A 288,358-nucleotide genomic window follows, 5' to 3' on the forward strand; every position below is an offset into this window, starting at 1 on the left:
TCAGCTGCTCCTCATAAGACTTGTGATCTAGATCCTTCACCAGCTTCATTGTTCTTCTTTAGATGTGCTCCAGCAACTCAATGTCTTTCTTGTAGTGAGGGGGTCCAAAACGGCACACAGTATTTGAGGTGCAGCCTCACCAGTGCCGAGTACAGGAGGACTTTTCTCAAGGAACTCCACAGACTTCAGAGGACTTACATCACAGCTGCACATGCTCATTATGACTAAATTTTCAGCAGTGCTGAAAAGCAGAATTTCCACTCATTTCACCAAGGTCCCCATGTGTTCACTGAAGGGGACAGTTCCATGTCCACTTTTCATGGACATGAATATGGGCAGAATTCCAGTGGAACACTGAACGTGAAAAAAAGCAAGGCTTATTGGCTCTTTGAAAGACTTCAAAATTCAATTGATACAGGAAGAAATTTTGTAAAAGTAACATAAATCATTCATTAAGTAAAGCAGTGCAATAGAAAAATAAATCCAAACAATAAAGCCTGCTATCAAGCACTCACAGAAACTCACCCTCTCCTCCCAAATAAGCTTCTTCTAGAACAAGCCTCAATAAACTGTTACTGCATTGATTTCTATAAAGGACAGCTCAATAGAGAATGGTGCATGAAGTGAAAAATTAGCTGTTACCTAACTTTGTTTTTATATATATTGCCAAACTTAGTTCCAAGCCTTCTACAAACCCTTCATGAAGCAAACTGCATTCTGAGGCCAACAATAGGACAGAATCAAACTAGGATGAAATTTGACTCTGTCAAATTTAAAAACAATGCACACACTTACTTAAGGTATAAAGAATAGATCAAGTGAACGAGTAGTCCCACCTACTTGGCACTCAGGAGACCAGAGTTGGAGTATTCTGTCCAGTTTCAAACCCTTTCTCCACTCCAGTATAAGAGATGTCTACAAACTGTATAGAGAGTGCAGCAGAGAGAATACAGGGCTGGAGCACACGGCACAAAACAAGGTGAGGCTGAAGGACCTGAGCTTCCTCAGCTAGGAGAAAAGGGGGCTGTAGAAACAAAGCCATATTCTTCTGAGATGTACAGAGCTGAAGCACAAGATGTGATGGTCACAAGATAAAATAAGGGAAATGTAGCATGACCAGTGTTAAGGGTAAGAAAACTCATCACTTCAGCCTTAAGCACAGGCACCGTTTGCCCCAGATAGACTGTGAAATCCAGCCTGATCCTTGGAGATTTTCAACACTCAGCTGGAAAATGCCCTAAGCAATTTGATCTAACTTTGAAGTTAGCACGGCTTTCACGTCTCCTCTGACCAAAATGACTCTGGTTGCTGAATCAATCAGCCACTAGATGAAGGCCTCAGCCACTAGTATGCTCCTGCCAGACACACTGACCCCAGACTGGTTGCCAGCTGACCAGCACAAGCTAAGGGCTGTAGGCTGGACAGGCTTCCTGAAGGTGCTAGATGCAGTGAGCTACAAGCTCAAATATGGCTATCTGCCTCTGAAAACTCTGGATAGCCTTCCTGGTCATGCTAGGAGTGTTGAACAACATGTCACGTCTTCAGCAAGTGGCATTGATCTTCTAGGCTCAAACTTCCTCTTTGTGATGGGGAGCTTGGCTAGAATGGTGTCAAACAGTCAGAGACCTGAGCTGTTGGTGGAAATGTCTCCTCTAGGCACCACCAGTTTTCAAGCACATAGTTGACTATCTACATAGCAGTGGCTCATGTTATGCAATGCTGGAGGATACGGAGAGCCAGATACACTTCAGATGGCATAGATTCTTGAGCAGGAGGAGCGAGAGGGGCAACAGCAGGCAGTAACTACTGCTGAACCAAAGTTGGTAGCTGTGGATACGTCTGGCTGTGTCTACTGCATAATGTTTCATCAGGTATCACACGAGAGACCTCTGTGCAGGTGTAAGAGATGCAAGGTAAGTGGTATGCCAAGCTGCACCGCAGCTACTTCACAGTATGGATGAAGTCAGCGTGCTCAAGAAAGCACTAGTCTTAAACCTGACCTTACCATAAGTAGTTAGCCTCTTTGTCCTTTTATGGATCTCAGAGATAATGGAGACACATATTTACAGTTCTTCACATCAAAGAACATGATTACATACCACTTATCCAATTATTACAATTGATTTCAAATACTTGGTGGACATGTTAGCAATTTCATTAAACTGTCAAATGAAAGGCAAAGAAAGATAAAGATCAAATGCTTCATCACTTCTGGATAAAACTCTCAAAGATGAAATATAGTAGAAAGGTGAATGCCATTTTGAGACTAATAACACATTTCCAATCCTTCTCAAATATGCCTGGACATCTGCATAGGAGTTAAGAGATTTCATTTCCTGTAGTAAAGAGACTTAGAAAAAGCATAACAAAGAGCAAAAGTAGGAGGAAGTCCCAGACTGCTGATTACAGTCATGTGCCATCAAATAGTTGTCCACAGTAGTTACTTGAACCATGAGTATAATATGACTTTCTGACTAAGAAGTCTTTATAGTTCTTTACTATAATTAGAAGTTTCAATCCAAGAACATATCAAGAAAAGGGTTGTAACTCATCTTCTAAGTTTTAGGACCTGGATGTGAGATGGAGAACAGAATCCTAAAATAGAGGATTTTGTTTAAATAATTTAAATTAAAATAAAAAGAAGGTAAGGTATGCATATAAATATAAACAGGAGAAGTATCTGAATACTTACTTTTCTTTGCCACCAATAAAAACAGTTAATAGGATTCCTCAGGGGAATGCAGAGATGGAAATCTGGCTAAAATATAGCCTCCCCATGAGGTCTGGAAGACTCTGCTTCCTCCCCCTTTGGAATTGTCTGGGTTACCTACTGAGAAATTAATAACAGAATACAGAGATAGTGATGATAAAGAATACATTCTTTCATCTCTATAGTGTAGTAACCGGTGACAGCACAATGATTCAATGAGATTTAGAGAGCCAAAAATCAGATGGAAAAAGCAAAGAATAAACGTGCTTTCCTAGAATGAAATGGCATTGTTTTCTTAGCTGTCTGAATATTCTATAGAAAATGGTACCTTAAAAAAAAATGTTGGTTTACTCTAAGTACACTTTTTCTGTTAAATCTTTTAAAATAGCTTTTCTTTTTTATTGACTAGAAAACAAACTATTTTTTTTAAGTAGAACTGAGCTTCACATACATTGAATGCTGCTGCGAAGAGGATGGGGATTTTTTTCCCTCCACGTCTTTTGTGTGAGAGATCTCAAATAGCAGAGGAAAAACAAGTGAAAATTAGGAAACACTTTCTATCATAACGTGAAAAGCTGGAATAGGAAAGGTGTGCAGTCTCTCACACTGCAGGTCTTAGGGAATATATTTGACAAACAGATGTCACAAGCGATGCAGATGTAGCTGATTTTGCCCTTGGACCAATGAATGGCCTAAACGACATCTCAAAAAACTTTCTAGACATAATTTTCAATGTTTTTATGACATTCTAGTATGAAACTGAGCTTGCCCTGACCCACAGTCTGATAATGAAACACAGTCAATGCTCACTTTTTATCATGTGTGGTTTTGCACATCTTCTGGCATCAATAGAAAAAAAGCTCTTTCTTTACTTTGAATGTTCGAAGTCCCATTTTGGAACTGATAGTATCTGGCAATTTAGAACAAACATAAAACTACTTCAAAAGCAACCATTACCATAAAATTTCTATTTTAGACTTGAGAAAGTTATTTTGTTTTATTTTGTGTTAAAGTTATGCAAAATAGAAATTAAGCATTAAGTTATGCAGTTTCAGCTGCTATAAATGAATGGCATTATTGAAATCAATTAAACCATTTCTGTCTGCACCAAAAAGTTACCTCATCATAAGCATTTTGCTACACAACTCTGTGTGCATTACAAAAGTAAAAATTATTGTCTGCCACTGTTTTTGGGAAAATCCTTGCTCTCTTACCTACCAGGATTTTTAATAAATTCGGTAATATAAAGATCTAAATACAGAAAAAATGTAGATTAGAACAAAAGTATGGGCAATCTACCTGTACAAAAGCTGGAACTGGAGCCAAAAGGAACTGGAAAGGGTATTCTGCACTCTATAGCAAACATTAATTTCAGCGGGCTTAGCCTTTGGAATATGAATAGTTTTTAAATGAACTCTGTTTTGGTCTTATTTTTTTCAAGGCACTTATAACCTAACATGTAATCTTGTACTTATTTTTTTCTTCTTCTTCATTCCTTGGATATTAAATATACATGCATATATATAAATACATATGTACCTATATACACTCATACATAAATGTATGTATACATGCACACATTTAAATCTGTTCTTCTCTTTTGCATTTGCCCTGGCTATTTTTCTTTTCCATTTGTCCTATCTGCCTCTGTGAAGTGTCTCATGTTTCCTGGGATGCAGACCACTCAGTGGCCATTGACTCTGTGCTCACAAAGCTATTAAGATCTGTAAAGTTAAACAGATGTGTAAATGCTTTCAGGAACAAGGTCTCAGCTGTCTCTGGACACCTAAATTTAAACATCTGGATATTGCTTCTATTTGATCTTGTAGTTTCTATGACTTCTATTACAAGGCTAACCTAGCTGCTTATGTGCTCCTACTGGCCCTCGCTCCCTTATTCGAATACTTACTTATTGGGAATATTTACACAGTACATTGTCCAGTCTTTGTGGATTTTCACTGAATTGTGGTAAGCAATTTCTATTTGTGTGCCTTTCTGTTTTGACTTGTCCCTCTTTGTCTAGGAGTTTCTAATCATGCTGAATTCTGCAGTTAATCTTTTTCTGACAAAAAAGAATTGTTCCATTTGTCATCACATGTTTTAATTACTGAGTTTTCCCTTTCATTTGCATATATGTTTAGGATTTTAATATGTTCTATGACACCAATTTTTTTTTTTCTAAGTACTACTTGATTTCTGGATGTAGTACTTGTTTAGCTTTGCAATATAACAGACCCACCAAACCAAAATCTAACTGCCACTAAAAGCATTAGTTCTCTTGAAATATGTCATATATGTACATTTGTATGTCTTTTAATAATATGTTTTCCTTGCATATAGAGCACTTATCTCGAAAGATTTTAAAATTAATCTCATTAATTACACATTAAAAGAAATGCATAAATGCCCAATGAAGTTAAAGCATGTAAGTAGTTGTGATTTTTGTCTATATTATCTGTTCAAATAATTTCACAAACGAGACACTGAAACTATTTAGTAGATATTGTGCTAGTAGTTTTGATCCCACTTGACTGAAAAATCTTTTTTTAAAATTTGTTTTACAATTCACCCTCCCAGTTCTGATAATTTATGAATCATCTTCCACCAAATTTCATAAGCTAGTCCTTGTTTTGCTGATAATTTTGTACTATATTCTCTGCCACACTCCTCAAATCCCTACCATAATAGCAGTCACATTTCTTTAACAATGTTTACCCAATCTGTAGAGCTCTGTGTCTTATAGACAGACTGCAATTCCATTATAAATGTACTGGCTCCTTGTTGTTATGTTACATTCATTCAATATATCAACTACAATTTTACAGTACTTCTGCAGTCGAGTAGCAGATTTCACATTTGTGACCCGCTTTCTAAAGAAATGATAATCTTTCTTCAGAAAACAAAGAAAAAAACAACTCTTGTCCACAAAAAAAAAAAACCCTCTGCTTCTCGAGACCAGTTTTGAACAGTTGCTAAAAAAATTGTAAGGTGATATAAAGGCAGGAAAACAGCAAATATAAAAGGTCCAGAGATGAATCCAGAAAACTTTCTGAAGTGGACTGGAGAATTTTGGCCATTATAGGAACAGATAGGGGAATTGATTTGGGGAAAAGGTGGGTCTTCTACTTCCTCCTCCTCCCATGGTTTTTAATTTCTGGAATTGATTTTCACATGCAGAGAGCAGCCTTGACGCGTTCATGTTCAGTACTTGAGTATTCAATGCAGGGCAAGTTGAAGCCCTTTGGAGAGCTCTGCACCCCATAGCCACTATTGATTTATGTGATTAAAAGGGAGATCCAAACAAATCTTTGGAACAAATTCTGCTACCTTTATTTACCTCAGATTGCATCTTTGTCCACAAGTATTCTTGATATATGTGTGAGTGGAAAGTTTTATTATATACGTTAGTGGTAATAATATTACTTGGATAAAACCCTTCTGAAGCAGGAAGTCGAATTTGGTCAGGAGCTGGAATCCGCTCTTTATCTCACAAATAATTTCTGCAGCAATCTGGTGCCTTCAAGCTCATTTGGCATTCAGTCATACCAGATTAATTATCAATTCAATCTACTAAAGTCACTTTATGTATTTTGGAAGAGGATCCAAATCTGGTGCAGCCTGACCCAAATTGGCTTGCATGAGCTGATGAGATCACAGAACAATGAGAACTACTGTTAATTTCTGCCATAATTTAACAAAAAAGGGTGGGGGGAGGGGGTGAATACAATGACCATATTCTACGAAGGAGAGTCATAAGGACTTGCTAATTACATTAAATCATTAAATATTAACATATGCATAATAGCATCTAAAGAGCTAAACGTTGCAAAATAAAGCACTCATTTGGAGTAGAAAACTATGACAAATTGTTGGTGTAGCTGTTTACTGTGAGGCTGAAAGTTCATGCTGATTGCCAGCTGGAGGAAAGAGAATAGTAAGATGTAGGGTGGAGAGGGGATTTTTTTTTCCCCAGTGATAATTAAACCTGTGAAAGCCAAACACTTTTCTACCTACTGGCTTGTTTCTGCCATACTCTGTGGAATGAGCATATAAATGTCCTCATGAATAGACAAAAAGGGTTATTGTTTATGGTACTGGCTGAAAACTCCTGGATTTTTAGATTTCCTTAATTGAAACTCTGAGGTTTTTTGCATATTTCTATTGCAAGTATTAATGTATGTCTCCATTACAGAACTGAGTAAGATAAAGCTAATCCAAGCAAACAGAACATCTGTATCTTTGCCAAGTCTACATATTTGTAGTCACGTTCACTCTATATTAATTTATAAGAAGGGATAAAACTTTGGGGTATGTGGAAAGATCACAAACCTCTTTGTAATGTGTTAAGCTGCACCATTCTACGTATTTTTGTATAAGGAGAAATGTTTATACCAAAGAGCTTTACTAACCCCCAGCACATTATAGTTTATTGGAAAATTTCTATTTTGCCCACCTGCTAGAAATTCTGAACTGGAAAAGGGAATGACTTTTTCAAGTGCTGGTACAAAGTAACACATTTATGTGGAAAAGCTCTTCTTTCACATGATAACTTAAAGACTTGACACCTGGCAGTCTTATGGCCTAATCTAACACAGAACAGGAAAATTGTTTTTTCTAGAATCCTGACCTAAGAAATCCAAAATTTCTTAGAACTGAAAAGGTCCCCTATGTTATCCAGGAGCAGAGTGAAGTTCGGTAAACATAAAAGTGCTAATAGAAAATACAGTGCCACAGACATGTCTTTGTAACAAGTAACAATATTTTTTTTTCACCCGGATTGCACTTTTGAAAGGCTTTGCAAATGTTTCAAATGTGATTCTGCTGTGGCTGTCACCTTGCCAAAGTGTTGAGTAGCATTCTAAGAATTTTTTGGGTGGTATATTAATATCAGAGTGCAAATTGTAATCACAGTCCAGTTGCTTTAGGAAAACTTAATTGAACAGAATGTATATGAAACCTATTTGATTCTTAGACTGCCACTAGAATATTTTGTATTTATATGGCTCAATATCTCATTTTTATTTTATCCAAAGTGGCATTACTTTTGTTGTTAGGATACATCGACCACTGCAATTTACATCTTCCCAAACCTCAGTTCCAGTCCACTTCTTAAAAGCACGCTACCCCTTTTTGCAGCATGCATTGTGCACACATCTTACATCTGATTTTATTGTAATCACTCATTTCCTAGTGTTCCTTCAGCTCATATCTTTTTTGCTCTGCTTGGCAGGCTCCTTGGACTATATCCAAAATAATCTCTGATCTTATTGTTCAGTAGGCCATATGAGAAAGCACATCTGATCTTATCCCACAGCTCATCACCACCATTGTATTCCACATAAATTTTCTTAGCCATGCTAGATTTTTTATTTCACTTATTCTACAAATCTAATGGAAACTCTGGAGGACTTATGAACTAATCCTTTTACAGGTCAGTTTAATGTCCAAGCAAATCTACAAGCACTGCTTTTCTTGCTCTCAGGGATCAGTATTAGTTTTCTGTAATACATGGTGGCAAATCTTATACTAGTTGAGCACTAATAGCCTTACTTTTGCATCTCCAAGCTCCGTATCAGTTGGGAGATGATCACTTGTCCATTGGTAGCTTTATCCTTCGGTTCAGGCTTGACACTGAAGGCTACGTGTGTCCTCCTACTTATGTTCTGTGTGGGCGTAGGGGTGAGCTGATCTGAAGCCTGTAAAAAGAAAGGGTGTGTTTTGGGGCCTGAACACGGGTCCTTTATCCCATGTTCTTGTGCCACTTCACTTTGAAATGATATTCTGATTCCTTCCTTGCACCTCCTCTGAACTTTGCTGGCAGTATGGCTTTCTCTAGTACTCTGTGGGGCTCTTAACTCCATTACCACACTCTCTGTCACTTTACCCTTCGCCTCAGATTCTGAGGGCAGAATTTCATATAAAGAACATAATGTCTTTATCCAGTAATTTTGATGTATATAAGCTTCTCTTTCAACAGCCTTGTAATTATATTATAGTGTCATAAAATAAACTACAATTACAGTCAATTTCCTGATTTAGCTACTACCCAGACCAATTGCATTACATTTGTCTTTAAACATATTGTATACATTTGCATTTCTGATGTATTGTTTTTCAAGCTTCTCGAATGTGAACTGAAATGGAATTACACTCTGTTCTGTGCTTGTAAGGAAAATGTGTTCTTTTAGTATTTCCATTTCCTTTCTTTGTCCATGCAATGTTTTCTGTGAACATTTAAAACTACATTATAAACACCTTAAGATATATCTACAATGTTTTAAAAATAATTCTCAGGTGACAGTTTCTCTACTGCTTTCCTTAGAGAATATCCTCACGGGAGGCAGGAGTGATTTCAACTTCTTTCAGAAACCAGAACCACATGATTTATAATATTATGCATTTTGTTAATTTATTGAATGAAAATTTGAAGAGGATGCCCATATGCTAGCCAGCTTTTGACTGGAATGTACTGGTTTAAGGTGCTGGTTATAGTGGAATGGGAATTCATATTTGAAACAACAATTTATTCAGATTATGAGAAACATTAACAAACTAAAAGGTTAATATTTCTTATTGATAATCTACTTTTAAACTAAGAAGAAAATTTTGTTTCTTTGAGAGTTAATTTTGTCATGAAAAGACATAACTTGTTAACTCATTGTTGCTGCACCAACAAATCTGGCAGATCAATGTATTTCTATTTTCTGAAATACAGCTTTTCAAAATTCCTTTCAAAGCTTCAGGCTTTTGGTTCTTTTTACCCTGCATCCTTACTGCGTACCCGATACTGATCCCACTAAATATAGAGGCATAGGTTCCATCTTGCACATGTGATTCCAAACCTCTTGGAACATTTTCCTCTCTTCTTAGGTACAAGTAGACAAGTGTGTTGTTTACTTTGTCATTTTGACAAAACTACCAGCATAGCATAGTATAGCGAGCTTGATATATACCATTTTCTAATGAAGCATCATATCTGATCTACAATGCTTTCCACATTCTCCAGAGAATTCATGTTGTACACTGCATGATTCTAGTACTTTGCTCACTCTCACTGTTTATGTTAGTTATGTAGATACTTGCACAGTTTCCTCCCTTAATGGTTTTCCAATCAGTTCTTGTGCTTTTCTGCATGCCTTTTCAGCTTCCATGCCATCGTTTAGACATCATCAAAAAGTCCTCATGCAAATTTACAATTGTGGGTATCCCCATTTCTTTTTAAAAATCCCTCCCCTACAAGCATTTGCCAAAAAGCCTTAAAAGCCAGACAAATGTAAAAAAATTCTTATGCTTATCTGTGATAATGTACTGAAGTCCATAAATTACAGCCTTTTCAGTCATGTATTAATGCTTACCTAACGGTTAGAAAATAGTTCTTGTTGTAAAGAAAGCCACTATGCTGAATTTCTATATTGCATTATAAAAATTACTGTATGATTCTACATGGGTCAGCTGGCACAAATATTTCCCACAGAACAAAACATTCAAGACTCAGTCCACAAATCCAACCGGAACAGAATAACTGTGGTCCAATTAATGTAAACATACTAGTAAGAAGATTTAAAGCAGATCAGCCAATGATTACAAAAATATTAAAATATTGACTCCTAGAACAATTAAAATACAATTAATAGTTAATTGCCGTGTTGTTTATAAGCACTGAATTAGTAACTCTGTAATATATGTGGCTTATATTTGCATGCTTCACTCTTTTGAGGGGAAGTCAACACCAACCCACCTATAAATTTTTATATGTAGACTTTGGAATTCAAATTTCCTGATAAGAACATGACTGAACTCAAAATATTTATATAAAATAGACAATACAGTTCTCTATTTGCATGAAGAAAGTTTCCAGCAAAATAACCATCTACATCTTTTCATAAAAAAGCTCAGGCACATAGGTAACCTAGTCTCCACATAAGCATTTCAATTTTGCTACAGAAGATAATCCTTTATTTCAAAATTCTTTAGGACAATGAAGCTTATGAAATGTAAATTGCTTTATCAAGTGCTCGAAAATTAATCCTAGATTAAAAATACATTTTAAAATGTTATTAGGGATGTCATGTTACTAATAACAAGCCAAGCTTTTTCCTCTATTTTGGGACAGGAGACAAATTTAATTACCTTTTTGCTAACTGTCTGATGTATCTTCTTATTGTAATGCCTATTCTTTTAAATGCTCCAAGTTCATAATTGCTAGTGGGAGACAGCTGTATGGCTAAGATTCGGTATATCAGGTGGAAAATGCAACTCGTTATCAAGGCAGCAGCCTATGAAGACCTGCGCATACACCGCTTTAAGAAAATCATTGAAACTTTTTGAAAGCAGATAGATGCAGAAATGTTAAACTCCAGTTACTTTTGTAGCAGAAATATCAATCTCTTTTTCCAATTAAGCAAATCAGCCATGATGAAGTAACCTTGTGTCCAGCTTTTTCCATGAGAAACAAACCCAAGGGGATGGATCCCAAGCCAAGAATTTTTCCCCTTTAGAAAGAATCAGATGTGCGTGTGCTGGCTGCAACGCTGCCAAGGGCAAGCATTCAAAGGCACATTCAGTCCAAAGTCCTTGTCCTCCTCTTCAAGGACTGCAATGGGCATTGGCATTAATATTTCAAGGACTTCCTCTAATTTCACATCCCTCCAAGTATAAGCAGTAATCACCTAAGGAGATATTATTACTGAATAGCTGTTAAGCTTCCTACTACAGGAAATTAAACGGGATCATTGCTAACCTCCCTCTCACTAAAAAGCAACACATATCTTTTTGCCTGGGTTTTTGTGTGAAGATAGCAATCTTTGGGTTAGTAAATTTTCAATTTTTAAGCTCTTGTCCCTGGGTATTGTCTTCAAATCCAGCTCCATTAAGCCTGGAAAAGAAGATACAGCAGCATTGCCAACTCATATCTTTTACCATTACTGCTTTTATGTTTAGTGTTGTTTTTCGTTTTCTGTCTCTAGCTCCTGCAATCAAATGGCTACAACAGAATCTTTGCTTTCACTATAAAAAAAGAGTTACTAGAGATCACAGCTTTGTGTCAGGGAATAGGGCAGGGGAAGAGGGGGGCTCAGAGACCTTGAAACTGTGACATTTAAGGGTTTAAGATCTATTTTAAGGTCTCTCCTGATGATTTTGGCTTAGACCCTTTTTTTTTTTAATGTCGGAAGTTGGCATTGCTGGTATGCTCATTGAGCATAATCCTGTTTGTTCTTAGGTAAGGTATGATCTGGTAATAAAAAGCAACCTGGAAAACAGTTTCCTATGCACTTTGGAGATTCCTGATGAGTAAGGAATCCTTGACTATTGTTAACTTGTGTTGTTAAGAGCAGAAGAGCCTAAGTTGTGTGTACAAAGGCTAACTTGAGGGTCTGAAAACCAGTTGTTCTAAACTTCCTTTATCTAGATTGGCTTCTGCACTGGTTCACTCTTTAGCAGCTTTAGCAATGTTACCCGCTTTCAACAGCTTCCCGGAGGAGTGTCTTACAGGCAGCTAATGCTTAACAGCCCTCCTAGGCTACAGTTAGCAGAGACTGATCTCCTCTGTTTCCACCACCCACCTTGAAACAGCCATCATCTAACAATGCATTTTAAATATTTAGTTTAATTTTAAGTACCTGACAACCTAATTTATATATATGTTTTTAGGCAAAAAAACATGCGGAAATGCTTGATGGTTCAGAGCCTACATGACTTTACCACTGCAAGTAAGTAGGATACAGTTAGCAGTACAAACATTTATAATAATTATGCAGTGAGTATACAAACATATTCCTGGTTTACAGACCCTTAAGTAAACCTTGCTGTCGGAATGCAGTATGCACGCACAAATGTAGTTAAACTGCAGCATGAGCCAGCGTTACCAGCTGAGTCAGGTACAGCGCTTCTTCATGGCCATGTCTGAGATCTTCCTGCAAAGCAGTTGAGAACACAGTAACCCATGTCAGTAGAGTGTGACTCTTTATGCCCCTCTAGTGGCTGGTCTGCATAGTATTAGAGTTACTAGTCATGGGCTAGAGGAACTAGATCAGGTTCTTGGATGTGTCAAAAGGTCTCGGTTCAGTCCCCGCTGCCATCCATGCTACCAGAATGCCAACAGTGCATAGACAAACGCTCCTCTGGCCTGGCAGTGCTACAAAGTGAAGGGAAAGGAACAGTTTTTGAAGGCTTGTATTTTTTATGCTCTTCGCTACTACCAAATAACTAAATTAATATTTGTATCCCTCAGAAAAGAAGAAGACTGTAGCTGTCAGTTGGTGTGGTAAGCCTTTAATTTAATTATTTGTATCCCCAAGTGTTAGTGTAGCTGAAGATGAATCTAGCCTATCCATCTTTAGGAAGGTACTAATAGCCCTGCTTAGCAGCCTGCATTGTAGTCTTAGCTGGCTTCCTGGTAATGCCTGTCTGTAGTCTTCTGTACTGCACTTAAACTATGAAATCTCAGAGCAGATTTGTCCTTGAAATGTATTTAATATATACACTCAGGTCCTGCTCTATCTTCAGTGTGCTCATAAGTACTGCTGCTTATCCTTTTACTGATCTATTATGTTTATGTGTAGCCAAACAGAAATAAAACACCTATAAAAGGGCTAAAAATTGATATCAGCTGCAATAAAGCCTTGAAAGAGAAGTGATTTCTGTTAATGGTTTGACTTATAAAATGATATTAACAAAATTTTTCAAGTTTAGATGGATTTTTCTCTGAGTAGGATGAGAGAAGAGCATTCCTGAACAAACTATTGGAAGCAGGAAAGTGAACATGATGAATGAAAACAAATTACACAATACACCTGAGAATAAGAGGAGTCAAAGAGGTAGTCACTCATCCTCCTTAAGCACAGTGTGGTTTATGAATCTTGGATTTTCTAGTGATTTGTTCTTTTCCTTACTGAGAGCCTGAGGATAATGCAAGCTTTTAAGTTCCCAAGGGCTCCTGCTCTGCAGGAAATAGGAAATGTTTTACCACAGAGGCTGACTGTTTTGTGGCCAACATCACAATGTATAAAGGACAAAATATCCAAAACTTAGGTTGCATTCTCTAAGAGAATGATGATGCAAAGGAATCTTTGCTCTTTACAACAAGTTTGAGTCTAGCCCAGATTTTGAAGTCGTATGGCTCTTATCTTGGTGCAAATAGAAAACCATAGAAAGTTTATTCAAGGTTGTCTAAACTCAAGCTGATGCTTGTGGGGGTATTATTCTGTGCTGAATAGGTTTAAAAAAAAGGCCAAACAAAATTAAGTATACTAAATCATTCGCATGATCCCTCCAGCGACCTTATTCCCTGTTCTGTCTGCTAACTTGATAGGGGATAAAAGGTAAGTTGGGTATTTCAGTCCAATGTACTAAGATGCTTCAATTTCTTTTGACAACATGCTATCTGAGCAGATCCATTTTTAGGGGAATACTAAATAAAAAGCTAGATGGTGGCTTTCTAGGTCAGGAACTGCTAGACCTCTATTATTTTAAACAGCTTGAAGCACTGCAATATTCAGTCTCTGTGTGCGCGTGTGTGTGTACGCTGTTTTAGAAAATTTTACATCAAGGCTTTGTAAAGTTCCAAGACTATACTTTTGCAATAAAAAAATAAGGCCTCATGTACAAAGTGCAGGAACACTGGGATTTTATTTTCCTAAAGGCAACTTCAGTTGAATTTTTTTAAAGTACAAGCATACTGTAAGAACTTCATTTAGTCAGCTGTTGACTAACGGCTCTCTTACTTCTTCATGAAGTAGATAATGACTTTGCATAGAATATCAAACTCAAAAGAAAGAGACCACAGTAACAGAAGAAGAATTCTTTGTTATAAAGGTATCACATTAAAATGAAGCATTGGCAGAATTGAAAGCTTTATCAATAAAATATCACCAGGTTTTGAGGAATACTACCTCTTTTAATGTGCCTGCTAGTTGTTCTTTTTTTTAACCCTAATTGTTCTTAGAAAGGTTCATTAAGGAATTTCTAGTGATGATTTTTGATAGCTGAAACATAAAGCACTTAATGTGAGCTACAAAGCAATGTAAAGATCTATAAAAAATTCAAATATTGCCATTACAGATTTCTCTTAGATCTTCATGTCTCTTTTGCACTCCAGATGCCATCTCAAAAAATAAACTTCCTACATAGCATATGGATCAAATTTAGCCAGCAGGAAGAAAATTGTTGACTTGGCACTGGGTATTTGTGACCCACAGAGCACCTTTACAGACAGCCAAGTCATCAGTTTCCTTTTCTGCTAGGCAGTGGCAGCTCTGACTCCTGAAGAACATCTTCTTTGCATGTAAAGCCTGGGTATTTTAACTCCAGCAATGACGAATGGGTACTGCATGTGCCCATAACTTTGAAAATGTGGTGCTCAGCTTTGGAACTGCAGCAATCTTATTCCTGAAAAGTGGATGACAGGACTGAAATTATGTAGAATACTATGGAATTACTTAATGAGGTCCTACTGTAGTGAAGTTCTTTAACTAAGTCAGTCAAACCAGAAACAACTTGCCGAAATATGCACACTCTTTTTCTCTTGGTGAGAAAAGTGAAGGATGAGAAAACCACCAACATACAATGGTAACAAGCATGGACCTCAGATATCACAGGTGCAGACACAGAATACTGTGTGGTCAAAGGCATCTTAAAATTAGCCCTATTCTTTTGTCCCTTTCTCTGTTTTTTTTTTTAATCTTGTTGTTTTTACTTTGTGTGGTGCACATAATTTGAAATCGAGACACCTTTCCTTTTTTATGCCTGTGTGCAAATTCTTGCAGTAATTTCTGTTCTTGCACTTCAGTCCTAAGTGTTACATAGATGTGCACACTGTGTACTGTTCTTTAAAGAAAAGTATCTACAAAATGAAACAAAAATCATAGCAAAGCACAATATAGAGACTATATTTTATTACTTGTGTTGTAAAGTAATTTAATGCTTGGTTGCTCATACAAAGATTTCTGAGAGTAATATAAATTTATGCACGTCCCAATCAGTAATTTGAATCCAAGAAATTTTTTTAAAAATCTAGGATGCTTCAGTATTAAAATGAAAGTCTTTACCTGTATTGATACCAATTAAAAAAACTAATTTAAAGTATCTGAATTAGATTTAAAATGAATATTTTTCCTCAACAGCTGAGAGGACAGATAGGACATATCCAAATCTCTGTGCTCATTTGCAAATCACAGGTATTTATTGATAAGTATCTTAGTGTGGCTTGTCTTAAGTAAAAGTTTTTGTGTTTCTTGGAAAAAGAGGAAAAAATGCTAAGAGAGAAGTTCCTTTTCCTACCCTATTGTGTCACTGAGCCTAAGCTCTCTGCAGGACACACCGCACTCCCACACTTCAGCACTCAGAGCGCTTTCTGTCAGAGAGCTGCTGGAGCCTTTCAACTAGGAAACAGCAGCAGAAAGCTCTTGGTAAGGGACTGTCTGTGTTCTCGTCTCCCTAAAGTGCCTAATCCATATCAAAGCATAACCTGTCAGTTAAGTATTATGGGAGCTGTGGGATTATGAGGTGTGTCTGTTTAGAAAGCTAATTCTGCACTTGGCCTCGGAGGCTTTCCCAGCCACACCGTAGGATTGCTAGTGTGTCTCCCAAGCCAACTGGAAAGTCTAGATGGTATGTCTGGGTGGGAATTAAGAGAGGAAGAACAAGGTCTACGGAAATAGAAAGCAAAAAAAGACAACAGATACCAGAAAGATCCACCATCCTTGGAGATACTCAAAAGCCACCTGGAATTAGTGCTGGGCAACCTGCTCTAGGTGACCCTGCTGTAGCAGAGAGCGTTGGACCAGTCCCTTCCAGCCTCAGCCATTCTGTGATTCCATGGGAGAAAAAAAAAACAACAAACCACACACAACCAAAATTCTGAGGTTTTAAAAGTGAGATCTTAGGATCTAGCTAATTGCACAATATGCAACCACATTGTTACACTATCTTTAATACCTCCTTTAATAAGTTCTCTTTTCTATTTGTATTGCTGATAGTCTTGTTGCTTTTCTTCAGTCCTCTTACTAGTCTACATAGAGCTGTGATAGTTTGCGGGTCCTGGTGCGGTCAGGTCCCAGCAGGTCTGGAAGTACTACTGCTTTGAAAAGTCAGGCTATGTAGGGATATAGAAACATATGTTCTCATTTTTGGATCATGGGAGGGAAGCATCATTCTGCAAAGTGGGAGACTTTTATCTACTGGAGCAGTCTGGATTCTGGTGAGATTTGTGAAATTTTACAAACACTCTCATCTGATGGGAATCATTAGAGCCATTATAGACAACCTGCATCACTGGCAATTACCCTTATGATTGCATGATCCTCATTAGGCTGATTAAACTAGTTCAGCACCATATTATTTAAGTGGCACCAGGCAAAGCAGCTGTACTTTGCTGGAGACAAGATGCTAAAACTCTGAGCTGATACGAGTTTCAGAAGACTACCAACACAGTAAAAATCCAAATTAAAAAAGGCTGTATTTTAGCGGCTACTATGGAAAATAAATGCTCTGCCTCACTGAGACTGGGATGAACAATGAAACTGAGCATGTTCCAGCAAAACTATTAAAGAATTCTACAAGCTATTGCTACGTTACAGGGTGCACAGCAAACTCTCTTTACAATACACTTATACCTGACCTCCTTCTAGGTAGCGGTATGAGTTTTAGGTCAGTAAGGAGGACTTTGAAGTCAAACAACAGTCAATAGCTGTGGAAGCAGAACTCACGATCTTTTGACTCCTGACAAAATTCATCCTTTTCTTTAACGGTTTCTGAATCAGGAGAGGCTTGTACTCTTGCATTTGCAGAACCCTGCTTGATTGGGAGCAGGCAGCCTGATTCAGCAGATGTGCTGAATGTCCCCAGTACCTGAGCATTCTTCAAAGCTGGTTTCTGCTTTAAAAAAATTCTTATGAAAAAATAGGTATGTCTTTTTACTGTTTTGTGTTTTTTTTTTTTTTTAGAGGAATGCTGGTACAGCAGAATCAGTTATTGCAGAAGAACAGAAGTGTCAAATCCCAAGAAGCATGTTTTTGTTTGTTCTTCTCTGAAGAGAGGGAGAGGAAAAAAAAAAAAAAAAAAAAAAAAAAGCTAGTTATGACCCTGCTGGTGGGGAACTAATTACTTTAAGTGGAGCAAGAATAAATACTATTTCTTTGATGTAGCCGTTAACTCGCTGCTCCCTGAAGCCAGCAGGAAATTTCTCATTTACTCTACCGAGTTTTGGAAGAGCGCCCTTGGCTGCTTGAGGGAACTCAACACAACCTGCGACCAGGGTGCACCTACATGGCTCCTCAAATTATTGTATGCTCGGTACCGCTAATTGGGAATTTCATCAGTATCATAAGAAAGGTAGCATTTTAAGATTTATAAATAATGTTTAAAGAGTTAAGAAGCGCTGGCTACCAGCCCCTGCAGCCCCGTACCCTGCTCTCTGAGCGACTCGTGTCGCTTCCCCACCACCCTCCCACCGGGTGAAGTTTTCCAGCACCGGTCAGGCCCCTCACGCCGGGCGGCCCGCAGCTTGGGAGGGAGCGGAGGCGACGGGGGTCCCTGGCAAAACGCCGGCGCGCAGGCAGAGCCCCCAGAGAGCGAGAACCGAGCTCGGCCATGGAAAGAAGGTAGGGAAGCGGCGGAGCAACCCCCGCCTCCCGCCCGCTCTCCTCCCCCTTCCCTCGCTCCCGCCTTTTGTGCGCCGGAGCCCGGGCGTCAAGGGGCGCCAACGGCCGCGGCGCTGACAGGAGCCTTCGGCCATTGGCTCCGGGAGCGGCGCTGTCGCGAGGGCGGCAGCTCGAGCCGCGGCTGTTCCCGTAACCAAGGCGCTGCCAGGCACACGGGCGCGCACACACAGACGGAGCGCGGAGCGGCGCGGGCTCGCAGGCCGCCTTTGCAGCTCTTCTCCTGCCTGCACCATGCTCCGCTCCAGGCAGCGCCCGCCCGCTGCTCTCTGAGGGGACACAGCCCGCCGCCGCCCCGCGCCCGGTTCAGCGGGCGACTGGCACCCGGCTACTCCCCCTCCGCCACCCCCGGTTACCTGAGTTAGCTCTGTCCCAGGGACTTCGGGCTGCCGCCCCTTCGCAGCGCCTCGCCCAGCTCCCGCTGTGGCAGCCCTTGGGCGGCGGGGGAGTGAGCTGCCAGCAGCCAGAGAGACTGCAGCCGCCGCCGGGGGGGAGAGAGGAGCTCCTGCCCCCGCCTCCAGAGCTCTTCATGGCGTCTCACCAGCAGACCAGGATCCAAGCTTACCTGGAGAAGAATAAGATCGGTCCCCTCTTCGAGGTAAGGTGCGCTCTCGCCGGTCGGCTCCTCCGCGGCGGACAGCGGTGGGGTGGGCGGGGGAGTGTCCCCGCGATGGCCGCGGCTCCTCGCGCAGCGCAGGTGAGCGCAGGGGCGAGGACGAGTTTGAGGCACCGCTTCGCTGTCTGCCCGGCCGGGGAGGGGAGGGCAGCGCCGGCACTCCCCTGCCCTGCCGCACCGCACCTGTGCCCTCCTCCGCGCCCCTCTGAGTGTCGGAGCCCCGCGGTTCGCCCCGCTCCCCTTCCCGGCCATGCCGCCAATCTGACCCGCTTCTTCGCCCCGCCACGGACGCGCCGCCCTCCGTTTCACGGGCGGGTCGTGAAACAGGTAGCCCCTTCACCCTGCCACCCGCGGGAGGGTGTTGGGTTGGGGAGTGGGTGCCGCACGGCCCGTGGGCGAGAGCCGAGGCGCTGTCCCTCCGTGACCGGCTACCGAGGAGGGAGAGGTGGATGCCTCCCCACCGGGAAACTCGCCCTCTGGACCGGGCGCTCGGGAGGCAATCTGTCCGGCGAGAAGTCCGTGTCGATGGTGTTTTCTGAAATTTTTGTCTGCGGTCGTACACTTGGGAACCGTGTTTTTGCTGTAGATTTTCCTTGCTCTCACAAAGATGCACTTGCTTGGATTTGTAGATGCACAGATGTGCATATTTCACTGTTTCCGCGTATAAGCCATGAATACTTCGAATTTAAAAGGGTGCTGGAGCAATGGTGATTATTGCCATTTTTATCATCCTGTTTCACATACAGTTTTTACATCTAAATGCACATATATTATACTCTGGCAGTATTATCCCAAGAGGCAAGTCTCTCTTTTTCAGTATTTAACTTGTTCTCAATCAGGCTTACTATGTCTGAAATATCTTTTATTCTGGCGTGGTGGCTGCCTTCTCTTCAGCCTATGTTCTGTGTAGCATTTGCCAACCCTCATAAGAAAGCGAACTGTTTTCTAACAAGACTTGAACCTAAGAGTCAGTTTTTGTATTTTGCATGGGCTGAGGCTGTTGTGATAGGTTATGTTGGCTCAGTGTCAGAGGTGTTCAATATTTTCATTTTGCAATAAGTAAAACCCCATTTGATGGAATGATAACTGGGTACTAGGGAACAGCAGCTGATTTTTCTGGTTCTACAGTTCATAGAAACGGAAACATTTGTGCGGTTCAATTTCTGAATAAAAGACTGTTCAATCAACGCCGTTGCTAGGGCTGTACGTGTAACTGACTCCTGTATATTTCAATGGGAATTAAGTGCCTTGGGGTTGTTGAGGAGATAGGCCCTTGACAGCTGTCATTTTCTTCTAAATTTTCTTAAACCCATTGTTTCACATGTTAAAATTCAAACAAACTACTTGACATCGCCGTTCTGACTCACTGTGTCTTAACCTAGTTTCTGAGCAGTGTAAGATGCTCCTCTCTGTTGTTTAAGTAGTAGGATACTTTAGTTGTCTGTAGTGGAGCAAAAAATGAAGTCGTATTTGTTACAGCATTCCATATATCACTAAATATTTCCCTAATCACTGTAATGTAGGAATTTCATTGTAGTAGAAAGAGTCTGTGGAAGGTTCTTTACATAACCTTGTAGGCTGTCTACAGGTTGTTAGGGCACTCTTGTATACCAGGAAGAGATTTTTGTGGGAAAACCACTTAGACCTGAGTACTAGGGAGTGGATTTAAGATACAGAACTGTAGCGTTGGTGCAGCTGTTTAAAGTTATTTTAATTCACAACACTGGGAGGAAGAGGATCGTAGTTCTTATTTCCTCTACTTCCTGATTAGACATTTAAAATCTACTTATTTATTTAACTTTCGTGATGTATTTTTTTGTTCTCAACAATTTTTTGAAGATCTACAACCTGTGCTTGATCTTGTAGTCCTTAGTAAGGGGAAGCTAGGTATTTGAAGTTGATGGGAATTGACTGCAGACTATGCATAGGGTGAAGCTTATGCTGTGTACTAGTATTCCTATTATATATTCATTGTGGTGTATCAAGAATACCATGTGTTCACAGTCAAATATATTCACCAACACATCAGTTTTTCATGTCTCTAAAAGTTCTGACACATTGAGAAGAGAGACCTGCGCTTTGTCTTTCATTCAGGAGCAGCTAGCATTTTCTTACACCACTTCTGGTTTTGATGCTAATTAATCACCACTTGTCATGGATGACAGCTATCTTTTTTTTTGCAGTGAGTACTAATTTTCTAATACCAAGTCAGAACAGAGTAGACTTGGATTCAATTTTCTGCATTGTTATTTGCTGAGAAGGTTGTGACTGTAATTGCTCAATATATGCTTCAAGCCAACATTTTAGGAAATAGGAAAGAAGAAAGTGGAGAGAGGACATGCAGGCTTTTTGAGATGAAGGCAGGGATGGTGATGCATAAACATTATGCATAGTTGCATAATAAATGATCAGTGGTCAGGAGGACTTTGTAGATCTTAGACAGTTACGCAGGCAGAGTGAGCCAATGGCTGGAAAACTCGGTAGCTTCCTGATGATGCAGTACAATTCACTGGCATTATCAAGAGCAGTAGATGCTGTTAGTTGCCTGTTGGTCATTCTGTTCCAGTTGCTTGCAGTTATCCTGGTAGTATCTCATTTCTCTGTTCTGTCTTGTATTTATGGCCTTCTGTTACCATGTTTAGAGCTTTTTGTACTTCATTAGCCAGCAGTATCTACCTAAAAACATCTGTTCTTTTGGGCTTCATCTTTTTTTTCCCACCTTCTGGGCATGCTCCATCCAGATGAATTCAGTTTTATTTCTTTGCTGAAGTTTTGTGTGGTTTGACACTTGAATTATCTTTCAAATTGGTGAAAAAGAGAAGTATTCAAGAGAAGTGCTGACATGAGGTGTAGGAAGACTGTATGTCCTCCCTTTGTAACAAAGTTGTTTCTATGAAGAAAGGTAGGAGTAACCTTCTGGAGCTTACTGAATTAATGAATTAATTAATGAATGACTGAATTAATTAATGCATTAATGAGCTTACACGAATTAATGAGCCTCCTACTGACTACCAGTACCTGTTAATGGGTAGCAGGCAGTCCTATCCACTCAGCTATCGATAGTAATACACAGATTCACTTGATTCCAAACATTTTTACGAGTTAAATTCTTATTTATGGCTTAAAGGTGGGAAGGAAGGTGGGTGGGAATTAGTGTGTATATCTGAGACTCTGCCAATTTTGATTCTTCAGACAGACTGCAAAACAACTTTGATACTTCAGCCTCATTTCCCCCTGTTGAATGTAGGTCTTCAAATCATATTTTTTCTTCACTGCCTTTTCATCTTAGAGGTGCCTAAGGTTTTTGCAGGTAAAATTCCTGTGAACCTATAGGTTAACTTCTAAATGCCCCAGGCCATGCAGGTGTTGTTAGTGCTGACAGTAAGGTCTTAAGTTAATTCCTTAAATTCTGTCAAGTTTCATGAGCTGGCTTATCCTGTTCTGTGTTGTATTTGTGTGTTGTGATTTTATTTATTTTATTTTATTTTGCTTTTGAAAGGCTTAGACATCTTCCTGTAAGAGATTATTGGCATCTGAGAATACTGTGGTTAGACACCTAGTTTAGATTTGAGGAATCCCTTTAGAAATGTCTCTCTTCTGAGATTTTTTGTGGTAACAGATAGCATAGCACTACCTGATTTTTTTTTAAGATTTTTTTTTTTTGTATTTAACTTGGAGTGGAATAAGAATTCTAAATATGAATTATTTCTGTGATGAAGCTTCACTGTTGTTTTTTTCATCTTTCAAAAATGTGAACAGGAGGTGTGTGCCTAAAATTGGCTGGGACAGAGTATTCAGAATCAGCACCCACTCATTTCTGTCTGAGTGAAGTATTGACCCACTTTGCATTTCAAGCATCCAATCCAACAAATTCTTTTTGTGTGCTAATAATCTCAATGAATAATCCTGCTGCCTGTGAGTATTCATACATCTAGACTTCTGTATGAGTGTATCTCTTCAGCATCCAGTTGTGTTATTTGGTTAACCTGGCAGTTAGTTTCTGTGAATTTGAAAGCTGGATCAGCATTCTTAAGAGCAGGCTGCAATAAATCTTCAAGAGCTCCGAGATAAATTTAGTGGTTTGGAATTTTCTTATTTATAGAACTGCAGCTAAAAAGCATCCAGCAGGTACATTGTTGTTACGCAAAACAGAAGACCGTAATTTCTTTGAGCTATAAAAAGCCAAAATAACTCTTCTCAAAATAAACATACCAAACCCCTAGTTACCTAATAATTTTTCTCAAAGTAATGTGGGTTTAGAATGATGATTTTTTTCTAACAACATAAAGACTGTATTTGTATTACCACACTTACCTTGTTTTCTTTTAGCAGACAAAATTATTGAAGCAAATATAATAGGAAACGTTTTTCTAAATTTATAGCTTTTTTTTTTTCCTAAATGAGATGGCATTATTTGTGTGTACTGGCTTCCATTATTTAGTTTAAATAAAATAATTGTGCTTCTGACTTAAACCCTAACACATTCTAATGCACCTGTTTGGTAACTAACAATATTTGTAGTGCACCTTGTGACTGAGTTAGTCGAAGTTCAGGAATTAATTTTGGCATTTGGACTGTATTCTGAAGCAACATTTGCCCTCAATTTTTAAATACACAAATGTAGACACAGTCAGCCAGTCAACTTGTGTGTCTCATTTACCAGTTTAAGATTCCTCACAGTATCAAATAATGTTTTAAGCTGCAGTATCTGCAATGTGAATGATAGAGATGCTGTCAAAGAATTGTTTTCTTTTGAACTTGTGCAAATAATATTTTATTTTATTTGGGTATTGTACCATATTGGCCAGATTCTGTTGCTGGCATTAAAGGGTCTCTATTCTGCATGATGTGAATTTACATAGAGAAGCATTTAATTTCAGGCAGCTAGATGGAGCCTTTGGAAGACCAAGTTTTTCAGTACTTAGATATCATGAGTATCATTTTAAGTACTAACTGATTACCCAGTGATGTTGTTTTAGCCTGGCAGTCTCTTTTTCAGAGGAGCCAATATTAGCTGTTTTTCAAAGGATGTGTGGAAACCAGGAGTGATCTGGAAATGCTGCAATGTTACACTGTGGGGGGTAGGGAATCATATATAAGTTCGAATTTTTTTTTGTTGCCTGCTACAGTAGGTCTTTGTGGTAGCCTTGATGTGCACTGAAGTAAAAGACCTACTTAAGGGGAATGAAAGTCAAATGGATAAAAATGCTGCAGAGATGTCCTTTGCTTTTCAGAGAATTCACTGTGTGCATTCTGATAGTTGCCTTCGTAAAGTTGTCTTTAAGGGAAAATAAGTGAAAAACTCTAATTAAAACTATAGATAGATAGACAGACCCTTTTCCGTTAACAAACACTTCCGTGAGCAATGGCTTTATACTTTTTGCTTGGGTTTTGTGGTGACAAAGAAAATGCAAAACTTGTCAGAAATTTCCCTGTGGATGAGGCGTTCATAATTCTTCTCTCTTGTGGAATCTGGGTTCAAGAAAAGCGATTGTTCCTGAATGAGGAAAATCACATGTTTTGGTTTTGCTACCTGACTGGTTAATCTCAACATTTGAAAGATTTTGCATTTCTGTGGTGTCTACTCCTCTGGGAATGTGTCTGAAATTAGTCAAAGGTTTAAAAAAGTATTGGAAAGAGACAATGAAAGAGATCACAGACACAGGTATGTATTTGTGTGGTCACAAGCACAAATGATAATCACATAAACCTTGTTTCCGTAGTGGCAAAAACATTACTTTCCTGAAAGGGGAACGTGAGGTTTCTTAAATGCTTTTTTAAAAACAAATTTATTCTAGGCACAAGACACACAAAGAAATTAAAATCAAAGTTATATTCTTTATCTAGTAATAATAATTAAATTTGAAGAATTTTATCTAAAATACAGAATGATAAAATGAAAGAATCATAATAACTTCCTTTTGTTACATTAACTTATGTTTTTAAACTCTCAAAATGACAATTACTTTGTTTCTTGGGAAGGGGACCAGGAGGCATAACTAGCTTGCCATAAAAAACCGCTGGGAAAATGAGTTAGTTCTCAATTGAGTTGCTGTCACCATCATGTACCAGCAGAGCCTGCCTGCTCAATGCTAAGGTCTAGAGCTAGCAGATGCTCCTGTTTAGACTCATGGCATTTTATTTTATTTTAATGTCTTTGGTGTAGGACATTCACTGGGACAATGATGATTTTGAATTTTTGTCTGGCAACCCCTGTAGTAATGAGTCAGTCTGGATCAAAATAAGCCCATTACTACTGCTTTTTTTTTTGCGTTTTATCACATTATGAAATCTCTTCCAAGTTTTGGCTGATATTTAATACATGGTGGTAATTAAACCTGAAGTAAGCTCCTCAACTGTTTTGTTTCTTTTGATTAATCCAATCTTTTGGTAGAAAGGACAAATGAAAATGTCAAATATGAAATAAAAAACTTTAATGCCTTTAACTCAGTCTTTAATTTTTTCTAATGTGTTCTTTGCTGTTACTGATTTATGTTTTTCCAAGTGGGCTATGTGCTATCTGTACCCCAGAGTCAGCACAGTCTCAGCCTTCTGGTTGTGTTGCAGCTTCTGAGAGGGAAGGGGGCACTTAGTACTTTAACCAGCTTTTCTGCCATGTGTGATGCACTGCTTTACTCTTCTGGAGGAAATGGGTCTCTTATTTAGCTTCTTTATCTTGGCATTGACTAAAAAGACACACCTAGAAAGACACTTATTATTAGTGCCTGCTTCTTTTAAAAAATGTTACTTTGTAAACAGAAGCATTAAAAATTTGAGTTAGAAATGTAATATTTAACAGCATTTTAACATCATGTTCTTTTACCGTTTGCCTCTGATTTTGAAGGTTTAATCAATACTCTTTCCCTTTTTTCAGTGTCTTTTCTTCCGATTCGGTTGTTTCAATTTTCTGTCTTTTTTAATGTAAATAAAGAGGTGGGGGACTGATAATTTCTCATTTTAATTTGTTTTGTGATTTTTTTTTTTGTCTAGTGATTTTCTTTTTTTTTTTTTTTTTTGTCTTGTGATTTATTTATTTATTTATTTATTTATTTTTGCAAAGCATGTATGCTCTTGTATGAGTGAGGGTAATGGAGATATTTTGTTACCTCTTCAGGCATTTTTATGTTTGACAAACTTTTTGAACAAAGATGACCCTAACTCCTTAATGTAATAGCAAGATAAATATGAGGTGTTATCGACTGTATTCTGTGTTGTTAGTATCCATTGCACAGAAGCACACTTTCTTACTCTCCTAGTTGTGAAGTATGAGAGGGATGTCTTCTGTGTTAAAGAGAAGGTGCTTCTCTACCTGAAACAATGAGAAACAGTTAAAACCCATCTGAAAGCACAGTAATTTTCAATTGGAATTCTTAGGAAACTGTTGGCCTCCTGACTAAGGCAGTGTGCTGTTTCATACATAACTGAAGGTGATGAAAATCAGTGCTCATTTGATAGGAAGAACGATAATTCGTAAATTTAATTTTAGGACATAGGAAAAGAGCACGATCACTTGAAATGCACACCTATACCTTTGCCAAGACAACCCAACATCCATATCTGCTCTCAGTATAGAGATTCATGTACTTTTTAAAAGCTTGAAACAAACACATTTTTGATGGCCTTAACTTTTATGTCAGGTACCATATGCCATGCTGTGTTAATTTCTTCCTTGGCTACCTGGTTTCACTGAATACCTATTTTTAGTTCCATCCAAAAGTGTTTAGGCAGAATCATTAAGCAGAAGTTATGATGCCCCTCTGGTTTTTATCTTGTGTTGTTTTGGACAGTTTTCTTTCCCTATTCATATAAAATTCAAGTATCATCTTTGCATTAAATATAGTTTCCAGTGAAACTTCTCCATTTTGAACATAACTTTAGATAGCACTGTGAGGAAATGTGTTAAAATTATGGGAAATGCCCATACAAAATGAAGAGTGCATGTGAACTTGCTTACCCATGCATGTTAAGTAGAAGACTATTTTGCATTAACCACCTCTTCTAAAATTTCTGTCCCTGTGGAGAGTGGAAATTGTTACCTTCTTGTCTATTTATATGAAGGATTCTTTCTCTCTCCTCAGTTTGCCAGCTCCCTGCAATGTTCAATGAGAAAAATCACTCTGTTCATGCACCAGATTTCTCTGTAGTAGCTGGAACAATATGCTTATCAAGCTCTTTTGTTGGCTTCTGGAGGAGCTGTTTTCTGGGGCAGGAACTGTGAGAGTTTGGGTCTTTCAGCTGTATTGGAGCCTTTTTAATTGAATCATTCCTCCTCTCATAGCTTGTTTTACTCCAGACATTGATGGCTTAGTACTCAGAACTGCAGATTGTGAGGCTGATCTAGTAGCCAGTTGCTGCAAGTTCTGTTCGTCTTCATTGCTGGCTGCCCATTCTTGCTGTTCTTGTTCCAGAAGTGGCGGTTGTCTCATATTGCAGTTACCCAGTTTGGGAAGATGCCATAGAAGAAAAGGAAGTCTGCAAAGAAATGAAAAGTGTTCCGTTGGTTTAGCTTAGTGGGTCACCATGTGGTTTGATGAGAAGCATGACATTGGCTCAGGAGAGAAAATGTAGGTGGCTAGAGGGTGAGGGGAAGGAGAGGAGCACAGCCACCTTTTTCTTCAGTAGCAAGCTGCTAGATGGGCATAGAGGATCTCCATGAGTTCTCACCTACTGCACAGCCCTGAATATGAGGAGGTTGTGTGCTTAAGCTAGCTTCATATGGATCTTGCCTTTTAAAGATGCAGTTCCCCATAGGTCAGGAGAATGGCATGGGGCCCAGCCCAGTCCCTTCTGTGAAGGAGCAGAAGAAGGAATTGAGTAATTAGAGAGTAAAGCCTAGTGAATTAGGAGGAAATGGACTATATGAATACACTGAGTGTGAAAGTGAGAATGGATAGGTAATGGAAGTGGATGAAATAACAAAGATTCATGCTACAGTGCCAATGCATTATTTTTCTTTTTTTTTTTTTTTAATTTTTAATTCTTATAATCTCAGTTCCTGTTGAGGTTCTCTGGGATCTGTGCTTTCTTTTTTTTAAAGAAAGGTTCTGGTGCTTGTGGTTGCTGAGAGTATGACTGAAGGATGAGAAACACAGGGCAAATACAAGAAAATGTAAGTGGTTATAATCTAAAGAAATATGCATGTTTTGCAGTGTCTGACTCATACGTCTAGTACTCAATCTTGGCAATACTGCTTGGGTGTAGATTTGCCAGGGAGTTAAAGGTGCTCTTAGCACTACTATTAACGTTGGCTGCTGTGCCACAAACTCCTTCATCAAGATTGCGTAATGCTCCAATTTGGTAGGCATTGCATCTCTGCTGACATTTGTATTAGTGGAGAGGTAAACTGATGATTGTGAAGGATTCCTCTGGTCAGGTATCTTTCTCAATGATACATTAAGTGCTGTGTTTCTTTTGGTACGCTAATGCAGAAAAGCTGCTCTATATTTTTGACAGAAGTCTTCCTAGAAGCCTAAGTAAGTGGCAGCTGTCTCTTCTGGAAACTTGGGAGATGGTTCATAGGACTGAAAACGAAGGGTAATTTAATCTGTAGATGACCTTAGGAGAGAACCTGTGGAAGCAATTATCGGTAGGACAATTAGGAAGAAAAAAAAAATGTTATGAGGCAGATTCTGTGATAGTTTTGTAGAGATGGAATTGGGGGACACAGATGTGGGTAAGGCTATAGTTTCATTTGAAGGAGAAGAAAAGAGAGAGAGAGGATAAGATCACTGGATTTCTGTGACTGGGTTTACTGGGATTTCTCAGGTTGAAATGTGTGTGTCTGCATGGGAACGCGCAATGCAATGCATGTAGACACTCCGAAGCATTGGAACGTATCTAAGAATCCCATGTGTGCTGGACAAAGATTCTGCATAAGTGTGGTATGTTCCTATTCAGATACATTGTATTAACTGCACATGTCCAGAGCAGTTGGGCATGGCACGCTCAGTACACCCAGTGTGCCCTGAGTATTTGCCTTCCTAAGCATTCTGAAGAACCTTGTCCTTCCTGCCTAATCAGGACAAAGCAGAGATGTCCAGGGAAACACAAGCTGAGGACAAAACCATGGTTTGCAGATGCAGAAATTCTTCTGGGTGTGCCATCATGAAACACCACCCGTAACTGTGCTGAGAACGATCTCTCCGCAGTTGGAGAACCTTGGAGAGAAGGCAGGCTGCACCTCACTCACTGAGTATCCTTTTAAGACACATCCTTTTGTATAATGTAGAGCCCCTAGAAAAAAAAACACAGGTGTTTCAGAGCTCCTCCTGTGTGTGCCCTGCTTCAGAATAATGTCAGTAGATACTAATGCCTGTAGTCTAATACAAAGTGTAAGATAGTGAAGCTGTTTGGAGACAAAGGCTGAATGGAGACTTACCAATGTAGAACAAAGAAGGGATATAAAATGAGAAGACGAAATTGATAGAGCAATAGATTTAATCTAGATTTTTTTTTTTTCCTGTGAAGCAGGAATACCTGAAAGAAAATGACAGCACAGGGGAAAAAGGAACAAAGGTAAATAAGAAGCTCAAAATAACTTATTTAATTCTGTGTTTCCCTATGATAATAGAAAAAAAAGATTAGAATAATGAAGTTGGCGAAAATGAAGATCCATTTAGCGTTTACTTAAACACTGAAGAAAAACTTAAGAAATCAGGAGAGGAAATAAAATATACACTAGTTAGGGTACTGAAATGGTGACTGATCTGGCTGCTGTTCCTACTTCTGCTACTGCTGTCCCGCTGCATTATCACGTCTTACTCTGTGCTTGTGTTTCCCCTTCCTTTGTCTGTCTTGTTTATCTGCGCAGAGGCTGCAAACCCCTCTGGCTCTTACAGCCTTCACATGGTTTAGGAGTTTTCACAGCAAGGCCCTGAGCTCATTATGCCCCTTTTGCTTCCCCTTCTTTCTTTGTGCTGCCTCAGTGCCTGGTAGTGCTATTAATCCCATTAATTGGTTGCACATATTGAAAAAAATTGATTTCTCCTCCCTTCTCCCCTGCTTAGTGTGGCGGTTCAGAGCATTGACAAGTCTCAAGGCTGCAGTGCAGTCCATGTGAGCATGTTGTGTTCCCACAGGGAGCCTTGCTGCAGTTGGTGAGGCCCTGATTTACAAGAGGAAGGCCTTCAATCATAACCAGGCAGATTCAGTCTCACATTAAATTAATAGCAATCAAATCATCAGGAAGCTTTAATTGGGCAATCACTGTCAGGCTTGGGAAGTTGCTTTACTGTGTCAGAAACAAAAACATACACCAGTGATTTGCAGGCATTGTTTTCTAAATAAAAAACATTAGATAATAAGATTAGTAATGCTTTGGCTGTTAATAAAAATAGCTCTACAACCCCAAAACCTATCACATCTTCTAAAATTACCCCTATCTCAGCTTCTGGAAATGAAGTGATTCTTATTTGCCTAAGCTATTGCAGTCTTGGTGGTAGAAGTGCCTCATGAGAAATGATGGACCTAACTACAGTTCTAGTAGGTACAATTCAATTATCTGTCCTTAAAAATTACTGTTTCTACCCATTTAAGATTTTCAATCATTAGAACAGTAACACTTATTTAAATATCCACTTAAGGCTCTGGCTTTCTTGTAAAATGTACTCCTTTAGTCCTTTGTTTGAAAACCTAAGCCAGAGGACAGCTCGTGGATGTCGCAGGTCATGTCGTGGGTAGACTACTAAGGGCATGCTGACTAGATCCACGGTGACAGTTTACGTGGCAGATAGAGTCAAAGCGCAAATAACAGTTTTTAGAAATATACCAGTTTGGTGTATGTGTTGAAGTTACCTTGTTTGGGCTAGAAAGTGATTTTAATAAGTTGATCCATCTGATGTAATTATTAGAACTTGTGGGCTTTGATCACTTCTTTTAAAGTCATTTTTTTCCTGCTGTTTTTTCTCTTGGAAAAAATATTTATTCATTAGCTTATATTTTGTTACACAGAGACCATGTAAAAATGACTTTAATATTGCAATCATATATGTAACTTAGCTAATCTATAACTTATAGAGTGGAAAGCGTATCCTGCTTATGTAAGCTGATATTTATTTAGCTGTCCCCATTATCTCAGACCTACTTTATTTGTGGGCATGATATAGTAAGTGTTAGCCTTAAGCCTGTGCTCCCAGAGGCCAAACTGCAATGTCCAACATCCTCTGATTTCAGAGACCTTTTTTTGGCTTGGTATTGACATAGTTCTCAGTTTTCAACTGCTCTTTAAAGCTGGTGAGAGAGAGGTTTTTCACATTACTTACTGAGGTGAGGATTCTGTAAGGACTTGGGGATGCAAGTTAATTTTTAATGGAACAAGTAACAAGTAGTCCATGTGACAAATCATGATGGCAAACTATATACATGCTTCAGCTTTTTATTCCAGTAGCATTACATATGAATCTGCATTTGAATGAATCTCATTTTCAGCCATAAGTGCTGGTATTATACTGAGAGGTACAAAAGAAAAAGATCCAAAAATATGATTAACAGTAGTTTGCTTATTTATACTTTAGCTTAAGTCTTCATATATCATATTTTGTGTTTGTCCTCAGGATGCAAGGTATGCTAGCTTAAACTCCTTCATAATGACACATTGATGAGCAGATGTGAGTAGGTCTGAGAATGTAAAATTTATAGCCATCATTTTTGGAAGATAGAAATTGACAGCAATGTACAACTTAGGACTTGGGTAAAAAGGATTTATTCTTTTTAAAATTCTTGTTGAAAAACCTATCTGCTTTAAACCCTTAAGTTTGATAAATTGAAATATTTTGTTGAAGCAACGTGTAGTGTTTTTGTGATGTGTTGACTTTCAACTGAGCTTCCGCATTTGGCTGAATTGCTTGATGGAAATTACAGTTTGGATGTCTCTTAAGCTCCTACAAACTCCCTCCATGGCTTGACTATGCTGAGAATAAACTGATAAATCCTGTGTGGAGAACATAGGGCTTAAATATAAATGATGTTAATTCTGTCCCCCCCCCGCCTTTTCATGGTTCTTTTTCACATTGACCAGTAGTGATCACAAATATAGGCCATTTGCATAAAATTAATCACTACACAGGATACAAAAGTAGGATATGTAGTTTGTTTTTTTTTATTTTTATTTTCCAGAAGTAATGTCAAAAAAGTCCATTGCTAATGGATTAGAAGTGAGCATTAGTATTTGGTTAGAGCTAGATTATTGCTTTAAATTTGATAAAGAAGCCAATGAGAATAGACTGTGGTGGTGTTTCTTTCTGGAGTTGGACTACTAAGTCGAATGGCTATTTTCAGAACATTCAGAAGAGTGTTTGCCTAAATTTTTGGACTGGGAATAGGTGGACATTTATTCACTGGAAAAATATTTCTGTATCTTATGTATGTCATATTAACATTTGTGTTCAGCTGCAATTAAACCCCAGATATTTTGAGACTTTTTCTAATTAAAAAAAAAAATTGAAATAATTGGAAGCATTTGAATATAAGATGTTGCAAATAATAGCTGTTACACTGCAAAAGTGCTTGAATGTTTTTTTTTCATGACTACTTGTACAGTGTTTTGGTCTAATATTTGAGAATATCATTCTATGACATGAAAATTTACCGTAGGATTACACAAAATGAGATCTCGCCATTCTTCTAGATTCTCACAAATAATAGGTAACATTATAATAATAAAGAAGCCTTTCTCATAGCATCTTTTTGCCCTACTTTCAGTGGAACATTGAGTTTATTTCTTCTGGTTTTCTATGATATCAAAAGATTTAGTGAGTCTGATATGTATTAATAATAATAGAATCGTAGAACCATAGAATAGTTAGGGTTGGAAGAGACCTTTAAAGGTCATCTAGTCCACTTCCCCTGCAAGGAGCAGGGACACCTTCAACCAGATCTGGCAGCTCAGAGCCTCATCCAACCTGGCCTTGAATGTTTCCAGGGATGAGGCATCAACCACCTCTCTGGGAAACCTGTTTCAGTGTTTCACCACCCTCATTGTAAAAAAACTCTTCCTAATATCTAATCTGAATTTACCTCCCTCTGTGTTAAAACCATTACCACTTCTCCTATCACAACAGGCCCTGTTGAAGAGTTTCTCCCTGTCTTTCATGTAGGCCCCCTTTAGGTACTGGAAGGCTGCTATAAAGTCTCCCTAGAGCTTTCTCTTCTCCAGGCTGAACAGCCCCAACTCTCTCAGTCTGTCCTCATAGGAGAGGTGCCCTCTGATCATCTTCGTGGCCTTCCTCTGGACTCTCTCCAACAGGTCCATGTCCTCCTTATTTTGCGGGCTCCAGAGCTGGATGCAGTACTCCAGGTGGGGTCTCACAAGAGCGGAGTAGAGGCGGAGAATCACCTCTCTCGACCTGCTGGCCATATTTCTTTTGAATGCGGCCCAGGATGCGGTTGGCTTTCTGGGCCGCAAGAGCACATTGCCTGCTCATGTTGAGCTTCTCGTCCACCAGCACTCCCAAGTCCTTCTCCTCAGGGCTGCTCTCAATCCATTCTCCGCCCAGCCTGTATTTGTGCCTGGGATTGCTATGACCCAGGTGCAGGACCTTGCACTTGGCCTGGTTGAACTTCATGAGGTTGGCACGGGCCCACCTCTCCAGCCTGTCAAGGTCCCTCTGGATGGTATCCCTTCTCTCCAATATGTCGACCGCACCACACAGTTTGGCGTCATTGGTGAACTTGCTGAGGGTGCGTTCTATCCCGCTGTCCATGGAGTTGACAAAGATGTTAAATGGGGCCAGTCCCAATACTGATCTCTGAGAGGGGGTGTATATATATATATATATATATATATATATATATATATATATATATATATATTAAAAAAAATGTATATGTATTTGTGTGAAAAGGGAATGCCTTCTATGCCTCACACCAGCTGGATGATTTTTGCATTTGATCTAGCACTTGAGCATTATTTTTATATTTTATATGAAAACTGTTCAAATAATGACATTCAAGTTGAAATTAAGCTTAATGAGTATTACAGAATGTGTTCTTAAAGGTCTATGTGACTACTGCAATATATGTAAAAGTGAACCACAGTAAGTTTGTATAAGCAACTGTAAACTTAACTTTCAAGTGTTTGCAGTTGTTTTTTTTACTTGGAAGCATACTTTTATTTTAACCTAGGAAATGAGTTTTGAGAAACAAACATGACATTATCCAAATCAACAATGAAGAGGACAAAAACCCAGTTATTTGCTGTTACAGTCCAGGGACTGTTACAGCCCCAGCCTGAAGTGGAGTCTGCAATGTTGGTGCCGCTGTATAATGCCGAATATTTGGAAATACGCATTTGGCATTGGACCATCTTTTCTGTTAAACATGTGCCTGGCTGTAATCCATCGTATCGTTGTGTATTGTCAACAAAGTCTGATATTTTCCTGTGTAAAGTACAGCAGACACACCATTCTTTTGCTTCTGCTAATCAGTCATCTTTTGCTGAAGAGAGGAGTAATTTCCTGGTGTGCTCGTTTCTGGGAATGGTTATGGGACGTCCAGCCTCTGAGGAGGAAGAGTCGTGTCTGAGGCGAGTCTTCCAGTGACTCTTTCTGTGCAGAAGTTGTACGGGGATCTGTTCTTCCTCATGGTGCTCCAGAGGAAGGGACGTGCTTTGCAATACGCTGAGTCTGGAAGGCATGAGGGTAGGGTGAGAGGCTTCTGTCTGTTCCGATGATGGTCAGATCTCTCTGTGATTTGTAACATCACCTGTGCAAATGCAATTGTGCGCTGATTAAAGGTATTTTTTGGCTCTGTGATTCCAGTAGCCAAACCTGACAAAAAATCATTCAAGTAACAGTTCCACACAAGATGTTGTAGTTATGTTTTGGCATAGGGAATTGATACTCGGATGTGGAAATAATTTGGTTAATGCAGGACTGTCCTGATAGAAGTGTTCAAATTGAATCTTTGCATTATATCCTCCAGGATTAAAGTAAAATACAGTATTTCTTAAATGAACACAGCTAAATGTTACTTAGATATAGGTGCAGTTCTTCATACGATGACTGAATTATGCCTGCAATTTTCTGTCTTTTCATGCTTTTTAGGGAATATGGTGATGTCTTTTTTTTCTGAGTTTATTTCAAGATATGCAAAAGGACTGTAGAAGGTTATCCTTCCTATATGCAGTTAAATATCTACTGAAAAACTCCAGTATCTTTATATTGTATTTTCATTTGCTGGCTGCAACAAGAAAAGATACTGTCTTGTGCTAGGAATTGTCCCAATTGTAAATGAGAACTTCTGCCCAATGAGTTTAAAGTCTTATTTCAAAGCAGCACAAGGCCAGTATATGAGGTAAGCAAGGAAATGTGTGGAGGGGATGTTGGAGGAACAGTAGTATAAGCATGTACTTTTAGAAAGTAAGGTTGGTGCCTGCTTTGCAAGCATAGCTTTTGCTTTGCAGGAGCAGTCATTTAGGCAGCTTGTTGTTCATCTTTGGTAGGCTCTATATTCTGCAAAATTGAGTCCTCGGCCTCGCCAGGTCTGTGAGTATTCAAACCTTGACACTGAAGGGCCTGCTTTGCAGAAGAATCCTGGACGGCAGCCTGGGGATTGTTCCACCAGCCTGAGCCGTTTTTAGACAGAGACAGTGACTGCACCTTCTCAGAGCTCAGCCAGAGCAATGAACCTGCTAGTGCCAGCGGAAAGCAATTTGGGATCCTGGAAGGTAGCTGGAGACATGTAGACTGTGGGTAGTTCTGCGGTCAGTGTTAACATTTGCTCTCCCTAGCAATTTTGCTTCTGTGGCTCTCCTGCCTGATCCTTTGTGGTTCATGTTGCACTCTAAACCTGAGTACTTCAAGCCTGCAACGTTTAGGTCAAAATGGACACTTGCATATCTTTTTCCTTGTAAGTGCTTAATCTTCAGTTTCAGCAGAAATTTATCTACTTTAAGCAGCAGAAGTATCTATTTTAATTTGACTTGAAATAAAGAGATTATCCATGAAGGCAGGGCACCTTAGAAATCTGTCAGAACTTTGAAAATAATAAGAAAAAACATATGATTAAAGCAGTTTCTCTGTCATCTTGCTTGCTGATTGGGAAAATCATACAAGTAATTTTGGCTTAGCTGATGGTTGATAAAAATGCATATGGAAGCAATCACAGGTGGATTTTACCTCTAACTGAACTGGAATTATTAATGTGTCTTCCCAGTTGGGGCTGAAGATAAATTCAGGTACACTGATATCCAACAGGAATAAAATAGTTACCACTATCATGTGGTAGCATGTAATAGATGGTAGTACACAAAATGCTGGAAGATCCCCTACAGTACAGAAAAAAATTGGTCTTTTTTTTTTTTTTGTATTAGTGGATGTAGTTATTTAGCTACTTATTATAATATTATGAATTCTTATAATAATATTTTGTTGCTATATCCATGGGCTAATGACTTTTACATGGCAAAAGATTCCTATACTCTTGTATTTAAGGAAACTAATTATTTCCATTCTGATTTCATTGTGGGTTTTGCTCTTTTTAATGGCAAAGTTCAAGTGTGTATACAATTAAACAAAAAACTTCATCTACCCCTAAATGAACGCAAGTTAAAATGACTGCTAAAATAAAAATGATACTTATAGTAGTAAACAAGGAGATTTTCATAATTTCCACTTGCATTTAGAAAAGCACTGAATATGAGTGTGTATTTGTGTACAACCAAACTGAACATGACTCTGTGTTCTCAAAGGCGTTTGAGAGTTATCAGGTATCTGCCAGCTGATAGTCTTCAGTGGCTTTGGTGATTATTCTGACAAGATACTGTGCATTGTGTGTTACCTGTAAAAGGCAAATCAGTGTGATGTTTCCTGGGAGAGGGGGGAGGATACAAGTAGCTTTAGATCAATCAAGCAACAGCTTATATGTAAAATAACCTTTTGTCTTCTAGAAATGCTGTATAAAAACCATTTGTTAGTCTTATTTAAGGACTCCCAGCCTCATTTGCAGTGTATAAATTCTGCAGATATAAAAGAATCCTTTGTATTTTGCTATGGTGAAAATTTAATTTCCAGACTTTTCTATGGTAACAAATTCTGACCTTTCCAGTTCAGAAATCTCTGTTGTATTGGTGCATATTAAACATTTAGTTCTATTTAACAAGCTGATTACAATATGGGTATGAGGTCTTATGAGACCAAGTCAATCTCTCACAGGTAAATAACAGGAAATTAAGATGCATATCTGAATAGATGTTCATCTATTCAAAGTGTATGAATAAAACTTGTAATTAGACTGAGTATTAACAACAATTGTTTAGCTGCTGTACTAAAGGAACATCTCCAAATGACATGATTTAAGTAAATTCTAACAATTAGGGAGCATCTAACTTCACTGGAATTTGTTTGGTGATCATTACTTGAGCAAATTTAGGGTTAATTTATGTAGGCAGCTGAAGTCAGGATAATTAAATCTGTGTTAGAACTTCCCTACCCTGGACTCTGGTAACTCACTCTCTCAGTTTTGTGTCACTGTAATTGAACTTCCATGTGGACAGTTTAAAAAATTTCGGTCAAGATTAAAACAAAAATAAAAACAATTTTTTATGATTATTTTCATTCATAGAACTTATATAGAACATTAATAACTTTGGCTACACACACTGGATACAGAACTTTTTAAAACATCCTCATCTTTCTGTACAACTTGAATAAATGTAATGCTGTAGTAATGCAATTACTTGCATCCTTTTTCCACAGGAGAAGTAATATTGATTTGCCTTTTACAGATAATGCATGATCTACAGTGCCTAGTTCCAAAAGCTGTCAGAGCAGAGTGTCTGCTAATGGATACCTGATAGCTCTGAGTTTTAATTTTTCTGCCAACATGGGCTTGACTGTCTCATCAGCTTCATCATGTCTATTATCCTGTGGCTTTTATCTTCCATGTTAGTTGCATGCACTGGTGAAACCCACGGAAGACATTTGAGTGGTGGTTTCCAGAGGCAAACTTCATATTGTGGAATGAGCATCAGGCCAAGGCTCCAATGAAACTAACACTTTGAAGTCTGAATGGGATTTTGCTGTGTAAAGTGATGCTAACTTAGAGGTACCCTAATGTTCATACTTCTGTGATTGCAATGATGGGATTTCTCAAGACCTCCTTTTTTAAAGGAGACCAACAAGACAAAAATCATTGAGGATGTGATCCAAGGAATGATGTACATTTAGTTACAAGCCAAGTCAGTTGCATTTGTTGTCCAGACACTGCATGGATAATAGTATGTTTCTCAGAATGGTGATCCAGAAACCTCACATACTAAGCAAGAACTCACCTATGGTACTAAATGCCAAAGCACAGAGAAGTATCTGAAACATTAGCCAGGTCTAGCGTGTCAAGCTGGAGCGGAAAGCAGGTGTTGCTGTGCACACAGATATGCAACAATCTGAATACTTCCCTGAGGGATGATGCTAGCAGTTTTTCAGAGATGAGTCTCCTGTTTTCTCTTCCAAGTGTGGCTAGAAGTGAAGCAAGTTGCCACGATGTCACAGGACTGTGTCTATATTCTATCTAAATGCTGTTTAATACTAGCCACTGGATTGTCAAATGGTGCTCCCTCTTACGTCTCTGCCTGTCATCTATCTTACTGTGCAGTAGCATAGGTTTAGTAGACAGCTTAGAAAGTTTCTTTCCCCTGATACATTATAGCTTTGAGTTTAAGACAGTAGCCTGTGTGGTAAGGGGTATGAGTTTGAATTTCCTCAGGCCGATAGTAGACTTTTATTGTATCTAGGTTCCGGTATCCTGAATGACAACCAGCTCATATACAGCTGGCTTTACTGTATTTGTGAGACGTCTAATACTGGGCATGCATTCGGCATGATCAAAGAACACTAACTCCATCAGACCTCTTGGGGAATTTTAGGTGACAGTTCATCTAGTCTTTATCAGGTTTTGCAGGACCTGAAAGACTTGTTGCTGGGAAAGTTCTGTGATTTCCTTAGAAATCTCTTGTAGATCTTGTTATCTTCTCTAGCACCTGAGTTTCTAATCTCCCAACCATTTCCATCCAAAGACTCTATTACATGGACAGATGATCCATTAGTAGCCTTATAAAACAAATATTCTAAGTTCTTTTTTTTTGTGTCATTAAATCTTTTAACATGAGATTTAAACATGGTAAATGTGTTTTTTAAATCTTTAAAAAGTATAATCTTTTATACTTTGTAGATCGCTAACTTTGAGAAGCTCAGACTAATCTATATGAATTCAATCCTATTCAGAAACATGAAATCCAGTGTCATTGTCACCTCTCTCTTCCTATAACTGAGGCTGCTTGCCACAACTTCGTATGCAACAGAGGTGCAGACTTTGTTCATGTTAAGCTGTTGTTCATAGATACTTCCTACTTGCAATCTCATGCAATCCAGCATTGGCTAATCACAGTTATTATTTTCATTATACTTCGTAGCATTTTGCCCCAGGTATTGCATTGTATTTGCATGTGAAAGCACCAGCGAAAGCCTTAACTAGGAGTACAAAAACCTATTTACTCACGGGGGTTTTTTTTGTGTTTGTTTTTTTTTTTTTTGTTAGAGCATTCAGGTCACTCTAGAAGATCAGGATCTGTTGTCTTTCTATAAAGCACTGATCAAGGCTTGCTTCTTGAATTTAATATGTGTTCAGAAGAGACAGTCACAAAATCCCTTTTCTATTCACTTGCTCAGGGGCTGTGAGATCCTGTGTTCAGTGTCCTGTTCAGTCTGCAGGGATCAGACTTACATCCCCCACCTCCTTGCAGGGGAGTGTCAGCAGGCTGTAGCATAGTTATTCAGGCAGCTACTTTGGAAAGTAATCTTGCATTCTGGTCACTTCCCTGTGATTGACTTTGTTTGATCCTGAAGTGTTTGGATAAAATAGGCTCATTCCTGAGGTATATCACATCACAAATGTTCACTTACAATTTGTGTACCTGGAGTATTTTCAAGTCAAGCTGATGGTATCAATACTACAGAGGCAGTCAAGATGCAGTTTTGGTTTTGGGTAACTAAGTTTTCCTTAACTCTCGGTTTAGATACTTAAATCTTTTATTGGCCCCTAGTGTTCCTAGTACAATCATGCATAACTCCACAGTCCTTGAAATAATTATTTGAATTCTGGTAATAACAACTTTAAATTTAATTTTAAATGATTGAACTGAAAATTAAAGAGATTCACTCTCTTTTGTAATAAGCCATATCTAAAAATAAATCCATTAGATTAAAACCATCCATTAGATTGTGCTCATACTTCAGAAGTAAATTTATTATAAGGAACTTCATTAAAGAAAGTGGATATGTAAGTGGACAAAACCAGTATTTGTAATTCTAAATTTATGGCCAGTGTATGATTCTAGTATCTTAGTCCAAAGGGTAATTTCAAAACTTTTCATATAGTAAAGCCACTACCTAAGGAGCACTATGCAAGTGATAGGATTTGAACTTCAGTCCAAAGCCTGGACTAGGTGACAACCTCAAAATGGCCCAGAAGGTCTGAAGTAGTTTGCTGAAGTTTATACTGTAAATATTCTGATAAAACTGGAATTTCTTTTTCTAGAATTGCTGATTACTTAAATACTGGAAATCTCTGTACATATATATATACACACACCACCACACACAACCCCCCCCGCTCCCCCACTACCAGGGGAGAACTCTGGCAAGATTTAAAGCCTTAGGTCTGGGATCGTGGAGTTCAGGTTTTTCACTTGCACTTCCAAATATTTGTATTTATTTTAATATCTTTATGCTAGGTATACTATTGCTGATTTGGTTTTCTGTTGTTTTGTTATCTCCTTCATTCATGTGTGAGATCAACCTCAGAAGTCTTCCTGATGCCTACTGGTAAATTATCCTGCAGATCAATAAACATTTGTTGGGTGATAGTGTACTTGCTATGCTGAAACCAATGAGTAAGCAAAGCTGCGTGACCAAGTTGAGTGAAAGATCAAGAGTCAGGAACCATGTGTCTACAGCTCACTCAAGAGTCCTGAGTGTGCTCTCCTGATGTGTGGATGACTGCCAAACAGTTCCCAGTGGGAAATGTTTCTACTGGGATGCACTGTTAAAAGACTTGCAGTGACTTCTTCAGGAAGTGAATGTTTGGAAGAGCTCTACTCCTGCTTGTGTTCTGCCTTAGGTGCCATGATTTGTCATACAGTTAGTAGCTTTTAAAATAGAAATGGGGAGAAAAAAAAAAAGTATTGTAGGAAAACTGATTTTAAATTATTTTTTTAATATTAACTGTTGACATGTAAATGTCATATTGTCATTTTTTTTTTCTTCACTCTAATACTGCTGTCCACAGGGGAAGTTATCTGAGTAAAATACCAGGCCTTCTAGAGTGACTACTCACCATGAGTTTTTGTTATACAGCTAGCAAAGTTTTGACAGGCTTTTAAAAGGATGAAATATGAAATGGAGAAAATTTAGATTGTTCATTTTGATTGTCAGTATTTCATGTATATGAATATTTGTTGCATGTAAATTATATAAACTTGACTGGCTTACTAGGAAAATTATTGGACTACATGCATTTCTAACTTCTAAGATACGTCATAGCCTGTAGTATCAGAGATATGTTAATATAATTTTACAGCAAATAAACAATCTTTTACAAACAGAAGGAATTAATGCTTTTATGTTTTAGGTAGCATTTGGATTGCATATATGAATACATTAATGAGTATATAAATTACCATTTACCTCAATTGTCCAGTCATTACAATGATAATGAATGTATTCTCCTGAGTATATGGAAAACACTGGAAAATGGTTTTTTTGCTCTTTTTGCATTGATGCCCATAAGAATAATAAAAATACAGAATATATTCAATATTTCCAGCTATGCATGTTTTGCTCCCATGTGTATGTATTTTTTCTGCATGACTGCAGAAATCCTATTCCTATAAGGAATTTAAATTATTGTGTTTAAGCCTGTTTTTAAGTTATCTAATTCAGATTGTTTTGGAATGTTTCAGTGACCATTTTCTGAGTTAACCTGATGCTTTCAGTACTAGCAAAATTCAATACTGTGAAATTCAGTGGTGCTGAAACTCTTGGTGTTAGAGAATAGTCTTTACTTATGCTATGAATTTATTTGGGGTATGACTGAGCCCTAAACTTTTTAGAAGTTGTCTTTTTGTTGTAGTTTAGTCCCGCTCAGGGCTACGCAGTCTCTCACTCACTTCCCCCACCCTCCGAGGGAATAGGGAGAGATAATATGACAAAAAAGGATCAAGGTTTGAGGTAAGGACAGGGAGAGATCCTTAAAGTTACCATTTCGGGCAAAACAGACTTGACTTGAGGAAAACTATTTATTTATTATAAAAGCAAAGCAGGATAATGAGAAAGGGAACAAATTAACTTCCCCCTACATCTTCCTCTTCCCGAGCTTAACTTTATGTTCAATTATCTCTACCTCCTTCCCCCCTTGAGCGCCACAGCGGGGAAGAGGGAATGGGGGTTATGGTCGCTTCACTTGTTGCTTTATGCTGCTCCTTCCTCCTCGGGGAAGCACTCCTCACATTCCTCCCCTGCTCCTTCGTGGGGTCCCTCCCACAGGCTACAGTCCTTCATGAACTGCTCCAGAATGGATCATTTTTCCATGGGGTGCAGTCCCTCAGGAATGGCTGCCCCAGTACAGGGGCCCCAGCCCCCTTTGGGTATCCACCTGCCCCAGCGTGGGGTCCTCCATGGGCTGCAGGTGAATCTCTGCTACACCGTGGGCCTCCATGGGCTGCAGGGGGACAGCCTGCTCCACCATGGGCTGCACCACGGGCTGCAGGGGAATCTCTGCTGGGAGCAGCATTACTCCTCCCCCTCCTTCTTCACTGACCTTGGCGACTGCAGCCGTTCCTCTCACAAAAAATTCTTCACAACAGGCAGGCAGATGCCTCTCAGGTTCTTTTCACATCTCATCTCCTCTCCACTTCTTATAGCTGGGCTGGCCTGAATTGGGTCCAGACAGCTGCCCAGCAAGAGGCCAGAGGGTGAGGGCTGCAAGGCTCATGCCTCCCCCTCTCCACTGCTGCTTCAGCTTCTTCACTTCTTTTTCCTTTGTCGTCTTCTTCGCCCCCCCTCTCCCTTCTTAAATATATTATTGCAGAGGTGTTATCAGCAAACATTTTGCTACCAGTTGGCTCAGCCTTGGCCAGCAGTGGATCTGCTCTAGGCCCGTCCAAGTCCACTGAACAAAGGGGAGCGACTTCTAGCAGTTTCCTACAGGAGCTACCACCTTAGGCCCCCCCCCTCACTGAATAAAACCAACACATCTCCTGAAATACGTTATCACAGAGGTGTTATCAGGGAACATCCCTTCAGCAATTGGTTCAGCCCTGGCCAGTGATGGGTCCGCTGTAGACCTAGCTGAGTCCACTGGGCAAAGGGGAAACTTCTAGCAGCTCCTTGCCGAAGCTGCCAGTGTAGCCTCCTCGACTAAACAAAACCAAGACACTTTTCCAGTTGCTTGTGCTCTTAGCAGTGTTTTGGCAGCTGGCCTAAATTAGAAGTTCATGAGAGCAATTGAAGGCAGTGACTCTTGTCACAAGCATATTAGATTCATGCTGCCACTAAATACTTTGTGGTTATCTCCAAAAACGTAATGTTATTATCCAGTTGTACAATAACTGAAATTATTCCGCTGGTAGTATATCAGTGGTGTATCTAACGTGATCTAATTCAGAAACATACATCTACATTTCTTAACTTTACTGGGATAAGCGGTCCAGAGGAGAAAGAAAGGGAAATAAAAGTACCTCACAGGTTGGTTGTTGCACACATTTTGAAAAGGTGTATTATCCCAGTTTTCCGTGGGATACAACTGAAAGGATTTCCATCAATCTTCAAAACTTTTGCATGGTTAGATTCTAAAAAAGACCTAATATTTTTTTGGGTAGGCTCCTGGAAGGAAGGAAATACTTGCCATTCTTCAGTCACACAGCAGTGATGTGATTCATCAAGGCATTTTAAGCGTGCACCTGGCTTTAAAATTATTTACCTCTCACGCATAAAAAATACCTAAACTTAAGTCCTTTGCTGAGTCAATCTCGTGTTTTACTGATTGGGTTTTTTTCATGTACAGCCTTCTCTTTCTGATTGCCAATCATAAACCCATTACTGTAGTGGTACTGTACTGGATCTTCTGTAGATGAAGTTGATTTTCTTCATAGCAGCCCATATGGTGCTGTGTTTCAGATTTGTGACTGAAACAGTGTTGATGAGAGTCTTTTAGCTGTTGCTGAGCAGTGCTTGCACAAGGTCAGGGCCCTCTCTGTTCCCCACTGTGCCCAGCAGTGAGCATGCTGGCGCTGGGCATGAGGCTGGGAGGGGACACAACTAGGACAACTGACCCAACCTGAGCAAAGAGATATTCATTACTGTATAATGTCATGCTCAGCGATCAAAGCTGAGGGGTAGGTTTTCTGAAGTAGCTGTTGCTTGAGGACTTGCTGGGCAGTGGGAGGTGGTGAGTGATGGCCTTGAGATCACTTGTTTGGTTTTTTTTTTCCTCTTCCCTTTGCTTATTAAACTTTCTTTATCTTGATCCATGAGTTTTTCTTGGTTTTGATCTTCCCATTCTCTCCCCTATCCCACTGGGAATGGGAGTGAGTGAGCAGCTGGTGGGTGCTCAGTTGCTGGCTGGAGTCAACCCACTAGAGGAAGCCATGAAAATACCTACTGCTTTAGTTCCTAGTATCACCCTCCCTCTGAAAAAAAAGTTTGTGCCAGGTAGGCAGAAGCTAAGTCAGTGAAAAAAATGGAAATATGATGTGATTTTTTTAAACAGTTATAGTAATGATTCACTGAACACAGAGGAACAAGTGGCTTTACCTTAGACCTTGAAATTGGAATAACGTTACTTTGGCTGAACAGAGAAAGATCAGCTCTAGCCTATTCAGTTAGCTTTTAAGAAAGGCAATGATGTGCAGTCAGTCTTGGTTTATGGCTGTAATTTAAGGAAATCAGTTCAGGTTGTAATAGCCTTTCCTAGCCTTTATCTGTGAGTATTCCTTTTGATCCTACAGACCTTTCAGAAAACCAGTGGTTTTCATTTTCACTTGGTTGAGCAGTGAAGTGCCTCGCCTTCAGGGTAGAACTTCCACTAGTTGATAGAGTGGGTGGAAATTAAGGAAGATTTCTGAATTATGCTTTAGGGAAACCTTACAGTGTTTCTGCCGTGACATGAACTACCCTCTTTTGATAAATTCTTACTGACTTCAGATAATGATATGGTAGGCATAATTCCACAAGCATGAGATTGTTATGCAGAGATACAGGACTGCTGAAAGAAGTGTAAACTATCATAGAAAATGTTTGTGATTTGAAAACCATGGGAGAAAATGTGGTAACTGTTGACATGCTTGGCGTATCTGAGAGCATGTCTTTAACCTTTTGTTCTTCTCCTGAAAAGTAGTTAATGTTTTTAGAGTAATCTAGTACCAGTGACCTCCTTTTTGACAGCATTCTTGTCTGAAATTATTGAAAGGGAGAAAGGAAATCTTTCAATAATCAAGCCAAAGAGTAAAGGTATTGAAGCTATTTTTGTGAACTCAGAGGTGGTATAATACATTTGGGACAATGATATTTGAAATATAAAGATTAAGATAAGAGGGAAAAAATCCTCAAAGGGTACATAAGTGAAAAAAAGAAAGCAAGAATTTCAGGTAGTTAGAACACATGATATGCACTGTGAAGTTTGATAAACTGCGATGAGCTTACTCAGTGAAACTTCAGTATTGTCCACCAGACCTCATCCACGCAAAAGGTTTTTGTTTCTGGATCACAAAGTAAGATCAATGATGCATATTTTAGCAACTATTACATGCGTGAGTTGCATTTATATCAGATAGGGCTAGTTCATCCAACTCAGGGAACTGATTATATAATTTGCAAAGGGTTTATAGTGGAAAGAATGTATTGTTTCCATTCTGCTCTTCAGAGTCTCCCTAAACATATGGTTAATAACATCGCCCCCAAAATTGTGCTTCTGTTATTGAATTGGTGCAGATATTTAATAAATGAACATTTAAGGAGGAGTTAGCTATTCAATTATGTTTGTTTTCAGACTCCCTCTTATTATTCTCATTGTATGATCCAAAAGTGTACTGATTTTGTATGTCAGAGAGTTATCAACCTGATTTGAGATATCAAAAAAAAGCAGTTTCAGACTTAGAATGGTAGTAGTCTGAGTCTGAAAATGTTACCTCTGCCACTAGTCCCATATTGTAGATTTCCCTACCAGTGCCACCTTCGGGGGAATTTTGTTTGCATCGTAATATCAGGGCCACCATATCAGCTTTACACTTCCTCTTTAGTTGTACTTCCAAAGTAATTTCTATGTGGGGTGTGTGCCCTGCTGTGTACTGCAGTTTTGTGGTATTAAATTTAGCTGCACAGCTAGCTGAAATGGTGGGAATGAATAGTATTGAGGCTTTGAACAAAGAGCTCGTTGAAAAATTTTTGGTCGGTTCCAGGTAAAAGTCTGAATATTTTCCACAAGCAAGCTGAACAGAACTACTAATCCTAGAGAGGTTTGCTCTCAACTGTTTTTCTACTTTGGTTAGTTTGAAACAGCTAGTATGGTGTAGGCGTGTGAATTGTGTTTATGTGGAGAGTTGTGTTGTGTTGTATAATTTATTTCACATGGGGATGTGGTGATAATTTCATGAACACTTGAAATATGTTGAAGTCCATTTTGATTATAGTCTACAATGTGATTTTCTTCTTTTAATTCTGAATTGCCCAAGAAGATTTAAAGACTAGCTATTTTCTGAAAGAAAGATGCTGGTATTTTTCCTTCATTTCCATAGAAAATAATATTTTTTTTTTGTGGTAGAAGCAGTGATGTTTAGCTTTCTGCTCTCATTTAAGAACTGCAGACTTTTATTTTAGCCAGTAAGATAATGTTGAAATATATATTTTTAAAAATTTCCGTGCTTTATTGCTGCAGAAATCAGAAAGGAATTCTAAAAAAAAAATGTGTCAATCACTAAAAAGTTCATTAAACTTACTTACCTTCTGCGGGCTTTCACTCAGTTTTATCTTTGTTCACTTCCAGCCTGTATGAAGTGATTAGCAAACCTAAATTTAGATGTCTGCCTGTCTTCTAAGTGTCTAAGCTCCCTTGTAGTCAATGGATATATAGCTAATACAGTCAGTGGAACCTGGAGAGCAGTTCTTACCCAAAGTGGACATACACTGACTAGTCAGCTGATAGCTCTCAGGCTCCCCTGGCTTCTTCATTGACAAAATCACCGTTGACATTGGTGTGAAGACTGCTGTATTTAATTGTCTTAATTTTGAACTGCATCCCATCAAAACCTTGTAGTTTAAGCTAAGCCACCTAGTCTCTTTGTTTGGTCAGGAGAGAGAGAGAGACAGACATCTTCTGAGGACAATTCACTCTACCTACTTTAAACATGTAATTTAAACCATGAAATGAGAGCGTAATACAGTCAAAATCTGTGTACGCTCTGCCATAGTCTGTAGAAGTCTACAGAGTTAAAACCAAAACCTGTGATTGTTGTGTAGTTATTGTTATCAATTACAGGGCAAGATAGAATGTCTCTTAATTAACTTAATAACCTGACAGGTATGTTTAGACATAGCTAATTAGAGCTTTCTTGTAATTGGGCCTATGATTAATAGACTGTGAAGACTTGTTTCATTTGTATTAAATGCATGGACAGTCACAAGGAAATTAAAATTTGAGCCTGCATTGAATAACTAATAGAGAACCTCAGGGTAGCACAATAGTGAAAGATTATTCTCTTTATAAAGAATTAATATATTAAGTCACTAGTTTAGACCTGTTTTTTCTTTCAAGATCTTTTGCAGCCTTATCAATATGTGAATGAATCTCTCTGTTGGAAACGTCCACAGATCAACTTTTTCAAATTTCTTTTAAAACAATCTATCTTACATAGTTTAATAAAACTAGTAAATATAAAAGTGTGTGAAGATATAATTGCAGAAGAAAATAGAAATAACTGGTTTCATTTCTGGTTTACACAGTGCAAGGTAAAAGCCTTGGAGGAGTTAACTGAGAGTTTTTCTGGAGCTTATATTACCTTCCTGCCCGTTCTTTCTTGTTCTGGTCAGGGCAGAACCAAATTTGGGGCAATACAGTGGGGAAGCAGGAGAAACACGCGTGTTCACCCTAGTGCTCTAGTCTGTGGTAATCATGGGAGCTCCCTTTCACCCCTTTTCTGTGCTGCAGTGTCTCTCATGGGTGCACAGGGAATTAATAGCTTCTGATATATGAACAGGCTTCTTCACTTGTTACACAGCTAGAAGTGAGAGACTAAGGGCAGTCCCACTGATGGAAAAGAAAAAAGGACGTAGAGTGAAAAGAAGACTTAGCAGTGGAAAGAAGATAGGAGGAGAGAGATTATGACTAGTGAACAGCTCATCTGGCAGCATGGAGACCCAATCTGCCGTGACTTTTATGTGTTGTTATAAGGTATAATGTGCATGGAAGAACCTGTTGTAAAGGTAGACAAAACTTCATTTTTCTTATTTAAATTAGATAAAATTAGGAACAAGTAGAAAACTTAGAAATTTGGACTAGAAAGGCAAATATTTAACATTTTTAAGAGACATATAAGTGTCTTACATTTCTGTTTTCATGCATAGTTGAAACTTATCTGTTGAATTTTTCATCAGGAAATGAATCTCAGTTTCAATGATCTTGTGTCATTTTTATTCTGCAGTTAATGCAGGGGCGGCTTCGTTGAGACTAGTTGGTCTTTTTCTTTTCTTTTTCTTGTGAAACTTTGCCTACTTAGCACATTGTGAGTCAGATCAGACTTCTGCTAACCAAAAAGGAATTTTATTTTGGGAACTTTTTGTACACTTTAGATTTTCTTATTTAATACCTTCACTTTTGTCATCTTTTTTTTTTGGAAACATTTCAAACTTGTAAGAGTATATTTAGAGTACCATGTAGTATATTATTCCTGCTGTCTATTAAGTTGTCATCCAAGCAACATCTGAAAGCACCAAATAAACTTTGGATAATTTCATCAGAATTTTAAGGTAGTTTGTCTTTTACTGGTGAATGATGCTAAGATGAGAATACCCCTAATAGGCATTCCTAATCTGTAATGTCTTGTTGCCTTCAGTGAAGTATATCTTTTTACTTAAAAAGTGTGATGAGTGCTCACTAAATACAGTTACTGCCTATGTGAAGTATTTTGCCTTCTTTTTTGTTTTGTTTTGTTTTGTTTCTCTTCACCCTCCCATCCCTCCACCCCATGGCATAGCCAAGCAACCAAACACAGCCACATAGCGTATTTCCTTGTAGTTGCCAATCTGCTGGGGATGACAAAAGTGTAAAACGAAGCATGAACTTGAAGACCAGGAGTTGGGGGCTGAGAGGATGGAGTTAGGTCCCTTGATGGACTGGGTGGCAGAATTTGGTAGGAGGGCAAAGGCAGTTAGGATCCTGGAGTTAAGAGGCTACTTCTGGGATCTCTGACAGTGTGTGTGGCAGGAGGATATGGAAGGAGATAATCCCTTCTGCATAAGAATGTGGATTTACACAGAGCGTATGTCTGAAGCTATTATCACGGCTGTTGTTATCACTGGTTGGGGTGGAGGTGTTCTTTGCAAATTCTGCAGAATTTGGGAATCCTGCTGTTGGAGACCACTTTCCCACCTTGCTTGGAACAGCTTGAGAAGCAAGTCTTAAGAGCTTCTTCACTCCCCTCTTGCAGCGGAATACTCACAGTAAAGAATTATGTCTTCCTTAAATGGCAGGGTTTGTAGTTTGAGTCACCTTTGTGTTCACCTAACGTTATATTTACTTTTAATGACATCTCTGAAAGTGCTTGAGGCAAGTCAGTTTGAGGTTTATTGCAGAAATAAGCAGTATTTTTTGGAACTGCATACTATTTTAACTTTATGAGAATTCCAGCAATGTTATTTCTTTTTTTTGCTTTAGATGTACAGGATTGGTACAACTCTTTTGTTATTCCAGATAGATAAAAGTAGCTTATAGCTGTAGTTCTTTTAATGTTTCTAATGCTGTCACAGAATAGAACTGATTATGCTCTAGGACAGCACAGATCTCTGTATCACTCAGGCCTTATTATCAATATGTTAACAGTAGATTAAAAGATGGTCCTTTTCAATAGGAGCTAATTTCACATCATCTCAGAATAGCACTTTTTTATACTTTGTGGAATTATGTTCTTTAGTTTTATTGCTCTGTCTCAGAATAAGGTAAAGAACCCTATAATAAGTTTTGTTTCGTTAGGTCTGTTTCTGTTAATTAAAGACCATTTCTTCCTGTGACAAGCAAGTCAGTGATAGCAACAATCAAGTAGCATTTGTCTTACATTAAGACATTGACATTTTAAAATTTTTTATACCCTTATTATTTTTTAAAATGAGAAATTAATTTTTAATTTCTTATTAATAACTTGTCACCCACGCATGCCTTTAAAAAGTTAGTAGTATCAACGCATGTATCTCAATTATCATAAACTTGTTTTTATTAATCTAAGACAAAAAATAATTTTCAAACCATGATTCAGATACATTATTTAAATTACAAGTCAGCTATTACAGATTGACACTTTTCCTTTGGTAAAGGAATCCTCTGCAGTGGAATTCCTGCTACTATTGTGGTCCATTACAAGCACAAGAATACATCTTTCCACTTGTCACGAATTCTGCATTTTGGCAGGAGAAAAAAGAAAGGTTTGCTGTTAGAGTGTTGCCAAGCAACCAAAATATGAATTACTCCAGTTTCTGGATTTTTCTTGTATGATGTATATCAGTGTTTCTCCTAACTTCGTGAGAGACAGTCTAGATTAAAGTTACACTATATGGCTTTACTATTTCTAAGATTAGTAAGTAGCTTAATTTCTCCCTGTGGAGTTCCACTTCAAAACTGAAGACACTTTTTTTTGGTTCCCTGTAGATAATTATCAAAAATCACGCCACAGATGTTCATGTCTTCGCAAGACATGAGATTGGGCATTTTTTTCTCCTTTTCGTTTTCTGAAGTTAAATTTCTCTTTCTGAATTGGAAAACTTGTTCCTGACTCATTTTCACTTCAAACCTAATTGTTTACACCACTAGTTGAATGAAGAGAACAGAAAGTCTTCGAGTGGACAAAGATAACTTGCTGCGTCTTAAAAATCCTGCATGCTGTTACTCATGTTTACTGTTTTTTGGTATAGTTCCTTTTAAATATCTTCTTGCAACACAGCTAGCAGACTGTAATACCAAGTAACTACTGATATTTGAAAAATTATTTAGTGAATGAAGGTGTGTGGAAAAGGTGAAGCAGAGTGTATGGAAGTGTATGGAAGTTAGGGTAAGATTTATACTTGGGATGAAGAGAGAATAAATGCTCTTAATAACTTAGCCAGTTTTTTTTACTTGATTTTGTTGTACATTCCTGTATTTTTTTACTTCTGTGAAGCTATTTTATTTGGCAATGTCAGCCGCAGATTTCCTGTGGAACTATATGGATTTCAAGGTCACCTCCCACATTAGTCATTGATTTCCTCACAGGGCACATGCCCAGCACAGAGCCACAGCTTCTTTCTGGATTCCTAATCTGCGTTTTATGTGTAGGGACGCCAAGAAGAACCTCAGGAGCAATATGGAGAGTACTTCTCTTTCTGCAGTCCTGCAAGTCCAGGGTGTACAACAGCAATTAGATAGTATCTATGCATGGCATAGGAAATGGTTTCCTGTTAACATTGGATTTGTATCCGTGTCTGCAACAGTGCAATAAAATATTTGGTCACGTCCATACAATAACATTTTGGAGGACTTGCTTTAAAAAATGTCTACCTGTTTGGTCAGACCTTGGAGTTCATAGATATATGCATATGCTAACTGGATAATGAGCCATAACTGGATCATTGTTCCATGTCGGGGTGAGATGAAAAATGCACCGACGCTCCTGATAACACTAATTTCCAATGAGAAGAAACTTGGATTCATGGGTCAGAGAAGAGCTACTCACTGCTCTGAAAAGGTGCTTGTTCTGAATGTTTAAATGAACAGGATTCAGATTGTTTTGGGTAAATTTGAGCAGGTAGTGGGGGCTGAGCTATTTAACATAAATTCCAGCAGATAAGTGACTGTGTAGGCTAAGAGCACTTCAGATGTGAACACTTCATAGGGCAAAACTAGCAGTAGTTTGAGGAGATGGGTGTTTCCAACTGTTTTCATAAAAGCCGAAAACAAGCTTTTCCTTTATAAATGCTCCTTTACTTTTGAGAAGTACAAGAGTAGTTTATCCCACTAATTTTTTGTTTTGTTTTGTTTTAATTTTCTAAAGGAGTTGATGACCAAGCTGATAACAGAGACACCTGACCAGCCAATCCCATTTCTAATTGATCATCTTCAGTCCAAACAGGGGAACCGTAATCAACTTCAGAGAACATTGTCTGGCTCTGCTGCACTTTGGGCAGAGAGTGAATCATCAGGTATGTTCTGTATGCTGGAAAGGGCTGGTCTCCAGCATAATCTTCCCACACTTCCGTCCATGATTTCCTGGATGCACATGTACCTACTCAACAGTTACTAATTATTCTGTGGTTCTGATTATGCACAATAAATACTATTTGTCCGGGAGATACTGAATTTAATGTATATTGTTGACTATCGGCTCAGCCTGTGTAGTTATGTGGATATGGGTCAGAGTTACAGGGTGGAAACAGTCCCAGTCTCAGAGAGGAAGAGGGTGCATATAAAGGGCCCTTGATTCCCCTGCTGTCCTCTCTGCTTTCCCTTTCTCTTTGCTCTGTTTTCCTTTTCCCTCCTGTGGTGTATTTGTGCCTGAGATTAGCCTCTATTGAGGTATTTTCTTTAGTAATGCACATTTTAAATAACCTATCATTCCAACACTTAACGAGAAGACACTAACTACTTTATGAACTCCAGTGTGACTAATTTATGATTGTAGATCTTCAGAAGCATTAAAAAAATCTGAAATAATATTTGCTCTGATTCTGAAGTAGAAATTTTGACTTTGATATTGTAATACAAGCTGCCGGTAGAATGTTTGGTTTGTGTTTAAAAATTGACTGATGATCTCTTTCAGACTATAATAGATCTCAAATAGTTTCTGATAGTCATAATGTTAATTGCCAGACAAATCAACTTTTTGTTTATATCAAATGTAAAGTTTTAAGCATAGACAGTTAAACATATAGGAGAATAAATGGAGGTTAAGGACCTTTTCATAACAAAAAATAAGATATTATGTTTTTAATGAAAAACATATTAATGAATTTCTAAATTTTGATGTTTAGGAAATGGAATAAATTTAGCATAAATCAGAAATAGAAGAACAAAAAGAGCTGACTTTGCTTTGGATTAATAGGTCTTGTTTTTTCTAGATTAATTGTTTATTAAGTCTTTGAAAAATGACCCGACAAATATTATAATTGCCTGATTCAATTCTTTTAACAGAAAATAAAGGAACAAGGAGAGATTTTAGAAGTTATGATAAACCTTGGCAGGTAAATGCAAAAAAGCCTAAAAAGTCAAAGAGCGACCTTGCCGTTTCCAACATTTCTCCACCGTCACCGGAGTCCAAGTCATGTAAGAAAGCTTCACTGCAATATTAATTCATGCATGCTTCCAAATCCATAGTAAGTTTTTCTGTTGAATTAAGATTAAGATGGAAAGCAAGCTGTCAGCAGTTGAAATGGCCAGATGTATATGTTAGAAGAGTTTGATTCTTGCTTTACTTTCACTTGAATTATGAATATTTAATAATACCCCATGTTATCATCTATAGATAGAATAGAATTCTAGATAGATTAAAAACCAGAAGAATATCTGGGTGTCATGCACAATTTTATGTTCAGATACTGATTATGATTTGATGTTTTAGTTTGCATTGCCATTTTGCATGTGTAAAATCTGTTCTGTTGACGTTGGTGCTAATAACAGATTTTTTTCAGTGAGTCAGGCAATGCAAAGCTGTAAATCAGCTGTACATCAGCAACTGGCTGGAGTTACATCAGCAACCGGCTGGAGTGTGTGGAGCTCCGCCTGGGGATGGAGGAGGAGCTGACAGAGAGCTTATGGGTCAAGATTAGAGGATGGGGACGGACAGGGGACGTCACGGTAGGGGTCTGTTACAGGCCACCTGGCCAGGAGGATAGAGCAGACGAAGTGCTCTATAGGCAGATAGGAGCAGCCTCACGGTCACAGGCCCTGGTCCTCATGGGGGACTTCAACCACCCTGACATCTGTTGGAGAGACAACACGGCAGGGCACAGGCAGTCTAGGAGTTTCCTGGAACGCGTGGATGACAACTTCCTCCTGCAGGCGATAGAGGAGCCGACAAGGAGGGGTGCCATGCTCGACCTTGTGCTCACCAACAGGTCCTGATGAGATCCATCCGCGGGTCCTGAGGGAACTGGCGGATGAAGTTGCCAAGCCACTGGCCATCATATTTGAGAAGTCGTGGCGGTCTGGTGAGGTCCCTGATGACTGGAAGAGGGGGAACATAACCCTAATCTTTAAAAAGGGGAATAAGGAAGACCCAGGTAACTACAGGCCGGTCAGCCTCACCTCTGTGCCTGGCAAGGTCGTGGAGCAGATTCTCCTGGAAACCATGCTAAGGCACATGGAGAGCAAGGAGGTGGTTGGTGACAGCCAACATGGCTTCACCAAGGGCAGATTGTGCCTGACCAATTTGGTGGCCTTCTATGACGGGGTGACGGCATCGGTGGACAAGGGACGAGCAACTGACATCATCTACCTGGACTTGTGCAAAGCTTTTGACACTGTCCCGCACGACATCCTTCTCTCTAAACTAGAGAGACATGGGTTTGATGGACGGACCACTTGGTGGATAAGGACTTGGCTGGATGGCTGCACTCAGAGAGTGGTGGTCAACGGCTCGATGTCCATGTGGAGACCGGTCACGAGTGGCGTCCCTCAGGGGTCTGTGCTGGGCCCGGCCCTGTTCAACATCTTTGTTGGCGACATGGACAGTGGGATAGAGTGCACCCTCAGCAAGTTCGCTGATGACACCAAGTTGTGTGGTGCCGTCGACACGCTGGAAGGGAGGGATGCCATCCAGAGGGACCTTGACAGGCTGGAGAGGTGGGCCCGTGCCAACCTCATGAAGTTCAACCAGGCCAAGTGCAAGGTCCTGCACCTGGGTCATGGCAATCCCAGGCACAAATACAGGCTGGGCAGGGAATGGATTGAGAGCAGCCCTGAGGAGAAGGACTTGGGAGTGCTGGTGGATGAGAAACTTAACATGAGCAGGCAATGCGCCCTTGCGGCCCAGAAGGCCAACCGCATCCTGGGCTGCATCAAGAGAAGCGTGGCCAGCAGGTCGAGGGAGGTGATTCTCCCCCTCTACTCTGCCCTGGTGAGACCCCACCTGGAGTACTGTGTCCAGTTCTGGAGCCCCCAACACAAGAAGCACATGGACCAGTTGGAGAAGATCCAGAGGAGGGCCACGAAGATGATAAAAGGGCTGGAGCACCTCTCTTATGAGGACAGGCTGAGATTGTTGTGGCTGTTCAGCCTGGAGAAGAGGAGGCTCCGGGGAGACCTGATAGCGGTCTTCCAGTACCTCAAGGGGGCCTACAAGAAAGATGGGGACAGGCTGTTTAGTAGGGCCTGTTGCGATAGGACGAGAGGTAATGGTTTTAAAATAGAGGGGGATAGATTTAGATTAGAAATTAGGAAAAAATTTTTTACGATGCGAGTTATAGAACACTGGAACAGGTTGCCCAGAGAGGTGGTGGAGGCCCCATCCATGGAAATGTTCAAGGCCAGGCTGGATGAGGCTCTGAGCAACCTGATCTAGTCAGGGATGTCCCTGCTCCTTGCAGGGGGGTTGGACTAGATGACCTTTGAAGGTCCCTTCCAACCCAAACCATTCTATGATTCTATGATTCTATATATTATGAACAGATGCTATTCAAGATATGGGGGCAGCGTCAGCAGAACAGGTGTACTGCTCAGAGAGTTGCTGAAGGAATCTAAATGCACACTGAAAGAAAAGGCAGAATAGAAATTGAGTGAGTGTAGAGAATATTGTCAATGAATTGTAGAACAGAAGTAGTAAAAATAGAGGCAGCAAGCCTTAATGAAATATACTGTTTCTAGTACTTCCTGTATACTGACTATTGAATAAATTTAATTTTTAAGCTTGATTTTTAATTAATTTTTTACACAAATATATCTACAATAGGCATACCTATATATGTATACGTGCACATACACACACAAGTGTATATACAAGATCTGTTCTCCAAAATTTGCAAAATTGTATTTTCTTCTATTGACTATTGTAGCTTTTTGAAACTTTTATAAGATCCAAATTTTTTTATAACTCATAGTGTGATTAAGTGGGCCAGATGAGAACAGAGTTACATAGTATAGTGCAATAGAAGACTTGCTATCTTTCCTCTAAAAGCAAGATGGGGAAGTCTAAACTTTAGTGGAGTCGGAAAAAAATCTCCAAGTGACTACAGGAGGTCCAAATATAGCACAGCAATGGGTAAAGTCAATTGTGATAGATTTATGCAACAGAGACACTGTGCTTTTCGGTAATTAACAGTCTTGTATGGTTACGAAACCTTTTTGATTGAGAACAGATAACTGTAAGAAGTGAAAAAATAGATGTACAGGTGGCTGTGTCCCGTAGCACAGTTTTTCTCAGGACTCCATTGTCTTAGCAAGATTTATGGATTATTTTTGCTGGAAATTGAGTGTGTGTCTGTTTCTCCTTCACAAAGCACATTCCCTGCTTCAAAAAGACTGAAATTTGATCATCAGTTCCACTGTATCTCTCTTTGGACACATATTTTTAGCTCAGTCAAAAAGAACCAAGTGGATTTTAATTCACGTTCAGTTGTAAACAGAAGTATTCATGAAAGTGGTTATAGTCGCTCAGAATCTAACAGTTCTTGCTGGATAGCAGCAATTTGTGGAGATACACTGTTAGAAACAGTGGCCAAGGGTGTTGTGAGCTATTCCTGTCATCATACTGTATTCTCCTCCCTCTCAGTGCTTGCACTTCAGACTCTGTGATACGCATCAAATAACTGCCATGCCGTCTCCTGAAGATCTCAAGGTCAGTCTTTATTCCAGGTAGGGGTGTGACATCATGTCACTCCCTTCATTTGTGTGCCTACTACAAGTTTCCTGATGTTGGTCCATAGGTTGTCCCAGGAAAGGCACAAAGAGGAGACTGGGCACTCTAAACTACCAGGTCACATGTCAAGCAAGGAAATACGTTATATATCCATAATAAGACCGGACTCAAGGATCTGTCCTTGTGGACTGAAGAGCGTCTAATAATGCTAGGCTAATAAGGCTACCTGAGTCCCTAAGTCTAGCAACAGAGTTTGTGGGAGTGCAGCTTTACCCACAACAGATGAAGACAGAATTAGGATGTGCTTAAGGCAATTGGACATACATAAATACATGGCACTATATGGGATACATTCTGAGCATGCTGAGAGAGGAGACTAATGTCATTGCAAGGCCATTCTATCATCACTGAAAGATCATGATGGCTGTGGGAGGTTTTTGATGACTAGAAAAAGGCAAACATCACATTGATTTTCAGGAAGGGCAAGAAGGAGACTTTTGGGACTACAAACTGATCAGCCTAACCTCACTCTCTGGGAAGGTTATTGCACAAATTTTCCTAGGAAATGTTCCCAGCCACAGGAAGGAGGAAAATATGCTTGGGAACAGCAAGCATGGATTTATGAAATCATACATGCCTGATCAGATCAACCTGATTGCCCCCTTAGATGAAATAACTGGCCCTGTAATCAAAGAAAGAGCACTGGGTGTTTAATATCTTGACTTCAACAAAACCCTTGTCAGTCTCCCATAGTATCCTTATAACTCAATTGGTGAGATATGGACTGGATAAGTGGACAACAAGATGTGTGGAAAGTTGGCTCAACTGTTGGGTCCAACGGGTTGTGATTGGCAGCGCAAAGTCCAGTTGGAAAGCCTGTCACTAGTGGCATGGTTAAGGGACTGGTACTGAGACCAATAGCATGTAGAAGTCTTCCTTAGTGTCTCAGATGATGAGGTAGAATGTTCTTTTAGGAGGCTTGTGGGTGAGACCAAATTGTGGCACATGGTTGGTATTCAAGGTAGCAGGGCTGCTATTCAGAGTGACCTCAAAAGGACTGAGGAATGGGCTGAGTGGAACCTCATGAAGTTCAACACAGGCAAATGCAAAATCCTGCATCTTGGATGGAATAACCCTGAGCAATAGTATAAACTGGGGTCTGAATGGCTAGAAAGTAGCTTTGCAGAAAAAGATCTGGCATGCTGATGGACAAGAACTCGAATATGAACCAGCTGTGGCTGTGTGCTCTTGCAGTGCTGAAGGTGAGCTGCATACTAGGCTGCATTAGCAAGAGTATAGCCAGCAGTGGTTATTTTGCACTTTTGAGATAGAATCTGAAGTATATCATGATAAACAATGGTGTACTAGAGAAAGTCCAGTGGAGGCCTATCAAGATGATGAGAGGGCTAAGAGCATGTGATAGACAAGGAAAAGCTGAAGGAAATTGATTTGTTCATCCGGAAGAAATGAAAGCTAAGGGGAGTTTTCGTTGTTGCCATCAAGTATTACACTGGAGGGTGGTAGAGAAGATATAGCCATGTTCTTGAAGGTGTGTAGTGAAAGGACAAGAGACAACAAAAATTATACTGTGAGGGTGGTCAAACACTGGACAAGTTGTCCAGAGAAGCTGTGGAATCTCCATCCTGGGAGATACTCAAAATCAACTGGGTTGTCTGAGCAACCTGCCCTCAATAGACCAGTTTTGAGCAGCAGGTTGGACTAGAAAACTTTCAGAGGTCCTTTCTAGCCCAATTATCCTTTGATTCCATGCTTTTTTGTTTAAACCCTTTCAAATTTTTTGTCCAAAGCACTGTTTTAAACCTTGATTCCTCCTATTTTAGTGACTTACTCACCCCCGCAGATGTTTGTTTCTACAGCTCTTTGAAAACACTTTGTGTATTTGAACTACTTTTTTTTTTTAAATTGCTATCACAAAGGCTGGTTTCAGCCATGTGCCTTTTTGCCATATCTTGCTTCTCTTATTTGCTGCCAGCAAGCATGTTCAGAAGCCACTTATTACTCTGTCAGACATGCAGAACATACTCGGTTTGTTTTGTGCCTTCAGCTTGTACCTCAAAACAGTTTTGGGTGTCGTTGTACATTTTTTCCAAAGCACCTCCAAAGAGGTGGTAAGGACTCACCTGAGAAACGTAATGTTTTGAGCCTGCTGAGACCTAAAGATTTACTCTCAGATTTGTGTGTAAAACAAACAAACAAACCCCGATGCCCAACAACCTAAAAAGCTGCCCAAAATTGCCAAAACAAACCCAAATTTAATGGAGTCCAAGTGTAATATGTTTTGTTGCAGAGCTTTTGTTTTATGACTGTCTTGTTCAAATCATCCTGAACTTGGAAGTTTGTTCAGAACTGAGCATTGTCATTTTATAGGAATCTTTTGAAACATCAGGAGAATATTTTTTTTCCATCAGTAGAGCTGATACTGACTGCAGTATGCATGTTATTCCTGCACAGGTATATCTTGCTTATGCATTCAACTTTTTTACTGGAAAAATACCTTCAGTCCCTCCTCCTGCCTGTTACGTTCTGTCACACCTGCTACAAACACATAAACAAGAAATGCTGGCATCTAAGGGATCTGACCACTGGTTTGGTGTGTGGAAAAACATAATTAAGCAGAAACTGCTGCTGTTGTCTGGCATGGAAAGAGGCTCAAAGCTAGGGCTCCGTATGTGTGTGTTTGTGTGCATATAAATATATTTAATTAAATCTTTAGATGATCACATTCTGTATTTGAAGAGGAATTAATATGGAGACTTCTAAATAGTTTGTGAAACAAACTTCTTGTTTCACAGCTGGCTACTTTTAGGCAAAGTGTGTTGATCTCTTCTGCACCTCCATATTAAATCAGATCATCCTTTCACTCTGCTTCAGTTCACCATTCTCACTATATCCCATTTACATTTACAATGTCATGTACTTCTAGTTGCCTTTGTTTAGTCTAGGACTGTAGACCATTGTTCTCTTAGCCTTTTAATATCCAGATATTGTGTACCCCAGTTTGGCTATATTATTGAAGAACTCTATTCTGAATGCTATCGTGAGATTTAAATACCTGAGTAATTTTATGCTCCATAATAGCACACATATTTTTGTTCTTTGATATATAAGGCAGTCATAGAATGTATTAATGAAATGTAGGATTTAATGAGCAACTGGTCTGATTCTGTCTGCAAATCATGTATTGAAAAGACACATATATGTAGATAAAAACAGTACTGACCTTGTACCATCATTCAGTAGAAAATAAAAGTCTACTGATTTGTGATAGACTGCTTAACACATCTATGAATGAATCTGATGTGCATTTGTTGGGGGGAGTGTACCACTAGAAAATTAGAAATACCAGAAAACATATCTTTACAGTCTTCTAAAATGAGATGGTGAAATCTCAACTCCTTAAAGGGAAAACATAAATATTTCTATACATCTCTATGATGTAGATGTAATAAATTTTCTGAGTTGTAAGCAAATAATTTCAAGAGAAAGTGTTATATAAATCTCTCAAATAATGGAAATGAAGTTGAGGCAGGTAATGTGATGAGAGATTTGAAATTACTGATACGATGATTTTGAGGAGTGAGTGAGTACAGTAAAGTAAGAGAAAGATCAGAAGATTATGAAAGGCTTTTACTAAGTGTATAGTGACATATGCATGGAAATGATATATGATAGACTTCATACATACAAAAGAAGATAATGTATTTCAAAAGATCTCAAGGAAGGGTCATATGGTCTTTATACAGTTCTGCATGCTTGATGCAAAACCATTTATTTGCAAATGACCAGTCCTTGTTGATCCTGCAATTGGGAAGATACAAGTTTATATTTTAAAAGCATTTGTAAGCAAACAGAAAATGAACCTTGAAAGGAGAGACATGTCACATGATGTAATGGGGAAGATTTTAGTTTTAGTATCCATTCATTAGTTGGAAGAGTAGGTAAATAAGAAGAGCTATGTCTTCTCTAGAAGTAATAAAAATTTTAGTCAGTTATAATTCTGCTTAACTTCCCCCTCACTTTTGGTTCAATAGAATGAGCCAAACCCATTGTTGAAACAAATTCTATTGAAACTCAGAAATATTCCATTACAGCATATCTGGTTTGATGCATTTTCACTGAGGCACAAAATAGTTCACTGCAAAACAGGCTATACCACACCAGCATGCAGAGCCAATTTCCACCATGTTTTCAACAGATTTCCCACCATCCAATTAGTGATATGCAGTTGAAACTTCCTGTGTTTGTGGGACATTTCTCTGAAACTAGGAACCAGACCATTTTCTCTTGGGCAAGTTTCTCCACTTTCCAAGGGTAGAGTCTTGATACTCTTATTTTCCTGGTGCAGGTTGGTCCATATACTCGGTAGCTGCTGATTGTGGAAGCTTCAGAGCTGATGGACGGAACTTACGTTTGTTTCATTCAGCTTCTGTCCCATGACAAACTTTATTTCCAAATTGTATGGTTTCTCAAAAATTCTGTCCTTTGGTATTTTGAAACGTGTGGTTTCTTTCAAATTAATATGATATGATATCATATTCCAACTTGTTGAAATATTCTGCAGCGTGGAATCTCTAAGGTTTGGTCATCTTTGTACATGGTTTTACTGTGCTAAATTATTGTCTGTTTGTATTTTGGTGGTATTGTGAGATTTCTGTAGTGTGGTGAATTCAGTATAAACATGGAAACGAAAGTCTGTCAAACTGCTGGTAGGCTAGAGTAAGTGATGCTGTGGAATAGTGTTAGTACAATGAAGGGAGAAGATGAGATGGCTGAACAAGCAAGCAGTAAAGGAGCATGTGATCTCCATGTAAACAAAGGTGATCAAAACCAGAGAGACTTCGTTATAGAATTTATTTTCTAGTTTACTAAATATTTATATTTACAGTTAGTAAATTGTAGAAAAAATATTAAATAGAATATTTTGTTTTCTGTAAATAAGAAAAAGGATGAGAAATATTGAAGTTAAGGTTTTTAATTTAATTATGCTAAGGTCTATGAATAGAGGCAATTTTTGGTCACAAAAAAATTGAGATAACTTTTAATGAATATAGTGGTTCCTAAACCAGGGAATTATAAATTAAATGATTGGCATTTAAAAGGTATCGACAAAAATTATAACCTGTCCATCTGAGTAGAGGTTAGTCACTACTCTAATACCATAAGGTCTGTATCTATTCACCAAGAGCCACCATAGCTCGTTATTTCCATTGTCCTCAGAAGGACATTTATGACTTGTCTTTTTTGAACACAAAGCAGAACTGAACTCTGACACTCCAACTTGCCCCTCTCTTCCCTTCTGCTTATTGAGGCTTCCTGTGTTTCTTTCCTCTTACTATTATCTCTGTAGGTCCTTGTTCATGTCTCCTTTGTTTTCTGTCTTTGAGAATGTCTGTAATTGCAGTCTGATGTATTAACTTTGCTAATACTTAGCCAGATTCCTGAGTGGGTGTTACAGATCAGAATATACTCTGGCTTCTCAGACTCTATATAGATGTATGATTTGAAAATTACTTGGCTTATATCTACGGGAGATGGAATCATGTTCTTTGTGACAGAAGGACTTAAACATGTCATTGTCCCATTTTCTTACCTGGAAGAGATGGCTGTTGACATAACTCCAACTGTCCCTTATGGAGTTGATGCAAAGTAGAGTAGATTCTATATTCACATAGAGGGCAGTCAGCAATAAGGCAAATTTTAATAGCACGGTTATTTAACACATTTTGTAATAGCTACCAGAACTTGAAGTCTGAGCATAGTTTCCCCATACCACCATCAAAGCACTTTGAAATTCCAAATTATTGTAAGATACCACTTATTTTTTTTTTTTGCACAATCTGTAGGAGTCTGCAAGCTTCCTTCTTAGCATGTAACGAAAATTAAGTTTGTAAGCATAAATTAGTTGACTGCTCTCAAAATAGTAAATAAAAATTTGAAAGCTGGCCAGGATACATTGGCCATTATAGGCTTTGTTTTTGAAGCTATTTTTAAGTGAGTAGTTAGCAACCATTGAGAAATGCAACTGGTCCTTTCAATTTGGAATGTGGACTAGGGATCGTCTTCTTCACACCAGTATGTGCAGTTCTCAACATGGTAATGCTGTGTTTGGGAACAACCCAACAATTGCATTTTGTGGTGAGGTCAGCAGATCACTTCATTCAGAACACTAGCAAGAAGAATGTGTTAAACTGCATTTCCAGGGACAGCATAATTTTTGTTTTAATTTCTACAAATTTTTCAAAATGTGGGTCAATGCGGCTCTGTTCATTGTGGGTCCTACGTATCTCAGAAATTCCTTTTCTTCTTCCCTGCCATTGTAGGTAAAGTTAGCTCAGCAGTTACGAAACTGTTATTTTAAAATTAAATCAAAGATTTTTACTCAAAGATAATGAGTGGAAGACTATAAGCTCAGGACTATGGTTCCCTGAAGATCGGATTTGTTTATTTTAAGTATCGAAATAAAGATTATAGGCTGTACAGCATGAACAATAGATATATATTTGATTTCACTGTTATAATGAACTGTTATATACACTGTATGTTTTTTTTTTAAAAAATTTGTATATACATGTTGTTCTAAAAGTTATATCTAAAATATTTATTTTTTCTTTTTGATAAAATGACTAGCCTAGCCAAAAGTACCAGCTACTCGTTTTCATTTTGTAATTTTTCCTTATTGACCCCTAGGACATGCGATTCTATTTTGATGTAAATAAACTACCTTCATGTGCAATATTTTTATTACCTTTTTCTGTTATTGCATTATTTTTATATTTTTAATGGTTAATATTAATTATTCCTGTTTGCCCACTAATTCAGTCACAGGAATCTTCCCAAGTATGCATTGGTTCATTGATGTTTTCATTTTGACTTCACATTGAGCAAGTTCAGTATTTCCAGCTGTTAAAATAGTGTAAGTTGAGTAATTTCCACTCGAGGTACTTGAGCTTGTAAACTCGTTGTGCAGCTTTTTTTCTGCTGTAGGAATCTGAAGTATCAAATCTAAACTTCGTCTATATATCTGTGTATATTTAGTGCCAAGGTCAATAGAGCATCCTAAATGGGATTGGAGGACAAAACCGGAGAACCATGATTTTGATGAACTAAATCATATTCTTCAAGAGAGCAAAAAACTTGGAAAAGCCCTTGAGAATCTATCTCGCAGTAAGTTGATTGATTTTAGTTTTTTAATGTAACCATGCAGCCTGAATTGTAATTTGGAAGTATATATCAAGAAAGTGGTCTTCCATTCAATTAAGACCAAGTTAATTGACATCAGCAGTTACATTCCTGTTGATGAGGTTTACAGAATGTCTGAGATAATTTAGCAGCTCTCCTGCTGACTGAAACTACTTCCCCTGCACCTTCTCTTTTGTTACATTAGTTTTCTGCCAAATTCTGAATTGTCTCGTAACAACACAAGAGGCTTGTTTAAGGAAAATGGTGGGAATATGCAGCAGTCAGACTGCTGCTTTGGGTGGTAGCAGTTAGAATGGATTAACCTTTGTGAGACCTTAACCTTGTTGATGGAAATCAGACCTATCACTGAGAAATAATTAGATATTTTGCATCTCTGACTTCAATTAATTCCTTCCAGCTTTCAAAAACAATTCAAAGAAATATTTTAAAGCATCTGAAATAAATACTCAAAAACCTGGTAGCCAATTATTTCACAACAAACCCCCAAGTATTATCCCTTAAAAGACAGTCAAACAGGAGTGTGCTTAAAAATAGCATGCTTATGTAAGGAGTAGCTCTCAGGATTACTGGATATGATGAGGAATAGCTTTTTTTTTCCTTTCTTTCCTGTAGAAGAGAATTCTAAAGTACATTGGTGAAAGCAAACACTACTAACAATTATCAAAGTATGAAAAGTACTCTCTGCCATGGTACATGAAAACTAAGTATAATATGGTCTTTGAGACATTTGAATGAGAAATACTTTTTCTCCTCTCACTAAATTTTCTCCTTTGCACTTCTTGATTCACTGGAGAGATTGCAGATGGTGAGGTAAGAAACAGACATGAATGAAAAGTGAAAGATCTCTTTTCTGGAGAATTTTGAGATTCAGCATTTTTTCAAATTATGCCAAATATTGTAAGCCAGTTTACCCAAATTTCTTCTCTCCCAAATGTTTTAGGTTGATCACATCAATTAGATTCTCAGCAATTTTAAAATTTATATTAATTATAGTGGTATAGTTACAGGGTTCTTTTCAAATACATTTCTAGTAAATTGATCTACCTGCCTCTAAGGAGCTAAACCACTTCCGGAAAGGGTTTCTGATTTGCAGCCCCACTATTGCCTGACCGTGTTACTGTGAAGGATGCAAGTCTGTCATTTTCAAGCCTTTAGCCTTTAGAGACTTGTAACCAAGCTTAACACAGCTACAGAAACTTTTTTTTTTTTTTTTTTCAGAAGGGGTTATTTATTCACGATCTGGAGATACAAACCAATCGGATGTGAGAGTTCAATAATAAGACACTAAATCCACTCTTCAATTCTACATCTTTGTCTTTCTTTGTGAATATTGTGTAGGTTCCACTGAGCTCTGGCTTCCTTATACCTAAAATAGAGTTTGCAACATTCTGTACCTCTCTTTGCCACAGAGTTTTCTAACTGGAGAGCAAAACACTGCAGCTCTTCTGGGTCCTACACTTGCACTGGAGGTGAATGTACCTAGTCAGTGTTGTTGGAGTCAGGTTTTTGTAGGGTTATTTCACAAATGAAACATTATTCATTATTTCTTGCTAGTACTTGACATTTTCTGATTATTTATCAATACAGTATAGAATTTTAATCCCATCCTCCAGAGTGCTTTGAATCACTTGCAGCCTGATACTAAGTTCACTTTCATGAATATGCTCTCTATTTCTTCATCCAGATCATTAATGGAAATATTGTCAGACCTCTTCATGATTCCATTTCAGATCTGACAACCAGCCCTTGAAAGCTGCTCAGTAAGTGCTTTTTTTCCCACCAGATACTTATCTACCTTGCAATGATACCACTTGGAACGTAATTCTCTAATTTGTTTACTGGAGTATCATCTAGGACAGTAAACAAAGTCTTATTATAGCTGAAGTATTTTATATTTTACATCTACTTCCTCTTATTCACTAGGCAAGGTTCCCAGTTGAGAAAGCAATTAGACTGATTTGATGCGATTCGTTCTTGATAAAATCATGTCGTCTGGTTCTTATTACCTTTCCTGTCCACTAGATGTTGATAAATTGTTTATTTAACAATTTTGCCAAATATTCTTGCTGCTGTCAGATTTAGGCTTGCTGGTTAGTAGTTTCCCATGTCTTCAGTTTTTCTCTTCTGAAGAAAGGTACAGTATTTGCCTTTTTCTGTCCTCTATTGGATTTGAGGTTTCTTCAGCTAGTTAAGTGCTCTAGAGTGAATTTCACAAGATTCTGCCAACTTGAATTTATCTAAGTCATCAGAATATCTTTCAACTTTCCATCATCTGGCTTGCAGTTTTTCCTCTTAAAATCACTAGTGTTAAGCATCTGGCCACAAAGAATTTTTTTATAAAGACTGAAGCAGTGTAAATATTGAACACTGGGATTTCTTTGTATTATCTGTTATTTGCTTTCTTCCCTTCAGTGTAATAGTTCTGTATTTTACTTTGTCCTCCTTTCCTAGTGTATTTGTAGTATCTTTTCTTGTGGCTTTTTTAGTTCTTTGATAGTTGTTGCTCATTTTGTTCTTTAGCCTTTTTGGTTGTATCACTTAAATGCTTGTATCAGATTAATTCTAAGCGGTCTGTCCTTGTTTCCAGTTTTTGTACTCTTGATTTTGAGATCATTTCAGGAAATAAATCTGTTCTGTGCTGTGATTTCTTAAGTGTTACAATGATATAAAAGTTCAAAGTGAAAAATGTGATAAGTTTGGAAAAAAAGATAAGGTGTAATTTTGAAAATAAATGTGTTTTATTCTTCCAAAGGCAGAATACAAATTGCACAGAGAAGATATCGTAGAGGGTTCCAATGAAGAGACACATTTAGAACTTTGAAAGTATAAGACATGTGAAACTCATTCTGTGCTGTACTCAAACAAGCATCCCATGTAGTGAATTTCACAAAAGCCATGACAAGGTACTGAAGCTGCCTTCTCCAGTGTTAATGTTTGTTTTGGGCAGGCTAGTCAGTGATTTTGATTCTACAATCAAATCCATAAAATCCATAAGTCTAATACATTTGACACTAGTCTTGTTTCGAAGCAATATGGGACAGGCACCGGGCTCAGCAAATAGTTGAGTATGCAAATAATCACAACATACTATCAATGGCTTTTTACAGCACACTTTCGTTTCATTCTTCAGTGTTTTAACAGGGAAGAGTGACACATTAAATCAGATGTTTGAAGTTAAATTAATTTTCCATCAAATCCTGCAATTAATTTTCATTTTTAAAGATGAGCTTTGGATCTTGTAGTGGGTTTCCAGGGCTTCACTGCCTGCTATGCAGCTGACACAGCCTGTGAATTAAACTCTAGTTTCTATTGCTTCATTCACTATGCAGTCTAGATATCTGCTTTGAGACAAACCTGTGCACTTCTCACAATGTTAGAATTGTCTGAAAGCTTTGGAAGGTGAGGTTCAGGCACTTGGATGTCTGGTCTCTCCTATGTTCAATCCTCCTAGTGATTAAAACTGATCTTCCTTATATTTGGAGCCCTCCTCCCAAGCCCCACATGTGGTCAATTCTATGCTGCAGTAGATCTGAGAAACCAAAAGTGGCTTCACACTCAATGTTAAAAGTATCTTATGAGTTTTGAGAAACTGCAGAAGAGTATTGCCATAATTCTTGTCTAAATGCGTTGGAGCTTGGTGATTTAAGAATACAATTTTCCAGAGACCTATCTACATGGGAAACCTGGTTCTGGTTTGCTTCTCCAGTCAGCTATGTGTCATTGAAGTGGATTTTGAAGTATCAAGTAAAATATTTAGGGGAAATTCTGCTTTATGAAGCAACATACAGGAATATACTGCATTTCCTTGTGCATATTTAGTTTTCTTCGATTGCAAGGTCTCTCATCTTTATTGTCATGGTCCTTCTTCCTTAGCTGATCATAAGTAGGAAAAGTTCCACGCTATTTCAAATTTATGCTCTTACATTTGCCTTTTAAAGAGAGCTAAATCTCCTGTATAGCTAAGGATCTTGCTCATGAATATACCTGTTTTCACCCCCCTGTCTTCTGAGGATGGAAAAATAGATAACAAGAGATGGAAAATGGTGAATTACGAGTGTTTTGAGTAGGAAAAATGAGGACTAAATCAGCAAGAGCTTGCTGCAAAGTAGGTGTGAAGTCTGCCTGCTTTGTAAACAGCTTTATATATTTTAATGAACAGTTAAGGATTAGAGTGCATATTGAAAATGTATGTGTATTGGGTGTTTCAATTTATACATGGTAACAGCATTCAATGACACTTTCCATGATACTTTTCCATGATTACATATAGCCTTTCAACAGATAACCACCTTGTTAGTAATGTTTGAATCCTTGTTAAGGCCAGGTGTGTACTACGAATTGGAGGGGAAGAAACAAATTTATCGTACTTTGAATTCAGTGGACATTCTGAGGTCAGAAAATGCTAGTAAGTTAACATTAACCAAAGCTATTTGGGAACCAATCCAAGCCAGTTAGTTGGAGGGAATACCAGAAATAATGGTATCTAGCTATAACCAATAGCCAAAAAGTGCTCTTTGTTTCTTAATTTGGAAGGGAAGTAATTAATAAATAAATAATCAGTAAATTAGAAAGTTATCTGCAGTCTGGTAGGAAATATTGCTGGAAACCATAAAGAATCATAGAATCACAGAATGACTGAGGCTGGAAAGAACCTCTGGAGGTCATCTGGTCCAACCCTCCTGCTCAAGCAGGGCCACCTAGAGTCAGTTGTCAAGGACCATGTCCATGGCTCTTGAATATCTCCAGGAATGGAAGATCTCAGAGTCCCTCTGGTGTATCTCAAACAGTTATTTCTCATAGTGTTAGAATCAATTGATGTTATTTATGCGTAGCTTGAGAAGGACAAGCATGATCTTACTCCTTTAAGAAAAAGATAAAATAGTGAAACATAAAAGCCTATGTTCTGTTTATCTTTTACGGGGAAGGAGATAAGCAACAAGAGTAAAACTCTCATAACAATAAGGGTAGAACTAGTTCAAAAAAAGATCAGAATATATTAACAAATCACTAAAATAATGTCCTTGGTTTTGTGGATCAATCTGTGAGTGTGTGGGATGTGAGAAGTTTTTATACATCATGAACTACTTTTAGCACTGCTTGAAACACATTAGAATGGGGTTTCATTTAGAAACTTCTGCACTATAGGAAATATTCATGATTTACATTCCAGTTATGGAAGATGTACTTGAATGAATTGCCACTAATGTTTATCAGACACCACTGAATTTTCCCATTGAAACCAGCCATTTCTGATGATAACTGCAAACGCAGACCTCCATGACATATAACTAGGCTTTTATCCATTGTCTCATGAAGGGCATTGTTTTAAGACATAATACTTCAGTATTTTTTTCAGTCATATACAGTAGTTGGTCTCAAATGGACTTGAGGCTTTAAAAATGACGTATCCATAATCTGTTGAGGATCCAGTCCTAAATGTGTTCTGCTAATTGAACCACGAAACTAGTCATCAGTATTCTGTAGGGGGTTTTTCCTTTCTTCTGTTCAGGCTGAACTTTAAAATCATGTTATTCTTGTGTGAGATCAATGTTTGTGATTTATTTTGAGATCAACGTTTTTAGATAAGCTCAATCAAACCTTTAAGGAAGATAATTTTATCTCAGTACTGCATCTATTATCTGATACTGACTTTGCTCATAAAATCCATTTGCTTTTAGTGTGATATATGAGTAATAATACAAAATAATAATATTTTCTGAGATTGAAACAGGAAGAGTGTGAACATAATTATTGCTACTCAATTATAAACTGAGGCTTATATGGCCTGTTACTTCGTTTACAAGTATCTTTTTCCTACAGAAGTTAAATTTTTAATTACCTTTATGGAGGTGTTTGCCATTCTGATCTAGCCTACTTTAAGTTTCAGGACTAGAGTCTCTTTTTGAGTTACAGTGTCCTTTTCTGGAATAGTATTTGGCTTGCTAAATTTTCCCTAATGCTATTACAGAACTGGGATTTGTGTGACTGTCATCTGAGATATGGTACTTTCTAATTCTTAGAAGAAGGGGGTTGGTATTCGCGGGTATTAGATGGGTGAGCTATGACTCTGTCTGTGGCTACTGGCCGTTGTGGACCACCCACCTTAACTGACCAACTGCAGCGTACACCTTTTTTCTAAAACCAAGAGCTCTGAAAGATTCTGCAGTGTTGATTATTCTCTTCTAAGATGACCTTGGCCTCGGAGAGTGTCTGAGACATAATATTTGGTGGTTACTTTGCATTTTGTTTCTCTCTGTTTGCCTAATTCATTACTCACCAAACCTAATCCTGAATCTTGTATTCTCCATTCAAGCCACTCAGAAATTTGGGTATAGAAATGCTGCAGGTCTAAAGCACAGATTCTTTTGCTGAGGATTAATTTTTTTTTTTAAAGCCGCCATGGGGAGGAGAGATTAAATTCATGTTTCCTAGATAGTGATTATACTGATGTATAGTGTGCTGGATGTTAATCATAGAATCATAAAATGGTTTGGGTTGGAAGGGACCTTTAAGGGTCATCTAGTCCAACCGCCCTGCAAGGAGCAGGGACATCCCCGACTAGATCAGGTTGCTCAGAGCCTCATCCAACCTGGCCTTGAACATTTCCAGGGATGGAGCATCCACTACCTCTCTGGGCAACCTGTGCCAGTGTTCTACCACCCTCACTGTAAAAAATTTTTTCTTAATGTCTAATCTGAATCTACCCCCCTCTATTAAAAAACCATTACCTCATCCTGTCACGACAGGCCCTACTGAACAACCTCTCCCCATCTTTCCTGTAGGCCCCCTTGAGGTACTGGAAGACTGCTATAAGGTCTCCCTGGAACCTCCTCTTCTCCAGGCTGAACAGCCCCAACTCTCTCAGCCTGTCCTCATAGGAGAGGTGCTAGAGGTGCTCCAGCCCTCTGATCGTCTTTGTGGCCCTCCTCTGGACCCTCTCCAACTGGTCCATGTCCTTCTTTTGTTGGGGGCTCCAGAACTGGACAGAGTACTCCAGATGGAGTCTCACCAGGGCAGAGTAGAGGGGGAGAATCACCTCCCTCAACCTGCTAGCCACATTCCTCTCTTGCAGTGCCTTCTAGATGACACCGTTTGCTGTGTTCTTTATGGCTGGATGTTGGGAGGAATATTATCCTAATTCAAGATGGATACCACAACAGAAACTTGATACAGAGTTGTTTAACAATATGAGGACATAGAATCATAGAATAGTTAGAGTTGGAAGGGACCTTCAACGGTCATCTAGTCCAACCCCACTGCAAGAAGCAGGGACATCCCTGACTAGATCAGGTTGCTCAGAGCCTCATCCAGCCTGGCCTTGAACGATTCCAGGGATGGGGCCTCCACCACCTCTCTGGGCAACCTGTTCCAGCGCTCTACAACTCTCATTGTAAAAAATTTTTTTCTAATATCTAATCTAAACCTACCTCCTTCCAATTTAAACCCATTACCCCTTGTTCTATCACAACAGGCCCTACTGAACAGCTTCTCCCCATCTTTCCTGTAGGCCCCCTTGAGGTATTGGAAGACCGCTATCAGGTCTCCCCGGAGCCTCCTCTTCTCCAGGCTGAACAGCCACAACTCTCTCAGCCTGTCCTCATAGGAGAGGTGCTCCAGCCCTCTGATCATCTTTGTGGCCCTCCTCTGGACCCTTTCCAACTGGTCCATGTCCTTCTTGTGTTGGGGACTCCAGAACTGGACACAGTACTCCAGGTGGGGTCTCACCAGGGCAGAGTAGAGGGGCAGAATCACCTCCCTCGACCTGCTGGCCACGCTCCTCTTGATGCAGCCCAGGATGCGGTTGGCCTTCTGGGCCGCAAGGGCGCATTGCCCACTCATGTTGAACCTCTCGTCTACCAGCACTCCCAGGTCTTTCTCCTCAGGGCTGTTCTCAATCCAATCCCCGCCCAGCCTGTATTTGTGCTTGGGATTGCCATGACCCAGATGCAGGACCTTGCACTTGGCCTGGTTGAACTTCATTGGCAAGAACCTCATTGGCAAGAACCCTGAGGTTTCAGTTCAATATGCCTTCACACAAAATCTCTGAGTTACTTCTGGAGGAAGGTTGTCTGATTTTGAAAGTTGCAAAATGACTCAGTGTAAGTAAAGGAAATAGTATAAGAATGTCTGTTACGACAGTCAATGATAAATCTATTATAAAGTTTCTACATAGAAATGACTGAGTTGGTTTGTTTCTTGTATATGTATTTTCTGGGGGAAATGCTTTGGTGGTGATGGTGTGAAATAAATATTTAATTTCAATTTACCTTGTGTTTAATACATGATGCAAACAGGCAGAGGGACTAGAATTTACTATGCTGCTAGCTGCAGTATGGCATGTGGTTTTGCCATGGGAAATGCAAGTGTATCTGAGGAGGCCTGTCCCACTAGTGAGGGAACATACGCTTCCCCTTTGTTCATGCTCAAAGCTGCAGTATTAATAATGGTAGAATAATAATAATGGTGTAATAATAATGCTGTTTCTGTCCAGGAGTTTGTTACAGAATCTGGGATGCTCTAGGAGACTGACAGTCTAGCCATACACAAGTTCCCTGGCCTAGACCGATCCTGAGAATTAATTTTATCAAGTTGATAGATTTGCAATGGGGGTGTCCTAGTACGTCTAAACTCTGTGTGTCAAAACCTGTATGTCAGATCCAGAAAGCTTTGTTTGGCAAGTAGGAAAACTGGCTGTTGGGAGCTCTGTGGCCATCTTCTGGATGTCTAGGAAAATGCATAAGCTATTTGCTCCCATTGAGCTGAATAATGGTAGTCCGGTATACGTTAAACTAGTAGCATTTTATTTTCTTATGACTAGGTACACATTAGACTTGTCAGATGTACATTGTACATTTAGAAAAATGTAATTTTTTAAAAAAAATCTCAACTAATTTTTATTTTGTGTTGTCTCTTCCTATTATTATTTAAGGACCACAAATAAAAGCAAAAATGGTAGATGTCTCTGAAGTTTCACAACTTTCATTCTTGTCAGAACACCTGTTCTTTAATTTTAGGTTTGTATAGCATATGAAGATATTGCAAGGTTTTAAGCTACTGTAAAGCTCATCAAGAGTAATGCAGCAGGCAGGGATTTTATGACTTTCCATTTCAAAAAGACCTGAACTCCTATGGTGCCTGCTGTTTTGAAAATTAATTTTATGCTGTTGAATTGAGAGCATCGAAGTCTAAAAATCACTCTTCAAAGAGGAATAATAGCATCGAGTGGAGAGGCATTAGCTCCTGGATTAATTGTATTTGTTGCCAGAGAGCAGTAAGAAGTAAAATGCTGCTGCTGAGAGCTGCATGTGAAGGAGCTAGGCGTTTTTAAGGCTTATCGAATAGCTATTAACAATGTTCATTTTTCTTTTGAAAGAAAGTTCATTTCCTGGTAAGATAAGCAGAATGTCCTAAGAAGAAAGTCTTTTCTTTACTGTGGAAGATATTAATTCTAGACTCAAAAGGGATTTTTTAAAAAACATGGTACAGATACATTTTGGGAGGTGCCTTTTTCCTCAGAGAAGGTGCTACAATGCTGTAATGATCATCATCTTTATTTCTCCATTCTTACTATTGTGCTGCTGCAGATTGCTGAAGGGATAGAAGGTTTAGAACAGAAATCTAAGATAAACGTATAAAGGATGGTTTTATATAGGTATGGGCAATTTAACAATCCGAGCTCATTTTAAGAAAAGACATAACAAACAACTGGTTTAATATTTTAGGTATAAAAAAGCCATAAGGTATATGGCTAAAACAGTGAGATGTGCTTAATGTAGGCATGATAATAGTAGTTAAAGTATAATAAGTTGTGTTGTTATTATGTCTGGTAGTCATGTTTCTTTTAATCTCAGTGTGCCAGACCTTTCTTGCAATCAGAGACTAGTACCTTGTTCTTCCAATTCTCTTAAAAAACCAAGCTATTGACAGGATAAAAGAGTTCCAGTTAAGAGAGGCTATGCTAGCATGAACAGCCCCACACCAGATTTGTTCCTGATGAGAGATGGCAGTAGTTGTGGCTGTGGAACATTTCTGAAGGACTGTGAAAGCATATTCAGACCAATTACTTTATTGTTCCAGCACCCCTACAGCACAGAGGGTCGTTAATCTCAAAAGTAGAAACAAGTGCCCTGAATCTGTCTGTGTAATTCGCCAAACAGCAGAGTGTGATGCCTGATCAAAATTCAACACCCTTAATTACTTGTAAAAGGGAGGATTTTTAAAGATATAAAATTGATAGTTAGGTGCCTAACCAACTCCCACTGTGAACCTTGTCTGTCAGCCTTAGTTGATGGTGGCAAGCAAACCTCTCACACAGTTAGCTGGAACACTGCACTTTCTCATTGCAAAAAGTAAGAATGGTAGGACTGTTGTATAGTTGTCACTCATAGTATGATATAAAACTACAGCAAATGTTTTCTGTGAGAAACAACTGCTATGAGAGAAAGGGTAAAGCCATACTCCTTTCTTTCTCAAGGATTTGTCTTTGACATCAGAAAACCTTCCCCAACAAAGGCAGGAGAGAACTTTTTCAGCAGTCCTCTTCCTATCTGCTGCTCAGTGACTTAAGGCAGAGCGATGATGAAGCAGCCATAAAATTTCCATTCTCTACATTCATGATCGTGCAGAGTAAGGCTTTAAATGCTTTAAGCTTAGGGAAGTCAGGAACAGTTATTCCTAATAATTTATATTCTAACAAAGCCACTGGATTCAAGCTTCAGCAAACTAGGTGTGTCAGTTTTTCTGATGTAAGAGCTTTTTGGTGATTAGGCATAAGTTGTGATGAGAAAAGGCTACAGTCTGAGGGAATGATTAAATGGTTAGGTAAAAACTTTTTAGTATATGGATACTTTGGCAACACTTACGGATGTTTTGCCTAAACCTGAAACATAGCTGTTTCCATATAAAGTAATTTCATGGAATAGGCTGTCCCTTTGTCTCTAGTACTCTGTGTTTTTTACAATTATGTTTTCCTATTTAGCCACAGAGAAAAAAATGAAAATAACTGTACAAGGTACAAAAAGCACAACTAATTATTTGTTATCAGATATACAAAGTATGTGAAAAGGTTTTCTTTTTGAAAAACACTGATCTCTGGATATTAGCAATTACATAAATTGGAGATAGCAACCATTTTTACCTTTACTTTGTAGAAATTAAAGAGGTTTTTTAAATTGTCCATGTATTACTTGAAAATAAAGTAACTGACAGTAACTTATTTGACTAGCAAGAAGTCAGGAGTGTGCTAACGGTTAAGGGAATAACAGAAATCCTAAACACTCTTGTATGATAATTATGACTATCTCTAGTTGCTTTCTCAGGATTCCAGATTAAGATGTTTGGGGTTTTTTTAATGTTATGGTAATAGATGCAATGGGTTTAATTTCTTGAGGAACTACTTTGTGACAACTGGAGCCCATATCATTCCACTTGATATCTACACCCCAAAAATTACCTCACTGTTGTGATTTTCTGTCTACTGCACACGGAGTGCAAGTCTCCACTCCTCCCAGGTTCAACCATGGTATTTTGTCAGTTTGGCAACTGCAAAACAAAATTGATAAGAGTGGGCCCACTAAGTGTATGGTGCAGTAGTGTCTTGGAAGAAAACTAGACGCTTTTTTGCTCCCATTTTTTTATAGGTTACTTTATTCCAGTCTCTGCTAATGGAATTGTATTATCAGTAACTAATGGAGTTTTGTTTATGTTAATGAATCTGAAACCATAACATAAAGATCTGTGTGACTGACAGTATGGTGAATCCTGCCTCCAGAAGAATCACCATGCCAAAATTACTTAAGAAGCTCCATACAAAATTTCTTCCCAAGAATCCTTTTTACTTTCTCTTGTTGCCACATCAGAGAGAAAGAGATAAAAAGAGTTTACAGGTTTAATTCTGTGATTGCAAAGATGAAAGTTTTCTAAACTTTTAAAATTTTATTTTGGCAAGATGTCCTCAGAAACTGCTATCTCACTATGTGCTTATTAAGACATACAGTTAATTTTGGTGTCTTCCTACTGTTTGCAATTTAGTAAAGATGAAATTTGGGGCATTCTGGTCAATTCAGTTAATTAACTTAATCTTCTCTAAATTCAGAGTAAATTCTGGGGAATCAATGTGACTTATACAAAAAAGTGTTTTACTAAAAGCACTCCCTTAGACTGTGGATGTTTTTCAATATTTTTTTCCCCATTTGCTATTTGGTACTTTCAGTACTAATCTGATTAGCAATATGGGCAGTTGAATAGTAAAAATATTTTGCAATGGCTTTTTTTTTCAAACAGAGTCTTAGAAATGGCAGGGTTACCTTTTGTAGTTTCTTTTACTATACTTGAAAACAAGTATTTTTAACAAGAAAGCACAGGGAAAAATTACTTTTGCATCTGCTCCAAGATTTCAAAGACCCGTTCACAGAGCATCTGTGAAAGCAAAAAAAAAGGGGACCAACCTCCAATCTTCCAAATGGGAAATAAACCCGTATCAAAACAAAATGTATCATCTTAACATTATGGGAAATTACTGAGAAAAGTTTGTCTCTTTAGGGAGAACATGTGTGGTTGTAAAATGAATTAACCTTGATTATGCAAAATATGGCCAATGTGATGGAGAGCTGGTAGGTGGAAATTAGGTTTTCAAAGCTGAGATAAAGAGAACCTTGAATTATGTTTTTACGACCTCCAGGAGTGCTGTTATCTTCTCTCTAGAACCCCATTGGTGACTGAAGAAATTCATAACACATTAAAGCCCTGTTGAATAATTCAGGTTGGTGCAACCTGCTGGTTGACTAATGTCCACACCTACTGTGTCGACATTAGTGTAGGGTCAGGGCTAAATAGAAGTCTGAAGTTACTAAAGCAAATTAATTACTGTGATTGATAGAAGGGTCAGGCAAAATGGATCTTTTTCTATATAATCTACTTTATAACTATTGAATGACTGAAAACATTCTGTTAACTCCTGGCCTGTTTCTTACATGTTGATCAGGTCTTAAAATTATAATTGGAGCTCTCCTAGCACTTCAGTCTTTTTGAAACAAAAATTCCCTGGAAGAATTTACCTCGATAACATGACACGAATTAGAAAACAACTTTAAAGTGTGTGTTCTTCCTATGCCTGGGCACTTCTCCACTTTATTTTTACCACCAGGAGATGCTTTCCTTCGGCTTTTGAATTAAAGTTCTAACCTGAAATGTTTCTTATCAAACCTCACAGGAACCTGGGAAATGCTTTACTTTCAATACGTCAAAATTGTCAACATGATAGCACTGAATGTATGATTACTTGATCTCTCCATGTGATATGACAGAGGTGTGCAGATGCATTAAAAATTCTGAGACCAAGTGTGCATATTCAATGTGCTACCAGATAGTCGTAATTAAAAGAGTTAGATGATGTGATGAAAGCAAGCATAGGAAGGCCTCAGGCAGACATCAGCAGAAGGGACAAGAGCAAATAAACGAGTTCTTGTTCAGGGTTTAGAAAAAACTGTTTTGCATTCTGTTGTGAAATTTTACTTTGAGATTTTCCTCTCTTTAACTTCCATCTGTTTTCATGGAATCATTTCTACATTGAACCATGAAGAAAGAGAGAAGAGTCATGTCCATGTTGCTTTGTAATTGCAGCGTGATGTTATGCATGCTGGTCAGGGCAAGATTTGCATAATAATGTATCCATATGTAAATATTAAGTTGCTAGTTTAATTTTAGAAAGCAGGTAGAAGTATACTTAAGCTCATTGTCACTTTACTGTCACATCTGCTGTTTCCATTTTCATAGGTTTTTTTTAAACTCATTTTGATAATATTGCAGCTGAGGAAAGTTAAGAGTATATTGTTTCCAGACAATTTCACTAATGGAACAAAGTAGGATACCTGGTATGGTACAGCAATATGCAGAGAACAATATGTAAACTTTTCAGACTAAACCTTACTTTTACTTACTGTAGTGAAAGACATTTATAGAAAGAACATTTCTAAATTATATTTTTAATCTGTTTTGTTTTCAGGCATTGCTATTTCTGATGAGCTTGATAAGGTAAGATTTACTGTATGCCTAATGAACAGTACAAAAAGACAGATGATTGTGATAATTTTAGGCAATGAGAGCTGCATCTCCTTGTCCTGGCATACACACTTCAGTTCTGTTGGGTTCAGAAGTTTTAGTATGGAAAGTTATATGTGTTGCTATATTAAGAGCTTGATCCAGGGTGGGATCAAAAATTGCACTGAGTTGAAGAGACTCTTATTAATGAGGCCATGGGAATGCTTTTGATCTTGATATTATCTTTGCTTTATATAGTCTGTTGGGTTACTTTGTATACTTTTGGAAATGTTTAGTTCTAAATATATTTTATTAATGAAGTAATGACTGCATAGTCTGGCCCTGATTGAGGCTAAACTACAACAATTCTGCATTCTCAGATATGATTTTTGAGGATATTTGGGAATAAGTTTTGCTCCCTAGATTTGATCAGGAATGCACAGGGCATCAAAATCAGTCTTTGCTTCTTTGCTGAACACAACAAACAATGATCTCTTCTGTTTTGGCTCATTCGATGTATTACATAGTCAAGATTGATTTTAGTTTTAGCTGTAAGGAACTCTATGCTGAAAGAGTAATCAAGCTAATTTTTCAAAGTTCCAAAGGAAACAGAACGCCTTTCCCTAATTTCACTGGTGAACAGCAGCATGCTTCTAGTGCCAAGAATCTTTGGTTGCGTTCTTGGTGTCAGAAACCGTTACTGTCAGGGAAATAGGATCAGAAGGTATATAAGACTAAGGAATAGTGCCTAATACAGGAGACAGTTTTTACAATATCTTTCCTTTCTACTCATAAAGTGAAGGCACAAACCTTCCTGACACAAGTACATATAAAATATCGCCACTGGATTATCCAGGAAAGGCCAGGTGAACAAGATTGATCACTGTTACCATACAGTAATGTGCATGTCAGGCTGCCATTTCAAAACCATCACCTTTACTTTTAATTTTGCCCTTGATCTTGCTTTATCTTATTGTTCATATTAAGAGTATAACAGTATCTAAGTCTTGCTTCCTACTGCTTCCTTAACTGTGCTCACAAGTGATGAGAAATACAGTTAGAAAGTCCTTCCTTTAGAACCTGTACCTTTAGGAATACTTGTAAAGAACTTCTCTTTAATTGGTTTTGTTTGTTGAAAAAACTATGAAATACTGTTTACAGGAGAAGAAAAGACATTTTGGGCTCGAGCCTGTTATCACATACTTTTTACATACATTTTTGGGAGATACTCTGTGTTAATTTTTTAAAAATATTGATAGATTATTGTTAAAAATTATGTTTTTAAAATTTAATTATTCAGTGTGAAAATTGATACAGGGAACATAATTGGTGAACTTCCTTAGGATCCAGTCTGAGCAAAGAGTTAGTTTTATTTTTGTCACTTTGTTTATAATTTACAATTGGGAGGTGGTGGGTTTTTAAAAATAAGACTTGACATTGTGTATGTAGATTCAAAAGCATTCATTACCTGACACCTTTACAATGTTGCACCTGCTTTAACATCTGTTTTTGATGAGGACAGGTAAATTGAATGTTCTTGAAATCAAAAATTAATTGGAAAATAAATAAAAACCCAAACAATAAAGCTCTTAACATGCTTCTTTGCGCAGCATTGCTCAACAGGCTCCCAGGATAGTTTTACAGAAACAGTGCAATTTTTTGTCTCCATGGGCTTTAGTGAACTTCACTATTATTTCTTGGTTTAGAATCATAGAATGGTTAGGATTGGAAGGGACCTTTAAAGGTCATCTAGTCCAATCCCCCTGCAAGGAGCAGGAACACCTTCGACCGGATCCGATTGCTCAGAGCCCCGTCCAACCTGACCTTCAATGTTCCAAGTGATGGAAATAATGAACATAAAGGCTAGTTCTGTGTTAAGAAATTAAGTATAGCTGGGACCATCCTGTGCAGTCCTGCCTCTTAGGAATGATCCCTTATGTGAACTAATTCCTGAAATGTTCCAATGACTTGTTTCTAAGTGTATTATTTGGCTTGAGCCAAAAGCACCAAAGACTACCTGACAATGGTTTAACATTTTACAGATTTTGGTTCCGTTTCACCTGAGCATGTTCCCAGGTGATGTTTATTTTTCAGGTATAACTGTGGTCAAGCTTATTGTATTTCCTTTCCTAGAGATACATGCTGATACTACAGCTTCCTTATCTAGGCTGTGGCAGCACTGTATCATTTTTCAACCCATGTTCATTTGTGGTTTGGATTAACCATTTAAGCCTTCAGGTATATGTCATGCGTCTAGAGCAGCATGCCCAAACTTGGCATTGGATTCTCTTATAACATTGTCATTACATAGATGTCATGAGAGACATAAAAGTAAACACGGTAATAAATTCTTCTATATGCTCTTCCTTGCTTTATTTTCCTGATGATGAGGAACATTCTTGAGGATTAGGGAAGAGCCCATAGTTCTGCTGTTTTATCTGTGTTTTAGATTTTAAACTTGGAGGAAATGGAGAATGCATGTGTATGTTTCTTTATTTTTGTTTCTCATTATATAAGTATTTTTTTTTTAATATTTCTTTTTGGCTGCAGTAACCTCTAGCTGCCTTTGTCAGGAGAGTACTTGGTAAGTATTGTTGGTTGATGTGACTCCTCCTCCAAGTAATCCAGTTAATTAGTTAGTTGCTTAGTTACTTGAGCATTTGGATTTGGAAAACCAGTTTGCTCTGAATTACAATCACTTTTGTAGAAGGGAGTTTCATTTAAATGGATTCTTGTCAAATATCTGCTATTATTAGCTTTGTGCCAGTACTTAGGGCTTCAGTCCAAGGCACAGGCAGAGAAAATATGGGCAGACAAGGTCAGTCAAAATGGAAGCTTTCAGTTTGATGCAGTCTAGTACAATTTCAGAATTCACTAATATAATTACAAAAAAAATTTCCTAAGATTACTGCAATTAAAACAGATTTATGGTAAAGATTTTTCATCTCATTTACTTCAGACCTTCAGAGTTTGGTGGTCAGTCTCTCTTGATGATTCAGACCACGTCTCTAGGCCATGGAAGCTATGTAAAATCAGCAACTGGCACTGCTTTTGTAAGGAAACAAAATGAGAAGGTGACTCACAGATTTTAGGGCTGAAGTGCAATCTTAATATAATACAAATTTCTGAATTGACTTGCCCTCCTTACTGCTGCACAGAAACTACGCCTGGAAATGTATGGTTTCTAAAGCTTCTCAATAATATGGAGAATTTTGTGTACACAGACAAAGAAGTTGAGCTAGGATGTTAGCCTTTCAGTGAAATTCACAAAATTCTAGTTTGGTTAAAAAGTTATAAAGGAAAAAACACTGAATTCATTGTGAGTTTCAGAGTTTTTCCTAAATTTGTTAGGACACTTCCCTGGGAAATGGAAGTTCAAATTCACGCAGAAGTATAGACTAATCATACTGCTGAAACTCTGAAACTCTGCCTGAATGCTCTGATCATGGGGCTACTGATGATGTGCCTCCTGTGGATTTTGCTGCTACTGGAAGACCCTACTTGTGTTTATGTCACTAAATAAATGCTATTAGATGTTGCACTGTGGCATGCCTGCATTGTAAAATACATTGAAGCAGAATGTAGCCAGGATGCTACAATGCAGAAATTGGTTCAGAACGGGTTTATATGAGTGTACCCATTTCAGCAATATTTCCAGACCATGCAAAATAAGGAGTTACTCTTTTTACCTCTTGTCACAGTTGAAGACTGGCTAAATTAATTAAAGCTATTTGAGAGGAGGCAGGGGAAGGTTTATTCGTCTTGTGGCTTTTGATTCTTTAAAGAACACTTAGCGAATGTTTTCTAAGTTGTTTTTTTTTTTTAATTGCAAATACTAAGACTAGAAATATTTTCTTTTTAAATAGATGAGAATTTCACATAATCCCAGTATTCCTTAGATTGGTGCTTTAGTGATGCTTCATGTAGTGGAGCTCTCACTGAGATCTGTCATAACATTGTGAAAGTTGTCCAGAACTCCCAGCAATATCTTTCAGTCATTTTAAACATTAGTAATGGGAGAGAGCTAAGTGATAGAGATCCAGACTCAGACTTGAGTGAAGGTAATCTAATAATTCATAACAGATTTTGACCCTCAAGGTTAGTAGTCAAGCATTTTTCTATGCTGTGTCTAGGTATACTTTCTTCTTACATGTAGTATTACTGCAATGAATACAGGTTATAATTAATAAAATAGAGGAAACAACTACTCTAAGTCCTAAAAGTAAAGAAATTTCTGCTCACCCGAAAGTATTTCTCACTATGGAGGTACCCTCAAAATCCATATCAGAAATTGGAAATTCTGAGCTTTTTAAACTATGCTTAAATAAATGGAGACACAAATGTTGTTGTGCTCCCTGGTAGGGGTTGCATACTGCAACCACACCTCAGTCCAACATGAAGATGAGATTCAGCTGTCCTTCCAGTCTTTCCCTTCTTCTCCTGGTCTTCACACGGAGGAAGCTCGAGTGTGTCAAGTTGATAGCTACTGATGTGTATAAAAAGTGGATGACACCTGGACTACACTGTAAAATAGTCCTCTGGATTCATTTAGTGCAGATTAAAATACCTACTTGTCCTGAAAATATTTCTGTGTACACTAATGTCACTGTCAATCTCTTCTATTATTTATGAGGGAATATAAATTGGAAATCAGTTATGATTCTGAGGTTTATATATTAAAAAAACTATAAAAAATTGCTTGAGGACTGAGTGCTTCATTTGAATTTATGGAAGCTTTTGAAATAAGGTGCCAAATAAATGTCCTGGTGTCCTCAGTAGACCTGTTTCTGATTCTCCACTTACTGTTTTCACTGTGGTTGCTTATATAGTTGAAAGGAGGAAAATAAATTAGGTCACTGAAAAAGTAGTGTACTAATCTAACAAGATTCAAAAAGGAAAGCAAGGTGATAAAGTGAGGCAAAGCATGACTATGTAATATAAATTACATTTCTATCAAGTAGAGTATGAAAGTGCTACTTTAATCCCTGAAATGTCTAGAATAGAAATCAGCATAACAAGAATAGACACAGCATTCATGGTTTGCTTATTCATATGCTTATGATGCACTGTACAGTGTCAGGAGAAACTTGTGGTACTGAAAAAAGGGCAAATTTTTAGGTGCTTTTCATTTTCACTTTGGGGACTAAAATCTTTTAGCAAAATTGACGCTGCAAGTTGTTGCAAGTTTAACTAGCTGCAGGAACATTTTTTAATTAATTATTAGAAATTAGCCTACGAAAAAAGGGAAGGGAGAAAATGGCTAGAATAGCAGGAATAAACCTCAGAAGGGGCCAAATGTTTCTTACTTGTAGAAACTACCCCAGGTACCTTGTGTAGTGAAGCCATTGTGAGCAGTGGAGTAATCTCTTTTCCTAGCTCATAGGCATATACTGGTAGTCACATCTGTGTCAGGTTACGCCTGTCAGGTGACCGGAGGCCACTGTCTACATTACTTGACTATGACACAGCACCAGACACAAAATGTATATTTGTAAGGACATAAAAGAAAGACACCAGTGGTTAGGTATTCTAAACCCTCTGAAGCCATGGCGTTTTCCTCAGATTTCTCTCCTGTGTTGCCTACATTCCATTTTCAGTGGTCCTACTATGTCTCGTCAACCTTGCAGAAAACAGACATTTTGTAAAAAGTGAATTAGTCAAGTGATGGAGCACTGTGGAGAGATGTATGGAGAGTGGAGTGCTGTAATGCACTCACAGGCACATTGCAGAAAGGAGAACAAAAGAACAAGGCTGAATGTGTCTAATCCGGGGCCTGGGACGTCTTTGGCTCTGTCAAAATGGAAGCTCTTGGAGTTCTGCTGAGCAAAATTACAGTGTCTAGCCAGAGCAGGGTAAATATATTAATATGAAAGCAGTTTGCAGAGGTTTTTTTTTGTTTGTTTCATTTCAGTAGAGGCCTCTACTACAAACTATGCTTTTACCCTATCTGTGTCAATTAGGAAGAGACTTTAAAAATCGTTTGTTTTTAGGAAGATGAGAAAATATGGTTGCTAGGATAAGTAATCACTGTGCTGTACTTTTTCCAGGTGCTCTTTGTTTGGAAAGCATTGTTTTATGGCAGGAATATTTATTGAAACACTGAGCTAGGCAACAGCCAAGGATTTGCTTTTCTAAAATTTTATCTTGTCAAAGGATAGGAATAGAACATATCTCTCCTAATTAGGGACACTGTATTTGAAATGTCTTTGCTAGCCTTGAAAAGAGTTTAATTAAAGCAAAAGACATATTCCTATACCATCATTTCATATCTATTTTTTGCATACATGCTTGTTTTTTAGTTTGACGATACTGTTTTACATGACCCTTTGTCTACAGCTGTTCTAGTAACATTGAGACCAGGTACTCATCACTTCAGAACAGCTTTTTCATACAATTTTAAAGGACAATTTGTTTCTTTACTCTAAATTCCTAATATAATGATGCAAATCAACACTATTTTTTTTTTTTAATATTCCAGTTGCATTTTGTTTACTTCTTGTAATCCTCTCCAGCTATCTTCTTCCAGTAAGTGGTTAAAAATATGAGTACTAGTTTCAGAAACGCATTTTATTAAAATGTTAATACCATTTTCAGAATTGAAAGATACATTATGTAAATCCCAGCAGGGTTATTTTTAAAATGTCAAATGCAGATGTATTTATTAGTTTTGCATTAATTCATAATGCAAATTAGAGTGACGCCATTAATCTACAACAATCTTTTGGTTGGACTCTTTATTACACAGGTGACTTCATCTATTGCTTAGCAGAACTGACACAGTGCTGATTTTAAGAGTTGTGCATTTATAAAAAAAAAAAAATTTTTTCAAGACAATACTCAAGATGTCTACGGTTGCTATTGAAAAATAAGAAATGGGAGAGATTTGAAGCATCGGTGTGGGCAAATCCATCTTGGAATTTTGCTAAAGGCAATCTTTTTGTTAGTCTGTGATTGTTCTGAATATTTTGTAGCCCTCTGAAATTATAATGTGCTGTACTGGTTTTGTACTTTTTTAGTCAATAGTTTTATTTTCTATTCTTTTATTTATGTATTAGCACATATGGTGGAGAACAAACAGTACAGTGTTTCTGGGGTTTTTTTATTTCTCTTCAGGACACAACAGGTTTTAACACCCCCCTTCTCAGACCTCGTGTGATTGGAGAATGGATTGGCCGTGAAGAGAATGATGCAGACCCACTGGCTGCTGAGATGCTGCAACCGCCAATACCAAGAAATAAAAATGAGCAGTGGGACAGCGAGGATAGCAGCAGTCCTGGAGGAAGGTGGGATTTTGGTTCTGCCTAGAAATTTTATAATTTGTGAAGCAGAGCTGTCTTTGTAATGCCCCATTTCTGAGAGCAGAGTGCAGGAGTTTTAAATTCCTGCGCCATAGTGTGGCAGCATGTAGAATAAATGGAAGATATTAATATGTAACTGGTTTCTTCTGATGCTTTTATATATGATTAGCTTTATACTGGTTTGCAATCACACGGTTTTACTCCCATTTATGAAGCTAAGTGTATGTTGACAAGATTGGGGCCAGTTGTGTAATAATTTTGTCATGTATAGCTTTCATTCAGATTCTTCAGACCCTTTTGTCTTTTGGTGGTTGCTAGTAGCTGTTTGTTAATCTTGACACTTTAGTGATAAATCTAATTTTCTCATTTAAAGGAAAGATAGACAAGGGAAACAGTATCTATGTATTTTTAACAGGACTTCCTAAATTCATCTTCAGTTTTTATACTTAGCATCTTGGTGTTAGTGACAATTCTTTCTCAAAGAGAAAATTATATTCTCTACAGTAAACAACTTCTGATGATTTATTGAGTTTGACTGAGGATGAGGGAGTATGTTTGTTTGTTAATGTGCTTCAGCTGCATGGAAGAGATTATAATTTTTCCAAGGAGTCCCTTTTCCATGATTTAAAGATACCTGTTTATCACAGAAATTCAAGTATTCACAATGTTCCTTTAAAAAGCATTCATGCTTTTTTCTTTTAAGGGTAAAGCTTGTGCACTACCTCTGTCAATTGGCTCCCCCTCAGCCCTGTAGCCTTTCTCGTTGGTTATAACTAATACTCTGCAGCAAACACCTTTTTCTTCCTCTTTTAAGAAGGCAGAAACTCTCTGCTTTCCCTTTGAAAAGGTCTAAGGTATTATCAGAGTATCTCAAGTTTGAAGGGACCCATAAGGATCAAGTCTAATTACCTGCTCCTTACAGGACTACCTAAAACTAAACCATATGACTAAGAGCATCATCCAGACACTCCCTGAACTCTGACAGGCTTGGTGCCATGACCAGTTCCCTGGAGAGCCTGTTCCAGTGGCCAACCACCCTCTCAGTGAAGAACCTTTTACTAATGTCTAACCCAAACTTCCACTGACGCAGCTTTGTTCCATTTCCTTGTGTCCTGTTGCTGGTCAAAAGAGAGAGGAGGTCAGCACCTCCCCCTTGAAGTTGTGGACTGCAATGAGGTTACCCCTCAGCTTTCTCTTCTCCAAGCTGAACAAGCCATGTAACCTCAGCCACACCTTGTAAGTCTTGCCCTCAAGGCCTTTCACTGTCTTGGTCATCCTCCTCTGGACACACTCTAATAGTATGATGTCCTTCTTGTATTGACCCATAACTGAACACAGTTCTCAAGGTGGGGCTGCACCAGTGCAGTGTAGAGTGGGACAATCGCCTCCCTCAACTGGCTAGCTATGTTGTGCTTGGTGCACCCCACAACATGGTTGACCCTTTTGGCTGCCAGGGCACACTATTACCTCATCCTAAAGTTGCCATCAACCCAAACCCCCAGATCTCTTTCAGTGAGGCTGCTCTCCAGCCTGTTATCCCCCAGTTTGAATTATGACTATTCCTTCACTATGTCTTCCATGTGCCTTCTATGTAGGAATTAACCTCCTTGTCACAGGGAAACTAGTCTGTCACTTGCTGTACTCTTACAGGCTGTATTCATTAACTTTCCTCACATGTTGGGAATTTAGGAATGTTTGTTATCCATGCGCAGTTCTTTCTTTTAATTAGATTGTTGTGGGGGAAGCTCCAAGTACTACTATTTCAAAGAGGTAGCAGCATGTAGTAATGATCCCTCAGCCAGACGTTGGGCTGGAACCAACACAACTCGGGCACTGGGTTTCTCCAGTGCAGTTCGTGGGAAAGTAGTGGAGCCAACAACTGGCGCTGCAGCTTGATTGTGAGGGTCTGGCTTTCTTTTTCCTTATTCACCAGTCCAATAGAGACACTGCATAAAGATCTGTTCCATGTTGCAGAACAAATTGAGGGTATTGTATCCCTTCTCTCAAGAGGAAGGAGCAGAAATAAGCATCTCTGATCTCTAGAAGGAAGTAAAGAGGTCTACTTCTGAGTAACAAAGATGATTCAAAGCAGCATATTTTTCTCTTTGTAGAGGGTGGTGCAAGCTCACAGCTAATGTTATAATTAAAAAATGTGATTAATGGCTTTGAGAGTAGTATTTGAGAAGTCTTGTTGAGTATCATGACAAAAATTGCTTGGCATATGAAATAAGAAGAATATGAGGTACTTAATGCCAGGAAAGACTCATGGGACATCAATATCTCTAGTTTTTAGGTGCATTAGGTTGAAAAATATGCATTGTTAAGTGGGAATACTGATTTTCAGTGGAAATTAATAACTACTAAATTACGTGTGGCATATGGATTTTCATTTGAATGACTGATTTTATGTCTGGTATAATTCTTTGCTTCATTAGCATTTCATCAGCTTTTGTAAGGCATTTATAAAAAGCATGTTTGCAGTCTTGCAAAATAATAATAAAATTGCAGAACTTTAGGATTGTGGTGATGCTAAAATTGATGCCTATATGTGTAAGTTCAAAAGACCCATGAGGATCAAAGTTAATCTGAATGTTTAATAGTAGTTCACTAATAACAGGCAATTTCTTCAAGGTCTGATTCAGCATTACTGGGAATTAAAGTACTCTTAGCAAAATTTGGAATTGGGTATACACCAAATGCATGAGATAGGTAATAATAATTTAGTTATAATGTAGCATATACCTAGGACATCTCAAAGTAGTGGGAATAGTACGATTTTTATGAGATTAAATGAAACTCTTGGAAGAGTGAAGTTGTTATCAGTTGTAAAGAATTTTGTCTACCTCATCTATATTTCATTCATCTACTTCATTGCTAATAGAGCCTAAAAGAATTTCATTTTTACCTGACAACTGAAAGAGGGAGAAATTTGAAATTCATATGAAATGTTTCCAGTTATATCTTGTTAAATTTGATTTAGCAACACTTTCAGTAAAAAGTGATCATTTATTTGTTACTAATTATCAGGATTTATGTGATAAACCAGCAAAATCTCAAAACTAATCCTAGTCTTCAGTTACAGCATAAGAATGGGAAAGTGAAAACTGTAATTGTCATGTTATTTCCAGGTAATATGTTTTCTTTTAACTATCACTAAATACAAGAAATGCTGCATAAATGAAATACCATATAAATATCCAGAGGGTTAGGCATTAACAGATCACTAGTGGAGTAATTGCCATCAGTGTCGTGCAACTCCTTCTCTGTGTTGCTTTCAAAGACCATAGCTTACAAGTTTTTTTCTGTTTGGTGGAGGGGGAAGCCCTGGGTCCTTACACATTGATAGCATTCTGTAGGGGACTGAATAGGCTGCAGGGAAGAGCATATTCCTGTGGACCACTGGTCTGTTGATCACATGCGCATTTTCAGTATTGGTCTTTCATAGTAAAGCAGATCATAGTACACATAGTACGTGATATTTGGGAATCTGAGTTGTCTGCTTTTTCTATCCTCGCAACCACAAACCTCACTTTTTTTTGCCCCATTTAGTAGTAGACTGTGGGGAACAACTGCTATTTCCTCCTTAAAAACACAACATTCCTGTGATGATGAGCAACAAAAGCACACGTGTATACCTGAAAGCCAGGCCCAGTTACTCAGAAAAAGAAGGGGAATTAATTTTGAGCAACTGAAAGGACAGGTTTCACTACTAATTTGACTGGGAAAGATAGTGCAGTGAGTCTGAAGTAGCTGTATTGGTGATGTCTTGTCAAACTGTTGAAGGATCCTCTTTTTGCTCTCAATGTTCTGGATTGCTACAGAGGAAAGACTGTATTTGTTACTGGTTTTGTACCGTGCTCTGTTTCTGCCATAAGGGAGCAAGGCAAGGTATTAATATGTGATAAGGCACCATTGTGGTGGGTTGACCCCGGCTGGATGCCAGATGCTTGCCAAAGCTACTGTTATCACTGTCTTCCTCAGCTGGACAGGGGAGAGAAAATATGAAAGGCTCATGAATCGAGGTAAGGACAGGGAGACTCATTATTCAGCAATTACCATCATGGGCAAAACAGACTCAACTTGGGGAAATTAGTTTAATTTATTACCAATCAAATCAGAATGGGGTAATGAGAAATAAAAACTAAATCTTAAAATGCCTTTTGCACGCCCCTCTCGTCTTCCTGGACTTTACTCCCAAATTCTCTACCTCCTTCCCTCTCAGTGGCACAGGGGCATGGGGAATGGGGGTTGCAGTCAGTTCATCACATGTTGTCTCTGTGACTCCTTCCTTCTGAGGGGGAGGACTCCTCACAGTCTTCCCCTGCTCCAGCATGGGGTCCCTCCAATGGGAGACAGTCCTCCATGAGGTTCTCCAACATGAGTCCTTCCCATGGGCTGTAGTTCTTTACGAGCTGCACCAGCATGGGTCCCTTCCATGGGATACAGTCCTTCAGGAACAGACTCCTTCAGTGTGTGTCCCCCGTGGGGTCACAAGTTCTGCCCGCAAACCTGCTCCAGTGTGGTCTCCTCTCTCCACAGGGTCACAGGTCCTGCCAGGAGCCTGCTCCAGTATGGGCTTCCCATGGGGCCACAGCCTTGTTCAGGCACCCACCTGCTCCAGTGTGGAGTCCTCTACAGGCTGCAGGTGGATACCTGCTCCACCGTGGACCTTCATGGGCTACAGGGAGCCAGCTAGCCTCACCATGGTCTTCACCACAGGCTGCAGGGGAATCTCTGCTCCTCTCCCTCCTTCTTCACTGACCGTGGTGTCTGCATAGTTGTTTCTCACATATTCTCACTCCTCTCTTGCAACTGCAATTGTGCAGGATTTCTTTTTCCCCTTCTTAAATATGTTATCACAGAGGCACTACCACCATAATTGATGGGCTTGGCCTTGGCCAGTGGCAGGTCAATCTTGGAGCTGGCTGGCGTTGGCTCTGTCGGACATAGGGGAAGCTTCTAGCAGCTTGTCACAGAAGCCACCCCTGTAGCCCCCCTGCTACCAAAACCTTGCCATGCAAACCAAATAGAACCATATAAGAGTGCTAATGGCAATCCTGCTGGTACTGTGCTCATCTTTCAGATATTTGAACACAGTAAAAGTAGGATTAAACTCATTTCCAAGTCATTGTTAGTAGTCTTTTACATTAAAAATTTCCTGGAAAAATTCTGAGAAGCAGAAAGGCTCTTGGGAAACTTCCCCAAGGGATAATGTATGTACCCAGTGGGGATTTTATGTGATTTTTAACGTGATGCTCTTGTTTCTTAGGGCCCAAAATGAACTAGAGCTTGCAGAGGCCCCATCTATAATCTAATGTCCTAAACTCAAAGCCTGTTCTTCATCTCTAAGATCCACTTTGTCTTATTAGTGTTTATCTTTGCAATGAACTGGGAAATGAACTGTCATTAATGATACTAAATTTCACACATTTGCAACGCATCTGCATTCATGCAACAGGCCATAAGACAGTCTAAGGTGTTGCTGATACCCTCATGCAGGGCACCAGACTTCTGTCACATTGTCTTTATCTTGATATCATAAGGAATCAGAAATTGCTAACTGCAGCAAGTCCTGCCTTAGAGCTTTCTGCTAAGTTCTGTGCAGTTCCAGTTGTCTATTACTTAGGTTAGGGACCCAAGTCAACAAACCATGAGGATTGTTACAACTATTTAATACTTAGTCCTGTGGGGTCATGATAACGTAACCACTCAAAGGAGCAGCTCTTTGTTCTCAGCTTTTTTGCTGTATGATCAAAGCCTTAGCAATACTGATTACTAATTGACATCTTATTGTTCTGTGCCTGTAGCTTATTTAGACTTGATTAGTGTCCTTAAAGTCAATGGGAAATTTCCCATCGTCATTCAAGCAAAACTTTAGATAGGAACTGAAAACACAAACTGACTTACAGCTTCCAATGATCATGGAATGAGTTATAGCCAGCTGGTTTGTGTGTAATCTCTTCGTGTTAACCTTCAGATCTGGAGGACATCATGGGCTACAGTAATTTGACAAATGTGTGACGTATTTTGCAGAGAGCACCAGTAAGAAAGTTGTGCTTTCCTCCCTCACAGCTTAAAAATGGAGCCAAAGACCAAAGGACTAAAACAACAACAGCAGCAACATAAAAAACTGCTGGCTGCCATGCTTTCTCAGGACTCCTTTGATTCTGCTCAAAGCACAGCTCCATCTGTAACCGAAGAAGATATTGACAATGAAGATGATGCAATGGAACTGCTGGGTAACTGCAAAAAATTATGTGTATTTTCTGATACTTTTTTTTATAGATTAATCTAAAAAGTGTAACATCTGATCAAACATAGATTAATTTGAATCTACTCCGTTTGTTTGAAGCTTAAGTATCCAGCAGCTGTGTGAAGGTTCATAGGGTTTAACTTGCAGCTTTCAGGAGTGAATGTAATGAAGACCATATATGTGTATGAATAAACTGCCAGCTCCATTAAAATCCCATGAAATATCAAATGCTTCAGTTGCTTAAAGTGATTAATTTGTTTTCCTACATAAATCACTTGCAGGTTCTACTTGGTGAATGTATTTATGTACAAAGAGCAGAATCAGCTTCACTGGCTTTCATCTGGTTCTTCTTTTTCTTAGCTGTATCACAGTTCTAACTTCAGTGGGTTTTATTTGAAACTTATTAGCTACAAATAGCTTATGCAATGTAGATTTGTAACCTCTCCAGAGGATTTGATTGTAATTTTCCAGTAGGCTGTATTGTATGTCAAATTGCACTCTAGAAGGCTCTATACTCAATGCTTTCTCCCTTTACTGGAATTACTAGTTGTGAAAGAAGGGAAATTATTGAAGAAAGTGAATTAATAGTCTCTTTTCTGCCATTTTTAAAAGCTTCAATATAAGATGCTTAAAAGGTAATAATGGATTTAATTTTATTTTCCCAGTTTTTGCTATATAGTACTTTATGTGGAATCAAAGCACAGGAAAGACACCATCTCAGGAGAGCTCAGCATTCTTACATTTATGAATTCCATCACAAATTATTTGTTTCAGATTGGACCCTAATCTAAAAATCAGAAAACCACATGGTGCTTTACTCTGTTTATGTTATATTTCTCTTGCTTTCTTACTACAGTCTTCATAGAATCACACAATAGTTGAGGTTGGAGGAGACTACTGGAGATATCTAGTCCAACTCCTTGCTCAAAACAACCAGCTAGAGCAGGTTGTTTTGAACATTGTTCAGTTGGGTTTTGGCTCTCTCCAAAGACGTAGACTCTACAAGGTCTCTGGGCAACCTGTTCCAGTGCTTGACCATGCTCATTGTAAAAAAGTTTTTGTTATGCTTAAATAACATGTGAATTAACAGATACTTTATTTTTTTTTTTTGGTAGTTTTAAATTTGATGGATGCATTTGTTTTTATAAAAAGAAAAGATAAATGGGCTGAATCACTCAGGTGTCATGGTGGTCAATTAGTTCTTTATGTTTGAAGGAAGTCACAGCATTTGTGACTATGGGTTTGCAGTCTTCATGGAATCAGTTGGTGTTTCCAGAACTAATCCACAGATTCCAGTGGAGGCCATAATTAGTTTGTAGCTGTGTTACCTCCTCATTTCCTCCTGCAATTTACAGATCTTTCCAACTTTATCAATGTGACATAAAAAGAAAGCTGAATGGGTGTCTTGTGCTGGCATAAACCACAGGACTCCTCTAGGATTCTGTGGTATCTGGAAGGTACAGTAGGTAAGTGTGTGTTTGTGATGTTACTGGCCTCATTATGTATCACATAAAGAATAAAATCTTTTGTTAACTTCTGTGGAGATAGTAGGGAAAAGGTATCCAATAGACGTGTAGATCTTTCCTTCCAGACACTTGAATCCCTGAAGGTATCTGGAACCAGAAAGGCAGTATAAAGGAAATTTTGTTTTCTAGTGTCTTGAAATTTGAGCAGAATATTATCTACATACAAACAAGTGGTTTTTTTTTTTTTTTTTTAATAAGCATTCAATTGTAAGAATCTATTCTGGTTTTGTGCCATGCAAAACCTGGAGCATTTTTCTCTCGTGCATTTCATCAAAACTGGCAAAGTCTGTACAAAATAAACTTGAAACTGGAAAGGTCACAAGCAGGGCCTCTGGTTTGGGTAGGGTGTTATATAAGCGATTCTGAGACTCTGAACCAAAATTGTGGCATATTTGGTGAGTAGCCATGGTGATAGAGATTATAATATAGCCAAGTTATAGTAACTACCACTGGTAGAAAGCTCAGTATGCACATCTTGGTGCTGAAAGTGCGGTACTTCTGAAAGACTGGCTTTTATTTTAACTCTCATTTTGCATTTTACTGACAGTATGTGTTTTATATTTGATATAATGGTTAGGTTACATCCTCCAGAACTACTCAAAACTTGAGGATATGATGAAGGTTACATCCTGCAGAACTACTCAAAACTTGAGGATATGACGAAGTATTGCACAGGAAGGGTATTTTGTTTTCTTTTGAAGGTAATGTAAAGAACTTAAATTTCTATCAGCAAACATAGGTATTTTTCATTGCTATGTTTTCCAGATCAGTAACTCTATGGTAGTGGAATTTATTTTTTTCATTATATAGTGCATTAATCCATTAGCTGCTTTGATGCTTTTACACTGCTTATGTGCAGTATAACTAATTTCAAATCATGGCTTTCTGCCATCACTGAATTGCAGGGCATTGTTGCATCTAGCTACCTGACTTATTCCGTTTAGAGTTCAGTATTTGTTGCTTATTCAACCCTTTCTTAAAAAATTACAAAACCTCATGTTCCTAAGTCTGGATTCTAGGAAAACAAATTCTACTATTTATAGAAAATTATTTTAATGCATACTCTACTTATAATGCGGGTTTTTGTGGAACACAAGCTTCCATCTCTGTGTGTGTTCAAGGAAGTCTTTTTCAGAGTTTGGTTGATTTATTTAGGTATTAAAAGTATGAAACTGACTGTGGGTATATTTTCTTCTAAAAAAAAAACCTCCTAGTACTCACATCAGAATTGTCAATGAAGGTTTAGGTAGAATGAAACATTCCAAATAGAAGAAGCAATTAAGCTGTTACACTTTTGAAGAATCCATTTCAAAAGAAATATATGTGCAAAGATGAAAATAATATTATGGGGCTACATTCTGATTTCAGTTATCGCTCTTTCTGTAAAACGTAAGATGCATAGGAGGACTGTTAACACACTGGTAACTTTCTAAATGTGTTCAGTTATGCGGGTGGCTGAAATAGGTTACTGGCAGATAACATCATAGTGGAAAGGATCTTCCTGACTTTAAAAAGCTGAGAACTGTAACTGTAAAATCACATGTTTTAGTAAGTGTAAAAAGGTAATGCAACTGAGATCTGCCACTGAAGATTATATCAAGGAGCTCGTTTTATATGCATCATAATTTGCAGTATTGTGTTTTGTAAATCTAAGTGGGAGCTGAAGTAGTTGTCTGTGAAACTCTACAGTCCTTTTGGAATTCCATTACATTTGGGCTTAAGCTGTCTTTTGCATTTGGCTGAAGTCCACTGAGACTTTGAAAACATGTTATTCCCTCAGTATCTCACTGATGTCCATTGGAGAGGACTGAACTGTATTTTCCCTGAAATTGCTGGGAATATGAAAGATGAAAAATAAATTCTATATTGTTTTACACAATATTGATATAGAGAACAAGTCCTATGAGGAGCAGCTGAGGGAACTGGGGTCATTTAGTCTGGAGAAAAGGAGGCTGAGGGGAGACCTTATTACACTCTACAACTACCTGTAAGGAGGTTGTAGCGAGGTGGATGTCTGTCTCCTTTCCTAAGTAACAAGTAATAGGATGAGAAGAAATGGCCTCAAGTTGGGCCAAGGGAGTTTTAGATTGGATATTAGGAAAAATTTATTCACTGAAAGGGTTCTCAAGCATTGGAACAGGCTGCCCAGGGAAGCAGTTGAATCACCATCACTGGAGGTATTTAAGATGTGTAGACATGGCACTTAGGGACATGTTTTAGTGGTGGACTTGGCAATGTTAGGTTAATGGTTGGACTTGATGATCTTAAAGGTTTTTTCCAACTGTAATGATTCTATGCTATTTAGTCATTATGCTCAATCACCTCTTTTCTTGTCGTTGTTCAATCTTTATGCATGCTCACAATATTAAAAATGTTACCATATGTTAATATACACTGTGCAATAGTTAACTATGAAACACCGCTCCAGTGATAAGTGTACCCAGGAAGCTCACACCAGGAAGCCCACACAGGTGTGGTTGAAGTCAAAGGTGGTGATAATTGAAGTCCATTTCCGGCAATTGACACATATGCCAGTCTGTATGATTCTGAAAAGCCTCCATGATTTTAATACAAATAATCTTATATTTGAGCTAGATTTAAGTGTTTGCAGCATCAGGACTTGTAACACCATCTCTTCTTTTCTTCAAAGCTAGTTTCACAGTAATAGTGGGGGTTTTTTTTCTCAATTTAGAAATCTTAAGTGAAAGTTCAGTGATTATCTGCCTTATTTATTATCTGTAATTCTTGTGATGCAGTAACAAAGCAGAAACTTTAAAGATAGAAATGCACTTTAGGTAGTACTATATTTTTTAATGATTGCTTTGAGAGATAGCTGATGTCTTCTAGAGAAGAGAATCTACCGCCTGTGGAAGGAGGGACGGGCAACTGAGAATGAATACAAGGAAGTCGTTAGGATGTGTAGAGGTGAAATCAGAAAGGCAAAAGCCCAGCTTGAATTTAACCTGGCCACTGGGGTGAAAAGGAATAAGAAACTCTTTTATAAATACATTAACAGTAAGAGGAGGACAAAGGAGAATATCCCCTCTTTGCTGGATGAGGCTGGGAATGTGACCACTGAGGATAAGGAAAAGGCGGAGGTTCTGAATGCCTTCTTTACGTCTGTCTTTAAAGGTCAGACCAGTTATCCTCAGGGTACTCCTCTCTCTGACCTGGTAGTCTCGGCTGGGGAGCACGCTAACCCCCCTGTGATTCTGGAAGAAACGGTCAGAGACTTACTACTCCAACTGGACTGCCACAAGTCCATGGGGCCGGATGAGATCCACCCAAGAGTGCTGAGGGAACTGGCGGAGGTGATAGCCGAGCTGCTTTCCATCATCTATCAGCGCTCCTTGTTGACTGGTGAGGTCCCGGAAGACTGGAGGATTGCCAACGTGACTCCCATTTACAAGAAAGGTTGTAAGGAGGATCCGGGGAACTACAGGCCTGTTAGCCTGACCTCGGTTACAGGGAAGGTTATGGAACAGATAGTCTTGAGGGAGATCATGCGGCATGTGCGGGATGGCCGGGGGATCAGGCCTAGCCAGCATGGGTTCATGAAGGGCAGGTCCTGTTTGACCAACCTGATCTCCTTTTACGATCAAGTGACCCATCTGCTGGATGAGGGAAAGGCTGTTGATGTGGTCTACCTAGACTTCAGCAAAGCCTTTGACACTGTCTCCCACGGTATTCTCCTGCAGAAGCTGGCAGCCCATGGCTTGGATGGGTACACTCTTGGCTGGGTAAGGAGCTGGCTGGAGGGCCGGGCTCAGAGAGTGGTGGTGAATGGAGTTAAATCCAGCTGGCTACCGGTCACAAGTGGTGTTCCCCAGGGGTCGGTGCTGAGGCCTGTCCTCTTCAATATCTTTATTGATGATCTGGATGGGGGCATTGAGTGCACCCTCAGTAAGTTCGCAGATGATACCAAATTGGCTGGGAGTGTGGATCTGCCTGGGGGTAGCGAGGCCCTACAGAGGGATCTGGACAGGCTGGAGAGCTGGGCTGAAGCCAATGGGATGAGGTTCAACAAGACCAAATGCCGAGTCCTGCACTTCGGCCACAACAACCCCAGGCAGCGCTACAGGCTTGGGGCGGAGTGGCTGGAGGACTGTGTGGAGGAAACGGACCTGGGGGTACTGATTGATGCTCGGCTGAGCACGAGCCGACAGTGTGCCCGGGTGGCCAAGAAGGCCAACGGCATCCTGGCTTGCATCAAAAACAGTGTTACTAGCAGGAACAGGGAGGTAATTGTCCCCCCGTACTCGGCACTGGTGAGGCCGCACCTCGAGTACTGTGTTCAGTTTTGGGCCCCTCACTGCAAGAAAGACATTGAGGCCCTGGAACGCATTCAGAGGAGGGCTACGAAGCTGGTGAGGGGTCTGGAGCACAGGCCTTATGAGGAGCGGCTGAGGGAGCTGGGATTGTTCAGTCTGGAGAAGAGGAGGCTCAGAGCTTATAGCTCTCTATAACTTCCTGAAGGGAGGTTGTAGTGAGCTAGGGGTCGGCCTTTTCTCTCGTGTAGACAGTGATAGAACTAGAGGCAATGGTTTCAGGCTGCGCCAGGGGAGATTCAGGCTGGACATTAGGAAATATTACTTCTTGGAAAGGGTAGTCAGGCACTGGAATGCACTGCCCAGGGAGGTGGTGGAGTCACCGACCATGGGGGTGTTCAAGAAACGTTTGGATGTTGTGCTGAGGGATATGATTTAGCTGAGAAGTATTGGTGATGGTTGGACTGGATGATCTTTTAGGTCTTTTCCAATCTTGATAATAATTCTGTGATTCTGTGATTACGGGTAACTACAGGCCGGTCAGCCTCACCTCTGTGCCTGGCAAGGTCGTGGAGCAGATTCTCCTGTAACCCATGCTAAGGCACATGGAGAGCAAGGAGGTGGTTGGTGGCAGCCAACAGGGCTTCACCAAGGGCAGATCGTGCTTGACCAATTTGGTGGCCTTCTATGATGGGGTGACAGCATCAGTGGACAAGGGACGAGCAACGGATATCATCTACCTGGACTTGTGCAAAGCTTTTGACACTGTCCCACATGACATCCTTCTCTCTAAACTAGAGAGGCATGGATTTGATGGACGGACCACTCGGTGGATAAGGAGTTAGCTGGATGACCGCACTCAGAGAGTGGTGGTCAACGGCTCAATGTCCATATGGAGACTGGTCGCGAGTGGCATCCCTCAGGGGTCCGTGTTGGGCCTGGCCCTGTTCAACATCTTTGTTGGCGACATGGACGGTTTGCCAATGACACCAAGTTGTGTGGTGCCGTCGACACGCTGGAAGGGAGGGATGCCATCCAGAGGGACCTTGACAGGCTGGAGAGGTGGGCCCGTGCCAACCTCATGAAGTTCAACCAGGCCAAGTGTAAGGTCCTGCACCTGTGTCATGGCAATCCCAAGCACAAATACAGGCTGGGCAGGGAATGGATTGAGAGCAGCCCTGAGGAGAAGGACTTGGGAGTGCTGGTGGATGAGAAACTTAACATGAGCAGGCAATGCGCCCTTGCGGCCCAGAAGGCCAACCGCATCCTGGGCTGCATTAAGAGAAGCGTGGCCAGCAGGTCGAGGGAGGTGATTCTCCCCCTCTACTCTGCCCTGGTGAGACCCCACCTGGAGTACTGTGTCCAGTTCTGGAGCCCCCAACACAAGAAGGACATGGACCAGTTGGAGAGGGTCCAGAGGAGGGCCACAAAGATGATAAAAGGGCTGGAGCACCTCTCTTATGAGGACAGGCTGAGAGAGTTGGGGCTGTTCAGCCTGGAGAAGAGGAGGCTTCAGGGAGACCTGATAGTGGTCTTCCAGTACCTCAAGGGGGCCTACAAGAAAGATGGGGACAGGCTGTTTAGTAGGGCCTGTTGCAATAGGATGAGGGGTAATGGTTTTAAAATAGAGGGGGCTAGATTTAGATTGGAGATTAGGAAAAAATTTTTTACAATGCAAGTTGTAGAACACTGGAACAGGTTGCCCAGAGAGGTGGTGCAAGCCCTATCCCTGGAAACGTTCAAGGCCAGGCTGGATGAGGCTCTGAGCAACCTGATTTAGTCGGGGATGTCCCTGCTCCTTGCAGGGGGGTTGGACTAGATGACCTTTGAAGGTCCCTTCCAACCCTAACCATTCTATGATTCTATGATTCTACTTTAAGAACTCTTCTTCTAATCTTTAGAGTTTATTTTTTCCTCAAGAGCTTTCCAGATGTTAATTACTTAATCATTGTAACAGCCCTGAAAAATTGGCCGGTGATATATTTACATTTTATAACAAGAGGAGATAAACCAAATTTAGTGGAGATTGCCTTTATCTCTAGGATGAGACAGTAACTCAGTGTCTGGTAGTCTACCCCTTATATAGTCTGTACTTCTTTTCTAATAAGTCTCTGAGTGCTATAATGAAAGGGTGTCCAATCTGCAGTGCTTTCAGTGCATTTCCTCTGATTCAACAGACAGTCCTGATTTCCTTGTTTCCTAGAGGTCTTTGGCAGCATTCAGGAAACAGACTTTAGACCTGATCAGTTATTCTAATATTAGCAGCAGGTTGTTCCTCTTTGTTGTCTCTCCCAGCTAGACAAAAATTTCTTCATTATGTGAGTAGAATACATAATTTGCCAGAAGAGTGTCCACAAGGCCCTAGGAAAGATGCTATGTGAGTTGTACTATATCTTCAGAACAGTTTTCTGGCCCACCGCCTGTTTTGCTGGAGTTTAAGTAGAATGATTGTGTGGGAGAAAGCTGTGTGAATTGCTCATCATATCCCCTTTTGCTGCCTCTTCTTTTTTGGAAGCTATTGGGAAATTGTCAACGTTACCAGTGAGCATCTGCTGTGTAATGTATACACAGAAGCTGAAGCCACTGGGAGACAGTAGGACTCCGCTACATGCAGAGACTGACTGTACTGTACATTGCAGAATTTTCAGTGGCAGATGTAATGCACTGGTGCAACTGTGTGTGTTACAGACCTCCATTTGAGGGGCACTTGGACTCCATCAAGTGTGGATTTAAATACCTTTTCTGAGGTGGAGAAAGGGGCTAGCATAGATAATCTTACATCCCTTCAGGTGGTGGGAACCCTATGTTTCGCAACATTGAACAGACCTCCAGTCACGGCATGATATACTGCACAGATCCTGCTGTTCTAAGGTTCAGCAACATTACAGATCTTAGAGCTCTTAGAAGTAAATAATTTAGTTTTATGTTTCTTATAAGTAAGGAATTTCATCCAGCATTTCTACTGTCAAGCAAAAAGATGCTCACATGACAACATGGTGGTTCACTTTTAAGATAAGACCATGCAGGTGATGTAATTGCCAAATGCTAAGGGGGAGCTGCCCATGGTCTTCTGCCTTATGATTAGTGGGCTAACTTTATCCTTCAGCCAAGTGATATGTGCAGCACAACATAGCACAGCACAGGCCTATGCCTGCTTAGCTCAGTTGTTGAGTGGATCATGAACTCCTCATTGTATGATGGTCCTCAGGCTCGAATCACTAGCAAGCAGGAAAGTCAGTGTAGCACAGTATTTTCATGGCACTGGAAGAAATGTTTTCTATCTAGTCAGAGACAGTGATCACCACTTTAGCCCAAGTCATGGGAAGGTGACAGCGGCAGTGTTATTTGTCTCATGTTCTTATCACTGAATGTTGGTTCTTTACACTCCATGCAGTAATGAACATTGAGGTTCTCAGATTCCAAGACAACATTTATCAAGGTATGATCCAGCATTATTTTTCTCTTTAAAAAAATCCTGCAAAGTTGTTAATCTTATAGTATGTCTTCAAAAATCAAGTGAAATGTCTTTGTATCCGTAACTTGACTATCTGCATCACTACTGCCCTCCTAGTGAAATTACTGAAAAATTTCCTGTGTGGATAAATACTTAGATGCAAGGTTTTTTTTTTAAAAAAAATTGCCATAGATCTCCATACTTCCGTTTCTAATGTCTTACAGAGTGGTGGTCATAGCTTTTATGAAGCTATTCATGTTAAATTTTCTGTTTCTTTCAAATTTCAACAACTGGAAATAGGAGGCATACTCTGTATCTAAAAAAAGAAAGAAGAAAAGCACTGGTTTATTGCTTTTTTTTTTAACTTACATTACCTCCCAAAGTGTGTAAAGCATTTACATACTTTTGTGCTGCTTAATTAAGTTATTAGTGGAGCAAAAGAGGGATTGTATTATATGGACCAGGCTTAGCATATGAACATTCATGATGTTAATGCTCTGTGAATAATAAGGCTCGTATGAATGAGATGTTTAAGCTTGTATTTGATTATATTCAGTGACTTTTTCTTTAAAGTCTAGTGTAGGAGATGTAATTCATCCCAATTTGAATAGAACTATTTGATTCTAGGAAAAATATCAATAAATGCAATTTACTGTTATCAGAATTTCTAAAAGGCCTTCCTTTTATCTTCCATTTGTCTTCTTTCATCTGATGGTAGGCAATTTCTGATAATCTTTGTTACCAGGTACTTTGAAACTCCCAAATTTGGAGAGACAATGAACAGTTGAAGGCAAAAGTTCCAAAAGATTGTTTTACCCTCTTTGGGAGTTGAACCCAGCAAGCAGCTAAGGACCAAAGAGCCCCTCACTCATTCATTGTTCCACAGTGGTAGAGGGGAGAGAACAGGAAGAGCAAAAGCAGGAAAACTCATTGGTTGAGATAAGGATAGTTTAATAATTGAAAGACAGAAAGAAAGAAAGAAAGAAAAAAGAAAGAAAACCCCAAACCCGAAAACAAGTGATGCTAAAGCAATCACTCATCTCTTCCCACAAGCAGACTGATGCGTAGCCAGTCCCCAAGCAACAGCTGCTTTGGTAAAAACCACTACCCAGTTTTTATTGCTGACCATGACATTATATGGCCTGGAATATCCCTTTGGTCAATTCAGGTCAGCTGTCCCAGCTGTCTCCTCTCTCAGGCTCTTGCCTGCCCACTGTAGGGCAGAATGAGAATCAGAGAAAGCCTTAACTCTGTGTGAGCACTGCTCAGCAATAGCTAAAAGATTGGTGTGTTATTGACACTTTTTTTAGTCACAAATCTAAAACACAGCATCATGTGGGCTGCTATGAAGAAAATTAACTCCATCCCAGCCAGACTCAGGGCATCCCTTAAAAATATTTTTCCCATCACTACCATCTTTTTGAAAACTGAGAGCTTGTATTGACATGATGGAAGGGTGCTTCTACTCTCTCTGGTATGTCCAGGGACGTAATTCTCATTTCTTTTGGATAAAGGCTCCTCTTCTTGCAGTTGTTTCCCAATTTTGTATTGCCTTTCACTTGCAGCTGTTTCTGTTCTCCTCTTGTGTGTTTTTGACCATAATTGTGGACTCCAGAAAGTCTTTCACACTTGGCTCATGTCTCGTGTTCTGTGCTAGTCTTTGTTGTGCTCAAAGGCCTTAGTATGGCACTGAGAAGTGACCATAGCTGTCACAGAGGATACAGTTTGTAAGTGATGGTGTCTGGCTGAGATTCTTATGCTATTATGTAAGTGTACTGTAAGTGGTAAAGACTGTAAAACCTGCACAGCTCGGTAGAGAGTGTTACAGTTACTATTCAGACAACTATGAGTCTTCTGTGGACTTCCCTAAGGAAACATTCTTTCCTCCAGGAGGTCGTATTTACAGTAACTTCTCCTTTCTCTCGTTCTTCCCTTTTAACATGTATATTCTGTTATTTCTTTACTGTAGTTGGTTATGTGGAGTTTACCTGGAGGCATCCATGTGCAGGATCTAATCTTGAGAATGTGTAATAAATAGTGAAGTCTAGTGAAAAGGGTAGGGGAAGAAGAACAGCAAAGAAGCCACTAAATTTGTAAAAAGGAATTTGTCTTTTAAAAATGGGCAGTTATGGATAACTTGTATTTTTATCTTCAGGCCACAGTGATTAGCTTGCTCTGACTCTAGGAAGTCTCATTAAATCTTTATCTTTTTTTGTTTTTAGTGCAATACATAGATTGTTGTGCTCTGCTTCAAACAGTTAACAAAGTAAATATCATTTTTATGGAAGTGTAATATAGAAATAATGCCAGGACAGTTGGAGCAATTATTTTTTCTAAGGTGAGAATTAACCTCAAAAAGTATTTTTTTTTTTTATGGCATTTCACTGAAATTTTAACTACAACATTATTGCAGATACTGTTAACAGTATTTCTTAACAGATTCCCTGATTTGCAGGACTATTGTCTAGAGAGAAGCCATAAACTTAAAATCTACTACTAATTTTAAAGCAATATTTTAATGCATTATACTCACGGAACACCTATGTACAAGTTTAACAAATACCATATTCAGTATTTTTTTTCTTTTTGCCAATATATAAAGTCACTGAAGCAAGAGACACACACAGGTCTCTTTAATGGCATTCATGGAGTTCATTGATTTCAGTTCATCTTGTGATCCTGTGCTAAAAGACAGCAACATCAGTGAGAATCTTTTAGTTGATCTGAGTTTAGGCAGAGGTCTTACTGGTTATGCAGAGAGCAGGGATTTGGTGTTTAAAGTCTTAAAATAATGAAATCCTGCTCTTGAATTTTACTGTTAGTAATACTGTAGGTGTTCGATGTTTACATAGAATTTTTAGAATGACAATAACTTCTGGTAAGATTAGTAAGTTCTATAGTTTGGTTAAGGGGGTGTTTGTAAGGTTAGAATAACTTATGAATTGAATTAGTCAATTACTGTAACACTTGTGTAGTTATTTCTGGTTTGATAAGCATAAAATGGGTTGAAATTGAAGTTGATTGTGCTTCATATTGCTGAAGGGAAAATGCAGAGAGAAAATCAATTATAGTTAGACATACTAGATTCTCTTGAGTTGAAATGAGTTACATGAACTAATAAAAAGGTTCAAAAAAAGTCTTCATTTGCAATAGATAAGTATGTATATGATGTGCAGGACCCTAAAATGTCACTTGTTTACAGTTTACAAATGAAACTGCTTATTTTAAGCCTTTACCTAAAGAACAGAGCAGGGCCACTGTGTAATCCTAGTGACTGTCCAGATCAGAGAACAATAGGGTGAAGAAGGTACAACTGGTTACTGATTTTTTCATTATAAGAATCATGCGACTTCAGCTGAAAGAACTGTTTTAGTGAGGCCGCTGACTCTCCAGTGTTAGCAATCTGTAGTAACCTCAGAATATCCTTATTATTTATATTACGAAGCTCAAAATATGAGTGTTGGTGTTCAGAAGCTGATTGGGGAGATCTGGCCCACTTGATGGACTAGTCTGTTTACTAAACTGCTGCCAGTTCCTGAGCAATCTCGTTCTCTTTTTGGAGGGTGCAGGGAAAGGAAGCACCAAAAAAAAAAAAAAAAAAAAAGTCAATTACAACTGTCAGGCTTGTACTTTTGTAAGAAATAACAAGATTTCGTCACTTAGAGATTCAGAAGGCAGCAGTAGAACTGTGTGAGCTCTGGTGAGGCTTCTTTACTACTCAGTTGTACACAGTCTGAAATCACTGTGGTAGGAGAATAGAATTGATGCAGAGTTATCAGGACAATTTAGGGAGGTGGCAGCAGAGCAAAAGGTAGTATGATTACATGATTTCAGGTATCATAATCCCTTACAGCTAGTGTTTGACCTAGTTTAGTGAATTCCTTGGCCTTAGGGCTTTTTTCAGCTACTGAGGAGAGATTGTTCATCAGAGCAGTAGATAGGGAGAGGGTTTATTCAAAGAGACATTTGTGAATTTAATTCATATTAGGAGACAAGGATGTGAAGGCAAGAAATTATATCAAAACACAGTGGAGCTTAAAGATATTTTTTGTGGAATCATAGAATAGTTTGGGTTGGAAGGGAACTTTAAAGTCTATCCAGTCCAACCTCCCTGCAAGGAGCAGGGACATCTCCAACCAGATCTGATTAAGTATTGAAAGGCTGCAAATTTAGCAGAGTTTTGGTGGATGGCAATAGAGATTTATTTAGATAAAAAATAAAACACATTAATTATAAAAATTACAGCAGAAATAGTCACTTTTTCGTACTTTGCTTTAACTGTTTTCTGCAGCTTTCTCTCTCTGTGTCTCAGTAGATCAGTTAAATTTGTTTCTGTTTCAGGTGGACTATTTAATGGAGTTGATCCCAAGTCTGATAGTGCTAGAATGAGGCTGTGGGCTAGGATTTTATGTATGCCATCACAGTCATGAGAAACCAGGTATCTAAGACATCACTGTCCTCTCACTCCCCTTCACACAATCTCTCACTTTTCTTCACGCAAGCGACTGTGTTTTGATATGCAATGTAGAATATGATCACTAAGTACTACGTACCATTTGGGGAACTTCATATGGAGTAATCACATGTAGTTAGCCTTGAATGATAAGTATTTATGTTATTGTTTGAAGTTAGGTAATGCCTTTTCTATATTTACTGTCTAGGTAATACTCTTAAGGTATGTCTTTGCCCCTAAATCCCTCATGAGTACATTCTTGCGTTCATTATTCCTGCTCTGCCAATAGGATGGGAAAATGACAGAGAGTTACATTAAAATTAATTCCCTGAGGACTAATTGGCTGTTTCTCTTTCTTAAGAAAATGGACCAAATATTTTTGGCTTTTCTCTGGGCAGGAAAGGGATTGCTTCTTGCTCATTCTAATAGTCTACACATTTTGATTCCAGGATTTCCCACCTCATCTACCCCAATTGCTTTCAGTTAAAGGTAAAGTGATCTAAGAGTTGTGTGGATACTACTCTATTATCCTTTTGGTGGGTTTTTCCATTGTTAAAAGACAATTCTTTGTGTCATTCAAATTAAATTGGCCTCTATTTGCAGTGTAGTTGTTTGTCATGTGGCATGATAACACAGCACTTGATGTTATGTTTTCCAAGAGTTGTAGGCATCGAATCATATGACTTGTTGGTATAATTACCATCAAAACCAGTACCAAAAATCAATGCACAATAAATATTAGTGAATTGCCAGGGGGAAAAAGCCAAATCTAAAGAGTATCTATACAACCAGTTACTAAAAGCCAGCTCTTAATTTTGTCTTGTAAGATTAATATGTGCTAAGACTTGCCATCACCATCCAGTTTAGCAGTTGATATAATTTAATTCACAATTTTCACTACAGTTTATTGACTCAGAACTAGTACAAGGAACATTCAAGACACATAGATAAACTCTGACAAGTTTCTGAAAGGCAGAAGATGAGTGGGGAATGCTGAATGTCAGTTCATTGCTTTGGAAATCAGGTTGAAATCTCTGTGTCACACTGGACACTACTAATGTCACTAACTTCAGAAGACTAATCACTTAATTTTTAAAACGTAATTAATTAGTTTGGTTTAGATTCACAGATTTGCAATGTGGATTTGTAAATCTGAGAAAAAGAGTGAGAGTTATGTGGATAATTTTATTGAGAGGAAATAACTGTATCATAAGGTCTTTACTCAGACTGGAAAACTCTTGAAGTTTTTTAGTACGAGTCGTAGCACGATGAAATTGGAGTTGACAAGTACTGTAACAGCACAAGGGAATAATGTAAGACCTTCAATAACACATTTTTCTGCAGAAGTGTGGATATTTCAGAATAACTAGTATTCCCGGTAGAAACTACAATGAACTAGTACTGAAAATGTTTGATATCTCGTGTAAGTGTAATATTGTCTACTAAGGCTAAAATAATTAAATTAGAGGAAGTATCCATGATTTAGAGAAGACGTGATAGTATGGTTAGGAGAATGAACAGAAAAAATAGAGCCTTGTCTTACTTTTTCCTCTAGGCTATTAAAAAAAAAAAACAACCAAACATGGCAAAACTTCATGAACAGAAATGTGGGTCAGAAGGGAAGTTCAGTTTTCCTGCAGCTCCACCTCCTGCAGCAGACCGATCTGCTTTGATGTGATAGGATATAGCAGCTTTGAGAGAAGATGACAGTAAAGCAGCAGAGATGTTGCCTTTTTCATGGGGAGATTCACCCTGTTCTTACAGATCATGTTTTCTTGTGGCCTTTCTGAAGGGGGAAAAAAAAAAAGGGGGGGGTAAACGCGTGGAGTACTGTATGGGATATAAGTTACGGTAGTAAACAGATTTTGGAAATTAGGCTGCAGGAAGTCTAGTAGCTACGAGCAGATGGCACCCCTTTTTAAGATTGTCCAGTGTTCATAATGTAGGGTCCTACCTATGGGGTGACTATGGGGTGAAGCTGAGGGAACTCAGTTTGTTTAGCATGGAAAACAAACGGCCTCAGGGAAACCTAGGAGCACCCTCCTAGTGCATAAATGGAGGCTCCTGAGAAGGATCCACGCTTTTTACTGAGGTGCACAGCAGGAGAGTGAGCGACACTGGGCGTAAATTGAAGCAGGCAAAGTTCTGATTAGATGTACAGCGGGGAGGAGGGGAGGAAATCAGTATGTGGATATTTAACTGCTGGAACAGGTTGCCCAGGGAGGTTGTGGAGGCACTGACCTTGGACAGAAAAGTCTGTCCTTTGAGCACAAAGTTGAAGGCATTCCAGAGTGTGTAATAGAAACATATATGCAGCTAGAAGAAACAAACACTTCTTACAAGTTAGGTGAAAGTGTAGTATTAACGCCTGGGCTCCAGATAGAACAATCCTAATGGAGAATTAAAAAAAAAAAAAAAAAAAATCAGTGAATAGCCAATAGAAAGCATATGGATTTATTTAGGCACAACTGGAAAATTTGTCGGGTAGAATACTAGGTTCTAAAACATGAGTGTATTTCGTGCAAAGACGTGTCACAAAATTACGCGTGCAGGCAGAGAGAATTTCTGCAGACAATCAGCAACAACCTAATGCACTATGGATAGTGCAGTTAACCGTGGTACAGTCAACAAGGCAATGTTATTTAAAATGCAATGAATATAATAATTTTTAAAAGAGATGTCGTTGTGACCCATACAAAACAATCCTGGTTGGTGAACAAGTGATAGATGATGTCTTACAGTAGTATCTTACAGGCAGAGAGATGTCTTGCAGACAGATGCCCAGTCACGCTACTCACTGCTGCGATCTGCAAAGCACAACATTGACATCTTGGGAAATGAGAAGTGGATGATAAAGAACTAGAAAAGACTGCTGCTAGGAAAAGCATATGAGAGCCAGAAAAACCTTGTCCCTTTTGACTGCTACACAGCCTAGTCAGGATACTTTGGAGCCTCTGCCTCAGTTTAAATTTACTGTTTCATATTCTTTAAAATTTGCTGACATCATTATAATATTGCTGGGGCCTGTAATTATTTACTGAGATTAAAAAGAAATGGAAACAGCATGTTTGGATCAGAGTTTTGTAAACATATATAAGTTTGTTCAAATTTGATGAGATTAATATTGTTTAAGAAAATAAAAAATCCAAAGGCAAAAGAAACTTCTGATGGATGGGTAATATTTTCCTGTAAATCAATGATGAACAAGCTACATAAACAGGGGACAATAATGAAATGTTCTATTTCTGTATTGACTCAGCCTAAAGATTTGTTTGTTTTGTATTGGTCTCTTACAAAAACAGATTCCCATTAATTTTATACAGTACAATGAATTCAGTGGAAGCTTGTTTAAAGGTTTGTCTTTGGATGCAAAGTTATCTCATGACTTAAGTATCCCCCTAGCACAAGCATGTGGACATGCACAAAATTCGTTACTCAAAAAGAGTCATGGTTTTCTCTGAAAATGATTGGTATAGGCTTAATCTTCTGCAGTACTCAGGCTGATGGCATTGCCACCTGTGACACCTTTGAAGAGTTTATTTCCACTTCCAGAAAGGAGTTTCGTGTAATACACTGGAAATAACAGGTGGAATGACTTGGCTTATGCATCACTGAGAGCCCTGGGATGTGACCTAAGATACTTTCTGCACGGAGAGATGAACACGATTCCAGAGTGGACTAACAGGTTTCTGAGTTAGGTGTAACTGCTTTTGGCATACTGGTTCCAGGTGCTGCTCTACGTTTGCAGCTCACTCTGTATCTCATTGGTGCTGCAATGATATCTGTATTGTACACTAAATATTTTATACTCTGAAGACATTATAATTGGGATACTGTGATTGCTGTTTACACTGAAATTCCCTTTATATCAGTGGGAATTATGTTCAGGTGAGACTTCTGTCTGATAACCTTACATTTTATATGAATCTGCAGTCTTAAAAAGCCAGGCAAAACTGTTTACTCTGAATAGCGCTGTGAACAAACTTAGGCTTGACCCTGCAAACAGCCTTACCAAAACAAAGAGACTGTTTTTAGTGCATTAATGCTCCTAGACATTGTGTGGACTGTTATGACCATTTGCAGTAGCATTGGATCCTGCACATTCAGCCTGTCATCTTGTGTTCTCGGTTTCATTTTGAGTTTGCAACAGTTTTGTGCTTATTTTAGAACAACTAGCCAAAACAATAAATGTGATTTGCTAGTTCTAATTAATTTACAAAGAGATTGTCTTTTAAAAATGCAGCTAAAATAAAGAAAGAGCTAAGTTAGTTGCAGTTTATTCTTTGTAAACCTGTCTAATGTGTTTTATAGTAAAAATGGCCACAAATGTGAATGGTTGGGGTAAACAATAGAACGCTTCTCCAGTTTACAGATCTAGTTCCACAGAATACACAGAAAATACAAATGTCTAGCAGGGGAAGTAAATATGATTATTGAAGAAATTAATTATTATTTTTTTTTTTAGATGGCTGAATGAAACACTCCCTGGACAGTGCAGCCGGGGTTGTCGAAGGGGAGCTGTGCCCACCAGGGGGCGCTGGCGGCTTTCCGTATGGGTTGGTGGCCCCATGCAGATGAGATGTGATCTGTTTAAAAGGCGAACAAAGTCCTTAACATTGCAGGAAAAAAAATACCGTATGTACAATAAAACGGAAAAAAAAAAAGAGGTATAGGGGAACCTGTGAGGTTTTTTTTTTTCTTCTCAAAGGTTATAAAAATAAAATAGGTGCTTTATGCTAGTAATAGGTGTATGCAAATTCACCCTGAAGACTGTGTGTGACTGTAAGAACTGATAAGCAATTTTTAACTAATGTTTGGTAGCTCACTGTTGTAAGCTCTAACAATATCGTTTTTGCTACTTTTTGCAAGGAATATAGATTTTAAACCTGTGATTATAATTAAGTGTACATCATTTAAAAGAAACATGCAGAAGAAATAAGAAAATTTTATTTTTCTATCCTTGAAATTAAAAAGTAACATTTTCATGTGAGGAAGCAAACATCTTATTCTTCTGTATAATCAAGAAATACTGTAATGTGCAGCAAAAAATTAGACTTTACAAACCTCCATTATAGCCTACATTATAGTGGTTGTCTTTGAAACTGCCCAGGTTTGTCCATTTTAACAAAATGTGTTTCTTTTTGCCAAATTTTCCAAGTCTAGGTCAGTGATCCTATAAGCTTGTCGCATGACTCATCTAATAGTACAAATTTTGAATATCTGGCTTATGTCATCTTGATTAATGTAGAAACAAATGAACTCAGAGAGCTACCTTTATTGAAATGTGGCAGAATCATATCAACAGTTGTTGCTCATGAAGGCTGCTGCTGCCCACTTATATTTGTAATTTATCCCAGATTTTGTAAACCTGCTGATAAAGCAGTACTTAAGCATAGAGAAGGGAATAAACGTGTAGGGAAGAGAAGTGCTGATATTCAGCTAAGCATTATGAGTTTAAATTTTTGCAAGAATGAGCTTTTGTTGTTGTTGTGATGCATTTGAACTTAATTTAATTTTATAGCATTTTTAGTTAATTTAGCATGTAGTTAACACTAGACTTACTGGCTGTGACATTTAGGTAGTGCTGGAAAATGATTTACAGACCAAAATCCTGAAATAGTATATGATGTAATGTGTGTGGAATCAACCGTATATTAGTATGTAGTGCAAAACTACAGTTAATTGTATCAGAACAAATGAACTAATTTGCATGGGACGAAGGATATATGAAACACAAAGTGGTCATCAAAATGGTAATTTTTGATTCATCCTTCTACCACAAAATTTATTGAATTCATCCCTGTTTAGCTACAGTGATTATGGTATTATTTTCTAGGGTATGAAATTGATATTATTTCTATAAAATGTTTATCACAGAATAGGGTTTTAAAATAGTTTCTGTGTAGAGACCAGAAAAATAAACTCTGTGAAAGAAAATGTGAATGTACAGAAGTTGGTTCAGTATTCCAACTTCAGCTATTTAGAGTTTTAACCAATTTGATTACTCTCTCATGAAAATAAAATTAATTTTATTGGTAACAGAATTTATACTCAATTGATGTGTTCAGAAGACATACCACATTGGAGTAATGGGGCAGTTAGATTTTAATTTTTAAAAAATTTTTATTAACAGTAGTGATGTACATGCAACTTATGAAGTGTATGTTGATCACTGTAAAAACTTAGAAGTTACTGATACAGCTGCTGTCAAACCTCTTCTACTGAATGGATTATGTAATTTGTTTTCTTCTAAGATGTTGTAGGTCAAATGAGTTTTAAGGGCTCCCCTCTTTTTGACAAAGCAAATATTTTATTGTACATGTATTGCTTTTTCTTTTCAGACTTTACTTCATACTTTTAGTTTGTAGCACACCTGGTCCTTTGTTAGAATCATGTGGAAAAATTGAATTTTAGATGGTTCTAATCCTGCTATTGTTTTTCGGGTGAGTTGGTTAAGGTGTGACTATTTTAGCTTCTGGATTTTTTGTTGTTTGATTTGTTTGTACAAAGCCTATCTTAAATAACTGAGCTAGTTAAGTCTGTTGAAAGAAGGTGGTGTTCAGAGAACTCATGGTTTAAATGGAAAAAAATGACCTATGAATATGAAAGGCTCAGCAGTCTATAATGTAAAGCCACTGCTGATAGATTATTTTTTCTTTTGTGTAAGTGGTTCTTCCTCATGAACGATTAGAGAAAAGAACAAGCTAATACTGTCCAAAAGATGCTTTTAAATAAGATCTATTTCTATAGTGCAGACATTGCCCATCTTCCCTTCAATGAGATTACATGTAATAAGCTAAGATGTGCATTATAAACAGGTGCAAGCCTGCATAGAAAATACTACTGAAAACCATCAGCAGCTTGACTTAAACTGTGCTTTAGAGAATAACATATTTACCTGAATCTGTTGCTGCAATTCAACTGTAACTCCTCGGAGAGAAGAGTGCAGAATGGAGAACAGTGTGAATTATTTTGTCAGGGCATGCCATATATTTACTGAAGTGAGTTGAAATAAGCAAGGAAAGAATGCAAGAGAAAGGAAAGGCACAATTTTAGCTTAACACGCAAAAAGTAAAGTGCATTTGTAGGGAATTTCATTTGTGACAAAACTGCACCTGCAGGAGTACCTCAAGGAGCAATAGCTTTGTGAGCTCTACCATTAGTAAGTGTGTTATCAAACATATAACCAAAAATAACAGAAAAGTTTGTATATAAGTAAAACATCCGTACATTTAATGAGAAGTTCAGAAATACTAGGCTTAGGGTTCTGTTGCATATGTCATCTGAACTTCTTGTGCATATATGTTAAAAGATAATTTTCTTTTGATAGGTGATTACATTTTTTCTTGTTCTCTGTGCCTTTTTCCAGTCAAGCACATTTGTCACTTTTCTCTCCATCTTAGTTGCACTTCATCTTTTCTTTTTTTTCTGTGCTGACTGCCACGTGTGATCTCAGTTGTGGTGCCTGGCAGAACAATGCTGACAGGCATCCAGCAGAAAAATTGGTTTGTTGTCTAATACTGGAGCCTTCGGGAAGAATGTATTATGTTGTGATGGAATGTTCACCAGATAGGATACACCGGTCCATATGCCCATAATGCAGTCAGAATAAGATGTTAACCTTAAGAGCTTTTACTAACTCCGGATTAATTTGAACTTTAGGGACACTTACAAGGAGGCCACATTGGCTGGGTTTCCCATAGAAACATCAATAAGATGCCTGATAGAAATAGTGTTCTCACGACTTGCCACAAAATTTTAGATTTCTGCTTCAGTGTCAGAAGTCTAAGAACTCCTTAGTGAAACAGATACTTAATTTTCTTAACTTGGGCAAACATACTTTTATGTTCCTAACCCTTAGAAATCATAGAATCATAGAATGGTTAGAGTTGGAAGGGACCTTCAAAGGCCATCTAGTCCAAACCCCCTGCAAGGAGCAGGGACATCTCCAACCAGATCAGGTTGCTCAGAGCTCTGTCCAACCGGCCCTTGAATGTTTCCAGGGATGGGGCATCCACCACCTCTCTGGGCAACCTGTTCCTCATTTAAAGCTGTAGTAATCACAAATGTCTCTATTTAAAATAACTTTTTTCAAGGAGGTGATTGGAGTAGTAATCTGGAGATCATTCATTTTCAGAAGTAATCTGCAGAATCATAGTCTCTGTTGTTGAGAAAATACATGTCACTTGTTCCACTTGAAGTTTAATGTATTTAGATGAATGACCTCAAGTAATCTTCATCAGAATACCCTGGAACATACATATGTATATGTTTGTATCTATGCGTATATACATGTATTATGTTTTCTGTGACTAGAGGATTTTGCTGTTCTGTTATTACTGATGACAGGATATTTTTCCTGAGACATTGCCATGGAGGCGAGGATTGCTCTAAAATTTTGAACTTGAAATCAGGAATTACAGTTTAAGAGTGTGTTCTGTTTCTGGCTAGGATAAAGTTAATTTTCACCTGAGATGGAAGAGGAGCTGGAGCTCCTGGCCCCTGTGGCTGTGGAACACAGCTGGGATAGGTTGCTAATTAGCCAACAGCTAATTAGTAGTTTACCCAAATTCGCCCAAGGGCCCTTCCACACCATGTGACTCATGCCCAGTACAAAAAGGGGAGATGTTGCATCGGGGTCCATCATGAGCTATTGGTCTGGAAATTTGTGTTTCAGTATTTGCTGTTATTGTTTGGGTTTTTTTTTTGTTTTCCATCTCTGTTTTCTTTTCTTCTGTTGTTGTCTCAGACTGTTTTTGTCTCAACCCAGGAGTTTTGCCACCTTTTTTTTTTTTTCCTCCTTTTCCTCCCCATCCCACTGCAGAGGGAGGGAGTGGGTGAGAGAGTGGGAGAGAGACCATGTGGTGTTTTAGCTGCTGAGTGGGGTTAAACTACGACAGAGTCAATGTTGCAATGCTCTGGTAGTTTGTTTCTAGGACAGGGAAGGACAGGGCCTGTCCTAAAAGGACAGGGCATTTCCTGGAACAAGTAGTTACATCTTTCTTCTGTGTTTCCCTGTACCCTGGGGGTTGCTGAACGTCGCAGTTTATTTTTTCAATGCACTTCCGTTTTGAAATTATAACATTTATAATTCACATAGCTATGGTAATTATAGTGTGAGTATTGGATTGGACTGAGTAGCAGATATTTTAATTATTTTTTAAGAAGTTTTTTTCCAAATTGGATTGTAGCAGGAATTTTACAATTTGCTCTTTGTCCGAAAGTGCCCAATTCCCCTGCTGCAAGCTGGTGAAATTGACATTCTTGTCAATTTCCCTGTCTACGGGAGCTGTGAAATTGACAAGAATGTGGATTTCACAGAGGAGCCAGTGGAACCAGCAAGCTCTGGGGCAGCCCTGGCACCTGTGGAATTACAGACCTGGGCCACTTCTCTCAGAATTTACAAGCATGGGGTATGCCCAAACTCTGTGGTGAGGAGACGGTTATAATGACATTTTGACTGAAGTGTAAGCCTGATCTTTGGTTAGACCTAGAACTTCTTTAAACTGCAGGCTTACAGCTCCTTGGGAGCTCCGAGGCCCTGTGCTCTGAGAGGCAGATGCTGACTGGTGCCAGGTAGGCTTTCTCAGGCTTGTGTGGTAGCACCAGGCAGGTTCCAACATCACTGTCTCTGAGACATACCTACCAAAATGATCCTGGGCAGAAAAGCTGGAGTACATCTGTTCTGGATTGGGTAGAAGTGTAGGAAACCTGGTATTTTTGAAATAGTAACACAATACTTTTGAATGCTACTGAAAGGACTAACATGGACATCTGAACATCAGTCACCCACTGTTAGTGTGAAGACATTTATCACTGAAATACTTCTGGTGACGTTGAACTGGAAAAGATACTAGCATCAAACATGTATGAAATACAGAACAGCTAACACCAAAGTTATCTTCTCATTATCAGCTCATAATTACTTTTCCTAAAAGAAGGGGTGAGAATCTGGAATATTGTTGGTGATCACCAGACTACATTTCTGTTTTCAGTGGTCCAGAGCAATTGCTCAGTTCTGAGAAGCTTGTATGCTTTTCACCTCTAGAGAGACATTCCTTAACTAACAGTATAGCAAGTAATTCTGTCTGCAGTTTTACATATTTTAACAGGATGGGCTTTCAGCTAGTGTCCAGTTGCATGTTGAGTTAACAAAATGAACTGAAATTTAGATAGAGAATAAATAGTACGTGTACCCTCTAGGCATTGCATTGTTCCTGAAAGGCAGTCTGCCCAATTCGAAGTAAATGGATCTTGTCTGTAAAATAGATAATATTTTCTTGGTATAATCAGAGTGCATCAAAAAGGAAGCTGCCAGGATTTACAAAACCATTTAATACAAGAAAGAGTTCTGCTGACAAAGTTGTGAATGCAAGGGAAAAACTTGTATCTTTACCACAGAATTAAATTTCAGAAAGTTTGTAGCCAAGTTAGACTTTGACTCTTAGTGGTGTAATATCACATTTACACAGTATTTCAAGTCGCCTGTATGTAAGGATTAGTTATGACTGTGATATAGCAGTATTCAGGAGCTTATAAGCATGTTCACTGTCTCATTGGGAATAAAAAGTTCTGTTTTGTTTGCTTGTTCACCTCTCCAACTCACACATCAGAACACTTCCATTGCACCCTGCCAGTCCAAGAATTGTCAAGAATTATAAATATATAAGTATTTTCTGGTGTGTTAGTAGCATCAGTTTTGTGACATGGAAAGTTGCAGGCTTGTTTGTCAGCTGGTACGTGATGTCCCAATGTCACTAACTTCCACTGAATATCTTTCTATGAATATCTTTATTTGAAATATTACAGAGCCCAGTGCTTGTTTGTTAACCAACATCTTGTGTAATAAAAGTAGAAAAAACTTTTTAAAAAAGTAAATGCTTATTTTAAATTAAAACTAAAAAAACATTGAATTCATTAGAAAATCTGTTTCAAGTGGTATGACTTAGTTTAAAAATTGGTGTTTAATTTTTTCTGAGTTTACCTATGCAGTTTGATGAATTTTTAGTGAGCTTATTATTAGGTCCACTTTTGAGAAAGAAGACATCAAAGAGATTTCTGTATGAATATTTCACAGCTTCTGATAAGAAATGGGTGGTTAGGATGTGAGCTGAGGTTAATGTTGGGCTCAAACACTAAATACTTAATTATTGCTTTCTCTTTTCTCTCAATATTTAGTAAACCAACCATATTAGTAGGGGGGATTTTTACCTTTTTTTTTTTTTTTTTTTTTTTTTTTAAAAAGGTGGACCTGTATAGTGAAGTCAAGTTTATTTTTCTCCCTAGAAAGCTATAAAAAGGGGGCTGTTCTAGTGACTAGGCTTGAGTGCAACTATCTTTTTTAATTTTTGTGTATGTAATTATGATTCTGTGAAGGTGTCAGCAAAATATTGCCTAAGGAGTGCCAGCAGGTATGACTGACTTGGACTTGTCAAAAAAAAAATGTTGTCAAAGCCTCTCACAAATGGATACTAAGGAAATAAAGTACTTACAAGGTGAGAAATAAAGTGCTGTCATGGATTAGAAGCTGCCCATGTAGCAGAATAATAATAATTAAGAAATACGGTATATGTTCTAATATTTATTATTTTAGCAATCCAGGAGTGATGGACTACCTCTATTAGACTGTTATAGTTAATATATTATTATTATTATTCACTGGGAGGTAGGTGATAAGTAAAATATTTGCAACATTACACAAAAACATCCAAGTTGGTCAAGACCAGAAACAAGTGAAGAATTTTCTAAAAATTAACAATGTGATAGTAGGTGAATTTTGTGTTTGAGAAATGTTAGGGGACATATGAGGGAGAATGATTTGAACTACAGCTACAATTTTCAGACTACTAAATTGATGTGAACAGTTGTGATAAGGTGTTTGCGTACCTGTGACTACCGTGGACATAAAAGGAGCCAAGTACCTTTGGCCCATGCTATTAGGTCAAAATGTAACATTGTCTGCGCTGCATATCTTTCTTGACTTCTTTCAAGTCTCTTTCAGTTGTCCCCATGCGTGTATCTGTTTGGTATGAAGGCTTTCCATTCTGGTCACCCTGATCTCAGAGTGGATACAGCAGAAGGGAAGGAGATTGGAAAAAGTGAGAGTGCAATGACTGGAGACAGACAGAAGTTGAAGAGTTTTATGCATATCAGTTTAGAGAAGGAATGAAAAAGGGCATGCAAAATTATTAGTAAGTATAAATTGATTCTTGTTTGTCTTCTGACAGACTTGCAGTAGGAGATTGTTGGCTGAAGTTATTGCCACCCTCAGCCATCTGCTTTGCCCTTGCACCTTTGATAGATGGGGAAGCCCTCAGGGCAGAGAGATCTGATCTGCTTGTAAATCAGCTTGTGAAACACTGTTGTGTTCAGCCCTGTGTATTAAAGAAACCTGTTTCTGCCTAGGAGAGTAGCAATGTCTTGTCAGAGGAGGGGAAGATGGTTGTGGGTGGTAGCAACATCCGACAGGGTGAGCCTGCCAGAGACCTCATACATGCAGTATTTCAAAGACAAAAGCTTATAAAACTGCAGCTACTGAAATCTGATAAAAAGGGAAATGCTTGTTTTATCCACTGTATGTTTAACTGGTGGAAATGTTTACGGTAACATAGTTGCAAAGCCATGAGCTTAGTGTGATGCAAAGCAGCAGCGATATCCCCTGTATACCATATTTCCCTCTCTAAGTTTTCAGTCCCTGGTTTTCTGTGCACTTCCGTGATTTTGTAAGGTGTGCCCATCTATCTTTGAGTTCTAGTCCTAGTAACTTTTAAAGCTACTGACAAATGTCAACAGAATTTGACAGATCTCTAACATATGAAATTTCTTCCAATTTCCTGAAAATTATTAACTGGATAAAGACAATCTCATTAGTACCACCTCTGAAGATTACTTTTGCAGATTGATCAGTATTATGGGTCTGAATCAAACAAAGCATCTGCTGACTTGCTCAAGCAATTTAGGACAAGCTGTTTTAGTTAATGAAGGAGAAGAAAAGAAGGAAGATGGGCAGAATTACTAGTGAAGAGATTCTGAGAATGTTCTGTTTTGTAAAACTAAATTGAAGTGGAATAAATTTACTCTAATGGTTGCAATTGCTGAAAGCAAAAAGAGGATGAAGGAAGAATAAACATGGAGAAGAAAGAATGGAGTGAAGTAAAAGATCATTTGTAGCAAAGTAAAAAGGGAACAAATGCTTTTTCAGAAAGGTAACTGTTTTGATACTTGCAGTACTCAAAATTTGATTTAAAAGCCTTGATAAAATTAGAAGAGAGAGATTGAAAATGAGAGAGAGATGAAAGCACCGGTAAACAGCTGTTCAACCCACCTACAATTTTGAGGATCCTATTTGTCTACTTTGACTGCTCTCTTGACAAGTTACATGATTCTCCTCTTCTACTCTGCTCTCATAAGACCCCACCTGGAGTACTGTGTCCACCTCTGGAGCCCTCAACATAAGAAGGACATGGACCTGTTGGAGCCAGTCCAGAGGAGGGCCACGAAAGTGATCAGAGGGCTGGAGCACCTCTCCTGTGAGGACAGGCTGAGAGAGTTGTGGCTGTTCAGCCTGGAGAAGAGAAGGCTCTGGGGAGACCTTATAGCAGCCTTCCAGTAGCTAAAGGGAGGTTATAGGAAAGATGGGGAGAAACTCTTTAGCAAGGCCTGTTGTGACAGGACTAGGGGTAATGGTTTTAAAATAGAGGGAGGTAGATTCAGACTGGACCTAAGGAAGAAATATTTAACAGTGAGGGTGGTGGAACACTGGAGCAGGTTTCCCAGAGAGGTGGTGGATGCCCAGTCCCTGGAAACATTCAAGTCCAGGTTGGATGGGGCCCTGAGCAACCTGATCTGGTTGAAGATGTCCCTGCTCCTTGCAGGGGGGTTGGACTAGATGACTTCTAAAGGTCTCTTCCAACCCAAACCATTCTATGATTCTATGACAGAACTTTGAGCAGGTAAAATTATGAATACTGCAGTAAATGCTGCAACTGCCCTGCAAACAAAGGATAGTTTCAAGCTATCCAAGTCAGGTACCACTAGCAATGCCAGCTTTTGTAATGTATATGTAGCAATTTTGAGGAGACCAAGAAGCTCATTAGCCATTGCTGTGGTTCACAGGATTACTGTGGCACACAATACCTCGAGTTCAGTGCTAGCTTAGACACAGTGCTGTAGTAACTGCGGTGCACCTGCTGTCATCAAAAGTAGTGCTACGAGCTTTTCTTCTTTTCTTTAATGGCCCAGCATTCATGAAGATCTAGATCTTTGTATGAGAATATATTGGCAGTAAGTATTAGTATCTGTAGGACATTTTGACTATTAATTTAGCAAAGATGAGAAAGAGGCAAAATGTAGCAAAGGCAGGAGAAGTGAAAGAGTGGGAGTCTATGGAGAGAGAAAATAATTCAGGATATTTGAAAGTCAAAACCAGGAGAATTAATAAGAGGAGAAATCAGGGGTAATCATCAGTATATATGATCACACAATAAGAATGCTGGCAAATAAAAAAGAACCTAAAGGAGCATTTCAGGTGAAGGATGGCTGTCTATTGTCATAAATAGCTGCTAGATCCTTTGCATAATTAGGGAGGACTGGATGGGTGAAGGAGAGACGAGTATAGTAAGAATACATCCAAATATCAAATGTAAAAAAAAAAAAAAAAAAAAGTGTGCCCATGGACAAAGATAAGGCAAGAAGGAGGAAAGGTATTAAACTTAAATATAAGGGTCTGAGTTATCTTTGATATTAAATAATTTGGAATCTACAGTTATAGTAAGTATGACTTGACATTGGAAGCTGTTGTATGTAATTCTGTAATCTGAGTCCTTTCCTTATTACACTTGTAATTCTTCCCCCTCTACACCGGTAGTCAGCAGGAGTATTGGTTTAAGCTTAATGTCTATTTTTGGAGCAAATTTACCTTCTAATAATTTGGAGCTGTGAAAGTTTTGATGATTTCTGTATGTTGTCTCTGTACTTACCTAGTATTGCAATGATCTCAAGATAATACATGCAATATTTTTTTGCATAAACTTAATCCAAAACAAGAGGTGTTAAAATAACTCCTAAAACTAACTTCTGATATCTACTGAATATTGCCTGAAATTGTAGCCTACGGGATTTCAGCTTCACATTCCAAGGAAAATAAAAATGATATTTCAAGGGGATGTAGTATTGTTATTTTTGAAGATCCTTCCTGCTGGTATCCTCTATTTTAACTTCACTAACCGTCCATGACCCTGGTTCAATATAACTGATTTTATATCGGAAGACACTGAATTGAATAAAAATTTAGAAATTTTAAAGTCAACTTTTCTGATTGCTCAGACATGGACTTGTTTAGACAGGCAAGAAACCTCAAAGAAGATATTGAAAAGTGAGGAAAGAGAGAACCTTCAGACAGATGAGCTCCTTGTCCCAGCTCACCGTGGGCCACACAAGCACTACTGGCACTGTAAGGGTGGGAAGTGTTTGCCAGCTGAAGTGGAAGATGGGCAGATGTGAGTCTTTGAGTGGCAGCACAGACTTAATTTAGCTTAAACTGATTGTGAAACTGGAACTTATCACCACTGTCTTGGAACAATAAGTTGTACAGGAAGCACACTTAAAGGTTAAATCCTGGCTTTACTGCAGTGAAAAATGAGTTTGGCCAGTGATGCATATAAAGCCAAGGTTTTGCTGGGAGAGGGAGTATGATCATGGGAAAAGAGCTGGTGAGTCACCTTTGGAAACACATGTAAAAATGAAGATGGAAATGGTTAGCAAAATATTGAGATATTAAGCAGCTGAAAAAGAAATGAAAATTTAATAGGATATGTATGTATGTGATGTTGAATGCATAAAGTTTATACATTCCTGGGCTGAACAGTTGAGGTTACAATGTGCCTTTTTGACAGAAGGAGGAGTTTTGAACACAAAAAGGTTATGTTTATTGGCTTACTGGTTTGGGGGTAACATTGATGTAGCCCAAGATTCTCCTGTGTAAAGAAATGGTGTATCTTTGAAGTATCCAATAGTGAAGAAATAAAATAGAAATTAAAAGTATTATAATAAATATGCAAATAATAAGATTTTTCAGTTTTGATTTTTAACCAGATGCAAAAAGAGACAAATCTAATTGTGGTTTCAAAAGGTTTCTCCCCTTATTTTATTAAAACCAGAAGTTATAAAGACATTGTTTTCTTTTCAATATGAACAGAATAAAAACTTGAAAAGATATTGTAAATGAAACAATAAGAATACAAAATTATTCTTAAAGGCATAGTTCATAATAGAAAAGTGTCCTTTCCAACAATGATAAAGAACATACTTTCTTTTTTCTCCAAAACATTCCTACAATATTGCAAAACTTTAAAATGTTATTGACTTTAAATTTTCCTATTTTTGAAACGATAAATGCTGACATTGAAGTACCAAACTAATGTTGCGTAGAATCCTTTCTTAGTTTTTCTTCAGGTCTCTTCTGATGTGAAATTTCATCTTCAGCATTGTTCAGAAAGTTGAAATATTGTCAAGTAAGCTGGAAAAAGTAACATTTGTTTTATATAAAATTTGCATTTATTTATTTTATGGTTTATAAATCATTATTATAAATCATTATGTATGGTTTTTGTGAAATGCAAATGAAGGATAACTACTTTTGTTCTTGTATGTAATCTTTTGTCTAACAAAATTTACTCAACTGAAAACATAAAGCTTCATAATTGAGAAGATAAGCCATACTTGCCATGTGCAGCTTTTACTTTTTTTATGTAGAAACATTCCTCTGATTACTTGTAGACTTCTAAGCACCTTAAAGCAAATCATCTGGTTTCATCTGCAAAACATGTGCGTGTCCTGCATATGCCTTACAGGGAATTTATCATACAGTGTGGTAGTTCCCTGTCAGAGTATAAAAAAGTAACTGTAACGGTACATATATTTTGTTCTTCAAACTTTGAACTGTGGACCAGACTCCTCCTTTCCTCTCCTACACGTAGACAATACAGTAATTCCTAATTAATGCTTACTTGTGGAATTGTTTCCTCTTGCTCACCTGCCACATCTCTGAAAGATCACTTCAGCACATCGAAGTCCAATGCTTTTTCTTGGTATGTGGATTACTCTGTATTTTATTTAGGACGCTCAGAAGTTGATTGAATGGTTGTCATTTTTACCTATACAAAGGAACTTCGTGTCATTTCATTTCTTTTTCTGACTCTCAGTTAGTTAGTGTATATATGACCATAGGCAAATGTGAATTAGTGGCTGTGGAGAGACAGTTTCTCAGAATGTCCCAGATTTAATTATTCAATCACTATCACCTAAATGCAGAAGTACTGTAAGTAATGTTTGGGATAGAGGAGACTTGGCAAGGTGTCTGACAATAGTTTGCAGACCTGTTTCTCCATGTGGCTGTTTGAGGAAATGTATCTTTGCAGAGGATTTTGTCAAATGTTTTTCATGCTTACTTGGATGCCCTTAGAGGGCGAGAAAAATCTTTTGACATATTAGAGTGTTTCTGAGAGGAACTCATTTTCATGCCATTTTCAGGAAACTGATTGCAACTGGGTTATGTCAATCACAAATAATTGGGCTGAATTTATCATTGCATTTTTTTAATGAATACTTACATTATGATCTGACAAAAATAATACTTGTTTTGCGAACTTTGCTCTAAATGTATGTTTAGTTGCCAGAGACAAAGAATTGTTAAGATCTAGCTGCTGAGCAGTAGCTATTTTGTAATCTTTGAATATTGATTGCCTATTGTTGTGTTCAAAAGCATTGGTGAAAAGGCTTGAATAATATATTTGCTTAAGGAACCAGAACTCTTCTGTTAAAAATTCTGAATTCTATAAACATCATAATTATACTGCCAGTGCTTTGGGAATTCTGTTTCTGATAACCTGTTCTTTAGAATTTGTTTGAGTTATATTGGTTTGGTTTGTTTATATTGGACATAATTTCTAACTTGTAAATGAGCAATAATTTGGCAATATATGACATTATATTGAAACTTCACATAGATAAATGTTTCATAAGTAGGTGATACCTGAAACAGAACATTAAACAAACAGGAGACTTTTGCTGGTGTGGTGGGGAGTTATGTTAACTGCTATGGGTATTTACTCAGGCTTTGTACTGAAAGGGTTATGAAAAGGTCTACAAAGCAAGCTGCTCAGGTGATCGGGAACAGTAGGAGTTTTTGACAGCTTCCTCGGAACTGTTTTGGGGTGCTCATCTGGAAGGGAAGATGAAGTGTATACAGATAACTGAAAATGGCATTTGGGAGCTGAAAAAAGTATTTCTGTGGATCTGCTGAAGCATTATCAGTTGTTACAAACTGTTTCTTGTATTTTGGGAAACTGAGGGGTGTTGCATTTGAAAGAATGCACTTGAGTTGATACGATGTCATTTTATCCATTGTCATCCAGAAGATAAAGTATATTTAATGTGCTAACACATACTATTGAGAATTGTATTTTGATAATATATTAGGAATGCTTTTCTGAATATATACTTGAATATTCTGATATAATACCAGTTTTGAAAAACTTTGATTCTTGTGTCTTGAGAAAAGCAAAATTACACTAAATTTTAAGGTCCTTAAAAGCAGCAGTGGTGAGTTGCAGATAGTGTATCCTTCCGTCAATGTAAAAATGATACCTTGCTTACTTTTATTTCTGATACTCTGATAAATGCCTATTTTATTTCTTCTTCTATTGCTTTAGTCCTGTAGAAACATATTCATATTCTGATTTGTTAGTGTTGCTTAAGTTATTAATGCTTTTACCCATTGTGGTATGGCTCTGGGAGATGGGTTTAGCCTATCTGAATATGATAGATTTCTTTCATTAAAGATGGTCCTACTTCCTCCTCTGTTCCTTCACGCAGGGCTGTGCGCTCCTGTTGTTTCCTTTAAACTGATTTTAATGCTTGTATGACCCCTCAGTGTGCCAGTGCAGCTCACTAAGCCAGATGCAGAAGATTCTAGCAATAACATAGTGTTTTTCCCCTGAATAAGCTCACACCAGGGTCAAATAAGAATCAAGCACCAATATCATTGGGAATGGTAGAAAGGGCTAGGAGCATGGCAATAAGTGAGATGTTCTCTGTCACTGGGAACAAGCTGCTGGATTACAGAACTGTACCCTTAGTGACTGCTGGTTAGCACTTTGGAGTCTGACCTCATTTGTCCGCCACCTGAGCTGATAGTATTTCAGGGCTGGTGAGCTTTGCTAGTGTGCTTGAAGACTGGAAACTGTGAATCACTTGGCCTTTTTGTGTTGACCTGACTTTCCTCTTAGTCCAATGCTACCAGTTTCTTTTTGTTTGAAATGGATCTCCTCTGCTGAACATTGTTGAAGATGCTTTCAGTTTAGACTTCTTAATTTTTTTTTCTATTTTCTCTGTTCCTCCTCTTGATACAATTTGTACTGTGAGTTTGACCTCATTCTTTTTTAGGTTATCTATCAGTCAAACTGCCTGCTCTCTAGGAATTCAGTACAGATGGTTCTTTTTGAGAAGGAAAATATACTGAATTAGTAATTCATCTTCTGTGATACGATGTACTCTTTTCTGCTGCCTCCTTCCAGCTTATGATGATTGTGCTTCCTAAGTTGTTTTGTTTCCTTCATCCTTGGTTTTTGTTTTTTTTTTTTGTTGTTGTTGTTTTGGTTGGGTATTTTTTGTTGGTTTTTTTTTTTTTTTTTTGGTAACTCTTTGAGGAACATTTGCTATCTGATGTTGGATTGGCATTCCATTCTTGGACCTCTGCCTCCTTCTCAATGGGGAGAATTGCTTTGAATGATTAGCCTGCAGTTTTTATACTCCACAGAGGATGGCATACAGTGGCCACTGGGGGATGTGTTCTCATTCTGTTCTGCTGCTGTGGACTCCAAAGTTAAACATGTCTAATGATCTGCAGGAGTTTCACAGGTCTCAAATTAAGGAGCTAAAACCCAAAAGGGAGAAGCTTGCAATATTTTAGATAAATATTCAGTCTGTAGAGTCAATGGCAAATTCCACTTGAGTTCAGTGGAGTCATGATTAACCTTAGTATGTCTTGAGAAGCAGAATTACCAGGTAATGTTCTCTGATTTGTTTACGATATGGTCTTATAGCTCTGAAATGAGATCTTCTGGAGAAATGTGTGGTTCTAATTCAAATCCAGAAGATAAAGTAGTGCTGAGTAAAAGTAAATGTATCTCTATGATGTATAAGACAGTAGGTGGGAGCTAACATCACATCAGCTAACATGCTGCAGTGCCTAATTTGTTATTTAGGCAATAATCTTGTCCTGCAGTATTCAGTGAAAGTGTAGCAACCACATGTCTTATATGTGCCACTAGGTTATTTTCCATTTCGGCTAGCTCTCTGTCTTGTATTGCAGTATGCTTGCGGCAAAACTGTAAGGCTAATTTTCTCTTATCCAAACCAAAAGCATGAGCAAACATAACTTGATAATGGACTGAACTGGTAGGTCACACAGAACAATCTAACAGAATAAGCAGCACCTGTGCAGCACGACTGACTACACAGGTTTTTCAGTAACCAAAAGTTTATTTTTAAAAGCATTTCTTTCTCTTCAGTAAAAAAAAAATTGGAAAACTGTGCTTTATTTGAAACTTTATTAGCTAGCTAATCTATTGGATGACTGGGGTTGTTTTGGCATACCTGCTAGATTATCTGCTTGACCTAACAGGAGAGATAAAATTATATTTAAAAATTTTGTTCTACCCTCTCTCAAAAGTCATCAGTGGTAAAAAAATTAATCAATGAATGAGGAAAAGCATGTACTGTCAGCTGTGATGCCATTGGTATTCTGATGGTATCCAGCTCAGTGTCTGCTTCTCTGAGTGTAGACAGTGCGGTCTTCCAGATGTCTCGGTGTCTGGCCAAAATAGAGATAGTGATACAAAACAGATGGTCTTGTCTCAGGACAAAGCGGAGTTGATGCAAGCTGGTAGAGGAATGGAACTGGAAGAAACAGCAGAGCTTTAGTTGTTGGATGCCATCTTATACTCATTCTTATATTTGATTCACAGTTAGAGGTAACAAAGAGGGCAGTTGTCCCTTTGCAGCTAGACAGAAGTTTGAAGAGCAATAACAAAGATCCACAGTTTGTTTCTTCTGTCTTATTATCTAAGAGTTTTGGTGATTATCGTAGAATTACTGATATGTTACTGTCTCAGTCAGGACTTTAATGCACCTGGGGCTTGCTATGAACTTTCACATACAACATACTAAGTGTCCTTTGCTAAATGTGCCTGCACACATAGAGTTTAGAGGTTTCTTTGCTTTTTCTTTGCCTGCCCAAACTGTCCACTCTGAGATCACTCATACGAGTCCCTAAATTAAGTGGAACTTTGCTAACAGAACAGGTTAGTCTGCAGCTGGGTGCATTTGGGTATAGTGCTTGACTGAAAAGCACTTTTTAAAAAATGGGAAATGTGCTAGTTTCTGAGTAGAAAATTTAAGCATCTTGCTTCTTATTTAGTGTGTATCTCTCTTCATGAAGAAGATTCTCTGAAGGATAAGTAAGGTGTTTGACTACATTTGGAATCTGATCATTTTAAATTAAAAAAAAAAAAAAAAAAAGCAGCTAGGGAAAGAGAAATTTTTCCACTGTATGAATCCTTGATCTAGATAGGATTCAGGGAAAAGAGCATCTGTATGTATCTAGTAACTGGGACTCCAGAAATGCTTGTATTAATAATTTTTTGAAAGAAAGCTGTTGGAAGGTTCAGTGTTACTGGAAATGTTTGGCATACGATTATTTGTAATTGTTATGCTTTGCCTCAACTTTCATTTCAATAAACAGTGTATGAATTTCCACTGGCCTCTTGACAAGTCAGCTAAGCTTAATCCTGCCAAGAGGCTGGTAGAGTAAATTAGGTGGATGCAAAGAAACACAAATGTGACCCTCAGTGCAAAAATTGATTCATACAAAGCTAAACAGTTTAGTATCTTTTTTGACTGGTGAAAATTCACTGTAGTTGCTGTGTTTAATGAGGTGCAATACTGAATTAATGAATTATTATTCATCTTAGCTCATTTTTAAAAAACTTCATATAAACAGCATGCAAATTATCAGTTTAATTCAAAATGGATTTAAGTATGTTGTAATGGGAAAATCAATATTTTGAATTATTATATTGTAAGGAACATCTGTACTATGTTAACCAAATACACTTGAAAAATATTATGGCTGGCTTTTCTTTTTTTGAAAATAAAAAACCAAACTGAAATTAAAAACAAAATGAAACCTTTTAAATATACGTTCCTTTCTAATGCTTTGATATTTTTTATATCATTGAAAAAAGCTAACTGATTTAAACAAGGCTTATTCCATTATTATGATAAAGCTTTTTTTGGTGGTTTTCTTTAAGAATGCAGTGTTGGACTGAACTCTGAATTGCATATTCAAATAAGTATGGTGGTTGCATAAATAAATGACATCAGAATTTGAGCTGATTAGAAATATTGATCAAAATTTGCTTTTAATTTTAAAAGTTGCGTTACTTTAAAGCTCAAGTGCAAAAAAAAAAAAAAAAGGTTTGCCAAGGGAAAAGCATTAAAGGGCATTCCTTTAGATGCATTCTGAAGTCCAGAATTTCTATTTGTTTTGTGGATTTTCTCATTACGACCTTTTTGTGGTTCTATATTTTTATTATAGTGCAAGGAGTTTTGTCCAATTATGGCAGTTGCAGTGATGCATTACAGAATGTGACTAAACAAGTGAAATATCATAAATTTTATTTTATTAGAAATGCAGAAGTAACCAGTGTGCTCCAATCAATAGTAGATTCCCGTTGTTGTAAAAATAGTGTTTGAAATAATTCTTGAGCACTGAATGAAACTACCTAGTTTATTGTTTAGACCAAGGTGTTTGAACTCAAGGTGTGGGGCAACAGCGATTATATAGTCAGTTATTGTTGCTGAACTAGTGATTGGGCAGTGGTTATTTGGAGATATTACATCATTTGTCCTCGGATTACCAGTAGAGAATGAAAAGAGGGCACGATGCCCATTTTTTTCAACTATGGTTACAGACTTTCTGATGTAAATAAACTGGGACTATAGTGTTGCATTCAGTCAGTGGTTTGGGCAGTTGGGATACCCAAGACGTGTTTTGTGAACTCCATCTGTCCAATTTGAACCAAGGGTCTGAAGCCCAGACACTGCATCTTAGAGAGACTCTTAAGCTCTAAGTCAGTGCTCCATCAGTCTTGCCTGCAGGCAATTTGTTTTCTGTAGTAAACAAATATCCCACCTAGTGGAAAAGGAATAAGCAGGAGCCCTGAGGGACGGTGCTTAGTGTAGTTGTCTAAGATACTGAAGTGTGGTCTAGTGAAACTAGAAAATCTTCATCAGAACAGGCTACCTCCTATGTTTGTTAATTCCAGTCCCAGCTTAAAATAGGAAGATGGAGAAACTGAAGACAGATTCCTCACTCTTGCTGATTAAAAGTGAGAACTCAAATAGATGATTCATTGTATATTTCAGTACCTGCAAACAATGCTGCTTACTGTAGTCCCATGTTTCTTTTATGTTTTTGACTTTGGGGTGGGATAGTGGTAGGTTGAGTCTGACAAATGATACAGGTAGAGGTGAGCATGCAAACTCAAGGATTTAGCACCTTCATATTTCAATTGGATTTGTGTGTGGCCATCAGTGGAAGCACAAACACTAAGGGATTTTATTGTCAACTTGAGATGCTTATAAAGTAAGATCTCTTCAGAATATTGAGTTCAGGAATCTGAAGTGGCTCTAAGGAGTGTAAGTCTCTTGATGGATTTACTTAGGATGATATTTGCATCAACAGTCTATGGCATGAGTCTGAACTGGGCCAGATTCCCATTTTAAAGATGCTAGTAGGAAGACATATTAGAACATATGTAGTAGAATAACAGCATTGTCTACTCCATGACATCAAAGTCGTAGATGAATAAGAAGAAACAGTGAGATGTCCTGTAGCTAGTGTATTTTAGAAGATAACTCCAGTTTCACTTCTATTGAAATAAATGATTAAACATTGTTTTCAGGAGTAGATCATCAGGTATTCTGGATTAATAGTTCTTATTTGCCTGGAAGCTTAGTTCTTGCTGGTCCCAACAGGTTTTTGGTTTTTTTTTTTGGAATTAAGGTGGGATTTTTATGTCTTGATATAGGTAATAAAAGTTTATCTAAAACAGAGAGAATTGGTTAATATGTGTTTGGGTTTTTTTGGTTTTTTTTTTTTTGTTTTTTGTTTGTTTGTTTTTTGTTTTTTTTTTTTTTAATGAGTGGTAGAGCGTATTAAGAGTCTGTGCTTCAGTCAACAATCCTTGACAAATCAATGCTATGAACATGGAATACCTCAATGTCTATCATGATGTAAGAATACTGCCATGAGAAACTCATTGCCTCAGAGAAAGAGGCCTTGGTTTACTGGTGGATCAGAATTGACGGGTGGCTTGCGAGAACATAAATCGTAATTCTTTATCTGAATTTTTTACTCTCACATGAAAACATGTAGTGCTTTTCTTAGCATTAGACTGAACAAACTGAGCTGTCACAACCTCTGTAAAGATGAACTAGGACTTCTTCCAGTTTTGCAAATACTTTTTGAATTACTCCTGGGAAATTACTACATGTTTTATAATGGAGGAAGGACAGAAAAGTAACTGGATTTTATCAGTGTAGCGCATAACTTGAGTACGTGAGCCTTCTGTGCAACTGAACTTTCACCGCATTTAGTAGGAGTTTTGCATAAGAACAGCTCTGGCCTTAAAGTGAGTGGTGTGTGTCTTGTCGGAGATGTTTGTAAGATGATTCCACACCCTCTCATCCCAAAACATTAAGCAGTCTTGCACAGTTTCTAGAATACTTGGCATTAGTGCCCCTTTCCCTCTCCACAGCCTGTCCTCTGCAAAAAGAAAGGAAGTAAATAATTACAAAGTTCTATTTAAAAACATTACCTTGTTACTGGGCTATGTTCTTGTTTAGCTGAAATAGATACCCTTTTTCCCTTCCCTTTTTGATGAAACTTTTCTATTAAAAAAAAATCACAAAGAACTTAGCTTAGTGCAGCATTATTATTAATAAAGAAAACATCTGGTTCTGTGCTATGCTATATTACACTTGTGATCTTTATCTCACTTTTAAGTATTTTTGTGTATTGTTGTTATGGCAATGCATGAAGACTGCAGCTGTGTGAATTTATTTTGGTGAATTGCTGATTTGAGAAAAATGTAAGGGTTTTTTGTTTTGTTTTGTAAGTAGGTTTGGTTTTGGGTTTTTTTTTTTTTACTACACAGAACATACTTAGTGGAAATTGCAATAGGACCAAAGTAGGGTCTTCACATACCCATTTCATGTAGAGAATGGCAGAGCATTAACATTAAATCAAATAAATAAGTGTACAGTCCTGCATTAAAATAACAAACTTTCATTAACACAAGTGAGATTGTTTCATTTAAGTGAACTTCCAGCCTATCACTGTACAAAGATAGGTAACAATTTTCTAAGTATTTGAGAAGTTTCACAGTATTCTTGTCTTCTATCACATAAGCAATGATCAGCTTGTCTTTTCTTTCTCTCTTTTCTGAGTGAATTACCTCATTGCTGCTCAATAAAATCACTGAACCACTCAGCTGTATCATTGCAAGTTGGTCTAGCAAAGAATACAAAGAAAGAGAAAAGATTTAGTGTTCCAGACCCTGTAACTGAATTGACTTCTCAATGAAATCCTTTTTTGCTAAGACTGCTTCTTTCTGATATTACATGGAAACATCTTAACCTTTGAAAACATTTTTCTTTACTCTTAAAATGCGTTATTGCACTCATTGTTTGTATTTATTTTAAGAGCATCCTTATTTATGAACAAATATCTTTCTGCAAAACACACCTCAGTTGTTCAAAAATACAGTAATTTTAGTACTAAGCTGTGCGTGTATGATTTCTTGTTGGTTTGTTTGTTTGTTTTTTTTTTTTTTAATTAAGGACCTTCAATAATGAATGTGGTCAATCAGGAAGATTGCCAGATAGCACGTGAACTTACCCACAGCTCAAAAATCCCCATACAAAGTTATAGATACTGGGAATTGGACAGCTTCTCAAAGCCGAGTTGCTTTAATGAGAAGAAAGTGTAGTATCTGCAGGATAAATTTGAGGTATCCAGAAGAAACTTCAGTCATTCAGTACTGAGGCAGAAGTGCAGAAAGTGCAGTAATCAAAGTCCAATCAAACATTGCAGTTATTTTTCGAATTTGGTAGATGAGGTTATGGTTTTCTGTCTAGTTGGAATAGTAACAGCTTTTTGTAGTTTACCATGGATAAGTTCCATCCAATGCTGAATTAGATCAATGAAAATTCCTTGAGAAAAAGTAACAATTGTATATGATGTAGGGTTTTTTTTAAAGACTGCATTTTGGCATGCACATTACTGCTGTTGGTCTAACAGCATGTGACCATAAATCAAGACTGCATAATATTCTGCCTACTTGTCGGTTAGTTACAACGATAGGCACCTCTGGAATCCATATTTCTTGCACGAAGTTTTACTTGATTGTCTCTTGAGAGAAAAATGTTGGTAGTTTACTAAAAATGGAAAAAAAAGACATTTTTGATATACAGATTAAAATATAAAAGTTATAATAGAGAGCACTCTATGTCATTGCTCGATTGAAACAGTCTTAGTCATCAGAGAGCCAAAAGTTAATCAAGCGGAGAGCAGTTGAAAACCTCATTTAAAGAAATCACATCTGTTTAGGGGAGGAAAAAAAACCCTGAGGCATATGCTTTAATTTCATTTAAATTGTAATCCATCCAGTGGTTTACATCTGTTAAAAAATATGGAACTTTTCACACCTCTTTAAAGCACAATTAAACTCTGTTTATTTTAATGCATAATGTGTTCCGAATATGTAATACCTTTTCTGAAATAACTCATAGATGATTGACTTCATAGTTCTTTATCATATTGCCTTCCAAGTCATTTGAATTAGTTTGTATATTAACCATAGATGATATTTAAAGAGAAAGGTGTGGAAATGGTATAAATCAGTGCCAGAAACTTCAGTGGAACTGTCAGTTTATACAACCAAGCCAACAAATTTTGGGAGGGAGGAGAGTTGTCTTAAGCAGTAAAATAAAATGTTACAGATAAGAAAATCTAGTTCAAGGACTTCAGTCACAAAAAAAATCATTTCAGTTTAGCCTTGCTGGTTTTGGATGTTGCTTATTGAAGTGGATATCTCCCAAAAAGAGTGTTCTTAACATGCGTAATCCTGACAATCTGACCGCATTGCCCGGAGTTTGAAGCATGGTGGTAAGAGTAGTGTCTATGAACTATAGAGGACAACCAGAAATATTTCAGGTGATGATGTGGGGGGTTGTATCACTCTCTTTTGTGTATGAAGAGGGGCCTGGTACTCCACTGTGTATCTATAGTGACTACTTGTGTATTTTAAATTCTAATTGAACATTTCCTCTTCTGATTTTAAAGTTCTCTGTGACTTTTCCCCATCTGATGTCAGGCTTTAGAGTCTGCCTTTGTGCACTTTCTGCTCCACTCAGATATTTAACATCAGATTTATTTTATAAAAAGAATTATTTGAAAATACATGTGTATACATGATCTGAAATATATTTTAATTAGATGATCATATACTGTATGATAATCTGTACAAAACTTGCATATTTTATGTTAGCAAAAAATACACAGATTATCTCTAAAGAATGTCCTGACTATAAACCAAGAAAATTCATTTACGGTCTGAGCTGCACTATTCCAGGCTGATCTTGGGCAAAAAAAAATTCTCTGAGGGCATCATCTGTCTTCCTGCAAAATGGGAATGATTTCACAGTAGTAGAAAATCCAGTTATTATTATGAGTTGCCCAAATAGTACAACAATATGGTGAGTATAAGCGTGCAGATTATAATCTTTTTCAATGTGATATATGTATCCATTTCACATTTTCTGGGTTTAGCAGAGTGCTTTTATTTTAGCAATATTTTTTCATTGCTAAGTGAATAGACTATGAAAAAAAAACAGAGGAGGAGCATACACTCAAAAAAAAAAATTCACTTCGCTATACCCTGTATCAAATGGAGCTATTGGACAGCATCTCTTGATGACGAGTTTTTTATAAATGAATCAGAGAAGTAAAGATTGAAAAAAATATGCAGCACTGTCTGAAGTGGAAATGATACTGAATGTTTTTCCAGGAACCCCTTGTGACAGGGTGATAACATATAACTGAAAATCTTCTCAATTGTCTTTTCCTATTATTATACAAGTAACTGTGTGTGTTTTCTTCCTGATTTTTGAGTTGTTCCTTTCTCTAGTTGTTCTACAGGTGAAACACCTTTATTGCTACAAAATTTAATCAAGTGTTCATCCAGTCATTCTGTCTTGTTGCAGAGGATCTTGATGATCTAAGAATGGAAGGAGTAACAAGTGTGATGTCTTCTGGGAGTAAATTCAATCAAACTCGAAGTGCTCATGTGGCTGAGCCTCAAGCAAAAGTCACATTGAATATCTGCGCGAGATGTGCCAGGTAAAAAGCAAAACAAAGCCAGATCATGCTAACCAATACATTCTTTTCTCCAAGTTTTCAGCTATGTATTGTGCTTATGGGCCAGGTGATGACCTCTCTTGTGCTAAAGAAAAAATAATTACTTAGCTAGTGGCTACCCTATGACCTCTGGCATTTGGGTTGTGCAACTTACGTTTATGCTTGATATGTCGCATCAACAATGAATCAAAGAACATAGTTAGTCTTAGGCCTTACTTCACAGCTTGAAACTATTTTAAGCCTTTCTGTCTCTGAATTTCATTAGTTATTTGAGCTTCTGTGGTTTTTCAGGGGATGAATCAGGGAATTTAAAGGTTCAAATCCAATTTGAAAAGCACCTGTATAAATGGAGATTTAGTTGCACAGGTGCAGTTCAGGATTTCAAATAGTTGCTTCTTAGCACTTTATAATCTCATCCTGTTTCACCTCTGAGAAATAATTTAATCAGGTTGAACCCCTTTTGGTTTTGACAGCTGGAAATAATTCTTGCATTTACAGTATGAGGGCCAAATAAACAGGTTGGTATTCCTGTAGCCAAGTCAGCTTCAGAATGCAACACTAACAGAAAGCCCTTAAATTTCCTAGATGCATTCTTCTATGTAGACAAAAGCTCATTTGGAGAAAGGATTTAAGCCTGTTTAAATGACAAAACTAGCCTTCTCACCCTTCTGTTAATGGTTCAGATTAGCAAGAACAATAGAGGCATGCCAATTTTATCTGCCTGCCTTTGCCAATTGCTGCTCTATTGTGTAGTTTGAGAGGGGATTAGCCGCTTGTAAATAAAAAAGCAACCTGTGGTGAAATTAAGTCAAAAGTTTGGCCATATGCCACCCTACGTTTCTACTTTTTTTTTTCCCATTTTGCTTGTAAATTACTACTTTTAAAAGGCACTTATGTAGGAAGAAGGGCTACAAAACATTTTCTGATGCTCTGGGAGCATGAGTTACAGGCATACTGAATCACCCCTGCAATAGAATCTCTTTAGCAGGGTTGTGGAGCCTGAGGGAACTTCAGCTGACAGTACTGTCAGAGCAGCAGTGAGTGGATGGGCTTGTAATCCTAGGGAGTTTTACTGTCAGCAGTGTGGCCTTATGCTTTAAGAGAAGAGCAAGCGTGCTAGTCATGGTATTCTTTCCAATTCACTAGCAACGAATTGCTTATGTGTAAAATGTTTCCAAACAACTAGCCACATTTAAAATGTGGCACGTTTTTTTCAACTGGCACCTGTTGTCCATGGATTAACAAGTAGAAAGGTAAGGAAAACAGAAAAAATTTCTACATGGTCTTATAAAATTTACATAAAATTTTGTATGGATTACTATGAAGGTTAATTAAATTTTAAATTCCCTGAAGTAGCTGCTAACAGCAGGTGCCAAGACACTATATGTTCTCTCAGTCCTGCACACCAGGGAACAAACGGCTCAGATCTTAAGCCAAACCGAGCAATCTTGGCTGTTGCTATTGTCCTTTGACTGGCTGTACTATATGACTCTGCAGTCTAAAATATGAGTTGGGAGAGAAGGATCTCATAAAATCCCCTTTTGTCACTTCACTTAGAGGAGAATGCAAAGCAGTGCTTTATTTCACCTATACACATTCATTTCATTCCCTATCCTGTTTAATGCAGTTGAAGAGGAACTGGATGATACTTAGTTTACTGTGGTTCTTTTTCCCCTTTTGCAGTTTAGCAGTTTCTTTAAAGTTTGAAGGAATTAAAAAAATTCTCATTAGTAGCAAAGCAAGTCAAAAGACGGAAATGAGTATTGCTGTTGTATTCAGTAGTGCAGAAACTAACATTTATTCTTCAAGATGATGAAACCTATCTATTCTTTTGGAGCGTTCCTTCCTCCTTACTGAGTCTGAGGACACCTTTCCTCTCTTACTTCAAGACAGAGTTATTTCGATACCTCCAAGGCAGATTTGTCCATTGCCTCCTTGCAGCAGCTGAAGTAATGCGTAGAGAGAGTTGCATGAAGCAAGTGGCTTCAAGGATACGAAGATAGGGTTTTCTCCTGTTTGGTTCCGAGAGCAAATCAATTTTATGTTACTCAGCGATATAGCCATTGAAAATACCGTACTATAAAATCACAATGTGAGTATTTGGGTCATCTCTGTGAAAATTTCTCAATGTCAGCATTTATCTTCATAGTTAAGACAAAGCTTAGTATTTATTGTAAGGTGGTAATACAGTACATATTCTCTTCTGTAAATACTATGGGATTTCATTGTAGGCACATTTGAATACAATTGCAAAAGAAGTCAGTGTAAGTTGTTGTTATGCATGCTTTTGGTTACAATTAAACAGATGGCCTTCCTCTTAATTTCTCTCATTTTTTTGGTTGTATAAAGTGATTTGAAATGACTAGAGCTATTAATGGTGGTGGGTATTCTGGAGGTAATAGGGCTTGTCAGATCAGATTACCAGATCAGGTTTGCTTGACGGTATTTTGACTGTCTGTAGGAGGAATATGACCTTTTACTTGAAATTTGATTGGCAGAATTCCGAATGTTAGGAAGCATGCTTCTTGACTCAGACAAGAAGTTTGATTTAACTCTTGTATTTGCATAATCTAATTCTTTCACATTACTAGGATTTTTTTTTGTTGTTTGTGTTTTTTGGGTTTTTTTTTTTTTAATCCTCTGCTCTGATTGCTCTCCAGTTAATTTATCTTCTGTGATACCTCCTCCAGAAGGTTCCTTGCTTCCTTGGACGTGTTGGGGTTCTTCTGAGATGGATTTATTTAAACAATTGAAGGAGTGCCTCAGTGCTAGCTTTAACTTAATTTGGCTTAATTTTTTTGGATCTCACTTGGAAATGACAAATAGTCTTACCAAGTTCCACCCTAGTTCTTCATTAAAATAATGTGTAAGTTTTAGACCTTCCTGCCACTAGGATTACATTTTCTTGCCCTGGATCATTAGAATTCCCTCATTATTTGAGAATTAGACAGAACAAGTCTATGGCTATGTATAGGTTTCTGTGTAGGAATGCTGATTTAATTCTGTGTGCCCACTGAGAGAGCACCTGCAGTAGGGTACAGTGCAGCAATGTCTTATCTTTTCTGTGGTTTCTATAGTTTCCTACAAATGGGCTAAACATGGGAGCACAGTAACTTGTGCGAAGAGTGAACTGAACCAGCTCTTTCCCCCATGCTGACATATTTGTCGTCCAACTTCATTTAGCTCTAATTTAGCTCCTTTCCTTTGTACCACTCAGTTATATTAGAAAGTAAGGACCCAAATTCTAGAATATAATAGGAGGACAATACAAGGAACTTCTAGTTCCCTCTTTCTCTGTCAGTACAGCCTTATTCCTTTGCTAGTAACTGTCCTTTAGTTCAAGAGAATATTAAATGTCCTGTGTAGCTGGTTTGTTCTGACTGTCACTAGGCTGTGACTCTGCACGGTAATAGTTCTTCCTTTTGAACTCCCCTATTCTATTTCTGATGCAGTGTTTAACACAGTGTCAGAGGAAGATTTTAAAAAAGAATGTCAAATGGGAGTGACTATAATTAAATACTTTGTTACAAGACAAATCAAGTTTATATTGTGGGGGAAACCTGCGATGCTGTTGAGATGCTGTACTTGGCAAAGCTTTCTCGCTTGCCTTAAGTCTCTTAGACAAAATTAAGGGCTTTTTCATGAATTGTAAGAAATGTAACTGAGAATGGACATAGTTTGAACTAGAATAAAACTAGTTTAGAAACTAGTATCTAACCTTCAGTGCTGATAAGTTCACCAATCATCTTCAAATAATAGATGGGTAGAGTTGTGACAGGCCACGTCAGCAATTTTAATAGAAGGTAAAGTTCTACACCCAGACATCTAGGAGGTTAAGATGGGGGAGTCTTTCAAGCTATCCCACCAATTTGGTTTTTACAGCTTATGGTTAAATATACAAAAAAAAGGTCCCCACAAAAACAACCAAACAAAAAACTCTCAAACCCCTAAAAAACAGAGATGGAGAAAGAGAAATAAAAGGAGGGGTTAATTCTTCTGGAGTTTAAATTGGTTTGTAGACTGGAATATAGCTGTAAGAAACAGAGAGCTTACTGTTTTCTGTATAGATGTTTCACACACGATGAGCGAAATGCAGATGGATAACAGCTTTAAGAGGTTTTTCAAATGGGAAAGTAGCTACAGAACAATGTTATTCCCATAGCTGCTCTTGGACTACAGTGCGAGTTAAGCAGCATATTAAGTCATCTAAATAAAGGGGTGACATCATTCACAAGGTGGAACAAAACAAGGTTTATAGATACAGGAAAAAAAAAGGCTACAAAACCCCCTGTATTTGGAGGGTTTGCTTTTTGCTATTTAGTCTGGAAAATTAGCAAAGACACTTATTATTACAACTGATCTGGGTTTACATCATTTGAGCAAAAGTTTTGTAATAAAAATTCCTTCTTCATCTAAGGGCACAACGAGTCTGACTGACTTAGAGAATAGACTGACTCATTCTATAACAAAATTTTGTGAATCCTTTCTCACATACGGGCAAAACAAATGAATTTCAGGTTTGGCTGATGAATCGTGAGACACCCGCATACATAAGCAAAAGTTATATGGGTTAAATAAAGATCTAAATGACAATTTGTAAAAGCCAAACAACACTGTGATATTTTCTCATGTATTGTGACTTGCACATTGAGCGTTTTGCAAGAATTTAATGAGGCATAAGTTATAAGATAATATTAATGTACTATTGAATGAATTTTAGGGGTTTTAGTTTTTCTCCCCCCCCCCCCTCCCCCCAAGGACCACCCATTAGCCTTGTATGCCCACTGCCATGCTTAAAAGTTAAATCTTGTTCTTGTGGAGTCTTGCCAATGCATTCCTGGAAGTAAGAAGCTTTTTGTTTTTAATAGCGCAAGGGCTGCATTCATTCTTCTTAACATCAATAGAATACAAAAAAGGGGTTGCATGTGATTAAAAAAGAAATGGGATTATAGAAAACATACTGTGCCACAAGCTTGAAGGCTTCTGAACAAGAATGTTGGGAAGGAGCACTAGCTGCATACAAATGTAGGTTTGAGATGCAATATTTCAGTTAATATCTTAAGATTAGCTAGAGCAAAAGCATGATGTCCTGAGACCTTTTAACATATTAGAGGAATCAAATATATAGGTATAAACAAACAAAGTACATCTGTACATTAAAAAGTAAATGTGGCTTTTCTAACCGTCACCATTGGGATGTGGAGAACAGTTCAAGTATAGTAACTTGTGTGCTTGAGCTGCTAATGTAGAATAAACGAGATGCTCTGTGCATGCTACCATTTACAGATGCTCTCTGAAAACTTGTCCTCCAAACAACCTGCAAGTTAGCTTGCTTGTTTTCTGAGGCCAGTTAACTTTTCTTTAACCATCTGGACTTCTGCAGTAGTAAGTTTGGTTTTCTATGGCGTAGTCTCCACCACTTTCATTCTTACCTGGGATGTGGTCATATAAACTACATGGTACTATGTGAAATTTAAGAATCACAAGTAGGTTCACTGAAATACACCACTGGACTTTAAGCAGATCTTCATGACATAGAGCCACAAGGACTGTGAACATGAGGAGGAGGAGACAAGAGAACTGAAGGAACTAGCTATAAATTGTCACTAATTGCAGAATAATGGTGGAAAGAATATGGTTGTCTGGATATACCGTGACATATCTCTCCAGAAAAGAAAATGAATTATTTGTTTGGTTGAGGAATTCTCTGGTGTTAATCTAGCTTCAACCATTTTAGAGTCCTACAGAGTGAGAGTTTGTATGGAGTTGCTTTATCTGAGTATCACAAAGCTATAACAATTCTAATGAGACTTGAGATCATTAAGAAGCATTTGGTGGAAAATTTGATAATGAGCTGTGCAGAACATAGTCTGAAGCTTGACAAATGGATCTTATTTAACTATCAAAAGCAGAAAAGCTGATGACTGTAAATAGAGAAAAAACTGCTGTTAAACAAGCCATGTTACTGCATGTACTGTCCACAGACAACACTACTGAAACTTCAGACAACAGAGAAAAATTAATGAAATTAATTGCCTGTATGAGCAAGATCATATAATGAGAAAAGTCTATGTCTAAAACACAGAAAAGATTATAAGCTTCTGGAAGATTTTCTCAAGTGAAAGAAAGAAGCTGACTGAGCTACCTGAACTTCAGCAGTGCACTAGATGCTTTCCTTATTATTTATGGCTAGTCTGCTCTTATTGTCATTGCATTCCCTGCACAGAAACCATTAGGATGGTTGACTTCTGAAATGGGATGGCTCCTCCTATCTTATTCAGGCGTGTAATCCCAGACTAACTCCGAAGTTGGGGATGGCAAGGTGTTAGGGAGTGGGTGCTGCACTGTGCAACAGAGTCTGATCAGGTAGGGTTAGGAGGGGCAACCTCTCATGCCATAGATCCTGGAAGAAGGGAGGATGCGGAGTTTGCCACTGGTGTGTTTTTTAACAGGTGGTCTGGGTTTAAGTTCTGCAAAATTAGACCAAGCTGTACTTATAGATCTGTTGGCTCTGTTTTCAGCAGACTGCTGTTGAAGTTTGAGTGTGAAGTCTTCTTTCCCAGGCTGATCTGTTTTAGTGTGAGTCACTCTAAAGGGAGTAGTACCTTGAAAATTCATGCAGGACTGAAAGATATTAAAATTGCATAGACTGTTTTTTTCTTATCCTGAGCATATGTAACAGTAGGTGGTGTCTGGGTGAGATGATAAAAGGCTATGCCTACACTGAAATTTGGCAGGGAGGTTTCTGCTTATGCGAAAATTCCTTAGCTGTTAAATGAATTGTCAAAACTATTCAGTGATAGCACCTGCAGATGCAAATTTAAAGGTGGTTCAGGTATTTATAGGTGATTTAGGTGTGTTTACATGACCTATAATTATCCCTTTAACTGCAGTGTTAATATAAACCAAGAGGTGATGGAATTAGATAAAAGAGAACGTGATCACTGGGAATATAAAATCATCTGTTCCTACCAGAGTTTCAGAGGTAGAGCACTGTGTGTGTGACTTCAAAGGATGTATTTGAATCTCTGTTTTTCTTTATAGACTTTTAACTTCTTTTCTAATTTAATGTTTTGTGGGAAGTAACCTACAAATGGTGGATCTTGGAATGCATATGACTAGAAATTGGGATTTGAGGAGAATAGATTGTAATTTCTGGTATCGCAATCATGATATAACATATCTGTTTGCAAAACCTAACATTAAATTTCCTGTTTAGACCTAACCTGTAGTTTTGATTCCGCTTTTCGCTAGCTTTCTTTGCTACTCCCCAAAGGTCTGTGTAAATAAATGCATAGTGAGTATTCTGTCAGAGTAGAAGATGCAGAGCATCCAGATGACTCACATTTAAATCTTTTATTATGTTCCCCACTAAGTTTCGTTTTTTTTTTTCTGTTTTTTATTGACCAGTTGATTTTGAATCATTATGACTCCCCTGCTAGCTTCATTCTCCGTCAGGAATTTTAGGTAAATTTGTCCTTTTGTACATTTAAATAGGTTTTGATTTGTCTAGAGTACAGCCTTTTACACAGAAATGTAACAAATAACCTCCTGGCATTTGTCCTTTACTTATTTATGGGTTTTATAAAAGATTTTAGTCTTTTTCCATGTGCAAATACCTTTGAAACATGTAATCTTTTAAAGGAAATAGCTAATTTCTGTCTAGTCATGCAGCAGAAAGGTAGGAAACAGGATGATATAATGTCATACAATTTGTATTCCTAATTAATCAATAATATGTGGATATGTCAGAATAACTTCTCAAATCCTCCATATAATCCCTGGTTTGGCTCTGTACACTGTGATGTAGTACTGGGGAATGGATACAGGTATACGTGTGGTTTGGTACATGTATTTGCATAAGGAATAGTTCTTGTATGTCTGCCCAGTAGTGGTAAGGCCAGCTTAGTGACTCAGTTTCTGGCAGAAACTTCTGGTTTGTTAATGTTCCTGAAATTTGGGAGTAAATGACTTCGAAGTACCAAGGGAAAAACTGTTTCCAAACTAAAGTGGTTGGTATAGAAATAATTTTGGGGCAAAAATTCTCTGACTGGAGTTCATACACAGAATATTAGGAAGTTTGTGTCTTCAAATGTTACTAAACCTTTAGATTGTGTTTACGTGTTTTTTCTTTCTGGTCTTGCGTTTTATATCAGCTTTCTGTCTGTACTATTTCTAAGTGGCTATTCTTACAGAGGAGAAAGTACTAAACATTCCAGATGACTCCTGTTACTATTTTTCATTCTTTTTTTTACTTTACTTTATGTTTTGTAAACTTAGTTTTATTGGACCTCTTGTTTCAAAGAGTTGAATTTTTCTCATGTTTGTGCTTGCTTCACAGACTTTTTCCTAAACAAAGTGTTTTATTTGCATCTTCTTCGTTTAAAGAGTGGCAGACAAGCAAATGAAACTCTATATACGTAGTGCTTTATAACTTTTAAAAATCCCTTTTCACTTTGGAATATTGTGGAGAAACCCCATATTTTTCCTTTTGCTACTTAGAACTTCTTATAGGGTAGAAAAACTAAAATAATGACAAGAAAAGAAAAAGTTATGGCAAAAAAAAATTAGTCAAAACATTTTCCTTTAGTTTCTTGGCTAAGTTGAATATGAACAGTGATCAATTTGCCCAGCTTTGATGCATAAATAACCACAATAGTGTATTCATTGTCTTCTCTTGATTTTGTAAGTGTTAAAATAAACCACTTTATCTTTCGTTTTCTGGACTGGTTTACCACTTTGGCATCTTACTTGTTCTTTAAAAAAATAGAAAAACATTACAGAAAAAAATAATTTAGAAAATGTTTTTACTGGTCCTAGCAGTTATCAGAGACAGAGAACATAAATTAATTTTTAAGAGTTAGTAAGTTGATTTGCCAATTTGTCAGAGTAAGACACTGACTTGTCTTTCCTTTCACTGACTCGTGTTTCTTTTGAACATGTTGCTATATACAAAATAGAAAATATCTGTGTAATTTCAAATTATTTTCTGAGTTCATGGATCTAAGTTTGACCTCTAAAATGCACAAGATACTATAGTTTTTAATCCTAAACCTTAATTAGTGTTATGGCAAACTCCCAATCACTGTGTGTTTTAAAAGAACAGCCAAGGTCTCTCTATTTTCAAAATCTTAGCCACGTCTTTGGAAGGGAACAATGTAAGACAGGAAAGTTATAGCAAGTGCTCAAATAGAAATCCCAGGAGGATCAGATGTCATTCCTCTCTCTTTTTTACCAGAATTTCCCACTGGATAAATCCACCAAGCAATAATTTCAGACCTATCAGAAGTTCCACAAAATACTGTGATAATGAAAACATCGTCTATTATCAAAAATTATGTAAGCTGTGGAGAAATCAGTATTTTCAGATGAAGCATATATCTATTTGCAAGGAACAGTGTGTGTCTGTGTCCTCGAATTACACGATATTTTAAGGGATTCAGCATTTCCATCCAAGTTTGATTTAACAGCTATTTTATTTCCTTAAAAGGCTGCATGTGTGGGGTAGACCTGGTTTTGACATAAATAACTGTCAATTAGCATAAGAGAAATGCAAGAAAGGTGTTTGCATGTTAGTAAAAGTAGACTTACACTTGAAACGTGCATTAGATATGTAAAATTTGCATGTGAATTGCATCTTTATACATACATCCTAATATTGTTCTCGTGATAGGACTGATTTTGGAAATTGGCAGTTAGTGCATCAAGTTGATCTGGAAATAGCTCTACTACAACTTTACTGACAGAATTAGTGTCTGGTTTGGATTATGAAGGAAGAATACAGTATAAGATGCTGTGAGTTAATGGTGTGTCACTAGACCATCTCTTCTAAGAACTGTTGTTCAACAGTAGATGTATTTTTTTTTTTTGTCTGAGGCTGATTGTAAAAAGATAGAATGGATATGAGGAGGATGGTACACTTGTAAACATCTAAAAACACTGTTGAAAAATTCTAAAGAGTAGACTTAAAGGATTTTTTCTTTTTTTTTTTTTTAAGTTCTTTTGAGTGTATCAGTCTTGATTTGTAATAATGAAAGCAGTAGGAGCGTATTTGAAAATGAAATTAGTATTACTTTATGTAGCCCTGAAAATTATTGTACTGTCTCTCAATTTAGTAGAGGGTAACATCCAATTCACCCTGTCCTTCATTTATAGATCTTGTCAAGACATCAATTTCTCTTTTCCCCGACAAAACACATTTAACCCTCTCAATAATTTAAAAAGACAAGTGCTGTCCCAAGCCTTTGTCCGTTCCTTTCCCTTGCTCTCTTTGATGTGTGCTTTGCAAGCTAATTCTTTATTGCGATGTTTATAGATTCTTTCTGTTTGATACTACACTGTGGTGTGTGTATCAGCAATAGCAGTTGCTTCTGGATGCAAACGATACAGGGAAGAAGCCAGGAGATCATGAGGTTGGGGAAGCTTGGTCATAATTGAAGGCTCTGGATAACAGTTTAATATAGCTCTTAAAGACACACATGCACACACACACACAAAATACTCATTCACAAGTCCTAGAAAAAATGGTTCACAGGGGAAGAAAGAGTGTTAAGTCTGAAAAGACTGACAAAGACTGTAATTTTTCTCCTGTGAGATAATGGTTTGAAACCAGCAGCAGATAAAAGATTGCCATAAGAATGGCTTAATTCCCCATCTTGTAAAAGGATTAGATAATTCAGTCTCTTTATGGATTCCATACTCTGGGAAATATATTTCCACTTTTGGTTCTCCTCAGAAATAGCTGCAGAGTGTACTTATTTAAATGCACAAAGACCTGCATTCAGACATTTTGAAAAGGCAAACAGCACACAGAAAAGATTATTTTCCAGGCTGGGTGAATGTGGAAGTTTTGCTTCGCAAGTGGATATTCTAGTTTTACCGGCTGAAAACATTATGGCTGTGAATTATGTATTGGTGACATGGAAACTTTCCACTTTTAATTTGCAGAAAGAGAATGGACTTCAACCAAAATCCATTTTTAACTGCAGTTTTATGAATTTTCAAATAATTTGCTGTGTTTCAGTGTGCAAGCACCGAGAAAGAGTGTCCTTAAAAAAAAGTGAGTGCAAAAATAAGAAACAGACTGTGATCTGAATAGCATCAGTGAAAATGGAGTTATTTTAGATTAACTGTACCTTAGATCAGGGCAAAACTCTAAGAATATAAATGCTGTCTATCTCACATAAAATGAATTGACGGTAGTAACAACATACTCCTGCCTGAGTAGAGCTTTGCACTACTTCTTTAAAATGAATGTAAAGGTATTATAAATCTCTGTTGGGGAGCATGCTGAATATGTCTCTATGTTTATAGTCCTACATTTTATTCAGAAATTTTGTCAAATATCTGTATTTATTCATGTAGTCTTATAGTTTAATTTGGAAACATCTGCCTTCCTGGATAATGTTCTGCAGGATAATCCAATACTGCTCATGCTTCATTTCTCTTCAGTGCAGATGCTTCCTGTATTTTAGTCTATGGTGAAAACAGAAGCTATGATGCTGGTTTTTAATATAACAAGGTGACATGCTGCAGAGCTTTCCCATTATTACTTCAGACTTGAGAGGTGCCAGCCACTCTCATTACTCAATGAATTCACAATCCTCTATTATTTGCCCCCATAGATCTACGGCGTTTTTCTTGTATAGTTTATTGATCTGAAATTTGTATAAACTTCTTTTAAAATCTAATCTTCATTAGGAAGCTAGAGTATATAGCTAAAGCAGATGGAGAGTTTTACCAACAGAAGAGTACTTTTGCCTGTGTATTGTTTAATTATATTCATTTAACATAATTTTACCATTATATTGACTGGCTTAGTCTACACTGGAAAACTGACATCCTTCTGTCTCTGTACCTGTAAATATACTAAGAGTTTTACTGGCACAGTTTTAAAGTTTTTATTTTTGTAAAAGACATTAGTAGAACAAATGGAATAGCTCAGAAATTCCTGGCTTTCTGTTTAGGTGCTGGAGAAGCTTTGGATTTTACACAGTATAAAGGAGTGCAGAACTTGTGGAGACAGTAGGTCAAGGTACATGAGATCACAATTTGGATCAGTATGTTTGAGAACAAAGAATGAAATAAATTCACCATATTATAGGCAAGTCAGGACAAATTATCATAAAGCTTGGTATACTGTTACTGGTGTGATGTTGAGGTTGCTAGGGAAAGGTGCAAGAAAACATTCAATGTAACCTAAAAGCATGTGGGGCCTTTCAGGACTTTTGTTGTCTGAACTCTGTTGCTATAACTTTCCTGGAGTTATGCATTTGTTCTAGGGAAATTATAATTCGGTACTACAGTGATATCAGAGAGAGATGTTAGATGTAGATGTAATTCTTTAAATTACAGAAAGGAAGCAAATAATTTGAAAGGAAAAAAAAAAAAAAGGAAGTTCAGTAAGTCCAATTATCCTTCTCCTCATCTCTGACTGAAATTCCCTTTGATTGCTAAAGAGACATCATTGCATTATATTTTTAATGAGATTCTTTTGTTAATAAGTTCATTATATTCATTAATCTTACAAAAAGCAGCCCTGAGGAGAAGGACTTGGGAGTGCTGGTGGACGAGAAGCTCTACATGAGCCGGCAATGCGCCCTTGCGGCCCGGAAGGCCAACCGCATCCTGGGCTTCATCAAGAGAAGCGTGGCCAGCAGGTCGAGGGAGGTGATTCTCCCCCTCTACTCTGCCCTGGTGAGATCCCACCTGGAGTACTGTGTCCAGTTCTGGAGCCCCCAACACAAGAAGGACCAGTTGGAGAAAGTCCAGAGGAGGGCCACAAAGGTGATAAAAGGGCTGGAGCACCTCTCTTATGAGGACAGGCTGAGAGAGTTGGGGCTGTTCATCTTGGAGAAGAGGAGGCTCCGGGGAGACCTGATAGCGGTCTTCCAGTACCTCAAGGGGGCCTACAAGAAAGATGGGGAGAGGCTGTTTAGTAGGGCCTGTTGTGGTTTTAAAATAGAGGGAGGTAGATTTAGATTGGAAATTAGGAAAAAATTTTTTACGATGCGAGTTATAGAACACTGGAACAGGTTGCCTAGAGAGGTGGTAAAAGCCTCATCCCTGGAAACGTTCAAGGCCAGGTTGGATGGGGCCCTGAGCAACCTGATCTGGTTGGAGATGTCCCTACTCCTTGCAGGGGAGTTGGACTAGATGACCTTTGAAGGTCCCTTCCAACCCTAACCATTCTATGATTCTATGAAAAAGTATTTTACAGTTTTTGATCCAAATTAATAACTACTTCATAAAGAAACTAACTTTAAATCACTGAAGTATTTGTTAGGATTTTTTCAAGAGCATAGTTAACTTGCTTTGAAATAATTTCACAAAATCAATGACTCCACAAGACAAAATCTCCTTAATTAAGATTCTAAAACAAACATGACACTACCTCTGTTTTTCGAGGTCGAGAACTTTACTTTGCGATTGTATCCTTAAAAATGTACACTAATCTTGAGTGAACATGAAAGCAACTTTACTGCTCTTTTTACTGAAAGATGTAAGGATTCTTTGCTGAACTTTCCCCTACTTCTCACCATGTTTATCTAAAAGTCAGTCTTCAGCATAGCAGGTCAGGAGTTTTCCGATGAAATGCATGTTCTTTGGGAAATAGTGATTCATGGAAACCAAATTGTTTTACAGAAATTATCCAGATTCAACAAAATTTAGCTGACAGGGCAGAGCACAGAAAATGACTGGAGCTGCAATTCTCAGACATGTAATTTCCCACTTCCTCCTCGGGGAGTGCCCTTTACTGTCTTGGAGCCCCTGAAGGAATTTTTCTTTATTACTGAAAAGCCAACAGAAGCATTTGTATTGTCTTGAAATAACAGTTTTCAGGATTTCTTCTCAACCAGAGTTTCAAATTTTCTGTTGTTTTTCACCTCTGGGGAACATCAGAATTTCAGCACATTTATCCAGCTCTAGTTTGCTATGTTTAAAAAGAAAAAGAAGTCCCATAGTCACGTACCAGAATTTGAAGGCCAACCACATTCACAGTGGTTATTTAACTCTTGCATGTAGTTGTTTACTTGAGGATTAAAGGAGAGTTTGTCCAAAAATTATAACCCTTCTTCTGTTTAGTTTTTTTTTGTTCATTTTTGGGAGAAGTAGAATGGGAATTTCGTTGTTTGAGTTAAGTGACATACTTCTGGAAGACTGTGTCAGAATATATAATCTAAATATAATCCAAATTCCTATGTCTGTGAGTGAGCAATCACCTTTCTCTGAAGTTCAATGTCCTCTTCTAATTAGTATTTGATTTGACACAAAAATTTCCTGAAGCACAACCTCTTCTATACACTGGCATAAGGCAATTTATAAGCATGTATCTCAATATTAGGTATCAGAAACATTTCCATTTCTTTGTTTTCAGGATACTTTGTTCCTTCTCATTAAGCTCTGATGTTAGAAAGTACCTATACTTCTGGTTAAGTGTTTTAATTATTTTTATGAACCTGATGTAGTCCTTGGATGTAATTTTTTTTTTCTTCTAATCCATTAATATTGCAAGAATGGTATTCACCAGTTTGCTTTTAATTTTTTTTTTTTGTTGTAGTATTCTGCTGTAAGATGGAGTTTACTTTAATTTTATTTACTGCTAGTTTTAAGAATACCACAGGACAACAGTGTTGACATAGAGGACAATCATAGTGTATGTGTACATTTAGTGCACTGGAGGAGTTCTTAGGTAGGAATTTGTCCTTCATCTGTACTTGAAGTCGTGTAGACACTCAAGTATAGACATTTTCATAGTTGCCCTCAAAGCAGGACTTTGTTTTATCTCTTAAAAATCCAATTTGCTAAAGCGTAAATGTTTCCAGAAATTTCAAATCTGAAAATGCACGCCAATTTTAAATCATGGAGAATAAAAACAATTTTGATTCAGCTTCCTCAACTTTTCCCTGTTATTTTTTTTCCCAATGTACAGTTTAATTTCAGTGTTCTATTGTCTAGAAACTGCAGTTGTATGAAGGCTACTGCATTTTTTTAGGGGTGGTACAAGTGGAGAAACCACAGCTCCTCAAACATTACTCTCTCCTTTCATCCCACACTTTGTTAGGTACCCATTATAATTAGATATTTTAGGATGCTCTTAAATTGTTTTTTTGGATTCATATAAAAATTGTTTTGTAGGATCATCTTGTCTCTTTCTTTTCAGGTTCTTAAATGAGATCATCAATCTAATATCTGTCTAAAGCAGCACTTACCATTATGTCAAGAAGCTGTCCTTTTAATAGCTCATGTAAATTGGATATTGATGGGTATCAGAGAGATCTGAAAACAAGACCACCAGCTCTGTCACACAGAAAGAATGGGGAAGTGTAATGACATGCCGTGTAGCTGATTACAATAAAGAGCAGCAATAAACTCAACTGGACTTTGGAAACAGTCAATGTTTATTTTCATGTCAAATATGTCAAGTTTTGGGAAGGACTAACTTTCAGATTATAGTGACAAGTTTCGCCACACAATCTGCTGGAGTAATATCAGTTTGATTTGAAGAAAAGATCACTAAAATAAGTCCCAGTGAACTATGTTAGGAAAAGTAGATGTCATTTTGAAGATTTGCAAATTGCAGAGAACAGACCTTCCTTATGTAAGGGTCCTTTCTTGTGTCTAGTTCTATATAGCTGTAATTAGATAAAACTGTGTAGATAGCTCCAACTGTAATATTTTTGGCATAATTAAGTAGCATGTGTTACAGTATCAAAAGGACTTACTGGTAAATTTCAGAAACTAAAAGTGAAGTGCTCTTAGTTTTTCGAAGTCATCTAATGGGGAATATGTTGTTGCTATGGAAATCTCATTGTTGACCTTAAAAAAGCCTTACAGTGTGTATTCATTCAAACTACTTATTCAATCCTTCTTTAGTAGTAATAAAATACTCTTTGCTTTATGTAAATACATGGAAGAATCTGACTCTATAATCTGATTCAAACAGACAGTACAATCTAGAAACAAATGATGTGCTGGATGACTGAGCTCAAAGCAAAACTGATCTTGCAGAATGACTGCTCATACTGTGCGAGTTTATTTCCAACTGCTAAGTAATGCTAGGAGAAAGATCAAGATGCACTCAGAGTTTTCTCCCAATAGTAATGATTGGATTTCCACAGGGATGTTATTGCAGCTTTGAAAAGAGAGCGGGAGGATGAGGGGGAAGGGAAGGGAAATGCTATGAAGGGAAATGAAGTTAGTCCATGAGGCATTTCCTCATTAAGTTGTGCCATCAGAAAAGCTTAGGAGTCTGTCTTTGAGTGCTAGAATGAGTCTGAAAGGTCAGGCACAAGAGAAGCCTGAGACTTTGTAGTACTTGATCAGTCTCTTCCAGCTGGACTCCACTCAACAGAGCTCATCTACCAGGCAGGAAATGCAGATCTGCACTGAATCCTTAGCCCACCTGTATGGTGTACAATGTCCCTGTCACTGAATTCACCTTACAGATACTTGTGTGCTACATATTTAATCCCTGTAAAATTCTCCTGGAATGTTCTGTCATCCTAAAAATGGAAATAAGGTGAAACATTTATGGCCATTTATCTGCTTTATTTCACTTTTTTTTTTTCTTTCTTTTTTTTTTTTTTTTTTTTTTTTGCAACAAATCAAAGCAGGGTAGGTACTACTCTAGGGTATTGCTGCTTGTGCTGCCCGTGGGATGAAATCAATGAGTCAGTGAGTTGTTTTCCACCTCTGTAATCATAAGGATTTACAAGTGTTTCATTAAAACTGTTGGTAGTTTTGGTACTACAGAACAATGTGTTCTGAGGTGTTGTCGGACACTCAGAATTTCCAGGGAAATATTGAAGATGTTCAAAAAGAGGTTGTCATATTAGTCAGAATGGGGTTTTATGTAGGTTATTTCACACAGCCTCATTGATGAGAAGTTACACAATGTAAATCACAGAGTTAACCTCATTTTCATTTCAGTTTAGCAACTGGAATTTAAATAATAGTTTCATCTTAGTGTTTCTTTTTCGTCTAGATGACTTTCATTGAAATATCAAATTGTAATGTCCTCATGTTAATGACGTGTCCTGTTCTCCAACACTCTGTTTTAAGAAAGAAAAACATCCTAAATGCTCGAGTTCAGCAATGCACTTAACATGGACATGATTTTAAACCAAAGAGCAATCTATTTAGATAAATGTGTTAGTGAACCAAAACTGCAGCTTTTGTTTCCTATCACCTTTGTGCATGCTGAAGTAATTTTTAATTTTTCTAGTGAAAATTTGATGGCTGAAACTTTAGACACAAAAAAAAAGGTTGGTGGTTTTTTTGGTTTTTTTTTTTTAGGTAAGTTACTCCTACTTCCAAGTACTGCTCCATCACTAACAGAGTAATTAACATAGTAGATAAAGGCAACTTACATGGAAATAATATACAATCTTTGATAAGGTGATAAAAGTTTGTAGAAAACTTTACTTTTTCAGATATCAAGTCAAGAGGAAATATATTCCTAATTTGAATCCTAAAGGAATCGATATGTTCTCTTTTTGCTGTCTTTAGTCACTACCACTTCTTAGATAATACTTTGTGTGCTTATAGATTGTCAAGGAGGGTGAAAAGACCTTTTTGAAGTAGTGGATGAAAAAAAAAATCTAGAATTTCAATTTTGACTCTGTTTTTCCTGTTTGCTGTTTTCTTCCTCTGATGAGGCAATATAGAATTTTACTATGCTGTGACTCATTCAAGGAATGTAGATGAAATAGTTTTGTCCTCTTTTTGCATACTCTTATAGTACCATATTTTCTTAATCATACTGGCAGTATGACTGTGTTTCACACACCCACAAACTTGTTCATAGAGGTAGACCTGGTACAGTGCTGTAGAACTGTACTGTAGAACTTACTCAAAATGTCTTTAGCCCTGAAGTCCCTGGCAGTTTTCTTGGAACAAGTCCTACAGGATACATTTTTGGGTCAAAGGAAATTGAAATATTTGCCTGGAGGCTGTTTGTCTTTGTAGCTCTTGAAGCTCTGATGTGCAGCTGGTTGAATGTAACTGAAACAATGGCCTCTGAGCAAGAGATCACACTATAAACCGAATGAATATAGGAAAAAAAAAAAAGTTTGCTATCAAGTTTAGACTCTCATTAAAATACTTAATAGCTGAAATGATGTTTTGGTTAATAACTGAAAGAGTCCATAAAGTATTAGTAAGATAGTAATTTTTAGGTAACTTGGTTTGTTGGTTTTTTTTTTTTTAAGAGTACACTTTGAATATAATGGCCAGTATTTTCTAAGCTAGCCACCAGTTCAGAAAAGCTTGAGTCTTTCTAGATTGCTCTGGAAATATATTGTTCTTTTTATAATCCCCTTTTACAAAGTAGTGGATGAAAAGTTCCTGGTCATTGGAAACACTTTGGTCATTGTTTTACCTTTTTTGGCTAAAGGAATTTCTATCTGGTATCTGGCAATAAAGAATCAAGTCTACCTGAAGTTTACACTTTTGTGTACAACTAGTCTGCAAGAAAAAGAGTTGGAGGTGAAAATGCTTTTGTAGTACTAGGGACCAGATAAGCAAATCTCATAGCTTAGGCCTTCCATATTAATGATGTTTGCAGCATGGTGCAACACATTTTTCTTACAAGACATTCAGCAAGAATGAACCAGGAAGAAAGCAGCGTAAACAAGGACAAATTAGAAAATACATTTATGATTGTATAATGAGCTTCTGAAGCATTCAGAAGCTCTTCTAGATGTGTGCTTCTTTCTAATCTATTGCTTAAGAATTAAGTGTTTTCATTTTACTGTGGAGGTGACTTATGAATACTATTACTATTGAAGAGGAAATCAGAATAGTCCGAGTAACAGAATTCTTTTGGCAAGCAGTAGTGTTTGTGACTTTTTTGTTGCCTGAGTCACATGAGAATCTATTTCGATACAAACTTACATGTAAGAAATAAATAAGTTGAAAAATGGATGTGAAAATGAGGTTCAGATATGTCAAACATTCACCCATCCACCCACCCAATTCACCCAGCCATTTCCTACAAAGGGGAATCATATGAAATGGCTTTTCTGACTAGATACATTGAAAAGATTTCTTTTTTTTTTTTTTTTTTTTTGCACGCTTTTCACGAGGTAGTGGGACACAATATCATTTTATTCTAGAACTTATAAATATTTATTTCAGTTGTTCATGTCTGGTTTGGTTTTGTGGCAGCTCATAATGGCAACGTATTATAAAATCTTGAAAGTTCTGATGGGATAAAAGAAGCAGCTCTTGCTTCTAGAGATAATTTTTTATGACTCCAATATAAGCAGAGAAGGTTGGAGTGATTTTCCTTTTAATTGAATACAAATGAACTATAAATATGGCTGCAGAGAAGAGTACATAACTTCTGATTCCTGAGATTCTATATGTATCCTTATGAGCTTGAATACGTGCTTGCAGAAAACATGCGTATATATGTAATGAAGGAGGACGGGTCAATTTTAATGCGGATTAAAATGATGTGGTTTCTGAGATCTTCCTTTTTCGCATGGTTATTTCATTTGCACTTTGTTTTCTCCCTATTTGTATATCTTTATGATAATGGTACAAAATTATTTTCTTCTGTTTGACTGTCATCTATAGAAGAGCCTGTTTGACAAGCTGGGCTTTTAAAGAATTGGTAACTAGAGCATTACCAACCAGGTATAAAGCTATAAAGGATTCACAGAAGTAATTTTCAAAATTAGGTTTACAGCTTCTAAGTTTTACACTTTTGTCACCTTGAGGAGTTTTCTGTTCTGCGGAACTGCCTCCTCAGATAAGAGTCGTCATGAATTGACGTTGAGCTTTCCATCATAAACAAACAGTCTCGGGGCAATAAAAGGAGATAAAGTAATTGAGGGGAGGAGGAAATGGTTTTGAGAAGGTACAAACAGATGACTTAACATCCAAATACATTACATGACTGAAAGTCATAATGTGAAATTCAGATAGGGCAAATGTGGGGCTTTTGCTTGGTTTCAAAGATCAGTTCAAAGTTTAGTGTAAGGCTGCTATAGAAAGTGAGAGTACAGAGTGAAAGGAACTTTTTTTTTAAGAGTTAAGTTATTTCTTTCCCCAAGGTTTTACTTCAATGCATTTTTATGATTCCTGGGCTTTGCAAAATTGAATTGCATTTTTCTTATTCATGTCTGAATAAATTCAAGGTAAGATAACCTTTATGTAAATGGCTGTTATGTTGTTTTAAGCACTATACTCCATTTCTTCAGAGCAGAATCTATACTCAGGATTTATACAAGCTTGAAGAAGGATGGTGGGACTCAGGATGCTCATTTAAAAGGACAGATACAAAGACTATTTTTATAAATTGCTGTTGAGGCATTGCAGTCAGCTGATGCAGGGGAAAAGCCTGGAGACAAAGCCTGCAGTAATTACTGTATTTTTCTTTTAAAAAGTAGCAAAGGGAGAGGAAATATTCTTCCATGTATTTCCCTGTGATGGGTTAACCTTGGCTAAGGGCCAAACCCCCACCCAGCCACTTGCTCACTCACCACCCTCAGCAGGACACGGTAGAAAATAGGATGAAAAAGAAGGACAGGGAAATTGCTTGCCAGTTATTGTCAAGGGCAAAACAGACTTGAGTTGAGGAAAATTAGTTTAATTTATTGCCAGTTAAAATAGATTTAGGTAGCGAGAAACAAAAAGACAAACATCAAGACCACACCTTTTCTCCCTGCTTTCCCAGACCCAGCTTCACTCCTTTGCTCCAGGCTCCTCTCCTCACCTTGAGCGACGCAGAGGGGACAGGGAATGGGGGGTTGTGGTCAGTCCATAGTGGCTTCTCTCTGTAGTTTTGTATGGACATGGTGCCACCAAACCTCTACTACTGTTAAAATAAATCTTACAAAAATACATAAGCTAGGATTCAATTGACTGTTTCTTAGAGGCTAGTTTTGGTTTCTAGACAATTTGTGATAATATGATTGAACCATGGATGTTGGCTTTTCAGCGAAGCTACCCTTTTAATTAGGACAATATTGTGAATAGGGTATGTAGTCAGAGATAACACTCTTCTGTGTCTTATCTGTAGGATATGATTGCAAATGTTTTAATTCTATTTTTCCACAATTTAGGTTGCAAGGAGATAATTTGGCAGAAAGGCCAGAAGATGTCTCCATGGTATCTCAAACATCTGAGCCAGGAGTGTCAGACTCTGATGGTAAGTTATATAAATATTTGCTGCTCATTAAAAAAAAACCCAAACACCAACATCTCGAATTTAGAGAATAGAGCTTATGTCTGTAAAAGAAGATTAAACACTTCGAGAGAATGTTCCTGGCAATTTGAACTCAAATCATTTACACCTCAAATCTGTTAGAAGAGCTCATAGCGTGTTTTTTGTCATGGCCAATTAGCAGTCCAGAATAATTCCTAGGCATATTCTGGGACCCACTTTGGGTCAGAATTCATTCTTAGTAGACAGTTTGTATGTTAGCACACTATTTTGGATATAAAATGACTTAATAGCATAAACATGGGCTGTTCATTTCCAGTTGGCCTCTATGCCAAAGAATCATCTTTGAAATATTTAATTTAATACAACAAATGCATCCACAGAATTGAAATAATATACAGTAAAAATAAAAAGAGTTACAGCGTTTCTCCCCTATTTTTAAACTAAATATCAGAAATGCTTCTCTGATTTCTCCAAGCACCACTGACTAGCATTAAAATACAATAAGAAGTTTATACAATAGCTCTGAAGAACATTTTTTTTTCTCGTTATACAAACATAATCATACGTTGTGCTTATCTGCAGTCAGGACACTCAGCCTTATTTCGATTTCTGCTCAGGTTTTTGAACAGAATAACACCTGAAATTTAATGTAAAAGGCATTTCCTAAGGGATATCTTGCCAGAGAATGCCCTCCTTTCCTATGAAAGATTAAGTTGATGAAGGTTAACTTTACCTTAGCTGTCACTGGAATGGAGAGGGAAAGTAATAGAGGTTTGGACAGAGAGCCTGCAAAGATAAATCTTTCAGTCCATTCCCTCCCTGTTGGGCAGAACCAGCCGAGTCTATTAACTGGAGGATTTGATTTGCAGTTTAGTCTTCAGCAGCCACAGACAAGTTAGCTCTGTTGATTAATTAATGCAAAACGAATTGGGAATAACTTTTGTTAGTTTTAATTGTCCTAGTAACTATCTGCTATTTAGTGCTACTAGGTGTGCTGTTAGGTGTGATGGCAACCTGAGCTTTCTCTTACCTCATTTGTAAACCAATGTGTGTCAGCATCAGTAACTGGTATGTCTTTAAAGATAATTTTTTTCAAACTGGTTTTGTGAGAATGCATGGCTTCATGCAGTTATGCCATTTGTTTCTCCTTTCATCTGTCATTGATCACTTTATAAAAAGAATAGGGGACTCAGAATCTCAAAATATGATGTTTTTACAAGCTTGATGAAGACTATCAGCAACAGAAACCCAGACTGGTGCCTGCACTTAAGCCCTTGTGAGAGGAGGGCAAAATTATTCTGTTATGAGAGTAATCCCCAGGAAGGGAGGTGGTGGTGGCTTGTTTGGGATAAGTAAGCGGATATGCAAGCATGAGATTATTGCAGCAAAACAATGCTGCAGTGGAGGAGTAAGGGTTACACATAGGAAAAAGTTCCTGAATTCCTACATATAGGAAAAAGTTCCTGAAAAAAAAAATTGTTTTGATCAGATCTCTGCCTTCCTTTTTCCATCCTGTGTTCTTGATGTGGAAATATACCCACTTTGCCATGCCATCTTCTGAAACTGTGGACTTCAATAAAGTAGTAAACTGTTGCTAAGTGGCAGAGGCATCAGGATTAAAGAAACTGTCAGAAGGTGCTGGATGCTGTGTACTAATGAAGCTGGGTCTTTCGTTATCACAGAGTATGGAGCACGAGAGTGCTATAGCCATTGTAACTTGGACAACTTTGTATGCTTCTGGATACTCTGTAGTCAATATGGATATAGAAAAGATGGAGAATGCTTTCCCTGAAAAACCACCGCTAATAAAAATATAAGGAGTAAAAGTTAGATAAGTAGGTGGGGCAATGACATTCATGTTGCTATAAACGCATCTAGCTCATATCTGTGAAAATACATGAACCTGTTAGTCATATAGCTAGAAAACAGCGGAGCTCCTAGGGCAAAAGGACTGCGGTCAACAGTGAGGTACTACCAAATTTCTGTCAAGAGGTGCTCTCAGAAATGTTCAGCCTTTCAAAATATTTTTTGTTTCCTAAAATGTTGGCTAGTAATACATTTTGATTTGAAATATGGCACAGCTGGATTTTACAGGTAGACACAGCCTAGAAACACACACAGAACTCAAGCAATTGCCCATTCTATCAATCTTTCCTATAAATGCAGCATGTACTATTTATTTCCAATAAATATTATGAGAAGAAGATGATAAAGGACAACTCCTAAAGGTATTGTTAGGAAACCCTAAGGAACTAAGGCATCGCATTGTACTGAATTTTTAGTTATGTCCTTTTAAGAATGTATTATATAGTGAAAAGAAGTGACTAACAGGCTTCACTTAGCAGATTTATTTGAACTTATTTTCTGTTCTTTCTTACCAGTACAAATGATCTTACTAAGAGAAAACTATGCATTGGGAAGTGCTGATGTAAACCATTTGTTCAAGTATATGCAAGCAAGGTGCTGATGCACAGCAAAGTTGAGGGTAGCTTTCTGTAGATAATGATCTATTTCTGGGTTAGTGGGAATTTGTTAAGTTGTTAGATCTGGAGCATCACTCTTGTGGATTTCAGATGAACTAAGTTTAGAAGTAATTGGTAGCACATCTGATCCAACAGCCCTTATAAATAAGCCTTACTAAAGCAATTCCACCTAATAAAGTCAATGTAATAGCTTATGTAGAAAGATAATCTGCAGCATCAGGCACTATCCTGACTCCACTGGCAATCTGGATCTGGTTCTAATTAACCACTATGCTGATTTCCCTCTGGTATAATCCTGCTGAATTGGACGGAGTTGTGTTTGATCTTAGTAAAAATGCGAGATGGGAATCAGGTCTCAAGATTGGAGAACACAAGATCTTTAACGCTGCAGTTTGTTTTTACTGTCCTATATTACGGTCTCAGAATTGTTTTGCTTTCCTATTGGACCACTTCACAGGAAGGAACTAAAGGAAAATATTAATAGCTAAGTTCTTGATTTTGATTAGAAGCAGCAGCTTTGGTGACTGCATAGCAAGCTTCCCCTGTAGATGCCAAGTCTGTCAGGTTTATCTCTTGGATCACTCCTCCATTAAGCCTTGCTCTTGTTCTGTATGGATAGATGGGGAGAACGGCTGAGACTTCGAAAGACAGACTCTGCAACAGGATTGGTCCAGTAAAAATCTGCATCTGTCCACCCCCAGTCTGTCTTTCAGGTTGAGGGGATTGTAGAGGTCATCTACTCCTGTGCTGTGTTTTTTGTTTTTTTTTTTTTAATTTGGATATTAAGAAATAGTATCACTAAAGGATAATTGTTCATTTAGTTCCAGTTGTCTATAAGTACCATAGGACTTTGTTTCACTTGTTTCGGTCTCTTTTGCTGAGAAGTACCTTACCCTTTGAGTGAAATGATATAAGGCAGGAAAAGACATTAACGTTGCCTAAAGTGACCAGAACTTCTTACTTGAAGGATTTTAACTATATTCTAATTAATTTAACAGAATTAATTAAATTTAATTTTATTGGTTTTATTAAGGCTGAAGATCCACTACTCGTCTGTGTAAAGGACAAACTATTTCATTTTAATAGTAAAAATAATAAATAACCTAAAAGACACCTTGGCAGCTGAAGGAAGCTTGCTGATCACTCTAATCATCTTAGAGACACTGTTCCACATTGCATTGAGCTTATAAATTAAAATCTGACATAAATTAAAATCCATTGAAGTGTAACTGAAAAACAGTGCATTTACATAGCCACATTTACCTTCCCAGCAGTTAATTTAAAGGCATTTTATTTTCAAAGTGACTAATGCTTACTTAGAGTGATTTACTTATCTTCTTCTTCTTTGGAACAGCTCAGGTACCTGGGGTTGAAACACTTATGGAAGATATTGAAGAATTTCAGGGTGCCTCTCAAGTGGCAGGTTCTGTAAGTATCTTCCTTTATGGACAATTCTGTAATTTCTAAAAATAGTTTGATAAAAATGAGATTTAGCATAAACATAAAAGTTGTGCTTGGCAGTACTGTCATCCTAGAGAGAAGAAAATTTAATTTACCTAGCCATTCTGAATTTCCAGTTTTCTGGCTGTTTTAATTTTTTCATTCTAGGAAGGGTGATATTTTGAAATAAAGCATAATCTCCTACAAAACCATATGTTGTTTTACTCGCATGTATAGCTCCCATTGAAAGTGCAGTTATTTTATACTATGTCTCTATGTTTTTAAATGTTAGTCAAATAACCGTTTTACCAGATAATATTCAATTTTACAAAATTAAGACAAAATAATTCAAGGTCTAAATTTCATTATGAAATATGACATTATTATCTCTCAACTGTAATTTAGCTTTTTGGTAACATTTGCTTGAAAACTAGTAAAGAGATGTCTATTTAAAATGTATAGCTAATTTCTTTATTTTTTTTAAAGAGCGCAGTATTATGCTTGGTAATATTTTCATCAGCTCTTTTATTTTGAAATTTAATAATATCTTTTCAGATTTGCAATTTGCAGAAATTATAATCAGCAATAAAATAATCTTTGAAAAATTCTATGATTGAAATTTTGGCACTGGTTGTATTGCATCGGAAGTTTGAATGTAGATTAAAGGAGAGATTGCTTTTTCTTAGGCAAATAACTTGACAATAGTTGTTTGTTTTTGTAAAATTTTAGAGAGCTGTAGGAGAACATGTTAATTCCAATTTAACTGTAGCAATACTGGTCTATAGCACACTTGAGTGTTGACAAAGTGAAAAGAAGGGCTCAGTATTTGTTAGCTAAGGAAAAAAGCAGTATTCAAGAGAAAATAAAAATGACAGTGGAGTCTGATTCTGCAGTCTTTCAGGCAGCTGATTAAGTGCTACTAATAAAGCTAAATAATGCTGAATGTGTAGTATTTCCAACCAGAGTTATCAAAGCAGTTGGCAGATGCGAAGTTCCAAATAAATCTCTAAAGCTTTTTGAGAACTTTGAGTGCAAGAACCTCACAGAGCATTTGTGGATATTGGGCACAAGAAGTAAGGACCAGAACTTTAGTTGCCATTGCTTTGAGTTTCTTTCTCAAGCCTCCTTTCTGCTTCACGCCAGTGAACAGAGAGGTATTACAAATTTTGCAGCAGTTTCTGAAACCACGTTTTTCTTACTGATTTGAACTTGCAACTGCCAGCTTTGATTTATCAGTTCTGCAGACACGTAGCACAGGGAAAGAGCAACAAATAAGTTTAATTACATAGAAAAATATAGTTAGAAGGAAAAGAAAAGATCATTATGTTTATTAATAAAATCTTACTACAGAAATGTATGGCCTTCAACTGAGTGTTTTTAGATATATGCTCTGTGCATGCTTACAAAAAGACAAACAATATGGAATCATGGAATAGTTTGGGTTGGAGGGGACCTTTAAAGGCCATCTAGTCCAACTGTCTTGCAAGAAGCAGGGACATCTCTAACCAGATCAGGCTGCTCAGAGCCCCATCCAACCTGGCCTTGAATGTTTCCACGGATGGGGCATATATGTACATGCATAATTTAATGCTCTGCTAGTTCTAGGCATAGGTAAGGTTGCCTGGAGCAGTAGATGACAAGAGGGAGCAAAGTTGCCTGGGCTGAATCCCTGAAAGCCACACTGGCTATTGCTGTTACTGCCAGTGCTGCAAAGAGAAGGCAAGAGGAGCAGTCGCAACTATTGCTCTGCCCACCCAACCTCTCGCGAGCGCAAAGGCAGCTAACTTCCCTTTCCTGAGCTCTTGGAAAAGTCCTTTGCCTAAGTTACTAAGGAGCCATAAACCAGTAACTATTAGTTCATCTGTTTTTGGGGTTTTTTTTTTGTGTTTTATATCTTAAAGCTGTTGCTTAAATAGTGTATATCTAGGCAATTGTGTACTCTTATATCTTTAAAATGGCTTGTTGTTCGGAATAAGATTCAGCTATCCAACACTATATGTTTGTTTGCAACTGTTATCTCCTCAAAAAGAAAAAAAAAAGATCCAACAGTTGTTGCCTTTTAGGACTTTGAAGGAGTAGAGATCTGTTCCGTGATGCCCTAATAATTTCCAGTGAGACTTGCTCTTTGACAATCTTCACATATGAAATATAGAAATGAAATTGAGGTTCCTTATAGGAAGGCTGTGAAGATAAATGCAATCCATCTTGCAATGGATTCCCACAAATCCTTCAAACTAGTAAGAAATACACTTGTGAAATTACTTCAGAATTGATACCAAAATACATTCTTTTGACTATAAATGATTTTCAGATATTATGAGATACAAGATGAGGGAAAAATAGAATAAATAAGATGTTGGCCAGACATAAATTGGGTGAATTGGTTCATGACATCCATGCAAATGTGTATATTACATGCAAAAATTCCTGATGGTAGTTCAAGGTGTGCCATGTTTAATACTGATACTGCATTCCAATAAAATAATTTGAGTCTGTTGCTAATTAAATGGATCATTATCATAAATTTCTCTCTACTCGTGTATTTGGCAAATTTTCTTGAAAAGTGCCTTGGCCTTCAGAGGAGAAGTGTTTTGAGAAAAATTGTGGGATAAAGCAGTAAGAATTATGCATAGGGATCTTTAGAAAAGAGCTGTGCAGGCTCTTTTTTCATGTCCCTGTGTATAAGTCCATGTGTAAGGTCTTTGATGTGGAGACCAAAGCAACCTGGATGCCAGTACTTAGAGAAGATAGGCAATATCTGTGTCTATAACATGGTTCATGTACTTTATACTGTAATTACATTATGATTTTCTTGTAACACTGTGTATGTTTACTGTTCTATTTCTGAAGAGTTTGGAAGCTTTTGTCATTAGACCCCTTCCTTTTAAAGCTTTTTTTTTTAATAGAATTTTTTGCTGTGCTTCATTTTTCGCAAAGAGAGTTGATATTTGAAAAATCAAGAACTCATATTTCCAGTGTTGCACAATCCCAAACAAGGCGTACCAAATGAATAAACAAGCAAAGCTAACAAAAAGCAGTTTGAAGTATTTACAGGAATCAGCATTCTTCCCAAGTGTTTTGCAAGGATTCAGAGTGGAAGCAAGTATTTAAAATATCCTTAGAGATTCTAGTTTACCACAAGGCTCATTTTCTGACAAATATTTAATGTAACAAAAAGTGCTAAGCAAAATGCAAAGCTTTTTCTTGAGATTTTTGCAGTGTGGTGACCTCAGAGTCCTACTTTACGTTATGTTTCTGTAAATGAGTTTTATAAATATTTGTCTAGCAAGCTTTAAGAAAACACTGAAGTGATACTAGGAAAAAATGAGGTGGGCTGGAATTCTGACAGAAATGGAAAAGTAAGGTTTCATGGGAAGTTACTAAATTTACAGTGGCTAAGAGAAAGGAAGAGGGCACATGCACTGGGCAAATCACATTGAGTAGCCTTTGCCTGCCCTCTGAGTTGCTTCTTTTACCACCTGGATCTAACAGGACTCATGCTTATTGTTTTGGTTTTGTTTTTTTTTTTTATATGAATCTTTGCACTCACTCCTCTTGCCTTGCCTGTGCACATAAAAAGGTATATTTTTCTTTGCAAATTACCCATGTAAGGTACACCAATCCAAGTGTAACAGAAACTGTGGAAAAAAAAATGTCCAACTGCAAAAGGCATTTCTGCATGAATTTGCCTTGGGTTTTTGCTCTTTATTACTGTGGGAAAAATCCTCTCATGAATTGTTTTATAAAGTTGTTTTATTTTAAATAAATTTTCTCCTGTTTTCCCTACTGCTTTGGAACTTTTCAGTTGCTTTCCTAGAAGAAATACACACATGGATTTTCTGTGATGAATACAGAAATTCCTTAGTGGTAATTCAGTTTGTGAAATGACTTGAGGCTTCATGCACAGGGAAAAATTAAGCTTTCAATTCTTGTTATCAATATATGTTGAATATTGCTATATTCTGGTTGTTCCATGATTTAAATTGTAATTGTTAGAAAATTTTTGTATCTTTTCCTGCTGTTTTCCGTGGGGAAAATGCTGAGAAGTAACTTAATTACTTGTACAACTTTGAGTATAATCAACAACTCTTAAATCACCCAAACTTCAATATTTAACAATCTATAAATTATTTGATGAATTGGGGTCAGTGTTTAGCATTTAGTAGGTTAGTCATTAAAATAAATATTTTAAGGTTTCACTGCCACATCAGGTACAACAGCAGTGTGCATGTGAGGTAGTATGAATTATAAAGGTCATATTTATCTATTATACACACAAAATTAGTGTGTTCTAATACAAAAGTTTTCAAATCAAAGTTGACTTTTTTAAGTTTGTGGAAAATCAGACACATAAAGTTAAAATTTTAAGTTTTAACTTTAACTTTCAAATCTTCTGTAAAAATAGTAATAACAGATAATACTAGGTTAGTGCAACTCTTCCACAGCTAGTCCAAAAAATCCTACAAATGTATAAGTTTAATTACTATTAGCTAAATTAATAATTCAAGGTGGTAGAAGAACACGTCAAGGTTCTTGAGAAATAAGTGGTGCTTCCTGCAAGTGGTTGAGCAAGTAGTTTGAATTACATACCTTGAACCTCTTTAGCTGAGACCCCCTCTATGTAAAACAAGTTCCGTAAAATGGATATAGCATTTTATACATACAGCTGCAAAACAGTTATTTCTTACTTTAAAAATTCTCTTTTACTTTGGAGACCACCTGAAATACTGTTGTGTTGTTTTGTTTTTTTTTTTTTCTTTCACTTCTTACCTACTGGTATTCTTTTTGCTGCAAATTGCAAAGCTTGAGCCCCCTGGGTGCCTACCTGACCCCTGTGATGGGTGGTGGGGCTGCCCTGTCTCCCCGCCCAGACCCCCGGGGATAAGGATGGCTTCCAGAAAGACTCCCACTCCTCCCAAGTTCAAAAATATTGATATTTGAAAATATTTAATCCTCCAAAAATGTAATTTTAAATTGAAGAATGTTCTGAACTTTTAAAAATCTATCTCTCTCTCTCTCTAAAAATCAATTAGTGGCTTATTTCTACCTGTCTAAAGTTTTGGTTTATTGGGCATGACAAATTCAAAAATATTAGTCCAAATTGCACAAAATAAAACTAGACCGAAGCTTAGAAAAAAAATTGTTCTGGTTACGTTTCAGAAACTGAAACGAATGTGATTCCCAGGTTCTCACATATTTCCTCCTTCCCTCTTACCTGTAAACAGAAAGCCTATGTGTAAGTTAACTCAAATTACCATTTTTTTAGTGGAAGGTTTAGCGTAAAATATGCTGGCTGACTGCCATGGGAAGCAAAAAGCTTGTAATTTCAATTACATGGTATTTCAAGTAGAACAGGCCTTAATGTGGAAGGTAGGGATTAGAGGTGGCTGCCAACATTGCGCAGAGCTCAGAGAAGGTTTATTTTTACAGTACCAAACAAGCATGTTGACTAGCTCACCTTGAACAGACTGCAGAAGCTGAAAGATTAAACATTTGGGAAACTCTTGCAGAAAACATGTGTCATGTGAAGAATCTTCAAATAAAATATTCCACAAAAAATTCCGCTGTGTGAGTAATAACTGTCCTTGCCCGCTGCTTGGTCAGAACAGAAGGGACACTTAATTGTTAATAAAAGGGATCTTTTTTAATTTTTTTTTTTTTTATTTGGAGGGATCTTTGTCAAATGTGTCTGTCTAAGATATTTAAGCAATTCAGCAAATACATGGTAGGTTATACATAGGAAGCTAAGCGTGATTGTCTTTCTTACAGTATTATCTTCTGAAGTTACCATTAAAATTTGCACTTGATTAGCAAAACTATGTAGAAAAAAAAATTAAATCAAAATGCATTGCGTATATTTACACCTTTCCAGGAACTAATTAATTGGGTTCCACTTCCTTTTCCTCATTTCATTGTGATCAGGCAATTCAGATAGTCTTTAAAAATGAAGAATCACTTTCTCTTGTGAGGTGAGGACTGTTCCCATGCCTGAAAAGATATTTGTGTGTGCGTGGATGTGCATGTGAATACCTGGGTGTTTTACTCCGAAGCAGGGTAAAATGAGATAGAAATATAATACTGCCTTGCTTATTAACACTTCTTATGGTCAGCAACAAAGAGTAATTTGTTTTCTAACAAGCACTTGATTTCCAGATGATGATGTAGGTAATTTGGAGGTCTTCCTCTTGGCCTTAGCTATTCTGAAATGTTGCACCTCAGTAGAACTCCCCAGGTGTCAGTGGGTATTACACAGCGTGTGTCAAGTCAGTTCAATGGTGACATCAAAACATTCACATCTGCATTTTTGTTTTTTCTTTTTTCAGGGATAAAAGCTATGCTGATGTATGTATATTGTCAAACTAACGTTGTGCTGCAGATTGAACCACATATGGTGATCTTGAAAACGCTTTCTTATTCTCATTCATGACTTCCTTAGTTGTATTTCTGTTCCAATGTGACATTATCAGTAAGTTATGTTATTTTCCAGAAGTTCAGAGAACCAGTGATAGCAGAGATTACCTTTGGTGTTATTGTTTGTAATTTTTTATTTTATCTGTAATTTGGCTAGGTGATCTAAGTGAAAAAAGCATTCATGAATGTATTGTATGTGAAGAAATTATGATGATATGTAAAGAAAGCCACTTAAGAAATGGACACGTAGTTGAACTAAACAGTTGACAAATGTATCCGGAGGGCTTTGTTTTAACATATTTCTGGTGCAGAGACACATTGCCTCATCTTCAGACTTTGAGGGTGATGAACAGGGCCCAGAGCTGTTTCTACAAGTTAGAAAGACAAGGATGTCTTTCAGGAATATCCTCATATTTAGATCTTGTTAATCTTGTTAATGTAAACAGGCCATTTATAAATTTTGTGCTAATATTTTTTAAAGATTAATGAATGATCAGGGGCAATTGTAGTTTGGAAGATACTGAAGGAACTGGAAGGACTTCTATCTGCATACTTCGTATGTGTGTGTGTATATATATATATATGCATGCTATATTTTTCAGGTACTTTCAGACTATTGTCATTTTCATTAGTCCAAGTGAACTGGTATCAGTGTTTTATCTCAGCAATTCCTGGCAAGTAGACAAAGGATAGGTTTTGCTGAAGTGGAATAAGAGCGTTTAAATACATGCCTGAATCTCTTTCTTAAGTGGCATATCTGAAGTGCTGCCATTCATCCAGCGGAGAGAAGGGGCACCAGTGAATTATGCTAGAGCTCTACAAATTCATTTATCCTTGCATTTGAACTGACATACTTTCAAAGCCACCTTGATAATATCCCCTACCATCAGCTTGTGTTTATCTTTTGGGAATAAGGCTATTACATAAATTGTGTGCTGGAGACACTGAGGACCTCTGTCTGTGTTTCTGCATTATTCAGTTAGATGAACTCACTCTCAAAATGTTAAAAAACTTTTTTTTTATATTTAGTATTATTTAGATATATAGAAAGAAAACATCACCTGAGCCTGCTTCCAGAAATGTTGTTGGCTATAGCCCTGAAATAAGTAGCTTCACAGAAGGAACAAAAAATGGTTACACTACAGTTTTAATATCTATATAAACTATTGTTCCTTTTTTTCTGCATATCATAATTATTTTCTATTAAGTGTGTAGTTAATTGGAAGGCACTATTATAAGCACATAATCTATCATGAAATTAAATTGCTAAAATTAGCATCTCATCTTCCATAACTAGTATTGCAAAATAGTTCTAGTCTTTTGTGAAGCTGTTGCCAGACAAAAAGCTATAAGCTTATGATATTACACAGGACAGAAAAATGGACAGGAAGAGTTACAAAATTTGGGGAAGAAATTTGTCCAAAGTTACCTCATTAATTTCACAGGGTCTTGGAATTGTGTATCTGAAAGGGAGTTTGAACATACAACCATATGTAATCGCAGAGACTGAATATATGTAAATATATTTGGTTTAAATCATAAAGACGACTAATATTTACTCTTAGAAAGAATATGTACATCTGTGCTACATCCAGAATTGAACACAAACTCTGTGTGTCTTTGTAGCTGTGTGTTAACAGTGTGAAAGCAGATACAAATATTCAATAAATGCATGTGTGTACCTGCCTTTGTGTGCCTGTATGTGCTTATACACAGGCATATCTATATAAGATTTTAAACCCTGTAGTGAAACATATAATGGTATTGCTGGTGTTTGGTGACCTTCGTGGTATGGAGTCTTATGCTTATGATAAACTTGAATAGTCAGAGTTAAGAGTATTACAAGAGCAGTTTGGTCTTCAAGTATTACCATAGACCACTGACTAGTTTTTGTTCCATATTTCATCAAAGTTATATTTGTCCATGAAATTGTATACGCAAGAAAAAAATCATACTTATAAACCTGGGGATTTTTTCCCCTATTCTCATTATTGAAATCCTGCTGCTTTTTCCCCCTTATGAAAATATATACTATAAAAGGTATATAATAATGTCCTTTTTCCACCATAAAAATCTGAGGACAAGAGTGTGTCTAAAAACAGATGGAAAAATAAAATATTAGTTTTGTTACTCTATTCCCCTTCCCATCTGTTATTTAATTTCATTTATTTCAGAGGAATTGTTCACAGAATAAACTATTCTTCCACCTAGAGATAGATATTGTGTCACTTATCTATATTAGAAATAAACATTTAGAGATGTGAGTAATTTAATACAGAATAATATTCTGTAGTGACCTCAACAAACCAGATTATCATTTGGATGGAGAATTCACAATGACGACTGAAGTGACAAATGCTCAAAATCTCTTGGGGGAACAGGTGAATCAGATCTAGTGATACGTCCGAAATAGATGTGTTTGCAGAATCAGTTCCACTTCTGAATAATTCACCATTTTATTCAGCTGTTCCTGTGTATTTACCTGGGATTAAATACAGGTCACTTTAACCAGAGTAGAAATAGTGTAAAAAACAATTGGCAAATCAAAAAATGTCATTGCTGTTCTAAAAATGCTGTGAGTTAACAACAACAGAATTACCTGCAGCTTTGAACTGTTTTGTATGCTGGTGAATATGACTAGGATTTTTATGTACGCATGTGCAGCATTACAGTATAGCCGTTGCATTATAAATATGAATCTGTGTTATAAATATGAATCTACGTTAACATTTTTTAAAGATGCATGGTTCACAATAATTGGTTGCATACAAGGCAGTGTTTATTTGGAACAGATAAAAATGATGTAAAATATATCCCATATAATATTTTACTTCTGTAGAATTATGCTTGCTTTTCTAAAAGGGAAGGCAGCTACAGTGTTTTGTTTAGTGTTTATGGTTAAAGCAAATTGTTTGTGAATAGACATGATATCAAACCTATATTTTCACATTCATCCTTTGAGTTGTGGTACACCTTTCTGTCTGACACGAGAGTCCAGCCAGGAAAATACTGTCGCGTGCTACAATGACCTACAGCAACCCCTGTGTCTCCTGGTGATACGATTCCAGCCTGGCAGACTGCGTAGAGGCGAAGCCCTGTATGCCTTCCATGAACAGCCTCACCAGTTTCAGTCTCCTTCCTCTATTCAGGCGTTCTTCTCCCTGAAATTACATCAGCTTAATGTCTTTGAAACCATGGCCGCTCTCTAAATTTGTTTGACGTTTACCGAAATATTAAAAAATTACTAAGAGATGAAGGACAATGAGACCATTGCATAAGCCTTGGTTTTTTTAGGAAGCCTGAGAGATAAAAAAAAAAAAAAAAGATAAAAAAAACCCCCCAAAAAACCTAGACTACAGATGAAATGTTTTGGTGGGGTAATAATGTGAAATTTATTTCAGATAGGCTGTTAAGAATGCTTTAATTAATGTGTTTCTTGTTTTTATGACCAAGTCTTGCACACTTGGTCATATATTTTTTGTATATTTCAAATAGCCATTTTAAAAAAAAAACTTACCAAGTTTACCTCACAGTATATTTTGAAATCATTTATTGAAACCGTACTGAGTGAGTTTCAGAAAATGCAGATAGTTCTGAATACTATAGCATTCAATAGTGAAGCGACTGGGGAGGTGGTCTGTTTGCTGGCATCCCTTCCAATATGTTGCCCTGATGATTTAGTTGCTGTTCCTGAAAGGAATGTTTCTTGCAGTGATAATACTGAACTGGCAATTTTGATTAGGAAATCCTGTGATATTCCCAGAAGTGCTGCTTTGCAGAGATACGATGCCAAATGTTATGGTAATTTAAAGTAAGTGCAACCCCCAGTAAGTAACTGCAACGGCACAGAATGTAAATCACTGAAGAATTTGTCTGTTATGATGTCTCAGCATGGAACAAGAGCTTGTGTAAAGGTATATATTTGAATTACTTTAGAACTGTTGATTTTAAGTAATGCCTACTGTTTATGTTATTTAGGGTAACACATGATGTTTTGTGATATTTTGTAATATTTTGCATGAAGCGTTACATATTCTACATAAAAAGCACCAGATTCACTATTTTAAATGAGGACATGAATTTTTTTTTTAGTTGTTTCATGTGTAAATTTGAAGCTAGATTAAAAGTATTCCCTTTTTGTTTTTGTCTCTGTAAGTCTCAGACAGTTTGGACCCTGGATGCCATGGGTGTCAGACCTGGGGGTTCCCCAAGGCAGAAACTTTTAAAGGACTCCTTAGCAGCAAAAGAACTTCAGACCATGGAAAAACACCTAGCTGGTATGTATGGTAGCAAGGGATCATAAAACACAATATTTCAGACAAAGGCAAAAATTATCTATCTCAGATGCTGATAAAAACAGTAAACTTCCCTTTTCTTCGTTGAAGAGATACAGCACAATTATTGTTGTGTTTGTAGATGTAACGGACTTTGCTGTATTTGCAGTAAAACCAGTAGTTAAACAGTAATTAAATGGTGTTAAGTATGTTGCAGTCTGACAGCTTAATAATGCAGCTTTTTTTTTGCTTTCACATTTTACCAAGTTTTATGCAATAAGGAGGTACTGATGCTTCACATACAATTAGGCAGTCTTTAGAAAAAGCAGCAGCGGACCTTTAGCTTGAGAATCAATTGCTTTGCAGGAAAAGCACCATGTTCGTGAGACTTCTGGCTAAGTGAGGTCTTTTAACTTGTGTGCAGTGGAACATCTGGAACATCTTTGATGGAGTAACCATTTCTAAAAGGTCAAACAAAAAACCCTCTTTTTCAGTGAAAATATGTTTCAGAGCTCTATAAAAATTAATGAGGGATGTCCTAGGATATAGCTTGCAATTTGTTGTTCTTTGTAATCAATATTTTCTTGTCTTTAGTATTAGTTATAAGATACAACATAGACCTATAGCATGGTGGTCCCATATTATGCATGGCATTTGTCTTAAGATGAAAGCTGCGCTTCATGGGCCAACTGTATGAAAAGTAATGCAGAATTGGAACATAAAGACTGTGTATGTAAGGTGGAGAGAGAAATGAAATTTATCTGACTCTTCTTCAAAGTAATTTAGAGAGTGAGGCAGAGAACTTAGCACTTTCAGTGTGATATGCTAAAAGAATGACATTTATCCTACCAATAATATTGGTGTGAAAAGGCCTGGGAGCTGTATTCTCTTTAGAGAGAGGTACAGCTGTTGTACTTCTGTCTAGGGCTTGTTGCAGCTGAAGTCAAGGCAGAAGATAAAGCTATGAGCACAATGAGGGAAACACTTCAGAAAAAGGTTTTGCTTAGAATGGAACAAGAAATAAAAACTGTGATATGAACAAATGAAGAAATTGTAGGCAGTTTTTATTTCTGACAACAGAGATACTGTCATTCAATTCTTTTTTGACAGATTCAAGTCACTGTTGCCATTAGACATGTAGCTACTGCCAAACTAGACTGAAATCCGTGAGCCTTCTCTCCAAGCTGAAACTGCTAGGAACATCTAGCAGGCCTCAGGGGCCTCTGCCACTGAGGTAGCACTCACCTTCCCATGTGTTGCTGCAGTTTCACTCAGGAGGAGTCTGGTGAAGATCTCCCTGCTTTGATTTGTGTCCTAACAGGTCGTACTTCCATGGTTGTACAAGCTGTTCTTGTATGGAGTGTGCTCTGACACATACAGTTCCTTTAGATCTCCCTTGACAAACCTGACAGTAATAACTACCATATTCAATAGAATATGGAATTTTTAAATCTTAATTGACCATGAGCTAAGTAGCTACATTCACTTAGTTTCCGAGATTGTCTGCTGTTGTGTCACCTAGAAGGTCTTCTGTCTCATGACGATGCTGCCTTTGCCATTTGGCTTTGGGCCCATTATTTCAGTAATGCTGTAACATGGGATTCAGTCGTTCTACGATTCAGTAATTTTTGTCTGCCTGAGGAATTCACAAGAAAACAGCCCAATTATTAGACATTGAACTCTTGTATTCCTAATAATTCATGTCCTGTTATAACACCAGTGCTGCTTGAGGCAATTATTCCCCTCGCAGCCTAGCATAACACAATTTCCGTAAAGAATCAGCTCAGAGGACCTGGTTTTGCTTAGCTTTATTTGCCTCATACATTTGCAGAAGTTCAAGTGTCTCTGATATCAGCAAGAGTCCTCGTTTCAATTTTCTTACCATGTGCCCTGGAATCTATTAATTCTATCTAATATTAGACAGTCCTTTACGACTTGGATTGCCTGTGTAATGATGAAATGTGGTCCCCTGACTCAGATACATCTTCTTAAGGAGCCTAGCTTTGTCCTGTGGACTATGTGCTGTATAAAACTCTCTCCTAGCATAAGGCACAATTTAGTGCCTATGCCTAAATGAGGGACAAGCACCAATTGCCAGCAACTGCCTCAGTACTTCGATATTTGAAAGCAGCATTTTTACAAAAGCAGGTATTGAAGCAATCAGTTTTCTTTTCCATCCCTACATATGGCTTGTAATACTTTTGTCTAAGATCCAGTCCCTTACGTTACTGTGGCTGCTTTATGTCACACACAAGCACAGAATATGTATTTTTTGGTAGTTAATTCCAATATGCTGCCAGTTTGGTTTGTTACACTGATTCTGTGGTCATTGGATACTTCTGGAATATATTTTATCACAAGAAGAACTGTTAAACGCATAAACAGTTTGTAAGCACATTATGAATCATATCCTTATTCTGGTATTTCTGATATGAAAGTAAAATGCCTTCATGTTGTTGTTGCATGTGTTTCATTTTCCTTTAAATGACATTGACAAGGGATTCAAGAAATCCTAAGTCACAGTTCAGTTCTGGTATTTAGTGTGGATCAGATAATACTGTAGAGCTGGAGATGTGTCTTTTTTTTTTTTCCTTTTCTTTTCTTTCTGGTTGAAAAGCTGATATTGAAGCAAAATCAAAAAGAGGATGTGTGCTAAATAAAACTGAATAATTACGCTATGGAAACATGTTAAATATATGTGGAGAAATTATTAGAGTAATTGGTTCATCTGCAGGCTTGATTACTGTATGTAATTAAGGAAACATAAGCCAAAATAAAATGTTTGTTTAACTCTTATTAAATAATTCAATATTCAGATAATTTTTTAGCATACTGAGTCATTATGGGGAAGTTCGAGCTCTGATTTTGCAAAGACATAGACTAAGCTGGATTTTTTAAAAGAACACATTCCTCATTTGGTTTGAATCAGGTAGCCCGCATTATCATTTATTGGCCCCTGAATTGTTATCAGGCATCTTACAAGTTCCAAAGTGATGTGCATTGATTTTTTTTTTTTTTTAAAGCATAATGGAAGAGTACTTTAAGACATAATTATTTCAAAATGGAAATAATTAATTTTAAGAGGTCAGCAAGGTAGCAATTAGAAATATACTTAATGTATGCTAGAAACAACAACTGTTTTGCAATTTGCTAACAGCGAAACATTTAATCTTTAAAGAGTTGAGAGACACTTTTATCTGAGATTTTCACAATTATTTCAGTTTTGCCAGCTCTTCTAGGAATAGTATTTGAAATGTGTGGAATATCTTGTATTAGACTAGTAACATGGAATTGACATAGCTTATTTTCCTATTTTGAAGGTGTTATTATAAAATAAGTTAATGTTAAAGGTGGCACATCTTTAATTATTTTACATACAGCATTCCTATTACTAGTAAACACAATGAAAAATAGATTTTCCAATATGCAGTTTAGAATCTGTTTATTTTAGGTCTTTTAGAAGCTGAAATAATTGTAATAAAAATGAAATGCTTATTTTATATAAGTTCACTTAATAGTTGTTTCAATTAGTAGAGCCTTGCTGATTTACAGCTTCTGAGACTGTGGCTTGTAACACTTTAATGGGAAACGGCACTGCTATTCTAAAGCAGGGACCAACTATCCCTATCAAAACCAAGCTATGGTAGAGTATATGCCAGTGAGAGTGAAAATTCATAACAATTGTGTAAGATAAAATAAACCTGAGTAAACTGTTCCTTAGGCTTGACATTTTTACTTGCAAGGAGTTTCAGTGTGTTAGCAGTGCTAACCTAAATTCCAGCTTTACTGGCTCTTTGTTGGGTATATCAATATGATTTAAATTAATTCAGAAGACACTTTTCATCACTACTTTTGATTTGTAATCTGTTTTAAATAGGATCTTATTATTTATGGCTGTTTGAGGTTTAGGGACTGGACCACCAAATGTTGGCCACCTTTTCTCCTTGGATTCTAGATGCTGGTGATGCTGTCACCTGCTGTGGGACTGATGGCAGGCCAGAGCACAGAATTCAGATTCAAACAGAATCAGAGATCCAGATGTGCCAGAGTTCAAGGGTTATTTCCCCCAGAGTTTTGATTGGGCAATAGACAGTGAGGCCAGAAGCAAAAGTGTTGCCATGAACCAGTTTTGGATTGCCCTTCACTGCAGCTAAAAATGGCAAATTTAGGTCACTGCTCCATCCTGGTTTGGTACTAACAAGAAACTGTGTAAAAGCCAGAGAGAGATAACTTTGAAGAAATGAGAGGTATTTTTATAGGTTGTATTGATGTTCAATGAAGTGGTAAGGTTTCGTTTCTGTTTGAGATAGCTGTTTGCAGTAAATGAAATGTAAATAAAATTTGAGGAAATGCTTGTCAGACATTAAAACTCTTAATTCTGATGTCTTATATTTTAAGGTGAATAGATTTTCTCTGCACAGCTTCAGGTTGTCACTTATGTTGGAGAAAATCAATAGGAATATTAAGCCAGAGAGAAACAGAAAGTGAGTTTCCTTCTTTATTTTCTTTTTTTGTTTGTGTGTGTGTGCACAGATATTGAGAAGGACCTAGCACTGTGGGAAGAAGCAAGGCTATCAAGAAGCCCTAGTATCCAGCATCATGGTTTAGTTACATCTGACCATCAAGGAAATCTTCAAGCTACACAGGGCCAAAATCCGAGGCCTCAGGTGCCAACTCAGACAGCGAAGAATGTTCAGCTCCAAGGAAACAAATCACCACCACTTCCCACAAACAGCAGAACACAGGTCTCCAGCGTTGCAAACAGTAGGCCTCCAACGCCCGGTACACAAACCAACAGGCCACCAACTCCGTCAACTCCAGGGAGCAGACCTGTGACCCCAAATAGCTTGCTGTCACGGCCTCTTACCCCTAGCAACCAAGGAAATAGGGAAGGCATTATTAGTATGCAAAGAAGCAGATCTTTGACATCTAAGAGCCAAATGGGGAGGACCCTCAGCGCTGCTTCAGGGCTCTCTGTGCAAATGAGTGGAGACATTGTTGGAACTGTCACTACTCAGAGAAGCAGTTTATCAGAAGTAAGATTTTCCATTTAATGTTTTTGCTATGTTTAACAGCTGCTATAATGTGAGGACTAGATTGTGTTTTATGTTGAAGTAACATCAGTAAACCTAATGTAATTTACTACTCTGAAAATAACTTGAAATATAACGATGAGAAAATTAGCAAGGACATACTGCTCAGCTTTGAGAGGTACTGATTAGAGTGTGTCAGGATTATTACAGAAATCATACTGAAATACTTGTACCCCCCAAATTTTCTATGAGCTCTGTAGGGTTTTGCCTGTATGATGCGTAGCAGTTTTATTAGCCTTACTGTTCCTAAGAGGTGCGTACCTCAGGAATATTAAATGCAACTTTCTCTTATATTTATGATTCTGTGGTATTTTTTCCTGCCACACTGACAGTGCATATTATTTCCTTGGTCTGCTTTTTCTTTTGTTTTGTTTTTGTTTTTTTTTTTTTTTTTGACACGTTGGAATGATTGATTAAGCACCACTTAATCAAATTTTCGGAAACACAGAACTGAACTGCAATGAGAAAATGTCCAACATTGTTGAATCATGGTCTACTACTACGTGCATGTGAAGTAGCCTGATTCAGAGCATACAAACTTCCTGTCCCGTATTAATGGCTTTTACAGGACTAGTCTTTGTTTAAAACAAAACAAAACAAAAAGTTAAAGTACCTTGTAAATTTTGAGTGGGATTCTTCTCTGGTAACCTTAGCTGCCTTAAAGATAGCTTTAGCATGTAGGCAGTGGAAATAAAACCACCTGTGAAAGAACAATCCTGCCGTCCATCTCGGATACATGCCTTACAAAGGTGAGTTTTTTTTCTCAGGAAATGCCAGTCCTTCTCCACTGACTTGAGAAGGACCTGTATGTTTAGATTGCTAATTTTTTAGTGGTGGAATAAGTTGGTTCCCACCATTTATTACCAATCTCTTTGTAATCCATTTGTCAAAGCCTAGACCACTTTTTTTCAAAACTGAAAAAAATATCATACCTTTAGATAATTGTTTCTGAGAGGTATCATTTGTTCTAAAATCTGTTGGGTATGACACTTGGCACAATGTACTATCAGTCTAAAAGTTAAAAATGTTGTTTATAATAATATTGCTTAAAGATGTAGGAAAATTAGAGATTTGATACTTAGTATAAACTTGCAATTAAGTATATGGCCTCCATTATTTATTATGAAAAAAAGGAAATGAGGCACAGATAACTCAAAAAAATGTGGGGAGGAAATCTTACTTAAATTTGGTGGTGAAAAAAATCCTCGTTGTGATGTTTGAATGGCAGTGCGCTAGTCCCATCACTCGAGCTACTTCACCTAGAATTGGATATCCAGCTTCAGGACATGAGGACTGAAGGTGACTACAGTTCTGTTGAAAGTATCTTCAGTGACAGCTGATACCTTTTCAAACCATAAGTTCTCCATGAAAAAAAAGCCAAAACACCGTAATTGTAACAAATTTCTTTTTTAACAAACAAAATCCCTTTGTCTCCTCTTTTGAGGAGTGAGTGGGTTTGTGTGTTGGAATTCTCTCACATACTAGAAAATGGTAAATGAAATTCATTTTTAACTAAAAATGTTCAGAAGAAGTTAAGGGTTTCATTGTTTCCCACTAAACACTTCACTCCTCTTCTTTCTTTCTTTTTAAGCAGTCCTGTTCTTAACTGATGCATAGTTATGTGATGCCAAGTACAATTATTGTATAGACTCCTGAAAATGCTGTCTAATGAGCATTGCATCTCCACCAAGGGACATCCAGTCTGTTCATCACTTCTTGTCTTTCCTGTAACAAGGCAGGCAATTAAAAATGCTTTCTTCTACAGCCTTTCTGTAGTTCCAGTAATAATAACCGTGAATCCCATTTCATTTACTGTGACTTGTTACTTCTGTTTGCCAAATCCCAAACTTTGCTGATAGCTCTTACAATATGTGTCCTGTTATGCTTTTAATATATGTGAATATATGTCTCAAGGACTTTAAGAAATAAGCAATATTATTACCCTCTTTTACAGCTAGAATAGCAAGTCCAGTTTCATCCAGCAAGCCCACTGTAAAGCCAGTGTTAAATCTTAGCATTTCTGTGCAGGATCTTATGCTCTGTTATCATCCCTTCTAGAAGAGACAAATTCTTTTCTTTCTCTTTGCTCACTGGGTACAATAGTATATTGGCTGCTAGTGACCCAGTTCAAACCCTCTTTATCCTTTCCTGACGTGCACAAGTGACCTTTGACTTAATGGAAACTCATCTTGGGACCAGCTCTGCTTGCAAGGGGAAAACTGATAGTATGACTTGTTCATACTGAAGACCTTCCTCTATCAACCTGTGGAGGCCCTCGGATGTTAGAAAGTAGCTGATGAAGGTCTTGCCAATCTACTGCTCCCAGCCTCATCCTTGAAGGGTTATACTAGAAGCTTTGGGAGCTCTTTTAAGCTATCTTTGCCCACTTAGGTTCCTGATCACTTAGAGAAGTGTAGACAGAACATACCCGGGAAGTATCTCTGTTCAGTGACATTTTTTTTGCCATGTTAGAGGTGCCCCTATTTGTGGCCATGTGATTTCATTCTCTTGTGTCACAGCTTCCCACTGACCATGGAGACAGATTTTAAAAAGTCAAAGGTGGCCTGAGGTAGAAAAACAACAACGAAGTTCTGTCTGTCTTTGTACTTTTGCGGATCACAAACATATAAAACTCAAGGCTGATACTGTAAATTATTTTGCAACTTTTGTTGTAGGTTTTGTATCCTCTTCCTGTATAAAAACAGTAAAATAAAAGAAGGGAAATTGCCTTTATTCTTCCTAGCATTATGATGTGAACTGGGAATTTCCATGAGATGTGAATACACTGAGGTTGTATTACCAATCTTATAGAAGATACTATGATAAAATTTTGCAAATAATTCTGCTTTCTTACTCTTAGATGGTGTTAATGGAATTAACCAGTACAAAGTTGATATGTATTTGATGAGAATGAGTCAATTGAAAAGAATGTGATTGCTGGCTACCGGGAGCATGTTTTACCATAAGGAGCTTGAATTAAAGAATTCAGAATCTGCATGGGTTTTCACTCTGTGCCGTTACTTGTTTATGTATCAGGAATTTTAACACATCTCTCAATGCCTTATGTACGCTTCCTGGTTTGTAACATGTTTCAGAGTAACATAAGTCTAAAATACAAAAATATTACTGATAAATACAATTCAGAGTTGTCCTTAAGTTTTAGTAAAGTTCGTGCTGTAGCTGAGGGTGGTTAAGTTTTGTTATAGCACAAATCTTAAATAATTTGGCAAGTATTTAACATAGCTGTTAAGAATGTTTTGGATTTTTTTTTTTAATGCTCAAGACTTATAATGATCTGAGATTTTGTGGATGAGTTTCTGCCTCTTGGTACACATAATATTACAAAGTTGTAACAGGTGTGTTTTATTATCAGCTCTGTTCAAGGCTGAATTGAATTATAGCAAATAAATGCTACCTAGAGAAATAGTTTTATTATCTCTATAAAAGTAATAAATCAGGGTTCCAAACCCTTTGGCAGAGATACTTTTATGCATTTACCTTATCCTTTGGTGTTTTGTATAAATTGACAAAGGAATGTTGAATCCTGCTTATCTCTTTAGGATGGATTCCATTAAAGTGACACAATTCTGTGATAGTTATCAATAACTATCAAGATTAAAATACTACTGACTCCCTTGTTTGCCATTTCATTTTCTGAACCCTTGGAATTTTAAATCACTTCATCCAGATAAAGTGGCATTCACTAATCTTTATTGGTCTGTCATTGTTAACAGCAGGAAATTTCAGCTTATTTGAATATAACATTGATTAAAACAAGTTTTCCTCCTACTTACTGGGTTATAGAGCATAACTTGATGTCATGAGGACTCTATTTTTGCTCAGATACTTCCATTCTGTTGTGCTGCCTGTTTAAGTTCTTCACTCTGTCGTTTTGGAAGATTAAAAAGTGTATTGATCTATGTGAGAGCCACTCACTCCTACTGCAAGAATCCTATTTCGTGCACCAAAACACTTTGCCCCGTTCAGTGGGGCTGTCAGCAACCTTCTCGAACATGGAGCATATTGGAAATGATGATACATGCGTAAGGCCTGGAGCTCCTGCCTGAGCTTAGTGCTGGGCTATTGCAGAAGTCTTTGTGGATTTTTCTAACAGATTTCTAACAGAATTAATAATTTACTCCCAGTGAGTTATATCTTGATTGAACAGCCTTTGGTCTCCAAGAATTGATGTAGACAAGCCTGGTTTCTGGTTTTGGACCAGATAGCCTAACAATGAAAATTTGTGCTCTAGTGCTGTGTAATACAATTTGACTTTGAATATGCAGATTCTGGGTTTCAGCTGGTGTAAAAGAAGACAGGGCTGTTTCCCCCCCAACTCCTCTTTTTTTTTTTTCAGGTACTTATAAAAATCTAGCCAGTAGTTTTATGATATCTGGCCAAAGTTTAAGTTGTGTTTTAGAGACTAGACTTGCACGTTTGAACTGCTTTTGAAAACGAAACTATGCATTCCAGTCTCATCTCTCACCTTGAATATTACAAAGGAACCTGTCAAAGTATTTTATATGTCTGCGTGTGTACATGATCACATACGTATGTATATATGGAAAAATATCTATATATTTATAAACATATACATTATATAAAAAAGGAAGCAATTGTAAAACATTTTAAAAAGCTTATATTCAGCTGTGTATGCATTTTTAACTGTGTAAAACATTTATATTTTGATGCTTAGAGTTTTATGGTATCTTGGAGACAAAAGTTTCCATAGCATTTTTCCTTCCTAGGCTTTCTCCTTCTCCAGTTAAACTATAGGTTCTAAATCAAGTTTCAGGTCCTTGTTTGTGCTAGATTGGAGACCGTGAAAGTTCTGACAAATCAAATCCTTCCTTAAGCAAAACATGTGTGACATGTCTAGGCATAGTCCAAAAACTGCAGGGACAGATGAAATATCAGCATTAAGGTTTTGTTCTGTGTTGCTGCATTTCTAAGATGAGTATGTATATGTCTGTGGCTATTGCAGATAGATAGCTAAAGAGACTTTTTTTTTTTCATAATAGATAGATAAATAAGAATTAAATAAAAATTCCAGGGAGCCTTCATATCTTTTGCATTCTGGTTTTATTTCACAGCAAGAATTTTTTTGTTTTTAATTAAAGTCTTTCTCCTCTCTAGTTAATTGAAGCTACAGTGTTTGCTACAGTCTGCATTTATATAGAGCAATTCTCTGTTATTTTATCTAAAATAGATCTGTTTGTGGCAGGATGAATTCTTACAACAGCTTCAGCTTGCTCATCAACCTTGGATATTGCCGAGTGACACAGAAAGTGAAGGAGTGGAAGCTGACCAAGACAAATGTAAGTATATTTGCTAGGGCCAGATAATGTGTCAAAAATGCTCAAGCTTTTAAGTTCTCTTTTTCATGTCTTCAAATTCTGTGAAGATTTCACACCTGCTCACAGGAGCTTTTCTCATAAGTACGAATTACTCATTTGTTTGAGGGCTGAACTTTATAGGATTGATTTAGAATCATAGAATCATATAATGGTTTGGGTTGGAAGGGACCTTCAAAGGTCATCTAGTCCAACCTCCCTGCAAAGAGCAGGGACATCTCCAACTAGATCAGGTTGCTTTACATAAGCTTGATTACATCAGCAGTCACTGAACGATAACAAAATTATCACAGACCAGAGTTTACTTAGGTAAGTGAAACAATTTGTCCTGATGTGTTAAAGTAGCTGTTCCAGAGAAGCAGCATTAAGTTGAAATAGATACTCTCTTTAGTAAATCTATATTGACCAGAAAAAAAACAGAAGGTCTGAAAAGCAGTGCCTTCTTCTTCAAGCCTGTGACTCCATTATCTCTGTTTTCCCTGCCTTCTCTTGAATTCCTCTGTATGAAAAAAAAAGTTTAGTCACACAAGTAATCCTTAATATCCTACACTCTTTGAAGCACTTGTCTAATCATGAAAGCAAAGGTCAGCAGGATCATAACCTAAATGACAGAACAAGTAACAACAAGTAACCCACTATAAATTGCAATACATTCAAACTGTAACAAGTTCTGTCTGCCTATCAGGTACCTGCAAATAATCTTGCTGAAAATATTAAATGCTTTGCATTTTCTTTTTCAATTCACTCTAGTTTTGTGATCTACAAGAGCGAATATGCAAACTATTTCTTAACATTTTAGGTGATATGCTTGAAAAGAACAGATGATTTAATCAGCATGCTTAGAAAACTTAATACATTCTACTAAAACTGCTTTAAACATGCAGAGTTAAAATAATAAAAAGCCGTTTTCTTCAGAGAATGGAACAGTTTTGTAAGGGATTAATGATAAATGATAATCATGTCAGCTAAACAGCATGTTTTTATATTATGCCACTTAATTAAGAGGTTTTTATTCATATACCAGTTTCAAAAATCCATACATGGCCCAGGGTTTGACTATGAAATTCCAGTTTACATACTGAGTTATTGAAGACCATGTGCCAGTTTTTTTAAACTAGTACAGTGTTAAAATTAGGTTCTGTGTATCCAGCTGATTTTAGCCCAAACCCAGTAAGTCCAGTTTGACTCGCATCTGAACCTTTCAATTACCTTTGGGCTGCAGCTCACCTTAGGCAGCCAAAGGGAGAGCCTGCTACTTGCCTTTTCTGGGCATGTGGATTTTCCTTTTATCTTCTGTAATGAACTTACAATCCCATAAGTGTTGGTAGGACTGTCTGTGGACACATAGGCTGGTGCTAATTATGGTCAGAGAGACTGATGCTTCAGGACACATCAGATACACACCATGGTTCTTTTTTAGGTGCTGTAGCAGAATTGCATGAGTGTGAGGACTTCTGAGCATCCAAGATCCTGTGCTATAAGTGTCCAAGAATCCTGGTAGATCATTATCACTGCCCAGTGTGACAGAATGGTAAATTAGAGATAAACATTTCAGTCCTACCACCAGATCAGTAGAGAGGATGGTTGCCTAACTAATAACAATTGTTTTTCCTGGATCTGATGGCGCTCAGAACAGAGAAGGGAAAAAAGGTAGCTATAAGGTATAGCTTATGACCAGAAGTTAAAGGGCCTTGTCCTAATGCCTCTTAAACACTGACAGGTTTGGGGCATCAACCACCTCCCTAGGAAGCCTGTTCCAGTGTTTGACCACCCTTTCAGTAAAGAAATGTTTCCTAATGTCCAGTCTAAACCACCTCTGTCGCAGCTTTGGACTATTCCCACACGTCCTATCCCTGGATTCCAGGGAAAACAGATCTGCACCTCCCTCTGCACTTCCCCGCCTCAGGAAGCTGAAGAGAACAATGAGGTTGAAGGTTGCCCCTCAGCCTCCTTTTCTCCTAACTAGACAACCCCAAAGACCTCAACTGCTCCTCCTAGTACATTCCTTCCAGCCCTTCCACCAACTTTGTTGCCTTCTTCTGAACGCGTTCAAGGATTTTCACATGCTTCCTACATTGCGGGGCCCAGACCTGCGCACTGTACTCAAAGTGAGGCTGCACCAAGGCTGAATACAGCAGGATAATCACCTCCTTTGACCAGCTGGTTCTGCTGTATTTGATGCACCCCAGGATGCAGTTTGCCCTCTCGGCTGGCAGGGCACACTGCTGGCTCCTACTGGGGTGCTGGTTGACAGCAGGCTTAAGATCCCTTTCTGCAGGGCTGCTCTCCAGCCACTCCTCTCCCAGTTTATACTTGTGCCTGGCGTTACTCTGTCCTAAGTGCAGGATTTGGCATTCGAACTTGTTAAATTTCATCCCATTAACCATTGTCCAATGCTGCAATCTGTCCAAATCCCTCTGCAAGGCCTCTTGTCCCCTAAGAGAGTCAACAGCACCTCCCAGTTTGGTATCATCAGCAAACTTGCTAATGGTTTGTTCAACTCCTGCATCCAGCTGATTGATAAATATATCGAACAGAACTGGCCCTGGGATTGAACCCTGAAGAACACTGTTGGTGGCCAGTTGCCAGCCAGATGTAGTCCCATTCCCTACAGCCCTTTGGGCTCTGCCCTTCCGCCAGTTCTTCATCCAGCACACTGTGAACCTGCTCATCCCATAGTTGGACAACTTGTCCAGAGGATGCTGTGAGGGACAGGATCAAAAGTCTTACTTAGAATGCAGAAAAACTACATCCACTACATTCCCTTCACTTGTTACGTGGGTGACCTTATCATAAAAGGATTTCAAATGAATTAAACAGGACGTTCCCTCTGTGAACCCATGTTGACTGTGTAGTTAACTGCAGGGTAGTTAACTGCTGCACCCTTTATGGTAGGTCAGTGTTTCTACTAATATAACTGAAGTGGAACAAAAATGTTTGATCAAAGCAATACTTTCTGTATCTGAAATCTAATAGTGATAGATGTTATTAAAAATAACAATAATAATTTTTTCATGCCCATCTGAGGTTATATGCTAGTGTCACTGGCAAGCAGAAAGTGCAGAACTGCCACTGCTGACACAGAGGGGCTGCAGGTTCCCAAGTTGTACAGTGGAGAGTCAGTGAGGGGCTTGGCATACTTGCTGATGCCAGTGCTTGTAGGCAGAGCAGCTGGCAAGATTAAACATCATTTTTCACTCTAAAGTTAATAAATCTGTGCGGATGTTGTGTGTCTGATTTAGTGTTGAGAGGGCCTAGGAGTTCGTAATTTATGAGTCTGAGCAGAAGAGCTGCTAAATTAATCTTTACAATAGCAACACCTGTTCTTTGACTCAGCTTTTAATAAATTATATGTAGATAATATTTACCACATTCTTTGACTACTTTGAGATAATAGCAGCCAGGTGTAAAGCTAGTTTTTGGTAGTGGGAAAACTGACAATGCAAAAAGAGAAGCTATGTGTGTCACCTTGAGTTCTTTTAAATTAATACCTTCTGGTTGATCTTCTACAAGAAAAAGAATGAAAAAATGTGGGGGTACCAGTTTCAAATGTGGTCAGATATAAGAGTTTAAAGAGGCTGTTTTCAAAGCCAATGATAGCAGCATTGCGTCACTTTGGCATCTCAGCATCTTCCCACAAACATCATTTGCAAAACAGATGTAACAGTGCACATCTTGTCTTATGGAAATAAGATCTAGGTTCTCAGCTCTTGTAAATAGACTTTACTTTCTAAATCCTTCAGACTCTCTGACAGCATTTTAAAAATTTATCTGTATCAGCAAGATCCAAAGATAACTGGAAGTCAATCATTTTTAAAGTTTCATACCAATTATGACAAAATTTTAAATCAAATGGGTACTCATATAAAAAAGTATAAGTGTTTACAGCTTAAAAGATTTGTTACATTAAAGAAGGAAAGAAAAACATTTTTAAGAGGCATTGTTTATTTTTTTAGCATACCCTCTCCTTCTTCCTCTCTATGTGCTCAGTTAAATTTGTGGCCATATGTCAGAGAGAGCGACAGGTGTATAATTATTTGCTCTTATAGTGTAAATTTTGTTATTAAAAATAGGAACCAACACATGTTGGTTTTTTTTTTTTTAAAAAAAAAAACTACAATAATTTAGCAACTAAATCTCTTCTACTTGCTAGATATGTTCTACTTTGATACTCTGTAGACACTAAGCAAAGAGAAGTTAAAATGGCCAAGGCAATATGAACCAAAATCAAGAGTTTGTTGTTCTTTTTTTTCATTTTAGTGTCGCTAAAAAGCCTGTAGGCAGGGCCTCCTGTGTCTTTCTTCTCAGCTGTCATTCTGAAGACAGTTCCCCATTATTACCTGTAGTAGGTTTTTTTGTGTGTGCTGATTCTTTGCAAAGAGTTTTCAGAGGATGAGTAGAGATCATTCTTGGAAAGAGGAGGGATCTAGAGAAAATATTTAACACTTCCACAATACTTCAGTTTGGTGTGACTTCTTTGAGCTGGCAAAAATAATATTTTTCTTTATGGGGTTCAGATGCAAGGAGACAGAAGAGCTGCATCTACAACCACCAGAGCATTTCTTAGCCAGCTTTTATGAGCAGAAATTCGGCTTTTCAGGAGACTGGCAGGAGTCAGCTTAAATTTCCCTGAGAACAGGTCCTATAAAGACTCCTGACTGGAAATTTCTGATGCTTCACTAGCTTCAGAGAACCTTGAAAAGACAAAGACAATCTTTTGGTGCAATTTGTCCTACTATCTGTAGTCCTGGCATGGATTTACTGCCCAAAAGCCTGAGTCTGCTTTCTTGGGTGCTTAACTCAAGAAGTAACCCAGATAGCAGATTTCCCCAGGTCTCATAGCCTTGGACATAGAGGAGCCCTATCTGCAGTCAGTCCATTTGGCAGATGTACATGATAGGTGAATAACATAGACTCAACGTTAATCCATATTAAATATATATCTGTGTGTATATACATTCCTTTGCTGTAATCCACTTAAGGCATGTCAGTTTCTGTAGTCCAATGGCACACTAAGTGGTGTGGCTACTGTCACTTCACTCCAACTTGCCAACAGGAGCACTAGATGCTCATTTCTAGCTCAGCTGATCTGGGATAAGGCTTAAACTCTCACCTAATGACCTGTGGCAAGAAACTTAAGTGTTTTGCCACTATACATCTGCAAACTCTTTTCTAAGGTTTGCAGTGGAAGGTCTGCTGCTGATAAAGCAAAGCTGATTGTTGTGAAAAAGTGGAATTTCCACTCCATTCATTCTTGTACGGGTCTTGAAACTCTGCGAAGGCACTCTACTGATAACTTCAACAGGTATTTAAGAAAAACCTTCATTTTTCCATTCTGCACAAATGTCTACCTAGGAAAAAGACACAAAGAATAAAAGAGAGTTTTTTGTAGAATCAAGAAATTCAGACTGTGTTGCAGTAAAATTCCAAACCATACAATATTTGTCCATGGGTAAAATTCCTTACACTAAGCAAATTCACATGGCTAAACAGTTAGTTTTTTTCTTAATTATGAAAATTACTGTTCCTAAGATCTTGAAAATTGCTTGATCAGGGTTGATAATGAAGGGGTAGTTTACTGCTGGAATGTGTTTTTGCTGTGAAAATTGCCTTTGGCTGGAGCTAGGCACTACTCAATATGAGTAAGAATGACAGAATCAGACTTAGAGCAGCAACTATTGATTGCAACGTTGATGACATTGGCACAAACGCATTCCACTTCTGTCAGTCAAATTCAGCTATTTATATTTGTGTTCTGCTCTGATAGAGTGTAGCAGTACTGGAAACATCTCTTTAAGTGGTTATAAGTTTAGGCAATGCTAGATTTGGTTTCTCTAGGGAGTAAGGTAGTTATGAGGCATTGCTCAAAAGTATTAGTCAGTTATATGTCTGGTTAATAGCATAATATTTGTAGTTGGAAATTTTTCCCAGTGAATAGTAAATTCACTATAAATATGCACTATAAATATGTGGGGTTTTGTCCAAGAAGTGATTCTGGGTTGAACTTCTCTGAGATTTTAATTCCAGATTCGTGAATCTTCTGAAGAAACTTACCAGTGTCTTTTTTTTTTTTCATTTGGTATTTTAAGAGTGGTAATATAAACTAGAGTTAAAAAGTTATCTCTTCCCATCCTACATAACATTTCTAAGGAGTGTCGTAAAGCTTTTGTCTGCTTGGGGTATGAGTCATTTTCCAAATGTCTGCAGTGTGCACTTATGTATTTTAAAGAAGATACATTGTCTCTTATTCTCCCTGCCAGTGGCTTAGGTATGTATTTAGCTTGAGATAGTTCTATGTCCACTTCAGAAATGAGATACCAGTAAGGATTGTGTTCCTGTAAACAGAATTTCTCCAGGCCTGTTGGATGGTCTTGCCTGGGTGTCTTGTAACACCCATAGTTGAAGCTGCACCATTTCATATAACTGCTTTTTGAGTCTGAAAGTGAGAGAAAACAGTTTTCTAGCATGGAAACTTGCCCGCTTCACGTTAGTTATTTATAGACAGTGAAACAGAAGTAGAGATTGACATTATTTCTACCAGAAGTTAGATGAGGGGAGAGTTCAAATACAGCTAGGAAAAGTTGGAACTAGACTCAAGATTCCTATTTGTGAATGGATGTGCTTAAATCCAAAGCTAGCATTGTCTCCTTATACTATTAAGGCCTTAGGTCATATTACTTACTTCTGCTGGCTAATATTTTGTTTCGTCTTGGAAAAGGTCACATTGAACTAAGTATTTGGGAGGAGGAGGGAATTTTCCATTGCAGTGAGGAAAAAAATTTCTCAAAATTTGTTTCAGTGCAGAAAGATGGTTTCAGTACAGCTTCCAACCCTAAGGATATCTTTTTCTGCAACTTGTGTTATTATGATAAACTTGGATTCCCAAAGACATTTAATGTAATAAGAAATGACACTGTAATTTAGAAAAGTGGTATAGAGAATTATCAGGGCACACATTAGGTAAACTAAAAGCTGGCTCACCGAGGAATCAAAACCTGGTTTCTAATGGGAAGATGTAGATGAATGGGGCTCATTAGGGTCTGATATGTTTGGATAATTGGTGGGAAGGACAAGTTGAAGTTATTAAATGATATGAATCCCCTGGTATAATGGCCACATTGCAGCAAAATGCACTTTATTATAACCAGATGAAATATATTTGAACCAAATGAAATATATCTGGCACCAGAGAAACATATCTGTCTCTGCTGCAGAATAATGAGGCTTTGTCCTGGAAAGCAGTGACCTGATGGATTTAGGATGATCGTAAAAGATCATCTCACGGTGAGCTCTCAGCATAATGATGTCACAAAGAAGGACAGACCATTCCTTGAATGCCTAGCAAAGTAATGATTCCACACTGAATCAGTAAAAAAAAAATTGTGGTTTTCGTGTCTTGCCATTAAGAAAGATTGGAATTACTTGAGAGATTTCAGAAGATTATTGAAAACAACCCACAGTTTGGGAAACCCTATTAGGAGTTTGCCTCACCTAAAGGCATTCAACTAGGAACCTCGGAGATTACTTGGTATCTGTAGGTAGACATTTAAATAAAAAAGATTCAGGTCATCAGACTGTGATGAAGGAAATTAAATGCTGTATACTAGTAACCTTAAGGAGCCTTAAGCATCGTAAGCAAAAGTTAAGGGAGGCAATGAATGGAGTCATTAACACTAGGCAGTAGGGCTTTCTAAATGACAGAGGACAGATAATCTAGCGGGAGATAATGTGGGCTCTATACAGGAATATGGGAGGTCAAACTAGATGATCATAGCAGTAATTTTTGTCTTGGTGTCTATGAATATACTTATTCTCATAAAGAGAAGTCTGGATGTACAATTTTGGTTCCTTTCCTGGACACTACACGTTAGGCATTGAAAAAGGTGTGCATGAAACAATGATCATCAGTTTATGCTACATGTTTTCTTACAAACCCTTGAAAATCTGCATAACTGTATGTTATGTAAATGCATTTTTGTAATTTTTATTCTAAGGTTTATTCTAGTGATTTTAAACTACAAAGTTCCTTCCATTTGTTTTTATTATCATAATTTAGTCCTTGGAATATAAAAATAATTTACTTGAGAAGGCAGGATGCCTCTGGACAAAGTAGCAACTGTCCTTTGTGATCCAAAAAGATACACCTGGGAAATATAAGATATGACAGTTTGGATTAATATTGACCATAACAAAGATGCTAATAAAATACTCTTAAACTTTACTGTGCTTTAGATAGTCATAGAAGTCTTAGATTTCAAAGCACAAAATATGTTCGTGCTAATTTTATCTATGTGAATGTCTAGTATTAAATGACAATGTATATAATAGCAGTGATATAAATATATTGTTTTTAAAATATTTATTTTAAAAAAAAATTAAAAAAACATTTGCAATGTGGAGTTCTAAGCTTTCAGGAAAAAAAAATATTGGCTGCCCTTAATTTTTGAATTCCACAGAGTTCTATGCCTTGGATAGATATACAGATAAGTTCAACAGATGATCATCTATACTCATCACTAAAAGCTGTACTAAGTTTTTTTAGAGTTCTGTTACAAAATAAAAATATAAACATCTATTGATTTACATACAGCACAATAAAAATACTCCACTAGCTATATATTGATATAGCATGCTATATATATTGATACAAGATCTTTTATTTAAATCACAAAGTATAGTATGTGTTGAAACACAGGTTGTTTAGTATTGTGCTGTTAAAAGATCACTTTAAAAGGACATAAGAAAAATAATTATCTTCTAGGAGAATAAAGCTCTTCTCTAATATTAAAGAATTTCATAGAATAAAATAAACCAAAGCTTTTCCTGGCTAATCACTGACAACCAGTTAACAAGGCTAGCCATTATAGCAACGGAATGTAACTTTGCTATATTTAATGGGAATGCAGCCTAGTTTGCTGCATGTTGATAAAGGAACTTTAATTAAATGACTTGGTTTGGTTTTGATTGTATCAGATTGATCCATACCCTTTAAGACTTTGTTCTTCCAAAACACTTGTTGAGTAAAGGTAACTTAAATGTAGCTCTTTGTGAAGGCACGCAGTGAACTCAGAACTGATCTGATTGAAAAATCTCTGAGTAAAATTAATATTTTTACTCATATAATTCAGTCCTATGTTGTTGCTCAGCTCTGTGACTGGCCAACATTTGTGCTGTGTGAATCAGGAGGAGCTATGGAGATTATCTGAGTCTGACAGTGGGGAGCTGAAACTGCTTCAGCTGGCCTTTCAACCAAAAAAAATGCTCATGAAGCAGTACCCCTAGGGTCTTAGTAAAGGCAAGTGACTATAATCCTGGGAAACTTGTGAGGTATAAAGTCATTCTATGGCACTGTGTCTGACCTTAAAGGGGCATATCGATGCACTGTTCGACTGGAGGACTGCTGTCTAGGCTTTCCAGTTGGAAGGAACTGGCCGTTTCATGTGTTCTTCATAGTACAGAGCATTGAAAAGAGCTAGGGAACAGATTAGGCTCCTTCTTTCATGCCTTTCATTATTCCTTTGTTCGCCATACTGGCTGAGCACTTTCACTACAGGCCGAGAAGATCTTGCTGCAAACTTATGTGTGCTTTTTATTCCATTTAGTTGTCCTGACTTTTTCAAGAGCTGTCAAACCCAGTCATCTTTCACCAATGCCTTGTGTAGTCATTTACAGCAGTGAAGAAAGAGCACAAGGTAGCCCTGAAGTGCTACAAAAGCACACTGGTCATGTTCTACACCTACTTTTCACTCAATTCGTTTGAATGCAAATGACCCCATGAAGTGCAAGATCCAGGGAGAAGCAACAGGGAGTACATCCTTTTGCGTTAAATAAGGCCTTTGAAGGCTTTTGGCTGCACAATGGACTGATTGATTCAGCAGAGGGGCCAGATTGCTGCAGAAACTAGAAAAAAATGTAGAATACTTGAATGTAATCCCAGGGTGCAAAAATGACCAGGAGGTGAAGGATCTATGAAAGAAATCTGTTTTCTTTCTTTGGCCTAGTATTCTCCAAGCTCTAGAAAAAAGAAATTAATACTCCTTATTATGCTATTGCTGTAAATGTGTTTTACAAGGCCGAGATTTATTCTAAGCCAAATCTGTAGAAATTCCTCTTTTATCATGAAGTCGAAGGATTTCAAATTCAAGTAGGAAAAGCTCTGTAATGGAAAAGGTTAAGATTTTGTGACATAATTGCAGTGACTGTTCTTGACCCTGTTAGGGAGAAAAATCCATAAATGTGGAGACTGAGGGAGAAGAAGAAGAGAGGAGGGTTGATGCTTGATATGTGACTTCTGATCATCTTGGTTAAATCTTGTTTGGCAACATGTAGTGCCAGTGTGAGTGTTACAGCAGGATCTGGGCAGCGCTTATTTTCTCCATGTCTGATTTCACTGATCTGTGAAGAGGGATGATAAAATGTGATAACTGACAGCCAAGCTATAGGAAATCACCAGTTAAGTTTTCTAAAATGTGTCATGAATCTAGGCTCCAATTCAAATATCTATCTGTATTTCTTTCTGATGAGATTTCACTAAATTTAAAATGGCTCTAGTTTTTCTGTTATTTTCCTCAAGTCAGTCAGTGGTGGCTTCCTTCTTGTATTAACTCCTTTTAAATTATTGTCATTTCATTTTATGTTGGAGAAATCAACCTGTCAGGGTATGACTAGTCTCACCTACCTTCAGCTATAAAAAAAAAGAGAGAGAGTCTAGTCCAAGCTGTTTGTTCTCTGAAGTAAGGGGAGGAACAAAGGGACTTCAGAGAACAGTTAGAGATCTGTCTTACTGGGGGACTGAGACAGGTACACCAAATCCCATCACCCTTTCAGGGTGTCCTTCATCTCTTGCATCTCCACTTTGACGTTTCTCTGTCTCATGTCAGCTGAAAGTTGATTTGATCTCGCTAATAACATTTCTTATCAGTCAAGAATTCCATAATGGATATGGAGTAGCATGAAATGTATTTTCTGGCTGGCCATCCCTTTTTCTGCTGTAGCTAAGACGACCAGAGTCCCTGGAGTTTTTCTGGGTAACAGTCAGGAGAAGAATCTGCAAATGAAACAGGCTGACATATATTTGCTTTTCTTTTTCCTCCACTTAAGACAAATTTGTTACTTAAAGATCAAACCATGACAATGCTTGAGTATCTGCTAAGTGAAGTTCCTTCAAGGAAAACAGTTCTAAACATTACATATAAATGACAAAAAAAAAAACCAACCCCAAACCATATAAGGTTAATAAAGGATAAGAACTGTTGCTAAGATTTCCTAGGCTTTATTTCTTTTTTTTTTTTTTTTGATGCAGAGATTTTCATGGTCTGTACCTTGCTCTGTTGAATACCGATAGAGTATGAGATATAAAGTCCAGGCTTGTCACCTGGCAAAGCGAAACTTAAAGATCTTGTTCTAATTGTATTTAATTGACTAGCTGGAGATAATGGGAATAGTTTGTACCTGCCAAATTTCTTTAATCTCCCAAAGAGGGCTTACATATTTATATGTTCAAAAGGAGTGAATAAAGGTGAAATTGCTGTGCCTGATTTCCTTCAGTGTTTAAAAATGGCAAGGTGAAGGCTTCTAAGGTAACATTCAGAGCTTTATACATTCAGCTGTGTAATTAAATGTGGTTGTGATGGTTATTTCTGATTTGTAACCCTGATTCTCTAACTGGATCCACATAATAGGTCCAGTTGCAGCGTCACATCTTTTACCAATTTATAGGGGGGGGCAGGTTGTTTAACAGCTAGCAACATTTGCAAAACAATCTATTTAAATATGTGTACGTAAATGTTTGTAAAAGCTAAATTTCTGGTTTTCTTTGGGGGAAATTTTCAACCTGAACACAATCAGAAATGAAAACATTGCTATCTCAGCTTATCTGATTCATCACAATTGCCTATTATGTTTGATAATATTTTTGCAACAGTGGTCATTTTTTTGCAATCTATTACTACTATTGAAAAAGAAGCAGCAGAAAAAACCCTCCAAAACACTGAATAATTGGATCAAGTAATATAGCTAAAGAAGCTGTGATTTGCTTCTGAATATTTTAGAGACAAAAACAAATCAGGATTTATCAAAATACTGACCAGTGTTACTTATTTGACTGTGAGTTCAGCATTATGGAAAACTTTTACAAAATGCCAGCACAATGAAGGATTAATTTTCCTTTTTATCTTATTTTTGTGTACATCAATTTTAGCCCTAATTTCTGTGTTTTTCTGTTTGATTTCACAGGTTTGTGAAATCAGTGGGATTGTTGAAGAACAAATTAGTTAAAACAAAGTGACAGTGATCAAAACTACACCTGACAATTTGCTTTAGTTTATACATAATAATTTTAAATAAAGTTATTTTTCTAGTATCAACAGTACAGAAGTGGAACCGCTCTGATATGTGGATGCTGTAATGCACTGAATCAGAGTATTTGCTGTGGTACAGTGGCCTTAGGAAAGAAGGGTAACGGTCGCCTTTTAGTGTAAAGTTATTGTAATGTTTCTGTTTAGTTTATACCCCTGTTATTTTGGATTGACATTTGATAAACTAAACTCTGCCTGACCAAAATAAACTTTACCTAGAGATTTTATGTATTTTAACTCACCTAAGGTTTTCTACTCCTTATATTTTTGTAATCTTTACTCTTTTTTAGATTAACAAACATTAAAGCCCTCGCCCACGTGTGCCAATGTGTATGTCCCAGTCAGGTCTCACAGAGAACTGGCTGTTCACTCATAGTCACCCGCAGAGAGAAGTCAGACGGGGGAGCGAGTGAGAGGGCGTGTGTGTGGGTAGCCTGTGCGGCGTAGCTTTGTCTTGAGTTTATCTACTTTGATCTTTAAAACAAATAAAGGCTCTGTTAACAAGGGAGCGTATCAATAAGGGATGGAGCATGCATGCAAAAATAAAGCACCTAAAGGACTGCATATATATGATAAAGCAGTAGTTACCCATATGGATTACTGAAACAAATTTACTGTTTAAAATAAGCTAACTGGTGTGTGCTGTGTGCTTGGAACTTTAGAAGATGCTTTTGCACAGACATCAAATGAAGGGATGTGGCAGTTGCATTTACTGATTTCATTTACCTGTTAACTCTGTCAGGGGTGTTTTCAATTTCCTTTGTCTTCAGTTATGTACGCTTGGTTCCTGTATCTTAGACATAATGATATAATGAAATTGCTTGCAACTATTAAAAATACAGTATAACAAACCATCTATTTGTTTAAGAAATAAAAACGAATTGTCTGTCGTGAATGTTTCATAGTGTGAACTTTTTTTTTGCTGTGTCACAAACATACTGTGCTAAATACACAGAAAGTGTATGGTCTGTCGTAGTCACGAGCAGGTAAAATGGAAGGTGACATTGTGATGAACAAGTACTTGGTATCATCACAGTGTAGATGTCCTACAGGTAAAATGTTTAACATACTGGAACCTCATGGGACCAGTCCGTTGAGGTTCATTTCAGGAAGGGGCTTCATTAATTTGTCATCAGTAAAGAAAATCTGTGATGCTGTGTGCATTTGCGATGTACTTGAACACTCATTTGCATACAGGAGAGCATCTTATTACAGATATGCTCTGTTTAGTCAGTTGTTCTCAGTAAAGCATTCTTGTGAAACTAATATCTCCTTTTCATGTGTTTTATTCTTCCTTAGTGGCCATTCTTCACAACTTTACCTTGAAAATTGTAAAGTAGGTTTTACTGTTTTCCTGCTTCCAGTTGCATCACTGAACATCTGTTAAGCTCCATTCTTTCTGTGTCATGTCATTGCTGGGTGAAATTATGGCCATATTTAATCCCTGGGAAAAATCTCATTAACTTCAGTGGGACTAGGATTGCCCACAAGTTGAGAAAGAAATTAGAATTTGACAGCATCTTAGTTCTAGAAGTTCTTGCATGTCTAACTTGAAGACAGTTTTGGCTGGGTAGTGCAGAAAGATTTGGTCAGGGACATGTCTAGTTCTATTTTTTCATTACATGTGCAGCATCACAACCTTTATTCATGAAAGCAGAATATGAATCCTGCTTCTGGTCTTCAGAGGGCAAAAAAACTTTTCAGTTACAGATAAAGTGGGTACCATCAACACTCATTAGAATGATTACTAATTTAGCAAGTGTGCATTGTATGCAAGTGTCTTGAAGTGTGGTAGGAGAGCTTGACTCATGAGTGGTCCCAGTTGTAAAAGCTGTGAAGTCTTGGGCTCCTGAGATCTAGCTGTTCTTAGGACTGGCCAGAACAATATTTCTCTAGGACACTTTCAAAGCTGAAGGATAGAGGATAAAACCATGGAAAAATATTCCTTTATTTTCACGCTAAAACACACAGAAAATCCCATGTCATTGTTTTGCTTTAGTTCTCATGACTTTGACATGATCTCATCATTTTTTAACACTTGTGTTTGGCACTACTCCCTCTAAAGCGTATGGCAAGCAGTCTTGGCTGATGCTGTCACTGAGCCCAGTGACCACTGCTGGCATTATAGAGGAGAAGCAGCCTCGTCCTAACCCTGACCACAAACACACTGGCAGTGAAGCATAATGAGTCAGGAGAACTCCAAGGAGGAGCTGAGATGTGCTTAGTAGGCGAACACCAGCTGGGCTTAGGGGGCTGAGGAGTGTAAACAGCAGCTGGGAAGGCCATGCAGAAGGCATGTGTGATAAACTTGTTTTCACCTTTGAGCTGTGGTAAGCCTTACTCATTTTCTGTTTGACCTTTTTGGCTTTAGGAAGCAGTTTCCATTTGTCAGTTGCTTATCGAATAAACTCTGTCGCCATGGTGTGTAATTGAATCAAGAGTCAGCTGTGCAAATTCTTCTTGTTGATGTGGCTTGAGTTATTTTGGCCAGAGTATCAAGGCGGGATTTTCTTGTTTTGTTTTTGACAAAGCACTTCATCAAGCACTTCAAAGTCATCACAAAAAGTTCAGTGTAAGCTATGTAGAAATGTACTTCTCTCTAGTTGCATGGAACAGAGTAGATTTAGTCCTTTTCAGAAAGATACTTCATGGGTCATTGCTGATGCTATTAAATTACTACTTTTTGATAGAAAAATAGCTATGATAAACAGATAAGTTTTCCTAGCCGTGTGTTTACATCTTAGTTTTTAGAAGCATTTACAAATGCAATGATGTAGGGACATGGTATTCTCAACAGTATTTGTTAATGAAAAAATACAAACATATCTCAGTATATAAAAATGCATGTAGCTTGTCTAATAGGCAGCTGTCTTTCTTTCAAAGGCCAATTTTTAATAAAATTGTTTTTATTGTCATATGAGTTTCTACAATTTCCTTTTAAGATCTTCACACTCTTGATACTTTATCTGAATAATCTTAAAAGCAACCTTAGTGTGTCTCTATTAATGTCAATAACACAATGTTATTAATAGATTCTCATCCGTACTGCTCATATCAAGTAACTTCATAATTTGGCAGATTTGGAAGAGTCACTTCTTGCTACTCCGGTGCCTAGCTCTAGGATTCGTAGGTGTGGCTGAGGGAGAAATGGGGAAGAAATTTTATTTGCAGAAGTTATTGAAATTAAACAATTTCTTTTGGAATACTATCCAGTGGAAGACTGAGCAAATCCTTATCTTGAAAAATTATGCAATAATTTAAGACCACTTACATAACAACAAGCTGTACTGTTCTCATCTAGTATTATCAAAAACTTCTAGTCCAGTGGGAATATGGTTCCTAAAAATATGTCTTTATTCGTGGTTCAGGTCTCTTTCACCTGAGTCAGGAATTACAAAAGGGGAAGGGAGGCTTGTTTCCTGCTCCCTGGAGTAGTGCTTCCGGTATGTCTACATTTGACTTCTTACAGAGGTAACTAGCTAAGTGCAGGGGAAAGCCTGTGTTGCAACCACTAAACTCATGGAGATATATGAACTAAATGGCAGCCAATTCACACACAAGTATGTGACACTATTGTTCCATTGCTCTGGATGTATGTGGACATACTTTATATTTCATTCAATGAACTGTTAATGTAAAATGCAGAAAAGCTCCCCTGCAGTAGATTACAGCACCCTGGACTTCTCTGCATCAAGTATGCTACCCATGAAGTTACCACACTTTTAGCAGCTTTCTATGGCTAGCTCCAGGCAGCTTCCCAATTAAAAAAAAAAAAAAAAAAAAAAAGATGTGCAAAAATCTGGTTTTGGAGGCAAGCAGCTCTTCCTGTGCTTATAGAAGTTTGGTGCCCCTTTGCTTTTGGCCCTGGCTTCTACTTTGTTTGGATTACGCAGCGGCTAGTTAGGTAATGCAAGTATCTAGGTTTGTAGATGTTTTTACCCTTTACAACTTTAGCTGAAAGTGCAAAAACTGGGATTAATTCAGTGGAGTTTAAACAGACCACTGATTTGACAGCATTAGCTTACTTAATGGTATATTGCTGAAATATTAGTCAAATTAGTTTTCTTTTTTTTTTTTAATTACTGAGTTGCTGGTTAAAAGAAGACACATTTTTACAAGTTAGAATTCTGCCATGACTGTTCTTTATGACTTTGGTTGCTGTTTTCTTTCCTGATGGGTTTTAGAGAACTAAAGCATAGCCAAGTAGAATTTAGTTTGATAGCTCCTTTTTTTTTTTTTTCCCTTTGACTAGCACAGTCAGATACTCTTTTCTGTGGATTGTCTGCTTACAAGAACATGCAACAAATTTTAATATGTACTGTTGATAGATGTTTCCTCTGTGATAGCTTTAAATCTATCAAGGTGCACTGTCAAGTGAAAACACTCTGCTGAACCTTAAGTTCGGTTCAATCAGCAAAGTCTAGTGGTGTTTTCACTTACAGAACACAGTACAAATGTACGAACTTGGCTTTATCAAGAACTGGAATTTAATCTGCAAAGCTGCATACATATATCTGATGTTGAAAGATGGCAATGCTTTAGTGATTAATATTATGCCAGCTGCTATTCCAGAAGATGTTCTGCTGTAGAATTTCCCACACTCTCCAATTAGCGTGTCTTTATTGTATGAAGTATAATATCTGTATTATATTTGAGCTTCACATTATTTTTCTTGTAATTAATTATCAGCCAACCCTGGACATTGCTTCTGGTTCTGAAACAATTAGGTAGAATCACTGAACCGATGTCTTCTGTAGATTCATGAACCTTCTTTTGAGAGCCTAGTGATGGAATATTGTTCTAAATTGTGAGACACAATGAATCTTCTTTTTGCCCGCCAAAACCAGCTACAGCTCAGCTTTAAAAAGACATGACAGGAGAGTGAATAGGAATAGTTTATTCTGTGATTTACTTGAATGCTGAGCTGCTGATTCCCACCAGGGACCTGTCCCAGAAATGTACATGTATGCTTACAGAGGGAGCGCAGTAGGAAATGGGGCTGGGAAGAGCCTCCAGATCTCATTGAGTTGCTAACCCTTAGGCACGGTAACTGCAGCTAAACCATTTCTGGCAGATGTTTGTCTAATCTGTTCTAAGAATGTCTGGAGACGGAGAATCCCTCTTCTTGTCTTCAGAAATTCATGTAAGCAAGTGCTTGTACTACTGCTTGACAGTGGTTTCTCAGGACAAGATCTTTTCCCCCTTTATACATTCTTTGCATCTTAATTGTTTGCATCTTGTTTCAGCTCAGGTAACATTGAATTCAGATGCCACCCAATGCAACATAATGAAGTATTGGTCCTGCAAAATCTTTTGCGTTTCTGCAATGATTTACATGTGGCTAGAATTTCACCCTAGAGTTACAGACAGTTACTGAAAAAGCATTGTAACAGGCCATGGCATGTGTCAGCCACTGACAGCAAGGGCTTGTGCTCTGCAGGGTGCACATGTTGCTGCTCTGAGAAGCCCTGCTTTTGCACTGGAGATCACATGTGATGAAACAGCAAAGGGTCATTCAAGCCTCCATGCTTCAGTCATTGTAGCTGTCTCCAAAAAGCACACGAGGAATTCATGAGTGTGTTTCAAAAATTTGCCAAAATGTTCCCTGGGGCCTGATAAGTGCCGTAATTCAAAATCTCTCCATAATTGCCTCCAGAAATCATTCTTTTCCTATTGATGTGTGTAATCCAACACCTACACACTCACAACTCCAGGTTTAATAAAGTGTGGGGCCCTTTAGTTGAGATTCCAAAGCAACTTATACTTCCTGTCCCCCCAGGTGATGCTACATTTCTGTGTCCAGAACACATTAGCTGTTATTGACTTTTCATCTGGACACAGATCTTATAGAATTTAAAATATTTCCTTATGAGGATGTGTTGAAAACATCTGATGGGCTTGCCTGGGGTATTGTGATGCATAGGCCTTCTGGGAGAAGACTGTAGCATCAACCTCATCCATAATTCTATGTCTGCTCTATGCAAAGACAGTAAGCTATTTAAAAGGCAGAGCTAAAGCTCTTCAGGTAAAAACATAGTCAAAACTCCAGATAGAGATGTATGCTCATTATTTCCCTTTAAAAGCAATTAATTCACAGTATGACAAATTAAATGTTATATTCTGTCACTTATTCTGCATGCTAAATGTTTGTAGAGAATAATACCGTGTTCAGGTGCTGTAACACTGATTTTTCAGCTTTCAGACATGTCAGAAGAAGGTTAACTCATTTAAGAAAAGTAAGCGTTGTACTCTGTAGATTTTAAAAGTATAAAAGAATAATTTCAGGAATGTGGACATTTTTATTCTTGTATCCAGATGAAGTATCTCTGGTCAGACTGTTTTATCTGGGACATGATCTAACTTGATGTAAAAAATATGCAGTATCTCCTCTGCTCCATTCCACTGGAAATACATTCAAGTATATAAGATACACTTCAACAACCCTTCATAATACTTTTAATATTAATTCTTCATTAGTGATTCAGAAATCTGAAAACCTTGACAAGTGTCATTCAGGATGATCCTTATCTCTTCAGAGAGATACAACAAGAGATTATTGATACTAAGAAATAAACTCTACAGAGAATGTGGGATATTGACATGGATTTTTGCTTAACTTAACCTCTGGTCATGTGGTATCATGCTTTCGGCTAAACTGCTTACCTGACTCATGATACTTGTCAGCTTTATGCTTAGTCTAGTTGTAAGATGCTATACATTGGTCTATTAGAATAGAGACACTGAGGTAAAATTTTATCTTATACTTACTGATACAGATAAAAAAGTACTAGTAACCTTTGTGTATATGGTATTCACCTCCATGACACAGTTTTTTCTAGATCCGTTAGAATCCATTATTTACAGCATTAATAAACTCTGTTTTCAAAAAGCCAGCTCCTTTCTGAATTGTGAAAAGCATTGTATCCTATTTGCCCTGTTGACTTTTTAACCTGAAGTATTCTCTTTGGTGGGCAATCTTGTCCTAGCAGAGAGCAGCCTCCCAGCAGCTGCATCCTCTTGGCGCACTGAAGGATCAGTTGCATCCTTGCTGGTGTTTCCAGCAGATTCTGCATTGTAAAGTGAAGTTCCAGCTCTTGCAATCCTTATGTTTTATGAGCTTGGATATCATCCAGTTTTATTCTTGGGTATTTATTAAATATCATCTGAAAGTTTCAATCATTCTTTCTAAACTATTTCTTTTGGGGATAGGAGGACTTTGACATAGATTAATTACAGGGCTACAATTTTTCCATTAGGAGTATCTGTTCTCATCCTTCCCACTGTTTGAAATACTTAATTGAGGTGGCTACTCTAATCCAAATATAGTATTTTTTTGAGTGTTTCTGGGAAGCAATGCTAGCTCTTCCTCCTAGTAATTGTAATTTGCTGCTGCAATGCCATTTTGGAGAGAGTTAGTGTGATAACTGAGATAGAGTTGAAACTTAAGTTGGCTCAATTTGCAAACGGTGCTTAGGGGCAAGGGACATCTTTAGGTCACCCCTCGGCACCCTCCCCCCACCAACATATTGCTTACTGAAGTGGAACACAGCTGTTTGTTTCTTTCCGCACAAGGAACAAGCCTGCATGGATTTATGTTTCATTGGTACCTTGGCAAGGGAGAAAATACTCCCCCTCCACTCCCCAGAGTATTTCTTTCCAAAAGGAAGCTGAGATCCTTCTTTCCAATTTTACTTTTTGATCTGAATGCAGCTACAACAGACTGTTTGTAAGAAGGTTTAAGATATTTCTACTGTTTTAAGATTTGAACTATCATACCACTAATACCGTGCAAATGAGAGTAATATGTTACTATTTTCCCTGTTATCAAACCCACCAGATGTGGAAATAATTATCTACATCAGACAGCACTGATATGGCACTGTGAGTTCAGGTTGTTGCTCAAGCTTGATGGCTTGCCGTACCTTCTGCCCTTGAGACCACCACAGGCAAGTGACTGATCTTGTCATAGATCAGTGATTGCCTAAACAAAATTAACATAATAGGGTCCTAATATTTTCTCCTTCTGTACCTTTCCTGTCCTGGAAAGTCTAATTGCTAATTTTAATATGTTCGTTGACAAAACATGGAGTCACTTCTCTTTTGAACAAGAAGAGGATGACAAGCAATGCCACTATACAAAATCTGAAGTGTGGATACTGGAATGGAGCCATGTGAATAATGCATGTGTAATGACACGGTCTGAACTGGTTTTATTTTTTAATAAATATCAGTGAAGCAAAACATAGCTTTGCTTTTGTGTAGAGAAAACTGATTTCCATGAAAATATTTAGTGATTTCAAGAATAAAATTGTGGAAGTTTTATGATCAAACTACTATTTAAATATAAATGGCTTGACTTTTTCAATCTCATTTATTGACACAGTATGATAAAGTCATTAATTTGTTGAATTTTATTTATAGTATTGTATTTCTTTAATTTTACCAAAAGCATTTCAAGGAAATGTGGGGCTTTTTAGGAAAATTTTACTTGCTTGATAGGGTTCACGTTATGCTTGTAACCATAAGTTTTATCTTGACATGTCTGTCTTTCTATCTATGTCCTTATCTTAGCATTGAGGGAATGAGCCACATAAAAACAAACATTATCTTTTAGCATATTGGACTCCATAGCATCTTTGAATTTTAATACTTTGGTGATGTAGTATTGTTTGTAAAAGCTGATTTTTTTTTTCTATATGAAACACATTTGTAAGATCTACCAATAAAAAAAATCCCTCATTCCTCCATTTAGTGTGCCAACAATTGACCTACATTTTAATTTCATACCCTATGATGTCATATGAATACTGTAGTGTTCTGTTTTATGGTCTTCATGCTTTTTCACTGTTGGATAAGTTTGGTCATAGGTCACTTCACTGTCAAATTTCGTTTTCTCCATAGCAAACTAACATTTAACACTCACAGGCTGGTGTGAATTTTTATGGACTGTTCTGCTCCATTCTTCAATGAAAAATTAGTAGTCTTGGCTTATATTTTAGTTTGTATTAGTTCGTATTTCTGAGTGGGAAATAACATGTTACCAGATAAGAGGAATTTTCTGGGCTTTTCTTGTTTGTATAATTTGTTTGCTTTTTTTTTAATTAGTTGGGTGAATGAAATGGCATTTAGCCACACAGAATATGTAGCTGAGTGTGAGGTAACATTATGACAACCTGTAAGTGTTTAATAGTTTTTCACAGATCTAGAGTACCTTTAGATAGAGGCAACCGTGAGCATTTGCCAGGTGTACAAGAGTGAAGGGCAGACAGAAATCTGTCCTGAGCTCCACAAGGTTGTGTGTTTTCCTTCCTTCCTGTGTTCCAAGCTCTTCAAGTTCTCCTCCTTTAGAGCTGCTGTAATGGCACTTATGCTGCACCTTTTTTGTCCTCTTCTTCTGGACATGATTTAGTAGGCATGGTGGTGTTAGCTTGACGGTCGGACTTGATGATCTTGGAGGTCTCCTCCAACCTTAAAGATTCTATGATTCTATCATTCTATGATTCTTGCTCTGTCTTCAGCATGTGGCTTGCCACATGAAGCTCTTTCTTTACTATGTAGACTGGGCTGCTCTGTTGCCATTGTAGTGCTCCTTGGTGGAGTATGGGAATGGCCTCAGACATGTTTTCACAGGTAGAGAAAAGATGATAAGAGGGCTGGAGCACCTTTCCTATGAGGACAGGCTGAGAGAGTTGGGGCTGTTCAGCCTGGAGAAGAGGAGGCTCCAGGGAGACCTGATAGTGGTCTTCCAGTACCTCAAGGGGGCTTATAAGAAAGATGGGGAGAGGCTGTTCAGTAGGGCCTGTTGTGATAGGACGAGAGGTAATGGTTTTAAAATAGAGGGAGGTAGATTTAGATTGGAAATTAGGAAAAAATTTTTTACAATGCGAGTTGTAGAACACTGGAACAGGTTGCCCAGAGAGGTGGTAGAAGCCCCATCCCTGGAAACGTTCAAGGCCAGGCTGGATGAGGCTCTGAGCAACCTGATCTAGTTGGGGATGTCCCTGCTTCTTGCAGGGGAGTTGGACTAGATGACCTTTGAAGGTCCCTTCCAGCTGTAACCATTCTATGATTCTGTGATTCTATGATTCTAAGTTGGTGTGCATTGGGAAGTCAAGGGAGTTTGTACACGGATGTTTCTGTACTGCTGTGTGGACTGTGTGTGTATATGGATATTTCCGTACATGTCTCTGTTGCTGTCTTTTTGAACAAGTGGAGCTGGGTGGGCATCTCTGTGTACCATGATGAGAGGTCTCTGTGTTGCTCACAATGAACATCTAGACTTTCTCAAGTGCTTGGCTGTGTGTTTCTGAACAGCCCATGCCACTACTGCTAGGTTTGTTCATCACTGTGAACAGAAGCGCCTCAAGTAAGCAGATTGCTAGATCAGCTTGGGAAACAAAGAAATCCTTGTTGACATCCTTTGATGCACCCCAAATCCTCTGTCTTCTCATAGTTGCCCTGTTGACAGCACTTTGTTGACAACACTGGTGTCTCAGGAAGGTGTCCTGCTACTGTCCCAAGATAAATGATCCTGTCTCAGGTCTGAGAACAGGCTTAAATCCACAAGTGAATGGTGGTGTTTTTATCCTTAAAATGACGTAATTTAGTGTTGCTTACGCTGCTGCCAAGCAACTTTCTAGCTCTGGACAGAACTGTGAGAGGGCATTTAAAAATACTTTCTGAAAACCATTTGTTTGATGCTGATGAGCTGAAAAACTGCAGAAAGTACTTCCCTCAGTCCCACAACTTGACTTACAGACGATATTTACTATAATCCAATTTGGACCTGCTGAGCTTTCAAATCTGTCCTTTGCTTTGTGCATTCTGCATAAAGAGGTACGAATTTTCCTTTTTTTTTTTTGTGAGGGAGGAAACAGTTATTCACATGGTGAGAGATCCTTTAAATTTACAGAATGGGGAAATCATTTTGTCGATGGCACTGGAGAAGAGGAACACTCTCCAATATATTATACAGGAATCTAAATTTATTACACACTTTCAGTTTTTGCTTTCCAAAATTTCCTTTTTTGGTGAGATTTAAGGTTCCTATGGTGAAATATTTAGAAATTGAGACTTTTCCTATTGCTTATATTGCCTTGAAGTTGAAGTTGTTGATTTAATAAAATATTCCCTTTCTTTAGATGTCATTATGAAGTCTTCTTCTTTATAGAGTAACTTTCAGTGACTGGCATATTTCAGAGGAATAAGATTTAGTTAGAGCTAAGATACAGGACTGTGGAAACTGGAATAATAAGCAGATAGATACAAAGTTTAATCTGCCACTGTACAATTTAATTTTTTTTTTTTGTGTGTGTGTGAGGGTTAGGAAATTTGGTTTTGAGCTTTAGCTCAGTGCAAAAAGAAAACAAGTACCGGTGTTTGGGCCTTTTGAAAAGTGATTGTGTATTTCCAGTGATGACAGCCAGCACCATTCTTTGATTTATAGCAGAGCAACTTTCATTTAATATTGACCAGATGGCAATTTTCACCACCTACATTGTTCAGCACCTATGTCAGTAGCACACAAAGCAGTGAACCTTATTCCTAGGCAATTTGACTAAGACAGAGGATGCAGCGTTGTGGCATATTGATCGATAGCACAAAGCAGTGATAATTAGATCTCTCTCAGTGGGCTGTGGGCTTTTGAACCTTATTTCATTATTTTGACACTATTGAATCATCCAATGTGCCAGCTTGTTTTCAGACTCTGTGTTTGAAATAGATGATGACAAAAAGGTGTCATGGAACAAGTTTATGTAATATAACCCACAGTCTTGTTTGAATTTAAATTAATAGATAGTTTTAATTTTTGCAGGAAGTTGGGGGGGAATGTTATTATTGGGAATCCTTGACACTATAGCTCACATTTTCAGATGAGGACATCTCAGATCATTTACAAAGAAAATTTTCCTCCTAGCAATTTCTCTTCATTTTTACAGTTCTAGTTGCTGCAATGCATATTGGAACAAAACTGAAGGTAGGCACACTTAATCTAGAATATGGAGAGGAAACATTTTTAAAAAATTATTTGCGGAAATACCCATTATTGGAACTCATTGAGGTAAATGACTTTGCTGACAGAGCAAAAAGAGAGTGCTGTGCTACAAGAGAAGGGAGCTCATCTTGGTACCCCACTGTACCCATGTTATTTATACACTGGTTCTGTGTGGCTAGTTGAAATGGGAAATTCTTTGTTCTGCCTAACGGCAGTGCCACTAGACATGCCAAACATCTTTATACAGGGGTATACTGCTTAACCTATTTGTCCCCGTTTGGCAACTTTTTTTTTTCCAAAGATGTGTTTAGAGCTCTGCTCTTCAGTGTATTTACTCAGAATGATTTATTGAATACCGAAAGCTTTGTGAACTAGCCATGACTGTTTCACTGAGGCTGGATAGCATCTGGCTCTGCAGTTTTACTACCTAATGGCCAGTACGTGCATCCTCAGGTCATCAGGGCCTGTTCTGTTGATCTACTGCTATTTGTGTTTGAACTAGGTCCAGGTTTCCATAAACCTCATTCACATCTTCAATCCAAGATCCAGATTTCATGATCGCACTATAGGCATATGGAGGTGGAATGGGAGGGTGGAGGATGAGAGGTGGCAGGGAGAAAAGCTGATCCAGTATAAACAGACAGTGCATATAAAAAAACAATAAAACTCTAAGATTGGAACCTCTCATCTGGTCCCAGCTCCTTTGCAATCAATTATGAACCTCTATTGACTTTACTAGGAGTTCTGTTAGGTGCTTTCTGATCCCGTAATTGCTTCTATAATGGAAAATAGAAGTAAGCGATAAGAGAGAGAGCAAGCGCTCAAATATATTTGCTGTATCTTTGGTGAGAATGAATTGCAGTGACGATAGAGTTGGAGAAAAAAATAAGTTCTAGAAAGGACAAAAGCGATAATTTTTGTAATCAAGGAGAAGGAAAATAAACTAATCTGATAGAAGAACATTATTATATTCAACTCCTCCTGCCTCAAGAATGCTAATAAAGATTGACTGGACACTGCTTAGGTCTCAGTGTGACTCACTCTAGCCTTCTCAGACATTCAGTTGTTTGTAGGTCCTGCACACCAAGCTACCAATTAATGTATGCACAAGGGGCTGATGTTTGAATTTGAGGAAGTATCCTTTATCATGGGTCTCATCAAAACTTACTGGATGACTCTACAAGATGTCACAGAAGGAATACACGTGTTACTGCTTAACAGTAAGTCTTGTGAGGAGCACCTCCCTGGATTCCTGCTCCTTATCTCTCCAGAACATTTGTGTGTCTAACTTCCATGAGTTAATTTGTTTGGTGATGTTTCTTCTCCCTTTTTCTTTTTTCTTTTTTTTTTACCACAGTGATGTACTTTCTTTAGACATTCTTTATGTATTCATTTCAGCCACATCACGTCACAATGATTTGCTCTAATACTATCTGTAATCATAAAAATTCAGTAAATTTATAAGGATGGAGCCCTTTAATTAAAAGTACCTCAGTCCTGTTATGATCTTATCAGTATCCTTAGGCTCTTAAATATGTGGATTGTAAATGTGTAGTGTTTAAAGCATTACTTATGTTCTGTTTCCTATTAATGTATGTGATACAGATTTTTAAAGGGTTCTGCCCACATTTTGGGAGATTGGACTTGAGGTGCATTTCTTGTGTCTTTACATAAAAAGAGCCACATCTGATAGAAGTCAGTGTAGCTACCACTGTTTTGTCACTGGCAAGCCCTTAATTTGTACAAGTTTCCCAATCTGGTTTGTCCTGAAGGTAAAAAGTGCTGCTGCTGATAATGCTGATAATACTGAATGTAATGTTTCCTCAGTAGACTTCTGATGGGAATCCATTGTCCTTGTCTGACACGCACTTTTTCAGACAAGCAATAATTTATTTTTGGAAAAAGAATGTCAAGTTCTATCCAAATATGCCAAATATGCCTATATAAATGTAACATACACTGAGTTCTTCTATGTTGAACACCAGTGCTTACTGGCTGCAGAAACAAATAATACTGTGATGAAAAAGAACAAATAAAGGAAGTTGTTTTTTATTTCTAGCTTTTTGTAATAATCTATCCTTTACAACCAGGTAGGGCCACTTTTTACTGCCTTTGATGGAAGTAGAGTAAAAAGGGAACTTGGCTGATTAGAGAAATACAGTTCTTAGACTGAGGTGATGAGAAACTTCAAACTATAGCCTGTAGACCCATACCACTAAAACTTCAAGAGCTTTGATATTGATTTCCCAGCAGTGGGATTTCACACCTTTTGCTTTCAGATTTCATTAGTGGTCTAAGACTAACTAAAAAGGGAGAGGCTTCTCTTAGATGCCAAGAGAGTTGATCACCATGCCACATAAGAGAAGGGAGAAGGATCTACTAATACCATTCTTGCCAATTTGTTTATTGCATATAATCCCTTAAATTTAATAATCGTGTTGTGGCAATTAAAATTATACCAACAGCATGCTGCTGACTCTTTTTAGAAGTCTGGCTTTTCTTTGCTTAAAAAAAGCTTTAAGTTGAATATCTGAGGTCAGATATAATGCATATTTCACTGAACATTTATAGACTTCCCAAAATAGTTTGACTCTTTATGCAGAAAGGAAGAGACAAGTTACTTTCCCTAGTTGCCAATTAGCTGAATAACTTAGCTTGCTTAGCTGTACAACCACAAGTGTGTTGAAAGATTAGCGAAAAGGGTCTCTGGAAAATCTCCAGGCCTTTTTTTTTTAAGCTAATGCCATCCATTTTTAATAAATTTTGGTATAGCAATGGCACAATCTTCTTTACAATGAACAAGCAGGAAAAGCAGCTGTTTCTGTTTGTGCTTCCCTGATGGGAAGAAGTCCCTGATTCCCTTCAGCTATCAGTTTGCTGTTACCAGAGGAGGTTGTGAATAAGAACTTTTGCAAGCGACCTGATAGAGGGGTGGATTGTGGTAAGTGAAATGGACTTGTCCATACTTTATCAGTTGTGACTGTAGAATAGGAAATAACTGTTGCCAAAATTAATTCCTAATATATGGACTGTCTATGCTGGAAAGGATGCAAAAAATACACCATGAGGCAAAACCAAGTCTCTTGCTTGAGTGATTTCTTTTCTCCATCAAGTATGCATTATGCATCCATTGCCATGCCTTTAGGTGTGGATCTTCTTCCATTCCTGTGGTCTATAATTCTACATGCAAGCTTTTGATTTTTTTTTAATCTACTACTCCTCATTAGGTTGATAAGTGCCAATTAATGTCCCTGTCCAAGGAAGTACTTTCCTTGCTCATGCCTGTAGTTGGATTGAAGTCAAAGAGAATTCAGAAGTTGTCATGACAAACAGGCTCTGCCCTACTGTCAGCAGCTACCCTGAGAACACACTTTTCTTGTATGTAACAGCACTAAGTGCCCTGTGTCCCTTGTGGAAAATGTTTTGAAGTAGTCCTTTAGGAGTTGTAAACTCATTTCCCAGAATGATTCTTAAAAATAGTCAGATACATTGCATGTCTAAGAGGTGTCTTGCTTCACATAAAATCCTCAGATTGACCCTTTTGCTCATTTTCCACTAGTATTGACATTCCTGCCTTTCAAATATGTTGCTTCACAACTCTGCCAGATGAACATGCTGAGCACTTGTGGTTTACAGGACTGGTGCCTGTGAGACCTCAGCCCAAGGTCTGAGGATCTTATGTCCAAGGGACACTGTTGGCCGTGTGCTTGGGAAGAACCAGTCCTGGGAATTAAGGGAAGATTACAGTCTGGTTAGTCTGTTCCTGGAACTGACTGCAGTTAGTATAGCTTCCCTGCACATGGAACAAGGACCCCTGTCATATAAATAAAATGTGGGCTGGACTCAGCTTCAGCCACAAGCTTTCTGTAGGATGTTTCTGTTATCACAAGAATCAAATGTGACTTTTCTTGATAGTTTCTTTGGTTTAAGATTAAAAAGTTCTTACAGCAATACTGGTTGAAACGTTGCTGCCCCTCATCCCCTCATGATAGATTTTCCGTTGCTGATGTGTGCTGCCCTCCCAATCTTGTTGACAAAGCAGTTTGTGGGGGTTGCAATGTGAACTGGATTGGAACTGAATAAATTTTTTTTTCCAAGATGGAGGAAAATGTGGGTTTTTTTTCCACGCTGATCTAATTCATGGGTTAATTCCAGAAATATTCATATTAGTGCAGGGTGGGTATTGAAGGCTATGTATCCAAGCTCCACATTGGACTGCTCAGATGCTGGACTTAACAGTAATGCATCTTTCACAGCAAAAGTGTAAACTGAGGGGCTAACAAATTGTGACATGAAGGGAAGAATAATTACTCATCATGGGAACCTTCCCAGACTGTTTTGACTTTGGTTACCAGTAGCACTTGTACATGAACGTGCTATTAAAGGGGCACAACACGATATTGTAATGAGTTATGTTGTATAAAGCTGGATATTAATCAAGAACATCTAGAGAAAATAGGTCATCATCTGATAAGATTATTTTTTATTATAAAAGAACACACCCTGATGGATGTGTTCTTTTTTTTCTCATGTTTATATTCTGATTGATTTAAAACACTAAATGTGTAGATCTCAACACTGAATCAAGGTTATCTTGGATAAAGAATAGCAATAGTATTTTCTTGTCATAGGCATGTTTGAAGAATAGCTCTTGATCAAATTTCACTTACACTTTTTCTCAGTAGCTGAGAATGTAAGTGCATTTAATGACATGACCTTTTTGTTCCTCACGTGTACAGGACTGAACTAATCTGGTCTGATTTTAACTAGTCTATAACACTAGAAAGTCAGGTCCTGTAGAAATCTGATTTTAGTAGATCTGATAGGTATTCTTCATGACATCTCCCATCTATTTATATATATATTAGAAAATCTTTGGCTTTGGATGGCTGATAATAAAAGCAGAATCAAATTAAATATGGAATGTGGTATGATTTCAATAATAATTAAGACTGAAGCTCAGCAATTCATAGTATCTTCATCCATTGGCATCTTTCTCTATCAACTGAAAAAAAATCTCTTTTGGATTTGTGCATTGTTAAAAAGCTTATACAAATGAATGAATGAATGCAAATTTTAAAAAACATTTAAATTAACATTTAAAAACATTTCCATGCTAAGAGTAATAATACTTCAAAAAGCTTTATCTTGGTATCTTACTCCAGTTAAATATGACTGTTAAAATGCTGAATTAAATTCCATTAGGGATAATGATTAGGTTTTAATTTTTTTTTAATAAATTTTGAAATTTTTGATAGGTCAAATCATCTAATACCATGTGTGCTATTGATTCAGCTGGTGCTATCTTATTCCAAGAGGATAACCACTAGATGAATGCCATGAAATCTGAAGAATGCAGAAAAGTTCCTAGTTTTAGCCAGCCTCATTCTAAGGGCTCCCCCCATTTGGTTACCAAGACCCTCAGAGCATAAACCAGGATAACCCCAAACTAAACTAAACTGCATTTTTGTAACCTAACCAAGGGATGAGTCTTGCAATCAGTTTACTCTATACTTCTGATTGCATTAAGTCAGCACTGTAGCAGTGACAAATCAGTCCATTCAAATGTCAAAATTTGAAAGTATTTGTGACCTAAATGAGATCTGTTTTCAAATATACTTTCCTATTCACAGTCTAAACATAAAATATACTGACAGTGGCAACCAACTTTACAGCACTTGTGCATTCCTGTTTGATTTTAAGACTGTGTAGACTGTGTAGACTGTGTAGACTACACCATTTTTCACATTGCTCATGTTAAACTGTTTAGTGATTTAGCCTTTTATTAATTAGCAAAGTCTGAATAGTGAATAATAGAGTAGATGAAAAGTTTGTTCTTGAGATGAGCCAACATAGCTGTTGTGAGTTTGTGGCCTCTCTGTTATTGTTCTTCTAGAAGCCATGGAAAATATCTATATTATGACTCACTGTATGAAATATTTTTGAATACCATGTTGTTGAATTCCCCATGGAACCTGGCTGGATTACAGCACTACTTCTTTTCCTACCCATTATCAATAAAACCCCACAGAGATCATGGTAGACTTTTAATGACCTTTGCTTATAAAAATATCAAACTGTATCTATCCTAACTTGACCACTAATTAAAAAAGGGTTATCTCAACTCTGATGTGGACATTCGTTAAATAACCTCTTCAATCACCTTCATTCATACTTACACTGTACTATGAAATAACAACGTTTAGTAGTTCAGACACTTTTCCTGTACAGAACACAGGCATTTTATCAAAACTAGAATATTAGAAACACAAACCAGCATTGAAACTGCTATTTCTCAATTTTGACAGGAATGCTAGTGTTTGCCAAGTGAAATTGTAGTCATCATAGCAAAATTATTGCCCATATTTCAGCTATGCTAAAATCAAGTTTTATCTTTTATCTTTTAAATCTCTACAGTAAGTATTCCTACTTCCACTGAGAGCAATGAGAGATCTGGATGTGGGATCAAACCTTATGCAAGAAGATTTTTTTCTGGTACTTTTTCCCACAGCCCCACAGTTTAGGGAAAACCATTCATTCTTATCTTCTGTTTTGGGTTGGATTTTTTTTTTTTTCCAGTCCCGTCCTTTCGGGCAAAAGGGATTAAAAACTGCTAAGTGAGTTTCTGACTACACATGGGCACTAAAGCAATGTAATCCAAATGCACAGATGCACGATTCCTTTAATGGAATGTCACTAAACACATGAGTAGATTATCTCAGCACCAAGAGAATCTCATTTTCATACCCAAAACATACTGAGTTGATCACACAGACCCCACTTCATTGAGCGTGCACATAAATCTCGAATTTTAACAGCTCAAAGTTAACAACTAACACTAAATGTCCTGAATCTTTTCAGAAAACCAGTAAATAGATTATAGCATGGATAGGTGCTAAATCCAGCAAGGTCCTCAGCAGAAAAAAAAAAACTGTCCTGTCTTTTGAAAGGTTGCAAATTCAGAAAGTGTCCTAGTCCTCTCTGAACTCAAATCAAGGTCTTTGAAGAAGTGAGAGAAGTGTTTACTTTCACTCTTTACTTTGGTGTTTAAGATATTTCCCACAGAAAGACAACTGCATGGTTTTCCTCTTGTTTCAGAATAAGGTTTAGAATATGGTTTTCCAGCGTCTTCAGTGCTTTAGGCAGCGGGATACATAACCCTTTTTTTTTTACTTGGTTTTCTCTAGGCTTATGAATACTGAATTTTTATGAAATGTGGAGCTGCCCTACCAAGCAAAAGAGCTGTGTCAGAATAGTTGCTGCTCTAGTTGTGAGGACATCTGCCTGAATGAGCTCATGGCCACTGACTTTTGCATCCAGCCTTTTTGAAAAGCCTTTGCGTATTCCTACAGCAAGATTCTGTAATTAATATTTTCCATTGATGAAATATTTTACCAGAAGTTCTTGGCCCTTCTGAGTGCCTCTGGGAAGGAGTTGACAAAGTCCCTAAAATTTATTTTGAAGAGTTGAAAAACCACAAACTAGCCCTGATAGACAAAATAGATGTGTGAATTGTCATCTTTCTGGTGAATTGTCAGCTTTCTATTTTTTCACTGACCAGGAAAAACAACTCTGATAATGCAAAGGCAATGCAAACTTTAAAAATTATTAGTGTAGACGTTTCTAAATGACATTTCTAGATCCCACCATTGTCCTGATCAAGCTAATAGTAATTTGGTAACATATGCAACCATTTAGATTTCTAGATCCCACAGTAAATGAGGGAAGCATCACACTGACTCATTTAATCCACTGTGAAAACCAATCACTCTAATAGGGATATAAATATTTGTGAGGCATCCTTCAGAAAGGCAATTTAGCTCTTCTGATAAAGACTACAGACCTATTATTTAGCCCAGTGCAATATTGCACAGCCTGCATCACATAGCATTGCTCTTTACCAATGCACACACACAATCTTACTTGGGAACAAATCCAATACTGATTTGAAGACCCTCATGGATGAAATCATAGGTTTTGGAAGCCTGCTTCAGGAGTGGTATCTAGCGCATGGAATGAGCTGCCGATGTTCTCCAGAGAGGGAACAAGGACAGTTAGATGCCACATGGTAAGATCCAGTATATCTAGAAAATTATGCAGGAAGTTACCAGAAGTTGTTAGACAACTAGGAAAAAATCTTCAGAAGAAATTTTCCTTCTTTCCACCCACTCCCTGACAAAGAAATATTGAAGTAATACCCACATCATATCTTCTGTTTAAAATTCATTGATAAGACTGGATACTACAAAAAGAGGGAATCAGTAGAGTTATTTTACTTTATCCTCCTATAAAAAAAAATAGACAGTGCTTTCATAAACAGGAAGAAATAAGCATCATTAGGAAGCACATTTGGACTAAGTGCATTTTCTGGAAAAATTTATGCTCTGCTCCTTATATTTGTGGTCGTACCAATATTCTGTCTATGTAGTAGGGAGGAAAGTGGACTTGTGTCATTTGCTTTGTTATGGGGCGCAGACCAGTCTGTTCCAAACACCAAAATATTTGTTCCTCAGAACAATTTTGTGATTTCTGAGATAAAAGTAATCTCCATTTGTATTGTCATTGATTCCCTTATTTGTTATGTGCATCTAAGACATCTGTTCAGTCTCAGGGGTGTTCTACACTATGCAACAATTTTAATGACTTTTACTACTTACTTACTGTATATAGCACTGTATGTATGGGAAGCCTATCACAAATCCCATCAGTCAGAAAGGGCACGTTAATGGAGTTAATTGCATTGATGTAACTGCATCACATATTTCTTATAATTGAGCTAATAGAATTACCCTTTTGTAACGATTAGACATCTCAAATCTCATTTGCTACTTTTAAAGCAATGTTCTTTGATTTAGTAATATGCTGGAAAGGGTTGTAGTTGTTGTAGCTCTGTGCAAGGACTGTTATAGCTGGTAGTGAGAGTATAAACTTCTAGAAGATGTGTTTAATTTGACATTGAAGACATATACATTTAAAAGCCATTTTACTAAAAAAACTGAGCTGTGTTCAGATAGAAATGGCATTCAGCTGTTGTATTTTGAACTTCTTTCCACTCATCATCCTTAGAAATATGTGCCAGTTATGATGGACGGCTGCGTTATTTGCAAGATTTTATGTGTACCGGACACCATATTTTCCCTATGTAATGCTGGAACCAGGCTCTTTTCTCCTTGGATCTTGAAGCTGTACCCATAATAGTGGGATAACCCTCTTCAACTATTGCATTTATGGCAGTGACTTAGATCTACATACTTGTAAACTGTTCTTTTTATATAGTTTTGGAAGTAGTGAACAGTATACTTCTGCTTGATTTATTCTAGTTTTCCCTCCCTGTCCTATATCCTGCTATCTTTGCCATGCTCTATATGGTCTTGAAAAATCTCTCCTGACTTAGTCTGTGATTAGCAACAGGAAGACTTTTGTGAGTGTTAAAGGCTCACTCACAAAGAAACTAAACCAAAATGGGACCTGGGTAGAGCAAAATGTTGGGGTCTTGCAAAATGCCTGCCCTGGCCTTCAAGGCAACCGTCCATTTGGCTGCAAAGCCCAAACCTCAGAAATTCCTTTTTTCCTCCTCATTTCCCTCTTTCTCCTCCTCACTTCTTTGTACCTTTTATTATGGAAACATCTCTTTTTCTGAAAAACCTGAAGACTCCAGGTCTTGCTCTCCTTAGCTCTGTTGTTGCCCGTTACTTTGCAGAGTGCCATCTGGGAGAACATCCTTCTTCCAGACTAGGGAGCAAGGAAGCAGTTGTGAAGTTTTCTTATGCCTCACAACAATGCCTGAACTAGGAAGCGTGCACTCAAAGGAGGAGAGTAAATATCAGTAAACCTGGTGCTCTGACAACAGTTATTTAGGATGCTGTTACTATGGAGAATTTGCAGCTACTAAACAGGATTTGGCCTTAATCTGTCACTATATAAAGCTGTCATTAGTTACATTCACAAGTACTTAAACATCTCCAAACAGAACAAGTTAAACAACATCTCATTGCTTTTTAATTGTTTTAAAATTATAGTTTTAAGAGGGTAGTAGTTATTGCACGCTTGTTGGAGTCTGCTGGTCATGATAATATTGGTATCAGAGCAGTGTTTTCTTGGGCTGATAGAGGTTTTTGGAGATCTTTTTTCTTTTTCCAAGTCCTTGTCCTTTGAATTGGTTAATAGGAGATACTGATTAAACCTTTCTCACCTCTCTCAGTTCCCACCTAATTTAGGATCTGAACACTAGCCCCAACTCCATTAACACTGAAATAATCAAAGATGTGTTATTTTGGACCACCTTAAATTACACTAGTTTTGTAATCTAGCCCTTGTGATCTTTCTGAAGCACCTGACCATTAAATTCAGATATGTAGTGATTAATGTAATAATATGTGTGTAGTTTATGTCTTAATAAAATTGATTATGTATCTTGGACAATCGCGACCATACCACTGGTCCCAAGACAGCAGCGTAACTCAGTGTAACCCTCCAAGTGCCCTATGGACAAGGACATGCCCACCTGCACTCTGCATCTGTACTCTGCCAACATGCCAGTGCTGAAGCAATCGAAATTTGCTGCAGCTTTGCTGCAGTTTTATAGAATCATAGAACGGTTAGGGTTGGAAGGGACCTTCAAAGGTCATCTAGTCCAACCCCCCTGCAAGGAGCAGGGACATCCCTGACTAAATCAGGTTGCTCAGAGCCTCATCCAGCCTGGCCTTGAATGTTTCCATGGATGGGGCCTCCACCACCTTTCTGGGCAACCTGTTCCAGTGTTCTATAACTCGCATCGTAAAAAATTTTTTCCTAATTTCTAATCTAAATCTACCTCCCTCTATTTTAAAACCATTACCTCTCGTCCTATCGCAACAGGCCCTACTAAACAGCCTTTCCCCATCTTTCTTGTAGGCCCCCTTGAGGTACTGGAAGACTGCTATCAGGTCTCCCCGGAGCCTTCTCTTCTCCAGGCTGAACAGCCCCAACTCTCTCAGCCTGTCCTCATAAGAGAGGTGCTCCAGCCCTTTTATCATCTTTGTGGCCCTCCTCTGGACCTTCTCCAACTGGTCCATGTGCTTCTTGTGTTGGGGGCTCCAGAACTGGACACAGTACTCCAGGTGGGGTCTCACCAGGGCAGAGTAGAGGGGGAGAATCACCTCCCTCGACCTGCTGGCCACGCTTCTCTTGATGCAGCCCAGGATGCGGTTGGCCTCTGCTTTTTTTTTGGACCCTGAAAGGAACAGTCTGAAGACTGGATTTGTTTGGTATTTTCTGCGTTTTCTCAGAATATGATTTGAATCAATCACCTCTTTCTTTTTTTAATATAATTTGATTCCAAACCCCTATTTTTCCATTATGTTACTGAGATAGAGTTTTGCTTTCACTAACCAGGATTAAAATAACTTCATGTTGTCTCTCTGAACCTGGCAGTTAACATCCTGAATTTATACATTTAAATATTTTAAACCACAATTAAAATACACTAAGTTGCATTTTAAAAGCTGATCTCATCATCTTCAGTTTAGCTCATTTTTCCCTCCCTTCACCCGTGCCCCCATTCCAATGGTGGATTGAAACCAGGCTTTCTGGCTGCAGCCTTTTGAGATCTGAATCTGATCAGTGATAGAACACTGGAATGTCTGATTTGAAGTAGAAAAGATTTATTGCAATTAATGTTAGTGCATGCAAAGTCACGCCATCCGGTTTTGCAAGTTGCCTACTGCGTCTCTCTTTTCTCCAGCCACTCCAGCCCACATACACCTTACTGTAGAACAGTCTACTTGTAATTGCATCTCAAACAAGGGTGTTATTTTTAATGATTCATTCAAATATGTAATAATGATGATCAAAGCATATTTCACAAATTGAAATTAATCACATTTTTAGTGTTGGCCCATGAACAATAAACTTCTTGTAGGGAGCCCTATTTGAGATCGGTGAAAGCTCAGAACTTAATTTCTTTTCAGTGTATTTTTGGGGTGTAGTGAATGATTTCACACAGACTTTCTGGCTCTATGTGAGCTTTCTTTTTGGCACAAGTTTACATGAAAATAAAAATGTAGAAGAGATAGTAGCTGCATTTCATAAACCATTCTATTATTTCAAGTTGTTTTTTAATACTATATCTAAACTGACAGAAATAAAAAGCTTGGCAAGTGTGTTAGATAAATTATCTATGATGCTTTTAATTTATAAGGGAGATTGTGACTTGCTTTTAAGCACGAAATCATATTAGCAATTGGCAACTTAAAAACACATTTTCATTCCTGCTGATTTTCCTATAAACTGTACATGGAGTGAATAAAAAGGGTACCCATTAGTCAGTAAGAGAGCTTGTGGGGTTTTTCTTTTTCTTTCTGTAACACTATAAATGTACATGTAAAATTTAGCCTAGTGGGAGTAGTTTGGTTATGACAGAAATATATTTCAAAGGGCTTTTAAACACGGAGTTTATCTCACATAGTGTGAGTCTATCCGGTTTTGCTGTCACAGAGATTCTTCTGACACACTCACTGTGTAAAGATGAAATGAAGCTCCTTTCCCGAAACATGGGAAAGATTCCACAAAAAGTCTGCTGCTTAGAATCAATAGTGGAAGAAAATCAATTTACTGAGTAATAGATCACTTCAAGAAGTGCCAAAAAGCTGTGAATTATTTAAGGGATATGACCTTGCTGTCCTCTTATTGCCCCAGAGGATGATGAAAGTAGAGAGAGTTAATTTCATGTATGTCCCTCATGCTGATATTTATCATCAGAGCCAATATTTATCATGAGAATCATATAATATTAAATTAAAAAAAAAAATCCCTTAGAGTACACCATATTCTCCAAGATGAGTTGCTAGTGTTGACCAAACGTTCCAGGTTAGTTGCAACAAAAGGGAAAACTTTAACAAGTCTGAGAAAGAACATACATGACAGCCTTGAGGGAACATGCTAGCTACTTCACAAGGTAAGCACACAACGTGATGGAGCGAAATATAAGGCACACTGGAGCACAAAGTAGATTTTTTTTTTTTTAAATTATCTTCTGGATGTCTCTTTATAAATGGTCTTTGGGTAGGAAAATCAATGTGAAGAGTTCAGCACAGCTCTCAGTGTGGCTGTATTTACTGTTTAGTGAGGCTGTTGGTACAGTCAAGTCCCAGAAGTTTCAGATGTTTTCAGGATACTCTCACAAGCCAACTAGAAATGTGGTTATAGGCCATGTGGGTTGCCCAGGATCCTCAGGGTTATTATTATTAAGCTTTGCCAAAACTTTTCATACAGTATCCAGAAAGCTAGAGTAAAGATAGGAATCTGCATACTACAGTGTAGACCTAGTTTTACAGGAAGCCCTGTGATGAACAGGCCTTTGACAGTGAATCTTTCTGTCTTAGTAGTTGTTCTATTTTCTGGAGCAGTGATGAGAGCTCTTCCCATTTCTCTGTGCAGAAGTGGCAGTCCTGTCACTTCAAGTCCCAGAGACCCTGTAAAACAAAAGGACGAAGCCTCAGGTTTGTAGAGGGAGCCTTTGCAAGTAGGGGAGCACATAGGCTGACATTTCTCTCCAGAACATTGAGCCATGAAGGTCAGGAGCAGGTTCTTTAGTTGACAATTCGGTACTTTCCATACACACAGAACTGAAACCAAGCTAAGCTTAAGGGCTAAGAGTCTAATCACCTGGTATCAGTTTGCAAATCGTATGTTTAATTTGCATGTAATACAGGTTTCTCAGTGCTGACACTGGAGGAGGTTCGCATGTGCTAACAGCCGTAAGCCATTGAGATTGTATTTGATTCTAGGACTTAGAACTCTCCAGACCCTTTTCTGAATGTTTTACACTTGTGTGTGTGTGTGTGTGTGTGTGATCTGCCATGGCAAGATCTACATAATTAAGTGGGAGGACACTTTTGAGAAGTTTTTAAATTATATTCATAAGTCAAGTGTTCATTAGAAGATGATTACTCTTGTGGAATAAAATTGTGTCCCTTTTGTGAAGACTCTACTGCAGTTGTTTTGCTTATTTTGACTTAATTATTGTAGTGAAATGCTGAAGGGTTGCTGAACTTTAATTATTTTACATGAATGTTAACTGTGTTTTAACAGCGCCAGGGTGTACTTGCTGGAAGAGCTAATGCCAGTACTAGTTCACAACATTAATTTACTTCTGTTTATTTTCCTTGTAATTTATTTGAATGATGTAATCTGTGCTGATGCCTCTTGGTGTGTGCTTCAAATCACAGTGACTTCAGTAGTACATGCAATTAAAATCCACATCTGGACATCTCTTAGTTGTTTTACCTGTTGTAGGTGTAAATTATAGCCTGCACAGGTCACAGAAGAAAGTCTGCTTAATCTGTGTCAGGTGGCTAATCTCAAAACACCACTTCTAGGATCCTCTTTCTAGCTTGTCAATCTCCATTCCTTCCGCTTTGTGTTGGTAAGTCTACCGACTCCTGTGGTGGACACAACTGTCTACCTGCAGCACTTATCCTCTGCTGGGTTATCCCCTGTCTGACCTCTGTCTTGGCTAAGCCAGCCTTGCCAGCCTCAGTAGCCATCATCTGCTGTCTTTTACATCCATTTATGCATTCACAGGAAAACTCCAGTCTTGCATCCATCTACTCCATTTAAATCCCTGCTGCTCTGCTGCAGTGCTCTTTACTAAGCAAGACATCAGTCAAAAAAATTGTCTGTTCTTCTAAACTCATCAGCTAAACAGGCCTTCAAGTCCTGTTTACGGTCCATCTTGGTTTATTCTGGCTAAGGAGCTGCCTTACCTTATTTCACTAGCTGAAGTTGCCCATTGTACACCTGACTTTATTGATATTTATTTGGACAGCAGAAGGGAAGTTGACTGGGTGGTGCTTGGCTTTGGCAAGTACTTTTTTTCCCATGTTTTCCACTGTGAAAATTAATCTGCGAAGGTTAATAAATGGATATTATGTATTTCTGAAGCACTATATAGCCAAGTAACAGAAATTCTTAATTATTTATGCAGCAACTAACCAGCAAAGTGAAGGCAAAGACTGTGACTGAGATCCTTGTGCATATCAGATGCAAAGTGTGCTGGGATCAATTCCACATAGACAAAGACATATGCACAGCTTAGCTCACCTACCTCTGACACACAAGCCCAGGTGGATTTATTCTCCCAGTATGTATGCCTCTTATTAATGCTATTAAAAATTATTGCTCCAAACAGGATGAAAATATGCCCTTAAGCTAGCATTTTAATATTTATTTCCAATCTCATTTTTGGGTTTTTGGAGAGATACAAGAGAAGTATCCCTCGTTTCCCAAGTGGACTAGAGAGGAACAATATAAACTTTGTATTTTAGTGTTAAAATGTAAACACAGATGAAATGTACTTCAGAGCTCATTTTGCCAAAGCTTTTCTTGGATGATTTCCACCAACATATTTATTGTAATTATTTTCCAAATGTTACCCATGTGATTCTCATTTGCTACATGTTTAATTCCCTACCTTAAATTGGGGCACTCAGGTATTACTAAAGATGGCAGACACCTAAAGATTTGTAAGTTCAGCCTGCGTAACAACCCCACAGTGGTCACATAGTGCTCGTGTGCTTTTATATGCACTACAACAAGAACTGGTTGAAATTCTATGTGTGGATGAAATCTTGTGCTTTTTGAAGCTTTTTGAAGCTAAAAGTTATCCATGGCATGATACTTCATGTATGAAATTAATATTTTAAATTTAACCTTTAAAATTTATTTCTAGTATTCCACATGCAAAAGCCTAAGGGTTCCCATCAAAAGTAGCTAAAACAAATCATTAAAGATCAAAGCAATTGCGGTATAATTAGGGCTACCACTGAATTATATTATTCTTATCAACTACTTCTCTTATTCCTCCTACCCTAGACATCAGCCACAAATAAAAATTCTCTCTCAAATACAGGTTAAAAGCCAAAACTAGTCAACTTAGACACTGGTTTATCAATCATAAAGGTGTAGATTATACCAACTATAAACATTTTGGAGATAATGCTCCTTTCACTTACCTTTGTTCTATGGCTAAATCACTTTATTTAATTCAATACCAACTGCCAGCAGTAAAATGTGAACTCTGTCCACTAAAATGTCTTCATCCTATGTGGACATATTCTTTCTCCTCCTCTTTCACTTCCTGTCCTACTTTAGAAATGTCTCGTTAGATCACAACAGTGTTGACAGGTTATCTGGCAGTTGAGGATGCTGTAATGCTGACACCAAGGTGACTTTCTCGCAATCCCAAAAAGAACATTAAAAAAAACCTAGAAAAGGGCCAGCCCCAACGAAAATGTTAAATGCAAGTCAACTCTACCAATTCTAGGCTAGATCTCAAGACAGAGTATGATTTTCTCTTGCAACATTTGAACATCTTGGCATACCTGTGGATATCTTGTAATTCCCTGAAAAATATTCTGCATAGTGCTTTTTTTGTTGAATAAATCTCCAATTTTTGTCAGAACACATTTTTTATTTTATGTAATAAAATATACTTCCCCATTTACTGAGGCAGAGGGTAGAAAACAGAAAAGCTAATGGATCACATCCGTCAAAAAGCGACAGTTTCCACCACTATCCCCTACTTCCCTTCCAGTGTAAGAGGCAGAGGGCAGCCTTGCGTTTCTTTATTTTCTGTCCTACTTGGCTTTACTTTATGTTTTAATTCCAAATGTTATGAGACACAAGGTGGGTTATTCAAAACTATTTATTAGCTTGTTAAACTGAAATGTCTTTGCTCCTTGGCCAAGTTTTATAGGAACCTACAAAACATTGAAGTACCTCACAGGCAGTACCTCACCTTTGTAGATGACATCAGTGCAACAGGACTTGATTTTTCAATATATCTTTAAACACATTTTTCTAACAAGTACACATTCTTACATGTATTTTCTTTCACTTAAATCAGCCAAGTTATATGCAGTCATGATTTATGTCTCCCAAAGGATCTCAAGAATTTAGAATCTATAAGCCTGATCCTAAAGTCTTTACTCAGGCAAAATGCCTGAAATAAACCAGAGGATATATAAGGCTTCATATAACATTTGGCCATGAAGAAAAAAAAAAACACCATTAACAAAAGCAATTACAGGTATCAAAGGTGAACTTTGCCTCACATCTAAAAGTGAAGGAGTAATTAAGATACGCTATAACTTATTCCACATATACAACTTTCACAAGTTTCCTTGGTGGACTCTTATCTTTCCAGTAAGGGTCATCTACTCTATTGCAGTGGACATTTGTACACATACATGAGCGTATCTTTATGAGCATTTTAGCTTGGACTAGGCGAGCGAGCACTCCTGAGGAGACTTATCCCCACTTTTTGTCAGTCTGCTTTGTAAGACGCTCTCCCAGCACGCAGACCAGCTGCCTTTTGAGCTAAGCCAAGCCAGAAAATGTGCTGCAGGAACTGAACTGATGCACCCCCACTGCTTACTGGCATTTGTTTCACACAGCCAGACTACAGCTCCTCTGAACCAACCTCCTATTCTCCCGAATGCAGATATATTAGAAGTTGAGCCCTCGGCACTGGCTGTTTCACTCTCCAGATCTGCTCATGTTGGACTGCACGACTTGCTGGGGTAGATAAAGCCACATCTCATGTTCCTTATGCTCCTACTACAAAGTAGACTGTAACTGCAGCCTCAGCAACTAACCCACATGTCTGCTGCACATCTGTGCAGTGAAGTCTGTGAAATGGTTTTTTGGGGAGTTTTTTTTGTTTTTTTTTTTGTTAACTTCTGTTGGGGAATCTTGAAGCTGGAGTTATTTTTTCCTGTTATCAAATGCAATTTCATTGAAAAGATCTGTTGCTCAGTCAGTGTCTCCAGCTACCATGATCACGGTGTTTTATAGACAAATCATACATTATTTGAAAATCTCTTACCTAGAAAACTCCTCTATTCTTATGGTGGCAAGGTTTATTTCCCTAAACCAAGCACAATTTAGATTTGTCAGCAGATAAGTTTCAGTGACATATGTCAAAGGTACAGTCCCACAGTGGTTTGAGCTGATTGAAATCCAGGCTGCCTCTGCTAAACTGGTATTTCCTCTGCCTTAGGCCACACTGACCTGCCCAAATGCCTCCATAAAGGAGTAGTTCAGGTATCTCCCTCGTCAAATCATAGAATCATAGAATGGTTAGGGTTGGAAGGGACCTTCAAAGGTCATCTAGTCCAACCCCCCTGCCAGGAGCAGGGACATCCCCGACTAGATCAGGTTGCTCAGAGCCTCATCCAGCCTGGCCTTGAACATTTCCAGGGATGGGGCTTCCACCACCTTTCTGTTCCAATGTTCTGTAACTCGCATTGTAAAAAAAATTTTCCTAATTTCCAATCTAAATCTACCCTCCACTATTTTAAAACCATTACTCCTTGTCCTATTGCAACAGGCCCTACTAAACAGCCAGTTTGTGATGGAGTTGTTTTCAGCAAGTCAGCTATCTGTGGCAGCTCACTCTGCCATTTCTTAGCCATGCTGCTATGGCAAGGATGGCAGTGGGACAGGGATAGGAGTGGGGGTGAAGCCTGGACCATGATAATTCAGACTTAAATTGGTTTATACTGCAGTGGAACTGCAGGCAAATAGCTATTGAGAACATGGACTGTAAAATTTAAGTAAAAAAATCTTAACAGGTACTTATTACAGAAAGCATTCTCTCCATATTCAGTGTGAACTGATACAAAAACTCAGAACATGCTTTTAATGGAATCTTTTTCCTGGTTCATCTCTCTGTTACCTCTTTTTTTCTCTGAGTGGAAAGTTCACATTATACCATGACAAGAGAGCACTAGCAAAAGACAAGAGGGATCTCACCTCATGTACTGTTTTGGAAGTTCCCTAAAGTGAAAAATTATATTCTGGAGGATGAAGATTCCACAATGCCTTAAGGTACAGTACATTCTCTAAAAATGATGCCTAAGTATCTTTTTTTTTTTACTATCTATAATACTTTCAGCATAGGACTATTACAGACATGCTAGTAAGGATTTGCTGGGAGCTATAACAGTCAAATCGTTCCATAAATTATCAGCACAAGAAAGCAGCCTTTTACTAGAAATTGATTTAACACTACAAAATTGTGCTTATCTTAATGAGTTAATTTGATGTTCAAGTGCATATCATATACGTTTCCTTGGGGCTTTAAATAGAATCTAAAAATACTTGTAATGGATATTTAAAGTAAATTGTCTCTTTCCCATAGTATGGAAGCATTAGGTCTACGTCTGAATTAATGCAATGGATATTTAAATAGATGAAATAGAAATTTCAATGGAAATACAGAATGGACTTTTCAATACAGGAGCATGTTAATTACATTCCAGGACTTGATTTATGGATTCTTCTATTAATGTATTTCAAATAAAAGGCTTTGAAATTGGTCATGAAGAATCACTGACATCACTTATTATGATTATTTGCTGTCTTGGACACTTTTATTGATGCCTTAATGTTCAGTAGCTTTAAGCTACCTGTCACACTGAAAACAAAAGATGATTGCTCAAGTTATTTGCAATGGCTCTGTATTCGTTACTGTGGGGTGATGGTGCCTTTTTGCCTTTTTTTTTTTTTTTACCGAAGAAATGAATATTCCTTAAAGATACTCAGTAGTTGAGAAGACTTAAAATTTAAAAGTAATTGAATACTTAATTAAGAATTAATCTTGAAGTCTTAAAATTAATTAAAAAGTCAGGTTGGAGAAGGTCAAACAGACCTGGTTTTTATTGGGAGTGACCTCTGGGTATGAGATCTGCTTAGGTGATGACGACAATACCTGAGTAATCAAAGTCAGCAATAAACCAGCCCTTCAGTCATGAAGAAGGAAAAGTCCATTTCTTGAAGGTATAACATTCAGGTGAATACTAAAGCCCTCAGTGTACATCTGGTGCAGGTTTAACAATAAAATTTTCCTCACTATTCCAAATAAATTCTGTTACAGATTGCAGTTACAATCTGATTTATATATACAGTCTGATTACAGATTACATTTAATTCTTATTATTCTTCTCATCACAACTGTCTCCAATTTCTCTAGATAGGTTAACTTTACTGTAACCAGATCTGTAAACTAGAGACTATACTGTTGTCAGCAAATGCACACTGGTGTCAATAAAATCTCAATATTGCATAGAATTAATTAAAAAATGGTAGTATGTTCATAGAATCAAAGAGTAGTTTGGTTTGGAAGGGACCTTAAAAGGTCATCTAGTCCAACCCCCTTGCAAGGAGCAGGGACACCTCCAAGTAGATCAGGTTGCTCAGAGCCCCGTCCAACCTGGCCTTGAATGTTTCCAGGGATGGGGCATCCACCACCTCTCTGGGCAACCTATTCTAGTGTTCCACCATCCTCATTGTAAAAAAAATTCTTCTTTCTAGTTTAAAACCATTGTGCCTTGTCCCATTGCAACAGGCCCTACTGAAGAGTTTCTCCCCATCTTTCCTATAAGCCCCCTTTAGGTACTGGAAGGCCACTATAAGGTCTCCCTGGAACCTTCTTTTCTCCAGGCTGAACAGCCCCAACTCTCTCAGTCTGTTCTCATAGGAGAGGTGCTCCAGCCCTCTTATCATCTTTGTGGCCCTCCTCTGGACCTGCTCCAACAGATCCATGTCCTTCTTATGCTGGGGGTTCCAGAGCTGGACGCAGTACTGCAGGTGGGGTCTCACGAGAGCAGAGTAGAGGGATAGAATCACCTCTCTTGACCTGCTGGCCATGCTTCCTTTGTTGCAGCCCAGTACGCAGTTGGCCTCTCTGGAGCTTTTATCCAAAAAATGAAGAGATGTTCCACAAGTTAACATCTGTAGCATACATAGAGGATGTAGACAAAAGCCACTGCTGAAGAACAATGTTGGAGTCTTTTAAATCCACTGTTCTGGAGAAAAAGTAAAATCAGCTGACTTCTTAACATTATAAGCAGTCCTTATCCAAATGTTTTATTAAGCACAGTCAAATCTTGTTAATTCATATTACCTATACTTCTAGGAACATCCAAGCTGCCATGTAGTGTGGACACCTGTTTCATTTTGTAACATTGTATATCATGAATACAAAACTGTGAAGAATCCTGCTCAAAGCAGGGCCAAAAGCAGGGCCAAACCCAAATGAACATTTCAATTGAAACACACAGGAATATACATAAAAATTTTCAGAGTCAAAATAAAAATGGAGTAGAAGCATTATGTATGTAGTTGTCCCATACATAATGCTTTACTTGCACATTTTTATTCTCCCTTACAGTCATTTGAACAATATGTTTTAGTATATTGCAATACTGGTTAGATCTTTGTTTTAAAAATTAAGAAATGTTTAGGAAATGACACAGTTTAGCCAGTGGCAAATAAGTGAAATTAAAAGTTGGCCTTTTGCCACTGAAAACAGAGACGTACTCCTAATGTGTTGACTCAAAGCTCATAACATTTCTGGCAAATGAGGCATGAAACGTATTGTCAGGTATGTAGAGACAGTTACATCCAGAAAACTACACTACAGGAATACTAAGATTGCAAGTCAAGCACTCAGAAGTTAAAAATTGCTGGGGTTAAGGCTGCCTAAGTAATATTAATTCAATCTACTTCTAGATCTTATGGTATTCTTTAATTACATGATAATTGCAATACCTATTAAGTGCACAGAATGTAGTGTACTTATGAGAGCAAGATCCAACTGTTAGCCTAGCTCTGGCTGGACTATTTCCATCCAGTCAATTGCTGTTCTTCCATATGGCCAGATGCTTGGACCTTGCAGGATCACCTCGACGACATCCTTCTGAGAAGGGGAGGTGGGAGGCAAACGTCTCTCTGCATGGTTGGGTTCAGAGCCAGAAGTCACGGTGCCAACATAACCTGCAAAAAGAAATCCTGAGCAGGAGCTAGTCCTGCATTTACAGAGCTTTGGCCACCTGATTTATTGCATGAGTCTGCTTATGGAAATGCTTGATGTATTTTTACAGAAGCTGAAAGGTGTCAGTGAATAAAACAGAGGCTTTTGAGAAGAGAGAGGACAATATTCATAGAATCATAGAATAGTTTAGGTTGGAAGGGACCGTTAAAGTCCATCCAGTCCAACCTCCCTGCAAGGAGCAGGGACATCTCCAACTAGATCAGGTTGCTCAGAGCCCCGTCCAACCTGGCCTTGAATATTTCCAGGGATGGAGCATCCACCACCTCTCTGGGCAACCTGTTCCAGTGTTCCACCACCCTCACTGTAAAATAATTTTCCTTATGTCCAGTCTGAATCTACCTCCCACTATTTTAAAACCATTACCCCTTGTCCTTATTGCAACAGGCCCTGCTGAAGAGTTTCTCCCCGTCTTTCCTATAAGCCCTATAGGTTTCATTAGACACTGCCATATGAACATGTACAAAGAATTGATTTGTAACAATCTTAATTTTGACATTTTTCACTTCTTGTGGGGATTCTTTTTGTTTTGTGGATTATATTTTATATATATTTTTTAACACAGCAAACAATGGGGAGGAGTGGGAAAAAGAATGCCAGTCCACAACTGCAGGGCTGACAAGAAGACTGGGAACTTCAGAACTCAGCAAAGATCTCAGCCATCTGAGTTGTCCATGGTTGCAGTGGGAGGCTATTACCCAGCGTACAGCCACACATTTTAGTGGTGATTTTGACAGCAGTGAGTTTCATTGCAGTACGGAGGGACTCAGGACTGCTGCTTTTATTCCCAAATTTCTGAAGGAAGTAATTTCACTACCAGCTATAGACACGTCCATTTCTGTTTCTCAGTCCTCTCCTGCTCCCTTCTGCTTCACTCAAGACCCCCAGCTTCTGCTTCAGACTTCCGTCAGCGCATGCCTTTTGGTTTCTCATCTTTCTTTCCCTTTGGATCACACTGTTTCTTCCTTTACTGCCAGGATACCAATGTGAATAGCATGCCCGCTGGATAGAAATTGGTTTTCTGTCTCCAGTTCAGCAGTAACTGCACGATAAGACTACCCCAGCCCTGGCAGTGCTTCTTCCAGGGAAGCACATGCATATTTCCAGCATTCTCAGCCACAAGTATTTAAAAAACAAGGAGGTAGACCACAACAAATCAGGAAACTGCCTTTAGAGTCATAAGACTGTTAAAAAAAAAAAAACAACTTCTGTTCTTTTTATAAGACTTTTTGGCTGTTAAGGTTCTTTTCAAATCTTTTTTTTGAGACTTCAGCATGTACTCACACCATATTTTAAGGCTCTTCATTGTAATAATGAGAGCTGGAAACCTTTAAAAAACTATTGGCAGCTGAGATTCTCTTAAGCTCAGCAGGACTTCAGAAACTGGCAATTTAAGGAAATCATAATATGGTGCAAGAGATGGGCTAGAACCAGGAGCGTTGTCAGCTCTGCCCCTTGGCCAGCACACAGGAGCTGTGTGGGGACAAGGCACGCTCAAGGCCCAGAGGATCGTTGGAGAATTTAACTGGCAGGCTCCAGCTGACTGTTGCTGAGGTTGTAGCAATGTGCTTTCCAGAGCTGTCTCCATCCACTTTTTAATTGCCATGGATTTTTGTAGGGAGAAACCTACTGAGCGGACTGATGCCCCTGCTCCAAGCAGCAATGACAGTGGACTCCCCTCACGAGGCAGCTGGAAGCACTTCTACATGGACAGCACCATTTAAATCTTATCATTATTCCTGGAATTGGGTGAACCATTTAAGATGACACTCTGTAGAACTCAGCCTGAAGCAAGCAAACAGCAGGACATACTTCAGGGTGAACACCTGAAATATGGCAAAGTTCTGAGCAACTCAAAATAGAATCTTACTGGGGAAAAAAGTTTGGTCAATTATACATTGTTACCACTCATGTTTAACATGCGGCGAACTTGGCGATTCCAGTGGATTTATTCCATACTTGCTTTTGAATTTGTTTCAACATTTAACTATTTATTGATACTATGTCACAATATTTATCTACCACAGTTATATTGGTGGATTAAAATATCTAATTTTAATCAAATTATTTATCTAAAAGGATCTTTTATTTTGTATTAATGGACAATTCCTTTACTTTAAAATCTGTCTTCAAATGTCTTATTCCACCAGGAGGTTATCCTATTCTAAAATTCTGGATTATACAAAGATACCATTCAAAATTTCATTTTACCATCTAACATTTAGAAAGAAATAAAATTGATATTAAGAACAGTGGTTGTTTTGTCTTTGCGGCAGTTAATTGGAAGCTTCTATAACAGAGAAAAAGAGGCAAGATAGATTTGATGATAAACTTCAAATTTACACTTCTTGACTGTTTTCTATTTATTTGTATACAGATCTGAATTCAGTTGGTAAATAGGTTTCTTCATAAATGATGGATATCACAGTTTCACTTACAACCCAATGTTTGAAAATGCTGGAATCTTTGAAACAGACTATGACAGGCCAAACTCTACCTTATTACTCTGGAGTAAATCCAAAATAATTCAGTGAAGAAAATGAACATTCTGAAAAAAAAGACCTGTAACTCAGACTTACCCCAATAAATTTACTCCAGATTTCACATTAAAGAAAGGCTCAGTAGAGTAGCTGTGAACGCAATTTAATGAATACAACCATAACTCAAATTAATCAGGAGGAGGACTTAACAGATGACTGTTGTGGTTCTTGTGTCACACTTATATTATATTCCAAACATGACTTTCTTTTTCTGCTTCACCTCCAAATCTGCCCCAGATATAGAATACTTAAACCTTTGTATCCCATAAACCTACAGTTAGAGCTCTCATAAACAGCAAAAAAATTACATCAGTCTTCTACATACAACTCTTAAAGCTATTAAATGCTTACAGTATGCTGCACACAAGTGATAAAAGTATGTATGTGTGACACTATGTCTGCTTGGTAGTGGAAAAGGAGAGAGAGATGCTGAAATACTCAGTTCTACTATTAAATAATGACTTGCTTATGAGACTCACTGACCTATTAAATACAAACATCTGGTTTAGGTGTTCAGGATCCAAATGAATTACCCACCAAAGACTAACCAGGCATATCAGACCTCAGCCCGCTCCCAACAACTAAATCACCCAATATTTCACTTGTGGAAAAAGCGAATGTTTTGTTAAAGGTGGAGCTAGTCACATAAAAGTTGATTTTTCCAATACTGACAATAAGGCTTTATGATTTGTGTTACTGTATTCTTCAGCTGTGTTCCATTGCTAGTCTACTAAATCTGCCAAAAAACTTCAGATCTCTCGTGACTGTCCCCAGTCGCGCTGTGATCCCATCCTATCTGATGATTTATTATAAGGTCTTCTTGGAACTGGGAAAGAGTGAGCCTCAGAACTGTGGAGAAGAATTTGTGTTATCACTTGAATATAAGATACACTTTTGTGTGAGTCAGTATTAAAACAAGAAATTGTGCATGGTGTTGAAGGAGCTGTGATAAGCAATAGTGCCAAAGATTTTAGTGATAGTAAACTAGGACCTGATTACTTGCAATTATTCTATTTTTATGACCCTAATTGGCATGGGTTAGGCTTGGTTTATTACTTATATGGCTTATTGTGGCCATGCCACATAAGCTTCAGTGTTGTTCTGAGAGAGAACTGCTCACATCTCCGTGCCTGCTCATGGCTGCAGAGGAAGAAGTATCAGCGTGCCTCTTCTTGCTCTTACCTTGTCTGATATCTGTTCTCAACACATTGTTTTGTTGCTGCTCTACAGATTCACTGAGAGACAATTAGCCCTGCCTCTGGAAAGGCAGAAATCAGGCCATTGGTTTTGTATTGCAGAGAACAAAGAAGGAAGTGTGCCACCGCTGGGTGTCTGGCACTTCATGAAATGATGTTTTCTCAGCAGCCTGCATTGAGCCTGCCTCCCTGGCACGAGAAAAGCTGAGTCTGTGTGCAAACCAGGTGGCTGCAATTCCTGTCTAGCCAGGTTCAGGTCTCAATTATCCAGTAAGACATCTGCGTCTCCTATGGTCCTGGGTCCCTTAACCCAGGGGGAGAGATTGGATTGTTCCAGTTTGAGTAAATGAGCTGGCTGCAGAAGTAGTCATAGCAAAGCTGCTGATTCCAGCAGGTAAGCTGAATGGCTTTTTCTAACAGGAGCAGCAGCTGGACCCTGGCAGTACCTGCAGAATAACATCTGCTAGGAGGCTGGCAGAGAGCGCTGGGAAGAGTTGAATCTGTGGGCTATAAACCTTGGATGCCTGCTACCCAAATTTTGTCACATTCTCCCATTAGTAAGCCAAGTGTTGCTGAAAGAGAAAGGAATATGTTATCTCACAGAAAAATGAACACTGGAGAGAAATTCCCAACCCTGATGTTAACACAGCTAAGCTCTCCTTCGCCCTGGTGAAGGAATGCAGAGCTGTGTGTGAGGATGTGAGGATGGGGAATAGAGAACAGGTGGAAATACACTTTAGAAAATGCATGACATATGCCTTCTTACACATTCTCTAAGTGAGAGATGCCTTGCTAATGTCTGTACACAATTTTCTTTCCTCTTTTTCCCCCCACTCTTCTCTACTCCTTATTTTTCATGTACTGGCAATGCTTTGTGAAGACAATCTACGTACTCACTAGACTACAGGCAAGGTACAGACAGAAAAGTGCACGTAAATGAACAACATGTAAATAAGTCATTAATTGTTGATACCTCAATATTAACTAGCCTCATCTGTTTGTGTGTTTCATCCAATGTATTTCTGATAGTTTAGATTGTTGGCATGCTGGAGCAGGAACTGCATTTTACTATGGCTTTTTAAAACCATGTTGAAAGAGCAAAGAAAACAGTTTACATGGAGGAGGATCCTCGAGAATAAATTATTTCACAAAAAGAGATCACACTGTACTTCTTTCGGGACCTTAAGCAACTTTTCTGGTACTAAACCGACCAAATCTAGGCCATACCGAAAAATTTAGCATAAACATATGATCACTTGTGTTAAGTGGACCCATAGTTACGAAAGATTTAAACTCATTGAAGTCAATCGTCATCACTGGCAATGTGAAAATAATTGTATTTACAGACAGGAAAACTTCCCAGGTAAACAAATGAATAACTGTTTAACATTTCCTGTTGTTGCTCTTCCTGTTTATTAGTTACTCTTCAAACAGGTTAATTTGAAAATCCTCATAGGTGGCTGAGCACTCTGCCATAAAATGCTAGAGTCCCCAAACACAGATTTGTGAGGCTAAGCTAGCTTAGTAAACTAATTTAATAACTCGCATTTTAAAATACTTAAGGACAATGCAATAAACCTAAACAATTCACGTACTAGAGCTGTTTATTCTCCTTGAATCTGTTTTCAATAGCTGACTGTTGTTTAACCAACATAAACAACTCTCTTATTAAATCTTGTATAATTTTGAAAGCATTCCCACAATATTTGGTGCAGATGTCATAAAGTTATAAAAATCTGCAAAATACCGTGTTTTAAAGCTGGGTATTTTAGGATTAGGAACAAGATGGATAAACTGAATGGATGTCGAACACACTATAAATTGTGAAAATATTAGACAACTGCTTTGTGCCTTGTTTTTCTTTGTGGTGAGGGTAACAAGTACCTGGACAACTGGAAATCTGCTTGATCGCAGAACATATCCTGCCATAGAATTCTGAAATATTATTTATTAAGACCCAACACTGAATTGGGTCCAACATACAAATTGATTTGTTGTTCTACAGGTGCCGTCATTTGTTAGGCATCACCCTAGGAAGGCTGTAACACTGTCCCTTGCCAGTATGGTCAACCACCCTTACACTAACAAGGGTGGAGAACTTCTCTGTCTTAATTTTAACCTGATTATTCCTTGTCCGCTTGCTTACCTGAGGTACTAGCTAGATGATCTAACCCTTTGGGCCACGTCCACACTTTAAGCAAGCCTGAACAAGACAAGCATAAGACAAGGCCACACTCCCAGTGCCACCAAGTAAGGTCTGAGGATTGTTAATGTGATAACAAATTGAACACAGCAGCCTCACATTTCATATTGTGTTCCTGTAGCTGGGCACTCTGGAAGTGCCATGCAATTCATCACAGATGCAGGGACACATCCTAGAACCGTAGGGTAGTTTCAATTATGTTTGGAATATGATTGCTTGTAAAACTGCCTTTGAAAATATTCACTGACAGTGAACAGTGAAATATTGTTTATTAACTGTGGCTCTCAGAGAGCATGAGCTCTGAGTGGCATGAATCCTGATTACCTTGATGTCTTGCCAGCTTTGAAACCTGATGATAGCCTGTAAGATGCCTTTTAGGGGTACAGAAACATTTCAGTGCCCAGTCCAAAATTGCCTTAGAAGCTGCCAAGGGGTGTTAAAATCTCATAGCCTATGTACCCAGGGAGAAACTTATGGAACTCCATTGGAAGTGGTGGCTTGCTCAGGGGATTCAGTGTATGAAAAACAATGTGAGATACTGCAATAGCATCTCAAGTGATCTTCCAGTTTCCATTTTAAATACTTCACTATTTTGATAAATCTTTAAGAAAAAACAAAAACTTAATCAGAATGTGTCTTCTTTTTTTTCCCCTGAGCATGCACTGCTGTACTACATGTGGATTGAAGTAAAAAGAATAAACCCTGTGAGCCATGTGAGCCATTCACTTTACGAATACTGAGTTACAGAAAGATAAAACTAGAACATCCATTTCACCCTAATTTTGTCGTACATGCAGCATACAGTAACAGTAGGATTACGACTGTGGAATTCCAGTGTCTGTGGACAACCTGTCATGTCTGTGTAAACTGCTGGTAAGGACACCTCTGTGCGAGGGCACTGCCTCTGCATTTGAGAGCTGGAGCACAGGTGCACAATCCTACTATGTAAGCAGGGCTTGGATTTCTCTCTGATGACTGAAGCAGAGGAAACTACCAGAACATTTCTGTTGCACACAAATTTTACTAACTCTTCCCTTCTGCCTATATGTTATAATGGTATCTCCCAAAGATACCCTAGATAAAATGAGTCAGAGTAACTGCTCATGGTTAAGTACTTGTACTTCCTCCCGCTCCCATGTGCCAACCTTTGTCCCATCCCACTCAACTCCCCATCCCCTGACACGCATTCCTAAATTTTTCCTTCTGTCACTCAGGCACACACTTAAAACAGGTTTCTTCCTCTTTTCTGGCTTCTCTATCAAGTGGATCTAGTGTCCGTCAGGACTTCTGAGAAGTATTTTGTATACGTGGTCACGTTTACTCCTGTTGACTGTAGCTGAAATTTATGAAAAAACGCTACCACTCTTCCCTCAAATCTTGTGCTCGAGAGAAACTTGTTGAGAATTGCTTGAAGGGTGGCCATTTCCCATTGTGCTCAATGACAGTAAAGCCAAATACCCCCAGGGAGAAGGATAACCTCCTAACTGGTTAGGAGATGGAGAAAAGAGAATCCTATTAAGAACAAAGGGTTAGAAATACCATTTGCAAAATCACAGCCCACTAAGGTCAACTGGGAAAGAATAAGGGGACATGGCAGCCATGTCGAAAGGGGACTTCGTAAGGCTTTGTGAAATTTCTCTGCTGATGAACTTTATTATACGGACAGTTTGATGATGAAAATTAACACAAAAATGTCAGGAAATCACTTAATTTTCCTTTTTACTAAGACTGACAATAATTCAATGGTTTTTAGGACCTTTTTTTTTTTTTCCCTAACAAATGTGGTAGCTCTGATGAGCCCCTGCCTGTGAGTGAAATTATGCAGGGATCCCCAGACTGCTTTGAGAGTGTTTCTTGCAAATAGTACACACTGTACATCTAAACCTAAAAAGTGTGTTTGATTCCAAGTAATGCATCTGTCTCAAATAAAACAAAGCAAAACAAAAGACTGCATCCTGAGAGCCTGAGAGACAGTGAATAAATTAATTTGGTTACAAAAAAAAAAAGAAAAAAAAGATGCAGAGAAATGGATGTATGCTTTCATTTTTTATGTTATAACTTTAAAGAACTGATAAAAAAGTAAAAATCAACAATAATATTTGTTGGAGTTTTTTGCTTTTATTGTGGAAATGACATTTTATTTATAGGCCTGCCACTAACTGTTGCTAGAACCTAGTGTTTCTTCTCAAAATTAATACCTATAAATAACTGACATTGGAGAGAATAAAATCCAGACTCTTACACAAATACTGTATTTGTACTTCTTCTTTGCTTATTTGTCTTTGTGTTTTGACCTATGTAATTTTTCTCTAGGTGTCTAGACAAATTTAACTTTAGCAAATTAAAACTTGAAATGACATTTATTTCTGTTAAACAAATATGTAGCTTTGAGAACATAACTAAATATATTACGAATTATAACTGCAGTGCACTAAGTCACATACTTGCTTGACAGAAATAAATGTTGGATAGAATCAAATTGTTTACTCCTTTAAAAAGAACTAGTTAAAAACGTAGAATATTTCTTTGGGATATACTAAACCAGGATAAAAGGAAGTGCATCTTTGATGTAATTGTATTAGCTTTCACACACTAAATTACGATTTTCAGACAGCAGGGAAGAAATCAGAAATACCATTAAAAAGCATCTGCTAAGCAGATACTTGTGAAAGACTATGAATCATTACTGTGTACAGTACATAGCCTTAAAGGAAGATTTTTTCTGCATTAAATGTTGATCCATGTAATCCTGGTTATCCTTCCTTGTCTCAGCTGTTTATTTCTAGTTACAAGGTCATCCAGCTCTTTTCTGTATCTCATGTTGAATTTTACATTAGAGCTATGAAACATTAATACTCTTTTATTTCAGCTGCAAGATTAAAAAAAATAAAATCCCTAAAAAAAAAAAACAGATGCAAAGTATTTTTAATCTTCAGAAATACCCCAACAATTTTTTGAAAAAAAAAATCTTTATAATTTTCCTGCCTGAGATCTTGCTTCCCATGGTAAAGATTATGATCTGGCTTTCGGGACCATTCTCATCTAATTGTGCTGTTTTAAGTCCAATATTGAGATAAATTTGGAGGTTTTCCCAATTACTTCACTGAGACATAATCTGTTCCTTGTTGAAATAGTTTTCTGCCCTGAACATTCTAACTTTCTCATGTGATAATTTAAAAAAAAAATTTTAATGTTAAGTTAAATGATCAAATTGATAGCAAAACTATGGTCTTACTGATCCAGTGAGCTAATACATCACTCAACATTTTCATTTATTCTTGAAAACAAAAGTTATACCAATATTGAAGGAGGTATGTTTTTCTCCTACTACTTTTAGTTCCAGAAGTTTAAACCATAATCCTGAAAGCTGCATGTGCTTTACATCTGTATGATGCAATTACCTTCACTGGCACCACTCACTTCTTTATCTAAACAGCTCCCTAAGTGTGTTTGCAAGATTGCAGTCTTAGAATATTTAGATTTTAAACAATATGATACCATCAGTACACCAAGGTGACTCGGTGCTTTCATTCATTCAGAAAAATGGAACTAAATTGTTTCAGCCAGGACTTATCTTTCTCTTCAATGAAAACGATGGTTTGGTCTTTCAGTTGTGCACAGTGTTGTTTCAGAAGAGCACTTTGTCAGTTTTTGAGGAGGATTATATGTCATATTGCCTGTGATAGCAGTGGACTCAGTTTGATGACTCTGGAGATCCCTTCCAGTCTTGTGCTCTATATGAACCCAGTCAGTATTATTGCTGCTGTTTGGATGGGGAATTTTTGGTTTTATGTCCAAAATTTTAGTTGAAATGTCCTGCACAGCAGCACACGTTACACTTAAAATGTAGACTGATGGGAATTCTACAAAAGCAACCCGCTAAAAAAGATATTCTGTGATTACACATTTACGAGTATATTCCAGCAGCAGCAAATAGAGAACAATACTGTATCCACTGCTTTTTTTTTTTTTTTGCTTTTTTTTTCCTTCTATGTTGTCCTCTTTTAAAAGTGTACCCTGTAGGTGTTCATGTTAGCTGGTATTTCCTTTCAGCGTCTCCAGTAAGTTATCCTTTCATTGTGGGTAAGTAAGAGTTTGCAAAACTTTACACCCTTATTCTTAAATTAAATACTGACAAGGAATGGAAGTGTAAAGCATGCTAATAAGCAAGACCTCCCTGTGGGAACCTGTGATAGAAGACTGTTTCACATTGAGAGGCAGACAGCGCTGTTGACACAGGCTGTCAAAAAGGCTTCATGTCTTTGAAAGAAAATCTTAATCTTCTTTATTCATGTGTGAACAGGTCCAGGCCTTCATCCCGTAGCTCATACGCATTGACTGTTTAAACTGTGGGTTGCTAGGCTTTGGGTAGGGTTTGTTTGCTTGTGTCTACATTGTACGAATGGATGAGGACTGAAAATTAAAATCTGTCTGACACAGAGCACTGCTTTTCTGTCTCTGTTTGAAGAGACATGGCAACCTAGGGTGAAATGAAAAGGAATTTTATTGAGCGCAAAAACCGCTCAGTGTTTAAATGTTGGACGCAGGAACTGAATGGTCAATTTGGGAGGCTTGTAGGTTGTTTATAGACATTGGGATGGCTGTCAATCACAGTACAATGGTGAAATTTGTGTCGGAAAAAAAAGTGCTTTTTAGTGGCTGAACTCCTGTTTCCTGTTAAAATGCTCACATCAACAAACAAAAAGAGGTTTTGTCTGAAGTTTACAAGCAAGAAAATTTCAGAATAACAGAGATGCTGCTACTGTTGTGGCATCTTTTGATCATTGCGGCACTGACTATTTAACATTTAAAACCAAATTTTACAGAGAAAGATCCTATTGCTCTGTGGATCAGATTCTGCTCTACTTCTGTGGCTTCTAAATCAGGAATAGGTCAATTAAATGAACAGAATTGTGCTACTGAAAAGCAGTACGACAGTGGACTCTGAGACTTTGCTCTTCTTATGTCTGTGCTACTAAATACTTTAATTAAACATGTTTTATACGTTATTTATACATTTATAAATCAATGGCAAGGAGAAGTAGAAGATAAATAGCACCTATAAAAAACTAATCTCTTTCAGCACTTGTTAATAACAAGTATAGGAAAGGGGCTTATTTCAGAAGCAATATTCTCCATTCCAGTTATTGTTAAAGCTAATTGGCACCATTTTGCTACTTCATTTTACAGAGGTTTATATTATCTCAGCTATAAAATTTCATACTGAAGCTTGGCCAAATGTCAAAGTTGCCACTATAGGTTTTGGAACAATTAAAAATAAAATTTAAAAAAAAAAAAAAAAAGAGAGAGCTGAGGGGAAAATAGAAATAAGCCTGTTTTAACAGAATAGAATTTAAAATGTTAAAACTTGTTGGCTTTTTCTGATTTTATAACATGAAAAAGCATGTTTTACAGAACACTAGCTGAGAACTCAGCACTCAAAATCTGATATAAAATGTGGTTTCTGGGCCCCTGAGGGAGTTGAAGAAGGGAAGAAAAAGAAAACAATTTCTCCCATTGTTTTCTTTTCACCTCAGACCTTTGCAGCCCCCCAGCCCTAGACTTTTCTGCTCCAACGGCGAGGGAAACAGAGAGGTTCAAATCAAGCAAGGCATGGCAGACCTATCATCCAAGTGACAGGTCATATTAAGTTCTTCCCAACCTTATGAGCATTCAGCCCTCATATTTTCCGTGAGCACTGGGGACTTGCAGCGTGTGGTGGGAGATGTCGTGCAGTTTTCAAGTTCTGAGCAGCAGGGCTCTTCCTTTGTGTTCACCTTCATATTTTCACAAGCTTCCTCAATGTACATATATGTGTTTACGCTACTTTTTACGTCTTTCTGAGCAGGTTTTTCATTGGCACGTGCAGTAATACACTACTTGCCATTTTATATGGAAGAGGTGCGTGTACTTAATCCTGGAATAACTGCTACCTTCAGTACTATCAACTAAGTTAACTATTGCCCAGATCACTTGCTTCTTCTTCCTTCCCCTTAAATATATAGCCTTAAAAATCTACAAAATAATGACTGAAGTGTTTGTGAGGAACTCTCCTGCGTAATTTTCAAATGAGAGGGCACGTGTGAGGGCAGAATTTCAAAAATAAAGGTTTCTATCACCCTGTAGATCTCTGAAATTTGTTGACTATTTATCTTTTGGAAATTTTGCTTTTAGTTCCTTTAGAAACTTAAGTTATATGCATACAAAACACAGAGAGGTAATCATATCACTGCTTTCCAAAATGGAGTTGCTTTTTTTTTTTTTGAGATCCATCTTTCCTTCTTTCAATTTAGATTTAGCATAGTAAAGCAGGTACAGCCCTAAATAGTGATTTGGTAATTGATTATTTACTGCAACTCCCTCTCTTTTCAGGTTTTGTTGTCTTTACAGGCCTGGGATAAACCAATGGGAGTAACTGAATAGCTAAAGAATGCATTAATTTACATTTGGAGGGAGAATGATTTTTTTTTAGTCTCTGTAAATACCACTCAACGTGCTCACTGGAAAGAAGTAGAGGAAGGTCTCAGCTGGAGGTTCATGTTCTGTCCTCCCACATCCCACATTGCTTATTGTAAAAGAGTTTTCCCTCTGCGTTCCCCGTAGCCATGGCTACATGTGGCTTCATTGGGAATGCAGCTTCACAGGTGAAACGCTGTGGGGTATTCCAAGCACTGTGCTCCTGTTCTTGCATCGGTACTACCACCTTGGGCAGCTTTGAGTGATTCGTTTCTCTTAGCTATACATCGTTTTTCCTTCTTCTGTAAAACCATAGAATCATAGAATGGTTAGGGTTGGAAGGGACCTTCAAAGGTCATCTAGTCCAACGCCCCTACAAGGAGCAGGGACATCCCCAACTAGATCAGGTTGCTCAGAGCCTCATCCAGCCTGGCCTTGAACGTTTCCAGGGATGGGGCATCAACCACCTCTCTGGGCAACCTGTTCCAGTGTTCTACAACCCTCAGTGTAAAAATTTTATTCCTAATATCCAATCTAAATCTACCCCCCACTATTTTAAAACCATTACCCCTCGTCCTATCACAACAGGCCCTACTGAACAGCCGCTCTCCATCTTTCTTGTAGGCCTCCTTGAGGTATTGGAAGACCACTATAAGGTCCCCCGGAGCCTCCTCTTCTCCAGGCTGAACAGCCACAACTCTCTCATCCTGTCTTCATAGGAAAGGTGCTCCAGCCCTCTTATTATCTTTGTGGCCCTCCTCTGGACCACGTCTCCAGCTGGTCCACGTCCTTCTTATGCTGGGGGCTCCGGAACTGGACACAATACTCCAGGTGGGGTCTCACCAGGGCAGAGTAGAGGGGGAGAATCACCTCCCTCGACCTGCTGGCCACGCTTCTCTTGATGCAGCCCAGGATGCGATTGGCCTTCTGGGCCGCAAGGGTGCATTGCTGGCTCATGTTGAGCTTCTTGTCCACCAGCACTCCCAAGTCCTTCTCCTCAGGGCTGCTCTCAATCCATTCTCCACTCAGCCTGTATTTGTGACTGGGATTGCCACGACCCAACCTTGCACTTGGCCTGGTTGAACTTCATGAGGTTGGCACGGGCCCACCTCTCCAGCCTGTCAAGGTCCCTCTGGATGGCATCCCTCCCTTCCAGTGTGTCGACGGCACCACACAGTTTGGTGTCATCGGCGAACTTGCTGAGGGTGCACTCTACCCTACTGTCCATGTCGCCGACAAAGACGTTGAACAGGGCCGGGCCCAACACAGACCCCTGAGGGAGCAGTGATAAGGGTTCTTCTTAAAAGCAATGCTGAAAATTGATTTTATAGTTGTTGTTGTTTATTACTACTCGTAAGTCTCAGCTGAGTAATGTCTTTCAATTTCTTTATAGTTCCCTTCATGAATACATCCAGAGTTTGTGTTGCTTCCTCCCTGCATGACTAAGAGATAAATGCCTTCTCTTGCTGAAAACTAGAACACTTATATTTGTGCTTTCACTCACCAACTCCAACATTAGCTCTTGTGATGTCATACTACTTATTATTCGTGTTGTTCTAATCTCTTTGAAGTGTAGCAAGGTGGCAGTATATGCTGCTCTTGCATGATCAATGTATTATTCTTGTTTATTACCCAGCCACTTCCCCTTAGCATGCTTGACAGGTACAGCTGCCCCTGGAGACAGCTTCCTATAGCCTCTCTTAACTTCATCTTCTTCTGTCCAGGGTTTGCTCCCTTTGCCATCAGTAATGCCAAATGCAGAGCTTGCTTAGTATGCTGTTCCTACTCCCATCCTATCGATTTCTTCCCCTCTGCCACGAGCTTCTTGTGAAGTCCTCGTTTGCCACGGTCTCCCCATCTTAAAATGTCTCCTAAAGACTGACTGACTCTGTAATTCCCTTGTAAATGGAAACAATTTTGGATGCTCTTCTTTCCTGATGCCTTTTAGTCTTTCCTCTGCAATGTAGTGTCTTTGTGGGCAGGGACTGGCTTGGAGTCTCTGGATGTGGATAAATACTTTATTTTTGAGCAGATTATGACTGGCATTGAGTGGTGGCTGCAAGCCTCAGCAGATAGCTGGGAACTGTATGCTGTGTAAGGTAGTCGAGCAACAAACTACATCTTTCAGGCAGCAAGTGTTCCTCCCCCTTCCCCCTTCCTCCAGGCTTTATTCTGGAGGTCTAAGTTTATAACAAAAGAAACAAAAAGGTTTTTATATAAATGGAAAAGCAAATGAAGCCCGTCTCATGTTACAACTCAGCCTTCTGACAGCCAGGAATGGAGATCGGCCCTACTTAGAGGCCTCTTTGCTCTGAACTGCAAGGGAGATGTTAATATTCCTTCACTGGCTCTGAGTGCTTTCTGATCAGACCTAAACTTCCAGCTTGGTGTTAGCCCAAACTGTACATTTGGCAAAGGTTGCTGCAAAAGTTGTGTCTGTACAGTAACTCCAACAGTGGAGCCATTATCTGCCGCCTGGACGCTATCAGAGTGTAAATAAGAAGTGGGGTACACAGGCGCAGCATTGCGATTGCTCAGAAAGCTCCACTGTGCGGCAAACCCTTTAAAATAATACACCGAGAAAGTATTTTGACTTTCCATTAGTCATAAAAGTCAGCATTTTTAACATGCATGATTAAATTTACTCAGGGAGATAAATGTGTGCTTTTTCTTTTTCTTCAGAGATTGATGGGAACTGCCCGACACTTGTGGTGTTGGTGCTTAAATATGTTTAAATTTAAGAGAGTACTTTAAGTTAATAAAGCAGGTGCCAGAATGCCTTAGCTAGGTGAAGGCTAGATCCAAACTTCTTACTCAGATGCCTAATTTTAGTCAAGGCAGTGCCTGTAGGATTAGACATCTTTTATTAGACTAACTATTTAGAAAAAAACAGACATGGGAACACAAATAATTCTCTTGTTATGCACTTAAAATTTTTGAGAGATCATTCACACTTTAAGAGATGCTCTGAGCTGAAAATAAACCACGCTTTCTATTTGATTCCTTGCTGCGCAGAAATTCTGCAAGCCATTTCACAAAGGTGGAACATAATTTTAAAAGGCAAATGCCTGGAGAAGCTGCAAAATGTAGTGAAGCCTGTATTGAAAGCCAGAGATTGCTGCCTGGCTTTGAGGTTTAATCATTGTAGTGTAGCGTTAAGCTGATTTGTAGGTGACAAAGTGTTTTCATATTTTTAATTCTTTTCTTCCTTTAAAATGAGACCTTCAGCATATTTGTGGTCTGTAAAATAATAAAGGTTTTGGAGGGTGAGGGAAAAGAAAAAGGTTATGCTACGGCTCCAAAACAAATGGAAAGTGTGGTCACTGGCAAGAACAATTTGAATCGGATACGTTTTATGGAATAAATCACAGTCTGGCTTCCTGTAGGATTATCTCAGTACTTAAAAATGATTAAAGAGAATGAGAAACATGGGAAGGGCTGTTCAAAGTAATGCAAACATGGCATACAGAGCATCCTGCAACTCAACTCATCCGGTGTCATAGTCTCTTTTCTTAACTTTCTCACCCTTTGCTACATTTTCTGCCTTTGCAGGAGAGGGATGCAGAGGAGATCTCAGGGATATTATTTTCTCTAGTTTTATAAAGGGACCAGATAACAAAACAGAACCCAGATGACCTTTAGAGCTGCAAGTGACCCTGTTTGATGAATGCTGGGCACTCATATTGTGATGTATCCTTTCCACTTAGAGTCCATAAAATCTAAATTCCCAAAGTGCATAGCAGCAAACCTGTGCTGGTGAAGAAACAGATGGGTGTAAATCATTGATATTTGGAGCCAACAGTTTTCATGATGCCAACTTTCATGCATTGTGAAAATGGCTAATTGCTTTTCTTTCCTAAATTCCTTTCACTTGCTGAGATGCCATTAGCCTTTAGCTCTTTGTTTTTATATACCCGGCTATTTTGTTAGTGCTCCACACTCTATACCCCTGCTTCTGTTTCTCAGGATGTTAGACAGTGAATTATCTATTCACTTCAGAGACATCCCTCCCAATTTTGAGAATGAATGCAAAAGGGAAGTTGGATAAGCACTTTGATTCTCTTCCAATTTAAAATCTACTAAAAAAAAATATATATATGTGTGTTGGTGTCTGTGAAGGGAAGATTCTTCAGTTTCTGCTAACAGTAAAAGGATTTATGGGGAGAAAGACTTCTTTGGATGACTCTTGCTGTCTCATGAGAAATACTACATGCGGATTTACAGATCTACCTAATTTTTATGCCTGTACACTCCTCCTTAAAAGGATTGCCAGCTTTGTCAAACAGTGAGGTTTGGGTACAGTTAGCTTTTCCTTCTCCTGGAAAGAATACATTGATTTTGACTGGTTTGCCCTTTGTCAGTCCGGTCTTTAGGACTCTGAATCTCATCCTGAAGTCTGCTCTGTAGACGGCAAAGGAGAAAATGAGTGTCCATTGCCTGAGCACTGCATTGCTTTAGCTAAAACTGAGAAGACTTCATTCTACATTGTAATAGGTCTGGCAAAAGCAAGCCAAGAGCCTCACAGGGGGCCAGCAGGTTTTTGGTTCTCAGCCTGCGTTTGCTTCTGAGCTTTTTCTTAATATCACAATGGGCTCTTGCTGTGTACGTCTAATGCCTCAGCAATGAAGTCAGGGTATATTATGCCATCTGTCCAGGAGTCAACACCACAGGTCAAGCTAATTTAAACTGGCACTTTTCATTTCCCTGTGCCTGTATGCACTACATTTAATAGTTTAAGTGAGTGATTGTATCTCCTGACCCTGCAACAAAGGACAAAGCTCATGTTTGTATTTTTTCATTATCTTTAGTTGTCAGGGATAGGGACATTTGATCCTTTCATGCAAAAAATAGTTAAAGCAGTGACTGATACTCAATTTTTTCTTTAGGAACAGTTGGGTTTTTAAAAATTCTTTTTTTTTTTGAAAGGTAAGTAAGGGGGCAAATTTTTATATGGTGGAATTTTGTAAATTTAATTCTGGATTGAAAAGTTTAAATATAAAAATCAAAACAATTATTTCCTCTTCACATTGACAGCTGAAAATTTATGGGGATAACTGTTTGTCCTGTGGTAAACAGAAGAGTTAAGTGATGATCATGGAGCAAAACTATACTCATAAATACTTTGGATGCTATGAAAAGAGTGACCTCTGCATCATTATTTCTCATTTGATCTCTGCAATGAACTTTGAGGAGTTAAATGTATAGAGATGACAGGTGAATCATCAGAATGGAGATCTGATAAATGAAAAATGTGCATAATAGTATAAGAGATGTTGTAAAATCCAAATAAACTTGTCCAACTTGGCTCAGTTTGATTTGTCTGTCATATTTTTCCTTCTTCTTTCTACTATTTCTCTGACTTGCTCTTTCTCCAGGCTGTCATGTTTCCAGCATTTTCCTTTTTTTTTATCCCCAGAAAAACAGAATCATTGCTGAGGAGGGAAAGGGAAGAAGGACCACACATAACTATTTGTTTCTTAAACACATCTGAATTTTGCAGCAGGAATATTGTTCATATGATTGGGTTGTCAATAAGCTATTTTCCCCCATTTACAAAAGTGTTACACAAGTACAATAACGTAAATATATCTCCTGCAGCTGTACTAGCCCAGAGCACCAAAGTTATGACTGTTTATCTGAAATTAATTTCAGAACCAAGTGAGCTATATCTATGCAAATTATCTGTGTAGATAGATATATTGGTTGTTAGTTTTTATTGCAATAAAGAATCTTCTTAGATAAAACTTAGTCCTATCTGGTGGCCACAGCTAGCTATTGACCTACTACCTTTTCATGACGTGAACCTTTTATCATTAATCAAAGTTGTAGCACCATTCAGCACACACACACAAGTCTAAATGTTAAGAACTGAGAATAAATATTTTGAGCATCAAACACTACACTGGGGCAGAAAAAAAGAGGCATATAGCCCTCCTTATCTTTCAAGAGACCCCAAACCTGAAAGAAATCAAAGGAGGAAAAGTGATTGAGCCAAAAGCAAAGATGCAGACATAAAGGTACAGCCTGCCCAGGGTACAGCTTACAACTAAAAGTGTTTGAACTGCCAAAATTAATGTTTTTACAGAAAGTTATTAATTTCACACCTACTCTGTATACTAGTGATGTTAGACTTACCATAATGAGCATAAACATATTGAATCACTCATTAACAAGAGTGGAAGAAACAGAAAACACAATACGCAATACATATTTTTAATATAATACTGAAAGTAATTTCATCTGCATGTTCTTATACAAAGAAATTTCTGTGCTACAAGTAGGTACAAACAGGACAAATAACAAGGCTTTGTACTAGGATTAAAAAATTGGAAAGAGCTATGGCTCTTTCAAAAACATTGGCAACATTTTCAATATTAACACTTAAATTTTAATACTGTTTCTCGTATCTGTTGCATTTGAAATATATTGAAATTTGGTAATACTGATTTATGGTTTATTCATCAAAATGTCACTGTAAAGTAATTCTCGCCATTATTGTGAGTTAAATATTGTATTCTAGGTAAAGGTTACCTGTCCAGAAGCTAGACTCATAATTGAGAAGTAGGACTAATGGCATATTAGACCATTGGCGAAACAGGAAAATTATGAGAGGCTATAATGGTGACTTCATTGGCTATTATAAATCTTGCAGTGTAATGATGTCACATAGAGCTGTGTCTTTAAAAAGACATTAAATTAATCCAGTACAGCAAGATAAAAGTGGCTTAGAATTATACATTAATATTAATCCAGAGCACACAGTAATAAAACTCAAAATCAATTCCTAAAGAAGGGCTTTGGCAAATGTAATGAATAAGTACAGAAACTCCCATTATCAGTAATAAAACTATTTAAAAAATTGAAGAATGAACATTTATTAGTTTAAATGTGTTGTACTTACACAGCATGGTAGAAAAGTGAGGTACTTATTCAAGCTTGCAATTCTAATGTATCTAAATCACACGAAGGACCATCGAAAAAGAGCATTTAGAGAGAAAAGGAAAGGGGCTGGTAGTCATTAGTAGCAAAATAAGTGAGAAGATTTTGTGGGAGAAGGAGTGTTGGAAAGTTATTTGGCCTCCTTTGCTTCCAGCAGACTAAATGATGTTATTCTACATTACAAAAAATGGACTTAACTACTGGGCATTTTCCTTTAATTTAGCTTAATTCCTGCCTGTTGTTGTGTTCAGCCCTTGCTGCCGTGGCAGCGTATTTCCACCTACAAAACACCAAAGTCATTGATAACAGACACCGTCAATGCTGCATACCGTGGCTGTCCCCTGTGCTTCCTGGAGTGCTGTTCTCCACAGAAGAAGACACAGTCTGGATTTTGCCTTGATTAGCATGCCATAATGGGTCATGCACAGGAATCAGGAATTTCCTACATTACCTTCTAAGATCCTTTCTAGCTCTATTTTTCTATGGATAGGTCTTCTATTTCATGGTCCCAGCTTAGGGATGAGCTTACTCTTTTGCACTTCCCAAGAGAGGAAGGCTGTGGTGGGAGTTGCTGTACAGGACCCCAAGTTTCAGAGAGCTTGGCCTACAAAAGGTGTTTTTAGAGCACAAAACAGCAACCAAGCCCATGGCTGTCATGCTGCTTGTCTTTGTGGTAATTCACTTCCCTGTTTTGTCTCAGGCAGTCTTGGATTTATGAAGTTTTACACTATGTGTAGGTATCAACCATAGATTTTTGAGTGGGTGAAAGCAAAGGTGTTTATTTATAATGTACATTATTCGTTTTCCTTTCTGAAATGCTCATCTGAAACATGGCAAACAACAGAACAGTACCTTACTGCATTGCACTCTGAAGAAATTCTGTGAAGTACCATTTGGTAATATAGCCCTGTGTTTACTTTTTCCAGCAGGTAAAAATGCAGCAGAACAGAAAATTCATAGGATGTTGAGCCTGTAAATCCTTTCTATTTGCATAAGCTTTTGGGAACAGAAGATTTTGTTTTCCCTGCGCATCTGACTTTACATGAATTTTGCTTTTTAGGAAGAAAGGACATTCTGTGGTTTGGTCTGCAGATGGCTAAATAGACGATTGTCCCTCTGGGCTTTATAAACCAGGCTTTTCGCTTGGTTGGGAATACCTTCCTAAGAGATTGATCCCATTTTTTTTTTCGCCTCTACTGCGCATGGTGCTCTGCTGATCTATCTTTGGAACAAGTCACATGCCGGTTGCTTGAGAAGAGAGATCTATTGGTAACTAACATTACAAAAAGCCCACAAAAGATTAAAAGAATATTGTTCTTTCTTTTGCTTTTTTTTTAAATCTTCCTCTCTTCTCCCAGAGCTTTTTAAAGTTTATTTAGTAGGCAGAGATATGGTATGTAATAAATAAGGACATTTTAGAACAAGCTTCTGGCAAAAAAAATGTACTGGACTTACTGATACTTGATGAAATATGAAAGAAATAATGTGATAAATGTATGGTAATATTTGGCTAGGTATAGATATTAATAGACATTTATTATTGAAATTGCTTCTCAAAATTATGAAATGATTGGTAATGATCAGAAATCATTAAGATTGATTGTGTTGTAATATTAATAGGTATCCTATCTGTTAAAATGTTATTAAGCCTTTCTCCCCATTAAGTAGAAAATACAGAAATGCAAATATTATTTACTGTGTGTGACCAATAAGCAAATTAGCCAGAAACAACATTCAGTTTTATCCCTTTTCCCTGAAGAAATTTAAATTAAGAGGATGCTTTTAATATGACCTTAATATATAACTTGGGGACAGAATAGCTCGAGCGTTTTGTTCCAGTAGTGACATACTGCAATGTAGTGGCAGCTTAGCTCAATAATGACTTCTTATTTTGTTTAACAAGCGTAGGGGTTTTTTTTCCCCTCAGTCAATCATGCCTGGTAAGCAGATGTTGCTTTAAATAGTACAACCAAAAATGAATTGGGTGCTAGAGGCTCAGAAGAGTTTTCTGCTTTCAGAAACTGGAAAGCCCGTTTCTGATTTGGGAGTATGCACAAGCTGGCGTTACACCAACCACCCTGCGTAATGAACCTTCTACAGTCAATTTGAGTTCAGAGTTGGAAACAAGTTGTGTCCTGCAGTGTTATTTTCTTCCTAACATATCCTTCTTTGTGCTGGTGTTGCAGAGCTTGTTCTGCCCTTCTTGCTTATGTCTGTTGCAGCACAAGTGCTCAGGATGATGAGTCGGAGTCATGGTACAGTGCAAGAGGGTTATTTGGGTGTCAAAGCCCACTGTCATCTTTGAGACATTCATAAAGAGCCAGTTCCTGCTGTAGCACATTAATACACAGACATTTTACACAGGAAGACATTTTGAGAAGTTCTGCAACTTTCCTTCCAAAAATGTTTTGCCTGCTTAGCTGGAAGATTTTTTCATGTGCTCAGCCACATTGAATTTTTTTCTTTTTCTTTTTTTTTTTTTTTTTTTTTTTTACAAAGGTAAGCTGACCTCACATATTTGCAAGCAATAGATTAAAAGACTTGGGTAATGATTAAGGACGTCATTTCTGTCTTATAAACTGGCTTTGTTTGATTTTAGTAAGTGCTGAACTCGATCCATCTGGAAGTGAGGGCCTAGTTCCTTCAAACAGATAAACACACTAGAGACTTTGTACAGTTAAGATGTCTGTAATTTTTTATTAGCTAGCAGAGAGGCTGTTTTTTTAAGACAGTTAACATTGAAAATATGATTTGATTCTAAGCTTAAAGGAGAAGTGCAAATTCTAAACCACAGGCTTTGTTAGGGCTTTCTAATCCTATTCCAAGTATTATGGAAGTCTGCTGTTTGAATAAGGCCAAGTCATCTTTTAATTCCTGAACTGGATCCCATAAAAGGCTAGAAAGTCTTTGATCTATGTAAAAGAGAAGATCACCAGGGAGAAGCCTCTGCTTCTGTTTGTCCAAATGTTGCAAGCAGAGTCTCTTGGCTAACAATTCAAATTATATTTGTTTGTGTCTTAGACAGACTTGTTGATTTGCATATAAAAGGGATTTCAACAGCAATATCAGCTCTTTCATGGGATTTGCAATGGAGGAAAAAGGCTAGTTAAATTTTGATCTAGTAGACTGGCCTTCAATGATGTCATGTAATTAGTATCTAGTAGTAGAGATATTGTCTGATGTCATATTTCTAAAGTTATCTGGTATGTACATACCAAGACTGATAAAGGCTATACAAAATCGTGGGATAGAAACTTTTCTAAAATGAGACTATAAGTAGGGAAATAGAATAGAATGAATAGGGTAGGATAGGGTAGGGTAGACTAGACTAGACTAGACCAGAAGTTTTCCTGAAAGGAAGGAAAATCTCTGGAAAGCTTATTCTAGGAAGAATAAGGAAAATTCAACCTCAATAGATGTAGAAAGTTTGTAGAATACAGTTTCTAGCAAGGTCTCCTGAATTTTCTTCATTGGTCATTGCAGGGGTAAACAGAAAGTACAAAACTAGGCTGAAAAGCAGGTCTGATTATTTAATAGGGAAAAATGTGAAGGAAATATAACATTTGTAAAGAAGGCTACATGCATCAGCTTATGTTGACGACATCTAGTTTTATTTCGAGTGAACTGGAAGGTACAGAACCATGCAACATCACCCTCGTCTATCTTATGACTGAAGTGGTTGTACTTCTTATAAGCAGAAAGGCTATTTACAACCACCTGTAAAAGTCGCCTACAAGTAATTTTTCTGCATAGCGCACTTCTGTAATGACCTTTTTTTCCAGAGAAGACCCAAGATAGTTTCATGAACAAACCTTCCCAGTCTTTGTTTTCCCTCTTCCATTGACAGCCTCAGGTGAGGGCTTAAACAGGAAGGAAAAATTGTTCCTGCAACCCAGACCTTGTTATTTTCTCCCTGAGGGACGCACAGGCAACAAGTATTTGTCACAACTAAGTGCACATATGAGAGCTTGTCCTACAGAAGGATGACCATCAACCATGTGATCAGACTAGGCTGGTGCTTGTCTCCTCATGTCACTAGAGTCCTTGACCACATGCTAAGGGCAATACTTGACTTCTCCATTATCCCTGTTTGGCCATTATCTTATTTCTCTTTTAATCTTAGGAAAAAATATCATAATTCAGCTCAGGTGAGCAAAGTTTATCCCTTGAAGCCCATCTTCCCTCTCAGTATGAAATATAGCAACTGTAGAGGTAAATGCACATTTTTAACTGCAACAGTGAAGATGCTAGCTAGACTAGGATTTGTTTCTGGTGTTAAATACAATGCTTCAGCATGTTGACTTTTACTGTTTCTGTGAGAATGATGTAATATCATGACCTCATATTAAAAGCTAAGGCAAAGTACATTTGCTCTTCTCCAACTAGCAACTCGGTCCTTTCAAACAATGGGAATGTGTTGCTTTCCTGTCTGCTGTTCTCAGAAAGGCACATGTGCCTCAAGTACTATCTTTTTAGACTGATGTTGCTGGAAAAATAAAGGATGTGATCTATTCCTGCAAACTTTGCCTTCGTTATCTCTGTAATGAGTAATTGTTAGAATAAAGGATCTGGATAATCTTAATGACATCTGAAGAGTTCAAAGGAAAGTCTGTAAAGTTTGTCATCACTGCTTAAGTTGTCATATCATAGAAAATAGTTCTGGAAAAGACCTCAAGAGGTCATGAAGTCTCTAAACTAAGATCAGCTATATCTATCTCTTTTCCTGAAAGATGTTTGTCTAACCTTTTCCAGTGATGGAAATTCCATGACCTTCCCAGAAAATCTCTTCCAAAGGTCTTTCTTAATATTTAACCTTTGATGCTGTTACTACTTGCTCTTTCCACCATGAGCAAGTAGAACAGATTATTTTCTTCTTCTTGACAATAGCTTTTCATGTAATTGAAGGATGCTATGATCTTTCCCCTCTTTACCAGCAAACTGTTTTTCTGTCTTTGTGTTTTCTAATCTCTAACCCTTTTCTTTGCTCCTTTTCTGGAGAGATGATGAAGCAAAAAGATTTTATGTCCTCCTTCTAACACTGCTACTCTCTTTTCAATCTTCCTACTTGTCTAGCAAAGAGAATAGAGATAAGACTCTTTGGATTGCCGTGTTCTCTCCCAGGCTACTTGAAGGATTTGCTCCCATACGGTTAACTCTTTCTACTTTTGTTTAGTTAGCTCTTTGCTTTTGCTACTGTTTTTCACTTTTCTGTGTTTAATATAAAATCATTGATGCAACTCTAAAAAAAAATATTCTTCAGAAAAGTTTTATCACTTCTTGTCTTGCTGATCACATTTCCGTCTCCCTGAGTAGGACAGGTTAGACATGCCCCTTTGCATTGAAAGCTTTGGTTGCCTTGGTTTCCATATGGTCTACATCTGCAGTTAACTGTATTAGTTAACTTTGGTTAAAATATCACCACCAAGGCTCTGATTTAAACCATTACCACAAACAAAAGCATTATTTTGGAGGGTTGTCATTAGGGACATCATATCCCTTTGGCTCCTGCAGCCAGTTTTTTCTAAGATATTGTGCCTTGTTCAGAGCTTCAGAATCACCTTTGTATTGAAAATTCACAGTTACTTAGCAGCAGGGTTTTCAGTTCATTTTGTCAATTGACTGAACTCCACCCGTTTACATTATGAAGTGTGGGTCACTGCTTTTTTTCTTTTTCCCTAAGCAGCTGTCCTCCTGGCAGTCCTTGTGGTGAACTTCTTCCAGGTTTGTTTCAGTCCTTAAACTCTACAGGACTGAGCCAAATACTTTGTCATGTAAGTCCCATTAATAATCATCTGTTTCTCAGGCTCCTGGGATCAGTCTTTTGTTATACTCTCTGACTGGAAACTCCCAAAGCCACGCCTGATGGGTGATGTCCTTGTAACATCTGCTCTGGGAGCGTGCTGGTAAGTCATTATCAGTTGGTGTATTGTTGCCTTGTTAATGGAACCTGTGGACAAGATATGTAAAACCGAATGTTTAGTGTTTGGGCTTTGGAGAACTGTAGAACAATATCAAAAGTATGTGTCAAAAATGGATGTCTAAATTAGACATTGAAATAAATTCTCCACCACCACCCCAACAAAGTTAAGTAACAGTACTTGCACAATTTTGTGACAGGGAGAAAAATAATTTCTTTTAAGCTTACTCTGTGGTCATAATTTTTCTGTGTGGTTCCAGTTGAAAATTGAGGACTTATCCAAGCTACATTTACCTAGTCAGTCAGGCACCAGATTAAGTGTATGCCCATGGTCAGACCTGCTTACATTCAATGAACCAGTCACTGCCTAGTTGTATAGGCTTGCACTGAGCTCTGAATCAGTCCCCCATAGAAAAACCTTTAATCCAAGCATAGTGCTTCATCATGAGCTAAAGATCATCTTTGGGTAGTCTGAATTAACTAGTTGTTTATAAGGACCAAGCCGTCTGCTGCCTAGTCTAGAGTGTCACTTTTTAAGCACAGCACTCTTATGACCTTGTCGCTAGCTGTGTGCATGGTGGCTGGGTCAGCATGTAAAATATATTTTACATATAAATATATATACACACTCACATTTTTATGTACATAAACCGGAAGTTTTTGGACTTTGATTTAGGCAGAGTACTTGGGAGCATTTTGTTCTTCTGAGTCCCTCACTTGTGGCACCTATTGGAACACATTAGTACTGAGCAGGCATGTTGAACTTCCTTACATAGATAAATTCACCTATGGGACTTAAAATAGTTTTGTGCATAAAAGTACAGAAAAATAAAATTTTAAAGGATTTAAGTCAGATAATAGTCTGGGTATTTGAAACTGCTTTAGCTTGGAAAACTAGTTTCTGGTCTTGAGACAACCTTTAATGTGGCTGCTGAAATTAGCTGCCAATCCTTAAGGATGTCTATGTGACCCTCGTGAGAATTCTTTCTGTTTTCCATAAGCCTTGTCTGGAAGTAAAGGCAATAATTCCTTTCTCCTCTCCTTTCCCAATGCCTTTTGAGATGTAAGTGTTCATGCATTCATCACCAGAGTACTGAAGTCCAAGAAAGCAAAGCCTTGAGACCAGAGGCTTTGAGAAATGTCAGTAAAGCCATATCTACATCTTGCTTTTATATGTGGAAAAAAATAATAGTTTCCTCTCATATTTGAATTTGAGGGGAAAAGAGAATTTTCAAAGGCATGAAAGAGTTCAGTCTTCTGAGCATGAATATCTAAGCAAGATGTGATCCTGAAATGACAAGAAGTCAACATCTGGGTATGTTTTCCCACATTAGCAACTGCTGTCCTAAGCTATGCTGTTGCATGTGATGTTAAACAGCTGCTCAGTTTCACCCCAGAGGTAAGAATATTCTGTATCTCACTTATATTTTGGTTTTTTAGAACTTTTGAGATTAAAAGCTCTCAGAGAACGTGTAAAGTAGTAGCACTGAAATTGTGCTGTACTTGGTACCTAGAAAATAATGTTTTAATTCAATAAAAAGCTGCTGACATATTGTAATGCTTATTCTTGGCACTACCGTATTACATTATCCAACCACCGTTTCTCATTATCTACATACCAAATGGTTCAAGTCAGTATTTGAGCCTGTCCCGACCATGTACTACTGAAATACCATACAAATAGCTGCCATAAATATTAACAGCTGGTCCAGTTCAAGGTGCTGCTGCCTTTGTCTACAATTTACGGTAAGAATGAAAGGCATCCTGCCAGCAGCATCAACCCATCCCACGTGCTGAAGTGCCTAGTTGCTTTTGAAGCTGTATGTGCAAGCAGGGTTTCTTATCAATCTGCTTTCTGGGGAAGAAAAAGGGTTGTATCGGGTCAGGGAAATAATTCTTTGGGAGTTGTTCATATTTAATAAAATTACACTCAGGAAGTTTAGAATGGATAAAAAAGACAAAGGTTTTGTAAACTACACAGACATTCTTCCTGTAGTGAAGATATACAGGATACTGAAATGTAGCAAACCAGTGCCTGTGGTTTTTGTCTTCATTTCTGTGTCTCAAATGAGATGAATCATGCTACTATAAAGAAAAGGCATGACTGCAACACACCTGCAGTGAGTGGGACTTTCACATCCTTAATTCCCCGAAATCTTCATGACTGTGTGTAAACATGTTCATAACAAAGCAGAAATAAAATTTTGTGTGTAATTAGACACAGAAATAAGATGCAACGGTGGTCTCTTGCAGAAAAAATGCTTAAACTGGAATTATGGGGGTCACTTCTTTCAAAAGTTTCATAGTAAAAGTTTCTCTTGAAGGTGATCTTGTTTTCTAAGTCCAGCTGGAAACAGTTGACCACTTTCCTGATTTTAAGACCAAACTTAACTCTAAGTGCACTTGCAAAATCTGTCACTCTGGAGTTAACTAATGTAGTTTAAACTAATCCTTTGTGCAATTATATAATTTTTTTCCTTCACAATGAGCTCATAACTTTATTCCATAAGAGGATATTGTGATATGCTCCTTTCCAGTTTGTCTGAACCTAATTACTGCAGAAGATTTGGCTTGCAGTGTGAGAACTGTGAAGAATATTCTAAAACTCCTTTCAAGTATAGATCTGTAGGTATCTCCCTCCTAAAATCTATGGAATAACATAACGGAAAATGGTATGGAGACATTTATGCTGCTTATTAACTATATTGTGTCTGAATCATTGCCATAAAAGAAAAATCAAAGGCTGGATTCAAAATGAGATTATTATGGTAGCTGGAGGTATATTTTGAGCTGATGGAACCCACTGAGTACACTAGGGTTGAAAAATAGTCTTGTCCAGCCACTTTTACCCTCTTTTTTCCTTAGCCTTGTTTGCACAAAAGCATGTAAGTGCTCTCGCAGTGAACCAGACAGGGTAAAGTTTCACTTATTTACTACTTAAAGATAATAAAGTAATCTGCAAACAAGCATAATTTACCTGATATGCACGTTAGTGAATTCTGCTCTGCTGGTCTTTTACTTTCACTCATTGTAGGCACTTCTGGAATTGCAATGTGGTGCTGTAAGTCTTACTCCACAGTAAGAGGTACTTTCAGTGTCACAAGAAAGTCCCACAAAGTGTTCTCTCCCTCTTGAGGAATACTACTCTGTATTCACCTCACATAACACAGTCTCTTTACAGATTACAAACGTCATTCAAGTCAAACCAGTCTGGTAGTGAGTCTCCTCTAAATAAACTTTCTTTTATTCCCCTGGTCTTAAAGTCTGTTCACTGTCTCTTTTTCTTTGGTCTTTTGTGTGCAGCTAAGATTTATAAGGACTCCTGTTACAAGCTTAGGTTTTCTTACATCAGTCCTTTTGGTCTCAAGACCTTGGAACAGAGAATTTACAGTGGCCATAAAATGGACCCCCCCAAAATACAACCCACCTTTGCAAATGTTCTGAATTTGACATAGAAAACCAGTGGGATGAAAGGCTGTTCCCACTATTCTCCATGCAGAAAACCAGCTCCTGTCTACCATTAAAATTAGCTAGGAGCCTACTTCAACTCTCTTTTTAGAAGTTAGAGGAAATTCTCACCGCCGAGAGGGTCTTCATCTGTACCTTTGTAGAGAGCCAAGCTGCCTTGAGATCTGAGAAACTTTCATCTTCAGGAAAATTCAAGCACAGCTCTCAGACTTCTGCATGTCTAAGGGAGCTGTATTTCTTCATGGAACATAATGGAATATTCTAAACAAAATATGGAAACCTGTTATAAATAAACCTAATTAAGCATTTTCAGATGAATAAACAGTAGTTTTATAACCCTTGCTATGAAATCTCATAATCTTATAATTAATTCCATGTTTAATATAAAAATGACAGTTTGATGAAGTTGCTTTGAGGATTAAATAGAGAAATATGACACATGCAGTTTTTCTGCTCAGTACACTACAGATTTTACTTGGGAATGACATCACACTAAATAAAAAGATAATGTGTGCTAAATAATGATGAACCTAGTACCTTACATATAATTTCAGTTTTCAGAAACGAGCTTCTAAAAGTTCTTTTGGTTTACATTTCCCAAAACTGGTCATCTCAGTCTGAAGCAGCATCTGTACAGTCTATGAAAGGTAAGAAAGTGAAAATCAGACTTTGGTTTGCTTAGGATATATTCCAAGATTATATGACTTGTGTGAGGTATGTTTCCCACTGTTACTAGCACTCTGGATGAGATCTTAATTGATCTCTTGTTCTTTCTTTTCTGAGCAGAATGAAGTCTTTGAAGATGAATACTGGCTCATAAACTAAATGCTTTCAGCTGTTGCTGCTGAACATAACAATTCCTAAGATGATTTTTGTCAGTTGCTTAGAGATTTCCTTGTTTTTATGGAAAAGAAAATGTTGTAGTTTAACCCTTAAACAACTCGTGTATAACCTTACAAGTCACACTATATGTCTACAGCAGAAGTTTAACAGCTGGAGAAGGGAAGGATGCTTTAGTAAGACAAAGGAGTTAAAAGTGTGAACACATGACTAGATGCAAGATTTATTATGGCCTTACACAGTAGGTCATATTCATTGGTTAAATTGGTCAATTCTATACTTAAAAACTACAAATTAATAAATAGACTCAAATATCACTACTGTGTGTATATGTAGTAGCTAGGTGAGAAATGGTTGCAGGACAAGACCAACATACAGCTTGCTGACACAACACAAAGTAGCATCTACCTTTCATAGAAATACATTTCGAGCCTTTCCTTTCCTTTCCTCCAGAAAGGATTTACATGCTACATGGTGCAGCTGGCAGATTGGCTTGGCTTGATAATGCTTGATGAAATGGTTTATTTGGAAACTCCTCAGTACATAAAATAAGCTAAATGAGAAGCAGAAGTACAGTGGGGTGAGAAGGAGTATGCTGGGGAGTCAGACAAGCCTGAGTTGAAACCTTCCTGTAGTAGAGCTTTGCCTCTCTGCCTTTCTCTCTTCAGAGAAGCAGGGCACAATATTCTGTGTGTCTGCCTTGCTGGAGCCACTAATGGCAATCTGCACATTACTTAATACATCTACCTATAAGCTGTAGCTATTGGTTAGTGGTTTTGTGTTGAAGTACATATGAACATGAAGGCATTTATTTATCTAAAAATGGACAAGACTCCAAGTACAGTTTACAGATAACTTTCTGTACAACCAATCTTCTGCTCTGTAATCATCCTTATGTCCTCCACCCTTATGTCATATATCTTGAACCACACACCTGCCATGTTCTTCTACTGAAGCCCCAAACCCATTCTCTATATAATTTCAACTGCATATTCACCCCTTTTCATCTGCCTCTCAAGCTCATAACACACATGTGAGTATTTTCTCACTTCTTGTAGTCCACTCTTTTGATCCTTTTCACCAAGATAGCAAATTGCTTCAGGTACCTTTCAGCCCTATAGACATCATGTTGACCTTGCCCTCGGGCAGCAAGAGGCTGGGGAGCAACTAATGGGAGGTAACTGGAGTGTGGGAGCCTTGTGACTGCTGGCTGGAGTTATTGTGGGGTCCACAACCAGGGGAAAGGGAAAAGAGAAACTGAGATCTCCAATGCTTCTGGTGTTGGACCTAAAACTCGCTTTAATTTATTAACTGGTGTGGACAAAATTATAAGATCTGAAACTTCCATTTTATTGTTTGCTTCCACCCTCTGAAAGCTTTCTCTGTTAGGAAATCACTTAAGTAGCCATTGAAAGTCTTGGATGAGGTGGGTGAACAAACACGTGGTTAGCTAAAGTAGGAAAAAAAGAAATTCAGATGGAGAATGCAGAACAAGTAGTGACAACTGGGGCAGGTTTGGGAATAGCAGGGAAAAAAAGATCTGTGAAGTCCAGGGGACTTGCCTAGGTGCTGGGAAGTACCTGGGTTTCCCCAGTCTCCCTGTTCCTCCACTGACAGCAGACATCTCAGCCACTTCCTGACCAAACTTCAGGTCTTGTCCCCTCTGTTCGATGTGTATAACAACTGACATCCCACTACTGTTACCAGCTGCAGCTCGGACAGTTCTTACTGCAGACTGAGGAATTCTTACCTTGATAATACGCTTTTTAAGAATTCGCAGGGAACATTTGGTTTTCTTTTGTAGATTTAACAGCTTCCTCTGTCCCCAGCTGCCTTTGGGTGCAAACTCGTGCAACTGCAAGATAGAAAATACCAGAAGGGTGTTTGCTTGCTATTTTCCCAAAATTAATTTAATCCTTCAGTGATTTGCTTTTAGACTATCTGTAACTTCCATAATCATGTACTACTTTCCTGCAAGATCTCTGCCTCATTCAGTGCAGCGAGTAGTTATTTAATGAGCAACAACTTCATCTTTTCTCCTCTTTGTGTTTCTCTTAGCCTTACTGTGTACTACCTTGCTACAAAAACCACACTAGTTTCATGGAATTTTCTGTAAGACTAATCACTTAGAGCTTTCTTTTTAAAGCACTTTAAAAACAAAAAAAAAATATTTTTTTCCCATTGCCGTAATGTAAAGGATTAATTTTATCAAGATTTTCTAGAAAGTATCAATCCAAACTTTAAAATACTAAGATAGATTTTTTTTTTTTTACTTTACAATACTAAGATGGACTTTTTTTAAAGTAGCCCATTCATTTCAGGTACTCAGTTCCAGACTCACAACTTGAACACAGAGTGATAAGAAGCTTCCACCAAGTGAGCAGCTGTGATGAATGTGAACAACAGACCTTGCTGAGCAACATCTAGTTGTTCAAAGGGCACAAATGTAACTTAATATGAGAACAATCTTTCTTTCCCAACACTTTGCTATACTATGCCTTGTGTTTCTTTCAACTTCTGCAGCAAGTAGAGGTGTTGCAAGCAATAGGTACCTATATTCAAATGAGTCCTGGGTAACGGTCTACTCTACCCAGCCAATTGGATAGTAGTCCTGAAGAAAAAATAGTACATCACAGTCTTTAATTTCACAGTCTTTTGACTGTACTTGCAGAAGGATACTAGCCTACAGCTACTTAGACAGTCTTATCACTGACTTCCCTTAAATGTTGCAACCTTAAATTTTTTTTTGTAATGTGTTTTCTTTAACAAGTTTCTATTCTTTTTCAAGAGGTTTGCTAAATTAACTATAACTTTGCAAGTCAAAGGAAATGTTCTGGTTTAATTCCCCTGTGTTTTCTTACATATTTGTAAGTATTTTATTGTGTAACAATATGGAAAAAATTCTCAGAATATCTCCACTACCTCATAATCATATGTAGTGGTTCAGTTCTCCTGCATAATGCTTTCATGAAAGTTGAGGCAGAAGTAGGAATGGAGCATTGTTCAGTAACTATACCTGAAATAAAACAAGATCTTAGTGTGCTATGTTGATATTTTTCTTGCTACAGTTAACTTTAACACATGACACTGCACTAAATTTGTGGAGCATCTGACCATTATGTACTGCTAATATGTTGGAGAATGTGCTGAAGATGTTAATTCTGTACTTATTTGTGAAACTTCTAGCAGTTCATAACCAATGCTTTGCCTTAGACGTCACAAAATCAAATCCTTATTATACCCCAGGAGTTCCATATTAGGCTGTAATTCCAATGGAAATTCATGAGGGACTTTCTGTCTGCGGGGTTTTGTAATGTGGCTACGAATACCACTAAGAATGTTTTTCTTAAAAGCTGAATATCCACACATGCCCTATCGGTAAACCACTGGGTTGCTGAATTAAGATTTTATTTACCACTGGAATAAATATACTACCCGGTATACACATAGTTGGGAACCACATATGGGAACCAGTCGTAGACTATATCAACATCAGTTAAGGTGTTTGCTATTAGTGCTGTGTGTTAGTATTGGGAAGTATGTATTTAAAATCATTAACTTTGCCGGTTAATCTCTTCCTTTGAGCATCTTGGTCCTTCTAGACCAGTACTTCCAAACCTTGGAAGTATTTTGCTGTCCAGTAAATTGTGGTTTGAACTTGTTTTTAGAGAAAATTCTACCATCTTACATGGATTTACTTTTTTTTTTTTTTTTGGCTTAGTGTGATATTTGTTTCAATATTCATGTTGTCAAAACAGATTTTGACAACCTAAGATTTTCATAAAAGGAAGACATATACAAGGCAGAGATGTATGAGTTTTTATTGAACTCTCTTATTTAACAAAAAATAATTATGATGCTCTTAAGCCTTCCCTCCCTGCCCCCCCCCCCCCCCCCCCCCCAAGAATCTATTACCATAGACTACATATAACTTCTGGAAAAAAGGAGTAAAATGCATTGGTCTTACTTGATTATATCAGTAATGAGAAATGATGCTCTGAATAAAACCTTTTTGAATATTTGAATATTTTAATAAGTCATTTGCAATTTTTCCAGCTTATTTATGGCCATAACTATTTGATACCATATATTTTTTAAAAAGTTGGTAGTTGACACTAGCTGTTACACCTGTCATAATATCTATTTACAATATATACATCCTCTCCGCCAAGTTAGGTCATAGTTTACAATGTGGTTAGTATTGAATTCACAACATGGCACGATTCTGTACAACAATCCGAACTTGTGAAACCATCTAAATGGTGGTAATCTTATAGGGAGTTGTATTAAGCTGCAGCTACACATGGGGATATTGGAAATATGTTGCTGAAGTGAAACTAAGATTTATATAATTAATCATTTTGAAATGAATTTTCTTCTCTGTGTGTGTATTTTTGTTCAGGATAATTAGCTAACCACAGTTTGTTTATATAAGGTGTGTGTAATCTGTTTATAGAGCATGGCAGCTGACATAATGTAGCTCTTGGCGAGCTATGACATTCCCTTCCCACAAGTAACATTTGAAATGATAAAACAACATTCAGATGAATAATTCCCCACCAGGTAAAAATCATTACAACCCACATTCTCTAATAATATTTTCAATCCACCTTGTTAAACCTTTCCGCAGGAGCAAACACAGGTACAACCCCATTTGCTGTAACTGTAGACCAATTCTTCAGCCAGCCTGGGGCCTCACAAATGTGTCTGAAGTAAGTTTACTGTTACTGAGAAGTGCATTTGTTGTAGACCAAAATGTTCTGTTACGATCCAGACAAACAGAATGACATTTGATTGGGGGATTAGAAACATGAGCACACAGGTCTCATGCCATTCAGATGGAAATATGACATATTAGACCACGGGGAGTTTGAGCCAAAGTATTTACCGTGGCTGAGACTCACATCGTTGTGCCTAGGTTCGCAAAAGCTCTCTCCAAGATCACCCTACGCTGCTCAGAGGAGAGCTTTCAGAAACCCTAGGATATCAAACTTCTCTTTCTGATGGCCTCAAAAATATGCATGTTTTTTGAATCAGGATCCATGTGAATGTCTTCTTGCTGGACTAGTGTATTTTTCCCTGCAGTATGGTAAAGCAAGGACCACATAAATATCACTCTGGGCTCTGCTCTGCAGGGAAGTGTCTGTGTGAAGGTGGACCATGGACATACCGAGAACAGCTTCTGGGAGAGAGGCTGTGCCAACAGCAGCTAGAGCTGATGTTTACAGCTCTATCTTTGATTTGCAGGAGAAACACTGATCCCTTTTGTAGGGATAGAGTACACTTCTACAGGCCTGTATTTGGTGGAGCCAAACCTCTGGGGGAAAGGTAACCTGGCAAAAGCGATGATTGCTGAGGATCAGAGTTGCTGGCCCCTAAACAGCATAAACACATGTAGTAGGAGGATCCAAACTTGGGTAAATTATCCAGTGAAATGGTCTGGCAAGGGTCGAAGAGCTGAGCTGTGAACACCTCCTTCCTTCAGTCTACAGTGGCAAAGCCAAGATAAAGAAGAAAGGACAGTTAAAACAAGCAAGCATATTAACAAAAGAATGTGGAGAAACACCACCTCTCCTTGTGCAGTGTATTTTTCCCCAAGATAAAATAGCTTTCTAGTCTTCATGCTTTCAGCCTGGCTCTCAGGACATAACAGCAAAGCAAAGAGACAAAGAAATGTTGGTGGCTTTTTCTACAGATTTCTGTTACTGAGAACCTCCTCCCACACTGAAGAAAAGTCATTGCCCTATAGCATCTCCCAGTATTGAAGCAGCACCAGTGTATGTATACAAGTCCATATGTTTGATCTGGAATCCATGTGCTATCCAGCCTGTGGAGCCTCTCACAGTCACCCCATTGCACAGCCTGCAGGGTCCTTCTGACTTGGAAATTCAATTTACAGTGTTCACTAATGCTGGCCCTACCCATCTGTGGACTTTTTCAGATGATGACTTGATCTTGCAACTACTGGTTACTGATGGTGGCATCTCTTTTATCTTACCTCGGTAGCACAGCCCTTGAATGCAAATGAACCAGATGCTTGTCAGCTCTGAGCTGCAAACTCCCTCAGCATGCTCAAACGATCCATTTTTGCTGTGCCTCCAGCCGAAAAGCCAAAAGACAGTGGAAGTATCATCTTCTGCAAATGAGTGACCTTGGTGCTGAACTCTACAGTGGCAGTAACTGTGGTGAGTGATTGCAGTTACCCTTCCCATTGCCATACTGCTGCAATTCAAGACCCAACAGGCACAGGTGAAACAGGACAGTGACAGTTTTCTTTGGCTGGAAAGACATGTCAGAAGTGCTCCTTAGCTGGTACAACAGTTACCTTGATGTGAATTGAGATTTATGTGCAATCGAGGATCTACTCCAAGGAGAAAAGTTCCAGCTTTATTGAAGTAATTGGAAATGTTGCTATTTAATTCAGTAACAGACAGGCTGTGAGTCCCAATGTCTCAGGGCATAGGATGACTGCAACACAAAGCTGGAAGTGTTATATTTTTCTTACTGCAGGTAGGGCTGGGATGGATGTAAGAATGAGGTAGAAGGGCAATGTGGAAGGAGGATGAGTCATTTTTTCAATAGTTTGGACTGTGAGATGTGCATTATGCTTACCAAACACCTGCCATACTGTACAGTATATATAGCTGATTGCAAATGCTCTTCCTGCTGAAAACAAGCTGCCACGGCAATGATACAGACTGTAGTGTATACTGGTTTCTCTGAGCAGGATGTTCTCATAGTCCTTCCTCTTTAGTATCAACCTGTGACTGTTCAGTCCCCTGATGAGTAGGTGGACTCTGAAGGTTTCCTCATGGTGTGTTTCATGTAAGAGTGGCAGATATTTTCTTGCTAATACCTGTAGGTATGTGTACCTGAAATATTTATCCTTAGTTCTTTTAGCCTTTTTGAAGGTATGTGTTGTGAATGTACTCTGTCTTCTGGAAATGTCCAGTATTTGACCAGAATATTGAAAGAGTGGAATATGACGTGACCTATAGATTTGTTTAGGAGAACATTCCTGCACGACAGTTACGTTTACACTGAGTGTGTATCCTCAAGCCCACACTTAAAATGTAGATCAAACAGTATTGCCAACACGTATTTTTTCCTTATTGAGAGTTTCTCCAAATATGGAATCATATTTGCTGTTCTGCCAGTATTCTTGCAGCAGTGTCTGGTTTATATTTACATGCAATTCCTCTTGTTAAAGAAAGAAAGAAAAGCATAATGGTCAATGTCTGGCTGAAATGTGCCACAAGCATATTGACTCTATCATTATTTCAGCTGAGTAAATGATAAATAAATATGCAAAGAGTATGCAGTGGTGAAGCCTAGGGTATAATGCTGCTGTTCTACCATTTCTAATGTGCTCAGGTGACACTAAGGTAGTCATATAATGGTAGTGAATAGAAAGTGGGCATTTAAGTAGTCTGCTCTCAAGCTATTTAATATGCAGTGTAGTGCTCAGAATCCTGCAACAGTGGTGATGTAGATGAATAGCTAAGTCTTGCATGTTTGATTCATAGCTTGTTAATAATATGTGATCAGTTAAACAGCACAAAATGAATACATAAAATTATTTAATCAGTTAGAAATCACAAAATGTACTAAATGATAGGGTAAGGAAAATTGAATTTGTTCAGCTCTTTGTCATCGCAGAACACTCCAAGCTAGACTTTAATTTTCATTATTGGGTCAAGTTACAGTGCCGAGTCTACTTCATGGGCATTTATGAAAGGCACATTTAACAATCTTCATTAAGGAAAAGCTCCGATTTTTCCTGAAGACTCGTAAGAAATTGCACAAAGAATGAAATAATCTTAGGCTGCTGATCTGGAAAGAGCTTTCTTTTTTGGCATTCTTTACACCATAAAAGGGCAAAAGCCCAGCATCTGTGATGTTACTCAGTTCAGTGTATTTCATCCTCTTCAAAAGACTTCATTTCTCTGGACAACCAAACCCCATTAATCTAGGGAAAAAGAGTCAGCACTTAATAATAGAATGTATCTTTATTGAGCACTTAAACTGTGGCCAGGAAAAGCAAATACACTCTGCATCAACCCAGTGCAGAGAAGTGGAACATAAATGTTGCAGAGCTTATCTATGGAAGCATGTTGTAATTTTTCTGAGGTTTCTATCAAACTTTTAATCAAAACCATAGCTGAAATTGGCCCACATTACTGTGATCATTTTTGAATGTTCTGTTCTGTAAAGTCTAGCACAGAGATTTATAATGTTTGAACACTAGTACTGTTGCCAAAAGTCACAAGAAAGTTGCAGGCTTCAGACACACATCATCAATACATGTTATATATCCACTTCAGAAGCAAAGGGAAGTCCATTGGCGATGGCCACAAATGAACTCCAGAGGCTAGAACCAACGATGCTGATAAAGTTGCAAGATGATCTGGGAAATGTATTACTTTAATGAATAAGGAGGAATGTATTCACAAAGACCAGCTGCAGACTAGGTAGGCTAAAGACCCATATTATCTCCTGTAAAAGTAACTTTGGAACACCTATAGTGAGAGTCCTGCTCTAAATTGCCCTACAGAATGGCAGCACTGATTTAATACGTTGCTTAGTGACATGTGGTTTTCCTATTCATCCACTCTTCTTAGCACAGTTGGCCATTGTGCCTCTTACCTTTCCTATACACAGCAGTAATGTGAGAATCATACCAATATATCAAGATAATCTCCATATATGACCCATAATGTCTACTGCACATACCTGAAGTTCATGTTTAAAACTTCTTCAGTTTCTTCAGCCATGAGCTCTACTTTAGGCTTGCTCCTTGTTTTGTTATCTTCAATGCATAAAAACAAGCATGTGCTTGTGTGTTCTGATGGACCACGGAGGAAGATTTGTCTGTTGGCAGTAGGCAAGTTTCTTTTTCCTGATAATGCATCTACTAGAATAGCTATTAATCTAGTGATTTCATATAGCACTAGATTTTATATACTGACATCAAAAACACATATCTCGTATTTCAGCTATTTTTGGTTTATATTAGAAGTGCAGAAATGAACACAACAGCCCAAACAAAAACCAAAAGAGAGGTTTACCTAACACCAGAGCCGGTACTTTCATACAGATAGTGATATCATAAAAATGCTGTAAGAATTATAAAAAAAAAGAAATAATACATGTACATAATTATATAATGTTAATGAAGAGATTATTTAGAAAATTATAATAGTTAAACATTCCCTCCTTAAAAAAGTTTTGAGAAATACAAGTTGATCAGAAAATACAAAATATTATAGAGTATAAATTAAGGAAAGGAGAGACTATGATTATCATATATTGATACTTATTTTTTTCAAGGTAGAACGTTGTATGTTGTTGTGTTTTGATAATGGAGTAAGCATAGAGAACTAACTTTATGTAGCAAGTAGTAAGCAATGCAAAATGTCAGGTTTTTTACTAGTGGATTGACAAGTTAGTTCTTTGCTTCTAATTAAAGAGAGGTAGAAAATACAAAGAATATGTATATGGCAATAAGATGAAATATTGAATTAATTTTGTGAGGCATACCAAATTTGGGAAAATGTAATTCAGTTGGTTCTTTTTTTTTCCTGAACTCCTATCTCATTGGGCATTGGCTTTGGAGCAACTCCATCCTGTACTCAATTTTCAAAGAATTTCCATCTGGTTTCATGATATTGGCCCAGTGTTTTAAAGGTAAATAGGTATTCAAGCACACAAGATACTTTGCAGAGTTAACTGACCACGATCAGAAGTTTCTGAGACAGTCACAGTCAATTGGGGGAAAAACTGACTCATTTCTATGAAGCATCCAGCTTCATTTTCCTTCGTGTAGCCAAGACCCCAAATTACCCTGATGTGCTTGGCTGAGTATGTGATGAATAGGTTGGCTAGAGGAAGGAGCTGGTACTGTCTATAATTTCCATGTACCTCTGGGGGGTCCGCATGAGGAAATCTCAAGCAATAATTGGAAGATTCTTTACATGAAGTAGTTCAGGATTATTTTTTTTCTGTTTTTTTTTTTTTTTTAAATAAATAGCATAAAGTGCTTTGGACAGTAGAAGTAGTAAGTGATGAAAATTCCTTTGAAACAGTACACTGTTCCCTGCCTAACATATACTTCTTCACTTTTGATGCTTACCTGGCTCCTCTCCCTGTAGCAGCAGAACAACTTAAGTCTTTCATGCCTCTGTTTAAAATCAGCTCTGTAAATTAAGGGAATAGTGGTGTTTACATCTAAATGGCTGGATGAGGGGACCTTCCAGGCTCCCGAGTCCTCAGTAAGACCCCACTGTGCACGAGTCCACTCCAGGGTTTCTGGAGTAAGAAAATCCAGAGGCTCTGGCTAGAACGACTCTGCAGTGACCACCACCCTTGTTCCAGCCCAGCTGTGGTCCATGCCATGACCCACTCAGTCTAGGTGCTGCCGTGATTGCCAACTGAGCTTACTCCCTTTAAAACTCCCTGGAGGGATACAGGGATGTAAAACATGTTAGTGAGCAGGCTAACCTTTAGAAGACCTGTTAGTAGGAAAACTATTTACGTATTCAAAATAGCAAAGGGCTTGCTGTTTAAAAATAATCTATACTTTGTGTTTACAGCATCCATTGAAAATCATTAGGTAGCAGGGATCACAGAACTGCTTCCAGCTAAGCCAGAGATGTAAGAGTCAGCTGTTACTAATAAACTCCGATTTCAATTGATTGAATAATTATTTTATTCAGCCAGTTTTCTTTTGAAAATGGTTACATCAAATAGTTTGAAAACTGTTCCAGATGTCAGTTGTTCTTTCACATTGAGAATGCATGAGCAAATGGAAGATAGCTCATTTGATCAATAAAATTAACATACATAAGTATGACCCTGTCTTCTACCTTAATATATCTGACAAGTAATTTCGCTCCTAATGACACCAAACCTAAGAGTTCTTCTCCTACTTTAGGCAAAAATTCAACTGTGATTCTGTCTGAAGTCAAAGAACAAACTCCTGTGTCCCTTCCAGCAAAAAACTACCTCTGGATGTTTGATGGTGAAAGCTTTAATCTTGGTACAGGTTCATCCTTCCTGATGCCATTTGACTTAATGTCAGGGTTTACTGAAAGCCTTTGGTCAAAACTATTAAGAACACATTGGGTTTTGATTGAACGACTCTTTTCTGAATCACACTGCTTCCTGTAGAAAATGTTGATTCTTGGTTGAAATTGCCGGAAAACCAAAAGTGGTACCTTGGAAGTACTTTCTCCATTCTTCCCATCCCCATTTGCTTCTGTGCCTAGCTTCCAAGGTCAGATTACACTGCCTGTAAATCATTTAAATGCCTCTTAGAGCAGTGAGATGCAGTGCACTGCAGAGGCAGAGAGGACAAAATGTCAGAGTGAAAAACTTTACAAACAATTGCCTTTCTTCCCTCTTCTCCTTGCTCTGAGATCTGCTACTCTGAAACACTGATTTACAGCAAGATCGTGTTACTTGTTAACATATTATTCATAGTTTTGACAGCTTAATAAGGTTCAATAACACATTTTAAAAGGCTGACAAACATTTCAAAATACGGTTCCTGACATGTCATTAAAAAGAATTCTATTCTAAGGTATAGTACTTCCTTTAAAAAAAAAAACAAACAAAACTTAAAAACAAATGACAACAATCCACCATAATATTTTAGGGCTTTAAACAGTGATTTTTTTTTTCACCAGAGTTTCAGGAGTTGTGAGACAGTAAATAAAGCAGTGATTTATACTGTCTTTCTGTGGCCTGTAAGGAAGTAGATAGAATGAATACTGGTTTATGCAGACCAGCCACAAAGAAAGGTTAATTTATGAAGACTAAAGAGCTCTATCACGTAGATTTGCTCCTTAGAAACAAAAACTTCTGGATAAAATCCTGGCTTCCCTGAACTTAGTGGGAATTTAATCACTGACTTCAATAGCTTTGACTGCACCAGTAAATAAAAAAAAAAAAAAAGTGCTTGGGACTCTTCTCTGCACTGCTGCATTCGAGTTGCCTACTGGGACTAGCTCCATGCCACCTCCTCGGCCCTGCGCGGGAGTCTTGTGGGAGAGGACTAATTGATCCAGGCCAAAGTCATGTCAAGGACTCTTCTGGCAATCAGCAGCACAAACTAGCGTAGCCATGGCCAACAAGGCTACAATTCACCTTCTCCATCCAGTGTCTTTTAACTGAAGTATACTTGTCCCCTGTTTCTCTATTCCTCCCATAATTTCAATAGCTGGAAGATTAGTTCATAAATATAGGCATTGCCTGATTCTTTTCCAGTACAGTTCAGAGAAAAAAAAAAAAAGGCTTTCTAGCAAAGTAGCCAGTTAGTCGAAAGCTGGATTTGACTGAATTACCCCCCTCCTCAAGGAAAAAATCTGTGGAGCAATAAAATGTTAAGTGTTCTTAAAACTGTAAATGTTAAGCAACTATTTTATTTAATTGCATACCATATGCCACATTTGGCACACATTAAAATCTGCAAGTTTTTTTTGTGTTTCTTACTGCTCAGTAACTAGTACTTCGTTAAATATTTAATCTAAAACTTCTTAAATACAGAAGTAACCTACATGACTTTATAGTGTCCTGTCATGCAAGAAAGGAGAAGTTAAAAATATCTTAATTTTTTAAAGCTTTAGAGAGTCAAAAACCATATATAATCAATAGATATCACCTTCCTGCTGGATCACTGAAACTTAGCTCATATGCTTTGTCTAGCATTACGTAATTTTTATAAATTAAATTGTCCTGTAGTGTAAGCTTAATGCATCCTCCTATTACCATGTATCTATTTGAAAACAAACATTTAATTTGCATGTGTAAACACATGCTCTTTCAGACAGAGAAGCCTAAAAATGTTTCCCCTAAATCTTTAATTAAGCATTTAAATAAATTTTCTATTTTTCAAGTCTTCAATGTGAATTATCTCCTATTGACCCTCTGTTGTGTATCTTATTCCTTCAAATATGACTCCAAATTGCTGCAAGTCAGGCTTTGTCCTGAATTTTAGACTACTGATATTTTTTCACAGTAAGAAATCATATAAGATTCTGAAGGCAGATAGGACTCTACCACATACTAAATCACATTAAAAGTTATTACAATTAATTTTTGTAGCCTTTTTAAAAAATAAAATTGTTGCTTGAAAGAAGAATTTTAGACCACATAGAGGAAGGATTGATGGCTTTTGATTCTCTCTTCTAGGTTGCTATGCCATCAATAATTTTTGGGGGAGTAAAATGGGAGTAGAAGCATTCACTTAATGAAACCAGTTTAAAAACAAAAAAAAAAAAAACCCAAATTATCAAGCCACAGTTTGACAGAAGATAAAAGACTAAGAACTCAGAGTCTCTTCTATTCTATCTTTCCTCTGTAGTGACAGGAGATTCTCATAGGTAGAGATGAAAAACTATGGCAAACTTTTCACTTGTATTTTGCCTCAACCACCAGCGGTTTTTTTGGTTTTTTTTTTTTTTGACTCGATTGGAGGTATGGAAGCACATAGAAATAAAAGTAAATAATCCGCAAAGCAAATGTTAGTACTTGGGTGCCTTCCAAAGGCACAATGGAAAAGATGTCTTTCTGTAGAATTTCTTTTTTTTTAATTTTTTAAAATGGATTGAAATTACAAAGCTTTTGTTTTGTTAACAAAAGTACCTCCTAAAGTCTTCCTCAACTACGATCACATGTGGCATGCTTCAACTTTTAGTCTCTCTGATCATCAGGACCATTAAATCAAACCATGAATTAGGGTCATCAAAGGGATAATGTACCATGAAAAGATGAAGTTAATTCAATTTCAATAACTTTAATGGCACTATATGGTACCGAGGTACAGTAGAAGTTAATTAAAACAATGAATATCAGATATCTACTAACTGAAAATAATTTAGTATTAATTTAGTGTGGATTTTACACTCAGAGTTAGCTTGTGCGCTAAAACATGAGCTGTTTTTAGTGCTGCTTAATATGCAAAATCAGCATATTAGTTTGGCACAGATTTCTAGTGGAACAGTCCTGACATTGTATCAGATAATACAACTGTGATTATGCAGATAAAACTATTTTCTTCAGAAACTTTGACATTCTCTGATGACGAATTTTCAAACTGTGGTGTGTCACTGGGAAAAGGGTCACTTGAAACTCAGAATTTGTTCCCTTCCTGTTCACATTTTACTCTTGAATAGAACAGAGTGTTCTTGATTTTTTATTTGTGGCTCTAAATTGTTGCAAATAGATACTCATTTGCTGTATAGCTTGCTTATCAAGAAACTCAGCTGGAAGCTGAGGATTCAGAGTGATTGCACTGGACTTGCAGCATGGAATATTTCCTTCTCATTGAAAAGAGTAAATGCTAAATACTTTAAATTGAGGCTGAAATGAAACAGATAGTGTTTCCCATTTCAGTCTGTTCCTTCTATAATTTTAAAAACTTTCTTTAAAACCATCTTAATGAAGCATTCCTCCCAGTGAACTGGTTTGTTAAATTATTTGTGCAAACCAAACATCTGAAGAGGCATGTTGCAAACATGAGTCAAATGGAAATTGAGGTTTTCAAGTATGTTTTTAAAAAGTGTTATTTCTAAGTTATCTTCCCTATTTTTTTGCTCAGAATGTTCCATCAACATTGTAATTTCTGGAAGGATAATATCCAGGAAGAACTCAAAGCAAGTTGTTTCACGTAAACTACCTTCTGTTAGCTAATAGTGGACTCTTTTCAGTAGCTTCTAGTAGTGCATTAATTAATGTTTAGAAAAAAGAGTAAAGAACTCAGGTAGTCAGCATCATACAAATCCAATATGTACTGGAGTCTTAGCACGGTAAAATATTTGTCAAAAAGTTAGCAATGAGAGGGAATCTGCAGACATGTCTAAAACTACTTCTGTAAGGCTTTGAGAAAATTCATGTTAATGTCTCCTTTCCCTTCTGAAATGGCAAAGTCATGAAAGACAGTGCATCAATATTTTATCAACAGTAGGTGGGCCTCTTTATGACTAATTATGTGTTAGAGCTCAATTATTTACATTTAGTGGTATCCATATGAAAGACAAGGTTTACTTTTTCTCTTTCAGCTCTACTGCAATTTCTTTCCTACCCATTAATTCCTGAAGAGGCATGAGCACTGCAGCTCTTACAACAGACTGGGGTAACAGTCTCAAGAGCCAGGCAGGCGTAAATCCCGTTTCTTAGATGTCTTCTGTGGCGCTGACAAACTTACAGTCAGGAGCACTACAGTAATGTAAGTTTAAAACTGCCGATTAGCCTCAGCCTTTCTACTTAATGACATGTATTGCTGGTATGTAAATATGTACATTGAACCATTCCTTCATTCCTTTTAATGTTGCTGTTATGACCTAATACAAGAAACAAGTATTACTTTTCTCCCAAAGGGAAGTCAAAGATTAACATAGCCTCAAGTGGAATCTTTGCGGTAAGAAGAAGGAGTAGAAATTTGAAGGATTACCTTAAATTACCCCCGTGGCAATTAGGTTTCCTAAGTTCAGATTCACCAGACCACTCTCAAAAGACTATGTCTACTTAAATAACAGGCCATGTCATGTCTGCAGATAGCATAAAGTACAATGGATTGGGTAGTTAGAAGGAAATTGCTGATTTGCCAGCAGAATTAACGAATGTCCTTTGCAAAAAAAAAAAAAATATATATATATAGATATAGAGATATATATATATATAGTGCTTGACTTAAAGATTTGAATTTTAAAGTGAGATCAGAAAAAGGAGGTCAGACTCTTTAATTCCTGATACATGGTTCTTCCAGACTCTTTCCAGAAGCATTTTGTAGCCAGGAGTGATAGACAGAAGAGGAATGATTTTCTAATTGCTGGGGTTTTTTTTAGCAGATAAACAAACTGTGCTTTGACCTAAAGATTGAGATTCCAAAGACTCGTTTTCCTTGCAACCATTAAGCTAAACAAACACAGACAAAATCATGAACAACCGCAATTTTTTTTTTTTTGTCGTGAAGAGAATAAAGCTTTTATCATCGTTAGTAATAAATGACTACAACAGTTATTGCTTTCAGTGGAAGAAACTGCAAGATCAAGGTAATAGAGCATTCTCCAAAGGCATACAATGGGGATTAAAAGCACTATTCTAGTATAGTGAAACAGAAATTCTTACCAAAATGGTGGTCATCCATTTTAAACTGAATGATATTCAAGGAAAGAAAAAGACCATAGTGGGCTTTTTTGAGACATTACACTCACAGTCAGCTGAAAGCTCTAAGTAATGAATCAGATGATACTACGTGAGGTTGTCCATCTAAGCTTCCCAGCAGTAAGGAATTTACGACAACAATTTATGGACGTTGGTTCCCATGGAAGGAAATATGTGTATGCCTTTCCTGATGCAACTGAAAGTAAAAGCTGAAAGATTAAGTAATTGTTCCCAGGACTTTTCACATTAGACTTGATTTCTGCATTAATCATCTCTATCACAAACAGTCCTTGGCTGTAGTCCATGAAGACAAGGGAATGATTTCACAAAGCAAAGGAAGACATTTTTCATTTACTTGTGGATATCCTCAATCTGAAAGGTAATCTTTTAATAACAGAGAAATTTAATGTGAAAGAAATGCTATTGACAAATAAGGTTAAATGAACTGAAGGAATGTCGAGTTTCACCTCAGATTTGAAGTAAAGACACTCCTCTTTGTGCTCAGTATATTTGCAGCTTTGAATCCTGGAAATGTTAAGGCTAATGTTAATTTTCTTTTCTTTCCCTTCGCCTCCCTTGCAATTGCCGAACTGCGTAAACCAATCATGATGCTTATTGTGCCACTTAAAAGTTTTCCCACAAAACTTAAACGATTTTCCAAAAAAAAAAAAAAAAAAAAAAAAAAGAAAATTTCACAAGAAAAATGTCTGAGAGATACCAATCTATAATAATGCTCAGTGTAGTCCACAGCCTTCTCACCCACAGCTGGCTGCTGAGATGCTCAAAGCCTGTAACTATACACACAGTAAATCCATGTAAACTCATGTCTGAAGACAAATTTTATTGAAAAATTCTGTAGGAACAACTGTTTAGGTAGAATGCATAGGGATTTTTTTTCCTATTTCCAGTGGGAACATTTTGCTCTGTGAAGCTGAAACAATGCTGAGTTTGTGCTGTTGACTTAGCCGTGTTTCCCACAGCATTCTTGGGTGCAAGGTGGCCTAGGAGGACATTCAGGAATGGTCAGCTACAGGGATTGGAGCAGGGTTCCCAGATCTGCCCATCCACTGGGACACCTGTGGCATAAGGAGTCCTCCTGTTGCAGACAGGGAAATGCTGGGAGCCTGGGAGGTGAGCTGACAGGAATTGAGATTAAGTTTCTAATAGAACTCATCCTTCATCAAAAGTCTGCCTGACTAGCTTAATATCACAAGGTATTTTGATGACTGTGTTTTTCAGAATAAACCCCTTTCACTGTAAGTTTCCAATCAGCTTCAGTCTGTGGCAGTGTCACTATGTCACCTAGCTTCTGTTCTCTCTTTTCTTTTGTGCTGTGGAAACATTAGCATCTCTGTACTTCATGGAAGGGTTGTAATCAAGAATGTTTTCCAAGTGCCAAAATGTGCCTGAATTTACATATTTTCCTCTGCAAGATGAGAGTATAGAGGTAATGAACTAAAGTTCCTAGTAGGGTTTGGGGTTTTTGGGGGGAGTCGGGGTGGCGAGGGGAGAGAAGAAAGTAGAATAATTGTGGTACCTCTGGTGGTCATAGCTTCATAGTTACATGGGTTGCTCTGGGCTTATCCAGCAAAGTTTTGAAAATCTCCAAGTGTGGAGATTTGACAGCCTTTCTTAGACAACCTGCTGTTTTTCCCTTGCTGCAGCTTGTGTCTGTTGCCTGCTGTAGTATCACTGTGTGTCTCTGACTCCATCTTCTCTGTGACCACTTGTCAGGTAGTTGAAGGCAAAGCTTTCTCTCCCTTCAATGCCAAGTCTTTACTGCTGCATGCTGTTATTTTATGCCAGATGCAGGACTTTGCGTGTGTCCTTGACTTGGGAAATGTTGCATGCATAAGTGCAGTCTTCTCCATCATGCTTTAAAACCCAGTTCGCAGTCATTGACATATTACTTGAGTAGTACAATCCAAATACCACTGTAGTCTCTAAGTACTTCTAGCTGTGACTACTTTAAGCCACAATGTATGGCAGAGAAAAACAACAAAAACAGGCTCTAGAGAAAAAAAAATTCAGCTTTCTGAAGGGAATGTTGTGCATGTAGGATGAAAAATGTAGGATAATGGTTTTTTTTTGTGTGGTTTTCATTTTAGCACCCAAAAGCTATAAATATTAAATACCCATCCACGTTTATTGCAAATGTTACTGTGCGCATATTTGGACAGCTATATACTTAGCTATGCCTGAATGAGACACAAAATACCTTATTTGCCTAAGTAAGCACCACTAAAATTCCTGCCACATACTCAGTCCCTGGATCATAGTGAAGGCTTCCAAGACATGGTCAGCAACTTCTGGGCTTCGATCCCTTTGCAGACTCAGCATTCAAAGAAACAGGACGAAAAGAGAGCTTTGCCAGATAAGAGAGGGAAAAGCATTTTGTTATTAGGATGCACAGATGGGGAATTGTGCAACTCCATTTGTATAAAACCGCAAACTGAATAAGCCTGGGTGAGGGTTGGCAGGTGGATCCAACAAACCAGCCTTTGAGAATGTGTCCTTACTAAGCCAACTGATGACTTGCAGCTGACTGAAGGGAAAATAAAAATGATTGTGATGGCTTTCCTGCCACCTCTCCAGTGCACCATAAGGACGCAAAAGGGCTGCACCACATAAATCTTATTACAAAGAATTTACTCTTATTCTTGGTTAGCTTCTACCTTTTCTTGCATTTAAGACAGTAAGTGGGATGAAGTCTCAGCAGAATTTAAATCAGTAGGCATTTTCACTGTGCATTTTCACTCCAAGGATGAAATCAATACGTCAAGTCTAACTTAAGCTGTTTAAAACGGACTTGTCTTTTCCAAGATAGCCATCTGGACTCTTCTGTTCTCAGCGGTAGGAACAGAAGTACCTCATGTGCAGGGTATTCCAGCAGGTTAAATACTTATTTTGGAGACCTACTTTTCTTGTTTCAGTTTTCCATTCTGGAGACAAATTCTACAGCTACATATAGACTTCTAAAAGTGCTTGATTAACAACATAATATTGTGGATTTTAATCTTGAAATACATATACAAGAGTAAGCCACTACTTTTTTATTTAGGCTAACTTTTTTGACAGATACAAAATGTGATTTTTCAATCTACAATGAAATCATAGTTGTTCAATAGGGAGGCAAGTGAAGGTTTGCATCTACTTTGTTTCACTGCTTAATCTTGTTGCTCAGTTTCAGTCTATCACAAAGATCAGGAAAAGTGCTATTAGAATAAGCGGTGGGGGCATGTGTTAGAATTTTCTTTGCATCTGACCTTGTTCTGAATCTGATGAGGTTGTTTTACTGCCTAGTGGAAAGGACTAATATTGGGCACACAAAACTCTTAACAACGGCAAAACGTTTGATTGTAAAAAGTTAAAATATCATCAGTTTTGCATGCACAAATTGAACTGGTAAAAAGCCAAATATTTTATGACCTCCTTCTGTATTTTAGATTGTTCACACAGTTGTTTCATTTTACAAAATCCTTTGCTGTGGAACTGGAAGTTCCTTGTGATACTCCCTTTTTCTTGTGTAAGTTCATAGTAACTCTTTTGATAGTGGAAATCCAAGTCAAGTACAACCAGGAATCAGGCCTAGAACTTTCTCGCTAGAATCATCAGAACTTTTAAAACTTAATTCTGCCAGGACTTCTTAACAATCAAAATAATAGTAATTTGGCTATTTTTTAAACTTTTTTTTTTTAATTTTTAAAGTGAGCTCTGAAACACAGGCTGCAGAACTCCCATATCAGCCCTAGCTCTTGGTCATCAGCTGAAAGCAAACTTCATGGAGAACCAAAACCTAAAATCCTGGGAACTCAGCAGGTTGTAGGTTTGTACTTTGCTTCAATGGCTACTTTTGATCCCATAGTGCAACTGTGGTGAGTGTTAATGGATCAGAAAAAAAAATAAGTTAAAAAAGATAAGCAGGGCACTTGGTTCTGTGTCAGAAACAATCAATGCAAACTTCTTTAGGCACTGGAGAACTCCGTCTGACTTACTGTAGCTGAAAGGCTCTGGAAAGCTTAAAAAAGGCTATGCAAAGCGTGATCTGTGTAGGGCAGAGGAAAATACCTGACCGTTTATCACATGCATACTCTGCTAGAGTCACGAAACTTTTGCAGGACTGGATGTATGAGACACCTAGTAAGCAAAGCAATCAAGTAAACCTGACTGTTCTTTTCAGACTGGGCACAAAAGACAGTGACTTCAAGCTATTGTCTTTCATATTTTATGTTTCCAGAGCCAAAAACTCATGAGATAAATAAACTATGGGAAATCAAAAGCAGAAAATATCTTCGCATATTTCAGACACCTTCCCCCTATCCTTCCCCATGACTATCTTGGCTTGCTCAGTGCTGAGCCATCCCACTGCTCTTCAAGCACCGGTACATCATACCCCTGGACTGGCTGACAGGGTGTGTTGCTGTCAGACAACAATGCAAAGTGCCTGGGTGATTAGGCGCTGGCCGCGTGCTGAGGGCAGGACCGGTGATGTATGCACCTATTCACGGTGCAGGATTCCCAGATGGGAGTGCAGCAGTGAAACAGTGCTCTGCGGATGGGATAAGGGCCCTCATTATTCACACTCTGGACAGCATAAGTGCCTCCATTATTCACATGTGGGTCCACTGTATATTGAGGAAAATATGTATCTTTATTGTTTACTCAGTCACAGTGCAGCACTTTATCAAGTTTAGTGTTACTGAGTTAAGTACGCAAGCACATGACCTTTTTAACCTTTTAAAAGTTGCTCCTATCATACTGGTACCTGATCTCAGGACTAAAAATAGAGTGACCTATTATATCAGCAAGGCAAATGCTGTGCCAGTGAAGGATTTATGTCCTTTAGCGGGAGATGAATCCAGGATAATCAGATGGAATTACTCTTGATCATAACAAAATGAAAATACTACTCCATATATTTGATTTTTTTTCTAAGGGTGTTCCTAATCTGAAGGCAAAAATGCAAGAAGCGCAAATGAAACTAACACTGTTTGAATTTAAAATATAGTAAAAAAGAAGATACAAACATTTTGAAAGGTTGTAAGAGATGAAGGGTATTCATTTTCCTACATAATATTGTGTCACGGGTGGTATACAGCCATCTATTTTACTATTATATAGAGTACTGATGAAAGTTTTTATAACGGCCCAAGTATATCACTTTTACTTCGATATGTGTCAAAAGAAAGTAATCTGTATTCAGACTCTGAAATACATCACTGAAGCTGTTTGAATAATTTTCTGTACATAACACAAATTTTGAAAGCTTTTGGGGAGAAGGCAGAGGGTAAGTGAAAATCCCTTTGCAGCTGTTCTCATAACGTTTCGTGCCAGTGAGGACACCAAGCACTGAAGGGTGCTCACTAGCACAGCTTTGTTAGACATGGCCCTCAGAAAGTTACAAATTAACATTGACCAGACCAGAAAGAAGTAAGATGAAGAAGAGAAGGAGATCAGCAAAGCAACCGAGGGACTGATCTTCTGCAGAACAGTACCACAAATCAAAAAGCTCTTCATAGACAACTTATCCAACAGACAGTGAGGAGATGCTAACTCAAGTGCAAGAGCTGGCTCCCTTTAAAAAGTATTACCAAATTGTTGGGGGCAGGGAGATATGTCTTCCTTTCATTAAATTTAACCCAAAATTTCTAGCAGCCTTTTTGACAGCAGTTAAAAACTAACTGGAGTTAAAAAGCCCCTTGAAGAATTATTTCATGACTTAATTCTATCTACTGTGGCATGGCCAAACCCTGTTCATTGCTGTTACTCTGATCACAGGCAAAAACTGTGGGAATGACTGGCTATGTCTTCTGCCTTTACTTTGAAAATGCAGCAGGAAATCTACCTGAAATGACTGATGTATCTGCTATAATGACAGAGTGGTAGCAGCTTAAACAGCTTCTCTTCTGCTACGAACAACTTCATTCAGACTGACCATGTGCAGAGATATATATCATTTTTTTTTCCTTTTCTTGCTTCAGTCAGTGGAAATATTTGCAGTCAGGTGGGATGTGGAACACCTCCAAATTTAGTGCAGGCTGTTCACACTGACTGGATACGCAGATGGTCCAGGGGGAAGTGAGGATGTTTAAAGTCCAGAGTATTTATTTTGCAGCTAACAAACAACTGTTTAGAACCAGTTCACTTAAGATGCAAAGATGACAAGTTGAAGTCTGAGCAACCTGATTTCTGGTGTCCTGTATAGCCTGTGTCCCCATCTTACTCTGTGGCCACAGTCTTGAGCTGACTTAGACTTAGTGCTCTGCCTGCACAATGGAACAATACTCACTATCCTTCTGTGAAGCCCTGTTAAGCACTCCAGTACCTTTAGATAGAAAAGGGGCTATGTGAGAACGTTTTCTTATGATATGAATGCTAATTTCTTGCTAACTTAATATTTGTCTCAGATGCCTCTGGAATTTTGAACCTGTCAAAGTCCCCTAGACCAGGCACAGATTTGTTGGAAAGTCTAACAGACCATGTGCGAATGTTCCCGTTGCTGAATTTCTGTTTAGTAAGTCAACTTTTCTTGTTATTTATCCGAAGTATCAGGCACAAAACACAAATCAGAACTTAATATCACTATGCTAGGTGCAATTCTTAATGCAGAGGCCGTGCAATTACCCATAGACCTAAAAAATAACCTTTTCTGCCCTTACTCCATCAGTCTGCATCAGGATTCCATCTCACGCTGTTCCTGCCAACAAGCCAGGATAATCTTGTTGCTGGTCCTTCTGCTGATTTATATTGATTACTCCTCTCACCTGCACATGAAGAGAAGCATACATTTCCTTATTGAACTCACAAGGCCAGATGCTGAGAATGCAAACATCCTCTCCTACCCCTGCAGTAATAAGAAACATTCAAAATAAGCTACAGCACAGACTTGTTTCAACCCATTTAAAGAGATGACCAGATAACTGCCCATGACACATTTAAAGCAGTGTTCGAACTGGTGACAAATGGAGAATTACTATCTGCAGACTGCAGGCAGTGCCGGTGTTCCTCTGGGGAAATACTGCAGTTCTACCCAGGAATATAAAACAGAGGCACTCAAAGGCAGCTTGACTGTGTCTAGCAATCTGTCATGCAGTTTGTCCCAATTTACTAACATAAATTAGTAACTGACCTGACCAAAACATATCCTTTGGTGATATTTTGGGTCACTGTTTACAGGCAGAATTTTGCTTTCTACCCATCATTAACTGTGTCCTGTGTAGATAGACACAAAATTAGGAATCCTATCACCAGCATAAAACAGAGTATCTATTTTCTGCAGTGTTTCATCCTCTGGGAGGAAAGGAAACTATGAATTAAGTGATGAGTGAACTGCCAACTAACTGAAAATGCTGGTTATATTTCAACAATAAAATAATTATCCGGAAAGCTATAAAATTTAGGTATTGAATTCACCCTACACCTTTATAGTTAGAGGCTTATAAATTTCTTCTACTGGGAAATGTTAATCATGGCTGATCTTCCTCAGCAAAGCTGACAGAGGGTAATAAATGCAAAGAAAGAGAAACCTAAAACTTGAGTTGGCTCAAGTGCTTATTTTGTATTGCTTTTAAACAGCCAGGTTACCTTCATTTGCAATCTTGCACCTTGCATTTGATTTTACCTTAAGAACAGCCGAGGCTGATGTCTCTGTTGATGCTGTGGGTATTGACAATTTCTCTTTGTCTTACTTTGTCACTCCAAGCAGTAAATTGGAGCCATCTCTTCTTTGTGCACATTCCTAAGCAGAATCCCACAGTACTCCAAAGTCATTCTTCCTTGTGTTGTCTGCATTGTTGACTATCCTCACCGGGACCTTACTGTTTCTCTTCACAATTATGGCAGCTCCCTATTCTTTCATCTGGACACACGTGTTGTTTTCATGTTATACAATTTCCCTAGCCACTTCAGCTTCCTCAAATTCTTGTCTTCATTGTCCCCACATACAGACAACTAGATTCGAACTTGTAACTGTCTTATTTTCACAGCTTTTGCCTTCCAATTACCTGAATGAATCACATCCTTAATTTTTAATGGAGCCTTCAATCTTTATTTTCTGTTTTCTTTTTTTTTTTTCACAGGTCTAACCATATCTCTGCCAATTCTCCTTCTCTGTATAGATCACTCCTCTAAATTGTGATCTGATACCCTCTAGAAAGAAAGAAACTGTCTGTGGCTTGGTAATATGGCGTTTGGTAAATGCTGACTATTTTCAGGTGCTTTGGAATGACCAAGACTGGCAGGTTGATTTGTGTGTTAACAGTCTTATTACCATTACTACTCTCTATCCTCCTCACTTTCCCTATTTTCATTACATTTATTTGTCACATCTTCATTGAAATAATATTGTAGAGTATCAGTAGCAGGGAGTATCTCTTCTGCAGCAGAAGTAACAGCAAGCAGCGAAATGATCCTGGATCCTAACTGGGACCTGCGGTTGCAGTGCAATAGAAATAAAGAAGGTTTTAATTAATTTTCAGTGTTCGAATGCTGAGAAATCTTGGGTTCAGATCAGTAGAAGTGGCTAGCTTCCACAGTTACATGTTGACATGTTTCCATTTCCAGGCACCACTCCTCCTCCTCCTTTTCAGCAGAACATTTCCACCTTGTCGTAGTTCAGCCCTGATCGGGACCAGACTATGCAGTCTCTCTCTAACTCCCCCCACCCTCCAAGAGAATAGGAGGAGATGATATAAGAAAAACGGCTCAAGGTTTGAGATAAGGACGGGGAGAAATCCTTAAAGTTACCGTCACGGGCAAAACAGACTCGACTTGGGGAAAACTATTCATTTATTTCTAAAACTAGCAGGAGAATGAGACAGGGAACAAGATAACCTCCATCCACCCCTCCCTCTTCCCAAGCTTAACATTATCTCTACTACCTTCCCCTCCCTGAGTGGCACAGGGGAGAAAAGGGAATGGGGGTCACGGTCAGTTCATCACGCGTTGCTTCATGCCGCTGCTTCATCGCTGGGGAAAGAACTCCTCACATTCCTCCCCTGCTCCATCGTGGGGTCCCTCCCACGGGCCACAGTCCTTTGTGAAACTGCTCCGGCTTGGGTCATCTCTTCCATGGGGTGCAGTCCCTCCAGAAGAGCTGCCCCAGTGGGCCCTCCACGGGCCACAGCCTCCTTCAGGCATCCACCTCCCCCGGTACGGGGTCCTCCATGGGCTGCAGGTGAATCTCTGCTCCTCCGTGGACCTCCATGGGCTGCAGGGGGACAACCTGCTCCACCATGGTCGTCACCACAGGCTGCAGGGGAATCTTGGCCAGGAGCCGCATTACTCCTCCCACTTCTTCTTCACTGACCTTGGCATCTGCAGCCGTTCCTCACAACAGGCTGGTAGATGTCTCTCAGGATCCTTTTTACATCTTGTTCACTTCTCCTCTCCTCTCCACTTCTTGCATCCGGGCTGGGCAGAGTCAGGCCCAGTCAGCCACCTGGCGGCAGGCCAGGGCCTGCAAGGCCCACAAGGCTCGCGCCTCCCCCTCTCTGCCCCCCGCTCAGCTGCTTCACATCTTCTCTCTCTTTTTCTTTCCTGTTTTCCCCTTCTTAAATATGTTATCGCAGAGGCGTTATCACAGGACGTTCTGCTACCAATTGGCTCGGCCTTGGCCAGCAGTGGGTCCGTCCTAGGCCTGGCCGAGTCCACTGAACAAAGGGGAGTGACTTCTAGCAGTTTCCTACAGAAGCTACCACCTTAGGCCGCCCCTCACCCAACAAAACCAGAACACACCTCTACACATACACGTATGCATCATGTGCAATACTGAGGCACAGGGACAGAGAGGCAAATGGACAGAGGTAGGGAAGAGAAAATTTCGTGTTAAGTACCATGATTTATAGTTTTAGAACACGTTTAAAAAGAAGAGCATTTGTTTATATATCATCCCTTTGAAGGAGTAAGCTGGAATTATAGGCACAGAGATTTCTGGGCTGTTTTGATACAGATCTAAGATTTGTCCCTTCATTCTAGCTTAGCAAAATTCTTGAATTGCAAGTACTTTTATATCTTGTTGCACACTTTCTACATTTTACACATGTCTACTCTGTGGATGGGTGATTGTATATGTTATTTTCCAGAAAAGTAGAAAATTGTAATCCAAGCTGAGGTTTATGGTTTGACTGATATCTGATCATTGCAGCAAGTGGAACAATTAAAATACAAATATCCTAAAATTCAAGGAAGTTGCTTTACAATACTACTGTCCTCTAAATATCATGTTTGTATAGTTAGGTGTACCTAATGTGTCTGTGACCAACAGTTCCATCATAATATAAATTTTCCACTTTGAAGTTTGGGTGAAATTCTGACTCTTCTTGCCAGAAGCATAGATATAAACACCTCTACTTGTTTTTAAATGCCCATAGGGAGACTTGTCAAAGCAAAGGGGTCCGAATGGTATGTTAGTTGGCTTATGCCAGTCTCTCTTTCCAGCAACCTGTTATTCCTCTAACAAAGATGAAAATTGCATCCATTGAGTTAAGGTATATGTGCTTGTAAAATTTGTTTTTAACACCAGGACAATGAAATTGGAGGTGAGGCCATTAATAATTGCTATATAATAAGTCTGCAGCAGCTGCTCTGAGTAGAAATTGGACTTTTCATTGAATTAGTGATGACAAACGGTGAGTGACTAGATACACTTGTAAGGAAGCAGGATTTGGAGTGTGAGCAGAGAAGGGTCTAGAAAGTGCTTCATCAGAATGGGACTAGTCTAGAAACGGATATGGGATAAGGAAATCAGATGGATACCCCAGTTACACGGTTTCCCAGATGAAGAAAGGATCCAGCATGAATTGGATTTGAGGCACTGTTCTCAATGGCATATTAATGGATGTTGGTGGCCCCAAAAAATGGTGAAGATCCTCTTACACCATGTGGGACATGCATCTCACCACTCTCTGCATAATGGGATTTCATTGTCATCTTAGCCCTCAACAAAGGGAGGTTGGATGTAAGGGAGACCCTGATGGAAACCTTTGCAAAGGTTGCAAAAATGTTAAATCTGATCTAGTAAAAATATTACATCCCGAAAATCTTTTTTTATTAGGATTGTGAAAAAGCACCTTATTCATTGATTATCTTTGAGATCATAACTCATTAAATGGCTGGAAAAAAAATGGTCCAGGAGTGGAGGTACTAGTTTTCATTGTCAGGTAGTTGGGAGGAGACATTGACATCATTTGATGTTTTCCCTTTCTTATAACTAATGCAGTGTATCACTCTGCACTTCTTTCCTCCAGCTCAGGTTATGGCTATATATGCATCGCTTTGTTATTTTTTATCTAACAAATAATGTCTTGACTGTAAAACAGCATACTTCAAGTGGAAAACTACCATTAGAAAGGACTGATTTTCTACTGACTGTGTATATTGTGCCACAATTCTTCTAAATAAAGAAGAGACACTGTTTGAGTATAAAAGCCAGGAGATTTTTCTGGTTTCAGCGTCTTCCAAAGAAAATGAAGGCATCACTCCTTTTCCCATTTTACTTGCTAGCAGCATGTATGGGGCAGAATGTACGCAGTAACCAGCATTCCTATCAACTTCACAGATTGTCAGTCAGAAGAATTCCACTGTGTATTAAAAACGTGAATGTGAATACACAGGGTTGTGCAACTATAAATTGAAAAGATTTGATGTGTCAATAAAATAGTAATGGCAAGCACTAAAATCCTTTGGCTTTGAGTCAAGTGTGATGTAAGAGTTTCAAAGAATGACATAGTCCATTTTTCTTGCCTGTTTATTGCATTAACCCCCGAGGCTACAGTTACCAGATGTTACTGGTGTCTGAGGTACTCAGACACTAAAAGATATAGGTAAAAATGTCAATATTTCTGCCTTTCACTTGTGAACTTTGTATTCAGGAGTTAGTGCTGCATTAAAAAATGTACAAGTTTATGATGAACATTAGTACCATGAAAAGTAAATAAAACAATAGCTATCCCTAAGTTTTGCTAAGTTTCACATAGTCCAAATCAACACTTTAAGTAAAATACCTGCTAAAAAGCCCTGTAGTTAAAAAAAAATTCTTTCTTATTTTACCAAAGAAATTATGATTTCAGACTGTTATTGCAAACTTTACTAATTTTTTTTTTTTTTTTTTTGTGGAGGAGATGTCATTTGTTTTATTAATACAGTAACTCCTTAAATCCCCTCAAACAGCCTTAGTCTTTGTGCTAGGGCATCCTTTGTGAAATGGTCTGGATTAAGGCACTAAACTTTCAGTGTGACGCTTCCATATCTAGTTCCTCAGTCCCTCCATCTTCGTCTAATTCCTACAAACTAAGAAAGTTTAATTCTTCTGAATTGCCCATGTATTCTTCATTTTTCAAAGGTACAAAGCTTGCCATTAGAGTATTGTCTAACTGACAAGTCCTCCCAGTGTAGATCTGCTTGAAGAGGGTGAGAGGTTAAGCATCAAGTTAATGTGATGACATGCAAGCAACGAATAACTGGAGTAAGTGTGGATTGTTAAAAGTCTGTTGACCTGGAAGGTGTTTCCAGAGTTGCACTTCTTCTTGATGACAGGTAGCAATGGTTCCAATGATGCAGAGGCTGGCATGCTGTTAAATTAATAGGTGACACCAATCAGATTATTTCTGTAGACTACATGGGCAATAAGAGGTTATTAAAGATAAATGTGTCTGACAAACAAATCTGCACCAAAAATTATTTACGTGAGTGGTCGGGTCATCAGCACCTTCCTTCTGCCAGCAGCTTTATCAATTGCTGTGGCATTGGTTCTCTCTTTTAGTCTACATGACCCTTTGCTCAGAGACTATAACAATTAAATTGTTATATCTGTCTCAGAAGTATTTTAAATTAAATGGATCTTAAGACTTAGGTTATTTCATCTGGTATTATTCATAGGTTCTACATGACCTTAATGAAGCTTTAAGAGAATGAACAACCTGATTTCAGACACATGAATGAAGTGCTTTAGTGCCAGTTCACTTATTACGGTTTGTCCAACAGTCAAATGTCTTACCCTAGTATTAATTTAGAAAGTGTTTAATTACAAGGTCTAAACAGAATGTGAATTGGTGTACAAGTTTTCTCACTTAATTTATATTGCAATATCTATAAAAAAATGTAGTTGAAATGCTACATGACTCCCTCAGACAAAGCACAGTAGAAATATTGAAGAGGTCCTATTAGGTGTTATTCCATATACTGATTGCTCCTCCAATGCTTTATTCAGGCTTGGAGTGCCTTTCCTTGTTTCAGTTGGTTGAGACTTGCTTTTGCTTTCTCTCAGCCAGATAAATACCACTTTTTGAATTCCAAATTAAAAATTTATTTGTAGGTTATCTTCCAAGGACATAAGAATGGCTGCATATAGATGTGCGAGCACCATGAGTGATACAGCTCCTACAATTTTCCTCCCTTTACTGTCAACCAATGTGATCTACTGCTTTCTCTAGAGAGAGACGTTGCTTTTCTTGCTTTCTAGGATTTGCTTGGGATGGATTTTCATGTGTTGCCTATTCACAAAAAGAGAAATTAATGTGCTGTATCTTTTTGATAGTCTTGAGTAATCAGAAGATTATACATCTAAGTAACAGCACTTCACCAAGTCATTGTGAAATATTTGGGTAGCTGAGTAGCCTTCTTCAACTCTTTATCTTCTCCTTCAAAGCCAGTTCCTTCAAGCTGTCTCTGCTGCCATCTCCTGCTCAGAGCACAACCAGGGACAAGCAGCTCATCTTGCCAGGTGGCATCAAGAACAGCCTCCATCAGTCTGAAAGACTAGGCGTATTTTGAGTTTAGTACTTAATTGTGTCAGGACCCTCCAAAAGAGTGCACCTGCCTCTTACCTGGAACAGTGAGAGGTAGACTCTCTAAGTGCATAATCATTTTCAAAAGGTCACTCAAGTGAAGGAGGGAGAAAGTGCAGAGACAGAGAAATTAAAATACTGACTGCAACTGCTACTCTGTGTTTTCAAATTGTGCTTTAACTTTCATGAGCCAGAAAACCAAATGTACAACCAGTACATTTGGCTAAAAATCTCAGATGCAAGGAACAAGCAATAAAGATATATACTATTGTTGTAAGAAACTATGAGTTATTTAAGATGGAGTTCCTTCTCAAGTGCTGGGCATTTGTCCACTGTAAGATTTCCCATCTTTCTCTATCTCTTGTGCTATGAGACCAGGCTTATAATTTTTGTGCATATTTAGAGATCAACTTGTAGTGAAAGGAAATATATGAAAATTGGTTTTATATAGCTAGAAGCAGATAAAGATTTAAGCTGGGGTTTTTTTGGGTGTATGACAACTATTATGGGTGTGGAAAGAAAATACAGTGCAGTTAGTTCAAAGATAAAATGTGCTGTATTCATGAAAAAGTGTATTTAAAACAATTTAGTTCTTGAGGAGCTGGGGATCCAGCAGGCTATTAAACTAACCTTCTTTCCTTCCTTCCTTCCTTCCTTCTTTCTTTCTTTCTTTCTTTCTTTCTTTCATTCTTTCTTTCTTTCTTTCTTTCCTTCTTTCCTTCTTTCCTTCTTTCTTTTCTTTCTTCCTTCTTTCTTTCTTTGTTTCTTTGTCTCTTTCTTTCTTATTCTCTCTCTTTCTATCTTTCTCTCTTGCACTCTTTTGAAAAAGACATCTGCAGATTGAAAAATTCCTAGCTTGGAAAATGCTAGAGAAAAATTGATCAATTATCAAATCTGGAAAATATTTACTTTTGTGAAAAATATTTTTAAAATGAAATTTAATTATTTTTCAGTTCATTTTTAAAACGGTCTATTTATTCTATAATTTTGCAGTTTATTGCCATTTATATGGTTATATTGAAATTACATTAACTGGGACACCTAAGGGAAAGTTTATATTTCAGAAAAAAAATGGGCTGGATTGAAATGCAGCATGAATCATAAGAGAAGTTTAGAAGCACATGAAGATGAATGTGTCCCTAGTGACTCAACAGAGAACATATGGTAGGTAAGATGCTATATAAATAAATACCTGAAAGGACCTTGGTTTTAACAAATATCAGTAAAGCATGAAAATGTACTCTAAAAAACTGAGAAATGTATATTATTTTATTAATTTAGGAAGGATAAAATATATTGTGTATTTGTCTGATCATGCTGGGAGATTCATGAAGCTGACAGAATAGCTGACTGGAATGAAGTCACTCCAGAAACTCCAGGTCAGCTCTGTAGAGGAACACTGCTGCAGTGCAGCTGTATGGTACACATCTAAAGTTTAGGCACATGGCAGCCACACTGACAAATGAAATCCTTCTCTGGGAATTTCCTCTTGGGGGACAATTTTAGGGTGGGCGTAAAAGTAGCTGAAGCCAAAGAGCTGTCCTGAAAGTGTGGTGGGACCTTTCCCTCTCACCTGGCTCCACCGCTCCACCTGGTTTCCAGCCTCCACTCTTTGGTCCTGCCAACTCTAGTTTCCAGCTCAGAGGTGGAAGCACTCAGGGGTATGCTGAAGGAGGGCAGCTGGTCAGCTCCCAAAATCCTTTCCAAGTCTATCTATCTGAAGACAGATCAATTTTTGAACTAGCAGATTTTAACCTGATCACAGTTTGCAAGACCGTTCACTGGAAACCAGTTACAGACAGATAACTCAAATTCAAACCCAGATTTTCCTATAAAATATTTTATCACTGTAGTTGGGGGTTATTGTCTATATCTGTCTCTATGCAGAAAGAAACATAAGATTCACAGGGCCTTGAAAGAGAGACAATTTGGATTTTTTATTTTGCACTCGACTGATAGCAAAAAGACTTTAGTTCTGATCCCCTCTTCAGGGATTTCTTAACGTTTATTTTGCAATAAACAACATTGCATAAAATGCACAAACATTTCATGGAACAGAAATAAGAGACACAGGCACTGTCTATTCTAGGAAATTATATGTGCCTGGAACCATTTGCTGGTGCAGAGGCCAAATGGCACAAGAATGGCCCACATTCATACTACTAAACACTCTTACCCTCCAAAATAGAGTAGCCACATCCAAACTGCCTTGTGGGATTTGTTCCTGGCATACATTAACTCCCAAACCATGTCCAGGGTCTGTTTGGAGAAGAGCAAACTGATT

At 37.9% G+C, this 288,358-nt stretch overlaps 1 protein-coding gene across 4 annotated transcripts; it reads left to right on the forward strand.

Annotated features, from left to right (window-relative positions):
- The first annotated feature begins 18,561 nt into the window (after window positions 1-18,561).
- On the forward strand, window positions 18,562-219,728 carry C2H8orf34 (chromosome 2 C8orf34 homolog). 4 transcript variants are annotated; one of them, XM_086742392.1, is made up of 14 exons: window positions 18,562-18,964; window positions 52,260-52,407; window positions 53,396-53,527; window positions 64,113-64,241; window positions 78,280-78,308; window positions 85,428-85,597; window positions 91,685-91,851; window positions 133,956-134,091; window positions 155,184-155,269; window positions 159,125-159,198; window positions 169,778-169,898; window positions 174,429-174,931; window positions 180,213-180,306; window positions 219,659-219,728. In XM_086742392.1, the coding sequence occupies exons 1-14, from the start codon at window positions 18,896-18,898 to the stop codon at window positions 219,694-219,696; spliced, it is 1,896 nt and encodes a 631-aa protein (XP_086598518.1). In that variant the 5' UTR covers window positions 18,562-18,895; the 3' UTR covers window positions 219,697-219,728. The 4 variants fall into 4 exon arrangements, with proteins under 4 accessions (XP_086598518.1, XP_086598520.1, XP_086598522.1 ...); XM_086742394.1 differs by lacking the exon at window positions 219,659-219,728 and adding an exon at window positions 192,577-192,877; XM_086742396.1 differs by lacking the exon at window positions 64,113-64,241.
- Window positions 219,729-288,358: the final 68,630 nt, after the last annotated feature.

The sequence above is a fragment of the Chlamydotis macqueenii genome, chromosome 2 (assembly GCF_036417535.1).
Source record: "Chlamydotis macqueenii isolate bChlMac1 chromosome 2, bChlMac1.mat, whole genome shotgun sequence".
NCBI classification, from domain to species: Eukaryota; Metazoa; Chordata; class Aves; order Otidiformes; family Otididae; genus Chlamydotis; species Chlamydotis macqueenii.

What these genes read in the sequence shown, in the direction of transcription:
- C2H8orf34 (XM_086742392.1), top strand. Translation starts at nt 18,896, where the DNA reads ATGGCGTCTCACCAGCAGACCAGGATCCAAGCTTACCTGGAGAAGAAT. An exon ending in GTCACCGGAGTCCAAGTCAT is followed by an intron (nt 53,528 to 64,112) that starts GTAAGAAAGCTT and finishes GTGTATATTTAG; the next exon opens with TGCCAAGGTCAATAGAGCAT. An exon ending in CCTCTCAAGTGGCAGGTTCT is followed by an intron (nt 159,199 to 169,777) that starts GTAAGTATCTTC and finishes TGTCTCTGTAAG; the next exon opens with TCTCAGACAGTTTGGACCCT.